The sequence below is a fragment of the Stomoxys calcitrans genome, chromosome 4 (genome assembly GCF_963082655.1).
Source record: "Stomoxys calcitrans chromosome 4, idStoCalc2.1, whole genome shotgun sequence".
NCBI classification, from domain to species: Eukaryota; Metazoa; Arthropoda; class Insecta; order Diptera; family Muscidae; genus Stomoxys; species Stomoxys calcitrans.
Window position 1 is genome coordinate 102216449 of NC_081555.1, and position 288358 is coordinate 102504806.

The window sequence follows — 288358 nt, forward strand, 5'->3', positions numbered from 1 at the left end:
AAGATATTCAGTTGATTTTAAAGCTTAAATTAAAACAAGTAAAACCGTGCTAAGTTTGGACGGCCGAATCTTGGGTACCCACCACACTGGATTCCGCTTAAAATTTACTCTTATTTATTGAGTCTAAAGAAGTAATATCGGGATATGGGTACTTAGGGGGGCCTATATGACCATATAAAACGTTTTAAATAAAACTTGGCACTAATATTGTTCGTCATAAAATAGGGTTTTGGTCCAAATTTCAACCAAATCAGGTGAAAATTTGGGCTTCTATGGTCTAAATAAGCCAAATCCGGGAATCGGTTTATATCTGTTACTAGCCGAACCGGGCCTGCTCCACTGTGCCTTCTTTAACTCTCTAATATCTTTTTAGGGGCAAGTGGGGACACTTCGCCCTGAATCCGCATTCAGTGTGAATTCGTGCCATTGTAGCCTATGACGCTGAACGCGTTCGAATCCTGGCGAGAACATCGTCGGACAAAGCGGTGTTTATCCCCTCTTAACATTTGCTAGGTACAATGCCATGCATGGTCATTTAAAATATTTTCCCCAAAAAGGTGTCGCACTGCGGGACGCCATTCGGACTCGGCTATAAAAAAAAGAGTCCCTTATCATGGAGTTTAAACTTGAATCGAGAAGCACTAATTGATGTGTGAGAAGTTTGCCCCTTCTCGGTTTCTGGTGGTAATGTTCTTCCTTAGGGGAGGGATGGCACCTCAGACATTTTGACTCAAATATGGATATCAAATTCGTGTTGCACTTCCAAATCCCTTGAATTTGAGCCGCATATTGCCATGGCCGGTAAATATGAACCGTTTGGAGGGTGTCTGGGGGCTGGGGCGGCCCTCGGCACTTTGCACTGAAAATAGATATCAAATTCGTTCTTTATTCCCAACGCAAATGAAGTTCAGTTTAGGAAGCGCTTTAGGGCGTACCCCAAAACACTTAACTTCAAAATTGGATTCCAAATTCGTTTCCTACTCTCAAATACCTTTCATTTGAGTCCCATATTGTCATAATGAGACCCATTTGACGCATCTTTAGGAGGAAAAGCGCCACCTAGACTTGAACGCAAATTTTAATGTCATACTCGTAATATACTCCCTAATACCTTTCGTTTGAGTCCCATATAGCCATGGTTGGCTAAAATGCCCATTTGGGGGTATTTGGGAGTGGGCGACCTCCCATTACTTGGACCTAATGTTTTATGCCATATTTGTAATCTTCTGCCTAATACTTTTCATTTGGGTCACATGTTGACATGTACTTCGAAGATATCTGTTTTCTGGTTAGGGGGGCCCGCTGCATACTTGGACCCAAACTTTCCATATTCGTGTTCTGGTCTCCAATACCTTTCATTTGATAACCTTATTGTGCTCATCGGACCACTTTCGGATATATGACGTTTTTGGGCTAAGGGGGAAGGTCCGTCTCCACCCTATATCTAAAAATTACATAGCCTATGTTTCCTTTCAGACAAGCGTACACAATCTGTGAAAATTTTAAAGAAAATCGGTTCAGCCAAGTATCATATAGTCATAATGGGTCTAAAGGCGTGCGGGTCGGCGTGACCTCCATTCTTCGATCTAATTTTGTATGCCAGATTCGAAATCTACTCCCGAATACCTTTCACTTGAGCCCCATATTTAAATGAACGCCGAATATGTGTGTAAGGGGAGTTTTGGGGTTGGGGCGGCCTGATGGGTACTTTGACTCAAATTTTAATACCTTATTCGCATTCTACTCTCCAATACCTTTCATTTGATACTGATATTGTCCCGATTGGTCCACTTTTGATTTTGGGTTGTGTTTTTGGCATAAGGGGAAGGGTCCGTCCCCCTTCCGATACCGAAAAATTATATAGCCTATGTTTCCTTCCAGACCAACTTACACAATAAGCGAAAATTTCAAGAAAATCGGTTCTGCCGTTTTTCAGTCTATACGGAACAAACAAATCGAGTCCCATACATCCGTGATTGGCTAATGTGCCCATTTTGGGCGTTTTTGTGGGGGTGGGATGACCCCCTATACTTCGACATGAATTCAGATTCGTTATCTACTCCCGCATACTTTTCATTTGATACCCATATTGTCCGGATCGGTCCACTTTTGATTTTGGGGTAACGGTAGAGGGTCCGCCCCCTTCCCTTATCAATAAATTAAAAAGCCTATAACTACTTCCTGACCATATTCGTAATCTACTCCCGCATATCTTTCATTTGAGTCCCATATTGTCATGATCGTCAAATAAACCTATTTTAAAGGGTTTTTGTGCTGGGGCGGCCCCCGCAGATACTGGGACCCAACTTTTGTTGTTAAATTCGTACTCTACTCTTGAATACCTTTCATTTGAATCCCATTGTGTCCCAATCGGTCCACTTTTATTTTTAGTTAGTACTTTTGGGGTAAGAGGAAGGGTCCGACCCCCTCCCGATATCAGAAAATTATATAGCCTAGGTTTCCTTTCAGACCAACCTGCACAATTTGTGAAAATTTCAAGGTAATCGGTTCGGCCGTTTGAATTTTGAATTTTATATATAAAATATCTGTTATATCTGTTTATAGGTCCATTCGGATCATACTAGGCGCGGATGTTGGAAGTTGTGAGTCAAGTGTTTGGCCCAAATTTGGCCCAAATCGGATGAAAACTGAGGCTCCTAAGGGCTCATGAAGACAAATCCAGGGATCGGTTTATATGGGGGCTATATCTGTTTATAGACCGATCCGTATCATACCTGGCATGCATGTTGGAAGTCATTACACAAGTTTTTGTTCCAAATTTCAGCCAAATCGGATGAAAAATTAGGCTTCTTAGGGCTAAAGAATCAGAACGAATGTCGAATGCCGGTACGTATGTCGAATTCAACGCACTGCCTAATGTTTCAGTATTAGCCTATCTGCCTATTAGCCTATTGCCTATCCTTGTGTTCCGATTCTTGATGTCGGAAATGGTTCCATTTTCAGTTTCCTGTTCGTTAGGCTGCGTTGAATCTCTCGCTCCTGCACTGCATAATGATTGAATATTAGTACCTTTGCTTATCCTAGTCTTCCCATTACTGGAAAAGTCGGTTATGATCTCGTCGTCAGCCCCCTGTTTGTTAGGAGGTGTTGAGTTCTCTGTCACTGCACGGTCTGATGTTTCAAAATGAGTATTTTTGCCCATCTCAGTCTTTCCAATCTTTAAAAGACAGCCTTGCTCCCTTTGTGCACCCAGCCTGTAGTCTTTGCCAAACTTGTCACGGAGTATTGATCAATGCCAATCACAAGGAGAGTTCCTTCCTCCTTTTCCTCCCTGTGGAAGACCTCCCACTTCTCTGCGACTAAACCTGGATTTTGCTTGCCCAAGAATCCAAACATGCGTTCCTTCGCAAATTTACTTCCCCATCCCCTCATGAAGACCATTGCCTTTGTGGGCTGGAGGATGTCCTTCTTTCTCATCAGGTCGAGCTTTGCGCCCCGTAGAGTGTGGATACTTCCCACGAGCTGTTTGACGGTATTAATGCTTTCTGCTGACGCAAAGCGCAGCTTAAATATGTCCCCTCTATACTCGCAACTCATTGTTTGTATAGGTGGACCGTCTACAGAATTCCACTCATGCTTCGAAAATACGCTCGTTAACCATATCCTCTACTTGGGCTCGATGATCTGGTGGAATCCTACCGGATTCACTGCCGATATTGATGACTGCATAAGTCAGCTAATCTTTGTTGTGCTTCCTTGCCACTCTGGCGTAACAGGGCGTCTCCTTACCATTCTCAGCGATCATCTTCCCCTTCCGTGATGGCTCTGTTTTGTAAGTCACAGTCCTCCATGAAGACTCAGGAGTCGTGCGTGCTTTCTTTGTCCCTATTCCGACTTTTTATTCCTCCACAGGACATTGTCTGGAGTCTCCATTGCGGGAGGGCTGTCTTTGTTTTCCCAGAGTACTTGAAAGCGGGGGTTAGCATGTCCGCCTATGACGCTACATGCCTGGGTTCGACTCCTGGCGAGACCATCAGAAAAAAAATTTCAGCGGTGGTTTTCCCCTCCTAATGCTGGCAACATTTGTGAGGTACCATGCCATGTAAAACTTCTCTCCAAAGAGGTGTCGCACTGCGCACGCCGTTCGGATTTGGCTATAAAAGGATGGCCCCTTATCATTGAGCTTAACCTTGAATCGGACTGCACCCATTGATATGTGAGAAGTTTGCCCCTATTCCTTAGTGGAATGTTCATGGGCAAAATTTACATTTGTATTTACTTGCAAGCGGGGAGCTCTTTTTTTCAGCATTTTAGCAGTGTTTAGTTATTTGGGAGATCTGATTCTCTTTTTAGCTTCCCTAGAAGTGCTTCGAATATCAGTTTTATCCCTTCCAGCATCTTTTTATATCGACCGATTGTGCTGCCGGTGCAAACTCCTCCGTCGCCTTTGTCGCGCTTTCTCGGTCTTTTTGTTAGCTTATCATAGCGAGCGGTCACTTTTGCCGTCATCCCACTGTCCCCATTTCTGAATTCGGCTGTGATGTCGCTGTCTGAATCTGAGTCGGAAACACCACGTTTACTTAAAGGCTGGGGACGAACTGTGCATGCCTCCGGTTTATCCGTCTCTTCCTCATTTGTTAGTCTGACGACTAGTTGTGCGCGTGAATCATTACCCTCGACTACAGATGCTAAGGCACCCACACCTAAAAAAGGCAGGACAACAAGCTACAGTCAGACGCCACCACCGCAGCTGTTGGGTCTTTGGAGTCCATTTTAAGCCTACCCCAAAAGGCTTTAAAATTTTTTGTACTTATTCCGTGATACGGATATTTTTCTTTGAGGAGCGAATTGAAAATATGTCCGCTCCACTCAACGGCTACTTTGTCTATTCCGTTCGTATTACATCAAATTATTGGTCTAAGGGTATAAAGTATAAGTGTTTATATGGGGTAAAAAGTGGATATGATCTTGATAACCATAACATTTTCAGCCGATCATGCTAAATCCGTCCATCTGTCCGACTGTAAGCCTGTCTATCGAAAGAACGCTAACTTTGGAAGCTACGCTCTTGAAATTTTGCACAAATACTCCCCATTAGTAGAGTAAATGAGCCATATCCATCCATATTTTGACTATTATACTTCTAGAGCCTTTAGAAAGTTCTAGTCTAATCTGATTTGGCTAAAATTTTTGCACTAATACGTTTTCAATGACTGTTTTACAAATGTGCCAGATATGGTTAAGATCGCTTTTAATTCTGTTATAGCTCCCATATAAACCGATTTCCTGAATATACTTCTTGAGCCTCTAGACGGCGTAATTCTTATCCGATTTGAAATTCGGCACAAGAGGATCTCCTATGACCTTCAACACACGAGCGTAATATGGCCCAAACCAGTCTTAAACCTGACATAGCCTGATATCCCATGAAAATTGATCTCGCGATTCCACTTCTTGAGCTCCTAGAGGGAGCAATTCTTATCCGATTTGTCTAAAAAAAATTTTTTTGCTGCTAAAAAGATTGCTAATTTTATTTTAATTGAAAATATTGTAGAAAGCTCATTTTCTTCTAAAGCCTTCCAAAAATATAATTTTTAATTTTTACGTGTCAAAATCTAAAATAGTTTTGGCGGCTAAATGCTATTAACTTCCTCTAGTAGACTGGTTTTTCGGACAGATGTTGTACGTCTTACGTACGCTTGTTGTGCAACTCAATACACAATCCTACCTAGTTTGACTTATTTTAACAACCATGTAAGCGTTCTGCACGTTAATCCTCATGGTGTGTTACTCCATCTTTTAGGGAGACTACCGATATAATCTAAGCCACAAGGAACGTACCAGTGTGCGTATACGTATTATTATCGTAGCTGTGGTTTCTATTTTGTCAATCATACGCCACACTGTACCAAATTTAAACAGCACGGTAAAATTATTTCTAATTAAACCTGTAATTAGCCTCTTTAGACGAATGTAAATGGGCTAAGAATCGAAAAAGTTTTATTTTTTAAATTTCATTTAAATAATTAAAACTCTTTTTTTGTGTTTTTACAAGGTTTTATATGATATTTATTAAAATTATATTCAATTTAAATTGTAGCAATATTAGTTGCGTTAAAAAACTTGCTGTCGTTTGACTTGGCTCTATGTCGATTAATGATAACCCTCTTCAAACTTTAACAATCACTTGCCGAACGACTTCTAGAAATTTCACTCAGTAGCAAAAGAAACCTACTTGAAAATTTGAATTTTTCAGGTTACTACCGACATGTAAACCTATGCAAATATGCCAAGTTCTCCATTTTATCGCTTTGCATTTCCGTTACTGTCATTTTTGTTTGATCGAAACGCTTGAAGCAATTTACTTTAGTTCTTGTGAATACAAAGTAAATTTCAAAAGTCCAAGCACAAAACAAACCCGAAGGTCATAGCATACTCACAAATGATGTTTTCATTTCAGAGGATATGAGGTTGAAATGAAAATTTCATTGTTGCGAAAAGGAAAAAAAACACAAAATTTTTTTCTTTAAAAAATTTCTTGGAAATTGTATTAAAAGAAATTAAGAATAAAATGTTATCTTTAGAAAACAAATTAGGTCAAATTTTGTATTTAGAGAAAATGTCATTGAAATATTGGTCTTTAGATAGTTGCCGGACTGCAAAGGCGCTCTGGCCTGTCATTGAACGGGAGAAGAAGAGGGAATTGCTGGCCTGCGATAGGAGGTCGATGAGTAACTTAACAGGGGTCATAAACGGACACTGTGCCTTAGCCCTCATGGCGACGCGCATAGAAATACTGCACAATGACTTCTGCAGGAGTTGCTTCGATGAGGATGAGCAGAAGACGTAGACTCTCTTTTCTCGGGAGCCCTATCTTCAGCGATCTATATGATCTTGCGAACGTACCTCTGGTAGGTCTTCAGGGATTTTTGACGGGGTGGTTCTGCCATAAGCTCTGGCGTAGGTACATTCGTGCTTGCGTGGGCTCTCCTTTCTGGGGAGCCGTTTCTTCTGCGATCTATGTGATCTTGCGAACGTAGCTCTAGTAGATATCCTGGGATTTGTTGACGGGACAGGATGGTTTCGACGAGGGTGCCATAAGCTCTGGCGTAGGTACATCCGTGCTTGCGTGGGGATGAGCGTTCTTCGCCCCCGTTTGGATTCCACATTCCTCTTGCTTTTCTTTTATTCGTGTATAACCTCTAGTCCGAGGTCTCAAATCTTCTTTCTCTTCCCTTACTTTCTAGGGTACCACAGTGGGTCAAACTGGTCTCCGAGTGAACTCACTTGTGGTGCGAAACCTATATCCTTGGTCTTTATAGAAAATTTTATTGAAATTTTGGTCTTTAAGGAAAATCTCTTAAAAATATGCTCTTTAGAGAAAATGTCATTAAAATACTGTTTTGTAAGAAAACTTCGTGAACAGTTTGTTTTTAGCAACATTTTTCTTAATTTTTTGTCATTAAATGCTAAATTTTTGCCTTTAGAAAAAATTAATTTAAAATTTTACCTTTAGAGAATTTTAGAGAAGTTTTGTCTTTAGAGTAAAGGTCGGCAGCATACACATTCGCATATAAATTTTTATGCCCGCGAGCTAATATAAGCACACGGGTTCAAATCCTGGCGTCAACATCAGAAAAATTTTCAGCGGTTGTTATCCCCTTACTAATGTTGGCAACATTTGTAAGGTATCCTACCATGTTCAAACTTCTCTACCAAGTGGTGTCGCTATGCGGTTCATACGGACTTGACATAAAAATAGGAGGCCCCTTATCATTGATGTTATACTTAAATCGGACTACACTCATTGATGTAAGAGAAATATGCCCTGTTCCTTAATGGAATGCTTATGGGAAACTTAGTATTAGTAGTACTAAATAACTGTTTTAGAGGAAGGTTAGGTTAGGCTCAAGTGGCAGTCTGCCATCCGACTCACTTAGACGTTTTTCGGCAAAAGTCGTAAGTGGCAACTTTCAGCTTGTCAGCATATTTTCGGATCGGACAGTGACTTGTAGTGACGGACACAATAACTGAGACGTCTGTTCTAGCCAGCGACAACAAAGCGGTATACCTCTTGAAGTTAAGATTGGGCCACAAAATTTTGGCATGTTCACAACCTCCACTTTGTGACCATTTTTCGTTTGGTGCTCATCGGACCTAATCCAGTTCCTCTAGGATGTGTTAGGTAGTTGGCAAGCTCGTTCGTAAGCTCGTCTGCCTTACAATTTCCGTGCCCGGCTTGGGATAGCTGTGAGCACCACACAGGTTGGAACATTGAGGTCCAATCTGTGTTATGTTCAGAGAAGCTTAGCTGTGAGCTATCGGGCGCGTCCACAGGTTTCGAATAGTGGAATGCTTCATATGAAGAAGCTGCAATGGCAGTCGCGAACAATCAGTGGTATCGAACGGAGAGCCTTATTGAGATGCCAGGTGCACAAATACTGACGCCTATAATGCTCAACATGACATGGCTTTATTAGACTTTATGTAGCCAATACCAACCTTTTTCCGCGGCGATCGGTTCTTTGGACCGGAACGAGCTTGCTCACCTACAAGAGCTTGACGAGGATCGCCACCTCCACATAAAATTGTGGCTACAAGAACAGCAACAATTTCCTAGGATATCCCAGTTTCCCAACACCAGAACAGCTGAATTTTGTAGTGACGGACACAATAACTGAGGCGTCTGTTCTAGCCAGCGACAGCAAAGCGGTATACCTCTTGAAGTTAAGATTGGGCCACAAAATTTTGGCATGTTCACAACCTCCACTTTGTGACCATTTCTCGTTTGGTGCTCATCGGACCTAATCCAGTTCCTATAGGATGTGTTAGGTAGTTGGCAAGCTCGTTCGTAAGCTCGTCTGCCTTACAATTTCCGTGCCCGGCATGGGATAGCTGTGAGCACCACACAGGCTGGAACATTGAGGTCCGATCTGTGTGATGTTCAGTGAAGCTTATCTGTGAGCTATCGGGCGCGTCCACAGGTTTAGGATAGTGGAATGTTCCATACGAAGTAGCTGCAACGGCATTTGGCGACAATCAGTGGTATCGAGCGGAGAGCCTTAGTCCGGCTCTTGCACAAATACTGAGTGCCTATAATGCTCAATATGACAAAGCGGGTTATTGGACTTTAAGTAACCAATGGCAACCCTGTTCTGTGGCGATCGGTCCTACAGACCAGAAGGAGCTTGCTCACCTACAGGAGCTTGACGAGGATCGCCACCTTCATATGAAAATTTGGCTAAAAAAACAATTTGGCTGCCCGACACCAGAACAGCTGAATTTTAAACTATTCAGTCATCTGGTTGAGAGATCTGTGGCAATCCAGGGCGGTTTTAGAATTCCGAAATATGTACCCCAGGGAGTTTATAGTTGTCAAGCTGTCTTAGAAGATATTTATGCCAATCATCCTAATGACATTGCACTTTAGCCATTTCACCACTACTTTAATTCTAAGGATCTCCGCATGATACACACTACAGTCATCGGGTAACCTTCTCGATATGACCAGTCCTAGTTCTTCAGAGTTCACCCCAACGCCCACTTGGTAATCTAGTTTGGATCCATCCACAAAGAAGACGATGTAACTTCAATGACCAGGGATATTGTAGTTCCAATCGGTTCTATTAGGAAAAGTGGTACAGTGCTTTTTATTACAAAGCGCCTCAGGCAATGTGTAATCCACACTTCCTGGAACATGGGGCATTGTATCAATAATAACACAGTGTTCATAGCTGCCGCGTGACCAAACGATAGTTCCCTTAGTCTCACAGTAATGGTCGCAGAAATTTGTATAGCCACAACAATATGCATTAAATTCAGTGCATCACATGGTGTCGTCCTCAGTGCGGCTGTGATACACATACAAGCCATCCTTTGGATCCGGCTGACTATTGCACAGTGGGTGGACTTTTAAAGCGCCGTCCACCAGACCACACAACCATATAGCATTATAGGTCTGAACACTGCCTTATATACTTATCATTCGCCAATGGCTCTCCTGTAGGTGCATAGGGCAAGAGTTGCCTTTTTTTAACATGAGCAGGTTAAGTTCGAAGATGGGCTATATCGGACTATATCTTGATATAGCCCACATGAAGACCGATCCGCCTATTTAGGGTCTTAGGCCCATAAAAGCCTCATTTATTATTCGATTTAGCTGAAATTTGGGACAGTGAGCTGTGTAAGCCCAGTCGACATCCTACTTCAATTTGGCCCAGATCGGTCCAGATTTGGATACAGCTGCCATATAAACCGATCCGCCGATTTAGGATCTTAGGCCCATAAAAGCCGCATTTATTATCCGATTTCGCTGAAATTTGGGACAGTGAGTTGTGTTAGGCCATTCAACATCCTTCTTCAATTTGGCCCAGATCGGTCCAGATTTGGATACAGCTGCCATATAAACCGATCCGCTGCTTTAGGATCTTAGGCCCATATAAGCCGCATTTATTATCCAATGTCGCCGAAATTTGGGACAGTGAGTTGTGTTAGGCCCTTCGACATCCTTCTTCAATTTAGCCCAGATTGGTCCAGATTTGAAGATAGCTGCCATATAGACCGATCTCCCGATTGAAGGTTTTGGGGCCATAAAAGGCGCATTTATTATCCAATGTCGCCGAAATTTGGGACAGTGAGTTAAGTTATGTCCCTCTACATATTTCTGCAATATGGCACAGATCGGTCCAGATCTGGAAATAGCTGTCATATAGACCGATCTCTCGATTTAAGGTTTTGGGCACTTAAAAGGCGCATTTATTATCCAATGTCGCCGAAATTTGGGTCAGTTCGTTTTGTTAGGCTCTTCGACATTTTTCTGCAACTTGGCCCAAATCGGTTTAGATTTAAATATTGCTGACATATAGACCGATAACTCGATTTAAAGTCTTGGGCCCATAAGAGTCGCTATTATAATACGATTTCACTGAAATTTGACACAATGACTTATGTTATGCTTTTCGACATCGGTGTCGTATATGGTTCAGATTGGTTTATTTTTAGGTATAGCTACTAAAAAGACCAATATTTTGTTGTACACAATTGAACAATGATTTCTACTTATTAGTATTTGGTCCAAATCGGAACACATAGCAATATGGGGCATAAGGTATGCATTTTCATCTGAATATGACGAAAGTTGGTTTACATATATACCCGAGGTATTGGATATCCATAATTGGGCCCAGCCGAACTTAACACCATTTTACTTGTTCGAGGTTATTTTTGTTTCTATTTAGAGCGCACAACAAGCCGATAACTGGCTTAGGTGTATGTCCATAGTGGCATTGAGCGGATTAATATTTGCACCCTCTTTTCAACCTAACATAAATTTACCTTTTTTGGCAGTTCTATAAGGCAAATATGTCAAGTAAACCTATTTCGGATCTATTGTACATTAGAAAAAAATTTTATTCACATTTTTAAGTCAATTTTATTGCACTTTTTCATTTGCTTACAATACACCCTAATACACTTACTTAAACCCATTTACATATTACAATGCTAGTTAGCTCTAGAGTGGGTTGCACAACATTTCATTGCATATAAATGGGGATTGATGTTGGCAACGTTTCTCTTTCTATCTAAAGATCAAAAATAATTGTTACGACTAAATCACCTCAGTCTTAGAAGACAAATACAAGACTTGAAATAAATTAAAAACCTATTTACACATACACACACACATTCAATAGACGGCCTCAAGGATATGTTGTGTGCCACTCAAGCATTGTAGCAAACACATCCCCAATGAGGTTTAGTAGTTGCGTTATATTTGCATTTAATGACAAACAAACTTTGTGTCTTTGCAACCACAACTACCAAACAGTTAGAGCTGTAGCTACACCAACAACAACAGGCTTGTGTGCAGGCACAAAGAAATGTTTAATTTGTGGAAATTTATTACCCACACACCAAACAAAAGAAACGAGCAAACAAACACACACTCACTCATTCACCCATTCAGTCTCTCATGCTCGAGTAGATAAAAAAAAAACACTTAATTCCATCTGCAGTGGCAGTGACGACAGACCAAAGTAGCGAAAGCCTCCTCTGTGGATGTACACACAACAGCCATCGAATCTCCTTGAGAATATTTTCTAGTGGAGTGCACAAAAACTTATTGTATATGCATTAATTTTGACTGTATTTAATAGTTGTTGATGTTGCAGTTGCAGTTGCCTCTCATTGTCGTGGGTTGTTGTTGTTGGTATTTTTGCCATCACACCATAACCACCAGTACATGCACCATACCAAGAGCTATAGAATAATGTTTGAACTTTCGTTTAGTTCCATGCACATGCTCAGGCTTGTGCTTGCACACTCACTCACTCCCTCACACAGTGTCTCATATTCACACTCCCTTCACACTGTTCCAGCTGGCAGTCGACACGCGACACGTTTTATGCATACAAAGTATCCAAATGTGATTTGCATTTAGAAAAGGGCCAAAAATATACCTAATGGGAAAATTTTGTCCTTACTAACTGATTCCGCAGGAGGGTGATACATAGGGAAAGGAATAAAATGAAAGAAGTTTGAAATAAAATTCGATAGTTCAAATGTCGACGAAGAAAATTTTACTAGGAAACATCCAGGATGTGGAAAAAAAAAATTGGAGGAAATTTTTATATTGGGTTGCCCAAAAAGTAATTGCGGATTTTTTAAAAGAAAGTAAATGCATTTTTAGTAAAACTTAGAATGAACTTTAATCAAATATTCTTTTTTTACACTTTTTTCTAAAGCAAGCTAAAAGTAACAGCTGATAACTGACAGAAGAAAGAATGCAATTACAGAGTCACAAGCTGTGAAAAAATTTGTCAACGCCGACTATATAAAAAATCCGCAATTACTTTTTGGGCAACCAATAGAAAAACAAATGTTTAATAAAATTTTCTCCAAGGAATAAATTTTCATGAAATCTTTCACAAAGGGAAAATTTCGTAGAAACTTTCTATAAATAAACCACGTGTTTATAGAAAGCTAATTTTTTTTTAAAGACAAAATTGCATGCTTTTGCCGCTGCAGAAGGTCTTGGGGATCTTTGCTCTAAGATGTGTTTCCCCAACTCAGACACAGTTTCTCCAATAACCTCTGTCTAATGCATATCATTGAAACCTCTTCTGGCACGACATTTTCCGTTGGAAAGTTTCACACGAAATGTGTACTAATGAGTTGTTCTAGTGTTTCCTCATAGAATTTATCTATTCTTTCTCCGACTTTTGAATACATCCTACCGTAATAGATTTCGAGGATAAGATCTTCTTAAACCTAAAGGCCTCAATTGTATTCCCCACGGAATCCCACCCAGGATTTGTTTTGAGCCGTTTTCAGCACACCCTTGCATTTTCTTAGTCGATGAGCTAAGAAATATGGTGCCCTCGTAGCTTTCGCCCTGTTCTGGAGTCCACAATGACGGTCGCTGTTTACCCCTTGGTTTGGCTCTAGGACCTGCTGACACAAGCCAGTCACTCAGGGCCTTCGCGCCCTGTTCTGGGATCCACAATTACGGTCGCTGTTTATCCCTTGATTTGGCTCTATGACCTGCTGACACAAGCCAGCCACTCAGGGCCTTCGTGATCTCTTGACCATTATATCTTTGTCCTTCAGTTTCCACTTCCTTTTCAGTGATAAGTTAAGAGTAGCCGATTGACTTAGAAAATTTCAGTCCATTGTGATACTGTCGCTAGAGTCTAGACCTCTTGTGAGAATCAAACCTCTAACCGCCGCACTGGTAATCTAAGTACGATAGCAACTCGGCTGCAAGGCAATGGTTTTGATAGGGATAGTGGTTCAGAATGTTTACCGAAATTCATCTCAACCCGCCTTTCTTTTGTTGAGCCACTTCTGCAGTACTATCTCTAAGGCTGAAACTAATATAACGATGATCAGAGAAGCTTAGGTCATCGAACATTCATTCTCTGGTCACATATCCTTACGCGGACTTTAAAAAAGTAACATCTAGTTCCTCCTACTAGCTTCCGGTCCAGATTTGGATATAGCTGCCATATAGACCGATCTCTCGATTTAAGGTCTCGGCCGATTTCGCCGAATTTTTTTGTCCGATTTCGCCGAAATTTGGGACAGTGAGTAAAGTTAAGACCCTCGACATACCTCTGCAATATGACACAGATCGGTCCAGATTTGGATATAGCTGCCATATAGACCGATCTCTCGGTTGATGATTTTGGATCCATAAAAGGCGCATTTATCGTTCAATTTCACCGAAATTTGGGACAGTGAGTTGTGTTGGGCCCTTCGACAATTTTCTACAATTTTGCCCAGATCGGTCCAGATTTGCATATAGCTGCTATATAGACCGATCTCTCGATTTAAGGTCTTGGCCCCATAAAAGGACCATTTATTGTCCGATTTCGCCGAAATTTGGGACAGTGAGTTAAGTTAAGATCCTCGACATACTTATGCAATATGACACAGATCGGTCCAGATTTGGATATAGCTGCCATATAGACCGACATCTCAGTTGATGGTTTTGGATCCATAAAAGGCGCATTTATCTTTCAATTTCACCGAAATTTGGGACAGTGAGTTGTGTTGGGCCCTTCGACAACTTTCTACAATTTTGCCCAGATCGGTCCAGATTTGCATATAGCTGCCATACAGACCGATCTCTCGATTTAACGTCGTGTCCCCATCAAAGGCACATTTGTTGTCCGATTTCGCCAAAATTTGGGACAGTGAAAAAAAAACGAGTTCTTTTCGCGGCATCTCTTCGATTTATATGGGAGCTGTATCAGGCAATAGACTGATTCAGACCATTATAAACACGTATGTTGATGGTCATGAGAGGATCCTTCGTACAAAATTTCAGCAAATTGGATAATAATTGCGACCTCTAGAGACAGCTATATGACAGCTATATCAGGTTATGAACCGATTTCAACCATACTAGGCACAGTTGTTGGATATCATAACAAAACACGTCGTGCCAAAATTCATTCAAATTGGATAATAATTGCGCCCTCTAAAGGCTCAAGACCCAAGATCGGTTTATATGACAGCTATATCAGGTTATGGACCGATTTGAACCATACTTCGCACAGTTGTTGGATATTATAACAAAACACGTCGTGCCAAAATTCATTCATATCGGATAAGAATTGCGCCATCTAGAGGCTCAAGAAGTCAAGACCCAAGATCGGTTTATATGGCAGCTATATTAGGTTATGGACCGATTTGAACCATACTTGGCACAATTGTTGGATATCATAACAAAACACGTCGTGCGAAATTTCATTCCAATCGGATAAGAATTGCGCACTGTAGAGGCTCAAGAAGTCAAGACCCAAGATCGGTTTATATGGCAGCTATATCGGGTTCCAATCGGATAGGAATTGCGCCCTCTAGAGGCTCAAGAAGTCAAGACCCAAGATCGGTTTTTATGGCAGCTATATCAAAACATGGACCGATATGGCCCATTTACAATACCAACCGACCTACACTAATAAGAAGTATTTGTGCAAAATTTCAAGCGGATAGCTTTAATCCTTCGGAAGTTAGCGTGCTTTCGACAGACAGACGGACGGACGGACGGACATGGCTAGATCGACATAAAATGTCACGACGATCAAAAATATATATACTTTATGGGGTCTCAGACGAATATTTCGAGTAGTTACAAACAGAATGACGAAATTAGTATACCCCCTATCCTATGGTCGAGGGTATAAAAAAAAAATTTGCCCATGAACATTCCATTAGGGACAAGGGGCAGACTTCTCACATATCAATGAGTGCAGTCCGATTCAAGTTTAAGCTCAATGATAAGGGGCCTGCTTTTTATAGCCGAGTCCGAAAGGCGTGCCGCAGTGCGATACCTCTCTGTAGAGAAGTTTTACATGGCATAGTACCTCACAAATGTTGCCTGCATTAGGAGGGGAAAACCACCGCTGAAAATTTTTTCTGATGGTCTCGCCAGGACTCGAACCCAGGCGTTCAGCGTCATAGGCGGACATGCTTACCTCTGCGCTACGGTAGCCTAGGTCCTTAGGTAACCTTTTTTAATTTTTCTCGGATCGGTTCACCCCAAAAACGCCCCCTTAACCCAAAAACGCCACCCATATCCGAAAGTGGTCCTATGGGCACAATTAGGGTATCAAATGAAGGGTATTGGAGACCAAAATACGACTAAGGTATTAAAATTTGGGTCCAAGTGCGCAGCGAGCCCCCAACCCCTAAACTCCTCTAAACAGTTATATTCGAAGTTCAAGTCAATATGGGACTCAAATGAAAAGTATTAGGCAGTAGATAACAAATATGGCATAAAACATTAGTTCCAAGTAATGGGAGGTCGCCCACCCCCAAATACCCAAATACAAATACAAATGGGCATATTAGCCGACCATGGCTTTATGGGACTCAAATGAAAGGCATTAGAGAGTAGATTACGAATATGACATTAAGATTTGCGTTCAAGTCTAGGTGGCGCTTTTTCTCGTAAAGATACGACAAATGGGTTATTTCACCAATTATGACAATATGGGCCTCAAATGAAAGGTATTTGAGAGTAGAAAACGAATTTGATATCCAATTTTGGAGCCAAGTGTTTTGGGGTACGCCATAAAGCACCCAAATAAACTGAACTTCATTTGCGTTGGGAACAAAGAAGGAATTTGATATATATTTTCATAAAGTGCCGGTGGCCGCCCCAGCTCCAAAACACCCTCCAAAAGGTTCATATTTACCGACCATGGCAATATGGGGCTCAAATTCAAGGGATTTGGAAGTGTAGCACGAATTTGATATCTATACTTGAGTCGAAATGTCTGAGGTGCCAACCCTCCCCTAATGAGAACATTACTCTGAGAAAGAACATTACCACCAGGAACCGAGAAGGGGCAAATTATCACACATTAATGAGTGCTTTCCGATTCAAGTTCAAACTCAATGATAAGGAACCTTTTTTTTAAAGCCAAGTCCGAACGGCGTCCCGCAGTGTGACACCTCTTTGTGGAAATTTTTGTACCTCTCAAATGTCGCCAACATTAAGAGGGGATAAACACCGCTTTGTTCGATGTTCTCGCCAGCATTCGAACACTTTCAGCGTCATGGCTACAATGGCACGAATTCGTTATCCGCATTCAGGGCGAAGTGTTCCCACCCTAAAAAGATATTAGAAAGTTAAAGAAGGCGCAGCGGAGCGGATAGTCTTCTATATAAAAAAAAAATAACGTTTATTGAATAAAATGTTCATCCCGTAAAATGAAAAATTTAAACACCAATTTTTTCCATTGCCTTAATTATACCCATAATGAAATTTATTCATTTAAATAAACGACACAATAATATAAAATGCCGTTTTATGTACGTGCCAAATCATCTTCTAAGCTAACACTTCAAGATTTCGATTTCATCAGGAAGATATTTAACCAGCCATCTTTCCTTGGAACAAAGCCTTTAAAGAGATTCAATTTGTTTTTGTGAGATATACACCCCAATGATTATCATATAAAAACAATGGCATTTTAAATACCAGCAGAGAATTTACAAGCATTTTATCGCTGGCATCGTCAGCCAAGTATAGCTCTGCGTTTGTGTGTGCTAAAATTCTCTCTTATAATAATGACCATAAAATTATACAAAGTACCCAAATGAAAAATTTTTTTTTTAGTTGTGGAAGGCACACTCGTAATGTTTTATAATCTTCAGATTAGACATGAAGATATACGAGTATGAGTGCAGAATGTTATCTACATACATATGCACACGCATATTGTTGTAATTGTTGCTTTAGCGTAGACTATCTATCTATCTTTAAGCAACGATCAAAAACCCATTATACTGCCAGAGAGTGCAAAAGTTCATTTATTGCCAACAGTACTTAAGCATTGCAATATTTTGAAACATTGTTTTTGTGCCATTACAATGTAAAGGGAGTAAAAGTTCAAGTTTATGTCTACACTCATTTATTATGTAAAAATTTTTTGTAATAAAAGATGTGCCAGATTTATATAACAAACACTGCATGCTATACCCATCACAATTTCTTCATTTCGTTTGTAACAACTTGAAATGAAGATCTACCATGGTATTTCTGCTTCCTTAAAAAATCTTTAAAAATATAATTTTCTTAGAAAAACCCGTGCCATTCTATAGATAATTATATTCGTATAAAGCCACTGCTCCAGCACACTGGATTAGGAACCTACAAAAATGTAAACAACTTCAGTTAATGAACCACCTACTTTATCTCCTTCACATCCAACTGGGCATTGTGGCAGCAGCACATTATGCAAACGACTACGTGTAATTATTTGGCGTAATATCATTATCAACCTCTTTAGAGGGCTGTTCCAATCGATTCAAGCACGCATAACAACTTTATTGAGCATACGCCCAAAAATCAATCGAATTACAAGCAAGAGAATTACATTAAATGCTACTTGTGTGGATTATGTCGCATTATGTTTGGTTTCTGCCTCTCTATCGTTTAGTATTCTAAGGCATGAAAATCAGCCCAAACAAACCAAAAACGAAGAAAATTACGTATTTATATGATTACGATACCATTTAAGGGTCATAACAAAATTTGCTTAGAGACAAAAACCCCAGAAACAGATACAACTTCGAAGAAAAAATACTTTGTAAGTTTCCAATGTATTTTTATGATAATTGTATATGCCCAAATTGTCGTAAAGTTAAGTTCACACACAGCCTATTTACACACAAACACGCATATATTATGCTTAATGTTGGCCCATTACGAATATTTTATCGACCAATCCTTCCCCAAATCATCACAAAAACATACAGACACGATCCCTCATCCCAAATTAATTTCATTACTAAGGGTGTAAGTATGTGAAAGTGTAGTTTTTATATCAAATTTCCTTCATAAAGAGGCCGGCCCTCCATAACCTTATTGGTATTTTGTGGTAAAGAGCAAAGTTTTGGACCCAAATTCATAAGCATCTTTCGTGTTTATATTTATTCTTTATTTTTTTTGCTGGTGTGTATGTGTGTGTGGCTAAAACATATTTTATTTATGCGTGCTCTTGAATTTGAATAATATTGCCGTTATGAATGTAATGAGCAAAATAACAAAGAGCACATGAAGTAATGGAGGACATGAATTTCAACAACTTTCTCTATTTCGTACATGTGTGCGTATGAATGATGGGTGTTTATACAAAAGACATGGACAGATAAATCATACGCTCCGATGGACACTTAATACAACAGTGATGAGGTTTTTGCATTACAAAGGAAATATTGACCAAAAAAAACCTTTTTGACGATTGTGTTAATATGTCAGCTAACTCACATAATGAAAACCATTAAACAAAATAAATAAAAAAAAACTCGCATAAAATAAAATAAAATAAAATAAATATAAAGTAAAATAAAATAAAATAAAATAAAATAAAATAAAATAAAATAAAGTAAAATAAAATAAAATAAAATAAAATAAAATAAAATAAAATAAAATAAAATAAAATAAAATAAAATAAAATAAAATAAAATAAAATAAAATAAAATAAAATAAAATAAAATAAAATAAAATAAAATAAAATAAAATAAAATAAAATAAAATAAAATAAAATAAAATAAAATAAAATAAAATAAAATAAAATAAAATAAAATAAAATAAAATAAAATAAAATAAAATAAAATAAAATAAAATAAAATAAAATAAAATAAAATAAAATAAAATAAAATAAAATAAAATCAAATAAAATAAAATAAAATAAAATAAAATAAAATAAAATAAAATAAAATAAAATAAAATAAAATAAAATAAAGTAAAATAAAATAAAATAAAATAAAATAAAATAAAATAAAATAAAATAAAATAAAATAAAATAAAATAAAATAAAATAAAATAAAATAAAATAAAATAAAATAAAATAAAATAAAATAAAATCAAATAAAATAAAATAAAATAAAATAAAATAAAATAAAATAAAATAAAATAAAATAAAATAAAATAAAATAAAATAAAATAAAATAAAATAAAATAAAATAAAATAAAATAAAATAAAATAAAATAAAATAAAATAAAATAAAATAAAATAAAATAAAATAAAATAAAATAAAATAGAATAAAATAAAATAAAATAATATAAAATTAAATAAAATAAAATTAAATTAAAAAAAAAATAAAATAAAATAAAATTATATAAAATAAAATAAAATAAAGTAAAATAAAAAAATGAAATGAAAATGAATAAACTAGATTCTAATCTATTCATGTATATTATATTAATTTTTTTTTAATTTCTAGAAATATTTTTGATTGATTGATCTTCGACGACCAAAAGCATAGGTGACCTCTTGCAAATGGCAGCAACATTTTAGCATTTAAAAATTCGCTGCAATGCGGTATACTTGCGAATGCTTGCGTCAAGGGCTTATGAGTACTAAGACTCTTTCGAGAGATTGTTTAAAGATATGTCTGCCTAGCCATACTTCTTATTAGCTGAGGTCAGTTGGATTTATAAATGGGCCAAATCGGTTTATGCCTTTGTATAGCTGCCATATAAGCCGATCTCGGATCTTGACTGCTTGACCCTTTAGCGAGCGCAATTCTTACCCGATTTGGCTGAAATTTTGCACGTAGCGTTTTGTTATGACTTCCAACAGCCGCGCTTAGTATGATTCAAATCGCTTCATAATCTGATATAGCTGCCATGTAAACCGATCTCGGGTCTTGACTTCTTGAGCCGTTATAGTGCGCAAATCTCATCGGATGTTGCTGAAATTGTGCGCGAGGTGTTGTGTTATGACTTTTAACAACTGTCTCAAGTATAGGTTTATAACCTTATATAGCTGTCATATACGACGATCTGGAACCTTGACTTCTTGTGCGGAACTTTTATCTGATTAAGCTGAAATTCTGCATGAAGTGTTTTGGTATGACTTCCAACAACTGCTACACATATACTCTTAATCTTTTTTTAACCTGATGTAGCTCCCGATCTCCCGATTCTTATCCGATTTGGCTGAAATTTTACGTAATGACTTGAAGGATGTAAAAGATTCGGCCCGGCCGAACTTAGCATGCTTTTCCATGTTTTTTTTTCTCATTTTAACTCATCTGTTTTTATTTTTACCCCCAAAAGCCTTTTTATGAAAAACTAGTTTATTTGACTATTTTTGCAAAAACCACATTTATGTGTGGACACATGATTTTCTATTTGACAGCCATCTTGATTTGTACGCATAATTTGCGAGAATTGTTTTGTTAACAATGCACGAACATTCGTTTCTAGGCAATCCTACAATATGAGTGTATTCAACAAATTTTACGTCTATATTAAAAGCAGAACCTCCAAAAACAAATCTAAAGAAAGGAGAGAGTATGGCAGCTACATATGATATGGGTAAAAGGGTGTTTCGGTAAACTATTGAATTTTTAAAATGAAATGTAATCAAAATAAAGTAAAGGGAATAAATTCAAATAGAGCAAAGGCAAAAAAAGTAAAATAAAATAAACAAATAAAATAAAAGAAACGAACAAAATAAAATAAAATAAAATCGTATAAAATAAAATACAATAAAATAAAATAATATAAAATAAAATAAAAAAAAATAAAATAAAATAAAATAATATAAAATAAAATAAAATAAAATAAAATAAAATAAAATAAAATAAAACAAAAAGAAATAAAATAAGATTAAATAAAATAAAATAAAATAAAATAAAATAAAATAAAATAAAATAAAATAAAATAAAATAAAATAAAATAAAATAAAATAAAATAAAATAAAATAAAATAAAATAAAACAACAAGAAATAAAATGAAATAAAATATGATGAAAAATTAAATAAAATATGAAGTAAAATTAAAACTAAAAAAAAACACCACCATTCGATATCTAAAAATTATATAACCTATGTTTCCTTCCACAGAAACCTACCCAATCTGTGAAGATCTGTGTTTAAGAAAATCGGTTCAGCCGTTTTTGATTCTACGGAACAACCCATCAAACAAAGTCCCATATAGTCATGATTGGTTCATATGGCCATTTGGGGGGTCGGGTTACCCCCTACACTTCAATTTGATTTTGAATGCCAGGTTCGTAATTAACTCCCGAATACCTTTCATTTGATCCCCAAATTGATATGGACGTTCAACTTATCTTCTTTTATTTTATTTCATTTTAATTGCTTTCCATACCACTCCCCTAAGTTGGTTCATGTCTGGTATTGTATCCCCACCTAAGTACCTGTGTCTTTTAGTTGCGAAAGCCGGGCAATGACATAGGAAATGCTCCTACGTCTCATAATCTTCCCCACACATGATATTACTTGCCGCACCGATTTTGCATAAGTGAGCTCGTAGTGCTATGAGCCCCATTATGATACCAAAAGCTATACTGACCTTCTTCTAACCTTCTTTCAGTAATAGTCTCGTCCTCTCACGATACGGATCACCCCATAGGATTTTCGGCTATAGTCCTATCGACTGTTTCGCTGTTCCACAATGCGCATTCGTCGCTCACTACCCTTAACTCTGACTCTGCGTCGACCCGAAAGGCTTCGGGTTAACCAAATTCATTGACGGCAGTCCTCTGGCTTTCACCACCAAATCGTCTGCCCTTTCATTCCCCCTTACTCCGTTATGGTCCGGCGCCCAAACGATGCGAATTGTTTCATCCTCAGAGAAGGCGTTAAACTCCTTTTTACACTGCAAGACAGTTCGTGACCTTTCCATCCTGGTTGTTATTGCCATTATGGTCATTTTACTGTCCGTAAAGATGTTCACACGAGACGTCCTCGCGTTAGCACCACACCACCTCACGTATTCCGTGAACGCCCGGATCTCCGCCTGCAGGACTGTATTATGGTCAGGCAGTCTAAAACAGATCTCAGCCCCTGGGTTCTCAATGTAGACCCCCTGGCCCACTCTGTCCCCTAGCTCTGATCCATCCCTGTAATACTAGAGTTCCGTCTGCGAAAGACTGTACTGCTGGCAACAGTATCTCGCACTCGACTACAAGTGTCGCCTCAGATATCCGATCGAAAACCTCTTCCCTTCTCTCCAGGTTTCCTATCGTCGCCCCGATTATACCGCGATGGTATAAGCTGCTCCCATCCTCAATCCATTCTCCCATGGCCTTAAGTCTCATAGTTGCAGTAGCTGCCTCACACTTATTTTATTTTGTTTTATTTTATTTTATTTTATTTTATTTTAATTTATTTTTTACATTTTATTTTATTTAATTTTATTTCATTTTATTTTATTTTATTTTATTTTTAATTTATTTTAGTTTGTTTTATTTTATTCTATTTTTTTTTATTTTGTTTTATTTTATTTTATTTTATTTTTTACATTTTATTTTATTTTATTTTATTTTATTTTATTTTATTTTATTTTATTTTATTTTATTTTATTTTATTTTATTTTATTTTATTTAATTTTATTTAATTTTATTTAATTTTATTGAATTTAATTTTATTTAATTTAATTTAATTTAATTTAATTTTATTTTTTTTTTTTTATTTTATTTTATTTTATTTTTATTTTATATTATTTTATTTTATTATATTATATTTTATTTTATTTTATTTTATTTTATTTTATTTTATTTTATTTTATTTTATTTTATTTTTATTTTATATTATTTTATTTTATTATATTTTATTTTATTTTTCAATCCGTGAACGCTTTTAAAACTTTTCGTTTTTTCAATACACCCTAATATATGACGAGTACTTAATGTGACTGCTTACGCAACAACACATGCGAGTGAATATAATGATAGTGATTATGATGGCGTCGTAAATGTGTTACAGCCATACATTCGTACACTCCCTCATTCATCTTGTTTTATTGTAATGGGCTGCCCGGCTTCCATCTTCCTATACCACTACAGCAGGCGGAATTTTCTTGTCTTCCTTGCAACAGGACTGGAGAAAATAGGCGGCTTACTGAAATGAACTATTATAATATTATTTTCTCTTACATTGGCTATTATTACAACGAAGATTGAATGAAGCAAATTGTGATTTTGTTTTCCAAGAAAATTTCATGTTCATGTTTATTTTGCGTCTTGTATTTATCATTGTTAGCTTTTGATTGGAGTTTTTGGGGTAGGCTTGGTGAACGCCTTACACACACAATGTTCGTCATAAATCATTCAAATGAGTTTGGTTTTGTTTGCATACGAGCATATGTTAAAACTGTTTCCGCATACAGTTTTTGAGGTTTTATGTAATTTTTTATAATATAAGCTTAAGGGAGAAGATTTGTTTTAAAAGGCAATAATATTTACATTTTTATGACCTTGTGTGACCTTGTCGAAAGGAATTTCATCTGATTTTGAGGGAATAAGAAGAGACAAGATGTATTAACTACCTTAATAAACACGCCGAATATTATGACAGATTTACCTTATGGTGTAGCCATCAGATTAGCCAACTTTCTAGTTGGGCATCCACTAAAGGTTCGAGAAAATTGATACAAGTTTCAAGTTAAGTTTACTTGCCAATTTACTGTGTTTGGGAAGTTTTTCCTTTTTTACATAATATATGATTTTTTTCGAGGCGAGTTTAATGATCGAATGAAAAGGAAAGGATAGCCAGAGATCTTAACATACCAACCACTGTTGGACTCGTTTCGACCTTAGCTAGGGGATTTATTCAACCACAGGCTTAAAACACCATACAGGTCGTACTTATATCGCATATACCACAAAAAGGTGTTTACGATATAAGTGCGACGTTAACCAATGTTGATCAATTTTTTGGTTAAAAAGTCTTCTATAACATGTTTACCTGTTTTCCAGCCCATACGAAAGCTTGCTGTACCCGGGTGCAAGAGTATAAAAACGATTTTTTCCTATTAGATTCAAAGGTCTTAAATATTATGTTTGATGATATGTTTGTTCCCAAGACAACATAAGCGTTATCTTAAATTTCTGGTCATTAAATTTGTTTATATATATTTTTTGTTGGATTTGAAAAGGGAAGAAATAATTAATTAAGGCACCTATCTTAACGAAAAATAATCGACAATGCGCATCTGTCTCCATAAAGAATTAAAAACTGTTTTATTTGCAAACACACACACGCATATATGTAAACATAGCTTTGTATTTTCACATTTTCCACAGCACGTTGCGTATATAAATTTTAAATGGAAAATGATGCCAATGTTTATGTGTGTGTGTGTGTGTGTGTGTGTTACTGTGTATGCGTGCATTAAGATAGAACAGATGCGTAATTTTTGATTGCCAAAGGAAAATCCTTAATGTGAGTATAGAAGCCAAAAAAAATGTTAAAAACAACTAAACACACACACAGATAGAGGGTGAGAACAGTTAACATCAACCAAGTGAAAAGTGCTAGAAAAGATAAGAATGGCAATGATAAAAAAAGGGATACATAGCATGCAAAACAAAGGCAACATTCTTCATGGGCTGGCATTGATTTAAAAAGACCACAGAAACTTGGCACAAAGAAGGGCAACGCCAGCGGTGAAGCACACAGAAGAAGAACAGCAAAGGTTTACGATTTGCTTAAAATGAATTTTGTGAGTTTTGTTTTCAATATCAACAATTTTTCCCTAAAAAGGAAAATTTCAAGAAATTTTCTCTAAAGAAAAAATTTCAAGAAATTTTCTCTAAAGAAAAAATTTCAAGAAATTTTCTCTAAAGAAAAAATTTCAAGAAATTTTCTCTAAAGAAAAAATTTCAAGAAATTTTCTCTAAAGAAAAAATTTCAAGAAATTTTCTCTAACGAAAAAATTTCAAGAAATTTTCTCTAAAGAAAAAATTTCAAGAAATTTTCTCTAAAGAAAAAATTTCAAGAAATTTTCTCTAACGAAAAAATTTCAAGAAATTTTCTCTAAAAAAAAAATTTCAAGAAATTTTCTCTAAAAAAAAAATTTCAAGAAATTTTCTCTAAAGAAAAAATTTCAAGAAATTTTCTCTAAAGAAAAAATTTCAAGAAATTTTCTCTAAAGAAAAAATTTCAAGAAATTTTCTCTAAAGAAAAAATTTCAAGAAATTTTCTCTAAAGAAAAAATTTCAAGAAATTTTCTCTAAAGAAAAAATTACAAGAAATTTTCTCTAAAGAAAAAATTTCAAGAAATTTTCTCTAAAGAAAAAATTTCAAGAAATTTTCTCTAAAGAAAAAATTTCAAGAAATTTTCTCTAAAGAAAAAATTTCAAGAAATTTTCTCTAAAGAAAAAATTTCAAGAAATTTTCTCTAAAGAAAAAATTTCAAGAAATTTTCTCTAAAGAAAAAATTTCAAGAAATTTTCTCTAAAGAAAAAATTTCAAGAAATTTTCTCTAAAGAAAAAATTTCAAGAAATTTTCTCTAAAGAAAAAATTTCAAGAAATTTTCTCTAAAGAAAAAATTTCAAGAAATTTTCTCTAAAGAAAAAATTTCAAGAAATTTTCTCTAAAGAAAAAATTTCAAGAAATTTTCTCTAAAGAAAAAATTTCAAGAAATTTTCTCTAAAGAAAAAATTTCAAGAAATTTTCTCTAAAGAAAAAATTTCAAGAAATTTTCTCTAAAGAAAAAATTTCAAGAAATTTTCTCTAAAAAAAAATTTCAAGAAATTTTCTCTAAAGAAAAAATTTCAAGAAATTTTCTCTAAAGAAAAAATTTCAAGAAATTTTCTCTAAAGAAAAAATTTCAAGAAATTTTCTCTAAAGAAAAAATTTCAAGAAATTTTCTCTAAAGACAAAATTTCAAGAAATTTTCTCTAAAGACAAAATTTCAAGAAATTTTCTCTAAAGACAAAATTTCAAGAAATTTTCTCTAAAGACAAAATTTCAAGAAATTTTCTCTAAAGAAAAAATTTCAAAAAATTTTCTCTAAAGAAAAAATTTCACAAAATTTTCTCTAAAGAAAAAATTTCACAAAATTTTCTCTAAAGAAAAAATTTCACAAAATTTTCTCTAAAGAAAAAATTTCACAAAATTTTCTCTAAAGAAAAAATTTCAAGAAATTTTCTCTAAAGAAAAAATTTCAAGAAATTTTCTCTAAAGAAAAAATTTCAAGAAATTTTCTCTAAAGAAAAAATTTCAAGAAATTTTCTCTAAAGAAAAAATTTCAAGAAATTTTCTCTAAAGAAAAAATTTCAAGAAATTTTCTCTAAAGAAAAAATTTCAAGAAATTTTCTCTAAAGAAAAAATTTCAAGAAATTTTCTCTAAAGAAAAAATTTCAAGAAATTTTCTCTAAAGAAAAAATTTCAAGAAATTTTCTCTAAAGAAAAAATTTCAAGAAATTTTCTCTAAAGAAAAAATTTCAAGGCCATACAACAGGTTCAGAGAACATGTTGTCTTGGCATAGGCGGAGCGATGAGGACCACGCCCACTAGGGCACTTGAGACTATTCTAGACATCCGACCCATTGATATACAGATTAAGTGTGAGGCAGCCACTGTGGCTATGGGACTTAAGGCGATGGGAGAATGGCTTGTGGATGGGATCAGCTCATACCATCGCGGTATAATCGAGGCGAAGATAGGAAACTTGGAAGGAAGGGAAGAGGTTTCCGATCGGATACATGGGATGGTCCTTATGTTGCACTTTTTCTCCATAACAGTCCATCAAACTACTGAGTCATTTCATTTTCCTATACAGCCAGTGGACTATACTCGGATTCAGGCCCCATTTCGAGCCTACGCCCCGTCTACAAAGTGCCCAACATCTGTGAGCCTTCTCAGTACGCTGCTGACAGACACTTCCAATTCAGTTTCCTGTCCAAGATCACACCTAAGTATTGGACCTTGTCAGATATCGAAATCGTCTTATTGAGGAAACGTGGTGCGTTAAATTGGCCCACCTTCGTCTTCCTCGTGAACAGGCATATTTCAGTCTTCTCTGGGTTAAGATTGAGATCTTTGGGTCTAGCTCAGTCATATGCCACATTCAAGACCCTTTCGGCCCTTCTGCATAGTTCGTTCGGATCCTTACCCCTTAGAACATAGTCTGCTTAGCAGACAGGTTCAAATCCCTCCTCAGTCAGCATCTGCTATAAGTCATTTATGGTGGTCACCCATAAGAGTGGCGATAAAATGCCCCCCCTGAGGCGTGCTTTGCGCCACTTTCTCCCTTATATTTATGCCATGGGACACACAATTATCCACCTGTTCCTTAGCATATTGGTTGTCCAGTCTCTAAGGACCATGTCCATCCGGTACTGGTCTAAGGATTAGATCAGTTTGTCGGTCCGCACATTGTTAAAAGCCCCCTCGATGTCACTGCATACTGCCAGTGTGTACGTTTTGGCATCGAAGGATTCTCCTATTTTATGCACAACCCCGTGCAGGGCAGTTTCCACCCACCTTCCCTTGACATAGGTATGCTGTTTATATTTGAGCTGTTCGCTGGATGTCCTACTCTTTATTAAGGTGTCCACAATACGTTTTGGACATGGTTTTGAGTAGAAAGCACGTAAGGCTTATCGGTCTGTAGGCCTTTGGTGTCGCATTACTTGCCTTGCCGGGCTTGGGTATAAATACTACCTTTGCCTGCTGCCAGGCTTTCGGAGTATATGCAAGTCCTAGACACGCTGTGAAAATGTTGGCCAAATGAGGCGCGAGATAGTCAGCCATTTTCTGTAGTAACGCCGGAAATATTTCATAAGGTCCCGGTGACTTAAATGGTTTGAAACTTTTGATACGTGTAACTATGCTATCGACGTCATACAGAGAAAACTCTCATGGCAATATTTTGTTAAGAGATAATTTATTGAAATTCCGTCGTGTAAGACAAATCCCAAAAAAAAATATTGTTTTTTATGGAAATTGTGTCTTTAGAGAATATTTTACGGAAAATTTGTGTTTCTGGAAAATTTTTCTGTCTGTAACGAAAATTTCAAGGAAATTTTGCCTTAAAAGAAAATTTCGGGAAAATTTCACAAAAAGTTTACCTTTTAGGAAAATTTAACAAAAATTTTATTTTTTTAGAAAAAATTTATAAAAAATAATCTGTCTTAAGATAAAAGTGTTGTGAAAATTTTGTCTCCACTGGCTTTAGTTAACCCTTAATCCTACAAAAAAATGAAATAATTTTTGTGACAATACGCAAAGAAAAGCAAAAAACGATTTAACCCTTAATCTTTTGCAAACACGAACTTTCACACTTTCCACATAAAGGTGCAACAAATTGAAGACAAAAGTGAAAACAAGTGACTAAGAAAAAAAACTGGTACATAAAATCAACATTGAAAAAGTGAAATTTTTAGTTGTAAACGTTTACTTTCATTTTCAATCACTTTCAGATTTTTCAGAAAAAATGCTTAACCTTAAACTTTATCGAAATGGTTTCTCAACTAAACCCAAATCTCTTCTTCGTTTATTAAGAAAATCAAAAGAAATTTAAAAACTTTGGAAAGGAAGAAAAATCAACCAAAAAAAAAAAGCGTAAGGCCCATTTGCAATGGCCATTAAAGCAGCTTAAAAGTTAATTAAAAATTCAATCACTTGGTCTCAAAACAAATACAACAACAATCCCAAGATTTCAACTTTACTTAGACACTTGGCAACATTCCTTTTCTTCGCTCTTAATTAAACACTTACTACGACAAAAATCTCTATTTTCACACCGCTTAACGGTACGCCATCTGCAAAGAAAAAAAAAAGAAAACAAAACAATCTCTATTTGCTACACTAGACGCCATAGCTACTTCCGGTTTCCGCTAAGAGAACTTCTGCTTCCGTAGAAATTTCATCAAAATCCCCTAAAAGAAAATCCCCCATTCCCTCTACCCCCCATTCTACTTGCCACACACAGAGAAAATAAAGCAACGCTATGGTTGAAATACAAAAACCCAACTCAACCTTAAAACGTCCATCATTGAAAAGGGAAACCGTGGTTGTCAATAATACGAATGCACCCATGAAGAAGGTCACTTTGGTGCCAAAAGATGAGGTAAGTGTCTGTGAATGCTTTTTTTTTGTTTTTTTACACCCTTTTCGTCACTTTCATTATTATTTGCCTGTTTATTCTCTGGTGGGTTTCTCTTATGTCATGGTGAAAGGGGATTTAACACCACGGGTGGTATTCACATAATGTGAGAGTGGTTTTATAAATGTATAAAGAAATGTGATTTGTTTTTGCCAAAAAAAAGTCAATTGCCAACATTCATAATAATGAATGTTTCTTGAGAGAAAATAAATCTCTTAAAAAAAGAATTAAAAATCTAGAAAATTCATGAAATTCGCTATTGTTTTGCCAATCAGATTCTTTCCTTCAAATTTTGATGATGGATTCTCAATTTACTTGCGAAGTTATCATGACATTATGGCACTTTGATGGAGAGATTTTGCGTTTAAATTAAAATTCCATCATCTAAAGTTAGAGAAAAGGGTCTAATGGACATGACAACCCATGCGGACAATAGGGAATTTCATGCATTTTCTAGATTTTTAACTTTGAAGTTGCACCATGTCATGAAATAGGAGGAGAAATAGCTTCTTGAGATGATTAGAAACGTTAGGATTATGGTGAAGAGTACAAAGGGGAAGAAAGAAAGTCAAATAGGAGGTACTTCGGATTGGGCAATAAGTACCGACTCATCCGTTCTCTCTGCTGGCATGGAGTTAGGAGGTAGAAACAGAGGTGGGTTAGAGGTAGGGTAGAGGTGGGCTAGAGGTGGGCTAGAGGTGGGTTAGAGGTAGGCTAGAGGTGGGCTAGAGGTGGGCTAGAGGTGGGCTAGAGGTGGGCTAGAGGTGGACTAGAGGTGGGCTAGAGGTGGGCTAGAGGTAGGCTAGAGGTGGGCTAGAGGTGGGCTAGAGGTGGCCTAGAGATGGCCTAGCGATGGGCTAGAGATGGGCAAGAGGCGGACTAGAGGTGGGCTACAGGTGGGCTAGAGGTAGGCTATAGGTGGGCTACAGGTGGGCTAGAGGTAGGCTATAGGTAGGCTAGAGGTGGGCTAGAGGTAGGCTAGAGGTGGGCTAGAGGTAGGCTAGAGGTGGGCTAGAGGTGGGCTAGAAATGGGCTAGAGGTGGGCTAGAGGAGGGCTAGACGTGGACTAGAGTTGGGCTAGAGGTAGGCTAGAGGTGGGGGCTAGAGGTGGGCTAGATGTGCTATCCAGTGATAGGTCACTGTCTAATCGGAAAACATGCTGGCAGACTGAATGTAGCCAGCAACCACTTTTGCAGACGCTGTGAGGACATCGAAGAAGAAGAGACTATAGAACACCTTCTGTGTGTGCGTCCCGGACTAGCAGTCAGAAGGAGTTCCACTTAAGTTTCTCATTTCATCGAGAACCTCTCTGATTTAGCGGATGTGAACATTCGCTAGTTATTGGGCTTTTTAAAGCGATCTGGATGGTTTAACGGTAGGAACTAGAAGGCATCTTCCTTCTTCTGTTCCTGTGGTATCACAATGGACAAACACTTCTAAGTGAGTCTGATGACAGACTGCCACATAAACCTAACCTGTGATAGGGCTGAAGAGGATGGGAAACGCTTCAAGTTGGGGAGTTCCATTGTGGCTATGGTGAGGAAGATTCCAGGTGGCAGTAAGGCGCCTGTCGGTGCTACAGCTGATTCGTTGTCAGCTGCTGGAGAGAAGAGGTCAGCTGTCGTTGATAGGTCAGGTTAGGTTGAAAAGAGGGTGTGGATATTAAGCCAGTAATCGGCTTGTTGTGTGCTCTAAGTACTCAACAAAAAAGTAACCTGGAAAAAGAAAATCAAAGCTAAGGATTCAGTGCTACTTACAAAATCCCTAATTGTCTTCCATGCCACGCCCCTAAGTTGGTTCATGTCTGGTATTGCGTCCTCACCTAATTTTACTGTCAGTAATGATGTTCATACTTGACGTCATCGCGTTAACACCACACCCCCTCACTCATTCCGTAATCGTCCGGATCTCTGCATGCAGGACCGCATTATGATCCGGCAGTCGAAAACCGATCTCAGTCTCTTGATTCTCAATGCAGACTCCAGGCCTACTCTGTCCTCTAGGTTTGATCCATCCGTGTAACATGATTCATATGGCAATACCAAGGTTCCGTCAAAACTATGCCGCTGGCAGCAATGCCTCGCACTCGACCTCAAGTGTCATCTTAGATATCCGATTGGAAACCTCGTTTTTACCGCGATGATATGAGCTGCTCCTATCCTCAATCCATTCTCTCATCGTCTTAAGGCTCATAGCCACAGTGGCTGCCTCGCACTTAATCTGTATGTCTATGGGTCGGATATCTGGAATAATCTCTAGTGCCCTAGTGGGCCTGGTTCTCCTTGATCCGCCTATGTTCTCTGAACCTGTTGTATTATCCTTATTGTATATCCTTACACTTTTTCGCCATTGCAGTCCATCAAACTACTGGGGCGTAAGTAATTGGTGGTCTAATTTCGCTCCTGTAACGCCAATGGACTGTTCTCGGATTCAGGACCCATTTTAAACCTACGGCCCGTATACAAAGTGCCCGACATCTGTGAGCCTTCTCGGTACGCTCCTGAATATGACACTTCCAATTCTGTCGTTGATAAGGCTGTTGATTTTGGAGTTGTTGCTGGCGCTTTTGGTAGAGCCGGTCGTGTGGTTGATGGCGGTGCTGTGTTTAATGGCGCTGCCAAGGGTGACGATGGGGCTTCGGCTCTGAAGAGGGCTGAGCGAGGGAGTAAGACGCTTTTGTTAGAGCCGGTCGTGTGGTTGATGGCGGTGCTGTGGTTAATGGCGCTGCTATGGGTGACGATGGGGCTTCGGCTCTGAAGAGGGCTGAGCGAGAGAGTAAGGCCAGGAGAAAGATATTCGCACTTTGGGTGGTCTCAAGGAGGACAGTGGGAGTGATGCTGTATTGGTCTAGCAAATGAAAGAGGTGGCCGCAGTGTGGTCTAAATAGGTTGCCATATAAACCAACCTTGGGTCTTGACTTCCAGAGCTTGTAGAGGGCGCAATTTTTATCCGATTTGGCTAAAATTTTGCATGAAGTGTTCTGTTATGACTTCCAATAACTGAGCCAAGTATAGTCTAAATCAGTTCATAATGAAAGTGGTGACTGACGTCCTCGAGGATTTGGTGTACGAGGCGGATGTGAGTGTGATGCTTATGTGGCAGGTGGTTGAGCAAGTTGGGATGTTTGAGAAGGCTCCACATGCAGCTCATACTTAAGAATGAGCAGTTGAAAGAGAGACTTAGTACGCTGGATTTGCTATACTCTCGCTTCGCGTTGGTGGGTGCTGACAGTTTGGTTGGGCGTCCAGCTGTTGCTCAGTCAGTGCCTGTTGCCCCCGCTGTCAACGCATGCACCGGCAAGTTTGTTGCCGGTAACGAAGCCTGTTGAGACGTTGTCGTTCATAGTTAAGTGGAAGGTGGTGTGGACGTCCGCGGAGGTTGTGCAGAATGTGGTTGAGGCGGTGGACGCTCCACACTTCATGTAAGGATTCACGGTGTCCGTTCGACACGTGATGGTGGGGCGGTTATCCGCACACCCTTGAGATTAGTCTCGAGGTTGAGGTTCGCGACAAGCTTGGTCCGAAAATTGTCGTCTGCGCCTTCGTAACTCCTTACGAGTTTATGACGGAGATACAATTAAAATTTGCACATGAACATTCCATTAAGGAACAGGGGCAATGATTTAAGTCTAACCATAATGATGAGGTGTCCTTTTTATAGCCGAGTCCGAATGGATGGCCGCATGTGCGACACGTGTTTAGAGCAATCCCCTGTCTGTCGGTTGTACATACCGGATTGACCTGATGGAGCCCTTCATCGGCAAGGGCTGCCGCCTCAATGAACAACACACTGCTACAACAACAACAATCTCTTTAGACTGAATGCCCGGCATAGTACCCCACAAATGTCGACAGCAGTAGGAGGGAATAACCATCGCAGACTTTTTGTTCTGATGTTCTCGCCAGGATTCGAACCCAGGCGTTTAGCGCCATAGACGGACATGCTTACCTTTGCGCTACGGTGGCCTTATGGCGGAGATGTATTCCCTTAATTTTAAAAAGGTTATGAGCGAGAAGGAATTCTCCCATTCCGTCCGTTTGGCTAATGCACCATAGAAGTCTGAGTGTGGTGCTGTCAAAGCGACTCTGGAGAGCGCTCTTAGGATGGCAAACAAGTTATACGAGGAAGGAGCCTACATTAAGTGATTCCGGTTCACGGTGCTCATGCAAAACGCGGTCTTTGCATGGTTTTCGACCATAGGATGAGGCATGAGGTGAGGTGGTATGGGCGGACATCTCGCTTCGGCCTGTGCTAACCCCATCTGTTGTGGGAACTGTGAGTTTGCCGGCGGGTCCTATGAAGATCTTCGCAGCCTCTGATATATTTTCAGTTCTGGCGGATGGGGCGAATGCGCTGCACTTACAATCGTCATGGGAGTTAAATTTTTATACCCACCACCATAGGATGGGGGTTAACTAATCTAGTCATTCCGTTTGTAACACCTCGAAATATTGATCTAGGACCCCATAAAGTATTTATATTCTTTATCGTCTCGACATTCTAAGTCGAACTAGCCTTGCCCGTCCCTTCGTCCGATTAGATTAAGATTTATCTCCCATATAAACTGATCTCCCGATTTGACTTCTTGAGCGCCTAGAAGCCGCAATTTTTGTCCGAACATGATGTAGCTCCCATATAAACCAATCTCCCGATTTGATTTTTTGGGCCCTTACATGCCGCGGGAATGCGAGTCTTTACTGGCAGCGGAGGTGAATCTGCGATAATTGTAGATGACTGCGACAGCGCGTTGGTTTGCTATATCTAGTGGGGAGTTTGCATTTATACAGAAGGGCGGTGTGGAAAGATGTTCTTGGCTAGCAGTTTTTGTAGGTTTGGCGCCGGCTTGGAGCCCTATGTGAATGCGGTGCTACTACTTGTGACTAGCATTCTAAGTCTAGACGCCAACACAACTTCTTTGATGTGTTTCTCGAAAACGGCCCGGATTCGCTTGGTCATGAGAATCGCCATCGTGGACAGTTTCTCAGCGAGTGGTTGACTTTGAACAATGTCGGCGTATTGAACATGCCGAGCGACATGTACACCTTTGATGGGCCTTCAGGCTTTAAAGACATTGACGAATGGAGTACAGGTGAGATTATGGTCTCTTTCAGGGATCGATTTGGCTTGCTACTGAATGCTGAATTCCAGCACCTAGAAAAGATCGAAACGTGAACTGGGATCTTTATGCGAAAAGTTTTAGAGAGACAGAAACAGCATTGTCCTTAGATGACTTCAGGGCACTGTCGATAGATGACCAGATTACTAAGATTGAAAAGTGGATATGCACGGTGAATGGTGTGCTCCTCGGTAGAAGTGTAGAGGCTAAACCGGGTAAGATCAAGTGGTGGACCCGTGAGCTTGAAACGATGCGGATTTTTTCTCACGTCGAAACGACTATTTTGGAAATCTAAATGCGTACAACTGTGATGATCCATGGGTACATGCCAGAGTGAAGGGTAACAGGGTAGACGCCAGGATGGGAGTCAATGTTTTGTTCATTCATTGATATGTATGTTTGGCCTGTACATTATTGAAACAACTTTTCTACACATAACCAAAATCAAATCATGCATGCATGCACTAAATGGCTTCTACTCTTTTCGGCGGATGTATTTCCTACACGCACTCGTTTTATTACAAAACGTATTTTTACTTCTAATTTCATGGATCTCACAATCTAATTTCACTGAAATTAATATGCCTTAAATGGCATTAAAGGACGAGGATTTGATCAGAATTTGGATATGGCAAAGGTTTAGCATCATAAAAAAATTGCCCCTAGATGTGGTCGATGTTGTTTTGTTAAGGATCACTAACTTTGTTTTGCCTTGGTATTTTCCAAATATAAATGCTGAGGTAAAGGCAATTTAATGCCATTCCCAATAAAATAAATCTGCCAAAAACAACAAAAGCAGCATAATATAAAGGAAAATCCAGATTACACCCTGCCTAGGACAATTATTACCAACCATGCAAACGACAAAAATTCTTTGGGACACTAACACTGGTCTACAAGGAAACACTTTTATATGAAATCGACATTTTCCATTGAAATAAAATTTTTACCAATTTTTCTTTAGAGACAAAATTTGGAAAACATATAGGGTTGCCCAAAAAATAATTGCGGATTTTTTAAAAGAAAGTATATGCATTTTTAATAAAACTTAGAATGAACTTTAATCAAATATACTTTTTTTACAATTTTTTTCTAAAGCAAGCTAAAAGTAACAGCTGATAACTGACAGAAGAAAGAATGCAATTACAGAGTCACAAGCTGTGAAAAAGGTCTGATGCATAATTTGTCTTGCCGGGTTTGGGTATAACTAACACCTTTGCTTCTGACCTTTTGCAAAGCTCGTTCAAATCCGTATCCCTTAGAAGTATAAAAACATCGTTCCCGCAGACGGGTTCAAATCCCTCCTCAGTCAGCATATATAATAGGTCATTTATGGTGGTCACCCATAGGAGTAAAGGTAAAATGCCCCCCCTGTGGCGTGCATTGTCTTTCTCCCTTATATTTATTCCCTGGGATACACAATTTATCCACCTGTTCCTTAGCATATGGTTTTTCCAGTCTCTAGGTACCGGGTCCACCCGGTACTGATCTAACGATTGTATCAGTGTGTCGGTCCGCACATTGCTAAAAGCCCCCTCGATGTCAATGCATACCTCCAGGGTGTACGTTTTGGCATCGAAGGATTTTTCTATTTTATGCACAACCTCGTGCAGGGCAGTCTTCACCGACCTTCCCTTGACATAGGCATGCTGTTTGTATTTGAGCAGTTCGCTGAATGTCCAACTCTTTATCATGGTGTCCAAAATACGTTCCATGGTTTTGAGTAGAAAGGAGGTAAGGCTTATGGGTCTGTACGCCTTTGGTGTCGCATAACTTGCCTTGCCAGGCTTGGGTATAAACATCACCCTTGCCTTCTGCCAGGCTTTCGGAGTATATGCAAGTCCTAGGCACGCTGTGAAAACATTGGCCAGATGAGGCGCCACGTAGTCAGCCTTCTTCTGCAGTAACGCCGCACATATTACATCACCTCCGGGTGACTTAATAGTGGGACGCTCCTCAAGACTTTCTTTATTATAAATTCTGTAATGATAAGCCCTCGATCAACCTCACAATTCCAACATTCCGGTATCCCTATGAGTCTCTCGTATCTCGTGTGATTCATCAAAAGCCCCTACATGTCCCCCGTTGTCTCTGCTCTCATTGCCGTGTCGTCTACTAACGATTCAGTTTGGACATGGGTTTTTGAGAGAAACTTTTGCATCTGGATGTCGTCATTAATGCCAAGGACCTGTTCACAGTAAAGCTTCCAAGAGACACGTTTTCCCTCTCTGGCAATCTTATTGTTTTTCTTGAGCCATGTCTAATACACATCCCAACAAACTGGAGCTAATAAAGCTTTATAAAGTCTGCGGACCTCATTTCCAATACTGCGAATCTTCCCGGTCATCCAGGGCTCTTCTTGGGCTGATTTCCTTTCTCGAAGAGAACAACCATCTTCAAAAGAACCTAGTGCCTAGTGAATCTACTAGTTCAGATGGAATCCTGTTGACAATATATGCTTGGACAATCTAAATTATCTTGTCCTTCTTCTGAGTAGTCCTCCGAGTAGTCTTCCGAATTTGGTCTATTTCGTACTACCCCACGAAATGTGGTGAGAGTTCGCAACGCACCTTAATAATACCTCGGTGTCGGAGAGTCGAAAGTCAGATAAAGTGATGCCCAATCTCTTCACTCTTACATCCGACGTTGACAACTCTGGTGAAAATACATAATTTTAGTGTTTATGACAAATGACGCAGGTTCTCGGCCAAGTACCAGAGTACTAGAAATAGAAAAATTTGGTGGTTGAAATGGTTCAGTCCAAAAACTTTGTTCCGGGTCGTCCAGGCCTCCTGAATTAAGGCAATATAAATCTTGCCCTTGCTGATTTTCTCCACCAGAGCGAATGTGGCGGAGAAGGTTTATCTGAATGACCTCAATCATTGGTCCTTCAGTAAATGGGCTTCTTGGGATTGGGATTGGGTGATGGTCACATTATCTGTTCCCTGTTCTTTAGACCTCATTGAGTTTCCCTCCACCGCACTGACCAATGTTTCAATATAAGGATATTTGCATATCCTAGTCTTCCGAGTCTTGAGAGAGTCAGTGATCTCCAAATCTCGAGTAAATGGGTTTCTTGGGAATGGGTGATGGTATCATTGTCTGCTCCCAGTTTGTTAGGCTGCATTGAGTTCCCCAAACTGCACTGTCTTATGTTTCAGGATCTTTGGCTTACCTGTCACTGAACTGCCTGATGTTTCAATACCAGAATCTTTACGTGCCGTGAAGGTTCCATCGTCGGGTCGCTTTCGTTAGGCTGTATTGAGTTTCCCGTTCCTGCACTGTCTGGTGTTTTAATATTAGGATCTTTGCTTATCCTAGTCTTCCCAATATTAAGAGAGTCGGTGATGGCCTTGTTGTTGGCCCCCTGTTCGTTATGCGGTATTGAGTCACCTGCGGTGCTTGTCTATCCTAGTCTTCCCAAACTTGAAAAGGCAGGCTTGCCATCGTAGAACGCCTTGCCGTCGTAGAACGCCTTGTGCCTCCATAGAACGCCTTGTGCCTCCGTAGAACGCTTTGCCTCTGTAGAACGCCTTGCCTTAAGTCTTAGTCATAATTGTCACGGAGATTCGATCAATACCCACCAAAAGGAGTGTTCCTTCTCCTCCCGGTGGAAGACCTCCCATTTCTCTGCAACCAATCCTTGGTTTTGCTTGCCAAAGAGTCGCACCACACGTTTCGTCGAGAATTTATTGCCCAATCCCACAATGAACTCCGTCGCCTTTATGAGCTGGGGGATGTTCATCTTTCTCATCAGGTCGAGCTTTGCGTCCCAGGGAGTGTGGATACTTCCAACAAACTTTTTGACGGCATTAAAACATTCTGCTGCCGCAAAGAGCAGCCTATAGATGTCGCCTACTATACTCGCAACTCATCATTTGAGGGTTCACTCTTCAAAGTTCCACACATGTTCGAAAATATGCTCGTTAACCAGATCCTCCACTTGGGACCGATAATTTGGTAGAATCCTACCGGATGCACTTCCCATATCGATGACTGCATAAATCAGCTGATCTCTGTTGAGTTTCCTTTCCACTCTGACGTAAGAGGGCGTCTCCTTACCTTTTTCAGGGACCATCTTCCCCTTCCAAGATGGCTGTGGCGTACTTTTGAAAGTCACAGTCTATGAAGACTCAGGGGTCGTACGCCCTCCTTCGTTCCTGTTCCGATTTTGTCTCCCTTCGCAGAACACTGACTGATCTCTGCATTGCAGGACAGCTGGCTTAGTATTGACAGAGTAAAGGGGGGAGCTCTTTTTCTTTTCAGCGTTTAGCAGTGTTATGCTCTTCTTGGATAATGACTGCATAAATCAGCTCATATCTGTTGAGTTACCTTGCCATTCCGGCGCAAGAGAACGTTTCCTTACCTTTTCCAGCGACCATCTTCCCCTTCCGTTATGGCTGTGACATCCTTTTGAAAGTCACAGTCCATGAAGACTCAGAGGCCGTGCGCGCTTCCTTCGTTCCTGTTCCGATTTTGTCTCCCTTCGCAGAACGCTGACTGGAGTCTGCATTGCAGGAGAGCTGGCTTGGTATTCACAGAGTAAAGGGGGGAGCTCTTTTTCTTTTCAGCGTTTAGCAGTGTTATGCACTTCTTGGAGGCCACCGTAGCGCAGAGGTTAGCATGTCCACCTATGATACTGAACGCCTGGCACGGGATAGCTGTTAGCACCACACAGGCTGGAGCTTTGAGGTCCGATCTGTGTATTCATCGTTGTCACCAGAAGCTTAGCTGCGAGCTATCGGGCGCGTACACAGGTTGCGGATAGATGAATGCTGCATAGGGAGTAGCTGCAACGGCAGTCGAATACAGTCGGCGGTATCGAACGGAGAGTGTCAGTGAGAGGCCGTGCGTCTTCGGCTCTTGTATAAATACTGAGTGCCCATAATGCTTGATATGACAAGGCGAGTTATTGGTGCCTTTAAATAACCTATGGCCATACTATGCTTGCGGTGATCGGTCCTTTGGAGCGGAACGAGCTTGCTCACCACCTCCACATGAACACAACACCTGGTTTCGAATCCTGGCGAGAACATCAAAAAAATCTTTCTGTGGGGGTTTTCCCTCGCTATGCTGGCAACATTTGTAAGGTTCTATACCGTGTTAAAATTCCTCCCCAAAGAGGTGTCGCACAGCGGCACGCCGTTCGGACTCGGCTATAAAAAGGAGGCCCCTTATCATTGAGCTCAAACTTGATTCGGGCAGCACTAATTGATGTGTGAGAAGTTTTCCCCTGTTCCTCAATGGAATGTTCATTGGCAAAATTCGCAATATTAGGTCTTCGTGAGATCTGATTCTGGAGGCCACCGTAGCGCAGAGGTTAGCATATCCGCCTATGATGCCAGGGTTCGAATCCTGGCGAGACCATCAGAAAAAATTTTCAATGGTGGTTTTCCCCTCCTAAAGCTGGCAACATTTGTGAGGTACTGTGCCATGTAAAACTTCTCTCCAAAGAGGTGTCGCACTGCGGCAAGCCGTTCGGACTCGGCTATAAAGAGAAGCCCCCTTATCATTGAGCTTAAAACTTAAATAGGACTGCACTCATTGATGAGTGAGAAGTTTGCCCCTGTTCCTCAGTGGAATGTTCATAGGCAAAATTCCAACAACATACTACGCACAGTGGGAGAAAATATTAAAAAAAAATATTAAAAAATGTGTCGTGTGAGACGGGTAGAGAAAGCACTCATTGATATGTGAGAAGTTTGCCTCTGCTCTTCAATGGAATGTTGATGGGAAATATTTGCAATATTTGCTCTGCCGGAGATCTGATTCTCTTTCCTATCCCTTCCAGTATTTTTCATTTTCCCCGGAATGTGCTGCCGGTGTATACTCCACAGTCTCCTTCGTCGTGCCCCGGAGTGTTTTCTCGGTCTTGTGAGCTTAGCAAAGCCCTCGCTGTCCTCATCTCTCGAATCGGCTGCGATGATTTTTTCATTGACACTGTCGTTGTCTATATCTGAATCGAAAATACTAACTTTTTTTAAGGATGGGGACGAACTGGAGACTTAGTCTGACGTCTCGTTGTGCGCTTGAAGCATCACTCCCGACTACAGGTGCCAAGGCACAACAACATATTGCGCATAGTGGGCGAACAACATATAACGCACAGTGGGAGAAAACTAACAAAATAGTACAAAAATATGCCCTGTGAGAACTGGTAGAGATATCTCTCTGAAATTTAGAATATTTAGAGCTGAGTCTAAGTCGTTTATATGAATTTTTAATACAAACCATGGTGGTGGGGGTTCCCAAGTTTGATTGTAAGCTAGTGTTGACAAAACTTTTTGTAACAGCAGTGGAGTATGGCTGTAATAGCATCGTAAACTAAAGACCAACAACATTTTAATAATTTACTAGCGGCAAAGGAAAAGGCAACATCAACATCCCAACACTTACACACACACACATGCACACATACTCTTACATCTTTATTATATTTGGCGCTGGTAGTTTCCCATTCCAAGTGCAAACCTTACTTCAGCTATTTGATGTTATTCCGTTACAGTCGCTCTCTTACATTTCTGAAGCTCTCAAGTGTCACCAAAATTTTAGAGAAAACAGCTTTGTTGGCAAACATGTTAGCACATTTTCAAATGCCTTTACACTAAATGACATCTGATGTGGAGTGGGGAGGTGGAAGGCTTTTGGGATGAGGTGAATTTCATTTCACTGCAAAAAGGGCATCAAATGGCTTTGGCCAAAACCGTGTAGCCATACATAAGCGGCGTGTGCTTGTCACATTTCGTCAGCAGTATTCTACACTGTGGCCCTTTGCAAAGTCCTGCCTTTCTTTCTTTCGCTCTTTCGTCATTTTCGCTTTCTGTTGGTGAAGTGTCTCTTGAATTAAACGATTTAATTTTTTTCGTGTTGGTACTTTTCAGTTGCTGTTGTTGTTGTTGTTGTTGGCGCTTAAGTGACAACTTCTAATGGAGAAAAGTCCAACTTCTGGAAATAATTTAACAGTCAGCTGCTCTTTTAAAGGACATATTGAAAAGTTTTCTTTTGTCTAAGGAAAGATTAAGAGAAAGGGTTTGCATTAAAGGAATTTTCGACTATGAAAACAAAATGAATAAAGTGATGGATAGAACTTCAAGAATCTTTGGACAACTTTTCAGTTATGAAATTCTCGAATGATTTTGTTTTTTCTTTGTCTTTCAACGAAATTAGGTTTTACAAAACTATTTTTTGCTACTAAGTGTCATACAATGTTGAAGTTGTTGGAAAAGGTAGAAAAACAGCATTGCATAGATGACTGGAATGGGACTCCCAGTGGTTATTAAGATAAAAATGGGGATATAAGAGATTTAAATGATTGCTGGAACTTACTTAAAAAGGCAATCCCCTGTTTTGCTATCAAAGTAACTTCCGGATTCGATATTGAACTGAGTAAATTTCTTGCACACTATACCTTGTTCTTAGGCGCACCGGTAGTCGAGTTATTCGATTCCCACCATAGGCCATGGTCAGTCCCTACTGTAGTATCACATTGGTCTTAAATTGTCTAAGTGAGTCTGTAAAGGACTGCCACTCTTTCCTAAACTAACTTTTTCTTCAAACGTATATCAAGTGTTTCAAATAAATGTTCAATCCATATACTCAGCCATATGTAGCCATCTCTATATCTATAACTAGGTACTCCCATATTGCAACCATCACTATGGTGTTTTATTATTAGGTAAATTTTTCATTCTTCATTTTTCCATTTAACGGCACAATTTCCCCAAGAACCCTCATCTTTAGTTTTATTAGACCTAAAAGTTTAAACATCATATAGGAGCTCACTTTAATCACATTCTCACCAAAAATTCTTACTATAAAACTTTTTCTCAAAGGAGGCCATAAAATTGTTTAAGAAAAAACTTTAGTACTCTTTTACGTGCTCATTAAAGTCTGTCTTTTAACTAAATTTGCCTATGAAGAGAGAAAGCGAGTATTGCAGCCTTTTTAGTTAAAGCAATTTATTATGCTGTATGTGTTAGTGTTAGTTGCTTCATCATCAAATTAGCCCTATACTAACAAACAAGCTTTGATACCTATACGTGTCCAATGCCTGTAACATATATACAAAAGCTCTACAATAATTCAGATCTATTGGCTGCAGGAGGTTCTTTGTTGGCTTTGACCAACTGGGTTTTTTTTCTCCTTTAACATCTTTTTGTTCGCTTTGTAAAGCACAAAAGACAATTAGGAATGGAGGAAAATAGTGTCGAAAAAATTGCTTTAACAGGGTATGTGTTAAGCAGAGGCGTGTGAATGAATTTTATCATGGGGGATTAAGTACAATTTCTTTAACAATATTAATAATTTTTTTTTACATTTTTGCTAAATGTCCTTTTCCATACAAAACCTTGTCAAAAGTTGTATATCTATATAATTTTTTTACAATTTTTCTTCTGTAGAAAATTTCCAAAAATTGCCAAAATTTCATATCTATGGACCACAGTACCAGATGTACCGAGTCCCTGGAGACTCCATACGTCACAGGCCAAAGAACCAGTAGATTATTGAACCGTCAGTTGTTAAGTGGATAAAGGGCACACAACAGGGGGCTTTTATTGGCACTCGCATGGGTTAAAACCATGAATGTCCTACCATGGATATGAACTGCAAAAGAATTTTAGCTAACTTGCTACGCCATCGACGTTACAATACTCATAACAAAGAAATATTATCTCGTTCCTCAAGGAAAGGTACTTAAGCAACACTTTTCCCAATAAATATATACTTCAGCTTCCCTCTCCCCAAGAAACGGGTACTTCAGCTACCCCTTTCCCAAAAAAGTACACTAAAATTAGAATTTCCTAAAAGAAAGGGTACTAAAACAAAAATTTCCCTTTCCCAACGGAAAGGGTACTGAAACTAAGTTGTTCCAAAAGAAAGGTTACAAAAACTACATTTTCCTAAATAAAATTGTACCAAAACTGCCTTTTCCCAAAAAAAGGGTACCCTTTCTTTAAACCAAACTTTTCTCAAAGAAACGGTACCTAAACTACCCTTGTTCTAAAACTACTTTTACCCAAAAGTAATAGGGTACTAAAACTACTCTTTTCCAAGGGAAAGGGTACTAAAACTACCCTTTTCCAAGGGAAAGGGTACTAAAACTATCCTTTTCCAAGGGAAAGGGTACTAAAACTACCCTTTTCCAAGGGAAAGGGTACTAAAACTAAAACTTCCCTTAGGAAAATGTACTATAACTATCCTCTCCCAAAGGAGAGGGAACTAAAACTACCGTTTCCCAACGGAAAGGATACAAAAACTACTTTTTTTCCAACGGAAAGGGAACTAACACTACCCATTCCCTAAGGAAAGTATACTAAAACTACCCTTTCCAAAAGAAAAGGGTACTAAAACTACCCTTTCCCAACGGAAAAGGTACTAAAAATACCCTTTCCTAAAAGAAAGGATACCAAAACTACCCTCTCCCAAAGGAAAGGGTACTAAAACTAACCTTTCCCAAAGAAAAGGGTACTATAACTACCCTTTCCCAAAGGAAAGGGTACTAAAACTACCGTTTCCCAGCGGAAAGGATACAAAAACTACTTTTTCCCAACGAAAAGAGTAAAAACACTACCCTTTCCAAAAGAAAAGGGTACTAAAACTACCCTTTCCCAAAGGAAAAGTTACTAAAATTACCTTTTCCTAAAGGAAAGGATACCAAAACTACCCTCTCCCAAAAAAGGGTACTAAAACTATCCTTTTCTATGGGAAAGGGTACTAAAACTATCCTCTCCCAAAGAAAAGGGTAATAAAACTACCCTCTCCCGAAGGAAAGGGTACTAAAACTACCGTTTCCCAATGGAAAGGATACAAAAACTACTTTTTCCCAACGGAAAGGGTACTATAACTACCCTCTTCCAAACGAAAGGGTACTAAGACTACCCTTTCCCAAACGAAAGGGTACTAAAACTGCCCTTTCCCTAAGGAAAAGGTACTAAAATTACCCTTTCCCAAAGGAAAGAGTACTAAAACTACCCCTCCCCAAAGAAAGGGAAACCAAAACTACCTTTTACCAAAGGAATGGGAACTAAAACTACCCTTTTCCAGCGCACAGGTTACTAAAATCACTAATTCCCAAAGAAAAAGGTGCTAAAACTACCATTTTCCAAAGAAAAGGTCACTTTTACTACCCTTTCCTATGGAAAAGGGTACTAAAGCTACCCTTTCTCAAAGCAATGTGTACTAAAACCACCCTTTCCCAAAGGAAGGGGTACTAAAGTAACAATTTCCCAAAAGAAAGGGTACTAAAATTACCCTTTCCCAAAGGAAAGGGTACTGAAACTACCTTCCCCCAAAGGAAAGGGTACTAAAACTACCTTCTCCCAAAGGAAAGTGTACTAAAACTACTCTCTCCCAAAGGAAAGGGTACTATAACTACCATCTTCCAAACGAAAGGGTACTAAGACTATCCTTTCCCAAAAGAAAGAAACTAAAACTACCATCTTCCAACGGAAAGGGTACAAAAACTACCCTTTCCGAAAGGAAAGACTACCTTTTCCAAGGGAAAGGGAACTAAAACTACCCTTTCCTTTGGAAAGGGAACTTAACTCTTTCTCAAAGAAAGTGTACTAAAACCACTCTTCTCAAAGGAAAGGGTACTAAAACCTGCCACCTAACCCAAAAAAGGTACTAAAACTACCCTTTCCCAACGGAAATTGTAATAAAATTACCCTTTCCCAAAAGAAAGGGTACTGGTGTAAAACTGCCCTTTCCCAAGAGAGAATGTACTAAAACTACAGTTTCTCAAAAGAAAAGGTACTACAACTACCCTTTCCTAACAGAAAGCGTTCTAAAACCACCCCTTACCAATAGAAAGGGTAATAAAACTACCCTTTTTCCCAAAAGAAAAGGTACTAAAACTACCCTTTTCCTACGGAAAGCGTACTGAAACCACCCATTCCCAAAGAAAGGGGTACTTAAACTACCCTTTCCTTCGGAAAAGGGTACTAAATCTACCCTTTCCTTTGGAAAAGGGTACTAAATCTACCCTTTCCTTTGGAAAATTGTAATTATACTGTCTTTCCCAAAGGAAAGAGTACTAAAACATCCCTTTTCCAAAGTGAAGGGTACTAAAACCACCCTTTCCTAAAGGAAAGGGTACTAAAACTACCCTCTCCCAAAAGAAAGCATTCTAAAACTACCCTTTCCCAACGGTAAGGGTAATAAAACTACCCTTTCACAAAGAAAAGGGTGCATAAACTACCCTTTCTTTTGAGAAAGTGTACTACAACCACCCTTTCTCAAGGGAAAGGTTACTAAAGCTACCCTTTCCCAAAAGTAAGGATACTAAAGCTACCCTTTCCCAACGGAAAGCGTACTAAAACTTCCCTTTCCCAATGGAAAGGGTAATAAAACTACCCTCTCCATACGGAAAGCATGCTAAAACTACCCTTTCCCAATGGAAAGGGTAATAAAACTATCCTTTACCAACGGAAAGCGTACTAAAACCACCCATTCCCAAAGAAAGGGGTTCTTAAACTACTCTTTCCTTTGGAAAAAGGAACTAAATCTACCCTTTCCTTTGGAAAAGGGTACTAAATCTACCGTTTCCTTTGGAAAAGGGTACTAAATCTACCCTTTCCTTTGGAAAAGGGTAATTATACTGTCCTTTCCCAAAGAAAAGAGTACTAAAACGTTCCTTTTCCAAACTGAAGGGTACTAAAACTACCCTTTTTTTAAAGGAAAAGATACTAAAACTGCCCTTAACCGAAGGTTGGGGTACTTAAACATCCCTTTTTCCAAAGCGAAGGGTACAAAAACTACCCTCTCCCAAAGGATAGTGTACTAAAACTACCGTTAACCAAAGGTATGTGTACTAAAACGACATTTTCCCAATGAAAAGGGTACTAAAACTACCCGTTACCAAAAGAAAGTTTACTAAAATCACCCTTACCAAAGGAATGGGTACTAAAACCACCTTTTCCCAAAGGAAACGGTACTAAACCTTTCCCTTTCCAAAGAAAAGGCTGCTAAAACTACCTTTTAGAAAAGAGAAAGGTACTAAAACTTCCCTTTACCAAAGGAAAGGTTTTTAAACATCCCTCTTTCAAAGTGAAAGGTATTAAAATTACCCTCTACCAAAGGAAAGGGTACTAGAACTGCGATTTACCAAAGATAGGGATACTAAGACGACCTTTCCTCAATGGAAATGGTACTCTTTCTGTAAGGAAAAGGTACTTAAACTAATTTTTCACACATGGAACTCCCCTTTTCGAATGGAAAGTATACTAAAACTACCCTTTTCCAAAGGAAAGTGTTCTAAAACTACCCTTTACCAAAGGAAAGTGTGCTAAATCTTCCCTTTCCCAAGGAGAAGGGTACTAAAACTACCCTTTACCAATGGAAAGTATACTAAAACTACCCTCTTCCCAAAGGAAAGTGTTCTAAAACTACCCCTTTCGAAACGAAAAGGTACCAAAAACTCTCTTTCCCAAAGAAAAGGGTACTAAATACAGCCTTTTCCAAAGAAAATGTTACCAAACTAAATTTTTGTCAGCATATATTTTTTATACATAATTTTTTTAATTTTTTCTATTTCCTACAAAATTTTGTCAAAATGTTGTTTCAATTAAAAAATTTTGTCAAAATATTATTTCCATAGAAAATATTTTTTTCTTTATACAATTCAGTCAAATATTTATTTCCAAGAAAAGGGGTTTAAAACTTTGTTTCTATAGAAAATTTCGTCTTGTGGAATTTTCTGCGCCTTTGTTTCTAAAGTTTTTTTTCCTACATTTGTATACGTGCCCTTGTGAAGGGTTCCCCTCTTTTCGCCCTTCCCCACTTCTTTGGTAACATTCTGCCCACTCTGCTTTTGTAGTCACAATTCCGCACTTTATTAGTCCATAGGTTCTATGCTGCTGCTAGTCCCGCAGTTGCTCTATTCTTTTTCTACTCGAAGTTTATTAACAACCCTCTGCCTTTGGGGAATTTATCGTTTGGCCGGCAAACACTCCCTCGATGGTATGAAATGAAATTTTGTCGTTAACTCTGTAAAGCAAAAAAAAAAATCTTTTTGCATTGTGGTCTTTACATTTTATTATCGCATAGAAAAGTGAAGACCTCTACCATTGGCCAAATCGTATTAGGTCCACAATCAATCATTCATCATATGTCGTCTGACCACCATGCTGTTGGTGATGATATTAGAAATTAAATTACAAAAATTATGACAAAATAAAGAACATAAAACACAGAGGCGGAAACTTAATTTAACTTGGTTTCGTTAAGCATAGTAGGCGAGGAAATTTTTGAAATAAAAAAAATTACTTTCTTACTAAATTTTCTATACCAATCCCTGATGATGGTATAGAATGTTTACCTCCTAGTCAGAATGAGGTCCAAGTAGCAGTGACCCGACTAAAGAACAACAAGGCAGCAGGAGCCGACGGGTTACTCGCTGCACTGTTTAAGACCGGAGGCGACACGCTGATAAGGCATATGCATCAGCTTATCTGCGCAATCTGGCTAGAAGAACGCATACCCGATGATTGGAACCTCAGCATACTATGTCCCGTACTCAGGAAAGGAGACAAGACGGAACTACAGAGGAATAAGTCTCCTCCCCATCGCATAGAAGATACTCTCGAGCGTACTGTGTAAAAGATTAAAACCTAAGGTCAATGAGATAATTGGGTCCTATCAATACGGCTTTAGACCTGGTAAATCCACCCTGGACCAGATATTCACACTGCACCAAATCCTGGAAAAGACCCGAGAAGGACAAATCAACACCTAACATCTCTTTGTTGACTACAAAGCCGCCTTCGATAGTCCTTTACGTTCAACTGTGCCAAGTACGGTCCGAATCGGTTAATAATCTGATATAGCTCCCATATAATCCGATCACCCTATTTGACTTCCTGAGACTTTGCAGGTCGAAAATTTCGTTCAATTTGGCTGAAATTTTGCATATAGTGCTTTGTTATGACTTTCAAAAACTGTGCTAGGTATGATCCAAATCTGTCTATAACCTGATTTAGCTCCCACATAAACCGATCTCCCGATTTGACTTCCTGAGCCCCTGGAAGCCGCAATTTTTTCCAATTTGGCTAAAATTTCGCATGTGATGTTCTGTTACGACTTCCAAACCAATCTATTACCTGATGTAGCTCCCATGTAAACCGGTTTCTCAATCATCCCAGTTCGGTTCTTAGAAGTTTTAATTTTTGCTGGTTTGACAGAAGTTTGGTAGGTAGAATAAATTTATGCTCTATGCCCACTTAATTTATTTTGTATAAATTTTTAGCAGAATCCAAGGTGGTGGGTTCCCAAGATTCGGCCCGGCCGAACATAGCACGCTTTTACTTGTTTCTCCTAAACCACTGTTTGTTACTACGACTTTTAATTGTGCCTTATCAACTTTCGTTGTTCCTCATGATTTCGTGATCCAACAAAAGGTTGTTCTTTGGGCTTCATTTTCGTTTTATTTAATTTTTATACCCTCCACCATAAGATGGGGGGTATACTAATTTCGTCATTCTGTTTGTAACTACTCGAAATATTCGTCTGAGACCCCATAAAGTATATATATTCTTGATCGTCGTGAAATTTTATGTCGATCTAGCCATGTCCGTCCGTCTGTCCGTCCGTCCGTCTGTCTGTCGAAAGCACGCTAACTTCCGAAGGAGTAAAGCTAGGCGCTTGAAATTTTGCACAAATACTTTTTATTAGTGTAGGTCGGTTGGTATTGTAAATGGGCCATATCGGTCCATGTTTTGATATAGCTGCCATATAAACCGATCTTGGGTCTTGATTTCTTGAGCCTCTAGAGTGCGCAATTCTTATCCGATTGGGATGAAATTTTGCACGACGTGTTTTGTTATGACATCCAACAACTGTGCCAAGTATGGTTCAAATCGGTCGATAACCTGATATAGCTGCCATATAAACCGATCTTGGGTCTTGACTTCTTGAGCCTCTAGAGTGCGCAATTCTTATCCGATTGGAATGAAATTTTGCACGACGTGTTTTGTTATGATATCCAACAACTGTGCCAAGTTTGGTTCAAATCGGTCCATAACCTGATATAGCTGTCATATAAACCGATCTTGGGTCTTGACTTCTTGAGCCTCTAGAGGGCGCAATTCTTATCCGATTTGCCTGAAATTTTGTACGACGGATTCTCTCATGACCATTAACATACGTGTTTATTATGGTCTGAATCGGTTTATAGCCTGATATAGCTCCCATATAAATCGATCTCTCTATTTTACTTCTTGAGCCCACAAAGGGCGCAATTCTTATTCGAATTGGCTGACATTTTACAGAGGTCTCCAACATATAATTTAATTGTGGTCCAAACCGGACCATATCTTGATATCGCTCTAATAGCAGAGCAAATCTTTTCTTATATCCTTTTTTTGCCTAAGAAGAGATGCCGGGAAAAGAACTCGACATATGCGATCCATGGTGGAGGGTATATAAGATTCGGCCCGGCCGAACTTAGCACGCTTTTACTTGTTTTGGTTCAAAACATTTGGCTTTGATTGCAATTTGGCTCATTTCCCAAATGTAAGTAATTATGCACTTTACTGTAAGAAAAAGTTTCTGAGTTAAAAGCCCACTTTTCGAAAGCAAAGCCAGCCATCATCAGAAATGGAGAAAAGGTTTCAGTAATCATACGTTAGTTCAGTATGTTACATCCGCATGAGGGAGTTTGTAATGTCGTTGCTGCTGCAGATGATGCTGATGATGATGATGGTGGTGATTATGATATTCAAACTGGGCAATATGTGTAACATACACTCCCATACACTCCCATACACACACACACACAAGCACTCTCGCTTAGACCTTGAGGACACATTATGCACAATAAGGACCTAATGTACATTTTTTTGGCTTTTTCTGTTTTCTTCTCCTTCTCGCTTACAGCATATTTCGCCTAAACTCAACATGTGTGAAGGTGAAAGTAAAAGAGTAAAACATTTTCACTTTCTTTGCGATTAGATTGAGAGGAAACGCTTTTGTAACATTTTTACTGCAATCTGAGTGCATATGTATGTGTATGTGCTTGGATGCGGCACACATTTGCCTGAAAGGCAATTTTGAGTTATTTTCAATTACATGATGGGGCATTACAGCATGAAAAGTGCATTTGGCTGACCTGGTTTGGCCGTAAAGATTTTTAGCAATTTTCTGCACCAGAAATTTTTTTTTTAACATATGGTAGTTGAGTTATGATTTTCAACGCAAATTTTTTTGTTTGAGTATGACATAAATGCGCTTTGATAATTTTTGGGATTTTTGGGGCATCGTAGATTTTTAACAGGAAAATTTTAAGAATTTTTGAGGAGAAAAAATTGAAGACTGAAGGCAGAAAAAGTTTCCCTTTAGAATTTCTATGATAAGGTTGGGCTCTTGTGCAACTCGCTTTTGGATTTATGGCTTTGAACATATTCAATGATGTTGCCTAAGTGGCAAATATTTGATATAAAGTTTGCTCAGTCGAAAAACTTACTGGAGTTTGCGGAAGTTTTACTTATATCCCATCAAAATAAACTTGAAATTGTTAGCAGGAATAAGAAGAGTTTCAAGGACATCACTAACATACGAACCTTGTAACCACAAGCTAGCTCCGATTGCTAGGGTACAGCTCACCGGGGCAAGGTTTGCCACATATTTTTTTTTTTTTTTTTGATCTGGGACTCAGTCAGAGTGTAATGCTTTTGGATTTGGTATTATAAAGTTAATTTTGTGGATGGATTCTTAAAGCTAAACGTCTAAGGTGTGTTCCAATTCGAGAGCACGGGGGATGAGGAACTTGGGAATTCGATTCTCGAGCGGGCACACCCCAATACACGGTTGGGCACTGGGGTTTGGCAGCCGATAGGGGTAGGATGGCACATCGCCACTGGATGCTATTTGCGGCCGCGGTACATGACACAGTTTGGTGGCTTAGAGGCACACACTAATACTCGGCACTATTCGGATTCACTTGCGAATGCGCCATGCGCCATGGGAAGCAAGAGGGCATTCAGTCGGCAAACAATGAGATTAGGACGCGGGGAGCAGATGAGTGGCAATTGGCGGCTATGAGGCACACTCTAATACACGTCACTGTTCGGGTTAACTAACGTTCACGGCAAGAGGATGGGAAGGTCACACCATTGCGAAGCAAGATATTCGGTCACGTTAAGCAAAAGAAGTTACACCCTAATATACGGCGTTTTGGTGGCTAGGAGGCACACCCTAATACACGGCCTTGTTCGGTTTCAATGGGGATGCTGGCACGTGGAGGCGAGGACACTGCAAAGACAAAAACATGCTTTCGGGCACGGTGGCAAAAAGGCACACCCTATTATAAGGCATTATATGCGGATTGATGGCTACGAGACACACCCTAGTATACGGTGGCTAAGAGGCACATTCTAATACACGTCACTCTTCGGTTTAACTGACATTCAGGGCACGAGGATGGGAAAGGTCACACCTTTGCCAACCAAGATTTTCGGTCACTGTAAGCAAAAGAAGTTACACCCTATTATGCAGTACGATAAGCGGTTTGGTGGTTAGAAGGCACGCCGTAATGCATGGCCTTCTTCACTGGGTATGCTGGCACGTGAAGGCGAAGACACCCCAAAGACAAAAACGTGCTTTCGGTCATGGTGGCAAAATGGCGCACCCTATTATACAGCATAATATGCGGGTTGATGGCTAGGAGACACACCCTAGCAGACGGTAGTTAAAAGGCACACTCTAATACACATCACTCTTCGGGTTAACTGGCGTTTACGTTACGAGGATGGGAAGGTCACGCCGTTGCGAACCAAAATTTTCGGTCACTGTAAGCAAAAGAAGTTACACCCTTATATACAGTAGATAAGCGTTTTGGTGGCTAGGAGGCATTCCCCAATAAACGGCCTTGCTCAGGTTCACTGGGGATACTGGCACGTGGAGGTGAGGGCACTCCAAGGACAAATCAGGCTTTCGGGCACGATAACAAAAAGGCACACCCTTTTATACAGCATAATACGTGGGCTGATGACTATGAGGCACACCATAGTACACGTCACTGTTTTGGTTAACTGGAGTTCACGGCACAACGATGGAAAAGGCAACACCATTGCGAAGCAAAATATTCGATCACGATAAGCGTACGATAAGCGTTTTGGTGGCTAAGAGGTGTACCCTATTATACGGCATAATACGTGGGTTGATGGGTGGGAGGCACACCCTAGTACACCGTAGCTAAAAGGCGAACTCTAATACATGTCACACTTCGGGTTAGCTGGCGTTCACGCACGAGGATGGGAAAGGTTACACCGTTGCGAACCAAAATTTTCGCTCACTGAAAGCAAAAGAAAGTACCACCTAATATACAGTACGATATGTGGTTTGGTGGCTAGTAGGCTAACCCTAGTACACGGCACTGTTCGGGTTCACTGGGGATGCTGGCACGTGGAGGCGAGGCCACTCCACGGACAAACACAGGCTTTCGGGCATGGTTGCAAGAATGCTTACTCTATTCCACGGCACAATACGCAGCTTGGTGGCTAGTAGGCTCACCCTAGTACACGGCACTGTTCGGGTTCACTGATTGGCGGCACGAAGAGACGTGAGAAGGCACTCCGTTATTATAAAGCGGGGCACACCGTAATATACGGCACTTTTCAGATCACTCGCGAGTACGGCACGAGGAGGCGAGAGGGCACTCCGTTGGTACACCATGTGGATCGGGAGCGAAAGCAGATGAGTGGCAAGGGGGCACACCCCAATACACGACACTCTTCAGATTACTTGCGAAGTCGGCACGAGTAGACGAGGGGGCACTCCGTTGGTACACCATGAGTTTCGGGAGCGGAAGCGGATAAGTGGCAAGGAGGCACATCCCAATATACGGCACTGTTCTTTCGCCATCACATAGCTAAGTGCCAAGAGGGTACCCTTTTCATACTAGGTACTGGGCGACGAATGGGCACACCATGATATGTTTGAGGCATTAAGACTCTCTTTGATCACTCTACTTATCACGTCTGCACGGTTTCTGACTCCTTGATTGACAGTCTCAATAGCCGTTGCGACTCCTATTTATATGCGCCCATTCTAGGCTTCGCCACGCAATTGTTTTCCACAACTTTTTTGTTGTTACCACAGTAGACAAATATTATTAAAAATACCGTGGTGACCAAATTTGAGAGCCTTTCAGAAGAAGCTCGTACAACCTAAGGCTTTGAAATTTTGCACAAAATCTTGCTAACACCTCAGTTCTACTGACATCAAATTTCAAAGGGATATCTATACCCGTTCTCACACGGCACTGTGCATCGTGTTGCTGACCTGAGGCAGGTTTCTGGTGACGATCATCGAGATCATGGAAGGGTCACCGAGGAGATTGTCGTGATGGGCTACCAGAAATGGGTTGAGGACCAACCCAAGGAAGGCGGAGCTGGTTCTTTTCACTCGCAGTTACAAGATACTGGAGTTCAGACACCTGTCTTTGGACGGGATCAACCTGCAGCTGTCGAAGAAAGTGAAGACGCTTGGCATAGTCCTCCATTCGAATCTGTTCTGGAAGAGGAGAACCGGGGAAAGAAGCCGTATGGCTCTGTGCGCGTTTTACTTCCGCAGGATGAGGTTCGGTAGGAAGTGGTGGGTAAACCGTAAGATGATTTAATGGATGTATACGGCCAATATGAGACCAGTACTTACGTTTGTAGCACTAGTATGGTGTAGGGCCGTAGTAAAGAGGACTCGTGCGAGGGAATTCGAGAAAGTCCAGAGACTGGCATGCGTAGGGGTCTCAGAGGCACTGAAATACAGAATTCGTTTTCCTGCCAGGGATGAATGGAAGGCGAATGCTGTCTTTTAGGAGGATGAGACCACGATCTTCAATTATGGCTCCAAGATGGAGTCACTCAGTATCGATATGTATCTCAGACTGCCAGACGAGTGTACGGTCTTTCATTCAGAGGTCTGTGCCATTACAGCAGCCACAAGAAAAATTCTGGTAAGCGATTAACGTCCTCAAAACTCAAGATTTATGTGAATAGTATGGCGGCACTCAAGGCCTTGGGTTCGAGGACAGTGAGGTCGAGGTGTGTAGTAGATTGTGTGGAGTTTTCTGTAAGGATATGAATGGAGGGCGAATGCTGTGTTTTAGGAGGGTGAAACATCGATCTTCAATGATGGCTCCAAGATAGAGTCACTCAATATCGGTATGTCTCTGAGACTGCCGGACCTCTTTCAAGCGGAGGTCTGTGTCATATCAGTAGCCGCCAGAAAAATTCTGGTACCTTATGTCTCTGAGTCTGCCTCGATCTTCAATGATGGCTCCAAGATGGAGTCACTCAATATCGGTATATATCTGAGTCTGCCTCGATCTTCAATGGTGGCTCCATGATAGAGTCACTCAATATCGGTATGTCTCTGAGTCTGGACGAGTGTACGAAGTTTCAGGCGGAGGTCTGTGCCATTACAGCAGCCGCAAGAAAAATTCGGTAACAGATTTACCGTCCTCAAAACTCAGGATTTATGTGGATAGTATGGCGGCACGCAAGGCCTTTGGTTGGAGGTAGTTGAGGTCGAGGTGTATAGCAGATTGTTTGGAGTCCTTGGATAGGCTCCGAGTCCACGACATAACGCTGGCATGGGTCCCGGCCACCGTAGCGCAGAGGTTAGCATGTCCGCCTACGATGCTGAACGTTCAGCGGTGGTTATCCCCTCCTAAAGCTGGCGACATTCGTGAGGTACTATGCCATGTAAAAACTTCTTGTCGCACTGCGGCACACCATCCAGACTCGGCTATAAAAAGGAGATCCCCTATCATTGAGCTTAAACTTGAATGGACTGCACCCATCGATATGTGAGAAGTTTGCCCCTCTTCCTCAATGGAATGTTCATTGGCTAATTTGCATTGGTCCCGGACAAGAGGCTATTCCTGGAAAAGACTGACAAATGCACCATTAGAGGTTCGTCTGCACCGGGCGAACCTTGACGGTGAGGTCGAGGTGTGTGACAGATTGTTTGGAGTCGCTGGATGGGATTCGAGTTCACTATATGACGTTGACATGAGTTCTCGGACATGAGGGGACTTCAGGAAATAAGGATGTGGACAAATGCGCCAGGAGGGGTTCGTCTGCGTCGCGCGAACCTGTCACCGGTCTTGCCCATGTGCCATTTGTCGAGCTACTGTACACAGTAGAAGAGATGGCCAGAGCAGCGTCGATGCCAAGATGGGACTCGTCGGATGGTTGCCGTACTGTTGGGCGCTGTGGCCTGCCATCGACCGAAGGTTGACGAGGGAGTTACTGACGTTCGATAAGAGGTCGATGGGTAGCTTAACGTCGGACATAAACGAACATTGTGCCATAGGCCGCATGGCGGTACACCTGGGAAAACAGCACAATGACTTCTGCAGGAGTTGCCATGATGAGAATGAAGAGGAGACTATCGAGCACTTGCTATGTTCATGTACGGGTCTGCAGGGATGCAGGCTCTCCTTCTTGGGAAGGCGGTTCTTCTGTGATCTTGCGAACATAGCTCTGGGAGGTCTCCTAAGATTTTTTGACAGGACGGCATGGTTCCGACGGGGGATGCCATAAGCTCTGGCGAAGACACAGACGTGCTTGTGTTTGGATGGGCGTTTCAACTCCCGCTCTGGTTCTCCCTTCCTCCTGTTTCTTTTATTCGTGTATAACCTCTATGGTCCAAGGACTCACATCTTCTTTTTCTTTCTAGGGTATCACATTGAGCCAAACTGGCCTCCGAATGATCTCACCTTTGGTGGGAAACTCATTCAACCTAACCTTATCTAATAATTTTATTTTTTCTTATCTTTGCAGGTAAATTGGTTGATACTTTTAATTCAAATCATTATCAGGTAACAGATATGGATTTAAGTCCTCTAGTACAGTGTCTTCTACTTTGATCTCCGACATCCAAACCATGTATTTCCCCAATCGGTTCAAACTTCCCTCCAATAGCATAGCAATTCTTATCCATTATCCTTTGTTTGCCTTTAAAGAAATGTCGGCCAAAGAACTTTACAAATGTGATCCCTGGTGATGGGTATACAAGATTCAACCCGACCGAACTTTGCGCGATTTTCCTTATTTTTAGTTTTAAGACTCCCAAATTTAAAATTCTTTCGTTTAAGATTTCCAAAACAAAATGCAAAAATCTAAACTTCATTTACCATGTCAATGCTAAAATTTCAATTCCTCCTAAAAGCCACATTGCTCATTTCCCTTGAACAAAGAAAATTGTCCAAACAAAGTTTTCCTTACTTACGTAATAGTTTTTTTCTTCCTTTTGACATATTAAGGAAATTCCAAGGAATAACCATTCCAAGATATGACCAAGGACTAGTTGTAATTTTCACCATAAATCTGTGTACAAAAAAATTCAGATTTTCCTACTCCACTGGTCAGGCATAAACAAAAAACTAAATTTTTTCAAGAATTCAGGATTTCCAGGAAGTTTTTTTATTCCCCATTTGCGTCAATAGAATTTTTTTGCAACATATGCAAGACCTTGGCAGATGTCACCTGGCATTAGGGAATACATGCGTATAGCATTTTCATATTAAAGTACTTTAAGGTAGTTTTTTGTTGTGACTTTCATTAAAGTACAGCCCCAGACAGCACAGACAACTAACAGAAAAAAAATACAAAAGTATTGGGTTGCCCAAAAAGTAATTGCGGATTTTTCATATAGTCGGCGTTGACAAATTTTTTCACAGCTTGTGACTCTGTAATTGCATTCTTTCTTCTGTCAGTTATCAGCTGTTACTTTTAGCTTGCTTTAGAAAAAAAGTGTAAAAAAGTATATTTGATTAAAGTTCATTCTAAGTTTCATTAAAAATGCATTTACTTTCTTTTAAAAAATCCGCAAAAAATATATTGGGCAACCCAATATAACAAAACTACTGTAATATTAAAATTAATTTTCCCCTTAAACTAAAGTCCCAACAATTTTCTAAATAGACATTAATGTGGCTTAATGACATTAATACAAGTTGTTGTTGTTGTCAGATGTCTGTATATGTTTAGGTATTTGTTTCATATATGCAAAGTTTATTAGGGAGGCAAAATTAGACTAAATTTTTTTTTATAACAAACTAACCGAACCGTGCCCGCTACACTGCGCCTTCTTTAATTCTCGAATATCTTTTTAGGGTGGGGACACTTCGCCCTGAATACGGATATCAAATTTGTGCCATTGCAGCCTATGACGCTGAACGCGTTCAAATCCGGGCGAGAACTTCAGACAAAGCTGTGTTTATCTCCTCTTAATGTTGGTGACATTTGTGAGGTACAATGCCATGCATGGTCATTTAAAAAAATTTTCCCAAAGAGGTGTCGCACTGCGGGGCGACGTTTGAACTCGGATATAAAAAAAGGTCCCTTATCGTAGAGTTTAAACTTGAATCGGAAAGCAGTCATTGATGTGTGAGAATTTGCCCCTTCTCGGTTCCTAGTGGTAATGTTCTTCCTTAGGGTAATGTTCTTATTTGGGGGAGGGTTGGCACCTCAGACATTTCGACTCAAATATGGATATCAAATTCGTGCTACACTTCCAAATCCCTTTAATTTGAGCCCCATATTGCTATGGTGGGTAATTATGAACCGTGTGGAGGGTGTTTTGGGGCTGGGGCGGCCACCGACACTTTGCACTGAAAATAGATATCAAATTCGTTCTTTATTCCCAACGCAAATGAAATTCATTTTTGGGGGGTGCTTAAGGGCGTACTCCCACTCTTAAATACCTTTCATTTGAGTCCCATATTGTCATAATGGGTCAAATAACCCGTTTGACATATCTTTAGGAGGAAAAGTGCATCCTAGTCTTGAAGGCAAATTTTAATGTCTTATTCGAAATCTGCTCCCAAATACCTTTCATTTGCGTCCCATATTGTCATAATGGGTCAAATAACCCATTTGATGTATCTTTAGGAGGAAAAGTGCCACCTAGACTTGAAGGCAAATTTTGATGCCATATTCGTAATCTACTCCCCAATACCTTTCATTTGAGTCCCATATATCCATGATCAGCAAATATGGCCATTTGGAGGTATTTTGGGGTGGGCGACCTCCCATTACTTGGATATAATGTTTTATGCCATATTTGTAATCTACTGCCTAGTACTTTTCATTTGAGTCCCATATTGACATGAACTTCGAATATATCTGTTTATAGGAATTTTAGGGTTGGGGGGACCTTCTGGGTACTTGGACCCAAATTTTAATATCATGTTGGTTTTCTGCTCTCCAATACCTTTCATGTGATACCCTTATTGTGCTCATCGGACCACTTTCGGATATGGGTGGCGTTTTTGGGGTAAGGGGGAGGGTCCGCTTTCACCCTATATCTAAAAATTACGTAGCCTATGTTTCCTTCCAGACAAACGTATACAATCTATGAAAATTTTAAGAAAATCGGTTCAGCCCAGTACCATATAGCCATAAAGGGTCTAATGGCGTTTTTGAGGGCTTGAGTGACCCCCTTATACTTTCCACTTAATTTATATGCCAGATTTGAAATTTACTCCCGAATACCTTTCATTTGAGCCCCATACTGAAATGAACGTCCAATATGTCTGTTTGGGGGAGTTTTGGGGTTGGGGCGGCCCGATGGGTACTTAGACTGAAATTTGAGTACCATATTCGTATTCTACTCTCCAATACCTTTTATTAGAAATTTCAAGAAAATCAGTTCAGCCATTTTTTAGTCTATACGGAACAAACAAACCGCGTCCCATATATCCATGATTGGATAATGTGCCCATTTTGGGTGTTTTTGTAGGACGTGGCGTGACCCACTATACTTCGATCTGATTTTGTATGCCAGATTTGAAATTTACTCCCGAATACCTTTCATTTGAGCTCCATACTGAAATGAACGTCCAATATGTCTGTTTTGGGGAGTTTTGGGGTTCGGGCGGCCCGATGAGTACTTAGACTCAAACTTAAATACCATATTCGTATTCTACTCTCCAATACCTTTTAGTTGATACTGATATTGTCCCAATCGTTACACTTTTGATTTTGGGGTAAGGGGGAGGGTCCGTTCCCCTTCCCATACCGAAAAATTATATAGCCCATGTTTCCTTCCAGACCAACCAACACAATATGCGAAAATTTCAAGAAAATCGAATTTCGGCCATTTTTTAGTTTATACGGAACGAACAAACCGAGTCCCATATATCCATGGTTGGATAATGTGCCCATTTTGGGCGCTTTTGAGGAGGTGGGGTGACCCCCTATACTTCGATCAGATTTTGTATGCCAGATTCGAATCTACTCCCGAATACCTATCATTTAAGCCCCATATTGAAATGAACGTCCAATATGTCTGTTTGGGGGAGTTTTGGGGTTGGGGCGGCCGATGAGTACTTTGACTCAAATTTTAATACCGTATTCGCATTCTACTCTCCAATACTTTTTATTTGATACCTATATTGTCCCGATCGTTCCACTTTTGATTTTGGGCTGTGTTTTTGTCATAAGCGGGAGGGTCCGTTCCCCTTCCGATACCGAAAAATTACATAGCCTATGTTTCCTTTCAGACCAACCTACACAATATGCGAAAATTTCAAGAAAATCGTTTCAGCCGTTTTTTAGTCTATACGGAGCGAACAAACCGAGTCCCATATATCCATGATTGGATTATGTGCCCATTTTGGGCGTTTTTGTGGGAGTGGGGTGACTCCTTACGCTTCGACATGAATTTGTATGCCAGATTCGTAATCTACTCCCGCATACTTTTCATTTGATACCCATATTGTCCGTATCGGTCCACTTTTGATTTTGGGTGTTGTTTTTGGGGTAAGGGTGTAGGGTCCGCCCCCTTGCCGATATCAAAAAATTATAAAGCATATTCCTACTTCCTGATCATATTCGTAATCTACTCTCGAAAACCTTTCATTTGAATCCCATATTGTCATTATCGTCAAATAAACCTCTTTTAGGGGGGTTTTGGGGCTGGGTCGGCCCCCCCGGTACTAGGACCAAACTTTTATTATGAAATTCTTACGCTACTCTTGAATATCTATCATTTGATTAACATATTGTCCCGATCGGTTCACTTTTATTTTTGGTTAGTACTTTTGGGTTAAGGGGAGGGTCCACCCCCCCCTCGCGTGTTTTTTGGGTAACGGTGGAGGGTCCGCACCCTTCCCTTATCAATAAATTTTAAAGCCTTTTTCTATTTTCTGACCATATTCGTAATCTACTCTCGAATATCTTTCATTTGAGTCCCATATTGTCATCATCGTCCAAAATCCCTATTTTTGGGGGTTTTCGGGGCTGGGGCGGCCCCCCAGGTACTGAAACCCGACATTTATTACTCTTGAATACCTTTCATTTGAATCCCATATTGTCCCGATCGGTCCACTTTTATTTTTGGTTAGTACTTTTGGGTTAAGGGGGAGAGCCCGCCTCCCCTCGCGATATCAAAAAAATATATAGCCTATGTTTCCTTTCAGACCAACCTACACAATCTGTGAAAATTTCAAGGTTATCGGTTCAGCCGTCTTTGAGTCTATACGGAACAAACATACACAAATTGAATTTTTTATATATAAGAAAATTTGTCCCAATTTCATTTTCGTAGAAATTTTGTTGCAAATTTTTCGTTCCCCCCTAATATATTTACTTGTAATTTTCTTGCTGTTCAAATAAAAAGGATCATTCTTGGCCCAAAATGATGGCTGTCATTCTATTTGCTTCTTGGCATTATTTTCGCGCAATACTTTTTGCATTATCTATCCTTCATTGTCATTCAAATGTTGTCTCCATTTATTTTATTTTGACATTATCCGCCCTAATCCTTGGGTAATTAGTATTAATCAACTAAGGAAATGTTGCTTCGTTACGCTCTACCCATTTCGTATGTCATGGCAACCGACTATGGGTGTCCATTGCCTAAGGCGAGCCGGGGTATTTTCATCAACGGATTAAAATTCTATACGCTTGGAATTGTAATCGTGGAAAATATTTAAAAAAAAAAAAAATAAAGCGGAAAATCCCATAGTTTGGGTGGGGGGGGGAGGGTTGAAAAAAAGAATTGCCAAGCGCCAAAGAAGCTTATCGATAAATATTGGTCAAGGCCTTGGGCCATGAAAGGGATTGCAATAAATTTGTCCCTTTTATCTGTTCCCTAACAAAGTGGGAAAAAGGAAATAACATTGAAGGTGGGAGAAGATATTTTTTTCTGTTGCATGAAACAAACCCTCATCATAGAGAATAAAATTTAATTAGCAGTAATTACAGAGATTCTTAAATAAATTATGGAAGAAAAAATTTCAGAGACAAGGACGACATTTAGGTAGCCTAACACCGCATGGAAAATACATGAAGAGTGTTTACTGCTAGGCAGTATTGGTTGCCCAAGCATTTTGCAGGTGCAAATAGGGGTCAATCCTATGGCAGCCGGTTGTGCGTACCGGATTGAACCATACCTGATTGAAGTATATGTTAGTAACAGGGACGTAGCCAGGATTTTATTTGGGAGGGGGCCTTATATTACAACTACAAAACTTTAATGAGTACACATACGCCCTAATACTAGAAAAATAGGAGTTTTGGGGAGGGTGTGTGATAGCAAACCCCCATTGAAGGGTAAATTCATGTTTGTGATTTAAACTTATAGGAAACTTTGAGGGAGAGAATTAAGAATGTAGTTGTTACTGCCATGAGCCATGACATGTATGTTATATAAGAGGGACCATGCGAAGGGAAGGGAGCCACCTTCAGGCCTCGCAAAGGTTTGCATGTCCGTCTATGAAGCTGTACTTTTGAGTTCCAATTCTGGGTAAGAAGTTAGAACAAATGTTCCCCACTAATGCTTACGACATTTGTGAGATCAATCCCAAGACAACTGGTTGTACGTAACGAATTGGCCCGATGGAGTCTTTCATGGCCGCCTCAGTGTACAACACACCGCTACAAAAACAAAAACAACAACAAATAGAGTAGGACAAATGCAAATTTTCCGTGGACTTGTCGACTTAAGTTCAAGCTCCATGAAAGAAGGCCCTTTTCAACTTTTTTTGCTGCCTCAGAGCGAAACCATTCCCTTAATATAGAAATTTTACTTGGCTTGATATCTCACTAATGTTGTTGTTGTTGTAGCAGCGTGTTGTACACTGAGGCGGCCATGAAACACTACATCGGGCCAATTTGTTACGGACAACCAGTTGTTACGGGATTGATCTCACAAATGTCGTAAGCATTAGTGGGGAACATTTTTTCAACTTCTTACCCAGAACTCGAACTCAAAAGTACAGCTTCATAGACGGACATGCAAACCTTGCGAGGCCTTTATGTGGCTCCCTTCCCTTCGCATGGTCCCTCTTATATAAGATGCATGTCATGGGTCATGGCAGTTACAATTACATTCTTAATTCTCTCCCTCAAAGTTTTCTAAAGGTTTAAACCACAAACATGCCTTTACCCTTCAATGGAATATGTACTAACCAGGGACGGAGCTAGGGGGTTTGCTATCACACACCCTCCCCCTCCCCAAAACTCCTATTTTTCGAGTATTAGCGCATATATCTACTCATTATTGTCTTGTAGTTCTAATATAAGGCCCCCTCCCAAATAAAATCCTGACTACGTCCCTGTTACTAACATATCCTTCAATCCGGTAAGTACAACCGGCTGCCATAGGATTGACCTCTATTTATAACATGCATGTCATGGGTCATGGCAGTTACAACTACATTCTTAAATCTCTCCTCCTAAGTTTCCTATAAGTTTAAACCTTTACCCTTCAATGGAATATGTAATAACCAGGGACGGAGCTAGGGGGTTTGATATCACACGCCCTCCCCCCTCCCCAAAACTCCTATTTTTCGAGTATTAGCGCGTATGTGTACTCATTATAGTTTTGTAGTTCTAATATAAGGCCCCCCACCCCAAATAAAATCTTGGCTACGTCCCTGTTACTAACACATCCTTTATGTAGTAGAAATACTCTACATTGTAATAGGGCGTTTCACTTTATTTCCCTTCCCTCTTGAAGGTATCTTTCGATTTTAAATATTCCCACGAAATGCCAGAAAATATTTCATTGGCTAAAAATAAAAATGTTACCAATTCTTAGAAACATTGCCATTGGGAATTTTCCACTGATTGTTATCCTATGCCATGGGGAGAAGAGAGTGAACAAAAGAAATATATATGGAATATTAATATCTCTTTGCTGGTATGCTTCCCATTTTCTTGTTTGAATTGACAAGTATAAAAATAAATCGTTTTATCAAATTGCTTTTTGGTGTTGTTTCCTTTTACTCGAGTAGCAAAAAAACACAACACAACACCCCAACAACAACTTTCCTCCATAATGTCGAATTGGAATATCAAAAAGTTTTGCTTCGATAAATTGACCCCAATCAATAAGGTTTGCATCGTTCACTTGCCTTGGGAGTTTTTCTATTGGGGGAGATATTTCGAGTGGAGCGTGATGGAATTTTGAAAAATGACCGTGAAAACATTAAAGGGTTATGATTTTAGACTTTGATTTCTTTTATTTGCAATTGAAAGTGAAAAAACGTAAAAACTTGCCAAGTTCGCCTGGTTCGAATCTTTAATACCCTTCAACATGGATCACAATTGTCATGTTCTTTAAATGACTTCCATTTATTAGCAGAAGCTAAAGGAGTTCAAATGAAGAAAATGGGAAGATCGGAGATTTATATTAGCATCGTAGCCTCTAACTCTAAATGCCTGGGTCCAAATCGCGGCAAGGACTGAAACAATTTGCATCGGTGATTATCTCCTCCTAAAGCTGGATACAAATGCTAACGTAGCGCAGAGGTAAGCCTATGTATATCCGCCTAAGATGCAGACCGCCTGGCTTCGAATCCTGGCGTGAACACCAGATTAAAAATTTCAGCATCATATCTCAGGTACTAATGCCGGCGACACATCTTAGGTATTATGCCATGTAAAAACTTCTCCCCAAAGAAGTGTCGCACTGCGGCACGCCGTTCCGACTCGGCTATAAAAAGGAGGCCCCTTGTCGTTGAGCTTAGACTTGAAATAAACAGCGCTCATTGATATGCGAGAAGTTTGCCTCTGTTCCTAAATGGAATGTTCATGGAGAAATTTGCATTTTTGTATTTGCAGAGCTGGCTACACTTGTGAGATATTTGCCTAAGGTTATCAGCTGTGTAAACTTCTGTACTACGTGGTATCGCTGTGCGGTTAGCTGCTCAAACTCGCCAATAAAAAGTAGGTTTCTTATGATTGAGCTTAAACTTGCATAGGACAGCACTCCTTGATATGGGAGAAATATCTCCGCTGTTCGTTAATTGAATTTGCAATTTGAGGTTATGCACCGATTCGGGTCATGCACCGATTCGGGTCATGCTAGTTAGAAATCACAATCTTATATTTAACAAGTAAAAGCGAGCTTATTTCGGCCGGGCCAAATCTTATGTACCCTCCACCATGAATCGCATTTGTCGAGTTCTTTTCCCGACATCTCTTCTTACACAAAAAAAGGATAAAAGAAAAGATATGCTCTGCCATTAGAGCGATATCAAGATATGGTCCGGTTTGGACACCAAATTAATAATAATATGTTATAGAACTGTGTAAAATGTCAGCTAATTCGAATAAGAATTGCGCCCTTTGGGGGCTCAAGAAGTAAAATAGAGCGATCGATTTATAGGGGAGCTGTATCAGGCTATAGACCGATTAAGACCACAATAAACATGTATGTTGATGCTCATGAGAGGATCCGTCGTACAAAACTTGAGACAAATTGGATAATAATTGCGCCCTCTAAAGGCTCAAGAAGTCAAGACCCCAGATCGGTTTATATGACAGCTATATCAGGTTATGAACCGATTTGAACCATACTTGGCACAGTTGTTGGAAATCATAAGAAAACACCTCATGCAAGATTTCAGCCAAATCGGATAAGAGTTGCGTCCTCTTGTGGCTCAAGAAGTCCAGATTCAAGATCGGTTTATATGACAGCTGTATCAGGTTATAAACCGATTTGAACCATACTTGGCACATTTATTGGAAGTCATGCAAGATTTCAGCCAAATCGGATAGGAATTGCGCCCTCTAGAAGCTGAAGAAGTCAAGACCCAAGATCGATTTATATAACAGCTATATCAGATTGTTGACCGACTTGAACCTAATTTAGCACAGTCATAGCAAAACACTTCGTGCAAAATTTCATTTCAATCGGATAGGAATTGCGCCCTCTAGAGGCTCAAGAAGTCAAGACCCAAGATCGGTTTATATGGCAATTATATCAAAACATGGACCGATATGGCCCCTTTGCAATCCCAACCGACCTAGCGGCTAGCTTTACTCCTAGCGGCTAGCTTTACTCCTTCGAAAGTTATCGTGCCTTCGACAGACGGATGGGCGGTCGGACATGGCTATATCGACATAAAATGTCACGACGATCAAGAATATATATACTTTATGGGGTCTCAGACGAATATTTCGAGTAGTTACAAACAGAATGACGAAATTAGTATACACCCATCAATTTGTGTTTGTTGTTTGTTTGTAAGTTCCTTTTCACAGATGGTGCATAATGCTCCCGTGATAAAACAGAGTACTACATGTTTTGATATCAGAAGGGGGGCGGACCCTCCCCCTTACCCAAATTTTCAGAAATGCCAGATCTCGGAGATGGCTGGTGCGATTTAAGCGAAATTTTGTGTGCTCTCATGTAGTAATCCAAAATAAAAATTTGGTTTCCAAATTTCGGAGGGGGTACCTAGGGGGCCGCCCCACCCCAAAACCTTCCATATATATAGACCAATCACGACAATATGCTACTCAAATGAACGGTATTTAAGATTAGGAAACGTATCATATATCCAATTGTCGAACCAAGTGTTTTGGGGGACCATCCCAACCCCCAAATCACCCTTAAAGCGGACATATTTACCGACCATGGCAATATGGGATTCAAATGAAAGGAATTTGCGATTAGAATACAATTCTGATATCCAAATGTGGGACCAAGTTTCTGGGGGTCCACCCCTTCCCCAAAACAGACCCCAAGCGGGACTTATTTACTGACCATGGCAATATGATAACTTAAATAAAAGGTATTTGTGTGTAAAATGCGAATCTGATATCCAAATGTGGACCCAATTTTTTGCCCCTCCCCAAAAATATTCCACTAAGAGGACAAATTGACAATCATAGCAATATGGGGCTCAAATGAAAGGTCTTTGGGAGTAAAGCACGAATCTGATATCAATATTTGGGAAATGGTGTCTATGGGGCCACCTCACCCCCATAAAACACCCAAATGGGAAGTGTTTGTTGATCATTGGAATATGAGACTCAAAAAAAAACAGGATTTTAGAATAGAACACGAATCTGATATATATTTTCATGGCCAAGTCACTGATTGGCAGGCCCATCCCATAAAACACCCCCCAAACCGGTCGTGTTTGCCGACTATGGAAAAATGGGTTTTAAATGAAATGTATTTGGGAGTAGACCACCAATCTGATATCAACATTCCGGACCAACTGTCTAGGGGACGTCCCAATTTGGGTCTTCAAGGCAGTGGAGCTCGATATTGATTGGTTTTAGGGCCCATACCCCAAACCGGACATATTTGCTGACTTTTGCAATAAAGGGTTTAAATGAGAGGTATATGAGATTAAAAAATTAATTTGTTATCCAATTTCGAGGCCAATGGCAATATGAGGTTCAAATAAACGATATATAGAGCACGATGCTGATATATTTTCGGGGCTAAGTGTTTGGCGGACCATCCACTCCCCAAAACACCACTAAATCGGGCATATTTACCGACCATGTCAATGTGGGGCTCAAATGATAGGTATTGGGTAGCAGAATTCGAAATTTATACCCAATTTTGGGACCAATTTTCCGGGTATCTACCCCTTTCTTAAAATACCCCACAAGCACCAATTATTTACTGACCATCGCAATATGGGGTTCAAATAAAGGTATTTTGGAGTAGAATACGAATCTGATATTCAAATGTGGGACCATGTATTTGGGGCACCGTTCCTTCCCTAAAACACCCCCAAAGGGTAAAAATTTACAAACCATGCCAATATGTGGCTCAAATGCAAATACCTTTCATTTGATTATAAAACGAATTTGATAACCAATTTTGGGGCCAAGTGTTTGGGGCATGCCTCATCCTATAAACTCCCCTTAAGGCAATGGCAACATAGATTCATTTGTTATGTTAAAAATCTAATTCGTAGCCCATTAACTAGAAGTATTTCGACAGATGGACAGACAGACAGGCAAAAGAACATAGAGATACACAGACTGGCTTCGAAATAGACAGACAGAAATACAGACGGACACGCAGGCAAGCCGACAAACAAACACATAGACAGTTGAAGAGACAGGCAAATAGACAGGCGGACTGTCGGACGACCAGATGGGCACAGCTAGATTGACTTAAAATATCATGAGGTTCAAGAATATATTTACTTCATGGTGTGCTGAATCTAGATTTTGAGGTATTACAAACGGAATGGCTATGTGAAATCTATGCCGCCAAGCATTTATTGAGAAAATTTCCAATTTTTAGTTTTGTTTCACATATCGTCAGATCGTGTCTAAAATTTGCCTCATCTAAAATAATGGAGAGTATTGCATTCAGTTCTCACTTACCATTTAATAGCGAGCTAGCGAGCTAACAGATTAGATTAGGTTAGGTTACGATCATTGTTCGTATTCTAATTCACCCCATGCAACTAAGGCATACATCTAAGTTAATAATCGGCCTTTGGGCATTTTAAATCCAAAAAGTAAGACCGAAGAGATCTATGTCAGGAAAAACGTGCCGTTGGCAGCCGTGCCTCGTGCTCGTCCTCTAGTTGGATAGAATCGAAAAAAAACTAGTAAAAAATATGCCATTAGAGAGCGGATAGAAGTAACTTGTTGGCCCCAGACGGTCCAGACACCATTTGACAAGCCCCTTAAGTTGGGCACCTTGGCATTTCGAAAAGTTCTTCAGGCTGCCAAATTCATTTGTGGTCCGATTTTAAAAATTCGCTACAAAAAAATCCGCATGAGGTATACAATATCTCCAGTGGTTGCGGGGACATTCAACCTTTTATTTTTCATTATACCCACCTCCATAGAGTAGGGGGTATATTCACTTAGTCATTCCGGTTGCAACAAATCGAAATATATATTTTCGAACTACAAAGTATACATATTTCGGATAGTCGCAAAATGTTAAGGCGGTTTATTGGTGTCTGTGTGTCCGTCCATCCGTATGTCCGTCCGTCTGTTCTATTCACACTACAGCCTTTAAAAATTGAGATATTGAGCTGAAATTTGGCACATACACGTATTTTATATATATATGATATAGTGAGTTGCTTTAAGCCTGACATCTGACTTAAATATGATTCAGATCGGACAATATAAAGTTATAATTGCCATATAGACCGGTCGGCCGATTAAGGGTACGAAGCCCATAAAATCAGCATTTATTATCCGATTTCGCTGAAATTTGAAAAACTGAGTTGTTTTAAGCCTTAAGACATCCGACTCAAATATAGTTCAGACCGTACTATATTTAGATATAGCTGCCATATAGACCGATCCGCCACCATAGTGTCAAAATCCCGTTAAAGACGCATTCGCATTACAATTTCGCTGGATTTGACACAGTGACTTGTCATCCGACCAAAAATATGATCCAGATCAGACTAAATATGTATAGGTGCTATATTGACTAATCTTCCATATTTAGGGTCATAATCCCGTAAAAAGCTGAAACTGTGACTTGTATAAGAGTTCTCGGGACCTGAAACAAATATTATCCCGATATAACTATAGGTATGATAATGATTTTTTTTTTTAATTAGAATAACTCCTCTAGTCCCCCATTAGGGCTTAGTTTTTTAGTTGAAAATAATTTTTTGCACCAAACAATATTTGTCGGCTCCAGCAAATTTACTAACAAACTGGCATTTTCAAGTCATCTTTGCCCAAAATGAGTATTTTGGAAATTTTTATTGGGTTGTCCAAAAAGTAATTGCGGATTTTTCATATAGTCGGCGTTGACAATTTTTTTCACAGCTTGTGACTCTGTAATTGTATTCTTTCTTCTGTCAGTTATCAGCTGTTACTTTTAGCTTGCTTTAGAAAAAAAGTGTAAAAACAGTATATTTGATTAAAGTTCATTCTAAGTTTTATTAAAAATGCATTTACTTTCTTTTAAAAAATCCGCAATTACTTTTTGGGCAACCCAATATAATAAACTCGGTCAGAATTTATTTTGAGTTTTTTTAAAGACACTTATCTGCAAAATTCGTTACGATTGGCATCGTCGACGAAGAAGTATCCACCCTACTCATAGAGCGAAAGTCCCTAACAGCTGTGCTGTGAATCACGTCTGTGGAGCCGTAATAGCCGGCTTAGTATTAAGTGTCGCTTTGACACCTTTTTTCGACCGTGAACGATTCGGAGTGCGGTCTTTACGCCTTAAGTGAGTCACGTACTGCACTGTGTCCACCATCCACGTTCAACGGCATCGCCCGTCCTTGAAGTGTTCCCAGCTACCTCGATCCAAAATCCAAGTCCACAGCACCCCACACCAACCCTCTACTCTCCGGTGGGTGAGTTGTCCACTATTAACCAAAGGGAACTCGTCATTACATACCTGAGGCGACGATTGAGGACGAGCTGGAAGCAAGAATACAAAGACGGGAAATAACCCATTTTAAATTCTACTTAGCTATTGCTGCCCAGATGGCTGGAAGCTAGGGTAGGGAACGGGCATGACTGTCAAAAAACCAATTGCAAAATTTGTTCACGAACATTCCACTAAGGAATAGGGGCAAACTTCTCACATATCAATGAGTGCAGTCCGTTTCAAGTTAAAGCTCAATGTTTAGGGGTCTCCTTTTTATAGCCAAATCCGAATGGCATGCCGCTGTGCGATACCTCTTTGGAGAGGAAGTTTTACATGGCATAGTACCTCACAAATGTTGCCAGCATTAGGAGGGGAAAACCACCGCTGAATATTTATTCTGATGAACTCGCCAGGATTCGAACCCAAGCGTTCAGCGTCTTAGGCGGAGATGCTAACCTTTGCGAAACGGTGGTCTCCCGTCAAAAAACCAATTAACCCTCACTATTCGTCTCGTTCCATGGTGGTCTCTATCTCTGCATATCCAGGCTAGTGATGAAAGCAGCCTGATTTCGCAGAAACAGAGAGCGAGGCGAATACTGAGGTTGAAGTGGATGTAGATCAGTCAGCTGCAAGGATAGGTGTGGTTACCGAAACTGTGTGCAGACTATGTAGTGAGGACTACGCGGCATTAGAACACTTTCTACGCCAACAATAGGCTTTAAAAAGAGAAAAGTCTCGCCAATAGAGATCAGATCTAATATCAATATTTGATCAACTTAAGGGCATTCTCAACTAAATGACGACAACAACTTTTCCATACAAATTTTGAAAAAGAAATCTCTGCCATAGTGAAATCTCTGCAAACAGTCAAACCAAACGTATTGACCCTCTCAATATGAAATGTGGTGTGGGTGAAATCGATTGTAAATCTCAAACCGGATGAAAGTAATTGAGTGAGTATTTTCATACACACACACACACACACACAATTGCACCAATTCACAAAACAAAAACAACAATGAAATACAATTACATGCATGAAAAGTTAGCTTCGTCGTATTAAATGCGCCCTAACGAATATAAATAAATAATTTAAATGTAACTGTCACTTCGAACTTGAACAGATGAGAGTTTGGCAAACATTGACCCAGATTTTAGTGACTGTATGCAAATAAACAATCAATTCTAGTAATGGAAAATATTCTCTTGTGATAATTCCCCGAAAAAGGTTCACTTTGGAAACTGGGAAAGGCAAACTTTCGCAACACAAAGAAAATGGCATCACCATGCCACAAGAAAAGGTTTATTGGTTGGCTAAAATGGCTACTGCATTAACCAATATTTCAAATGGTATTTTTCCTCGCCTCACCAAACCCCAACCACAAAGTATATTGAAACTACATTAGTCTCTATACTATCAAAAAATATTACAATAAAAACTTTTCCTATTCTAATAAAAACTTAATCCTCTACCCAACTCAAATGGTATGGCCGCAGGCAAAAACCATAAATTTTCCTTAATATAAGAAGAAAAAAAAAATGTTAATGGTCTGTAGAAAAAAATCTGTCATATTAGCAGACTTGCTAAGATTTCTTGGCAACAAACAGAGAAAAGTTTCTTGTTTTGAGGTATTTTCCCTAGTATTTCATTCATTATCTCTATGTGTTTTAAAACACCTTTATTGGGCTATTGCCATAATTTGCCATAACATGTTTTTTTGGGGGGGAGGAGGGGTAACAAGCGATAAAATAGAAATTTTTGATTAAGGTTGCGGCAACAGCAGGCACGTTTCTCGAAAGTTTTAAAACAAACTGCAATTTTAGAAAAGCACCCTAGCCACAAGTTACCATCTCGACCCTACCCACCCACACAAATCATTATCGACTATGGTTGTTTGGGGGTCATTGTCTTAACCTCAAAGTGTTTTTATATGGAAAAAATGGAAATTTTGAGTATTCAACAAAAAAATTCATAAAATATTAAACGACCATCAATTGCTATAATTGAGAATAAGTTAGAAGCGTACATATATTTTAAGAGGGTGGTACTTAAGTCATGTTGATAAGGTGGGTCCAAGTCATAAGGGATTATAACTTCGCCGACGCACATATTGATTTAAGCTTTGTTCAAAGTTAGGTGACTTTTAGGAAATTTTAAATTAAACAGTCGTTAGGGTGGGAAACATTTGTAAGAAAGGGGGAGAGAGTAGAAAAATACGTAAAATAAAATAAAATGAAATAAAATAAAATAAAATAAAATAAAATAAAACAAAATAAAATAAAATAAAATAAAATAAAATAAAATAAAATAAAATAAAATAAAATAAAATAAAATAAAATAAAATAAAATAAAATAAAATAAAATAAAATAAAATAAAATAAAATAAAATAAAATAAAATAAAATAAAATAAAATAAAATAAAATAAAATAAAATAAAATAAAATAAAATAAAATAAAATAAAATAAAATAAAATAAAATAAAATAAAATAAAATAAAATAAAATAAAATAAAATAAAATAAAATAAAATAAAATAAAATAAAATAAAATAAAATAAAATAAAATAAAATAAAATAAAATAAAATAAAATAAAATAATATAAAATAAAATAAAAAAAAAAATAAAATAATAAAAAAAATCTTTTATATAAAATTGAATTTGTGTTTATTTGTCGGTTTGTTTGTTCCGTATAGGCTAAAAAACGGCTAAGCCGATTTTTTTTGAAATTTTTATACATTGTGGAAAATTGTCCGGAAGGAGCAGTACGCTATGTAATTTTTTGATATTGCAAGGGGGCGGACCCTCCACCCCAAAAGTACCACCCAAAAATAAAAAATAAATATGGGTCTCGAATGAAAGGTATTTCATTTGATATTGCAAGGGGATGGACCCTCCCCCCCAAAAGTACCACCCAAAAATAAAAAATAAATATGGGTCTCGAATGAAAGGTATTTCATTATATAGGCTATATAATTTGTTGACATTGAAAGGGGACATTTGACCCATTAAACCAATTGTTTTAATGGGTCAAATGACCTATTGGAGGCGATTTTGTCCCTATTGGTCCACTTATGATTTTGGGTGGCGTTTTTGGGGTAACGGGGGGAGCATCCGCCTCCTTTCAATGTCAATCAAGTGATAGATTTTCTTGAGTAGAGTGCGTCAATTTATGCTCAAGTGTCAGATGGGGTGTGGTGCACAACCCTCATATAGACGCTCTCCACCAAACGGGTGTATACACCAATCATGACATTATGAAGCGATATAAGCACAATTTTGTTGGCACACTTACATTAACCTAAATTCAAAAATTTGATATCAGAATCTGAGGTGTAATACCCGCCAAGCGGATTGATAGACCAATCACTGTTGTAGTGAGTGAATCCGAATCTGATATCCAATTGTGGTACTTAGTGTTTCGTGGGTCACCCCACCACGAAGGAAACATAGGATATAAAATTTCTGGATATCGGAAGGTGGGCTGACCCTCAACCTTATGCCAAAAACACCACTCAAAATCAAAAGAGGACCGATCAAAACAATATGGATATCAAATGAAAGGCATTGGAGAATAGAATACAAATATGATATTTAAGTTTGAATCTAAGTACCCATCGGGTCGCCCCAACCCCAAAACTCCCCCAAAGCAGACATTGGACGTTCATGTCAATATGGGACTCAAATGATAGGTATTCGGGAGTAGATTACGAATTTCGCATACAAAATCAGATCGAAGTAAAGAGGGTCACCCTACCCCCCAAAAATGAGTCAAATGTGCATATGACCCATCATGACTATATGGGACTCGGTTTGTTTGTTTGTTCCGTAGAATCAAAGGGGGAACTCCCTAAACTTACCCTTAACTGAATTGGATCTCAAATCATTGATATTTGGGAATAAAGAACGAATTTAATATCTATTTTCAGGGCAAAGTGCCTGTGGCCGCCCAAGCCCCACAACAGCCTCCAAACGGTTCATTGTTACCGACCATGGCAATATGGGGCTCAAATTAAAGGGATTTGGGAGTGGAGCACGAATTTTATATCCATATTTGATTCGAAATGTCTGAGATATCATCCCTTCCCAAAAAAGCACTTCCCATTAGCTTAATTTTCAATAACACCAGACTTCGGAGATTGGTAATGCGATTCGTTCGAAATTTTTTTGCACTCTCACATTCACCAAAAATAAAACATGGTTTCTATAGTTAAGGTCGAGTGCCTCAAAACCCGCCAAATGGATATATAGACCAATCACGACAATATAGGGCGCAAACGAAAGTTGCTTGAAAAAAAAAACGAATTTGATATCCAATTGAAGAGCCTGTTGTTTGGTGGGCCCCCACCCCAAATTCCATTCATAATTGGACGTATTTATCGACTTTGGCAATTTGTAACTTATATAAAAGCCATTTGGAAGTAAAGTACGAAATTGATACTGATATTCGGGACAAAGACCCTGGGGTCCACCCCACCCTAAAACTGAATTTATTTACCGATCATGCCAATATGGGGGTCATATAAAATAAAACCCCACCCCAGAAATACCCCCTAAATGTATTATAATATTTAGCAATATGATAATATAGGACTCAAAAGAAAGGCATTTGGGAATGGAGTAAAAATTTTTTCAGCGAAATCGGATAATAAATGCAACTTCTATGGGCCCTTGAACAAAAGTTGGGAGATCGACATATATTAAGATATTTTCAGATCTGGACAATATTCAGTATTTATTCCTAAGCCAACTAACTGTGCTGACTTTCAGCGAAATAGAAGAACAAATTCAGCTTCTATGGACTCAATACCCTAAATCGGGACATCGGTCTATAAGGTGGCTATATCAAGATATGGTCCGATATAACCCATCTTTGAACTTGACCTGCCTATAGACCAAGGCGGAATCTATGCAAAATATCAGGTAATTATCTTAATTTTTGAAGACTGTAGCTTGGTTAGCCCCTTACTAATGCTGGCTATATTTATGAGGTATCCTGCCATGTTAAAAGTTCTCACCAAGTGGTGTCGCTATGCGATACGCCATTCGTACTCGGCGAAAAAAGAGGGCCCTTTGACTGAGCTTAAACTTTAATCAGACTGCACTCATCGATATGAGAGAAGTATGCCATGCTGGCTATATTTAGAAGGTATCCTGCCATGTTAAAAGTTCTCACCAAGTGGTGTCGCTATGCGATACGCCGTTCGTACTCGGCGAAAAAAGAGGACTCTTTGACTGAGCTTAAACTTTAATCGGACTGCACTCATCGATATGAGAGAAGTATCCCCTATTCCCTAATGGAATGTTCATTGGAAAATTTAGTAGTACGAGTAGTATAATCTTGGATTCAACAGAGGAAGGACAGACGGACAGACATGATTAGATCGTCTTACAATTTTACGAGGATCAAAAATATATATACTTTATAGTGTCAGTATTCAATATTTCGATGTAATGCAAACATAATAACTAGAGATGGGTTTCTATCGGGTAAATATCCAACGCTTGGGTATTTATTGGGTAAATACCCAATAAATATCTTTTTTGAGTATTATTTTGTTTATAATTTTGCAGATATCTTGGGTATAAAAAAATGTTTCAAACAATTTTTGATGATTTCGTATTCTTTGTATATAAACCTGATTTTCTGATCTCATAAAGCCTCCGATCTCCAGACTTTAAGTCTTGAGGCAATAAATTGGTAATTTTTCATCCGAGTTCGATAAAATTTGGCACAGTTCTGGTGGGCCCCTATTAATTTCCTTAAAGTGCGGTTCTGATCGGACTATATTTGGATATATTGGGTTGCCCAAAAAGTAATAGCGGATTTTTCATATAGTCGGCGTTGACAAATTTTTTCACAGCTTGTGACTCTGTAATTGCATTCTTTCTTCTGTCAGTTATCAGCTGTTACTTTTAGCTTGCTTTAGAGAAAAAGTGTAAAAAAAGTATATTTGATTAAAGTTCATTCTAAGTCTTATTAAAAATGCATTTACTTTCTTTTAAAAAATCCGCAATTACTTTTTGGGCAACCCAAAAGCTGCCCTTAGACCGACCACCCGATCTCTCTTGAGGCCATAAAAGATCCATTTATTACCCGAATTCAATGAAACTTGGTACAGTGTGTTCTGATAGACCTCTACCGATTCCAGTCAAATGTGGTACGGATCGGACCCTATTTGGATATAGCTGCCATATATACCGATCTCCAGATATTGCGTAATGAGCCTATAAAAAGCTCATTACACAATACCGGGTATTTACCCGGATATTTACCGGGTAAATACCTTTTGGGTATTTACTAATCGCCTATCTCTAGTAATGAGAGATATAAAAATAAATCCCCTCGCATTACCTCTAAAGCAGAAATATGGGCCTTGTAATTTTCCAATACTTCGGCCATGGCGTATATCGCACCTTCTCTTCCTATATGGTTTGCACATCTCACGTTCAGTTTCGCATATTAAAGCTCTTGATTCTTTTTTCACTTTCTTCCCCTTACTCACAGTCACATATTCTTATGTGACCCAAAAAAATCCTTCGTTCAGATTGTATGCAGAGTTTAGATTCCCACCACACTATTCGAGTTTATGACCGAAAATTAATTTTCCTTCGACACCATTTACCAAAATTTACACATATTTGCATGTTTGTTTTTATGTTTCGCAGCCAATGCAATTTATTTTATTGCCCAAAAAAACCAGCCTCCCCATGAATATTTTATGTCATTGACCAATGACGGTTGATTTTTGTCAAGGACATATAATCCGAAGTAGAACAAAGCCCTCCAAACATGAAAATAAAACATGGCATGCATTTTTCGCAGGCAGACAAACAAACATAAGTACACACGAGGGCGTATGATGGATATTTATGTGGGCAAATATTTAATCAACACGCGTACAACATGCTTGACAAGCTAACGAAAACAAAAACACAACAGATGTAGATGACCCTTTTCCAAATAGACAATAACTCACACACGCACATTATGTCTAGACAGTAAACCCAAACAATTTATATATCTCTTCTCCAAAAAAAAAAGGGGGTTTATCAAAAATTATCTCTTTTTTCGGTTATCCAACAAACCGAAAAATAAAAATTAATAATGATTGAATCATGATTTATGATTATTGCCCCATCAAAATTATTGGTTTTCTGCTTGGGTTATGCTTTCGATGTTGTTTGATTAAATTAAATTATCGTTAAGAAAACGATTTCATCGTCTTCTTCTTGTGCCTCTCGTTAGTTTAATATTGCCAAGTTAAAGAACTTTAATGAAGACAATAACAATAAATTCCAGAAGCCAAGCCAACAGAAGGCAAATGAAATAAAACACCGGCGTCTAATGGGCGACAGTTTCTGAGAGGCCAACAGATGTCTTGTTGGGTGTGTAGCCACATTGTCAAACAAAATAAACAGCGCCACCCATCTGAATTCCCACAAACACACATACACGCCAACTATACAAGTTTTTGTTTTTCTCTGCTAGAACTTGCTTTCAAAACAACAACCCACACATACACATGCACTGAAACACTTAAATGTTTTTGTTTAAGTTCGCAGAAAGCCTTGATTACAGCATATTGTGTTCATGGGTGCGTATGAGTATAACGAATTGGTACAGTGGGCGAGAGAGAGAGAGAGAGAGAGATAGAGAGCGCCAGCAAGGGAACAAATACATTGCCTACACACACATCACGTAGTTGTTATTGTTATCCACCATTGACGGTGTATAAATGCGTATCTATGGTATTCGCCGAAGGCTTTTAAAGGCATCGGGGTTGCCAAAAGACACATGTCTCGGAGGTTTTAGGTAAAATTACTATGCAAATTTCTATAAAGATATGATATCAAGAATATTTTCTCCAAAATGATATCCTCAGGGATATCACAAAATGAAGTACCCCATTTTCACCGGAAGCCAAAATCTACCTTCTATGAAAATGTCATAAATGTTGTTTCAGAGATTGAAAAGAGGGTGCGAATATAAATCCGCTCAAGCCACTTTGGACATACACCTCAGCCATTAGTCGGCTTGTTGTTCGCTCTAAATACCAAAAAATATCCTCGAAAAAAATCGAAATCGGGAATAAGATGCTAATCACAAAATTCCTAATTGTTCCTCATTCTTTGCTCCGCTATGACTCGGCACCCATGACCCGCATATTTGGCTATACTAGTCTTCCGAATCTTGAGAAAGTCGGTAATGGTTCCATCGTCAAGGTTGTATTGAGTCTAACGTCCCTGCACTGCCTGATGTTCCAATATTAGGATCTTTGCCTATCCTAGGTTTTTTGGGAGTAGGCGATGTTCTCATCGTTCGCTCCCTGTTCGTTAGGCTGCATTGCGTTTCCTGTCACTACACTGCCTGATGTTTCAATATTAGGATCTTTAACTATTCTTATCTTCAGAATCTTCTGAAAGTCGTTGATGGTTGCATCTGCGGGTCCCTGTTCGTTAGGTTGTGTTTAGTCTCTCGTACCGGCAATGCCTGATGTTTTAGTAATAGGATATTTGCCTATCCTAGTCTTCCTAATGTTGAGAGAGTCGGTTATTGTCTCGTCGTCGACCCCCTGTTAGGCGGTATTGAGTGTCCTGCCACTGCACTGCCTGAAGGCTCAATATGAGGATATTTGCCTATCCTAGCCTTGTCCCGTAGTACGCCATGACTTCAGTCTTAGCCAAAACTTTTCAAGGAGACTTGATCAATGCCCACCACAAAGAGAGTTCTTTCTCCTTCCTGTCACTGCACTGCCTGTTGTTTCAATATTAGGATCTTTCCTAATCTTCAGAAAGTCGATGATGGTTGCATCGGCGGGTCCCTGTTCGTTAGGCTGTGTTAAGACTCTCGTACCGGCACTGCCTGACGTTTTAGTAATAGGATCTTTGCCTATCCTAGTCTTCCCAATATTGCAAGAGACCGTTATTATCTCGTCGTCGGCCCCCTGTTTGTATTGAGTGTCCTGCCACTGCACTGCCTGAAGGCTCAATATGAGGATATTTGCCTATTCTAGCCATGTCCCGTAGTACGCCATGCCTTCAGTCTTAGCCAAAACTTGTCACGGAGACGTGATCAATGTTCACCACAAGGAGAGTTCCTTCCTCCTTCTCCTCCCTGTGGAACGCCTCGCATTTCTCCACGACCAAATCTTGGTTTTGCTTCCATCACGCGTTCCGTCGCGAATTTGCCGCGCTCAACCTCGATGGAGACTGACGCATTTGTGAGCTGGAGTATGTCTATCTTTCTCACAAGGGCGAGCTCTGAGTGTGGATACTTGCCACGAGCTTTTTGATTCTGGAGGCTGGAGGCCACCGTAAAGCAGAGGTTAGCATGTCCGCCTATGACGCTGGAAGCCTGGGTTCGAATCCTGGCGAGACCATCAGAAAAAATTTTCAGCGGTGTTTTTCACCTCCTAATGTTGGCAACATTTGTGAGGTACTATGCCATGTAAAACTTCTCTCCAAAGAGGTGTCGCACTGCGTCACGCCGTTCGGAGCTTTAAACTTGAATCGGACTGCACTCATCAATATGTGAGAAGTTTGGCCCTGTTCGTAAGTGGAATGTTCATGGACAAAATTTGTAAATATTTGTATTTGTACATTCTGCTCACGAAAAAAGCATCGTTAAGATGCCTCACTATACTCGCAGTTCATAATATGTATGGGTGGAATACTTTCAGAGTTCAACACATGTCCGAAAACCCGTTTTTTTTACCAGATGATCGGATTGGCACCGTTGATCTAATGAATCCTACCAAATGCACTGCCGATATCGATGACTGCACAAGCCATCTCATCTTTGTGGTGCTTCCTCACAATTCTGAAGTAAGAGGGCCGCTCTTTACCTTTCTCAGCGACCATCTTTCCCTTCCGTGATTGCTGTGCCATCCTTTTGGAAGTTACAGTCCTCCACAAAGACTCAGAGGCTATGCGCGCTTTCTGCGTTCCATTTTAACATAAAATTTCAACGAAATATAGGTTAGGCTATATTTAAAATATGGTGCGGAGACTAAACATATACCCAAGTCAGTGATCGGCTTCTTGTGCGCTCTAAATACCAAAAGTATTTCCTTGAAAAAATCGAAGTCAAGAATAACATTTTACACACAAAATGCTTAATTGTTGTTTCCACTTAGGTGTCGGAGTCTAGGATTTTTTGACGATAGTCCTTTGCCTTCACAGCCGAATGGTCTGCTTTCCTATCCCCCGTTTCTTCGTTATGGCCCGATTGTCAAAAAAGGATTTAACGCCTTCTCTGAGGATAGAAACCTCAGAGAAGGCGTTAAACTCCCTCCAAGACTGTTCGTGAGCTTGCCATGCTGATTGTTATATCCTTGATGGCTAGTTTTTTGTCCGTAAAGATTTTAACACTCGTCGTCATCGCGTTAATGCCATACTACCTCTCGCTCCGTCGGAGCTCAGATCTCCCCTACACTTGCCGCACCATTTCTGTATATGTGCACCCGTAGTCCAATGTGACCCGTAATGGTACAGAAAGCCAAGTAACAGCCTTCTGACAATCCGAATCCTCCAGAGAGTTTTCGTCGTCCTACTGACCGTTTCACTGTTCTACAGTGCTACATGCGCGTACGTTGCCCTTAACTTGTACTGCACCGACCCGCAAGGCCTAGAATTTATTGACGACAGTCCTTTGCCTTCACAGCTAAATCGTCTGCTTTTCTATTCCCCTTTTCTTCGTTATGGCCCGATAGCCTAAAAAGGATTTTTCCATCCTCAGAGAAGGTGTTAAACTCCTTCTTATACTCCAAGACTGTTCGTGACCTTGCCATACTGGTTGTTATATCCTTGATGGCTAGTTTTTTTTTGCGTAAAGATTTTAACACTCGTCGTTATCGCGTTATTACCATACTACCTCCCGCAATCCGTCGTAGCTCAGATCTCCCCATGCTGGGCCTATTATGGTCAGTCACTCGGAAACAGATCTCAGTCCTTGGATTTTCTATGGTGACCCCCAGTCTCACTCTGCCCTCTAGCATTGATCCATCCCTGTAACATTAGCTTCCAGATGGCAATACCTAAAACCAGCCAATCCAAGACTGTGACCGTTGTCAATCACTCGGAAACAGATCGCAGTCCTTGGGTTCTCAATGTTTGAGTCATCTGTGTAACATAAGCTTCCAGATAGCAATACTAAAATTCCGTCAATCCAAGACTGTGCCACTGGTAGCAGTGCTTTGCACTCGATCTCAAGTTAAGTCTCAACATGAAGACTCGTCCGTTCCATTCAGATTCTTATAATCGCCTAGATTATGCCGCGACTGTGTGACCAGCTCCTATTCTCTATCCATGCTACTATCGCAATCGCAATGCCAGTGCGACTTTAAGATTTATAGTCGCAGTGGCTGCCTCATACATGGTCTGCATATCTATGGGTCGGATACCTAGAATAGTCTCTGGTGCTCTTTTTCCCCATAGCAGTCTACAAAACTGAAAATTTTCCATGAACATTCCATGAGGCCACCGTAGCGCAAAGGTTAGCATGTCCGCCTATGACCCTGAACGGCTGGGCTCGAATCCCGGCGAAACCATCAGAAAAATTTTTCAGCGGTGGTTTTCCCCTCCTAACGCTAGCAACATTTGTGAGGTACTATGCCATGTAAAACTTCTCTCCAAAGAGATGCCGCACTGCGACACGCCGTTCGAACTCGGCAATAAAGAGTAGGCCCCTTATCATTGAGCTTAAATTTGAATCGGACTGCACTCATTGATATGTGAGAAATTTGCCCCTGTTACTTAGTGTAATGTTCATGGGCAAAATTTGCAATTTTTACTTTCCATAAGGCTTAACTTAGTATTGATCTAACTACGCTGATGTAGAGCCGGTAGACTATCCTCAGATGTGGGCGCCATTTCGATCATATCGAAGCTCGTCAACTTACTTCCCTATATCTGTGAGCACTCTCACTATGCTTCCGAATTTTGCTCCTCCAATTCCGTTTCCAAGATCACTCCTATGGATTTTGCCCCATCAGATATCGAAATCATTCCGTTGAGTAAACGTGGCGTGTCACACACAAATATAGGCCCCATTTTGAACATATCGAAGCTCGTCAACTTATTGCCCTATATCTGTGAGCTCTCTCACTATAATTCCGAATTTGGCACCTCCAATTCCGTTTCCAAGATCACTCCTATGGTTTTTACTTTATCAGATATCGAAATCATTCCGTTGAGTAAACGAGGCATGTCATACACATTCATCCTCCTCGTGAAGGGGCAGATTTCAGTCTTCTCTGCATTACCATTCGGACCCCTAGGTCTAGCCCAGACGTATGCCATCTCCAAGACCCTTTCGGCCTTTCTGTATAGCCGACTCGGATCCCCATCCCTTAGAAGTATTATAACATTGTCTGGATAGCAGACGCGTTCAAATCCCTCTGCAGTCGGCATCTGTAATAGGCTTTTTATGGCACCCATGTAGAAGTGGCGATGAAATGCCCCCTATGTGCCTTTTTTAAGACATGGGACCCACTATTTATTCACCTGTCCACTGGTCTAAATGTGTGTCGGTCCGCAGATTGTTAAACACCCCCTCGATGTCACAGCATACCGGCAATGTATGTATCATAGCATCCAAGGATTCTTCTATGTTATGCACAACCTCGTGCTGGGCGGTCTCTACCAATCTCCCCTTCACCTATACGTGCTGCTTGTATCTGAGCAATTCGCTGGATGTCTTATTTTTTATCACGACATTCACCAAATGTTTCATTTTCCGTTTTTGAGTAGAAAGGCATGAGGCTAATAAGTATGTAGGGTTTTGATGTCGCACTTGCCTTGCCAGGCTTGCGAGTGGACACTCTTGCCTCCCGCCGGGCTTTCGGAGTATATGCCAGTCCTAGGCACGCTTTGAATGTAGCGACCAGATGGGGTCTTAGGTATTCCGCCTACCCCTACGTAAGCTGTGAATATAGCGACCAGATGAGGCTCCAGGTAGTCCACCTCCTTGTGTGGTAACGCCGGATGAAATCCAATAAGTCCTGGTGACTTAAATGGTTAAAAGCCTCTCAAGACTCCATTTATTAGATTAACCACATTGTTCCTAGTTTCCGGTATCTCCGTATGTTCCGTCGTGTCCTGTGGAAACAGCGTTTTTATCATAAGCCTTAACATGTCCTCTGTCATCTCCGCTCTTACTCCCATGTTATCTACTAATGTTTAAGTGGAAAGTGCTATAGGCTATATGTCTGTCCCCAAAACCACCACCCAAACAGAAAAGTGGGCCGATCGGGGCAATATAGGACTCAAATGAAAGATATTTGGGAGTGGAATTGCCCATGGGGGCAATATGCGACTCAAACGAAAATCCTTGTGGGTCCTCTCCACCTCAAAAACCACTCCATAGGGTCATGTATATCGTACGGACTCAACTGAAAGATAGTTGGGAATAGAATACGAAATTTATTTCCAAATCCCAGAGTTCCCAAGTCCCAGAAGTTCCCAACCCAAAAATATTCCCCCCCCCCCCATATGGACATATGCACCGAACAGCACAAAACTCCTCGAAATATTGGTTTGAGACCCCATGGTCGTCGTGGCAGTTTAAGCCGATCTAGGCATGTCCGTCCGTCCGTCTGTCTGTCGAAAGCACACTAACTTTCGAAGGAGTAAACCTAGCCGCTTGAAATTTTGCACGAATACTTCTTATTAGTGTAGGTCGGTTGGGATTGTAAGTGGGCTATATCGGTCCATATTTGGATATAGCTACCATATAAATCGATTTTGGATCTTGACTTCTTGAGCCACTACAAGGCGCAACTCTTATCCGAATTGACTGAAATTTTACATGAGGTGTTTTGTTATGGTTTCAAACAATTGTGCTAAGTATGATTGAAATCGGTTCATAACCTGATATAGCTGTCATATAAACCGATTTGGGGTCTTGACTTCTTGAGCCTCTAGGGGGCGCAATTATTATCCGATAAGGCTGAAATTTTAAATGTCGTGTTTCGTTATGACTTTCAACAACTGTGCTTAGTATGGTTCAAATCGGTCGGATCGGATTTTGAATCATCTGTTCTTGAGCCACTCGAGGGCGGAATTCTTATCCGATTTGGCTGAAGTGTTTTGTTATGACTTCCAATAGCTGTTCCAAATATGCTACAAATCGGTTAATGTTTTGATATAGCTGCCATATAAACCGATTTGGGATCTTGTTTTCTTGAGCCTCGACAGGACGCCATTATTATCCGTTTTGGCTGAAATAGCAGCTTTTCCCATGACCTTCATACGTATCATACGTATCAAATATGATCTGAATCGGGCTATAGCCTGATAAACTCTCCTATAAGCCGATCTCCATATTTTACTTCCTGAGCCCCTCAAGGACACAATTCTTTTTCGAATCGTACCATAACTTCATATAGCTCCAATGGCATAGCAATTTTTTTCTTTTATCCTTTGTTGACCTAGAAAGAGATTCCGGGAAAAGAACTCGACAAATGCGATCCATGGTGGAGGGTATATAAGATTCGTCCCGGTTTAACTTAGCACGCTTTTACTTGTATTAAAAAAACAAATATCAAAAAAAATTTTCAAAATATTTTGACGACATGGTTGTTAATAAACAAATGCCATGACATTTTTTTTGGAACAAAAATATGATGAATTTCATATACAAACAAAATTTTTACGGAATTTCTTAAAGAAATTTTCTGAGTATAGATATGCACTAATCTATCTAGGGAATGAAAATCCGATTTGAGGATTTCAAAAATAGTTTTCTGCAAATTTTGCATATTTCACCTTTGAACATTTCACTAAGGAACATGGGCAAACTTCTCAGTCCGATTCAAGTTTAAGCTCAAAGATAAGGGTCCTACTTTTAATAGACGAGTCCGAACGGCGTGCCTCAGTGAAATACCTCTTTTGAGAGAAGTTTTTTCATAGCATAGTAACTCTTAAATGTTGTCAACATTAGGAGGGGAAAACCGCCACTGAAAATAATTTGATGGTCTTGCCAGGATTCGAACCCTGGCGTTCACTGTCAAAGGCGCACATGATAACCCCTGCACTACGGTGGCTTCCGAAATTTTCTGAATATACAATAATGTACATAAAGAAAGACAATCTGAACAAACACAGCTCTCTATCTCTTTATATTTTTCCTCTGCAACAGCTTGGCATCTCTAATTTCCTTGCATTCATTTTGATTTCGCTGAATGTGTGAATTAGTGTGCGTAACGTAGTCTAGCGTTGGCATTTTAGTATGTCTTTTATGTTTATGCTTTCGCTTTTACATTTCACTGGGATGTGCGCTTAACTTTTGCTGAGATCCTGTTACAATTTCCTACACCTATACATACACACACACACACGCGCACACATAGTCAATTATTGTATAGAAAAGTGTAGGTGCATGAAAGTGCCTCCTAAGTGTGTATAGAGTGAGATATGTATGCCAAAGCTCTCTCGGTACATATGCCCGCTGTTCACCATTTGTTGTTGTGAATTAAGACTAGGCCTTAGTACCACCCTTCTACGTTGGAATATGCCTTCAAAACAATTCAATTCATTCGAGGAAATTCCATGGCGTCACATTTGCTCTTCTTCTGCGTGATAACAACAACAACAACAATAGCAACACTATTTATAATATTTATGTCTAGATTTTTTCTACTCGATAGGATGACTTGTCAGTTATTAATACAATGTTATTAATATTATTAAGACATTAAATTGAGTGTCTAGAGGGAGCATTTTTGTGAATTGGAGCCAAATGTACTGACCACTTGAACTTCATTTGGCTTATGTTTAACATACAGCCAATAAATTATGGGGAATTTTGATATGGAATGTTAAATACTAACGGCAGAATTTCTTAGAACCTTTCTCTACCAATAAAATTTTTATGTTTCGTTTCAATAATGATAAAGGACAACATTATTGCAAATTATCCAAAATCTGATGGACATATATATGGGTACTATATCTAAATCTGAACCGATTTCGGCCAAACTTCTGAGATATTATAGTAGTTGTCGTTGTACAAAATTCTGGCAAGATTGGTCAATAAATGCGCTTGGAGTGGCTCTAGAAGTAAAAATCGGGCGATATACGTATATGGCAGCTATATCTAAATCTGAACCGATTTCTATGAAATTCACCAGTAATGTTGAGAGTCACAAGAAAATCCTTCCTGCCAAATTTCTCGAGAATCGATTAATAAAAGAGCGCTTTTTTGCAATATTTCTCAAAATCCGACGAATATATATATGGGAGATATATCAAAATCTGAACCGATTTCGAAGAAACTTCTCAGATATTGTAGTAGTCGTCGAGGAGGGCGTTGTACAAAATTCTGGCAAGATTGGTAAATAAATTCGCTTGCAGTGGTTTTAAAAGTAAAAATCGGGTGATATACGTATATGGCAGCTATATCTAAATCTGAACCGATTTTTATGAAATTCGCCGGTAATGTTGAGAGTCATAAGAAAATCCTTCCTGCCAAATTTCGCCAGAATCGGTTAACAAATGAGCACTTTATTGCAATATTTCTTAAAATCCGATGAATATATATATGGAAGATATATCAAAATCTGAACCGATTTCGAGCACACTTCTAAGATTTTGTGGTACTCGTCGAGGAAAGCGTTTTACAAAATTTTGTAAAGATTGGTCAATAAATCCTCTTGCAGTGGCTCTGGAGAGAATGCAAATTTCGAGAAAATCGGTTAACAAATGACCATTTTATTGGATTTTTACTGCAAAACGGACGAACATATATATGGTGGCTATATCCAAATCTGAACCAATTTTTTCCAATTTCAATAGGGTTCGTCTCTAGACCCAAAAAATGCTTGTGCCAAATTTGAAGACGATCGGATGAAAATTGCGACCTGTGGTTTGTACACAAATTAACATGGGCAGGCGGACAGACAGACAGATAGACGGACATAGCTAAATCGAATCAGAAAGTGATTCTAAGTTGATCGCTATATTTATCAATGAGTCTATATCTCTTCCTTCAGGGTGTTACAAACAAATGCACTAAGTTTTAAAACCCTGTACCACAGTAGTGGTGTAGGGTATAAAAATGAACATCGAACCAATCTCGAACAAAATTTCAACAAATTAATATTAACAAGTAAAAAGGCATTAAGTTCGGATAGGCCGAACTTCGGATACCCACCACCTCCCTTAATCGGGACATCGGTCTATAAGGCAGCTATGTATTACCGAATGTGGTCCGATCTGGCCTGTTCGAAAGCTGCTCAATATTACTGTGAGCATTCCAAAACTATGTGGCCTAAACTAAACTTGAAGAGGTCTACTGCTTAACAGTCATTGCTGTGAGGACATCGAAGCAGAAGAGACTATTGAACACCTTCTGTGTGTGTGTCCCGCTCTAACAGTTAGAAGGAGTTCCACTTTAGGTTCTCATTTCTTTGAGAACCTGTCTGATTTAGCGGATGTGAACATTCGTAAGTTATTGGGCTTTTTAAAGCGATCTGGATGGTTTAACCGTAAGAACTAGATAGCATCTTCCTTCTTCTCCTCCTGTGGTATCACAATGAACGAAAACGTCTAAGTGAGTCTGATGGCAGACTGCCACTTATACCTTTCCATGCCACTACCCTAAGTTGGTTGATGTCTGGTATAGTGTCCCCACCTAAGTGCCGGTATCTGTTAGACTCGAAAGCCGGGCAATGATATAGGAAGTGCTGCAACGTCCAATCATCTTCCCACATGCCCTACAAATGCTATCACTTGCCGCATCGATTTTACATAAGTGAACTCGTAGCCCTATGTGTCCCGTCACGATACCAATAGCTGACCTCCTTCTTACTTCCTTTCAGTAATAGCCTTGTCTTCTCACTATCTCCTACCGACCTTTGCGCTGCTCCACAGGGTCGCATGTGCACTTGTCGCCCAAGCCCTTAACTCGGATTGCTTCGACCCGAAAGGCTGCTGGTTAACCAAGTTTATTGACGGCAGTCTTCTGGCCTTCACCGCCAAATCGTATGCCCTTTCATTTCCCCTTACTCCGTTGTGCCCCGGCACCGAAACGCGTCAGATTGTGCCATCCTCAGAGAAGGTGTTAATCTCCGTCTTACACTGCAAGGCTTTTAGTTCAAATCGGTCCATAACCTGATACAGCTGCCATTTTAGCCGATCTGGGGTCTTGACTTCTTGAGCCTTTAATGGGGGCAAGTATTATCCGATTTGGCTGACATTTTGTACAACGGCTTCTCTCATGACCTTTAAGATACGTATCGCATATGGCATGAATCGGTTTATAGTCTGCGGACCTCTTTCCCAATATTGCGAATCTCCCCGGTCATCCAGGGTTTTTCTTGGGCTAATTCCTTTTCCGAACAGGCAGGACAACTATCTTCGAAGGACCCCACCAGTGCAGTCGGAACTGCTGTTACGGGTATAAAATCAAAATTTTTCTGGAAGACAAAATTTTGTAAAAAATTTTCTCTTGAGAACAAATTTCATTGCTGTTTTCTTCACAATCTGTTTTAATGAAATTAAATTTTGCCTTTGTTTTAATTTTTTTTTTTTTTTTTTACTTTTTCTTACCCTTTTTTCCTATTTAGGCTGACATTTTAAACAACCCATTTCGCAAATAATCCAAAAAATATGTTCATAATTCCCATCAATCCCAAGAACTTTTGCTATTTGCATAACACTCCTTTAAACTAAGCCCACATTGTTGTCACTTCCTTGCTTCTTCGAAGGTATATCAAATGTCACATACCATAACCATGTCCTTTACAGTGTCTATGGGACAATTGGCGCCAACAAGCTAAGGACAAGACATTGTCACTCCCCAAGCCAAATATGCATGGACCTAATTAAATGTTCTCTATTTTCTGCTATAAGGCTAGAATATTAGAAAAAAAATATGAATTCATTATTTATGGAAATATTTTGTGGCAAAAATCTAAAACTAGCAAAATATTTAGAATATTTTTCCTAAGGACAAGCAGCCCAAATGGCTGAATGAGCTGAAAATCTTACAAACCAAAAAGGCCTTGTCATTCTCTTAGCTGGCCCTATACTCAGGAGGTTAATAACTTTCTGTTAACAAAAACAAAATGCCTTTTAGGCCATACAATAAAATTTACGTGGTCCAAGGAAAATTATGTAAATTTCTCATTTTTGTTCTCTTTTATTTTGTTTTTATTAACAATTCACACCACATTTGTAAGGGCAATCGGGTAAATGTTAAAGCTTCAATAAAATTTAATTTGCATAAACTCAAGGCACATTCGTTGCATGATTTATGGTTTTTAATTTCAAAGGAGGGATAGTGAGGTGAGGGGTTTTTTCCCCCACCCTCCATAACAAAAAAACAAAAGTAGCAGGATGGCCATCCTTTCATTTATTTATTAACAAAATAAGGCCAGAGAAAATGGGCCACAAGGTCAGCAATACGGTATCCTTATCAAAAGCTATCCCTGGTACACTCTCACTTCTGTGTAGCCCCAAAAATGCGTTGATATTATTTTTGCCAAACTTTAATTTTTAATTTGTGAAATGTTTCTCAAGCTAATAACAGAAAAAAAACTTATTTAGAAATGTTGCCATCGTACCAAAGCTGTGAAGCATAATCATCATCGGTGGCCAGCCAGCCAGCAACAGCAGGCGAAAGTTAATTTTCCCAAAATATGTCCATGACCACAGAAACCAAAAGTGTAGCACTACCTTTTATGCTGTGCCTTTGTTATCTCTCCATTGCATCGCCTAGCATGCCAGTCACTGTAAATTGGGCAACATAATAGGGAATCCTCTGCCTTTGAAAGACATGCCATAGCTACGCATTTCCCTGTTAGCTTCTCTTTCTCCTTACCACCTACCACTACACATCCTTCCTCTACTCCCTGTAGGGACAATCACTGCTAACGATACAAGTACTTGGCTGGCTACTGCTTGCAGCATGAGAACATAGAATTTTACAACCGTACCATGATTCTCTAATACCCCAAATGAATACATGAATGACTCTTGTCAAGGAAGTATTAGTAGTAAAAATTTGTCCTTGCTGGCAGCACAATGATGATAGTGGTCAAGGGCGTAATGATAGAAAAAATGCTAAGGGGGGCGAGATTTTATAAATTTTTTTAAGAAGCTGTTAAGCAAATTTTTCCTTAATACGAGGGCTGCTATATGGATTTCTGATCTTAACATGAAAATCCAGCATCAAAGTACTTTCAGCATTTTCAAAGTATCCTCCAGCATGATTTATGCACTTTTGCATGCACAAAAACTATTTGTCAAAGCACTTTTACCACTCCGTTTGAGTTAGGTTAGGTTAGGTTAGGTTGAAAAGAGGGTGCAGATATTAATCCGCCCCATGCCACTATGGGCATACACCCAAGCCAGTAATTGGTTTGTTGTGCGCTCTAAGTACAAACAAAAGTAACATGGAAAAAGAAAATCTAAGTTAGGAATTCCGTGCTACTTACATAATCCTTAGCTGTTTTTCATTCCAGAGGGGGGGCTATGAGCATTCTAAAACTACAAATACAAATTTTGCCCATGAACATTCCACTTAGGAACAAGGGCAAACTTCTCACATATCAATGATTGCAGTCCGATTCAAGTTTTAAGCGCAATGATAAGGGGCCTCCTTTTTATAGCCGAGTCCGAACGGCGTGCCGCTGTGAGACACCTCTTTGGAGACAAGTTTGACATGGCATAATATCTCACAAATGTTGCCAGAATTAGGAGGGGGGAAAACCATCGCTGAAAATTTTTTCTGATGATCTCGCCAGGATTTGAACCCAGGCGTTTAGCGTCATAGGCGGACATGCTAACCTCTACGCTACGATGGCCTCCAGCATTCCAAAACTTTATGGCCTAATCTAGACTTGAAGAGCTCCACTGCTTAGCTGTCATTGGCTAGAACAGATGTCTCAGTCATTGTGTCCATCATGACAGGGCACTGTCTAATCGGAAAACATGCTGACAGACTGAAGGTTGCCAGCAACGACTTTTGCAGAAGCTGTGAGCACATCGAAGAAGAAGAGACTATAGAACACCTTCTGTGTGTGTGTGTGTGTCCCGCACCAGCAGTTAGAAGGAGTTCCACTTTAGGTTCTCATTTCTTTGAGAACCTGTCTGATCTGTCGCCTAAGTTGGTTGATGTCTGGTAAAGTGTCCCCACCTAAGTGCCGGTATCTGTTGGAAGCGGAAACCGGGCAATGACAAAGGAAATACTCCAACATCTCATCATTTTCCCGCATGCCTTACACATGCTATCACTTGCCACACCGATTTTACATAAGTGAGCTCATAGTCCTATGTGCCCCGTTATGATACCAATAGCTATACTGACCTCCTTCTTTCTTCCTTTCAGTAATAGGCTCGTCTTCTCACGATCGGGATCCCCCCATAAGATTTTCGCCGTCCTACCGACCGTTTCGCTGTTCCACAATGTTGCATGCGCATTCGTTGCCCACTCCCTTAACTCGGACTGCGTCGACCCAAAAGGCTTCGGGTTAACCAAGTTTATTGATGGCAGTCCTCAGGCCTTCATCGCCAAATCGTCTGCCCTTTCAGTTCCCCTTATTCCGTTATGGCCCGGCACCCAAACCATGCGGATTTCGCCATCCTCAGAGAAGGCGTTAATCTCTTTCTTACACTGCAAGACTGTTTGTGACCTTACAGTCCTGGTTGTTATTGCCCTTATGGCAATTTCACCCGGATCTCCGCCTGCAGCACCGAATTATGGTCAGGCAGTCTGAAACAGATCTCAGTCCCTGGGTTCTCAATGTAAACCCTCTAGCTTTGATCCATCCGTGTAACATGATCGGAGGCCACCGTGGCGCAGAGGTTAGCATTTCCGCCAATGACGCTGAACGCCTGGGTTCGAATCCTGTTGAGACCATCAGAAAAAATTTTCAGCGGTGGTTTTCCCTTCCTAATGCTGGCAACATTTGTGAGGTACTATGCCATGTAAAACTTCTTTCCAAAGAGGTGTCGCACTGTGGTACGCCATTTGGACTCGGCTATAAAAAGGAGGCCCCTTATCATTGAGCTTAAACTTGAATCGGACTGCACTCATTGATATGTGAGAAGTTTGCCCCTGTTCCTTAGTGGAATGTTCATGGGCAAAATTTGCATTTTTTGCATTTGTGTAACATGATCTTCCAGATGGCAATACTAGGGTTCCCTCAGTTGAAGACTGTGCCGATGGCAGCAGTGCCTCGCACTCGACTTCAAGGTTCATCTCAGGTATCCGATCGGAAACCTTTTCCCTTCCTTCCAGTTTTCCTATCGTCGCCTCGATTATACCGCGATGGTATGAGCTGCACCCATCCTCAGTACATTTTCCCATCGCCTTAAGTCTCATAGCCGCAGTGGCTGCCTTACACTTAATATGCATGTCAATGGGTCGGATATCTAGAAAAGTCTCCAGAGCCCTAGTGGGCGTGGTCGTCATCGCTCCGCCTATGCCAGACAACATATTCTCTGAACCTGTTGTATGGTCCTTTTTCAAAAACGTGGCTATTTAAAGCTTCAACAGCGTTTTCGTGCGACAAAATTTATTGACCACGCATTTTTATCTTAATGTGCGGGAATAACTAGATGTCATTGGGTGCCAAGACAGGGCTGTACGGCGTATGACCCATCAATTAGACATTTTGCTGTGACTCTAGAAGTTAAAATCGGGCGATATATATATATGAGAGCTATATCTGTATCTGAATCGATTTCTATGAAATTCGCCAGTAATGTCGAGAGTTATAAGAAAATCCTTCCTACCAAATTTCGAGAGAATCAACAATGATCATTTTATTGCATTATAACTGAAAATCGAACGAACATATATATATGGGAGCTATATCCAGATCTGAACCGATTTCTTCCAATTTCAATAGGCTTCGTCTCTAGGCCGCAAAACATGCCTGTACCCAATTTTAAGGCAATCGGATAAAAATTGTGGCCTGTTTTTTGTACACAAATTAACTTGGATAGACGGACAGACAGACAGACGGACATAACTAAATCGAATCAGAAAGTAAATCTTGGTCGACCGGCATACTTATCAATAGGACCTGTAGTTTGTACACACAGTAACGTGGATAGACGGACGGACAGTGAGACAGACGGTCATATCTAAATCGAATCAGAAAGTGATTCTGCGTCGATCGGTATACTTATCAATGGGTCTATCTCTCTTCCTTTGGGGGGTTACAAACAAATGCACTAAGTTATAATACCCTGTACCACAGTAGTGGTGTAGGGTGTAATTATGGGATTGTTTTCAAGTTGTTCCATTTTTTTAAAAAATTTTCAAGCTGATTGCTATCTAAATTTCAATATGTCACACGTAACACACATATAGCGTACAATGAGCGTATACGTAATATCATATCAAACCTTTGTGTACTCTCGTCTATTATACGCCCCCATGAACATAACTAAACCCCTGTTGGAAACACCGGTGAAGATATCTTCTTGTATATAAAAAAAACTTGTGTTTGTTTCTTTGTTTCGTATAGACTCAATAACGGCTGGACGGATTTCCTTGAAATTTTCACACACTATGTAGGTTGGTCTGGAAGGAAACATAGGCTGTATAATTTTTTTATATCGGGAGAGGGGCAAACCCTCCCCCTTACCCCAAAAACGCTACCCATATCCGAAAATGGACTCAACTATCAAATGGAGGTTTCTGATCATTGAACTTAAACTTGAATCATATCTCGGATTGATATGTGAGAAGTTTGCCCCTGTTCCTTAATGGAATCGGTTCTCAAATACTTCCTCAATGCATATCGCCAGCGTGAATATCTTGGAGTTAAAGGCATTGATCTACCGCTAAAACCTAAAAAACTGTGATATCACTGTTGAAACAGTGAACACCTAACCTAAGTTCACCTAACGTTGTGAATATCCAAATTTGAAACTGAGGAAATTTGTTACAAAAAAAATCGAATTTATATGTAAAGAAAATTTCATTAGTTTTTTATACCCACCACCATAGGATTGGGATATACTAATCTAGTCATTCCGTTTGTAACACCTCGAAATATTGATCTATCTCGGATTGATATGTGAGAAGTTTGCCCCTGTTCCTTAATGGAATCGGTTCTCAAATACTTCCTCAATGCATATCGCCAGCGTGAATATCTTGGAGTTAAAGGCATTGATCTACCGCTAAAACCTAAAAAACTGTGATATCACTGTTGAAACAGTGAACACCTAACCAAAGTTCACCTAACGTTGTGCATATCCAAATTTGAAACTGAGGAAATTTGTTACAAAAAAAATCGAATTTATATGTAAAGAAAATTTCATAAGTTTTTTATACCCACCACCATAGGATTGGGATATACTAATCTAGTCATTCCGTTTGTAACACCTCGAAATATTGATCTAGGACCCCATAAAGTATATATATTCTTGATCGTCTCGACATTCTGAGTCGAACTGGCCATGTCCGTCCGTCCTTCCGTCTGCCGAAATCAGGATAGTGGTCGAACGGATAAATCTATTAGCTTGAAATTTTGCAAATATACTTAATATTGATGTAGGTCGTTGGGGATTGCAAATGGGCCATATGGGTTTAGATTTGGATATAGCTGCCATATAAACCGATCTCCCGATTTGACTTCTTGAGCCCCTGGAAGCCGAAATTTTTGACTGAAATGTTGGGTGCAGTGTTCTGTTATGACTTCCAACAACTGTGCCAAGTACGGTCTGAATCGGTCTATAACCTGACAAAGCTCCCATATAAACCGATCTCCCGATTTGACTTCTTGAGTCCCTGGAAGCCCCATTTTTTGTTCGATTTGGTTGAAATTTTGCATATAGAGTTCCGTTATGACAATCGTTAGAAGTACGTTCTAAATCTGTTATGAACCTGATATAGCTCCCATATAAACCGATCTCGCGATTTGATTTCCTGAGCCCATGCAAGCCGCAATTTTTGTTCAATTTGACTGAAATTTTGCTTGTGGTGTTCTGTTATGATTCTCAACCAATGTGTTAGGTACGGTCCATGTCGGTCTATTACCAGATATATTGGGTTGCCCAAAAAGTAATTGCGGATTTTTTAAAAGAAAGTAAATGCATTTTTAATAAAACTTAGAATGAACTTTAATCAAATATATATAATTGCCATTTTGTTCGATAACCTTTTGCCATCTTCCTGGCAAATTTAGTATTCCACGCTCATAGAACTTCTGGCCTTTATCTGCAAAAAACTGAACCAAGTGCGATTTTATAGCCTCATCATTGTCGAAAGTTTTACCATTTAAGTAGTTCTGCAAAGATCGAAATAAATGGTAGTCTGATGGTGCAAGGTCAGGGCTATATGGTGGGTGCATCAAAAGTTCCCAGCCAAGCTCACTCAGTTTTTGGCGAGTGACCAAAAATGTGTGGGGTCTAGCGTTGTCCTGGTGGAATATGATACCTTTACGATTGACCAATTCTGGTCGCTTCTCCTTGATGGCTGTATTCAATTTGTCCAATTATTGACAGTAAACATCCGAATTGGTTCGTTTGGTTCCTTGGAAGCAGCTCAAAATATACCACACCCTTCCAATCGCACCAAACAGACAGCATAACCTTCTTTTGGTGGATATCAGCCTTTGAAGTGGTTTGAGCTGGTTCACCATGCTTGGACCATGATCGTTTTCGACTAACGTTGTTGTAAACAATCCATTTTTCATCTCCAGTTATGATTCGTTTTAAAAACGGATCGAACTCATTGCGTTTAAGGTGCATATCACAAGCGTTGATTCGGTTTGTTAAATGAATTTCTTTCAATACATGTGGTACCCAAATATCAAGCTTTTTCACCAGTCCAAGACTTTTTATGTGATAATGAACGGTTGATTTTGGTTTATTTAACTTCTCTCCTATCTCACGTTCAGTTACATGACGATCCAATTCGATTAATGCTTTTATTTGGTCATCATCAACATCATTTGGCCGACCGAAAAATCCGCAATTACTTTTTGGGCAAACCTAGCATTCATATTTTAGCAAAATCAATGGTGGTGGGTTCCCAAGATTCGGCCCGGCCGAATTTTGCACGCTTTTAACTTTTTTTTTTGTTTTTTTAGCCACAATTCCCATTTAATAAAAAATTTCTTTTTAATATGATTTTCAGACAAAAATTGATGATATTAAAATTTTACCTAATTTCGCTACGCCCTTGTCATTGAAGCCGGTGATTATATGGATGTGCCTCTGTATTAGTGCGATGAGTCGTCGTCGTCGTCGTCGTTAACTGTTGTTTGTCATCATTCATACTATCTCTCTCTTTTTTGTGTGGCATAAATCAGTAATAAACCTCATTGGCATCATCATCCACATCAGTATTCAACAGTGAAGGAAGCTACATTGAGTAGGAGTGATTGAATGAGTTGCTTTTATGAATTGGGTCAAAGTTTGTTATGTCCTTTTTTAGGAGGTTTGTAGGGAATCTGATGGTCGTAAATGAAATAACATTTGTAGGCATGATCCACTACATACTACGTACCAATACCACCACTATGATTGTGATGTACAACAATCTATACTTAATCACACTATGAATTTTTTATTTATCGAAAGAAGGGATACAAACTATTACAGTGTAGCGGTTGTGATGTTGGTGTTGACCTTTGGTGTTTGAAATACTTATGCAAGCCCATAAATTTTTCACTAGTTTTTATACCCTACACCACTACTGTGGTACAGGGTATTATTGCTCATAAAAATGTGGGCCTTTTAGTCAAAATGTCTTAATCTTCAGAGCAAAAGCACGCCTCTTTATGTAATGTCATTAGGAAATTAATTGTATATATACTTACATGTATAGTTGTCCTCCTTTCAATGAGATCAATGTCATAGATTATCCTCGTTATAATGACGCACAGTGGAAACAGAAGAAAAAAGAGGAATAGGGTAAGAAAAAACACAGATGAAGCACATTTTAACTCACTAGGTGAGGTTAGCTTAGGTTGAAAAGAAGGTGCGGATATTAATCAGCCCCATGCCACTATGGACATACACCTAAGCCAGTAATCGGCTTGTTGTGCGCTCTTAAAAACTAAGAAATAACCTCGAAAAAGAAAATTTTAAGTAAGGAATTCCGTGCTCCTTATAAAATATATTGGTTTGCCCAAAAAGTAATTGCGGATTTTTCATATAGTCGGCGTTGACAAATTTTTTCACAGCTTGTGACTCTGTAATTGCATTCTTTCTTCTGTCAGTTATCAGCTGTTACTTATAGCTTGCTTTAGAAAAAAAGTGTAAAAAAAGTACATTTGATTAAATTCTAAGTTTTATTAAAAATGCATTTACTTTCTTTTAAAAAATCCGCAATTACTTTTTGGGCAACCCAATACAATCCTTAATTGTTTTCCATACCACTCCCCTAAGTTGGTTCATATCTGCTTTTGTGTCCCCTGGTGTCTTTTAGCCGCAAAAGCCATGCAATGACATAGGAAATGCTCCATCGTCTCATCATCTTCCCCACATGCCAAACACATGCTATCACTTGCAACACCGATTTTGCATAAGTGAGCTCGTAGTCCTATGTGTCACGTTATGACACCTATGTGTCACGTTATGAAAGCAATATTGTCATCCTACTTACTTACTTTCAGTAATAGCCTCTTCCTTTCACCATCCGCATCACCCCAGAGGATTTTCGCCGTCCTATCGACTCGAAAGGCTTCGGGTTAACAAAGTTTATTGACGGCAGTTCTCTGGCCTCGGAGACCACCATAGCGCAGAGGTTAGCATGTCCGCCTATAACGCTGAAAGCCGGGGTTCGAATCCTGGCGAGACCATCAGAAAACATTTTCAGAGAGGTGTCGCACTGTGGCACGCCGTTCGGACTCGGCTGTCTGTCTTTAAGTCTGGAGATCGGTCTACATAGCGGATATATTTTATATAACAAAATTCCAATTTTATGAGATCAGAAGATCAGGTTTATGTACAAAGAATATGAAATCATCAAAAATCGTTTGGAAAATGATTCCATTACTAAAATATCTGAAAATTTATAAATACTCAAATAAATACCAAAAAAATGTATTTATTGGGTATTTACCCAATAAATCCCCAAGCATTGGGTATTTGCCCGGTAGAAGACCATCTCTAACTATGTGGCTTAAGGCGCTCTGGACCACATTTGACCCACATATCCTCCAATTCCATATCATCCAATCACAGTAACATGCCGATCACAGAAGAAGTACCGCCCAATGACGCCGCCGGCAGAGGTTAGCATGTCCGCCTATAACGCTGAAAGCCAGGGTTCGAATCCTGGCGAGACCATCAGAAAACATTTTCAGCGGTGGTTTTCCCCTCCTAATGCTGGCAACATTTGTGAGGTACTATGCCATGTAAAACTCCCCAAAGAGGTGTCGCACTGTGGCACGCCGTTCGGACTCGGCTATAAACAGTAGGCCCCTTATCATTGAGCTTAAAAACTTGAATCGGACTGCAGTCATTGATATGTGAAAAGTTTGCCCTGTTCCTTAGTGGAATGTTCATGGGAAAAAATTGCATTTTTGTTCTCTGGTCTTCATTGCCAAATCGTCTTCCCTTTCATTTCCCCTTTCTCCGTTATGCCCCGGCACCCAATTGATGTGGATTGTGCCATCCTCAGAGAAGGCTTTAATCTTCTTCTTAAACTGCAAAACTGTTCGCAACCTTACCATCCTGGTTGTTATGCCCCTATGGCCATTTTAATATCCTTAAAGATGTTCACACTCGACGTTTTGGCGTTAACACCACATCACCTCACGCATTCCGTGATCGGCCGAATCTCTGCCCGCAAGATCGTAATATGGTCAGTCATCCTAAAACACATCTTAGCCCACACTGTCCTCTAGCTTTGATCCATCCCATGATAAATTTCTTAAATTTCATCCAAATCAGATGGAAAATGCTGTTTATATTGGCTCAATACTCTATATCGAAAGATCGGTCTAAATGAGTAGGAGTCTATTTAAACTAACTGTGCCAAATTTCATCGAAATTAGATGAAAAATGGTCCTCTTTTGAGTTCAATACTTTATATCGCAAGACCGGTCTATATGGCAGTTTAATCCATATGTGATCCGATCTGCAAATGTAGGATAGATGTAGGAATCTACCAGAACTCTATGTGCCAAATTTCATCGAAATCGGATGAAAATTGTTCCTTTATACGCGCATATAGGAGATCTACCTATATGGCAGCTATATCCAAATATGGTCCACTCTGGACCACATTTGATGGGAATGGGTAGGAGTCTACCAGAACTCACTGTGCTAATTTTCATCGAAATCGGGTATTAAATGGATATTTTATGACCTTAATACCCTATATCGGGAGATTGGGCGGTTGGTCTATAGGGCAGCTATATCAAAATATGGTCCGACCTGAACCACACTTCACAGAAATAGGTAGGGGTCTACCAGAACCCACTGTGCCGAAATCGGATGAAAAATTACCAATTTATTGCCTCAAGTCTGGCGATCGGTCTATATAGCGGCTATATATCAAAAAATTTCAATTTTATGAGATCAGAAGGTCAGGTTTATATACAAAGAATACGAAATAATCAAAAATTGTTTGGAAAATGATTTCGTTACCAAAATATCTGAAAATTTATAAATACCCAAAAAAAGGTATTTATTGAGTATTTACCCAATAAATACCCAAGTACTGGGTATTTACCCGGTAGAAGACCATCTCTAGCTATGTGGCTTAAGGCGCTCTGGACCACATTTGACCCACATATCCTCCAATTCCATATTATCCAATCACAGTAACATGCCGATCACAGAAGAAGTACCGCCCAATGACGCCGCGCGCCCATAAACTGCACCAAACCGTAATTTTTACGGGATGCAATGATGGCTCATGGAGTACGTGTGGACTGCTGTCTGACCCATAACGCATATTTTGCCAATTGACGTAGCCAGAAATGAGACTGAGGCCTGATAAAGCCACTGACTCCGAATTCCATAATGAAATTACAAGCCTTACTGAAGAAAAATGTCAAAATAGTGGCAAAAAATATGGCGTCGTTTGCTGTCCCTATCGTTCTATTTTTTTAGCGTCGTCATCGAGGCAATGAGTGGCTAGCACAAGTTCCGATGAAATGTGAAGGCAATCAAGACCTACCGTAGCTTAAAAAGCTTAATTTCATGTTAATGACATTGGAAAAGGGATTGATAGTCATAAATATGATTCAATTGTCATAAATATGATTCATTTTATCGCCACTCCTATGGGTGACCACCATAAATGACCTATTACGAATGCTGACTGAGGAGGGATTTGAACCCGTCTGCTACGCAGACGATGTTATAATACTTTTAAGAGATAAGGATCCGAACGAGCTATGCAGAAGGGCCGAAAGGGTCTTGCATATGACTGGGCTAGACCCAGAGGTCTCAATGGTAACCCAGAGAAGACTGAAATATCCCTGTTCACGAGGAAGACGAAGGTGGGCAAATTTAACGAACCTCGTTTCCTCAATAAGACGATTTCGATATCTGATGAGGTCAAATACTTAGGTGTGATCTTGGACAGGAAACTGAATTGGAAGTGTCACATTCAGGAGCGTTCTGGAAAGCCTCACACATGTTGGACACTATGTAGACATGAAGTAGGCTCAAAATGGGGCCTGAGTCCTAGGATAATCCACTGACTCTACAGGAGCGTGATTAGACCAATACTTACTTACGCCTCAGTAGTTTGGTGGACTGCTATGGAGAAAAAGTGCAACATAAGGACTATACAACAGGTTCAGAGAACATTGACATATAGATTAAGTGTGAGGCAGCCACTGCGGCTATGAGACTTAAGGAGATGGGAAAATGGATTGAGGATGGGAGCAGCTCATACCATCGCGGTATAATCGAGGCGAAGATAGGAAACCTGGAAGAAAGGGGAGAGGTTTCCGATCGGATACCTGAGATGAACCTTGAAGTCGAGTGCGACGCATTGCTGCCATCCGCACAGTCTTGGATTGACGGAACCCTGGTATTGTCATCTGGAAGATCATGTTACACGGATGGATCAAAGCTAGAGGTGCAGAGTGGGCCTGGGGGTTTACATTGACAACCCAGGGACTGACATCTGTTTTAGACGGCCTGACCATAAGACGGTCCTGCAGGCGGAGATCCGGGCGATCACGGAATGCGTGAAGTGGTGTGGTGCTAACGCGAGGACCTCGAGTGTGAACATCTTTACCGACAGTAAAATTACCATAAGGGCAATAACAACCAAGATGGTAAGGTCACGAACAGTCTAGCAGTGTAAGAAGGAGATTAACTCCTTCTCTGAGGATGGCAAAATCGCATCGTTTGGGTGCCATGCCATGAGGGAGTAACGGGAAATGAAAGGGCAGACGATTTGGCGGTGAAGGCCAGAGGCCTGCCGTCAATAAACTTGGTTAACCCGAAGTCTTTCGTGTCGACGCAGTCCGAGTTAAGGGAGTGGGCGACAAGTGCGCATGCAACATTGTGGAACGATCGGTAGGACGGCGAAAATCCTATGGGGGTATCCAGATCGTGAGAAGACGAGGCTATTACTGAAAGGAAGTAAGAAGGAGGTCAGTATAGCTATTAGTATCATAACGGGACACATAGAACTACGAGCTCACTTATGTAAAATCGGTGCGGTAAGTGATAGCATGTGTAGGCCATGCGGGGAATATGATGAGACGTTGTAGCATTTCCTTTGTCATTGCCCGGCTTTTGCGTCTAACAGATACCGGTGCCTTAGGTGGAGACACATTACCATACATGAACCAACTTAGGGATGTGGTAATGAAAACAGTTAAGGTTTTTGTAAGTAGCACGGATTACCTAACTTAAAATTTTGTTTTTAGAGGTTACTTTATAGTTTTTAGAGCGCACAACAAGCCGATTACTGGCTTAGGTGTATGTCCATAGTGGCATGGGGCGGATTAATATATGCACCCTCTTTTCAACCTAACCTAACCTAACCTAACAATTATTCATATTAATTCAGTTTGGTTTTCATGCACATAAACTTTCTCAGAAGGAAAATTCAATTGAACAAATGCTTAGTTCAATGGATGGATACCCTCTTAACGCTCTTTCAGCATTTCAAACTTTTGTTTCGTTTATTTGTGACCCATTTGTATATGCAACTCTCTCCTATTTCCCCCCCAAGGACTTCAACATTCCTTTAAGTCTTGCTTAATGCACCCCATATAATCTTCCCTTAAACACACCCACACACTCACATACACTTACAAACACAAACACAAACAATTGCCAATCCCCAAGTACTATTATAAGGAAAATGCAATAAAATAAAATGCCATGGAATGTTCAGGAACACCAAAGGTCATATACTATCTTTTCTACTTTTGCAGCTTGAGGAATTTTAAATCTTTTATTATCATCTCCCCTCTTTCACTCCCATTACTATTGGGGATGGTTTGCAACCAAAAAACGACCACGTTTGTAATAAAAAGTGAAATTTCATTTTCATTGCGTATGTGTGTGGAGAAAAAAAAAAACAAAATTCAATGTTATTTAAACGATTGTTGTTAAATGCGTTGCTTGCTTCCGAGAGATTTATCTTTGGTTGTGGCAGTGGCTATGGCCGTGGCTTCGAATGCAGCTGCAATTTTTATGTGGCCGCGGTATGGTGATGGCTTTTGGCTGTCTTTATTCATTGGTCTTAAATGAACAAAGGGAACCGTACTATGAAAATTGCAAAGCATTATTGTTGTTGGTCCTTTTGGTGTATTTTTTTGTTAATGTGTTTGTCTCCTCAATGTAATGAGCATTCAAAGTCAAAAGCTTTTGTGGCAATCATTACCATGGCAGAGGAATAATGGATTTTATATGGAAGAATGTAAAGTGAAGGACAGATATAACTACAGTGGTAAACAAAATTTATACAAACCCATGGCAGTCGGTTGTACGCACCGGATTGACCCGATGGAATCCTTCCTCGGCAAGGTCTGCCGCCTCAGTGTACGTGTTCGTCTTTTATCGTCATGGGAGAGGCACATCCCGGAGTGCCTTCCCCGCATGCTTCTGGTCCGTGCCTGGATTGAAAAGAACGCCAAACCCTGGTTCTGTTCGGTTTGCCAGAACCGCCTCCATCATCGGTCGGTGCCGGTGAGGTGTAATCGGTGCATGGAGTTGATACATTACCGATCTTGCTCTGGCCTCACTTCACTGCGGGAATATAGTCATACTGGTTATGATGCAAAGTACAGTGCGAACATAGCCAGCAGTGGGTCATAAGCGTTGTCGTCGCCTTCTGCGTCCTCGTCGTGGGACTATGTGACCCCCGCGATTTCTCCCGTGTGGCAATATACGGAACAGCAGCATCCCAGCCCCAATATTGCCAGGCCAGTGCCGAGGGGTGCATCATTTTTGCAACCAAACTGCAACAATCTCCGTGGCAAAATCGAAGAGATTGTGGATTTTTTGAGTCCGTAGGGCCACCATAGCGCAGAGGTTAGCATGTCCGCCTATGACGCAGAACCCCTGGGTTGGAATTCTGGCGAGACCATCAGAAAAAATTTTCAGCGGTGGTTTTCCCCTCCTAATGCTGGCAACATTTGTGAGGTACTATGCCATGTAAAACTTCTCTTCAAAGAGATGTCGCACGCCGTTCGGACTCGACTATAAAAAGGAGACCCCTTATCATTGAGCTTAAACTTGAATCGGATTGCACTCATTGATATGTGAGAAGTTTGCCCCTGTTCCTTAGTGGAATGTTCATGGGCAAAATTTGTATTTGTATGAGTCGGAAGAACATATTGGTCGCAGCGATCCAAGAGACAAAGCTGACCAACACCTGAAGCTTGTAGAGTTGTCAAGGATTCAATGTGCTACGTAAGGATCGCTCAAGGAATGGAGGTGGGGGATTGGCCTTCGTGATACACCATTCCGTGCAATAAAGACTCATCTTGCCTGCGCCTGACGCTAGTGACCCCTACATGGAATGCATGGGGATAGAAGTCAGGTCCGGTACAACCGAGATAGAGCTACACAACGTGTACATACCGCCGGTAGGTAGTTGTGACCCAATTAATGACCAAGCTTACAACCCCCACATAAGTGGGTTACTATCTGGCCATACTCGTCTGGTTCTAGGGGACCTTAATGCGAATCACATTTCATGGCATTCTCCCCTTGGTAACGACCAGGGTGGTATACCTTTGTCAAAGCAGATTGAAGACTCGACGTTTAGCACGGTGAATGAGGATGCCCGTTCAAGGATTACGAGGAGGTGCATTCGTTAGAACGAACGATGGGATTCGTTAGAACGAATCCCATCATCAGCGAGCTGAATTTGGATATAAACAGGGTAGTTAACGAATATGGGCTGAATTTGTGGCTGGAACATTTGGAGCGATGTAACTAAGGCACCTGTTTAGGCAAGCTGTGGTCTACTGTTAAGTCATCCCTGTCATCCCGTCTACCGAGGTTCGAGAGTGCCCCGGTAGACGGGATGACAGGACCTCAGTCACCTTTGGCGAAGTAACCGTGACTGGTCCGAAGAAATGCGCCAGGTTGTTCAACCCTCAATTTATTGTGCATCCCTAGAGTGACAGGGCAAGGAGGAGAGCCATTAACCGTATCCGTGGTCCCCCAGCCGATGGACAGCCATCACAATTTACCGTGGGCGAAGTTACGCGTATCATTCGTGGCACCAAATCATCCATGGCATTGGACCCCGATGGAATCTCTACATTGATGTTGAAGAATCTGGATTTACCTGGAGTTGAGTACCTTACTACGGTCCTCAACCTGTCTTTGAACACTCTTTTAATTCCCGAAGTCTGGAAAATGAGCAGAGTGATCCCGCTACTGAAGCCTGAAAAGGACCCGAGTTTGGGGGAGTCGTACAGACCGATCTCCCTTCCCTCACCAGTAGCAAAGACGCTTGGGGCATGACGCCTCCCGAGCTTCGTAGGAAGATATCTGCCATCAAATCTTTAGCCACATTGTTCACTACAAATACGTGAGGTGAATACCGAACTGGCTGTGATGGTCGATGGAGAAAAGATTCCGACCATCACACCATCTCGCGCATTCCATGATCGCCCAGATCTCTGCCTGCTGGACCGTTTTATAGTCATACAGTAAAACAAATCTCAGTCCCTGGGTTCTCAATGTAGCCCCGCAGACCCACTCTGTCTACTAGCCAAATAAGTTCAACCTCTTTTTTAATTCATTGATGGAAAACTTCAAAAAAAAGTGTTTTTAAAAAATTTCGGAAAAAAACATTTTGTCTTTAGAAAACTGTCAAAACATTTTTTTTAGAAAAATTCCGTTGAAATGAATGAAATATGGAACTTAGGGGCCGATGAACTTGTAAAGTCCGGAACGAAAGTTTCTCTTGTGTAGGTTGTGGAAGTGTATCCTATCCTCCCTCCCAGCAAATTTTTTTTCATAGGTTAAAAGGAGGCTACATAAGCCACCGTAGCGCAAAGGTAGGCATGTCCGCCTAGGACGTTGCTAGCTAACTAAATTTCCTATGACATTCCACTGAAGAACAAGGGATACTTCTCTCATATCAATGAGTGCGTTAACTCCAATTTTGACGAATCTAATTTTTGGCTTTCTTGGTTTGTCAATAAGCAAAATATGCGCCACTGGTCAGTTGAAAATAACTGTTTGGTGTGGTTTGCATGCCGGCGGGATCATTGAGCCGTACTTCTTCGACGATGATGCCAATCGCCACATTACCGTTAATGGACAACGCTACCACAACACCATAACGATCTCCCGATTTGACATCTTGAGCCCCTGGAAGCACTTTTGTTATCCGATTTAGCTGAAATTTTATATAGTTATTACTTTCAACAACTATATCAAGTACGCTCTAAATCGGTCTAAATCCTGATATAGCTCCCATATAAACCGATTTCCTAATTTGATATCTTGAGCCTCTGAAAGCCGCAATTGTTATCCGATTTGGTTGAACTTTGGCCCCCAGTTTTTATACCCACCACCACAGGATGGGGGCAAACTAATCCAGTCATTCCGTTTGTAACACCTCGAAATAGTGATCTAGGACCCCATAAAATATATGTATTCTTGATAGTATCGAAATTCTGATCCGAACTAGCCATGTCCGTCCGTGCGTCTGGCTGTCGAAATAACGATAGCGGTCGAACCGTAAAGCTAGCCGCTTGAAATTTTGCACAGATACTTTACATTAATGAAGGTCGTTGGGGATTGCAAATGGACCATATCGGTTCAGATTTGGATATAGCTCCCATATAAACCGATCTTCCGACTTGAATTCTTGAACCCTTGGATGCCACTTTTTTTGTCCGATTTGGCCGAAATTTTGCACATTGTGTTCTGTTATGACTTCCAACAACTGTGCTAAGTACGGTCCAAATCGGTCAAGAACCTGATATAGCTCCCATATAAACCGATCTCCCGATTTGACTTCTTGAGCCCATGCAAGCCACATTTTTTCTCCGATTATTTGGCTGAAATTTTGCACATTGTGTTCTGTTATGACTTCCTACAACTGTGCCAAGTACGGTCCAAATCGGTCAAGAGTTTGATATAGCTCTCATATAAATCGATCTCCCGATTTGACTTCTTGAGCCCTTACAAGCCGCAATTTTTATCTGATTTGGCTGAAATTTAGCATAAAGTGTTCTGTTATGACTCTCAGCAACTGCGCCAAGTGCGGTGCAATTCGGTCTATAGCTAGATATTGCTCCCATATTTTAGCAGAATCCATGGTGGTGGGTTCCCAAGATTCCGCCTGGCCGAACTTAGCACCTTATATCCAACATCTCTGCCATGTACGGATCCCCTGGAAGCCTCAGTTGTAATCCGATTTGGATGAAATTTTGCACGGTGTGTTTTGTTATGACTCCCAAAAACCGAGGCAAGTACGGTCTAAATCGGCCAATAATCTGGTATACGCAGCTCCCATATAAACCGATCTCGTGATTTAACATTTTGAGACCCTGTAAGGCACTTTTGTTATCCGATTTGGTGGAAATTCCAATAACGGTGACGAGTACGGTCGAAATCGGTCTATAACCTGATACAGCTCTCATATAAGCCGATCTCCCACTTATTCTTTTACAGCCCCTAGAAGCTTCACTTAGTGCCCGGTTTCACAGAGTTTTAGCTCGTAAAATACACATATCTCTTGAACTGAGTTAATTTCGGGCATATTTTTAGCAGAATCCTGATGGTGGGTATCCAAAGTTCGGCCCGGCCAAACTTAATGCCTTTTTACTTGTTACATGTTCTTTTTACTTTAAATCAAAAACAACATCGTATGTCAGTGTCGTCGACAGGTACATTTAGTACCATTGACTTCATGACTTGCCATCACATAAATCACATTACCTCTCCATTACACATACACACTACATACCCTTAAGGATATTAAACTCAAATTGCATTTTGCATGCAATCTGCGTTCGTTTGGTGTGGCTGAAATCTGAGTCATTAAATTATAATAGCACATATTTGGCGAACACTTAATAACAGCCATTCCATGTTAATCTCAATTTCAATAATGTGCATGTCTCGTGTTCTTAAAATCGACACAAAAGCAAAAAAAAACAGGAACATGAAGAGGGTCTAAAAGCAACATAAAAACATACAAATCCGAAAACTAACTACTAACTACAATTTTTTAAATCGTTAACCAAAATGCATAAATACTAAAACTTAAAACAAGTAAAAGTTCGGCCAGTCCAAATCTTAAATACCCTCCACTTTTTTAAATATATACGAAATCTGTCAAATTATGAACTGATATGGACCATACTTGTCATGACTGCTAAAAGTCATAACAAATTCCAAAAATTCCGCCAAATCGGATAAGAATTGCGCTCTGTAGAGACCCAAGAAGTATAATTGAGAAACAGGTTTATAGTGCAGCTAAGTCAGGTTTTAGATATTGGTTATATTATGAGCATTCTTAGCACCGTCCTTGGAAGTTATAAGAAAACACTAGCCAAAGCGAATAAAAATTGTGCCCTCTACAGGCTCAATCAGGATACACGTTTATATGGAGGCTATATGAAAACATTTACTGTTTTCACCCATTTCAAATCTCAACCTAAATATATACGGCGGGCATCACTAAATCGACTTAGACTGTCAAGACGATCAAGAATGTATAAACTTTGTTCTCAGATCAATAATTCGATGAGTTACTAACAGAATGTCGAACTTAGTAAACACTCATCTTATGGTGGTGGGAATAAAAAAGTATGTAGACCAGCGATGTCCACCTTCTAACGGTAGCGTTGATGACAAGTCACACGTATTCTTATTCTCCATGTTTCAGTCGTTGTTGAGACAGCAATGAATAAACATGCGTAGGGGTATACGTATCATTTTTCTGTTTTTATTTTACTTATTTCGTCATTCCGTTTGTAACATCTTGAAATATGCGTCTTAGACCCCATAAAGTTTATATATTCTTGATCGTCATGACATTTTAAGTCGATTTGTCTGTCTGACCGTCCGTCCGTCCGTCTGTCGAAAGCACACTAACTTTCGAATGTGTAAAGCTAGAAGCTTGAAATATTGCACAAATATATCTTACTTGTGTAGATCGGTTAGGATTGTAAATGGGCCAAATCGGTCAATGTTTTCATATAGCTGCCATGTTAACCGATCTGGGGTCTTGACTTCTTGAGCATCTAGGGGGCACAATTCTTATCCAATTTGGCTGAAATTTTGCATTAAGTGTTTTGGTATCATTTCCAACAACTGTGCTGAGTATGGTTTAAGTATCGGTTCATAACCTGATATAGCTGCCATATAAAACGATCTTGGGTCTTGACTTCTTGACCCAATAGAGGGCGCAATTCTTATGCGATTTGGCTGAAATTTTCCATGAAGTTGTTTGTTATGACTTTCAACAACTGTGCCAAGTATGTATCAAATCGGTCAATAACCTGATATAACTACCATATAACCGATCCTAGATCTTGACTTCTTGAGCCACTAGAGGGCGCAAGTCTTATCCAACGGCTTCTCCCATGACCTTCAACATACATGTCCAATATGGTCTTAACCGATCTACAGCCTGATACAGCTACCATATAAACCGATCTTCCAAATATGCTTCTTGTGCCCCTACAAGGTGCAATTTTTATCCGAATGGACTGAAATATTGCCCAATGACTTCTACCATGGTCTTCAACATTCAATTCACTTATGGTCCAAATCTAACTATAACTTGATATATCTCCAATAGCATAGGAATTCTTATCCATTATTCTTTGTTTGCCCTAAAGGAGATACCGCGCAAAGAACGCGACGAATGCGATCCATGGTGAAGGGTATATAAGATTCGGCCCGGCCGAACTTAGCACGCTCTTACTTATATTTATCTAAAAAATTAAAAATTTTTAAAAATTTTTAAACTATTTTTTAATACCCACCACCATAGGATAGCGTGTGTCCCATGCTATAATGGATTTTTTTTTTCGAATAGAGAAACGCATTCCCCAAATTTTGTTTCCTTTTGATCCCAATAAGCAAATTTGGAAATTTTACCACCATGACGTTGAATGTTGGATGTAGTGCTTTCTAAGGAATCCAGTTGAGTATTTTACGTCCTAGCACAAAATTGATTAACTAAGTATGCATTTATATAAAATGTATTACAAAACCACAAACTGTACCTTGCACCCCTATTGCTTCTGTAATATAATGTGTAGTTCGACTCGGAAATTCCTGCTGATTCGGCTTAGCCGTGTCCGTCTGTCCACATATTCTTTCTGTGCTGTCCGTCTGTCGTTTTTTTTTGCTACTAAATTGGAGATCGCATTTGTTATATAATCATCACGAAAATCAATCACTTTTTTAGCCCCAATTTCTGAACCGAATATGGTCCATATAGACCATATAGACCGGCCTGCGGTTTCAAGGATTTAAGACCAATAAAGCCTAATTTACTGTCCGAAGTTGCTCAAATTATTATCAGTGATTTGCATTATGACACCCAACATTGAAACAGAGTATGGTTCAGATCTGGAGATATTTGGATATATAGCCCGATCTGCGGATTGAGGGACTTAAGCCCATAAAAACCGCATTTATCACTCGATTTCTCTGAAATTTGGAACATGGAGTTGGACACGGCCACTCGATATTTGAACCGTGTATGGTCCACATCAGACCATATTGGGATATAACTGCCATATAGACCGATCTGCCTATTTAGGACTTCATTTATTATCCGATTTCGCTGAAATTTGGAATAGTGAGTTTGGATTTAACTATCCAATATCTGAACCATGTATAGTCCACATTAAACCATATTTAGATAAAGCTGCCATATAGACCGATCTGCCGATTTAGAGTCTTAAGCCCATACAATGTGCACTTATTATCCGATTTGGCTGAAATTAGGAAGAGTAAGTTGCAGTGGTGCACTCGATTTCCGAACGGAGTTTGGTCGGGATTCTACGGATTCAGGGCCTTAAGCCAATAGAGGTCGCATTTCTATCCTGATTTCGCTGAAATTGGGAACTGTACTTTGGTTTAGGCCACCCGATTTGCAAACTGAATGTAGCCAACAGCAGAACTTATTTAGGAATAGCCACGATATAGACCGAACTCTTGATATAAGGTCTTAGGCATATAAAAATGGCATTTAGTATCCAATTTTATTGAAATTAAGAATAGTGCGTTGCGCAAGGCCAACCAATATCCGAACTGAATATGGTCCACATTAGACCTCATTCGGCTATAGCTGCCGTCTACTCCGATCTGCCTATTTAGGGTCTTACGCTCATAAAAGCCTCATTTATTGACCGTTTTCTCTGAAATTTTAATATAATACCCTACACCTAAGTAAGTAAGTACAAAGTGGGTGCTATATTCAATTCTGAACCAATTTTGATAGACCTCATCGAATGTTCTCAGATGTATTTTTAATCAATCCGTATCAAATTTATTCAAACTTTAATATAACAACGTTGACAACATATATATTGGAGCTTTATGTAACTATGCAACTATTTGGAGCAAATTTCTTAAATATATTGGTAGTCGTCCCTAGGACCAAGAAAAATTCTTTGCCATTTTGCATTAAGGAAGAATTTAATAAAGTTTGTATATAAAGAGAAAATTTCTGAAAAATTTTGTTTTTAGTAAAAATTTCATTGAAATTCTGCCTTAAAGGAGGATTTCATTGAAATTTTTTTCTATCTGGAAAACTTATTTAAAATTTTGTCCTCAATGAAATTTCATTGACATTTCAATAAATATTAATGAAAAGTTAATCAGAATGTCCATCTTCCCCCATTCTATGGCTATAAAGGTGATAACAAAATTAAAAATTTACAAGCGTTTTTCGTTTGTAACAGGATTCATGGTTAAATTATAGATCAAGCTGAATATTTTTGAAAGTGAAATAAAACAGAAAACGTGCGTGAGTTGTTTAAACCAATGTTGACAAAAATGATAATAGCTAAAACTTCTCCCTTCATGAAAAAAAAAACTATTTTTCGTCACACCCTAATGTTCCTGCAGACCACATGTCAATGTCATTTTTGTAATAATTACCATTTTTGGTTTTTTGCCTCTGGACTTATTTCCTTCAAATTTGCCACATAAAATATTTTCTATAGCGCAAAAGAAAAAAACAATCATTGTGACGAAAGGGGTTTCTTTGCTTCATACAACAAAAAGGTGTTGCATGCTCTGCTGCGTGTTCTCAAACACTTCAACAACTTGTCCGGTAATTTGTTACCATTAGAATTAACCTTTAACCTGTCCTCCCCACCCCTCACAAAATGTTGTTGCCTGGTAGGATAACAAAATTATTGCCCGCCCCGTAAGTATTTCTGTTTAACAAGGCCGTCATATTTTTGTAGTTGTTGTTGCTGTTGTAGTTGTGTTTGTCTTTGGTGTTGTTGCTGCAAATTGCCATGAAAACGTTTGAAAAATTAAAGGGTATGACAACATGTGGCGTTGAGTGGTGTAATAAAACTGCAAAAATCGAGTTTTCTTTGTGGAAATGTCGTAGGGTGGAAACAAAGACAAATTTGTGATTGACTTTAGGCTAATTATAGGACAAGAGTGCAATTTGAGCGTTCTAAACTAGAGAAAAAATGTCGAATTAAGATTTTTTTTAAAAAAGTCCATGTTTATTCCAGATCAATGAATGCTGTCCGATTCAATTATAAGGGGCCTCCTTTTTATAGCCGAATCCGAACGGCGTGCCGCGGTGAGACACCTCTTTGGGCAGACATTTTTGCATAGCTGTCATACCATTTTTTAAAATGGCATAGTTCCTCATAAATGTCGCCTGCTTTGGGAAGGGATAACCACCGCTGAACATTTTTTCTGGTGTTCTTGCCAGGATATCGATTTGTTGTTACTTTAAATATATATTTTTTTCTTTTGATATTCGAATAATTTTTTTTTTATTAGAATCTACTAATAATTTTCTTCTGTCTTCTCTTTTTAGGTAAATCTTGAACTTTTATAACTTTACATGATATAAATCATTTCTAAAGGTAAACAATTTAATCCTCATTCAAAATTTGGGTAACTATACATAAATCAAGGTAGACTATACATTTCATTAAAGCTTGTAAATGCAAATTTGCCCATGAACATTGCACTAAGAAATGGGGGCAAACTTCTCACATATCAATGACTGCTGTCCGATTCAAGTTTTAAGGTCAATGATAAGGGACCTCTTTTTATAGCCGCGTCCAAACGGTATGTCCGTAGAAAAGTTTTTACAAGACATAGTACTTCGCCAGCATTAGAAGGGGATAACCACCGCTGAATTTTTTTTCTGATATTCTCATCAGGATTTTAAGCCAGCGTCAAAAGCAGTACGATGGCCTCCACTTTATGTCAGCTACCCTTTAAAATTTCCTGGCTATATCTGTGCCACAGCAAGCGGACCCATTTCCAACTACAATAGAACCTCAACTCCTGATGGAGAGGCGAGCACCTCATAAAGGTATAAGCGTACACCTCATAAGGGTACAATGCGTCAATGAAAGTGGGCTTGTCTGTACAGACATGAACTTTAACATAGCCCCACAAAAAATAGTCTAAAGGCGTTAAATCGCTACCGATAGACCGGTCCCGAACCAAAATTTTAGCACGATGAACTTTCATAACAGAGCACGCATTTTGATTATAAAATTCAATAATTTGAAAGCGTTGTTTCGTTTGCAAGACGATTCATGGTTAAATTATTGACCAAACTGAAGAAGTTTGACAGTGAAACAAAACACGAAACTTGCGTGAGCTGTTTAAATCGGCGTTGCCAAAAAGATAATAGCTTAAAAATCACCCATTATAAAGGGGGCTATGGAAACGTCCACAGTCGTTACATACTGTGATAAGACCACAAATAAAAGGGTCGTATGCCTAGAACCAGGTTCAGGAAACGGCATATTTTGTAAGGCCGTAGCCTTTCATCGAGCCTGCCGTCAAAGCCACTAAAAGTAATCAAACGAGTGTACTCCCCACTAAGACACCTTACTCGAGTGGGCGTTTTGCAAGCGCCTATGGCAATTGGGTCAAGAAATCAATCAGTTATAGTCATCAGCGGCAGAGCTAAAAGTGGCTATCCTAGACCTTAGCAATATCGTAAGTGAACGCCCCACTGAGATGGAGGAAAATTGAGCAGAGGATACTCCGAGCTCTATCGGAAGCAGAAATAGTGAGATAGGCTCCTCCAAGATGTAAAGGTTGTGGGTTGCGGTAACGAGAAAACATTCAACTTTCCTTCTACCTGAATTAGTAGCCTTTGGACTAGCATTATGAAAGAAATGGCGTCGAACGATAAAATTCCCCGCCGGACTAAACTGCGGGTGTAGATATCATTTTTTTTTTTGCTAAATAGTGCTGAAGGTACTCCCCCACTGCGAGCGGCCCAATCGCCGATCTATGTGCGGATTGCATATTGTTAACAAATCGAAAAATCTTGAAAATAATTCTGGAACTTTTGATCGGAGATGTGTACACCAAACATAGTCAATATTGAGGTTGATCCATGGGGCTTTAAAGTTGGTCACCTTGAGCATGTGAAATATAAAATTGCTTGCCAAACAGCCATTTATGGACCGATCGCCTTGATTTCTTTTTTTTTTTTTTTTGAAGATAGAGCTCGTAAAATCTTACGAAAAACAAGTATAAGCGTGCTAAGTTCGGCCGGGCCGAATCTTATATACCCTCCACCATGGATCGCATTTGTCGATTTCTTTTCCCGGCATTTCTTCTTAGGCAAAAAAGGATATAAGAAAACATTTGCTCTGCTATTAGAGCGATATCAAGATATGGTCCGGTTTGGACCACAATTAAATTATATGTTGGAGACCTGTGTAAAATGTCAGCGAATTCGAATAAGAATTGCGCCCTTTGGGGGCTCAAGTAGTAAAATAGAGAGATCGATTTATATGGGAGCTGTATCGGGCTATAGATCGATTCAGGCCATAATAAACATGTATGTTGATGGTCATGAGAGAATCCGTCGTACAAAATTTCAGGCAAATCGGATAATAATTGCGACCTCCAGAGGCTCAAGAAGTCATGACCCAAGATCGGTTTATATGACAGCTATTTCAGGTTATGAACCGATTTGAACCTTATTTGACACAGTTGTTGAAAGTGAGAATAAAATATGTCATGCAAAATTTCAGCCAAATCGGATAGGAATTGCGACCTCTAGAGGCTCAAGAAGTCAAGACCCAAGATCGGTTTATATGGCAGCTATATCAGGTTATGAACCGATTTGAACCATACTTGGCACAGTTGTTTCATATCATAACAAAATACTACGTGCAAAAATTCATTCAAATCGTATAAGAATTGCGCCCTCTAGAGGCTCAAGAAGTCAAGACCCAAGATCGGTTTATATGACAGCTATATCAGGTTATGGACCGATTTTAATCATACTTGGCACAGCTGTTGGATATGATAACAAAACACGTCGTGCGACATTTCTTACCAATCGCATAAGAATTGCGCCCTATATAGGCTCAAGAAGTCAAGACCCAAGATCGGTTTATATGGCAGCTATATCAAAACATGGACCGATATGGCCCATTTACAATACCAACCGACCTACACTAATAAGAAGTATTTGTGCCAAATTTCAAGCGGCTAGCTTTACACCTTCGGAAGTTAGCGTGCTTTCGACAGACAGACGGACGGACGGGCAGACTAGATCGACATAAAATGTCGCGACGATCAAGAATATATATTCTTTATGGGGTCTCAGACGAATATTTCGAGTAGTTACAAACAGAATGACGAAATTAGTATATCCCCCATCCTATGGTGGAGGGTATAAAAACACTGAAAACTGAAATACCTAAAACTATTTATGGTTCTGCAGGGTTTTGTGAGCTCTATCTTTTAAAAAAAGAATCAGGCCGATCGGCCATAAACGACTGTAAAAATCTACGACCATCTAGCCATGTCCGTCTGTTGAAATCACGCTACAGTCTTTAAAAATAGATATATTGAGCTGAAACTTTGCACTGTGTATTTCTTTGTCCATAGGCTGGTTAAGTTCGAAGATCGGCTATATCGGACTATATGTTGATATAGCCCCCATATAGACCCATCTGTCGATTTAAGGTCTTAGGCCCATAAAAGCCACATTTATTATCAGATTTTACTGATACTTTGGATAGTGAGTTGTGTTAGGCCACTCGATATCCGTCATCGATTTGGTCCCGATCGGCCTTCATTTGGATGTAGCTGCTATATATACCGATCTCTCGATTTAAGCTCTTGGGCCCATAAAAGACGCATTTATTGTCCGATGTTGCCGAAATTTGGGACAGTAAGTTGTGTTAGACTTTTCGACAACTTTCTGAAATTTGGCCCAGATCGGTCCAGATTTGGATATAGCTGACATATACACCGATCTCTCGATTTAAGGTTTTGGGCCCATAAAAGGCGCATCTATTGTCCGATGTTGCCGAAATTTGGGACAGTGAGTTCTGCTAAGCCCCTCGGTATCATTCTGCAATTCGGCCCAGATCGGTCTAGATTTGGATATAGTTGGCATATAGACCGATCTCTCGATTTAAGGTTTTTGGCCCATAAAAGGCGCATTTATTGTCCGATGTTGCCGAACTTTGGGACAGTGAGTTGTGTTAGGCTCTTCGACATCTTTCTGCAATTTGGCCCAGATCGGTTTAGGTTTGGATATGGGTGCCATATAAACCGATCTCTCGATTTAAGGGTTTGGGCCCATAAAAGGCGCATTTATTGTCCGATGTTGCCGAAATTTGGGACAGTGAGTTGTGTTAGGTTCTTCGACATCCCTCTTCAATATGGCCCAGATTGGTTCAGATTTGGATATAGCTGCCATATAGACCGATCTCTCGATTTAAAGTCCTGGCCCCATAAAAGTCGCATTTGCTATCCGATTTCCATGAAATTTGACACAGTGACTTATGTTAGACTATTCGACATCCGTGTCGTATATGGTTCAGATCGGTCTATATTTGCATATAGATATCAAAAAGACCAACAATTTGCTCTTAGACCACTCAATATCCGTGCCGAATTTGATCCAAATCGGACCATATAGCTGCTATTGGGGCAAAAATTTTGCATTTTTCACCAGATTGTGACGAAAGGTGGTTTACATATATACCCGAGGTGGTGGGTATCCAAAGTTCGGACCGGAATCGGAATTAAGTTGAGTATTTTAGGTCCTAGCATGCAATTAATAATCAAAGTAAAGATTTATATGGAATTTATTACAGAAACACAAACTGTACCCTGCACCACTACTGTAGCTCTGACAAAATGTATAGTTCGACTCAGAAATTACTGTTGCATCGGCTAAGCCATGTCCGTCTGTCTACATATCCGTTCTGTGCTGATATTTTTTTTTTTTTACTGGACATGGTCGGCTTGGTTTTATTGGTGGATTGAGGTAGCCAGACCCTTTGACTCGAAAAAGGATATTAGATTCGTACTCTACACCCTAAAAAATTTCATTTTAGCCCCATATTGCCATAGTCGGTAAATATGTCCGGTTTGGTGTTTAGAGGCTCCTGTCACATTCAGGACCGTACTGAAAAGGCTCACAGATGTTGGGCACTATGTAGACGGGCCGTAGGCTCGAAATGGGGCATGAATCCTTGGATAGTCCACTGGCTCTACAGGAGCGTGATTAGACCAATTCTTACGCCTCTGTAGTTTGGCGGACTGCTATGGAGAAAAAGTGCAACATAAGGACCATAGAACAGGTTCAGAGAACACGTTGTCTTGGCATAGGCGGAGCGATGAGCACCACGCCCACTAGGTCCCTTGAGACTATTCGAGATATCCGACCCATTGACATAGGGATTAAGTGTGAGGCAGCCACTGAGGCTATGAGACTTAAGGCCATGGGAGAATGGATTGAGGATAAGAGCGGCTCATACCATCGCGGTATAGTAGAGGCGCCGATAGGAAACCTGGAAGGAAGGGGAGAGGTTTCCGATCGGATACCTGAGATGAACCTTGAAGTCGAGAGCGAAGCACTGCTGCCATCTTCACAGTCTTGGATTGACGTAACCCTAGTATTGCCATCTGGAAGATCATGTTACCCAGATGGATCAAAGCTGGAGCTCAGAGTGGGCCTGGGGGTCTACATTGAGAACCCAGGGAATGAGATCTATTTTAGAGTGCCTGACCATAATAGGGTCCTGCAGGCGAAGATCCGGGCGGAATGTGTGAAGTGGTGTGGTGCTAACGCGAGGACGTCGAGTGTGAATATCTTTACCGACAGTAAAATTGCCATAAGGGCAATAACAACTAGGACGGTAAGGTCACGAACAGTCGTGCAATGTAAGAAGGAGATTAACACCTTCTCTGAGGATGGGAAAATTCGCATCGTTTGGGTGACGGGCCATAACGGAGCAAGGGGAAATGATAGGGCTGACGATTTGGCGGTGAAGGCCAGAAGACTGCCGTCAATAAACTTGGTTAAACCGAAGCCTTTCGGGGCGAAAGGAACAGCGATACGGTATGTAGGACGGCGAAAATCCTATGGGGGAATCCAGATCGTGAAAAGACGAGGCAATTACTGAAAGAAAGCAAGAAGGAGGTCAGTATAGCTATTGGTATCATAACGGGACACATAGGCCTACGAGCTCACTTATGTAAAATCGGTGCGGCAAGTGATAGCATGTGTAGGCCATGCGGGGAAGATGATGAGATATTGGAGCATTTCCTTTGTCATTGCCCGGCTTTCGCGTCTAACAGATTCCGGCACTTAGGTGAAGACTCAATTCCAGAAATGAACCAAGTTAGGGAATTTGTATTGAAAACAGATAAGGTTTTTGTAAGTTGCACGGAATTCCTAACTTAACATTTTTTTTGTTTTCCTTTCTATGCGATTCTCCTTTTTTGGTTTTACATAATAAAGAAAAAATGGAAATTTTGCCATGAGATACTTAAAGCCACCGCCATGCTGAGTCACATGTAATCTTTGAAAGAAGCAAATTTCCGAAAGTCGTAAAAATTGACACTTCAAAGCTTTATTGCGCGGTTGTGGGGTGAGATAAAATGCGACAATGGAATTACACTGGGGAAAATATATCACAAAAAGTGAAAAATTGCTTTATTCGAGAAAAATGTTTTGATGATGTTTTACTTTATTGTATTGGGTTGCCCAAAAAGTAATTGTCGGTAATATAGTAGTAATATAGTCGGCGTTAACAAATTTTTTCAACGGGTTGTGACTCTGTAATTGCATTCTTCCTTCTGTCAGTTATCAGCTGTTACTTTTAGCTTTCTTTAGAAAAAAAGTGCGCGAAATTTTGTTTACATTTGTTTGTTTGGCGTCAATTTTAATATGGGTACCGCATGTATTGAAAGAAATTCATTTAGCAAACCGAATCAACGCTTGTGATATGCACCTTAAACGCAATGAATTCGATCCGTTTTTAAAACGAATCATAACTGGGGATGAAAAATGAATTGTTTACAACAACGTTAGTCGAAGACGATCATGGTCCAAGCATGGTGAACCAGCTCAAACCACTTCAAAGGCTGATATCCACCAAAAGAAGGTTATGCTGTCTGTTTGGTGGGATTGGAAGGGTGTGGTATATTTTGAGCTGCTTCCAAGGAACCAAACGATTAATTCGGATGTTTACTGTCAACAATTGGACAAATTGAATACAGCCATCAAGGAGAAGCGACCAGAATTGGTCAATCGTAAAGGTGTCATATTCCACCAGGACAACGCTAAACCGCACACATCTTTGGTCACTCGCCAAAAATTGAGTGAGCTTGGCTGGGAACTTTTGATGCATCACCATATAGCCCTGACCTTGCACCAACAGACTACCATTTATTTCGATCTTTGCAGAACTCCTTAAATGGTAAAACTTTCGGCAATGATGAGGCTATAAAATCGCACTTGGTTCAGTTTTTTGCAAATAAAGGCCAGAAGTTCTATGAGCGTGGAATACTAAATTTGCCAGGAAGATGGCAAAAGGTTATCGAACAAAATGGCAATTATATATTTGATTAAAGTTCATTCTAAATTTTATTAAAAATGCATTTACTTTCTTTTAAAAAATCCGCAATTACTTTTTAGGCCACCCAATATTTGTCTGTTTGCGCTTTCTTTTTACACCCTCCACCATAGGATGGGGGTATACTAATTTCGTCATTCTTTTTGTAAAACCTCGAAATATGCTTCTAAGACCCCATAAAGTAAAGCCATATCCGTCCGTCTCTCCGTCCGTCTCTCCGTCCGTCTCTCCGTCCGTCTCTCCCTCCGTCTGTCTGTCGACAGCACGTTAACTTTCGTAGGAGTCAAGCTAGCCAGTTGAAATTTTGCACAAATACTTTTTATTAGTGTAGGTCGGCTGGGATTGTAAATGGGCCAAATAGGTCCATGTTTTGATATAGCTGCCATATAAACCGATCTTGGGGTTTGACTTCTTGAGTCTCTAGGGGGCGCAATTCTGGACCGTAGAGTTTTGGTATCACTTCCAACAACTTCGCTTAGTATGGTTCAAATCGGTCCATGTTTTTATATAGCTGCCATATAAACCGATCTTGGGTCTTGACTTCTTGACGCGCTAGAGGGCGCAATTCTTATCTGAAATTTTGCATGAGGTGTTTTGTTATGACTTCCAATAACTGTGCGAAGTATGGCGCAAATCGGTACATAATCTTATATAGCTGCCATATAAAACGATTTTGAGTCTTGACTTCTTGAGCCTCTAGAGGGCGCAATTCTCGTCCGATTTGACTGAAATTTTGCACGTAGTGTTTTGGTATCACTTTCGACAACGGTTTTAAGTATGATTCAAATCGGCTCATAATCTGGTATAGCTGTCATATAAACTGATCTTGGATCTTGACTTCTTGGGCCTCTAGAGGGCGCAATTCTCCTCCGATTTGGTTGAAATTTTGCATGAAGTATTTTGTTATGACTTCCAATAACTGTGCGAAGTATGGCGCAAGTCGGTACATAACCTGATATATCTACCATATAAACCGATCTGGGTTCTTGACTTCTTGAGCCTCTAGAGGGTGCAATTGTCATCCGATTTTGCAGAAATTTTCTACACCGACTTTTCTCATGATCTTCAACATGCGTGTCTAATATCGTCTGAATCGATCAATAGCTCGATACAGTTCCCATATAAACCTATTTACCGATTCCTCTTCTTGAGCCCCTACAAGGCGCAATTCACATCCGAATGAACTGAAATATTACACAATGACTTCTACAAAGTTCAGCATTCATTTATGGTCCGAATCGGACTATAACTTGACATAGCTCCAATAGCATAACAGTTCTTATTTAATATTCTTTGGTTGCCTAAAGAGAGATACCGCGCATAGAACTCGACGAAGATTCAGCCCGGCCGAACTTAGCACGCTCTTACTTGTTTGGGCTTAAAATCTTATTGAGACCATTGTTAAATGCTTTCTATCCAAAGAACAGCTTAGAAAAAAAACATTTAAAAGTCTTCAAATCATTGTAAACAACATAAATGATGGTCGAATGTCAAAACGTTCTGAGTACGATTATTTTAGAAAATGTCAAACCTTCCAATGGTAATGTCAGATTACACCTGGCAACACTTAGAGTTACCTAGACTAAAATCTTATAAAGGTATCCTCGTACAGAGTGTTATGGTTCTTCTTTTTTTTTTGTGTGTTTCAGTGTATTCTTGCATGCAAATAAATAATCCAAAAATATGCCCACACACGGAAACGCATAAAGAATAACAAAAAAAAAAAAAAAAATACACCCGCACAAATGAACACCCGATAAAGTGGCGAAGATAAGCATAAACAAAATGTTTAATGTTTGTTATTGTTAAGCCGTATTTTCCTTTTTGACTTTTGCACGTTTTCGTCCTCTTGTTCATTTCGAATCATAAGATGGCGTGTTTAGCTTTTTTTTTCTTGTGGTGAATGGCTTTTGAGTTTCCCTCTCGGTGGTGTCTGTGAGATGTGAGAGGATTTTTATATTCACTTTGTTCTTCTCTGTTGTTGCGGAAGACTTCAAGGTGTCTGTTGTTGTCATTCATATTTCTTTCAGTTGCTTTCTCTTTGCATTCACTTATGGCGTATGTATGTTGTTGGCATATTTTTTTGTGATTGTTGTGCCGGTATGCATGTGAGTTAACACACATACACATATACATAATAATGTGTCACTTCCGTTGGCCTTGCACATAGTACCTTTGTGTGAGAGTATGTGTGTGTGTGTGTGTGTAAGGAAGTGTCACAACTGGAAGGATATTATCATATTGACACATTTCACCTGTTTGTGCTTGTTTACATGCAAGTTTATGCATAGACAATGAGAAGGAGCGATAATTTGGGAAAAAGAAATAAAATAAATGGAAATATGATATGATATGATATTATATATGATATATGATAGATGATATATGATATATGATATATGATATATGATATATGATATATGATATATGATATATGATATATGATATATGATATATGATATATGATATATGATATATGATATATGATATATGATATATGATATATGATATATGATATATGATATATGATATATGATATATGATATATGATATATGATATATGATATATGATATATGATATATGATATATGATATATGATATATGATATATGATATATGATATATGATATATGATATATGATATATGATATATGATATATGATATATGATATATGATATATGATATATGATATATGATATATGATATATGATATATGATATATGATATATGATATATGATATATGATATATGATATATGATATATGATATATGATATATGATATATGATATATGATATATGATATATGATATATGATATATGATATATGATATATGATATATGATATATGATATATGATATATGATATATGATATATGATATATGATATATGATATATGATATATGATATATGATATATGATATATGATATATGATATATGATATATGATATATGATATATGATATATGATATATGATATATGATATATGATGTATGATGTATGATATATGATATATGATATATGATATATGAAATGATATGAAATGAAATAAGTCAACTTTTTATTTTGTAGAAGATTTTCTAAAAATTTTATTGCTATAGAAAATTTTTCGGAATTTTTTTTTAAAGAGAATTTTGCCAAACTTTTTAATTTCTATAGAAATACTTTTCTATTTTTTTTAAATGCTCAAATTCACCCTAATATAGATTTTCCATATGCCATACATTTTATAGAAAATCCCCCCCTTTTTGCATTATGACAGCTGTCAGAACATTTGCTAAGAATGCTACAAGGCACGAGTACCATAACCCAATATGGCATTATGAAGACAATAATGATAATGATGATCATAATGATGATATTTTCAATGGCAATAATGAAATTCAACAATCTTTTGTTGTTTGTTTTTCTTTCTGTTCTCTTGAAAGTGTGTCTACGAACACAACGTATGTGTTCACTCACACAGACAGACATGCGAACAGACAGACATATGATAACAAGGAGATATATTTTGAATTATTATCGGGTGGCAAAGGTGCCGAGTGGCAAAATTCAACTTGAAAACACCTTTGGAGTGTGTAACGATTTGGCTGAAATAAATTTCAAGCAAAAAAGTGTTCATTACAGATAGGATTTGTTTAGACATGGAGGATGTGATGGTTTTTGTTTGCACGCATGGTTATCAAGAGCTGTCAATGAACACTGAAGTGGATTAAATGTGAAATTGTAATGGGATTTTCTCACGTTGGCGTATTTGTGTGGATATTTAGGAGTGAGTATGTCACGCCTTCGATTAAGTAAGGAAATTGAAAAGAAAGGCTTTGCAATATAATGTATGGTGTGAAGGTAAGTACTTCCAAAGATAGGCAGTGCAAAGTTCGAATACCAACCAATACAAATTACAAAAAAAATTAAGTAAACATCTTTAAGGCATATTTACGTAAAACATACTTTGTTTACGAATTTTTCTATGGCAAAATTTTCAATGCAAAAAAATGTTAACCAAATTTTTAAAGAAGTGCAAACTTCAACCATGAACCTTCCATTAAGGAACAAGGGCAAACAATCCCATGGCAGCCGGTTGTACGCAGCGGATTGACTCGATGGAATCCTTCATCGGCAGGGGCTGCCGCTTCAATGTACATGTTTTTTTTCGTCATGGAAGAGTCACATCCCGGAGTGCCTTCTCCGCACGCTTCTGATCCGTGCCGGGTTTGAAAAGAACCCCCCAAATTTCGGAAAATATTCCTATAAAAGTTTAAATTCTACTTTGAACGCATTTCATTCTAATCAATCGCCAAAGGAATAATTTTTGTTTTCCTTTTGAAGTCTTCTTTTTTCCCATTGGCGTAATTCCTTTGCTGTTTTCTTTTCTTTTAATTTTTGTTTTTCTCTTGTGTTTAGTGAAATTTTTGTTTTTTGTAAAACTTTTTCTTTGGTCAAGATGTTCTCCCCCCCCCCCCCCCCAACTCTCTTCAATGGCCAAAGGACATGTTTTTCTCTCCCTTTTACCATCTTTATTTTCCACAATCGTGCAATAATTGGCAGGAAAATAACCCTCAGTCAATAGAGGAGGACATTAATCAAAGTGCTGTGAAAGCAATTTTCTCAAAGATAACTGAAAGAAGAAAATAAAACCCAGAAACCCAGAGAGAAAGGCAACCACAATGACGGTCGATTAAATGACATTCTGTTCGAAATTGAGTCCATAAATTAAGCATTTAATAGAAATTGCGTTGTGATTTTTTTTTCGTTGGTATGCACTCATTTGGGAACAGATACAGAGTGCTGATTAAGATGGAATGTCATTTCGTTTGCCTTTGTTTGTCAGGTTGGAAGGGGAATGGCAAAAATAAATTTTGATCAATTAGAGCGAAAGAATTTATGTGCCATAATAATTCTTATGGTGGGGTAATAAAAAGTGCATAACTTTCAAACGTAGTAAATCGAAGTAAATAGGAAAAGAGCAATATTTGATTTACAAGCAAAAATTTGATTTACATAGAGAATTCTGTAAAATTTGATTCTTGGCCATAACAGGCAAAAAAACTTGAAAATAAAAAATTTGGCAGAAGCCGGTAGGGATTCGAACCTGGGCGCATCAAGTAACAGCGAGAGCCGTTGTCGTTGTCTAGCGTTCGAAGCTATCAATACAACTTCCAACAGATGCACAGAATGATGTGTACCATGGTAGTGTAGTTGTCGCAGAAAAAAAAATTACACGAAATACATGCCTTGGGAAAAGTACAGCTAATAGACAGGGTTGTCGAGCGTGGTTTATGTGGTATTTATATCATAGAGGCGTTATCGCAATAAATACGATTCAAATACAACATATCAACACACGGCCTTCGAAGCTATCACTCCTAATATGGTTGAAAAGTCTTCTAACCAATGTCGAAATGCGCCCCATAGTGGTTGATGTGTGGTGCAATCTCTGGATTTCCTTTTCCATTTGCAAAGAAAATCTCCGATCATTGAGCTCGTCTCGAAAGAGAAACAAACAAAAATTGTGAAATTTAATGATCTGCACCCTAACAGGTAACAAACTTGAAAATTAAAAAATTTAATTTTATAGAAAACTAGCCGAACCGTGCCCGCTCCGCAACGCCTTCTTTAACGCTCTAATATCTTTTCAGGGTGGGGACACTTCACCCTGAATATCGAATTCGTGCCATTGTATTCTATGAGGCGGAGCGCGTTCGAATCCTGGCGAGAACATCGGACAAAGCGGTGTCTATCCCCTCTTAATGCATGGTCATTTAAAAAATTTTCCCCAAAGAGTTGTGGCACTGCGGGACGCCGTTCGTATTCGGTTATACTAAAAAGGTTTGAACTTGAATCGGAAAGCACTCATTGATGTGTGAGAATTTGCCCCTTCTCGATTCCTGGTCCTAATGTTCTTCCTTTGGGTAATTTTCTCATTAGGGGAGGGATGGCAACTCAGACATTTCCACTCAAATATGGATATTCATTTCGTGGTGCACATCCAAATCCCTATAATTTGAGCACCATATTGCCGTGGCCGGTAAATATGAACCGTTTGTAGGGTGTTTTGGGGCTGGGGTGGCCACCGGCACTTTGTACTGAAAATAGATATCAAATTTGTTCTTCATTCCCAACGGAAATATAGTTCAGTTTAGGGGGTGCTTTAGAGCATACCCCAAAACACTCGGCTACAAAATTGGATATCAAATTCGTTGACTACTCTCAAATACCTTTCATTTGAGTCTCATATTGTCATAATGGGTCATATAACCCATTTGACGTATCTTTAGACTTGAACGCAAATTTTAATGTCATATTCGTAATGTACTCCCTAATACCTTTCATTTGAGTTCCATATAGCCAGGGTCGGTTAATATGCCCATTTGGGGGTATTTGGGGGTGGGCGACCTCCTATTTCTCTGACCTAATGTTTTATGCCATATTTGTAATCTACTGCCTAATGCTTTTCATTTGCGTCCCTATATTGACATGAACTTCGAATATATCTGTTTTGAGGAGTTTTGTGGTTGGGGAGGGGGGTGGTGGCCCGCTGGGTACTCGTTTTTACTCTCCAATACCTTTCATTTGATACCTGTATTGTCCCGATCGTTTCACTTTTGGTTTTAGGTTGTGTTTTTGACATAAGGGGGAGGGTCCGTCCCCTACCCTATACCGAAAAATTATATAACCTATGTTTCCTTCCAGACCAATCTACACAATATGGCAAAATTTCGAGAAAATCGGTTCTATGCGGAACAAACAAACTGAGTACCATATATCCGTGATTGGCTAATGTGCCTATTTTGGGCGTTTTTGTGGGGGTGGGATGACCCCCATACTTCGATATGAATTTGTATGCCAAATTCGTTATCTAATCCCGCATACTTTTCATTTGATACCCACATTATCCTTATCGGTTCACTTTTGATTTTGGGTGGTGTTTTGGGGGTAACGGTGGAGGGTCCGCCCCCTTCCGTCATCAATAAATTATGAAGCCTATTCCTACTTCCTGACCATATTCGTAATCTACTCCCGAATACCTTTCATTTGAGTCCCATATTGTCATGATCGTCAAATAAACCTATTTTAAGGGGTTTTGAGGCTGGGGCGGCCCCCCAAGTACTTGGACCCAACTTTGATTATGAAATTCGTGCTCTACTTTTGAATACCTTTCATTTGAATGCCATATTATCCCGATCGTCCACTTTTATTTTTGGATAGTACTTTTATGGTAAGGGGGAGGGTCCGCCCCCTCCCGGTATCAAAAAATTATAAAGCCTATATTTCCTTCCAGACCAACCTACACAATCTGTTTTTGAGTCTATACGGAAAACAAACCGACAAACAAACACAAATTAAATTTTATATATAAGAGACTAGCCCAACCGGGCCCGCTCCACAAGGCCTTCTTTCACGCCCTTACGTCTTATATTTGAGCCCTATATTGCAATGGTCGATAAATAAGTCTTGTTTTGGCAGAGTTTTAAGATGGGGACATTTCGCCCCGAATGTGGATATGGAATTAGTGTCATTGAAGCGCTCAGGTAAGCAAGTCCGCCAATGATGCTAAAAGCGTGAGTTCAAATCCTGGCGAGAACATTGGAAAAAAAGTAAGTGGTGGTAATCTCCTTCTAATGTTGGCGACATTTGTGAGGTACTATACCAAGCATAGAAATCATGTAGAAACTTTTCTCAAAAGAGGTGTCGCACTGCGGGACGCTGTTGGGACTCGGCTTTAAAAAGGAGGTCCTATATCATTGAGCTTACACTTGAAACGGAAAGGATTCATTGATATGTGAGAAGTTGGATGTTCTTCAGTGAAATGTACATGGGCAAATTGTTGCTCTACTCCCTTATACCTTTCTTTGGTCTCTTACACTTGAAACGGAAAGGATTCATTGATATGTGAGAAGTTGGATGTTCTTCAGTGAAATGTACATGGGCAAATTGTTGCTCTACTCCCTTATACCTTTCTTTGGTCTCTTATATTGTTGTGGGTAAATATATCCGGGTAGGGTGAATTTTGGGAGTGATGTGGCCAACCAGACACTTGGCCCGTAAATTAAATATAAGCATCATGCTCTACTCTCAAATACTGTAAATATGAGCCCCATATCACCATAGTCGCTAAATATGTCCTGTTTCATTTGAGCCCTATATTGTCGTGATTGGTCTATATATCCATTTGAGGTGGAGTGCTTTTTGGGAATGGGATGGCACCATAGACATTTCGCTCAACTATGCAAGTCAAATTAGTGCTCTACTCCCAAATACCTCTCATTTAAGACCGAAATTGCCATGGTCAATAGATATGCACGAGTTGGAGGACGTTTTGGGGCTGGAGCTGGAACTGGAACTCCGCCACTTCGCCCTAAAAGTAGGCTTCAAATCGTTCTTTACTCGCAAAATCCTTTCATTTGAGCTCCATATTAGTAATATATGGGGAAATAAGTGCTTAGGGGCTTACCCACAAACACTTGTCTCCAAAACTGGATTTCTTTTGTACTCTCAAATACCTTTCCTTTGAGTCCCATATTGTCCTGATAAGTCAAATAGCCTGTAAGAGGTGTTTTAATTAGGTTAAGCGCCACTTCAATACCTTAACACAATTTTTTATGTCATTTTCCTATTCTACTCCAAAATTGCTTTCATTGGAGTCCCATATGGCCATGCTCGGCTATATGCCCATTTGGGATTTTTTTTAGATGTTGCGACACCACCCATTACATATACTTAATTTCTTTACCATATCCCTAATCTACTCCCAAATACCTGAGTTGAGTCCTTTAATGATATGAAAGGCCAATACGTTTGTTTGGAGGAGTTTTGGGGTTAGCGCAACTTCCTGGGTACGTGGACCCAAATTTTAATACCATATTCGTATTCTACTCTCCAATACCTTTCATTTGATATTCATATTGTTCTGATCGTTCCACTTTCGATTTTGGGCGGAGTTTTTAGCGTAAGGGGAGGGTGCGCCCCGCCTTCCGATATCGAAAAATTCTATATCCTATGTTTCCTTCCAGAGCAACCTACACAATCTGTGAAAATTTCGAGAAAATCAGTTCTGCCGTTTTTGAGTCTGGGCGGAACAAATAAACAAAACGAGTCCCATATGTCGTGATTAGCCCATTTGTGGAGTTTTTGGGGGGTGGGGTAATCCCCTATACTTGACATGATTGTGTATGCCAAATTTGTAATCTACTTCCGAACTTTTTGGGTAAAAGGGAGAGTCCGCCCCCTTTCCGATACCAAAACATTATATAGCCTATGTTTCCTTCCAGACCAACCTACATGATCTGTCAAAATTTCAAGGTAATCGTTTCAGGCGTTTTTGAGCCTATACGGAACAAACAAACAAACAGATAAACAAACAAATTGATTTTTTATAACCTCCACCATAGGATGGGGGTATACTAATCTAGTCATTCCGTTTGTAATACTTCGAAATATTCGTCTAGGACCCCATAAGTATATATATTCTTGATCGTCTCGTCGTTCTGAATCGATCTAGTCATGTCCCTCCTTCCGTCCGTTCGTCCGACCGTCCATCTGTAGCCGCTTCAAATTTTTCACTGATTCTTAATCGTAGATCGTTGGGGATTACAAATGGGCTATATCGGTTCAGATTTAGACATAGCTTCCATATCTGAATACTTGTACTTTGTTACCTCGTAACCAAGGTTCTGAACCAGGGTCATGTCAATACCATCTCTTTTCATAATTGTGAACAGTTCTTCGGTGACGGCCTCTGATTGGTACAGAATAATCTGAATAATCTATCCGATATGCAGCCCATGTTCCCCAACTCCTCCATCCATCTCCTTCCTTTCTGCTGGCCACCGATACTCGGACAATACTCTCCATAATCATCATCCATCTCTCAGTGGATAAACGGTCCTCGGCACTGCTCCTATCCAGGGCGGGCACTGATGACAAGCTTGTAGATTTCTTGACCCCCAGGCGACTTCGCCTGATCGGTGCCATTTGCCACCAGTATATTGCGCTAGTGGGGATATACAATGCCTCTGACTACACGTGGAGGCTTTAGCGGCAAGATGTATAAAAGGCCTCGGCTTGCTATTTTGTCCCTTTCTGGGCTATTGCAGGGCGCGAGGACCTTCCATTTGCAGCCTCACTCCCGTGTGTAGCAATTTCAGTGGTAACCTTTACGTTTGTGTTTGCTTTAATCATTTATTCATACTCTCTGGGGTGGAAACTATAACCCATAAAACGCTTGTCACGGATCGATAAAGTGGATGGTTCTTGCCAAGAACTGTGAAAAATGTTCTTTTCACATCCTCAGTTCTACCTGTATTCCTAACCAAACTTCAATTACAAAAACAATTTTAAAATTTTTTTAATTGGAAATATAAAAGATTCTTGAATTTCTCACTAAATTTTCTGAGGTTTTATTTCCTCTAGAAATCACTGGAAAAAATCGTATCATTCTCGATGTTCCTCTGGAAAATGGAAAGAATTTCCATTCAGTGTTAAAAAAAATGTAATTTTCTTCTTTGTTCACTTCACACCGTTGACGTTTAAAGCACAACTTGAGTTGTTATCTTTCGCTTCAACCATTGCATCGTTTAGCAAACGTTTTACTTTTGCCACAACCGTCGCTCTTGACAAACGACCGACACACACACACATTCTATAACTTACACCTACACAATATTCAAGCAAGTCAAGCAAATGAAGCCATGTTGCCTCTATGTTATCAAGTTGACACACGACCTACATATGCGAGGTAAAAAGAAACTAAACAAGACCACCATTCATATTGCAACGACCTAAGTGAAGAGCACAGTGAAGGAGAGTGAGAAGTTTTAGAGAAATCATTTTAAAATTTAAAACAAACACAGGATATTTAAAAAAATTTTTTGAAAATTGTAAATTTTTTTAATGTTTTATTTTAAATTTTATAACGGAATTTTGATTAATTCCAAAATTTTTCCAATCGTTTTGTGGAAACGGCCTCCCACTGTTTGCAAATATAAAGCAGAGCTTACCACTACAGACACTTGACGATATGTGACCTTAAGACTGTGTATGTTTCGCTCCAAAGAATTCTAACATCACAAGAGGTCATCAGCAAATTCATTTTGTTTCTTTGTTTTTGTTTCCATTCTTCAATGACATAAAACTGAAATATTTGTTGCAGACAAATTAATTAAATCCTGTGGATTTTTTTTGCATTCTAAGGTGGAAGTTGTTAGTTAGGAAATTTTTTATGATTTAAGAGCATTTTAAAAGAAGTGTAGGGTTGTAGGAGAGGACTGTTTGAGAATTTTTGTAGTAGTGTAAATAAACTCTAGATTTAACTGCTTTCCTAAAAAAAATGATATTTTAACAAAATTGACTATGAAAATCAATGTCTTACTACATTTGTCTTTAATAAATTTGACAAGTTCCAGTGAAGAAATGGTAAAATTAAAAATTGTCTGCGTATTGCGAATTACAATACCTTAAATTCTCTTTAATACCAGAAAGAGGTCACCGTAGTGCCTATGACGCTGAACGCCTGGATTCAAATCCTGACGAGAACCTCAGATCAAACACCTGTCTCATTGGGACGAGAGAATGTTCCATTTACTGAAAGCGCAAAATAACTGGGTGTTTTGATGGACAGAAACTTTTACGTCAAATCAAACATTTTGGAAAGAGCAAGCAAGGAAACTCTTGCCGTATACAACTGCAAGAAAGCCATTGGAAAAGATGGGAGTTTATATCTCGTATCATTCACTGGGTGTATGCTGCAATTGTCAGATCTATATATGGTATATGGTGTTGTGGTCTGGTGGACGGTGCTTCAAAAGTCCACTTACTCTTCAATATTCAGCCAGATTCAAAGGATGGCCGCGACTTCTGCTGTGATGCTAAGGGATCTTTCTTGTTGGTCAGGCGGCGGCTATGAACACTGTGCTATCCTTGATACAACGCCCGATATTTCAGGCAGTGAGGAGACATTACTAATGTTAGAAGTAGGTAGGCTTTGGGGTGTACACTGAAGAACTAGGATTGGCCATATCGACCAACCACTATGATGTGTATAAGCGGAAATCCTTCCAACTAAAGAAGTGGTGGAATGACTGAGATATAATGTCACAACGGCAATTGGTGTAAATATGTTGTTATCCCCTTCTAATGGTGGCGGCATTTGTGAGGCACTATGCCATGTAAAAACTTCTCTCTCTCTACCATGTGGTGTAGCTATTCAGCACGCTGTTCAAACTCGGCATAAAAAAGGTCCCTTATGATTGAGCTTAAACTTTAATCGAACTGGACTCATTGATATGCAAGAAGTATCCCCTGTTCCTTAATTAAAAGTTCATGGGGAATTTTGTATTTAGTGCCAGAAAGGTCCTTGGAAATCTAAATCGTTTTCTCAAATTAGTTTAATTGACTTCAATTGGCCACTATAGAAAATTTATTCTTCTAGCCGAACGTAGAATAGATGCCCAAGCGCCTCGAGCTTTTACGCTACTTCTCCAATTAACGATAACCAGTTTCGAGATGTCGCTCTCCACTTGGTCACTCCATCGGAGATTTGGTGTTCCACTTTAGCGTTTTCTTTTATGGTCCCCTTCAAAAGACTTCTTTGCTCGAGCTTCTACATCTATTGTGACAACATGACCTAGCCAACGCAGTTGTTGTATTTTGATGCGTGTAACTATGCTATCGTCATTATACAGCGCATACAGCTCGTGGTTCATACGACGCCTATATTCTCCATTAACGCAAGCTGGTCCATATATTTTACGAGGGATTTTTCTCTCAAATACTCTTAGTACTGTCTTAAGTGATTTCGCACATAAGACATGCTTCGGAGCCATATAACGGCACGGGTAGTATCAGTCCCTTGAATAGCGTAGTTTTTTGACTGTCGAGAGGTGGCCTCACCTGCTTGCTTAATCCCTAGTAGCATCTGTTAGCCAATGTTATCGTTTTGTTTTATTTCAAAACTGATGTCGTTTGTTTCGGTTACAGCAGTGGCGAGGTAGATAAAGTTTCTAACTATCTTAAAGTTGTAGTTCCCAACTTTCTCCATTTTCTTTATCTGATCGGGTTTACAGGGCTTTGTGGGAGTTTTATTTCATCCACTTTGTCTTCTCTGCATTTACTGCCACACCCAGATTCATAAATTCTCTTTCGATACTTTCAAAAGCTGCAATTGCTTCTTCCGGTGCAAATTTTGCCCATGAACATTCCACTAAGAAACAGGGGCAAACTTCTCACTTATCAATGAGTGCAGTCCGATTCAAGTTTAAGCTCAATGATAAGGGGCCTCCTTTTTATAGCCGAGTCCGAACGGCGTGCCCCAGTGCGACACCTCTTTGAAGAGAAATGTTTTACATGGCATAGAACCTCACAAATGTTGCCAGCATTAAGAGGGGAAAACCACCGCTGATTTTACAGATTTTTTTCTGATGGTCTCGCCAGGACTCGAACCCAGGCGTTCAGCGTTGTAGGCGGACATACTAACCTTTGCGCTAAAGCACTCTTCCGGTGCTAATGCATCAGCCTTATCAGCATGTCGTCTTCGGTCTTAAATAGTTCAACCGGCAACTCATCGGCTCCTGCTGCCTTATTGTTTTTCAGCCGGTTTACTACTACATAGACCTACAATAGTTTTGACATCATCAGATATTAGCAGCTGAAAAAAGTGTAATTTCCATATCCTCAGCACACTATCTGTATCAGTTACTAGATTTCCTTCTATGTCTCTGCAGAAGGTTGTGTCTGTACCAGAGCCATCAGTTTGATGTTTAATTCTTTGGTAGAAGTTTCGGACTTCATTCTGGCTCCTGAACATCTCGATTCGCTCACACTCATGTCTTTCCATTTCCTTCTTCTTGCGGAAGAGGAGTTTTTCCTTTTTCCTGTTCTCACCATATTATGCCTGTAATTTTGCCCTGTATGCCGCATTCTTGGCTTCAGTAGCTTTTTTGCACTCCTGGTCGTGCCATGGGTTCCCTGGGGTAGACTTTTAGTACCCAAATACAGATGTAGCGGCTCTTTCCATGGAATGGACAATGGTTCGTCACTGCGCTGCTATACTTCGGGCCACCTGTTGTGTTTGCAGCTTTCCGATGTGCAGTGTCAGATCTCGCCACACTAAGACGTGTGCGAAACTTCCTTTGGGAAGGCTTTTGGTAACCAAGTATAGATGTAGCCACCACCGCAGTGGTTAGCATGTCTTCCTATGACGCCGATCGCCTGGGTTCAAATTCCGGCGCGTGTTATCCCTGCCATGTTTAAGCTTCTCTACCAAATGGTGTCGCTATGAGGCACTTCGATCGAACTCGGTATAAAAAAGGTGGCCCCTTATCATTGGGTTTCAACATTAATCGGACTGCACTCATTCCTATGATAAAAGTATCTCCTGTTCCTTAACGGAATGTTCATGGGAAAATTTTGTTAGATTTAGTACGGATGTAGTGGCTCTTTTCATGGAGTGGGCAATGGTTTGCCATGGCGCTGCTATACTATCGGGATAGAGAGTGCCTTTTTCAAGCATTTGGGGTAGACGAGTGAAGTGTGCCGTTGCCAGATGCTGTGTTTGCAGCTTTCCGCGTTCCAATTTCCGTACTTTTCTCGCTACACTAAGACGTGTACGAACCTTTGCTGCAACAAGGTAATGATCCGAATCGATTTTCGCCCCTCGGATCGATCATACATCTAACACGCTGGTTGAATGCTTTCCATCTATCACAACATTATCTATTTGGTTTCTCCTGTTTTGATCTGGTGACAGCCATGAGGCTGTGTGAATCCTTCGATATTGTAATCTGGTACTGCTAACTAACATGGGGAAGTCTTTTAGTCTCAATCTATTATTGGAAATTTCTTCGCGTGGGCTAAATTTTTCGACTGCTGGGCCAAGATATTTTCCTTCCCTATCTTCACATTAGACTCTCCCAGAAACATTTCAATATCATGGGCGACAGCGCTCGTAGAAAATATCATAGGTCTGTTCGTACTTATCTTTCGTCAAGACATGGGCGCAAATAAGGTTGCTGTTGAAGAATTTGGCGGATTTTGGCTAGCCTCTTATCCACCGGAGTAAATCTGGAGACGAGGCGTTTCAGTCAAAGCCAAATTCATGCCTCATTTCATGGCAGCTATAATACATGGCGTCACCACTCGGTGTTGTCATCCGAGCCATCGTACTTCCTGTATGTCGGTAAAATTTGCACTATACTTCTCCAGTACATCTGCCGTGTGTACACTGCTCACTCTCTATAAAGAGTGCGGACATTCCAGGTGCAGATACGCAAATTATGGTCCTTGGAATAGTTTTGGAGGTTGTCAACATAAGGGGAATCCATTTTGTTCTTCTTCGTTTTTGTCAAAGTAATTTCTTTAAGTTTTCCGAGTGATGGCTACCTGGCTGCCTGAGAAGATATATTTTGCCAATCGTCGTTATGACATTATATCTGAGCCATTCCACCACTTCCTTAATTGTAAGGATCTTGAAACACACTGCAGTGGTCGGGTAACCTTTTCGATATGAGCTCTTCTAGATCTTTAGAGTACACCCCAAAGCCCACCGGTTGTCTAGTTTGGAACTATCCATATAGAAGTCTATGTAACTTCTATTACCAGGGATATTGTAGTTCCAATCGGTTCTATCAGGAATAGTGGTGCAGTACTTTTTATCATACAGAGGCTTCGGTAGGGTGTAATCCACAATGTCTGGAATATTGGCCATCGTATCAAGGATAACACAGTGTCCGTAGCCGCCACATGCCCAAGAAAAAGCTCGCTTAGCCTCACGGCAGTGGTCGCAGCAATTTGTCTTGCCACAATGTAGACAATAGATGTAGACTTAAATTCTATAGGTGAACTAGTGACACATTTTAGCTCACTCGCTCGGATCTTAGATACCCAGGTAACACCAATGAAGGAAGACCAAGATAAGCCTAGATTTTGCCAAGTCAAAACCAATCAGATTCGTTGCTTAGCTTGCAACATCCCCATGTCACCCTCGTTTTCTCAAATCAAGCTTTATAATCTCAACCATTTCATTCTTCCGGGAATTCTTTATAGCACGGACGAAAATATGGCGGTCCAAAGGCGAATATTGTTTAAATTTCCATTCAAATTAAATGTCAAAGCAATTTCGCTTTTATCGAATTTCCTAGTTTTTAATTTCCATTACATATCCATTAAAATTTTCTAACCAAATTCTTGATTCATTAAATCGATATAAACCAAAATCCTATTAGCCTCCACTTTACCACTGGTTTAACCAAATACAATTGCTCAATTTATAAATGAGTTTGGTGTATTGCGTTCTATTTATATCCATCTCTTACCAATCTTTGTGGTCATCGTCAACCACTTTCTAAACATATCATCAATTTTGTTTGTAAAGCTCTGGTTTGGAGTGAATGTATGTTGTTTCGCCATCATCATTTATATTTATGATGGGATTGAGCTCCCTATGCGATTTATCGCAATCTCGTTTCCCTATACAAATGTCAACAGCAAACCAAAGCGGAAAGGCAATTTTGTCCATTGTGACAAAATGTTATGCGGTGAAGCAAATCACATTGCTGAGTATGGCCATGATGCTGGTAGTATCTGTCATTGCCAAATATGGTTTTGGCCGGATGAGGAAGAGGAAATTTAAACTTTTTTTATTTGCCCATCATTGATGTATATTGACTTTTAATATCCGATTAACACGATTGAACTGGGATAGAGTGGGGCAGAAAGAACAAGTAAAAGTGTGCAAAGTTCGGACGGGCCGAATCTTTTATACCCTCCAACATGAATCGCATTTGTCTAGCTCTTTGCCCGGTATCTCTTTATAGGCAAACAAAAGATAGTGGATAAGAATTGTTACGCTTTTAGAGCTATATCAGGTTATGGACCGATTTGAACCATACTTGGCACAGTTGATAGAAGACAAAACAAAACACATCTTGGCAAAATCGGTTAATAATTGCCCCCACTAGAGGCTCAAGGAGTCAAGATTCGAGATCAGTTTATATGGCAGCTATATCAGGCTACGAACCGATATAGACCTGGTAGCTATATCAAAACATGGAGCCACTGACCAACACTAGGGAGGTTTTTATGCTCAATTTCAAGTGCCTAGCTTTACTTCTTTGAAAGTTATCCTGCTTTCGCCATACGAACGGAAAACGGTCAGACAGACAGACGGACGGACATGGCTAAATCGCCTTAGAATATCAAGACGATCAAAAATGTATATTGGTACTTTGTTGGATCTCACATCAATATTTCGATGTGTTACAAACGGAATGACGAAAATAGTATACCCCCTTCCAATGGTGAACGGTAGAGGTTGGGTTAGGTAATATCGCAGTTCTTTTCGGACTCACTTAGACAATTTTAAGCCCATTGTGAAACCACTATAGCTACAGACCAAAGGGCTCTTGTGGGATGGTGATGGGTTTAAAAAAAAATTAGAAGCTTACACAATCCATCGGAACCGGAATCTAAGGATATACCTCTAGCGACATCTAAGCTAAATCTTCAGGATGCTGCCTGCAGGGCAATGAATGACCGATAGCCCATAGTGCTGGTTATGAAAACTCCCAATCTAGACTTGGAAACATGCACCAATTTGTTGTCGTTGGGTAGAGCTATAGGTCTCAGTCATTATGTGTGTCTTGCGCTGGCAGCCAGAAGTTGAACTTTAGGTTCCCATTAAGAACAATTTTCGAAGAAGTAAGGCACTCCGTGGAACAGCAAAGTGGGCTACCGTAAGTAGTCTAGGTATAAATCCGTGCAAGACAGAATTAGTTCTTTTCCGCAGAAGATACAAGTTGCCTACAGTAGAAACTGTCTCCTTGGTAGAAGAGAATGTTCCATTTACAGAAAGCGCAAAATACCTGGGTGTTTTGCTGGACAGGAAACTGAACTTCAAATCCAATATTTTGAAAAGGGCAAGAAAGGCAACTATTGCCCCATATACCTGCAAGAGAGCCATTGGCAAAAGTTGGGGGTTTAGACCGCGTGTCATGTATTGGGTATATACTGCAGTTGTCAGACCTATAATGCTATATGGTGTTGTAGTCTGGTGGACAGCGCTTCAAAAGTCCATCTACTGTTGAATACTTAACCGGATCCAAAGGATGGCTTGTTTCTGCATCACAGCCGCACGGACACTGTGTTATACGTGATACAATATTCAAGGTTCCAAGCAGTGTGGATTATTATTATATGGATATCAGGATATTCCTGATACAACCAATCGAAACTACGATATCCTTGGTAACGGAACATACTATAAGAATGGAACTATAAGAATGGTTCCAAACTAAACGACCAGGTGGGCTTTGGGGTGTACTCTTAAGATCTAGAACTGGTCATATCGAAAAGGTAACCCGACCACTGCAGTGTCTATCAAGCAGAGATTCTTGCAATTAAGGAAGTGGAGGAATGGCTCAGAAGTAAAGCCATTACTAATATTGGCATAAATATCTTCCAAGACAGCCGTATTTCTGAACACAAAAACCGCCCTCGATCTCTCAATGAGATGGCTGAATAGTTTAAAACTCACTTGTTCTGGGTGCCGAGCCACAGAGATATCCCATAGAGTTCTGAAGCAGACGAGCTTGCGAGACTAGGAACTACCCTACACATTCCAGGGGTATTGGAGTCTGTGGGTATGCCTGTTGCGATATGTAAGGTAAGTTTTCAGTACCAGGCTTGAAGGACAACGAATGATAGATGGCAAAAAAGAGAGGGCTGTGAGCATTCCAAAACTATGTGGCCTAATCCAGACTTAAAGAGGTCCAATGCTTTGCTGTCATTGGCTAGAACAGACTTCTCAGTCATTGTGTCCGTCAGTACAGATCACTGTTTAATCGGAAAACATGCTGACAGACTGAAGGTTGCCAGCAACGACTTATGCAAAAGCTGTGAGGACATCCAGGAAGAAGAGACTACAGAACACCTTCTGTGTGTGTGTCCCGCACTAGCAGTCAGAAGGAGTTCCACTTTAGCTTCTCTTTTCAACGGTAGGAACTAGAAGGGATCGTCCTTCTTCTGTTCCTGTGGTATCAAAATGAACGAAAACGTCTAAGTGAGTCTGATGATAGACTGTCACATAAGTCTAATCTAACCTTAGGCACTCCACACCCTATTCTACTCAATGAATCTACTCGTTAGATTCGTGACGAGGATCCTTTTTCGGTGCTTCATAAAGCGATACTGTATAGATTCCTATGAAAAACATAACAAAAACCAATTTTTTAGTCGTACAAATTCAAAGTCGTTTTCAAGGCCAGCAACGTTGTAACCCCCTAATTTTTTCGAATTTCGGAAAATTTTAATCATTCCCCAGTTCGAAATTCAAAGGCGATTCGTAAAGTTAACAGAATTAGTTGAAATTTCACATTTTAGTTGTTTTGGCATTTTTTGCAAAGGTTAACCCCTTATGAAAATTTTTTTTTTGATGGAAAAAATTTTTTGAGTTGAGTATACAGTATTGATGACAACGGCAAAAAATTCAGTGCAACTTCTCTACTCTACTCTACTCTACTCTACTCTACTCTACTCTACTTTACTCTACTCTACTCTACTCTACTCTACTCTACTCTACTCTACTCTACTCTACTCTACTCTACTCTACTCTACTCTACTCTACTCTACTCTACTCTACTCCACTCCACTCTACTCTAAAATTTGGAACAAGGAATTTTACTCGTACTAGACACTTAGACTTCCAGATCAGATCCTATTCGAGTACCTTTGGCAAATAGACCAATCACCCGATTAATAATTGGTCTGGGTCCATGATACTGATATATAAGGGGTGATTTTTTTAAGAGCTAATTGAAAGTTCTTCGAAACACAAAAAAGTCAGAAAAATGCATGAAATCTTCATTTGAATCTATGGTACGGTCCATATAATTTTATGTTTGAAGATTATTTCACGCAAATGTTGACCGTGACTGCGTCGCAAATGGTCAATCTGCTTAGACCAATTTTGGCTAACTCTTTCCAACATTTTGGCCGGTATCTCATGAATAAATGCTTCAATGTTGTCTTCCAATGCGTCAATCGAAATGAGCTTGTAACATAGCCCCACATAAAATAGTCTCTAGGCGTTAAATCGCACGATCTAGGCGGTCAATTGACCGGCCCCGAACGTGAAATAAAATCTTCACCGAACTCGCCTCTCAATCCATTGTCCATTATTACGTGTGCTGTGTTGCATGTAGCACCGTCTTGATGAAACCACATGTCATGCAAGTCAAGTTCTTGCGTTATGGGCAAAAAATAGTAGGATATCATCTCACGGTAGCGCTCACCATTCACAGTTTCGTTACAATTCGCATCATCTTTGAAGAAGTACGGTCCAATGATGCCACCAGCCCATAAACCACACCAAACTGTGACATTTTTCTGGATGCATTGATAACTCTTGCAATGCTTTTGGCTGATCTTCACTTCAAAATCGACAATTCTGCTTATTTTCGTACCCATTGAGACAAAAATGAGCTTCGTCGTAAAATGGAAGAAACGATTCAATTCAATTATTTGCAGGCGTTGTTCGTTTGTAAGACGATTCATGGTTAAATTATAGTCCAAACTGAAGATGTTTGACAGTGAAACAAAGTACGAAACGTGTGGTAGCTGTTTAAACCAGTGTTGCCAAAATATAATGGCTTAAATATCACCCTATAGTATAGCATGTTCAAGGGAAATTGCTGTTGTAGACTAAAAGCGCACTTTTCTTGCTGATTTCAATGGAATTTGCGTAAGTTAAATATTCGTGATAGTGGCAATTCAAAGTTTGAACCAGTCAAACTTAAAGTTGGTTGTTTTTATTTGTATATAAAAGGATGTTTAGGATTTGCTTTCAACTAATATTCATTTTACATTTTTCTTAATTATATTTTCATACAAAACAACTTGTTTTACCTTGAAGCTTTTTCATTTCAATTGAATAAAGCAATTAGAAATTGTTATCTCAGCACATAACCAAATACTCACATTCGCATTAAATAAGAGGACAAACAAAAATATTGTATATACAAAATAAAACCAATAAATTTAATTGATTAGCATTGGTGTTGTTCTTTCATGGTTGGTTAGTTGGTCGTTCAATCAATTCCATATTTGACTATGATTTCAATGGATGTTTGTGGCTGCCCAACAATGCCAACTCTCAAGGATGTTAAGCAAAATCAAATGTCAAAACTTTTATCTTGGCTTTTCACAATCAAGGTATTATGTGCAAATATTTTTGAAAATAACTTTCAATTTGTGGTGATTTCCAAAAATAAAATGTCAAGTCAAAGAAAAATCGATTAAGTTTCTAAAATAACAAAGCTACCATCATCATGCATTGTGGTATGGAGTATGCGATTGTACTATTTGTGTATGTGTGTGGGTGTATGGCGAGAGCACATACTATGCAGGCATTCTAAACCATTTGCCAAAGGTAAGGAATACTTGTACCTGCTGTCCAAACATGAGGGAAATTACAAAGAATTTTATGAAAAGAGAAATTCAAAAAATGTCATACTCACAATGCTAATCTGAGTTGAGTGAGATGGAGAGATACTCTTACACTCCCCCTTCCCCTTTCTCTCTCTCTCACTCTCTCTGTTAAGGTATGAGGGAGTTATCAACACGCGTTCTCTTCTTCTCTCTCGTATTTAATCTGTTTTGTGTTTGCTGCAATGTTGCATTTTTGTTGGAATTCTCTTTCTTATGACTTTGTCACGCCAAGCAAGACTACAATGGAATGCAGGTGTGTGTATGTGTGTGTTGTATTAGTTTAATTGACAACTTGGACTTACTTTGACAGTATGGTTATTGTTTGAGTTATTGTGGAGATTGGAATTGATAGAAATTCATTGTGTGTAACAAAGTGTTGCAAAACTTCAATGGACGTCCAACAACGATAATTGGCATAGTTTAGGTGAGGCAATAGCACCAGTTTGCAATCACAAAGCCAACTTTTAAATCCATTGTAATACTACACTTATATTTTGTAGCGACAAACCAAAGTCTCCAAAAACAATCGAAATCCCCAGCAATCGAGCATACCGCCAACCCGAATATTAGGCAACACAAGTCTTAGTATACACTTCAATGTAGCTGTCATAAATTTACATTTACACCTATAACTAAATTCATTAAAACTCACAAAAGTTATGTTTTTTCTTCATTGTTTAATTATTGCTAATATAATTTATTTCCATGTTTTGTTATAATTTTCCCATAAATTTCCCATTAATGAGCTTTGCACCTGCCATTTAGTGATTTTCACATGGTTAGAGCTCATTGAATTGTGTCACATGCATTAAGAGTTTTATAATAATTTAAACACCCTCATTAACCCCGTTAACTGCATGCAAATGCAAATGAAAAATAACGACTGCATAGTGGTCCCTACATGAAAGTTTATTTAAAAATAATACAACAATTCTTATGTTAATTAAAATGTGGGAATAAGTGCTTTCTTCCACACATGCAATTACACATATGTGTGCATATTTTTGTTCACACGCCCACATTGGCATTAGAGGGTTTACATATAGATATAGGGGTTTCCATATAAGAGGCACATAATAAAAATATCCTTGTTATAGCCACCACCATAAGACAGGGGTTTATTCATTTAATTATTCTGTTGCTAACACATTGAAATATCCATTTCCGACCCTTCTAATCTTCATAAAATTCTAAAACGATCAAAAGTTGTCCATACGTCTGTTGTATTGGGTTGCCCAAAAAGTAATTGCGGATTTTTCATATAGTCGGCATTGACAAATTTTTTCACAGCTTGTGACTCTGTAATTGCATTCTTTCTTCTGTCAGTTATCAGCTGTTACTTTTAGCTTGCTTTAGAAAAAAAGTGTAAAAAAAGTATATTTTATTAAAGTTCATTCTAAGTATTATTAAAAATGCATTTACTTTCTTTTAAAAAATCCGCAATTATTTTTTGGGCAACCCAATAATCATGCTACAGCCTTTAAAAAACCGAGATATTGAGATGAAATTTTACAAAGATCCGTATTTCTTCAATACACAATTGAAGTTCTTGAACGGGCCAAATCGGATGTTATTTGTATGTAGCAGTCAATAGACTACTCTGCCAATTTGGAACAACGATCTTTTTAAAGCCTACCGTAACACAGTGGGAGAAAATCGAAAAAAACCTAGGAAAAACTATGACGTGTGAGAACGGGTAGAGATATCTCTTTCTCAATTTTGCGAAATACCGAGGTGACCAACTTTTGAGGCCTAACAAAAGGCGCCCTGTCAACCTAGGGCCTTGAAATTTTGCATACGATCAATACCTCTGCTCTAATCATTTCAAAAAGATATCTCTACCCTTCCTCACATGGCATATTTTTTACTAGTTATAGCCATCACCAAAGGAAGGGGGTATACTAATCTAGCCATTCCGTTTGTAACACCTCGAAATATTGATCTAAGACCCCATAAAGTGTGTATATTCTTGAACGTCTCGTCATTCTGAGTCGAACTAGCCATGTCCGTCCATCCGTCTGTCGAAATCACGATAGGGGTCGAACGCGTAGAGCTAGCCGCTTGAAATTTTGCACAGATACTTAATATTGATGTAGGTCATTGGGGATTGCAAATGGGCCATATCGGTTCAGATTTGGATATAGCTACCGATCTACCGATTTGAATTCTTGAGCCCCTGGAAGCCGCAATTTTCATCCGATTTGGCCGAAATTTTGTATGTGATGTTCTGTTATGGTGCCTAATAACTGTGCCAAGTTCGATCCAAATCGGCCTATAACCTGATATAACTGCCATATAAACCAATCTCCCGATTTGACTTCTTAATCCACTGGAAGCCTCAATTTTCTTCCGATTTGGCTGAAATTTTGTACATAGGTTTCCGTTACGACTTCCAAAAACTGTGCTAGTACTTCTTGAGCTACTGGAAGCCTCAATTTTCATCCGATTTGGCAGACGTAGCAGACGGGTTCAAATCCCTCCTCAGTTAGCATCCCTAATAAAGAGTGATTTGTTAAGAGCTTGATAACTTTTTTTTAAAAAAAAACGCATAAAATTTGCAAAATCTCATCGGTTCTTTATTTGAAACGTTAGATTGGTCCATGACATTTACTTTTTGAAGATAATTTCATTTAAATGTTGACCGCGGCTGCGTCTTAGGTGGTCCATTCGGAAAGTCCAATTTTGGGCAACTTTTTCGAGCATTTCGGCCGGAATAGCCCGAATTTCTTCGGAAATGTTGTCTTCCAAAGCTGGAATAGTTGCTGGCTTATTTCTGTAGACTTTAGACTTGACGTAGCCCCACAAAAAATAGTCTAAAGGCGTCAAATCGCATGATCTTGGTGGCCAACTTACCGGTCCATTTCTTGAGATGAATTGTTCTCCGAAGTTTTGCCTCAAAATGGCCATAGAATCGCGAGCTGTGTGGCATGTAGCGCCATCTTGTTGAAACCACATGTCAACCAAGTTCAGTTCTTCCATTTTTGGCAACAAAAAGTTTGTTAGCATCGAACGATAGCGATCGCCATTCACCGTAACGTTGCGTCCAACAGCATCTTTGAAAAAATACGGTCCAATGATTCCACCAGCGTACAAACCACACCAAACAGTGCATTTTTCGGGATGCATGGGCAGTTCTTGAACGGCTTCTGGTTGCTCTTCACTCCAAATGCGGCAATTTTGCTTATTTACGTAGCCATTCAACCAGAAATGAGCCTCATCGCTGAACAAAATTTGTCGATAAAAAAGCGGATTTTCTGCCAACTTTTCTAGGGCCCATTCACTGAAAATTCGACGTTGTGGCAGATCGTTCAGCTTCAGTTCTTGCACGAGCTGTATTTTATACGGTTTTACACCAAGATCTTTGCGTAAAATCTTCCATGTGGTCGAATAACACAAACCCAATTGCTGCGAACGGCGACGAATCGACATTTCACGGTCTTCAGCAACACTCTCAGAAACAGACGCAATATTCTCTTCTGTACGCACTGTACGCATTCGTGTGGTTGGTTTAATGTCCAATAAAGTAAACTGAGTGCGAAACTTGGTCACAATCACATTAATTGTTTGCTCACTTGGTCGATTATGTAGACCATAAATCGGACGTAAAGCGCGAAACACATTTCGAACCGAACACTGATTTTGGTAATAAAATTCAATGATTTGCAAGCGTTGCTCGTTAGGTAATAAAATTCAATGATTTGCAAGCGTTGCTCGTTAGTAAGTCTATTCATGATGAAATGTCAAAGCATACTGAGCATCTTTCTCTTTGACACCATGTCTGAAATCCCACGTGATCTGTCAAATAGTAATGCATGAAAATCCTAACCTCAAAAAAATCACCCTTTAGTTCATTTATGGTGGTCAACCATAGGAATGGCGATAAAATTTCCCCCTATGGCGTGCCCTGTGCCACTTTCTCCGTTATATTTATGCCATGGGATACACAATTTATCCACCTTTTCCTTAGCATATGGTTTATCCAGTCTCTAAGGACCGGGCCCACCCGATACTGTTCTAAGGATTGGATCAGTGTGTCGGTCCACACACATTTTTAAAAGCCCCCTCGATCTCAATGCAAACCGCCAGTGTGTACGTTTTGGCATCGAAAGATTCTTCTATTTTATGCACAACCTCGTGCAGGGCAGTGTCCACCGACCTTCCTTTGACATAGGCATGCTGTTTGTATTCGAGCAGTTCACTGGATGTCCTACTCTTTATCATGGTGTCCACAATACGTTCCATGGTTTTGAGTAGAAAGGATGTAAGGCTTATGTGTCTGTAGGCCTTTGGTGTCGCATAACTTGTCTTGCCTTGCTTGGGTATAAACACCACCCTTGCCTTCCGCCAGGTTTTCGGAGTATATGCAAGTCCTAGGCACGGTGTGAAAATTTTGGCCCGATGAGGCACCAGATAGTCTGCCTCTTTCTGTAGTAACGCCGGAAATATACCATGGGGTCCGGGTGACTTAAATGGTTTGAAGCTCCTCAAGGATTTCTTCACCACAAATTCCGTAATTATAAACCTTTGATCAATGTCATTATTCCAAGATTCTGTCGGGTTAACCAAGGTTAAAGACAGAAGCCCTCTGGTCACCTTGCTCCGTTAAAGGCCCTGCACCCAAACAATGCGGATCGTGTCATCGTCAGAGAAGGCGTTAATCTGTTTTTACACTCCAAGACTGTTGGTGGCCTTACCATACCGGTTGTTATTACTCTGATGGCCAGTTTAATGTCCGCAAATACATATGTCAGCACTCAACGTCTTCGCTTTAACACCACACTACTTCACGCTTTCAGTTATCACTCGGATCTCCGCCTGCAGTATTGTATTATCGTCAGGCAGTCAAAAACAGATCTCAATGTTGACCCCCAGACCCACTTTGTTCTTTAGCTTTGAGTTCCGTCAATCCTAAGCTTTGCCGCTGGCAGCAGTGCCTTGCACTCGTTTTCATTTTCTACATAATTTTGTTTGTTACTATGCCATTACATCACAGGAACTATTGGGTTGCCCAAAAAGTAATTGCGGATTTTTTAAAAGAAAGTAAATGCATTTTTAATAAAACTTAGAATGAACTTTAATCAAATATACTTTTTTTTACACTTTTTTTCTAAAGCAAGCTAAAAGTAACAGCTGATAACTGACAGAAGAAAGAATGCAATTACAGAGTCACAAGCTGTAAAAAATTTGTCAACGCCGACTATATGAAAAATCCGCAATTACTTTTTGGGCAACCAATAGAAGTGCTTTCTACAACCCATTGGGTATGTTTTAAGGCCTAATTCGATGTGCCTGTTGCTGCTGACGTCCACCTTCCATGATGTGTAAGATCGAACTTTGTCGCTATGGTTTGGCGGGTGCGAACCTTTATCGCAGGATTGATCATCGAATCAACACACAGATGAATATGTTTTTATCTACACCGAAAGAAAATTTGATACGTATGTTATCAATGATATTGATAGTAAAGACTCGCAATACCTTATGGTATTTATAATGATGTACATAATGCATACGGTATTGTTTTGCTATTACTTACCATTGAGTACCGTTGGTATCAATTTTTCGTTTCGTATATGACAACACGATCAGTATGATGTTTCATCTTTTAATCGCGCCAACCATGTGGCTTTATGAATTTATGTATCCATGTATGTATCCATGTATCCATTTATGTACTTTATGAATCCATGTATCTATGTTGAAATCAGGTGCTGCTTCTTGTCATGTTTTTGACGCTGCATAGTTTGTTAGCCTTATCGAACGTTCCCTCGTGTATGCCCTTTCCGTACGTTGGACAAAAGATATTATCCCTTTTTATACCCTCCACCATAAGATGGGGGGTATACTAATTTCGTCATTCTGTTTGTAACTACTCGAAATATTCGTCTGAGACCCCATAAAGTATATATATTCTTGATCGTCGTGAAATTTTGTGTCGATCTAGCCATGTCCGTCCGTCCGTCTGTCGAAGGCACGATAACTTACGAAGGAGTAAAGCTGGCCGCTTGAAATGTTGCGCAAATACTTCTAATTAGTGTAGGTCGGTTGGTATTGTAAATGGGCCATATCGGTCCATGTTTTGATATAGCTGCCATATAAACCGATCTTGGGTCTTGACTTCTTGAGCCTGTAGAGTGCGCATTTCTTATCCGATTGGAATGAAATTTTGCACGACGTGTTTTGTTATGATATCCAACAACTGTGCCAAGTATAGTTCAAATCGGTCCATAACCTGATATAGCTGCCATATAAACCGATCTTGGGTCTTGACTTCTTGAGCCTCTAGAGTGCGCAATTCTTATCCGATCAGAATGAAATTTTGCACGATATGTTTTGTTATGATATCCAACAACTGTGCCAAGTATGGTTCAAATCGGTCCATAACCTGATATAGCTGCCATATAAACCGATCTTGGGTCTTGACTTCTTGAGCCTCTAGAGTGCGCAATTCTTATCCGATTGAAATGAAATTTTGCACGACGTGTTTTGTTATTATATCCAACAACTGTGCCATGTATGGTTCAAATCGGTCCATAACCTGATATAGCTGCCATATAAACCGATCTTGGGTCTTGACTTCTTGAGCCTCTAGAGGGCGCAATTCTTATCCGAATGGAATGGAATTTCGCACGACGTGTTTTGTTATGATACCCAACAACTGTGCCAAGTATGGTTTAAATCGGTCCATAACTTGATATAGCTGCCATATAAACCGATCTTGGGTCTTGACTTCTTGAGCCTCTAGAGGGCACAATTCTTATCCGATTTGAATGAATTTTTGCACCAAGTATTTCGTTATGATATCCAACAACTGTGCCAAGTATGGTTGAAATCGGTTTATAACCTCATATAGCTGTCATATAAACAGATCTAGGGATTTGACTTCTTGAGCTTCTAGAGGGCGCAATTCCTATCCGATTTGGCTGAAATTTTGCATGACGTATTTTATTTTTACTTTCAACAACTGTGTCAAATAAGGTTCAAATCGGTTCATAACCTGATATAGCTGCCATATAAACCGATCTGGGATCTTGACTTCTTGACCCCTAGAGGTCGCAATTATTATCCGATATGCCTCAAATTTTGTACGACGGATCCTCTCATGACCATCAACAGACGTGTTTATTATGGTCTGAATCGGTCTATAGCCCGATACAGATCCCATATAAATAGTTCTCTCTATTTTACTTCTTGAGCCCCAATGGGCGCAATTCTTATACGAATTGGCTGAAATTTTACACAGGTCTCCAACATTTAATTTAATTGTGGTCCGAACCGGACCATATCGTGATATCGTTTTAATAGCAGAGCAACTCTCTTCTTATATCCTTTTTTGCCTAAGAAGAGATGCCGGGAAAAGAACTTGACAAATGCGATCCATGGTGGAGGGTATATAAGATTCGGCCCGGCCGAACTTAGCACGCATTTACTTGTTATTACTTTAATTACTAAAATCTTCAATGTCATTTGCTTGGCAGCTTTCATCTACCTCTTCTGCAGAGTTACGGTCGCAGATAAGATTTATGTAAAACGGTTTGACTTTAATGCGGAAATCTGGATGCCATATTTTTGAGTCCCGTACTTACCACAAATCCACAGCCAAACTCATGTTACGTTTCATGGCAGCTATAAAACCTTATGTGATTAGAGCTATCATATAGAACGAATTGGCGATTTTGGCTCATGGTCCATTAAAGACGTCTTTAAATGGCGTCTTCTACTTGATTGATCATTGTTATATGTAATTTCAGGGACAAGGGGTCGTATACGTATTATCCCCTTCCATACAAAATTCACCATACGCACCCTGGTCTCTCTGAAATAGAATAGAACTGAAAAACTGTGACTATTTTGCTCGTCTTGCCTGTAAACCAATCACACATCGTTATTATCGTCACCTACCCTATATCTAAATCTGAACTGATCGTTACCAAAATTGATGGCGTTTGTCTTTCTGTTAAAAAAAAGTGATATTAGTCACAAAAAAAACGGCTTAGCACAGAAACGATATGCGGACAGACGGACATGGATAAGTCGAACCAGTAGGAAATTCTGAGTCGAACTACACAATTTATCACATACGCAGTCGAGGTGCAAGATACAGTTAGTGGCTTTGTTAGAAATTCCCTATAAATGCATATTTAGTTCACCAATTTCATGCTAGGACCTTAAATACTCAACTATTGGGTTGCCCAAAAAGTAATTGCGGATTTTTTAAAAGAAAGTAAATGCATTTTTAATAAAACTTAGAATGAACTTTAATCAAATATACTTTTTTTAAACTTTTTTTCTAAAGCAAGCTAAAAGTAACAGCTGATAACTGACAGAAGAAAGAATGCAATTACAGAGTCACAAGCTGTGAAAAAATTTGTCAACGCCGACTATATGAAAAATCCGCATTTACTTTTTGGGCAACCCAATAGATTCCTCAGAAAGCACTACATCCAACTTTAGACGTCGTGGTGGCAAGAGTTAACGTTAGCATAATATTTCGTATTTTGCTTTTTAAGCAAAAAAATGAGGGTAAGCGATTCTCTATTTGCAAAACAAAATTTCTCCTTTATTGCTTGCGACGGTCTAACCACATTTGGACGTACTTGTAATGACAATTACTAAACACTTGATTTCCCACGAACATTCCATTAAGAAACAGGCAATACTTTTATCAATGAGTGCAGTCCGATTATAGTTTAGGGTCATTGATAAGGAACCTCCTTTTGTATGTCGAGTCCGTACGGCGTGCTGCATAGCGACACCACTTGGTAGAGAAGTTTTAACATGGCAGGATACCACAGAAATGTAGCCAGCATTTTTTTATGTTCACGCCGGGATTTGAACTCAAGCGTGCGGCGTCATAGGTGGACATGCTTATCTCTGCGCCACGGTGGCCTTTTCTTACCGTCCCTCACTTATGAAAAGTATTTGTGGAAAATTTCAAGCACCTAGCTTTTTTTCCTCTAAAAAGAATGTCAATACGATCAAGAAAATTCAAGACTTTCAAAATTTGTGATTAATATACCTGTATGAACTTTGGAATGCATTTACTCAAAGATGATTTTATATTGGAAATACCCATACGCACGTGTATGTTGGCATTCACTTCTATTCACTAAGTTAACAGCCATTTGTTTATTGATGCATAGTGCTGTTAAGTGGTGTTGCGCGTGAATTATGTAAATGTATTGCCTGCTACTGTTATATTTAGCCTTGATGTGTGTGGTACATTCACACATACACACACACAAACAAGGTATAAGTGTTTAAAAGTGCTATAAGGTGCCAAAAAGCATGTACGTAACATAGGTTGGTTGAGGAATTTGCATAGCAAGGAGAATTTTTTCAAAATTGTCTGCGAAAAATGTAATGAGAATTTCTAAAAAAAGGAATATTGAAATCAAGCAAGGAAGGTAAATACCTATCCCTATTTCTAGATTCGAAGATATAAATAGAAACGCTCCGTTTTCCACAGGAGTACAGAAAATCGAACAGTAGGGTGTAGTTAGCTCAATGACGAATTGCTACATTCAGCAAATCATCCATCATGAGACCAATACTGGGGCAATGGCTTGGAGAAGGACCACACTATGTCGTGATAAACGAACACTGAAATCTGTGGCATATGCAAGACGAACAAAGAACCAGGGATTCAGAGCGTGGAACTGAGTGAATTGATTGTGAGCGGTGATTTTACATCCCAGAGCGGAGCTGAGTTCATACGTAAAACCGCCCCGCTCCGACTCGACTAACAAATTTTATTATACTGCTAGTGTGGTCATTAGCAAATCCATTCCAGATTTCTGGAGGGGACTAAAACTCTTTGAAAAGGCATCAAATTAGAAAACTTTGCCGAACGCAATGTAATATTCTGAGAGGGGGCAAAAACTTTTTTTGGGGGTTCTAAGCCCAGTGTTTTTCTACGCTTATGAGTGTTGTCTCAACGCCGAATCACTTTCTGAGTCGTTTAGGCATGCCTGTGAGTATGTCCATATGACTGTCTGCCTGTCTTTTTTCATCTCTAGAGATGTGAAATCTTCGAAAGATTTTTCAGCCCGTACTGAAAAACATGCACGATTTCTACAAACTAAACCACACCTCATTTTCAATCCCCGATCCCCGCGGAACTGGCAGATAGTATTACTTTACGGGGGGTGGCACGCTCAATTATACCCTCGCTCCACTTTCTCAGACTATATCTGCACTTTGCTAGCTCTGTGTTACTTGTAGCGCCTTTCGGGCGATCTCTTCCTTCAGACTTTTGTGAACTATCGTATGTACGCGTCTATTGTGTTCCAATTCCCCTCCGATTTTAACTGTTATCTTTTTGGCAACAAGCATCTTCAGTTTGGTCTATAATTTTACCATGCATCGTCTTACAAACGCTTGCAAGTTATTTAATTTTATTATCAAAATTTGTGCTCTGTTAAGAAATTTCATTGCGCGCTTCTTCCATTGATGGGTACGTAAGTGAGCAGAATTGTCGATTTTGGACTCTCTCAAACCTAATAATGGCCTTTCTTGGCGTGCTCCCGTCTTCGAGTACTCTCCTATATATATATTGAAATGTTCCCAAGCAAGCATAGCAAAGAGGATCCTCCCTGCTACCACGTGTGCTGCGTCGCTTGAGATGGTTCTGTAGCCACTGCACACTCGAAGACAGTTTCGTCGAGCTATTGAAATCATGTGGGATCTTGAAGACGCCTTTAGCTTGGGATAAACGGGGCTCCATACAGTACAAAAGAATTTATGACACTTGCGAGTAGCACTCTTCGGCTTTGTCTCGGGCAGCCAATGTTTTGCATTATTCTGCGCTGTTCACGTTCGATGCCTTTGTAACAGCGTATTCCACGTGCTGATTGAATTTCAGGCAATCGTCTGTCAGGACTCCAAGGTATTTAAAACTTTTGGCCGATTTCATCTCCACTTTGTTCACTTTGATAGTGAGATTCTCTTTTTATCTTCTCTCTTCTCTTTGCGTGCTGTTGATATTGGTCGCGTTTTGTTGTAGCATGTAGTCTATTTCTACATTTTTAATATCGCCATCCTGGTCTTGAGGTAGTCTTTTCGCAGTGCTGCTATTTTGCTATTCCATCAGTAGTTTTCTTTTCTACTAGCATTCGATCGTTTCCTTGGCATAGACGTATCGCATGCATTTTTAATGGCATCCGCTCGTTTTTCTGTCATAATTGTGATTTCGTCTTCTACAAATACATAACTGTAAAATATTTCCGCACGTCCCTTAAATTTTGGCTAGGGTCTAGGTGTCAGGTCCGTAGTTCTTCTTTTGATTGCAAACATTGTAGCTTGATGGTTGCTTGCGAAGGAGCTCGTATCTCCTATATTTGCTAGAACTTCATCTAACCATGCTGACGCATCCAGTAGAATTCTGCCTGTCTTTCTGTCCGTTTGTGTGCATATTTCTCTGTCTGTCAGTCGGTCCGTCTGTCCTTCTATGCATCCCTAATGTTTGCGAACAGGTAGAGATAAGGCCGAGAACTAATGAGTGATTCCTGACCAGAAACTAAGCTGAAGAAAGAACGCCGAAAAGAAGGTTCAGTGCCCTGAATGCGCTCTAGTCCTGTCGCAACTCGATAGGTAGGAGTTACGCCCTTGGTTCGAACACTGCACCCTGGATGTTTACGGCGGTTGTTCGCCCGTTTCTCACTATGAGTGTCTGCTGGGGGATGAAGATGCTGCATAGACACGTGCTAATGCGGCTGTGTTAACTGATTGGAACTCTCACAGTGATATATCAGCCAGCAGAATGCAAGCGAAGGCACCGTTGCGCAGTGGTAAGCGTGTCCGATTATGACGCGAATGCCCCTTATCATTGTGCTTAAACTTTAATCGGACTGCACATATTGATATGGAAGAAGTATCCCCTGTTCCCTAGTGGAATGTTTAGGGAAATTTAGTAGTTTAGTAGCAGAATACAAGACTGCCCATAGCTAGAGGAGAGTCGAGTACAAGACCCCCTCAGACTTACGGCGATACTTGTACGTCATCCTGACTAGGAGGTAAACATTCTATACCATCATCAGGGATTGATTTGTGGTATCGTCATCGCCACCATCGCTGTACACCAGCAGATGGGAAAATATTCTTTCTACCAGATTTCCAGGAGGATGTGCCTGCACCAAAGTCATCGTTTTGATGTTTGATTCCTTGTTAAAATTTCTGGACTTCATTCTAACTCCAGTACATCTCCATTCGCTAACATTCACGTTTTTCATTTTGATTTTTATACCCTACACTACCACTGTGGTACAAGGTGTACGGTATTATATAGTCGGTTTCGCCCGACTTTTGTCTTTCCTTACTGGTTCTTTATGCGACTGACCCAGCTGCTTTCGTCAAGAAGTCAGTCGAGTTTGCAGCTATTCAGCCGGAGACAGGCTCTTTCAGTCTCCGGCTTACCACAAATCCACAACCAAATTCATGCCAGCTTTAAAATAGTTTGTCACCGTTTGGTCAGTCCATCACACGTCCTGTAAGTCGGTTATATCTGCCTTGTACTTCTCCAATACATACGCAGGGGCGTACACTGCACCTTCTCTATAATGAGTTGGTCCTTTTTATACCCACAACCGAAGGATGGGGGTATATTCGTTTTGTCAAAGCATCGAAATATCCATTTCCGTCCCTATAAAGTATATATAATCTTGATCAGCGTAAAAATTTTAGACGATCTAGCCATGTCCGTCCGTCTGTCTGTTGAAATCACGCTACAATCTTTAAAAATAGAGTTAGTGGGCTGAAACTTTGCACAAATTGTTTTTTTGTCCATAAGCAGGTTAAGTTCAAAGATGGGCTATATCGGACTTTATCTTTATATAGCCCTATATAGACCGATCCGCCGATTTAGGATCCTAGGCCCATAAAAGCCACATTTATTATCCGATTTTGCTGCAATTTGGGACAGATAGTTGTGTTAGACCCTTCGACATCTTTCTTCAATTTGGCCCAGATCGGTCCACATTTGGATATAGCTGCCATATAGACCGATCTCTTGAATTAAGGTTTTGGGACCATAAAAGGCTCATTTATTGTCCGATTATGTCAAAATTTGACACAGTGAGTTGTGTTAGGCCCTTCGACATTTTTCTGCAATTTGGCTCAGATCGATCCAGATTTGGATATAGCTGCCATATAGACCGATCTCTCGATTTAAGGTTTTGGGGCCTTAAAAGGCGCATTTATTGTCCGATTTTGCCAAAATTTGACACAGTGAGTTGTGTTGGGCTCTTCGACATTTTTCTGCAACTTTGCCCAAATAGGTTCAAATTTGGATATAGCTGCCATATAAACCGATCTCTCGATTTAAGGTCTTGCGCCCATAAAAGGCGCATTTATTGTCCGAAGTTGCCGAATTTTGGGACAGTGAGTTGTGTTAGGCCCTTTGAGATCCTTCTTCAATTTGGTTCAGATCGGTCCAGATTTGGATATAGCTGCCATATAGACCGATCTCTCGATTTAAGGTCTTAGACCCATAAATGGCTCATTTATTGTCCGATTTCGCCGAAATTTGGGACAGTGAGTTGTGTTCGGCTCTTCGACATTTTTCTGCAACTTGGCAACTTGACATTTATTATCCGATTTTGCTAAAATTTGACACAGTGAATTGTGTTAGGCTCTTCGACATTTTTCTGCAAATCGGGCCAGATTTGGATATAGCTGCCATATAGACCGATCCCTCGATTTAAGGTTTTAGGGGCCTTAAAAGGCTCATTTATTGACCGATTTTGACGCAATTTGTCACATTGGGTTGTGTTAGGCCCTTCGACATCTTTCTGCAATTTGGCCTTGATCGGTTCAGATTTGAATATAGCTGCCATATAGACCGATATCTACATTTAAAGTCTTGGCTCCATAAAAGGCTCATTTATAATCCGATTTCACTGAAATTTGACACAGTGACTTATGTTAGGCTTTTCGACATCCGTGTCGTATATGGTTCCGGTCGGTTTATTTTTAGATATATCTACTAAAAAGACCAATATTTTGTTATACACAATTGAACAATGACCTGTCGAAACATATTTCGATGTAGCTGCTATGGGGCATAAGGTATGCATTTTTCACCAGATTTTGACGAAATGTGGTCTCCATATATACCCGAGCTGGTTGGTATCCAAAGTTAGGACCAGTCGAACTTAACACCTTTTTATTTGTTTTCATTTGTGTGGGTCGTCTAAGTAAGGGGTGTCCGTTTTTATTACTCTGGTTTATTAGAATAAAATCCCCGGTGCGGTTTAGTGTCCCAGCGCCCCAATCGCATGGGGGGCCACAAATGTATCCCTTGAGCCGCTTGCTCCAAAATCCGGCGTTCGCCTCCAACCGTCCCTAACCTTGGAACAGACCCCAATTTTAGCCATTGGTTATTTGAAGGCACCAATAATTGGCTGACCCCTCATTGAAACTTTCCTATCGAAATTCTTTATCAACATTCTCACTCCACCTTAATATCCATGTAGTACTGATACACATTCATTATTTCCGACTCGAACACACTCAGAGTTGGGCCTAGAATGATACATGTGGTGAGTGTAATATTAAGTCAGGCGAAAAATGCAAATAAATTCAGATTTATTCTGTTTCAGTTTGTTAAGGCTTAGTTTTCATTGAGTTTAAATGGATTTACAGTGATAATGAAGAGGAGATATATGAAGTGATGTGCAAGTTTATGTCTACACATTTAGTTATAATGGATTTTTGAGAATGACAATTGGATTAAAAGTTTTTCTCTACTTACCTTTTCAAGTACAAAGATTTTATTTGATGGGGAATAAAGTGAGAATAGCGTATATGGAATTAGGCAGTATAAAGAAAAACGTTGAACTCTTAGGCAGTTTGGTTAAAAATTTTGAATTTAAGATTATGGTATGGCATTTAAGGTTGTTTTAAGTGGAACTTTTATTCACATAAACCGACATGAGAAATCAATGCTGTTGAGAATTTTGTATGAAGTCTTGAGTATGTGAAAGCCATCATGGAAGGCCATCTGCTGAACATCTGAGTGCGAATCCTGGCCTGAACATCAGAAAAATAGTTCAGTGGTGGTTATTTCCTCGCCAACGCTAGCAACATATATGAGGATGTCCCTATAGTAAGAAGTTGCTCAGTGGCAAGCCGTTTGGTCTTGCCTTTAAAAGTAGGCCATTAAAGCTATAGCATCCGGAACACATTATGTGATGAAAATCCTCTGGCATTTCCCCAATTGGATGTTTGCGGCGCAATTTTCATTATTTCTTTGTAAAGGGTGATTTTTTTGAGGTTAGGATTTTCATGCATTAGTATTTGACAGATCACGTGGGATTTCAGACATGGTGTCAAAGAGAAAGATGCTCAGTATGCTTTGACATTTCATCATGAATAGACTTACTAACGAGCAACGCTTGCAAATCATTGAATTTTATTACCAAAATCAGTGTTCGGTTCGAAATGTGTTCATTCACCGTTCAGCGATGAGGCTCATTTCTGGTTGAATGGCTACGTAAATAAGCGAAATTGCCGCATTTGGAGTGAAGAGCAACCAGAAGCCGTTCAAGAACTGCCCATGCATCCCGAAAAATGCACTGTTTGGTGTGGTTTGTACGCTGGTGGAATCATTGGACCGTATTTTTTCAAACACTGATTTTGGTAATAAAATTCAATGATTTGCAAGCGTTGCTCGTTAGTAAGTCTATTCATGATGAAATGTCAAAGCATACTGAGCATCTTTCTCTTTGACACCATGTCTGAAATCCCACGTGATCTGTCAAATACTAATGCATGAAAATCCTAACCTCAAAAAAATCACCCTTTATAAATGAAAAGTTTGCCATATTGACCCAAATGAGGGCATAATTTTACCCTACCTAACAAATTTCTGTCAAACCAGGCAAAAATGAAAGCTTCTAGGAACCGAACAAGGATAATCGAGAGTTTGGTTTCTGTGGGATCTACATCCGGTCAAAAACCGATATGGACCGCACATGGTACAGTTGTTAGAAGTCGTAACTGAACACCACGTCCAAAATTTTAGCCCAATCGGACAAAAGTTGTGACTTCCAGGGGATCCAGACGTGAAATCGAGAGATCGGGTTATATGGGAGCTATATCAGGTTATAGACCGATTTCAACCGTAATTGGCACAGCTATTGGAAGTCTCGACAGAACACTACATGCAAAGTTTTTTCCAAATCGGACAAAAATTGCGATGTACAGGGGCTCAAGATGTCAAATCGGGAGATCGGGTTATATGGGAGCTATATCAGGTTATAGACCGTTTGCAACCGTCATTGGCACAACCATTGGAAGTCGTAATAGAATACTACATGCAAAGTTTTAGCCCAATCGGACAAAAGTTGTGGCTTCCAGGGGACCCAGACGTGAAATCGAGAGATCGGTTAATATGGGAGCTATATCAGGTTATAGACCGATTGCAACCGTAATTGGCACAACCATTGGAAGTCATAACAGAACACTACATGTGAAGTTGTAGCCAAATTGGACAAAAATTGCGGCTGCCAGGAGCCGCCCAATGTCAAATCGGGAGATCGGGTTATATGGGAGCTATATCAGATTATAGACCGATTTCAACTGTACATAGCACGGTTATTGGACGTCATAACAGAACACTATATGCAAAATTTCAGCCTAATCTGATAACAATTGCGGCTTCTAGAAGCTAAATATGTCAAATCGGGAGATCGGTTTATATGGGAGCTATATTCAAATCTGAACCGATATGGCCCATTTGCAATCCCCAATGACTTGCATCAAGAAGATGTATCTGTGCAAAATTTTAAGCGGCCAGCTTTATGCGTTCGACCGCTATCGTGATTTCGAAAGACGGAGGGACGGACATTTCTAGATCGACTCAAATGTCCAAACGATCAGAAATATATACACTTTATGGAGCCGCAGATCAATATTTCGAGGTGTTACAAACGGAATGACTTGGTTAGTATACCCCCCATTCTATGGTGGTGGGTATAAAAATTCAATTAAATTAATTAGTATTCATTTGTTAGATTTTGTTAGGTAGCCATTTACACATTTGCTTAAAAATGTAATTTTCTTCAGAAACATTAGGAATATAGCAATATGTACTTTTACTATGAAATTTCCTTCCATAACCATCTCTATTCCACTTACCTCTTTTCCTACTACCTCCTTCCATCTCCACCGACACCACATTGTAATGCTGACAAATAGTTTGCTTACATACCATTGCCATTATCCACATACAAAGTATGATGATGCATGATGCTCCAGTACAACAAACAATAAAAGGTTTATCTTGCTGCAATGCATTCTAATTTTCGTCTTCTTTTGCAAGACATAGTCAGCGGCAGAACAAAAACAACAAAAAAGCTTTCCCAAACAAATTCTCACATAATTGCACATACATTTCTCCTCTACGAAAATCCTACACATTAGCCATAAGTTTGGATATGGTAGCAAAAGTTTTTAGATAAGTTTGATGGGATGAAATAAAACAAGTTGAAGCATGTGAATGTCGGCTGGGCTGAATCTAACATACCCTCCCCCATGGTTCGCATCACGGTTTCTCTTTATAGGTAACAAGTATAAGCGTGCCAAGTTCGGCCGGGCTAAATCATGGGAACCCACCATCATGGATTCTGCTAAAAATGTATACAAACTACAATTAGTTGAAGGGCATTATTTTTTCCACATAGCAAAACTTCTGTCAAACTAGCAAAAATTAAAATTCTAGAAATCGAACAAGGATAAACCAGGGTCTCAAAATGTCAAATCGGGAAACCGGTTTATATGGGACCTATATTAGATTATGGATTGATTTGAACCGTATTTGGCACAGTTATTGGAAGACGCAACAAAACACCGCATGCAAAATTTCAGCCTAATCGAATAAAAATTGCGGCTTGTAAGGACTCTAGAAGTCAAATCGGGAAATCGGTTTTTCCGGTTTTTATCCACATCTGAACCGATATGGCCCATTTGCAATGATATGGTCATATAAACCGATATCCCGATTTGACATATTAGATCCTAGAAGCGGCAATTGTTATCCGATTGGGCTGAAATCTAGCATGTAGTGCAATCGATCTAAAACCTGACATAACTCCCATATAACCCGATCTGATTTCCCGATTTGACATCTTGAGGCCCTGAACCACAATTTTTATCCGATTTAGCTAAAATTTTAAGACTTCCAACAACTGTGCCAAGTACTGCCTAAATCGGTCTATAACCTGATATAGCTCCCATATAAACCGATCTCCCGATTTAACTTCTTGAGCCCTTACAAGCCGCAATTTTTGTTCAATTTGGCTGGCATTTTGCATGTTGTGCTCTGTTACGACTTCCAACAACTGTACTGAGTACTGTCCAAATCGGTCTATAACCTGACATAGCTCCCATATAACCCAATCTCGCGTTTTGACATCTTGAGCTCCTGGAAGGCGCAACTTTTTTCCGATTCGACTCAAATTTTGCAAGTAGTGTTCTGTTATGACTTCCCACTACTGTACCAATTACGATTGAAATCGGTCTATAACCTCGATTGCCTGTGTGGATCTCCAGGAAGCCACAATTTCTGTCCGATTTGGTTAAAGTTTTGCACCGAGTGTTCTGTTGCGACTTCCAACAACTGTGCCATGTACGGTCTAAATCGGGTTTTGACTTGATGTAGCTTCCATATAAACCGATCTCTCGATTACCCTTGTTCGGTTCCTAGAATCATTCATTTTTGCTTGGTTCGGCAGAACCATGAAACTCATCATGGTATTGGTGGGTTTCAAAGATTCAGACCCGCCGAACTTAGCACATTTTTACTATTTTTTATATTTTGATAAGAGTTCTTCCCGTAGGTGCTCAATATCAGTATGTTTCTTAAACTGCCGGACGAGTGTACGGTCTTTCAGGCAGAGGTGTATGCCATTGCAGTGGCCGCAAGAGAAATACTGGTAATGGACTTACCGCCCTCAAAACTCAGAATTTATGTGGACAGTATGGCGGCGCTCAAGGTCTTACGGTCGAGGATGGGGAGGTCGAGATGCGTGGCGGATTGTTTGGAATCCCTCGATAGGCTCCGGGCCCACGATGTGACGCTGACATGGGTTCCTGAGCATGAGGGTCTGCATAAGTCTCCTTTCTGGGGAGCTGTTTCTTCTGTGATCTGTGAACATGCGAACGTACCCCTAGTAGGTCTCCTGAGGTCTGTTGAGGGAACAGGATGGTTCCGACGTGGGGTGTCACAAGCTTCGGCGTATGTAGAACCGTGCTTGCGTGGGAGGGGAGTTTCTTCACCCTCCGCTCGGGTTGTCCACCCCTCTTGTCTTTCTTTTATTCGTGTATAACCTCTAATCCGAGGTCTTACATCTTCTCTCTCTTTCCCTGCTATACAAACCGATTCGATTTGGCTTCTTGAGTCCTAAAAGACGCTGATACGGCGACTATAGTCTGTATCGGTCGATAACCTTCTATAGTTCCCATATAAACCGATCACCCGATATAACTTCTTGAGCCCCTAAAGAGCGCAACTCTTATCCGATTTGGCTGCAATTTTACGCAGTGTCATCTACTTTGACCTCCATGATACGTGCCAAGTATGGTCTGAATCGGTCTATAACCAATATAGCTCCCATATAAGCCGATCTCCCGATTTTTGATTCTTGAGCCTCTATAGGGGACAATTATTATTCGATTTAGCAGAAATTTTGCACAATGACATCTACTATGGTATCCAAAATCCAAGCCAAGTATCCGATATAGATCTATTAACATTGCAAATCTTTTTATACCCTCCACCATAGGATGGGGGTATACTAATTTCGTCATTATGTTTGTAACTACTCGAAATATTCGTCTGGGACCCAATAAAGTGTATATATTCTTGATCGTCGTGACATTTTATGTCGATCTAGCCATGTCCGTCCGTCTGTCCGGCCGTCCTTTTGTCTGTCGAAAGCACGCTAACTTCCGAAGGAGTAAAGCATGACATTTTGCACAAATAATTCTTATTAGTGTAGGTCGGTTGGTATTGTAAATGGGCCATATCGGTTCATGTTTTGATATACCGGGTGATTTTTTTGAGGTTAGGATTTTCATGCATTAGTATTTGACAGATCACGTGGGATTTCAGACATGGTGTCAAAGAGAAAGATGCTCAGTATGCTTTGACATTTCATCATGAATAGACTTACTAACGAGCAACGCTTGCAAATCATTGAATTTTATTACCAAAATCAGTGTTCGGTTCGAAATGTGTTCATTCACCGTAACGTTGCGTCCAACAGCATCTTTGAAAAAATACGGTCCAATGATTCCACCAGCGTACAAACCACACCAAACAGTGCATTTTTCGGGATGCATGGGCAGTTCTTGAACGGCTTCTGGTTGCTCTTCACTCCAAATGCGGCAATTTTGCTTATTTACGTAGCCATTCAACCAGAAATGAGCCTCATCGCTGAACAAAATTTGTCAAAATTTGAACACATTTCGAACCGAACACTGATTTTGGTAATAAAATTCAATGATTTGCAAGCGTTGCTCGTTAGTAAGTCTATTCATGATGAAATGTCAAAGCATACTGAGCATCTTTCTCTTTGACACCATGTCTGAAATCCCACGTGATCTGTCAAATACTAATGCATGAAAATCCTAACCTCAAAAAAATCACCCTTTAGCTGCCATATAAACCGATCTGGGGTCTTGACTTCTTGAGCCTCCAGAGTGCGCAATTCTTATCCGATTGGGATGAAATTTTGCACGACGTGTTTTGTTATGATATCCACCAACTGTGCCAAGTATGGTTCAAATCGGTCCATAACCTGATATAGCTGTCATATAAACCGATCTGGGGCTTGACTTCTTGAGCCTCTAGAGTGCGCAATTCTTATCCGATTGGAATGAAATTTTGCTCGACGTGTTTTGTTATGATATCCAACAACTGTGCCAAGTATGGTTCAAATCGGTCCATAACCTGATATAGCTGTCATATAAACCGATCTGGAGACTTGACTTCTTGAGCCTCTAGAGGGCGCAATTCTTATCCGATTTGAATGAATTTTGGCACGACGTGTTTTGTTATGATATCCAATAACTGTGCCAAATGGGGTTCAAATCGGTTCATAACCTGATATAGCTGTCATATAAACCGATTTGGGATCTTGACTTCTTGAGCCTCTAGAGGGCGCAATTATTATCCGATTTGCCTGAAATTTTGTACGACGTATTCTCTCATGACCATCAACATACTTGTTTATTATGGTCTGAATCGGTCTATAGCCCGATACAGCTCCCATATAAATCGATCTCTCTATTTTACTTCTTGAGCCCCCAAAGGGCGCAATTCTTATTCAAATTGGCTGACATTTTACACAGGTCTCCAACATATAATTTAATTGTGATTCAAACCGGACCATATCTTGATATCATTCTAATAGCAGAGCAAATCTTTTCTTATATCCTTTTTTGCCTAAGAAGAGATGCCGGGAAAAGAACTCGAGAAATGCGATCCATGGTGGAGGGTATATAAGATTCGGCCCGGCCGAACTTAGCACGCTTTTACTTGTTCATTATCCTTTCTTTGCCTATAAAGAGATACCGGGCAAAGAACGTGACAATAGCGATACATGTTGGAGGATATATAGGATTCGGCCTGGCCGTATTCAGCTAACTTGTACTTGTTTCCATTCACGATATTCGATATTCTCTACAAGAGCGAATTACAAGCCTAACGCCTCAATCATGTTTTCGTTGGTTTCGATTGTCATGACCAAGCAATAACAGTGGCTAGATGAGAAAACAGATGCATTGGTTTGCTCAGAGAAAACAGATACATCGGTTTATGAGAGAGTATACTGAGAGAGTACACTGAGAGAGTATGGCTCTTGCTTGTGTGTGTTACGTAGTTTTCTGTCAAGTAGAGAACGTACAGCTATGAGCAGTGTGTGTTGGCAATATTTACATTTATTATGCCACGGGGTGAGCAATATTTTATTAGATTGGCAATGCCTAACAAAAACTTTGGCAACAATGCACATGAATGTTCATGCAGCATACGTACTCTTTGCGTTAAGATAGAGATATGAGATAAAACTGATAGATAAACGGAGTGAATTTTTGTTACAAAAACTTTAAAGGCTCTGGTTTAGCTCTTCAAATGCCCTTATACCTTCTTTCTAGCCAAGGACAATACAGCATTTTTTTTATTATATGGCTACCAACAAATAATTCATCAACCAAGTAAACCGACATCAATTCATTGTTCGCATGAGACAATTTAACGGGACAATATGCATGTACAACAGTGTTGTTTATTATTTTCAAAACAAAACAAAAAACAGAAAAAACCTTCCTCAAGAAGATGTGCATGTTTGGGCAAGTGCTTCCTTCAATTCATGCATGCATAATGTAAATGCCACCCATTAGGGCTTAGGATTTGTTTTGACGTTGTTAAACTGAGCTCCTTCCTCGTCCTTTTTTCCTTCTCGTTGTTGAATGGTTCCATCGACAAAATGTTGGAAATGAGCCAACAATATGTTGTTTTGCCAACAACAATACTTTGGGACGAAGAAAACAAATTAAACAGTTCTGCGGCATTGCACTCATAGGAAATTTGTAGACGAACGAATGAAAAAAAGTTAATTAAAAGTTTGTAGATAAACACAAACACTGGCTGTAGTCAAATTATAACAACTTTGTAATTAACTTGTTTTGAATGGCCTTCTTTTTTAAATTGGTAAATTGGAAATCTATGTGACAAATTTCTAAATTTAAAAACAAATAAAGAAAGGCAAACACCCACGCCATAAGTGGAAATTGGTAGCTATATATAATTCTGAGCCGAATTCGGTGAACTTCGGTGAAGGTTTTCCGATGGGTTATAAGACAATCTTTATCAAATTTGCAGCAAATATTTTCAAAATTGTAATAACTAAGACTTTATATGTGCAAATAGGCCGATGTAGATATGTTCATGAAATCTAAATATTGGGTTGCCCAAAAAGTAATAGCGGATTTTTCATATAGTCGGCGTTGACAAATTCTTTCACAGCTTGTGACTCTGTAATTGCATTCTTTCTTCCGTCAGTTATCAGCTGCTACTTTTAGCTTGCTTCAGAAAAAAGTGTAAAAAAAGTATATTTGATTAAAGTTCATTCTAAGTTTTATTAAAAATGCATTTACTTTCTTTTAAAAAATCCGCAATTACTTTTTGGGCAACCCAATATATGGGAGCTTATCGAGATCTTCTCTTGGCTAAAAAAAGTCTTTGCTAAATTTGAAGATGATTGAATAACAAGTAAAAGCGTGCTGAGTTCGGCCGGGCCGAATCTTATATATCATTTGTCGCGTTCTTTTCTCAGCATCTCTTCTTAGGCAAAAAAAGGATAAAAGAAAAGATTTGCTCTGCTATTAGAGCGATATCATGATATGGTCCGGTTCGGACCACAATTAAATTATATGTTGGAGACCTTTTACACATGTCAGCCAATTCGAATAAGAATTGCGCCCTTTGATGGCTCAAGAAGTGAAATAGAGAGATCGATTTATATGGGAGCTGTATCAGGCTATAGACCGATTCAGACCATAATAAACACGTATGTTGATGGTCATGAGATGCGTCGTACAAAATTTCAAGCAAATCGGATAATAATTGCGACCTCTAGAGGCTCAAGAAGTCAAGATCGCAGATCGGTTTATATGGTAGCTATAGCAGGTTATTAACCGATTTGAACCTTATTCGGCACAGTTGTTGAAAGTCATAATAAAATACTTCATGCAACATTTCAGCCAAATCGAATAAGAACTGGGCCCTCTAGAAGCTCAAGAAGTCAAGTCCCCAGATCGGTTTATATGACAGCTATATCAGGTTATGAACCGATTTGAACCATACTTGGCACAGTTGTTGGATATCATAACAAAATACTACGTGCAAAATTTCATTCCAATCGGATGAGAATTGCGCCCTCTAGAGGTTCAAGAAGTCAAGACCCCAGATCGGTTTAAATGGCAGCTATATCAAAACATGGACCGATATGGCCCATTTACAATTCCATCCGACCTACACTAATAAGAAGTATTTGTGCAAAATTTCAAGCGGCTTGCTTTGCTCCTTCGAATTATATGGGATTAAGATCCAAAATTGGAAGATCGGTCTATATGATAGCTATATCTAAAAACATTCCGATATTTCCTATATTTGGTTCAGATGGCGATCTGAGCCGTAAACTGTTCACTGTCGCAAATTTCAGCGAAACCGGGTAATAAATAAAGCTATTATCGGCTTCAGACCCTTTATTATTTATATATAACTATGGTCCGATTTGGCCCGTTCAAGAACTTAACCAGCGTGCATCAAAATGATGTGTCTGTTCCAAATTTCAGCTCAATATCTTTCAGGTGCTCAAGATGTTAAATCGGGAGATCGGGTTATATGGGTTATATCCAAATTTAAACCGATGTGGACTATTTGAAATCTCCAACGACCTATTGTACATTTATAAAATGTATCTGTGCAAAATTTCAAGCGGTCCAAATTTCACGCGTAAAGCGTTTGACCGCTATGGTGATTTCGACAGACGGACCGATGACTCAGAACGTCGAGACGATCCAGAATATATATACTTTATGGGGTCTTAGACGAATATTTCGAGGTGTTACAAACGGAATGAATAGATTAGTATACTCCGATCCTATGGTGGTGCGTATAAAACGCAATAAATTTTAAATTAATAAAAAACAAGTAAAAGCGTGCTAAATTCGGCCGGGCCGAATCTTATATACCCTCCACCATGGAGCGCATTTGTCGAGTTCTTTTTCAGGCATATCTTCTTAGGCAAAACAAGTAAGAATAGAATAAGTCATGCAAAATTTCAGGCAAATCGGATAATAATTGCGACCTCTAGAGGCTCAAGAAGTCAAGATCCCAGATCGGTTTATATGGCAGCAATGTCAGGTTATAAACCGATTTGAACAATACTTGGCACAGTTGTTGAAAATAAGAATAGAATACGTCGTGCAAAATTTCAGCCAAATCGGATAAGAATTGCGCACTCTAGAGGCTCAAGAAGTCAAGACCCAAGATCGGATTATATGACAGCTATATCAGGTTATGGACCGATTCGAACCACACTTGTCACAGTTATTGGATGTCATAACAAAATACTTCGTGCAAAAATTCATTCAAATCGGATAAGAATTGCGCCCTCTAGAGGCTCAAGAAGTCAAGACCCAAGATCGGTTTATATGGCAGCTATATCAGGTTATAAACCGATTTGAACCATACTTGGCACAGTTGTTGGATATCATAACAAAACACGTTGTGGTAAATTTCATCCCAATCGGATAAGAATTGCGCACTCTAGAGGCTCAAGAAGTCAAGACCCGAGATCGGATTATATGACAGCTATATCAGGTTATGGACCGATTCGAACCATACTTGTCACAGTTATTGGATGTCATAACAAAATACTTCGTGCAAAAATTCATTCAAATCGGATAATCGGATAAGAATTGCGCCCTCTAGAGGCTCAATAAGTCAAGACCCAAGATCGGTTTATATGGCAGATATATCAGGTTATAAACCGATTTGAACCATACTTGGCACAGTTGTTGGATATCATAACAAAACACGTTGTGGTAAATTTCATCCCAATCGGATGAGAATTGCGCCCTCTAGAGGCTCAAGAAGTCAAGACCCAAGATCGGTTTATATGGCAGCTATATCAAAACATGGACCGATATGGCCCATTTACAATCCCATCCGACCTACACTAATAAGTAGTATTTGTGCAACATTTCAAGCGGCTAGCTTTACTCCTTCGAAAGTTACCGTGCTTTCGACAGACAGACGGTCGGACATGGCTAGATCGACATAAAATGTCACGCCGATCAAGAATATATATACTTTATGGGGTCTCAGACGAATATTTCGAGTAGTTACAAACAAAATGACGAATTAAGTATACCCCCATCCTATGGTGGATATGGTATAATAAAATTAGTTGAAAGGCATAATTTTACTCTACGTACGCAATTTCTGCCAAACCAGTCAAAAACAAGTAAAAATGCATTAACTCCGGCCTGGCCGAACTTTGGATACCCTCCACCTCGAGTATATATGTAAACCCCCGTTCGTCACAATCCGACGAAAATTGGATAACTTAAGCACCTGAATTCGGCACAAACATTGAGTGGTTAATAAATGTAAGTCACTGTTCAATTTTGTAGAACAAAATATTGGTCTCTTTGGCAGCTATATCCAAATATATACCGATCTGAACCATATAGGACACGGATGTCGAAAAGCCTAACATAAGTCACAACATCAAATTTTAACGAAATCGAATAATAAATGCGCTTTTTATTGGGCCATGACTTTAAATCAAGAGATCGTTTTATATAACCGTTCTATATAATCGTTCTATTACCAAATCTGGACCGATGTGGACTAAATTAAACAAGGATATAATAATCATACTTTTTTATTATAACTCCACTGCTATATCCGTAGTTATATCTTAATAGGGGTTGGTCTCGATCATATTTTATTAAGGTTCCGAGAACTTATATACAAGTAACATTTTCAGACAATAAATCCATTTTTTATGGGATTAAGATCCAAAATTGGAAAATCGGTCTATATGACAGCTATATCGAAAAACATTCCGATATTTCCTATATTTTGATCAGATGGCGGTTGGTCATCAAAAAAATTGTCAACGGTGGTTTTCCCCTCCTAATGCTGGCAACATATGTGAGGTACTATGCCATGTAAAACTTCTCTCTAAAGAGGTGTCGCATTGCGGCACGCCGTTCGGACTCGGCTATAAAAAGGAGGCCCCTTATCATTGAGCTTAAAACATGAATCGGACTGCACTCATTGATATGTGAGAAGTTTGCCCCTGTTCCTTAGTGGAATGTTCATGGGCAAAATTTGCATTTTTGGCGGTTGGTTTAAAACAAACTCACTGATTCAAATTTCAGTGAAATTGGGTAATAAATGCAGCTTTTATGGGTTCAAGACCCTTTATGGGCAGATCAGTCTATATGGGAGCTATATCTAAATATAGTCCGATCTGAACCTTAACATAACCCCCATATAGATCGATATCTCGATTTAAGGTATGAGACCAAAAAAAGCTAAATTTTTTTGCCCGGTTTTTCTTCAATTTGGCACAGTGAGTACTAAGCTTTTCAATATACGTACCGAGTATGGTTCTTATCGGACAACATTTGGATACAGCTGACATATATACAGGTTTTTTTTTTCAGGAACGCTGCAAAATTAGACCGATAGGGACAGCAAACGACTCAATATTCTTTACCGTTCTTTTGACCTTTCTCTTCAGTAAGGTTTGCCATTTCATAATAGAAAGATATACGAGCCAATAACAAGTCGAAATTATTAAATTGTTCTACCTAAATACGGAGTCAGTGGTCCCAACGTTAAGAGCTTCAGCGATGAGGCTCATTTTTGGCTGAATGGCTTCGTTAATAAGCAAAATATGCGTTTTTGGTCAGACAGCAATACACACCAAAGTTAAGGTTTGGTGCGGTTTTTGTGCTGGCGGTGTCATTGGGCCGTACTTCTTCCGTGATAATCAAGACCGGCACGTTCCTATAAATGGGAATCGCTACCGTTCAATGACAACAGAATATTTTTGGCTCCAATTGGAGGACATGTGGTTCCGACAGGACGGCGCCACATGCCACACAGCGATTGAGACAATCAATTTATTTGGAAACCAAGTTTGAAGAACGTCTTGTTTCTCAAAATGGTTCAGTCGATTGGCCACCTCGATCGAGAATATTTCCTGTGGGGCTACGTCAAGTCTGTAGTCTATGCCAACAAGCCAGCGACGATTAATAAACTTTGTACGTATAACGAACGCAAAATTGCAACAGTATCGGCCGATTTATGCTTGGAAGTCGTCAAAAATAGGGTTCAGCGTCTGGACTTCTGCAAGCGTGCCAGTGGTGGCCATGCCAACGATTCGATATCTTTTGCCTGGCCACCACGCCATACATAAAAGCATCGAACTTACTTTCACAGAAATGACAAATTTCATTGAAATCCATTACCGTTTTTGTTTTATTAAAAAAAAAACTTTTGTAGCGCTCTTATTGAAAAACTTTTTACCCATCTCCCGATTCATATTCTTAGACCTTTAAACGGGGCATTTAGCTTTAAATTAGCACAGTGATTTGCGTTGAGATGCTTGACATCCATGGTGAATATGGTTCAAATACGGTCGATATCTTAATATAATCCCCATATAGACTGATCTTCCGATTTTAGGTCTTAAACCTATAATAAAAGCTCCCTTTATTGCTTGATTTCGCTATAATTTAAAATAAAGAGTTATACTAGTTCAGAAATAGTTAGATTAGAGTTATACTAAGACCTTGAGCCTATAGAAGGTGCATTTTTTCCGATTTCGCTAAAGTTTGGAACAACGAGTTGTATTAATCCTCTCAACAGTCAGTGTTCCAAATTTCACACAAATCACATTCACATATGTATCCGATGTCTATTAATAAGCAAAAGGTAATTCATTCGTGCAGAAATAATTTTTAAAGAAAAAAAGTTTTCACCCTAATGTACATAAATCCGGGGTGGTATAATATTCATAAAATTTTGTTCAAAATTTGATTTTTCTGCGTTTTATTTTTACAGAAAATTTTTTGAAGAATTTCTCTTTCATCAGAAATTTCTGAAATATTTTTTTTTATTTATCAAAATAAACATCACAAATTGTTTTCCGAACGTGTATCACCTTTACAAATCTTCTGGAATCCATTAAACCATTAAGCATTTCCATTATTCTTCAGATGGATCATTTCACCACCATACTCAACATATGTATGTGGGCTAGGATCAAAGAAAACATTTGGCCTCTTTTTAAAACGTATCATCGTCGTCGTTACCCGTACATCATTTTCATCGGCATGACCATCGTCATTACAGACAATTGTTGATAATTAAAATTCTGTTTAACGTTCGACCAAAAGGAATATTTATTGGTTAATTACATTGAAGCAAGGCATGCACGCAAACCCCTACAAAGCGTAATGCATATGCAGGTGTATGGGTAGTTGTAATTCACTTTTAAACTTTAAGGCAAAGCCTTTTAAAACAAGACGTCTCTAGGGAATGGTAATTAAACCATCAATAACTATGAAGAAAACTACAACACTAACAACATTCCACATGTACATATTGGGTTGCCCAAAAAGTAATTGCGGATTTTTCATATAGTCGGCGTAGACAAATTTTTTCACAGCTTGTGACTCTGTAATTGCATTCTTTCTTCTGTCAGTTATCAGCTGTTCCTTTTAGCTTGCTTTAGAAAAAAAGTGTAAAAAAAGTATATTTGATTAAAGTTCATTCTAAGTTTTATTAAAAATGCAATTACTTTCTTTTAAAAAATCCGCAATTACTTCTTGGGCAACCCAATATATGGGGCTAATGAATTTAATCCAATTTAAATGCATTAAAGTCACTTATTATACCCACCACCGAAGGGGGGGTATATTAATTTTGTCATTCCGTTTGCAACACCTCGAAATATCCATTTCCGACCCTATAAAGTATATATATTCTTGATCAGCGTAAAAATCTAAGACGATCTAGACATGTCCGTCCGTCTGTCTGTTAAAATCACGCTACAGTCTTCAAAAATAGAGATATTGAGCTGAAATTTTGCACAGATTCTTTTTTTATCCATAAGCAGGTTAAGTTCGAAGATGGGCTATATCGGACTATATCTTGATATAGCCCCCATATAGACCGATCCGCCGATTTAGGGTCTTAGACCTATAAAAGCCACATTTATTATTCGATTTTGCTAACATTTGGGACAGTGAGTTGTGTTAGGCCCTTCAACATCCTTCGTCAATTTGGCCCAAATCGGTCCAGATTTGGATATAGCTGCCATATAGACCGATCCTCCGATTTAGGGTCTTAGGCCCATAAAAGCCACATTTATTATCAGATTTTTCTGAAATTTGGGACAGTGAGTTGTGTTAGACCCTTCGATATACTTCTTCAATTTGCCTCAGATCGGTCCAGATTTGGATGTAGCTGCCATATAGACCGATCCTCCGATTTAGGGTCTTTGGCCCATAAAAGCCACATTTATTATCAGATTATTCTGAAATTTAGGACAGTGAGTTGTGTTAGGCCCTTCGACAGCCTTCGTCAATTTGGCCCAGATTGGTCCAGATTTGGATATAGCTGCCATATAGACCGATCCTCCGATTTAGGGTCTTAGGCCCAAAAAAGGCGCATTTATAGTCCGATATCGCCGACCTATGATGTCGATGTCGTCGGCTTTATCGAATAGCATGTGTTCTCCTGTGATTAGTGTGCCATATCTATTCACATCTGCATCTCGAATAATCTTCTTCAGCAGGATATTAAAGAAATCTTACGATAGGCTGTCTCCTTGTCTGAAACCTCGTTTGGTATTAAATGGTTCCGAGAGATTATTTTCTATTCTTACTGAGGAACTCGTATCAGCAATTGTCATCCCGCAGAGTCTTATTAATAAAGCCGCATTGATAGGGCCCAATTATCTCATTGACTTTAGGTTTTAGTCTTTCACACAGTACGCTCCAGAGTATCCTGTATGCGATAGGGAGGAGACTTATTCCTCTATAGCAGATTGGCACATTCTGTCTTGTCTCCTTTCTTGTGTACGGAACATAAACCCCGTTTACCCAGCTCTTTAAATCCCGATTTAATGGCTCGATCATCTGTTTTTCCTTTATAAAATCAGCTGACGAGAGCCTTAAATTCGGATTTAATGAGCAGTTTAAACAGGGTTTTAGTACGCGGAGGTTCCAATCAACGGGTATGCGTTCTTCTAGCCAGAATGCGCATATAAGCTGATGCATACGCCTTATCAGCGTGTCGCCTCCGGTCTTAAACAGTTCAACGGGTAACCCGTCGGCTCCTCCTGCCTTGTTGTTCTTCAGTCGGGTCACTGCTACTTAGACCTCATTCTGACTAGGAGGTAAACATTCTATACCATCATCAGAGATTGGTTCTGCGGTATCCTCTTCGCCGCCAACGTCGGACACTAGCAGTTGGGTAAAATGTTCTTTCTATATTCTCAGCATGCTATCTGTGTCAGTTACCAGATTTCCTTCTTTGTCTCTGCAGGAGGATGTGGCTAGCATATGGAGGTTATAACCACCACTCAAAAGTTTATCTGATGTTCTCGCCAGGATTTAGCGTCATGGGCGGTCATGCTATCTTCTAGCTATGGTGTCCTCCAACACGGATCCCATTTGTCAAGTTATTTCCGCAGGTCCCGTTTTTAGGCAGAAATTAAAAACGGATAATGGGAGGTCATAACAAGAAATTCTCAAGGATTTTCTTATAAATTTGGATAAGCATAGCATACTGTAAAAACGCAAGACTTGCATATACTACGAAATCGTGGCAACAGAATCCCCTACTTCCTTTCTACTCAAAATCTTGTAATGTATTGTGGAAACCATGATAAAGAGTAGGCAATCCTGTGAATTGCTCAAATATAAACAGCATGCTTATGTCAAGGAAAGATCGGTGGAGACTGTCCTGGTTGAGGTTGTGCATAAAACAGGCGATAAGTATATATAGTGCGTGTGTTTCTAGCTTACTTTGTTTTAAGGTGGCATTCGTAACAGGCAATTGCTTTGGCCAAAATGGCTATTAAGTGTCACATTTTGGATCTTATGCAGTTCTCTGGTCTAGACAACATTCATGCAGGTACGGTAGCAGATGCGATGAATCGCTATCGGGTGAATGTGTTCCTTGGAGAACGACCGTTTCCCATCGCACCTCAAGAAATTGATCTCCCCCAGCAAACCACTGTGCTTCTGGCTCAATTACAATCCGGTAAATGCAGCCGCCTCAATTCGTACAGAGCAAGGTTTGGTGCCAACACGGCGATTTTGAACTGGGACCACACGTCACCTGTTATGCTGCCCAGCCAGACCCAGATCCCAATGGACGCACCCTGCCTAAGTCGAAGAGTTCCTGGATTCCTGTTCTTGAAACACAACACACTGCTACAACAACAACTAGCATAAAAAACCTATGCTCGAATGTTGACTAAGCAGGGATTTGAACCCGCTTGCTTTGCAGACGATGTTAAAATAAAGGGTGATTTTTTTGAGGTTAGGATTTTCATGCATTAGTATTTGACAGATCACGTGGGATTTCAGACATGGTGTCAAAGAGAAAGATGCTCAGTATGCTTTGGCATTTCATCATGAATAGACTTACTAACGAGCAATGCTTGCAAATCATTGAATTTTATTACCAAAATCAGTGTTCGGTTCGAAATGTGTTCATTCACCGTAACGTTGCGTCCAACAGCATCTTTGAAAAAATACGGTCCAATGATTCCATCAGCGTACAAACCATTTTTCGGGATGCATGGGCAGTTCTTGAACGGCTTCTGGTTGCTCTTCACTCCAAATGCGGCAATTTTGCTTATTTACGTAGCCATTCAACCAGAAATGAGCCTCATCGCTGAACAAAATTTGTCAAAATTTGAACACATTTCGAACCGAACACTGATTTTGGTAATAAAATTCAATGATTTGCAAGCGTTGCTCGTTAGTAAGTCTATTCATGATGAAATGTCAAAGCATACTGAGCATCTTTCTCTTTGACACCATGTCTGAAATCCCACGTGATCTGTCAAATACTAATGCATGAAAATCCTAACCTCAAAAAAATCACCCTTTATTTCTAAGATGTAGGGATACGAATCAGCTGTGCAGAAAGACGGAAAGGGTCTCGGAAATGGGATACGATTGGACATGAACTAGGGATCTAATTGCTAACCCAAAGAAGACGGAAATCTGCTTGTCCACGAGGAAAACGAAGGTGGGCCAATTTGGCGCCTCACAAGGCCTTGTCAGATATAAATATCACAAAAACGATATTTATATCTGACAAGGCCAAATAATTAGGAATGATCTTGGACAGGAAACTGAACTGCAAGTGGCACATTCAGGAGCATACTGTGAAGGCTAACAGATGTTGGGCACTATGTAGACGGGCCGTGGGCTCGAAATGGGGCCTGAATCCAGGTATAATCCACTGACTCTGCAAGAGCGTGATTGCTTACGTACGCCTCAGTAGTCTGGTTGACTAGTATAGAGAAAAAGTGTAGCATAAGGATATCACAACTAGTTTAGATAATATTGTCTTGGCATAGGCGGAGCGATGAGGGCCATGCCCACTAGGTCACTAGAGATTATTCTAGATATCCGACCCATAGACAAAAGACTATGATACTTAAAGTGATGAGAGAATAGATGGAGGATTGAAGGAACAGGAGAAGAAAGATGCCTTCTCGTCCTTCCGTTGAACCATCCAGATTGCTTTAAAAAGCCCAACGACTTGCGAAGGTCCACATTCGCTAATTCATACAAATTCTTCTCAGCTGTCAGACACACAGACAGCATATGTGTGTCTTCGACGTCCTCACAGCTTTGGCAGTAGTCGTTACTTCCAACATGCAGTCTGTCAGCATGTTTTCTGTTCAGACAGTGGCCTGAAATGACGGACACAATGACTAGGATGTCAGGTCTAGTCAGCGACAGCAAAGCGATAGACCTTTTCTAGATTGGGTAGTTTTAGCAACCTTTCCTTTGGCCAGGGGTAGTTTTAACACCCTTTCCTTTGACATAGGAAATTTTTAGTTCCCCTTTCTTCGGCAAAGGGTAGTTTTAGTTTCCTTTCCTTTCGCAAATGATAATTGTAGTACCCTTCCCTTTGGCAAAGGCTATGTTTTGTACCCTTTCATATAGCTGTGGGAAGTTTTGGTATCCTTTCCTTTGGCAAAGGGTAGTTTTAGTACCCTTTCCTTTAGCGAAGGGTAGTTTTAGTACAAAGGCATAGGGTACTTTTAGTACTCTTTCCTTTGGCTAAGGGTAGTTTTAGTACTCTTTCCTTTGGCAAAGGGTAGTTTTTGTTCACTTTCCTTTGGCAAAGGGTAGTTTTAGCAAAGGGTAGTTTGTGTACCATTTCCTTTGGCAAAGGGTAGTTTAAGTACCCTTACCTTTGTCAAAGGGTAGTTTTAGTACCTTTTCCCTTGGCAAACTGTAGTTTTAGTACCCCTTCCTTTGGCAAAGGGTAGTGTTAATACCCTTTTATTTGACTAAGGGTAGTTTCAGGAACATTATCCTTCGGCAAACGGCAGTTTTAGTATCCTTTCCTTTGGCAAAGAGTAATTTTAATACTCTTTCCTTTGGCAAAGAGTAGTTTTCGTAACATTTCCTCTGGCAAAGGGTAGTTCTAGTACTCTTTCCTTTGGCAAAGGGTAGTTTTAGTAAAGGGTAGTTTTTGTATCCCTTCCTTTGGCAAATTGGCAAAGGGTAGTTTTAATACCCTTTCATTTGGCAAAGGGTAGTTTTAGTAACATTTTTCTTTGACAAAGGGTTGTTTAGTACCATTTCCTACTGCAACGTGTAGTTTTAGTACCCTTTCCATTGACAAAGGGTAGTTTTAGTACCCTCCCTTTGGCAAAGGGCTGTTTTAGTACTCCTTCCATCGGCAAAGGGTAGTTTTAGTGCTCTTTCCTTTGGCAAAGGGTAGTTTTAGTACCCTTTCCTTTGGAAAAGGATAGTTTCAGTACCCTTTCCTTTGGCAAAGGGTAGTTTTAGTACCCCTTCCTTCGGCAAAGGGTAGTTTTAGTGCTCTTTCCTTTGGAAAAGGGTAGTTTCAGTACCCTTTCCTTTGGAAAAGGGTAGTTTTAGTACCCTTTCCTTTGGCAAAGGGTTGTTTTAGTACCCTTCCTTTGGCAAAGGCTAGTTTTAGTTTCCATTTCTTTGGCAAAGGCTAATTTTAGTACCCTTTCAAAAGGGTGTTTTCAGTACCCTCCCTTTGGCAAAGGGCAGTTTTAGTACCCCTTCCTTCGGCAAAGGGTAGTTTTAGTGCTGTGTCCTTTGGCAAAGGGTAGTTGTAGTACCCTTTCCTTTGGAAAAGGGTATGTTTTAGTAACCTTTTCTTTGACAAAGGGTAGTTTTAGTACTCCTTCCTTCAACAAAGGGTAGTTTTAGTGCTCTTTCCTTTGGTAAAGGGTCGTTTCAGTACCCTTTCCTTTGGAAAAGGGTAGTTTTAGTACCCTTTCCTTTGGCAAAGGGTAGTTTTAGTACCCTTCCTTTGGCAAAGGGATGTTTTAGTTCCCATTCCTTTGGCAAAGGCTAATTTTAGTACTCTTTCCTTTGGCAAAATCTAGTTTTAGTACCCTTTCCTCTGGCAAAGGGTAGTTTTAATTCCCTTTTCTTTGGCAAAGGGTAGTTTTAGTTCCCTTTTCTTTGGCAAAGGGTAGTTTTAGTTCCCTTTCCTTTGGCAAAGGGAAGTTTTCGTACCCTTTTCTTTGGCAAAGTAGGTATCATTAGCATGCATTCTTCGGTGAAAAAACTTGAAACATTTTATTTATTCACGTAATAAAATAAATCGTCTATTTTTGTGTTTGTATTTTTGTTACCCTGTTTCAATTAAAAAAGAAATATTTTTTATTTACAAAGTGAAAGCTTGAGAAATTAATTATTTTCTTGATTGAATAATTTCTCAGGAATTCCTTGAGACTTAATATTAATTATGAAATTGATTTGGCATTGACATGTTTATATGAAAACACATTTGCAAAGAATCAACGGTATATAGCTAGATTAAATGCAAAAAGACACAACTATATTTTTTATCGAACAAAGATATGAGTGAATCCTGCTTGACGAACGCTACATATGTTGTAAAAAAATAGTCATTGCAAGTGCTACGGGCTCCGCCACTACCCGGTAGGATAATATGACAATAAGAGCTGCCATCCCCTGTAACGGACATGTTTGTCAATGTCGGACAAAATGGGTATAAAATGAAAGCTATTTAAGAGTGGAGTTCGAACTTGGTATACAAATTCCACCCTATGTGTTCGGGGGACTCTCCCTGACCATTTTATATTCAGAAGAAAGATTTAAGAGAATTTTAGAAGATGTTTGATTTTGTGTTGGATTTGTGCAACCTTTTTTGTACTGTATTTAGGTCATTTTGTATTTGATTTCACTTCATATTCATATAGCTTCAAATAGATAAATTTATTTTATTGGTATAAGAATATTTGTCTTCATATCCATAACGATAATTTACCAATCAATAATAAAATAATAAAATGCAAACATAAGTGCTCACGTACGCGCACACATACATACATCCACCTATATGTATGGCCATATTTCCAGTTAAAGGAATTTTGTGATAAAAACAATTCTTTTTTTCATATATAATTTATTAGAAACAAGAAAAACGTGACGAATCTTATATACCCTTCGCCATGGTTGGCATTTGTCCAGTTTCTTGCCCGGTATCTCTTTCTAGGCAAACAAAGGATAATGGATAAGAATTCCTATGCTATTGGAGCTATATCAAGTAATGGTTCGATTCCAACCACACTTGGCTTGAATGCTGAAGACCATAGTGGGATAAGAATTAAGCTCTATATAGGCTCAAGAAGTAACATCGGTTTATATGGGAGCTATATCAGGCTATTGACCGATGCACACCACATTGGACTAGAAAATAAAGTGGAAACTACGGAGGATATAGACATAGTGGTCAAGCGGATCACGAAGGCCCTGAATGACTCGCTTGTGTCAGCATACCCTAGTGCCAAGCCAGGGGGCAAACAGCGACCGCCATGGTGAACCCCAGAGCTGGTTGGTCTAAGGAAGGACTGCAGAAAACTCTTCAACGATTGGGACATCTATAAGGCTGAACTAAGAAAATATAAGAGCGAGCATCACACGATTGGGGCATCTGTAATGCTGAGCTTAGAAAATATAAGGGCGAGCTTAGAAAATCCTGGGTAGAATTTTGCAGCTCCGTGGAGTATACATCTGAGGCCTCTAGGTTAAGGAAGATTCTGTCCTCGAGACCTATTACGGTGGGGTATATACAGAAGTCAGAGAATGTATGGACATACTCGTTGCTACACATTTCCCGGGAAATTGTCCAACGGACAACGTGGCACCAGAAGAGGTTGTCATTGGTATGGATTCGTCAGAGGCTATTAGGGAAATTGTGTCTGAGCCGAAAATCGTTTGGGCGATAGGAAGTTTCGACTCCTTGAAGTCGCCAGGCCCTGATGATGTATCACCGGTTGAATTACAAGCTGTGTCTGATAGACTGGTTCCCTCGCTTAGGCAGATATACTCTGCTTGTATCAGAATGTCATATATACCTGTGGGATGGAGGGACACAAAGGTCATTTTCATTTCGAAAGCAGGAAAACCCTACCACACGAAGGCGAAAGATTTTCATCCTATTAGTCTGTCATCCTTTATGCTGAAGACTCTTGAGAGGTTGATAGAAACATATCTTAGGGCAAAGATCCCCGAAGATCGCCTGTCACGGTAGCAGCATTCATTTAGTAAAGGCAAATCCACTGAAACAGCCCTTCACGTCCTAGTCGGTTACGTAGAGGGTTCTCTCGCTGTCAAGGAATAAATTTTCAACGTTAGCATTTCTTCACATTGAAGGTGCTTTCAATAATATAAAACCGAAGTCAATTATGAAGGAGTTGGAGTTTCTAGGCATCAAGATCAGGAAGAGATATACTTCAGGAAGAGATTTACTTCAGGAAGAGATTTACTTCAGGAAGAGATTTACTTTAGGAAGCTCTACATGCAACAGCAAAGAGGGCTACCGAATGTGGTCTGGGTATAAATCCGTGCAAGACAGAAGTAGTTCTTTTCAGCAGGAGATACAAGTTGCCTACAGTGGCAGATGTCTCCTTGGTAGGAGAGAATGTTCCATTTACAGAAAGCGCAAAATACCTGGGTGTTTGCTGAACTGAACTTAAAATCCAGCATTTTGGAAAGGGCAAGAAAGGCCACTCTTGCCCTATGCACCTGCAAGGGAGCCATTGGCAAAAGTTCGGGATTTAAACCGAGTGTCATGCATTGGGTATATACTACAGTTGTCAGACCTGAAATGCTATATGGTGATGTGGTCTGGTGGACGGCGATTCAAAAATCCACCTACTGCTCAATACTTAACCGGATCCAAAGGAAGGCTTGTTTGTGCATCACAGCCGCACTGAGGACAACACCATCTGATGCACTGAATTTAATGCTACATCTTATACCTCTGGACATTGTGACTACCCAAATTGCAGCGACCACTGCCATGAGGTTAAGGCAGCTTTCTCATTGGTCATGTGGCCGCTACGGACACTGTGTAATCCTTGATACAATATCCGAGGCAGAGTGGATTACACCCTTCCTGAGCCAATTTTTGATAAAAATTACTGTACCACTATTCCTGATAGAACCGATTGGAACTACGATATCTCTGGTAACAGAAGTTACATAGACTTCTATACGAATGGTTCCAAACTAAACGACCAGGTGGGCTTTTGGATGTATTCTAAAGATCTAGAACTGGTCATATCGAAGATGTTACCCAACTACTGCAGTGTGTATCAAGCAGAGATCCTTGCAATTAAGGAAGTGGTGGAATGGCTAAGATATAATGTCATTGAGACGATTGGCATAAATATCTTCTCAGGCAGCCATTAAATCCCTGGAGAATGTGTTTCAGAACACAAAAACCGCCCGAGACTGTCATAGATTTCTCAACGAGATGGCTAAACAGTTCAAAATTCACCTGTTCTGGGTGCCGAGCCACAAAGATATTCCAGGGAATTCTAAAGCAGACGAGCTTGCGAGACTAGGAACTACCTAACACACTCCAAAGACACTGGAATCTGTGGGTATGCCTCTGGCGATATGTAACCTAAGTTTTTAGGACCAGACCCGAAGGGCAACGAATGATAGATGGTCACAAATAGGGGGTTGTGAGCATTCCAAAACTACGTGGTCTCATCTAGACTTGAAGAGGAGGTCTACTGCTTTGCTGTTATTGGCTAGAACAGATGTCTCAGTCATTGTGTCCATCATGACAGGTCACTGTCTAATCGGAAAACATGCTGACAGACTGAAGGTTGACAGCACAAACTTTTGCAGAAGCTGTAGGGACATCGAAGAAGAAGAGACTATAGAACACCTTTTGTGTGTGCGTCCTGCACTGGCATTTAGAAGGAGTTCCACTTTAGGTTCTCATTTCTTTGAGAACTTGTCTGATTTAGCGGATGTGAACATTTGTTGGGATTTTTGAAGCGATCAACAGTAGGAACTAGAAGGATGGAAACGTCTAAGTGAGTCTGATGGCAGACTGCCACTTAAACCTAATCTAAGATCGGTTTATATGGGAGCTATATCAGTTTATGATCTGGTTTAGACCATACTTGGCATAGTCATAACAAAACACTTCATGCTAAGTTTCAGCCAAATTGGATAATAATTGCGACCCCTAGAGGCTTAAGAAGTCAAGATTTCAGATGGGTTTATATGGCAGCTATACTAAAACATGGACCGATTTGGCCCATTTACAATCCCACCTGCACTAAAAAGAAGTATTTGTGCCAGCACCTATCATTACTCTTTCGAAAGTTCGCTTGCTTCCGGCAGACAGACAGATGGACGGACGGACGAACATGGCTAAATCGTCTTAATGTGTCAAGACGATCAGGAGTATTTATATACTTTATTGGGTCTCAGATCAATATTTCGATGTTTTTCAAACGGATTGACGATATTAGTATACCCCCATCCTATGGTGGAGGATATCTTGTCTTCTTTCTTATATATAAAAATCGATTAGTGTTTTTTTTTTGTGTGTTCCTTATAGACTTAAACGGCTGAACCAATTTTTATCAAATTTTCACTGATGGTGCATAATGATCCCGTGGTGAAAATAGAGTTCCATATTTTTTGATATCTTAAGGGGGGCGGAATCTCCCCCTTGCCCTCATTTTCACATAAGCCAGATCTCGGTGATTGGTGAGGCGATTTAAACGAAATTTTGTGTGCTCTCTTATAGTACCCTAAAAATAAATCAAAATTTCGGATGGGGTAACTAGGGGGGCCGCCCCAACCCCAAAAACCTACCAAATTTATATATAGACCAATCACGACAATATGGGACTCAAATGAAAAGTATTTAAGATTAGCTGATATCCAATTGGCGAACCAAGTGTTAGGGGTACCAACCCAACCCCCAAAACACCCCTAAATCGGACATATTTACCGACCATGGCAATATGGGACTCAAATGAAAGGTATTTGCAAGTAGAATATATCCAAATGTGGGGCCAAGTTTCTGGGGGTCCACCCTTCCCCAAAACACTCCCAAACAGGGCTTATTTACTGACCATGGCAGTATAGGGCTTAAATAAAAGGTATTTGAGTGTAGAATACAAATCTGATATCCATGTGGGATCAAGTATTTGAGGAGCCGCTACTCCCAAAAACACCCCAAAAGAGGAAAATTTACGACCATAGCAATATAGGGCTCAAATGAAAGGACTTTGGATGTAAAGCATGAATCTGATATCAATATTCGGGAGAAAGTGTCTATGGAACCACCCCATCCCCATAACATCACCCATATAGGACGCATTTGCTGACCATTCCAATATGGGGCTGCAATAAGAGGGACTTTAGAGTAGAACACGAATCTGATATATATTTTCAGGGCTAAGTTACTGAACGGCCGCCCTATCCGCCAAATCGGTCATGGTTGCGAATATGGAGCAGACCACGAATCTGATATCAAAATGCCTAGGGGACGTCCCACCCCATAACTACCCCCAAATGGGACGTTTTTGCCTCACCATGATAGTTTGGCTATTAAAGGGAGTGGATCTCGGTATTGACAGTTTTTCGGGCCAATACCGACATATTTGCTGACTTTTGCAATAAGGGGTTAAATGAAAGATATTTGAGATTAGAAAACGAATTTGATATCCAATTTTGAGCTAATGGCAATGTGGGGTTCCAATGAATGCGAATATGGAGCAGACCACGAATCTGATATCAAAATTCGGGACCAACTGCCTAGGGGAAGTCCCACCCCCATAACAACCCCCAAATGGGACGTACTTGCTCACCATGATAGTTTGGGTATTAAAGGGAGTGGATCTCGGTATTGACAGTTTTTCGGGCCCATACCGACATATTTGCTGACTTTTGCAATAAGGGGTTAAATGAAAGATATTTGAGCTTAGAAAACGAATTTGATATCTAATTTTGAGGCCCATGGCAATATGGGGTTCCAATGAATGATATTTGAGAGCAGAGAACGATGCTGATATATTTTCAGGGCTACGTGTTGGGGGGACCACCCCACTCCCCAAAACACCCGAGCATATTTACCGACCACGTCAATGGCGGCTCAAATGAAATGCATTGGGGAGAAGAGTGCAAGATTGATACCCACTTTTGGGACCACTTTTCTGGGGGTCTTTCGCTTCCCCAAAACACCCCACAAACAGCAATTATTTACTGACCATCGCAATATGGGGCTCAAATAAAGGCATTTGAGAGTAGAAAACGAATCTGATATCCAAATGAGAGATCATGCATTTGAGGCACAGTCCCTTTTCCAAAACACGCCCATAGAGTATAAATTTTGGGACCAAGTGTTTGAGGACGCCTCATCCCATAAACTCCCATTAAACCAATGCCAATATGGGGTTTTAACAAATCGGACATTATGACAATATCGGGCTGAAATAAAGAAAGATAAAGAATAGAGTATATCAAACACCCAAACATTAATGACCCAAATCCTCCGATCGAACTCATAGACCAATAAAGATTTTTGATTCTTATACTGTTAGTCAAGCGATATACCTATGCTATCTTCGTAGCATTTCACTAAAAGCTCTTTGATTGTCGAAAGTATTACATATGCAAAGAATAATATTGTTCCATATAAAGTAAAAGAAGTTGCAGCGGAGGGGGCCCGGTACAGCTAGTAAAAATATAATTACTGACTACTGCGGTCAAGGTTATTTTATGGGGTCAAGCAACAACTCTTAAGTGTGTCTTCATGGTTATTGAAGGAGGTCGAGAGAGAGACTTACTTGAAAAGTTGAAATAATTTTGTGTAAACATAACTTGTTTGGAAAATACATCAAAATTCATAGCTATGTCCACACACATACACACACACCCCCACATAGCCAAGTAGAGTCCTTGAAGTGCTTGTGGCCTTGAAAGTCACTAGAATTGTTTTTCGAAGCATGTCCATGTTGGGGAATTCACTTAAGTCGTAGAAAAATGCCAAATATTTAGATGAGAACATAAAATTAAAAGCAAGGGAGGGAACTTGTTTAAGATCGTAACACGTCGTCACGACACAATATTAGGACAGTGCATTTGTCGTCCAAAGAGCAGCCCAAAAACTATGCATATTGGTAAATATTGGGTTGCCCAAAAAGTAATTGCGGATTTTTTAAAAGAAAGTAAATGCATTTTTAATAAAACTTAGAATGAACTTTAATCAAATATACTTTTTTACACTTTTTTCCAAAGCAAGCTAAAAGTAACAGCTGATAACTGACAGAAGAAAGAATGCAATTACAGAGTCACAAGCTGTGAAAAAATTTGTCAACGCCGACTATATGAAAAATCCGCAATTACTTTTTGGGCAACCCAATAGTTCACCAAGCCATTGAGGGTCTATTAATGGGCCCTTAAAGTTGATCACATTTGCCCCATTTTTCGGCTGATTTTCAAAAAAAGATACATGTGGGCGGGGTGCCACTAATGTTTCAAAATTTTTCTTCTTTGATTTTTTTTTTACATTTCAAACACTTAAAAAATGTTATTCTTAAACAAAAATAACACATGTTTATGCACGTAATTATGTTTATTGGCCCACTATTTTGAGGGCTTGAATAGTTTTTAAATATTTACTTTCCTGGTACTTTTGTTATAAATAACGTGGGATAAAACAATGATAAAGAATTTTATTTTACTTTAATGGCATGTGAATGAGGTTCCCAAACATGAAAGACACATGGTTTTCTTACGTTCCAACACAACAAATGTTTATGCTCATAAAAAATGGTTCTAAAATGCAGAAAAAACAAACAAACACCCGTCTTAAGAAGATTTTGAGATTCATCAACAATACACCCAATTTCAATTTCGTTTGAAAAAAAAAAGACAGAGAAAAATAACAATCATGGAATTAGAAAGGATTCATATTCACTGCTGTTGATTGATGTCTTATCAAACTTTTGTGTTGAATGGTACTTAGCAATTTAGACAAGCAAATATAAATATGAACACAAAGCGCGAAAGAAAACTTTACGCTTGCCACGAGGTAAATTTCAAGTACTACGCATTGTTGAAAATATCAAGAACAACAAAAACCATGTTTGGGTAGGGTTAAACAGAAGTCAGAGGGTATGACGATGGTAAAGAAAAACAATTAAGAGCGTGGTAAGTTCGGCCGGGCCGAATCTTATATACCCTCCACCATGGATGGCGTTTATCGAGTTCTTTGCGAGGTATCTCTTTTTAGGCAAACAAAGAATAATGAATAAGAACTGTTATACTATTCGAGCTATATCAAATTATAGTCCGGTTCTGATTATAAATGAATGCTAAACATTGTAAAAGTCATTGTGTCATATTTCGGTGCATTTGGATAAGAATAAACCTTGAAGGGGCTCAAGAAGCAAAATCGGGAGATTGGTTTATATGGGAGCTGTATCAAGCTATAGATCAATTCAGACCGTATAAGACTCGTATGTAGAAGGTCATGATAGAAGCCGCTGTACAAAATTTCTGCCTAATCGGATGAAAATTCCGCCCTCTAGAGGCTCAAGAAGTCAAGATCCCAGATCGGTTTATATGGCAGCTATATGAAGTTATGTACCAATTTTCGCCATACTTAACACAGTTGTTGAAAGTTATAACAAACCACCTCATATAAAATTTCAGCCATATCGGATGAGAACTGCGCCCTCTAGCGACTCAAGAGCTCAAGATCCCAGATCGACTTATATGGCAGCTATATTAGGTTAGGTACCAATTTTCGCCATACTTAACACAGTTGTTGAAAGTGATACCAACACACCGCGTTCAAAATTTCAGCCAAATCGGATGAGAACTGCGCCCTCTAGCGGCTGAAGAACTCATGATCCAAGATCGGTTTATATGGCAGCTATACCAGGTTATGAACCGATTTGAACAATACTTAGCACAGTTATTGGAAGTGATACCAAAACACCTCATACAAAATTTCAGCCATATCGGATTAGAACTGCGCCCTCTAGCGTCTCAAGAAGTCAAGATCCAAGATCGGTTTATATGGCAGCTATATTAGGTTATCTACCGATTTGCGCCATACTTAACACAGTTGTTGGAAGTCAGAACAAAACACCTCATACAAAATTTCAGCCAAATCGGATAAGAACTGCGCCCTCTAGCGGCTCAAGATCTAAGATCGGTTTATATAGCAGCTGTACCAGGTTATGAACCCATCTGAACCATAGTTAGCACAGTTGTTGGAAATCATAACAAAACACCTGATGCAAAAATTCAGCCAAATCGGAAGAGAACTGCGCCCTCTAGCGGCTTAAGAACTCAAGATCCCAGATCGGCTTGTATGGCAGCTACACCAGGTTATGAACCCATCTGAATCATACTTAGCACAGTTGTTGAAAGTGATACCAAAACACCTCGGATTAGAACTGCACCCTCTAGCGGCTCAAGAAGTCAAGATCCAAGATCGGTTTATATGGCAGCTATATTAGGTTATGTACCGAATTGCGCCATACTTAGCACAGTTGTTGGAAGTCATAACAGTTGTTGGAACTGGAACTGGTCATAACATGCAAAATTTCAGCCAAATCGGATAAGAACTGCGGTTTATATGGCAGCTATATTAGGTTATCTACCGATTTGCGCCATACTTAACACAGTTGTTGGAAGTCAGAACAAAACACCTCATACAAAATTTCAGCCAAATCGGATAAGAACTGCGCCCTCTAGCGGCTCAAGATCTAAGATCGGTTTATATAGCAGCTGTACCAGGTTATGAACCCATCTGAACCATAGTTAGCACAGTTGTTGGAAATCATAACAAAACACCTGATGCAAAAATTCAGCCAAATCGGAAGAGAACTGCGCCCTCTAGCGGCTTAAGAACTCAAGATCCCAGATCGGCTTGTATGGCAGCTACACCAGGTTATGAACCCATCTGAATCATACTTAGCACAGTTGTTGAAAGTGATACCAAAACACCTCGGATTAGAACTGCACCCTCTAGCGGCTCAAGAAGTCAAGATCCAAGATCGGTTTATATGGCAGCTATATTAGGTTATGTACCGAATTGCGCCATACTTAGCACAGTTGTTGGAAGTCATAACAGTTGTTGGAACTGGAACTGGTCATAACATGCAAAATTTCAGCCAAATCGGATAAGAACTGCGCCCTCTAGCGGCTCAAGATCCAAGATCGGTTTGTATACCAGCTGTACCAGGTTATGAACCCATCTGAACCATACTTAGCACAGTTGTTGGAAGCGATACCAAAGCACCTCATGCAAAATTTCAGCCAAATCGGAAAAGATCTGCGCCCTCTAGCTGCTCATGATCCAAGATCGGTTTATATAGCAGCTATACCAGGTTATGAACCCATCTGAACCATACTTAGCACAGTTATTGGAAGTGATACCAAAATACCACAAATCGGATAAGAATTGCGCCCTCTAGAGGCTCAAGAAGTCAAGACCCAAGATCGGTTTATATGGCAGCTATATCAAAACATGGACCGATTTGGACCATTTACAATCCCAACCGACCTACACTAATCAAAGTATTTGGGCAAAATTTCAAGCGGCTGGCTTTACTCCTTTGAAAGTAAGCGTAATTTCGACAGATAGACGGACGGACGTTATGACATTTAGATCGACTTAAGATGTCATGACGATCAAGAATATATATACTTCGTGCCACAGTAAACTGTGATGGCTATCCATCGGCTCGGAGACCACGGATACGGCTAACGGCTCTCCTCCTTGCCCTGTCACTCTCGGAATGCACAATAAATTGACGGTTGAACAACCTGGCGCATCTCTTCCAATCAGTCATCCCGTCTACCGGGATTCGAGAGTGACTTAACAGTAGACCACAGCTTGACTAAGGTGGTACCTAAGTTACATTGCTCCAAGTGATCCAGTCACAAATTTCGCTTATATTCGTTGACTTCCCTGTTTATTATCAGATTCAGATCGCTGATTCTGAGGTTAGTGGGCTCCACACAGCGAATGGGTCCCTTCCTTGCCCTGCCACTCTCGGTATGTACAATAAATTGACGGTTGAACAACCTGGCGCATCTCTTCGGATCAGTCACAGTTACTTCGCCAAAAGTGACCGAGGTCCTGTCATCCCGTCTACCGGAGTTCGAGAGTGACTTAACAGCAGACCACAGCTTGCCTAAACTGGTGCCGAAGTTACATTGCTCCAAGTTTTCCAGTCACAAATTCCGTTTATGTTCGTTGACACCCTGTTTATTTCCAGATTCTGCTCGCTGATTCTGAGGTTAGTGGGGTCCATACAACCCATCACGCTCGTCTGCGAGTACCACTGCCTGCACCGGAAAATGGGGCGCACTTGGGGTGTTTGACCGGCTGGTATAAAGCGAGCGGCTGCTGCTTTAATGTTGTCTCGGAATTTCCTCTCGGCAACTAGCACTTTCGAGGGGTGTGTCAATTCACTGAAGCGGTGATTGACATTAATGTTATCTCGGAATTACCTCTCAGCAACTAGCACATCGGAGGGGGGTTTAAGTTCACTGAAGCGGCGATTGGTGTACTCTCTGAAGCCAGCGCAAAGGGCCTTTTTTTGATTGATAAACATCCGGCGCTCAGAGGTTATGAAGTCGGGTGGTTGGTCATTGGTGACAATTATGGGGAGGTGGTCTGACCCCAAAGAAATGACGGCTTGCCAGGATTCATCACTCAGGAGATCAGGGGATTCAATGGAAATCTTTGGCGAGCTGCTAAACCTCCTCGTAATCCTAGTGGGGACATCCTCATTTGCCGTGCAAAACGTGGAGCCTTCTATCTGCTCTGCCAAAAAGCTAAGCCCCGCTGATCGTTACCTAGGGGAGAATGCCATGAAACGTGCTGCGCATTGAAGTCCCCTAGAACCAGACGATTATGGCCAGATGGTAACCCACTTATGTTGGGTCTATAAGCCTAAACCAGATGATTATGGCCAGATGGTAACCCACTTATGTTGGGCCTGTAAGCCTGGCCATTAATTGGGACACAGCTACCAACAGGCGTTATGTATACGTTGTATAGCTCTATCTCGGCAATACCGGACGTGACTACTATCCCCATGAATCCCATGTAGCGGTCACTAGCGCCAGGCGCAGACGAGATGGGTCAATACTGCACGGAATGGTGTATCACGAAGGCCAATCCCCCACCTCCATTCCTTGAGCGATCCTTACGAAGCACATTGTATCCGTGACAACTGTGCAAGCTGCAGGTGTTGGTCAGTTTTGACTCCTGGATCGCTGCGACCAATATGTTCTTCCGACTCATAAAATCCAGAATCTCATCGATCTTGCCATGAAGGTCGTTTCAATTGAATTGCAACGGAGTTTTGGTGTTCCCCTTTTGAGTATTTTATCATAGTCGCCTTCTTTGCTGGAGCTTTTTCATCCATTCTGACAACTTGACCTAACCAACTCAACCGTTGTTTTTTGATGCGTTAAACTATGCCATCGTCATCATTCTCGTTGGTTATACGACGTCTACACTCCATTAACTCCATAACCATTAACGCAAACTAGTCCATCTATTATATTATACGAAGGATTTTTCTCTCAAACACTCCAAGTACTCTCTCATCTGCTTTCGCAAGTATCCATGCTTCGAAGCCATAGAACATCACGGGTAGTATCATTTTTGTATTGTGTACTTTTCGTCCGTCGGGAGGTGGTTTTGTTACTCATTTGCTTGCTTAATCCAAAGTAGCATCTGTAAGCCAATATTATCCTTCGTTTTATTTAAACAGGTGTCATTTGTTTCGGTTGTGGCATTTCCAAGGTAGATAAGGTTGCTGGCTATCTTCTGGGTTCTTCATTTTCTTTTTCTGCTCGGGTGTGATACAAATCCACTTTGTCTTATCTCCATTTACTGCCAAAACCACTTTCGTTGAGTCTCTTTCGATAATTTCTTATTTCGCCTTCTCTTGTGAGTAGTGCGCCATATCTACTGACACCTGCATCTCGTATAATCTTCTCCAGCAGGATATTAAATAGATCACACGATAGGCTGTCTCCTTGTCTGAAACCTCGCTTGGTATTGAACTGTTCGGAGAGGTTCTTTCCTATTTAAACTAAAGAGCGTGTATCGGCAAGCGTCATCCTGCAAAGTCGTACCAGTTTTGCAGGAATACCAAACACAGATATGGCTCGAAATAACTTTTAAAGTACAGGGCTATCGGAGACGGCTTTTTCCGATCAAAACACGAGAAACCAATTTGATCACGTTGTGATAGATGAAAGACATTCATTCAGCGTGTTGGATGTACGATCAATCCGTGGAGCGAATATAGATTCGGATCATTACCTTATTGCAGCAAAGGTTCGCAGCCGTTTGAACATGGCGAGGAAAGTACGATCTGACACTGCATGGAAGCTGGACATTGAACACAACAGATGGCAACGGCATACTCCGCTCGACTGACCCAACTGCTTGATGATATGGGGGGGCAGTGTCAAACTATTGCCCACTCCATGCCTCCTCCAAGAAACCCATGGTACGACCAAGAGTGTCGAGATGCTACTGAAGCCAAGAAAGCGGCATATAGAGCAACCCTGCAATCAATAGCAACACAGACGAAGGAGAGGTATCGGGAGAAAAGGAGAGAGGAGAAACGTCTATTCCTCAGAAAGAAAAAGGAAATGGAAAGACGTGAGTGTGAGCGAATTGAGATGTACAGGAGTCAGAATGAAGTCCGGAAATTCTACCAAAGAATTAAACATCAAACCGATGGCTTTAGTGCAGGCACATCCTCCTGTAGAGACAAGGAAGGATATCTGGCAACTGACACAGATAACATGCTGAGGATATGGAAAGAACATTTTACCCAACTCTAGCTAGTGTCCGACGTTGGCGGCGAAGAGGATACCGCAGAACCAATCCCTGATGATGGTATAGAATGTTTATCTCCCAGTCAGAATGAGGTCCAAGTAGCAGTGACCCGCCTGAAAAACAACAAGGCAACAGAAACCGAAGGGTTACCCGCTGAACTATTTAAGACCGGTGGCGACACGCTGATAAGGCGTACGCATCAGCTTATGTGCGCAATCTGGCTAGAAGAACGCATACCCGATGATTGGTACCTCAGCATACTATGTCCCGCACACAAGAAAGGAGACAAGACGGAATGTGCCAACTACAGAGGAATAAGTCTCCTCCACCCATCGCATACAAGATACTCTCAAGCGTACTGTGTGAAAGATTAAAACCCAAAGTCAGTGAGATAATTGGGCCCTATCAATGCGGCTTTAGACCTGGTAAATCCACCCTAGACCAGATATTCACACTGCGCTAAATACTGGAAAAGACCCGAGAAGGACAAATCAACACCTACCATCTCATTGTTGACTACAAAGGCGATTTTTAAACCCCTTTACGTTCAAAGGCATTTCAAGCCATGTCTAAGTTTGGTATCCCTGCAAAATTACAAAGTCTCTGCAGGATGACACTTGCTGATACGCGTTCTTTAGTAAGAATAGGAAAGAATCTCTCGGAACCATTTAATACCAAAAGAGGATTCAGACAAGGAGACAGCCTATTGTGTGATCTCTTTAATATCCTGCTGGAGAAGATTATACGAGATGCAGATGTGAATAGATATGGCACACTAATCACAAGAGAACACATGCTACTCGCCTATGCCGACGACATCGATATCATAGGTCGGTCACCGGAAGTAGTAACTGCAGCCTTTGAAAGATATCATCGATATCATAGGTCGGTCACCGGAAGTAGTAACAGCAGCCTTTGAAAGAATCGAAAGAGAGTCAGTGAAAATGGGTCTGGCAGTAAATGGAGATAAGACGAAATGGATGGTCTCAATTCCCAAAATGCCTTGCACAACCGAACAGATAAAGAAAATGGACAAAAATTGGGAACCACAACTTTGAGACAGTCTTATCTACCTGGGCACCGCCGTAACCGACACGAATGACACCAGTTTTGAGATAAAGCGAAGAATAATACTGGCAAACAGATGCTACTTTGGACTAAATAAGCAGTTTAGAAACAAGGCCAACTCTCGACAGACGAAGACTACACTTTACAAGAGACTGATACTACCCGTGCTGTTATATGGTTCTGAAGCATGGGTGCTTGTGAAAGCAGATGAGGCAGTACTTGGAGTATTTGAGAGAAAGTTTCTTCGTAAAATATATGGACCAGATTGCGTTAACGGAGAATATAGGCGACGTATGAACCACGAGCTGTATGACGACGATAGCATAGTTACACGCATCAAAATACAACGGCTGCGTTGGCTGGGTCATGTTGTTAGAATGGATGAAGAAGCTCCAGCTAAGAAGTCTTTTGAAGGCAAACACCTATTTTGAAGACCAAAAGCCCGATGGAAAGATCAAGTTGTGGGAGACACCTCGAAACTTGGTGTCAGTGATGTTAGAATGAGCGCAGAAGATCAAGGCGCTTGGAACGCAATTCTATGCTCGGCTAGTCGAACAAATATTCTGTCATAGCCCATTAACGTGAGTAAGTAAGTAAGGAGATTTATCCTTCTCGGGACTTATCCAGGTTTAGGCGCAGTGTAAATATCTGGTCGGACACACTCTTAGAGCCCAATTAATTCGTTGACTTTAGAAATTTTAATAGAAATCCAATTAAAATCAGGAGGACACCGTAGCGCAGAGGTTAGCATGTCCGCCTATGATGCTGAATGCCTGCGTTCGAATCCTGGCGAGACCATCAGGAATAATTTTTCAGCTGTGGTTTTCCCCTGCTAATGCTGGCAACATTTGTGAGGTACTATGCCATGTAAAACTTCTCTCCAAAGAGGTGTCGCACTGCGGTACGCCGTTCGGACTCGGCTATAAAAAAAGGAGGCCCCTTATCATTAAACTTGAATCGGACTGCACTCGTTGATATGTGAGAAGTTTGCCCCTGTTCCTTAGTGGAATTTTCATGGGCAAAATTTGCAATTTGCAATAAAAATCACATTTCCAGGAAATTTTCTATGAAATTCAATATTTAATGCCTTTGTCTTTGGATTTTTCTCTAGGATTTTTCCATACTAACCACAATGAAATGTATAATAAAATCTGATGATGTTGAAGGACATCATACGCACTTAGCATAAGACACAATAAACCACAACCTTGAACAATGTGTGTATGTACTCATACATGTATGCGTGTATGGAGAAAATAAATACGCTAAAGATTTGACAGCTAATCAAAGCGGCAAACACATATTAATCTTAGGCAAAGGATGACTGAGTGATATGACAGTCATGACTGTCACACAACAATCTTGTCTTGTTTATTCTCTGCTCTCAGTGGCCTTGCTCCAAAGAATTTCTATCGATTCTCATCATCGTTCTCACATACTGAAGGCTACAAATCATACAATTTAATGGATTTTCGTATTTTCCTCACCGCCAAGACTAATTTTGTTTACTTTCATCTTTTTTGTTGCAGGAATTGGTGGCCATATCACCGGAAAGACGAAATTGGCGTGGCATATTTATAGCGCTGTTGGTTATAGCAGCCGTCTTCAGTTTAATCATATTTTCCATATTTTTACTATCACCAGGTAAGAAGAAGGAAGAGAGCCATAACTGAATTGTGTTCATGCTATGCGAGATGTTAGGGACTTTTATTGAATTTGACGACTAATGCTATGCTCTCTTTCACGTCCGTCTCCCCCTCTATCGTTTATTTGTTTGTTTGGTTGTTTTTTTTTTTTTTGGTGTCCTTCGATAACTTTCCTTTGATGTGTTATGCTTTCACCTTGTTATGGATTAATGGATACACTGATGGATTTGCCAGAGGATGAAGCTTTACGCTTACGTGGCGTTAGATTAACATTAAGTGATATTTTAAGTAAACGCTTTCAATGGAAACCATTTAATGGTTCATGGCATAGTGGTAAGTGTGGAGTATTTGATTTTTGGTTTTCTTTTTTTTTCTTCTAAAGACATCCAATCAATCATATTTGCATTGGTTGTGCCTATATTGATTTATAGCAAATCTCTGGAGACAACAGGAACAAGTGTGAATGTGAGATTTTATTAGAGAGTTATGATAAGTCATATAATTGGGCTACCATCATCATCATCATTGCGGATTTTTCCTATAGTCGGCGTTGACGAATTTTTTCACAGCTTGTGACTCTGTAATTGCATTCTTTCTTCTGTCTGTTATCAGCTGTTACTTTTAGCTTGCTTTAGAAAAAAAGTGTAAAAAAAGTATATTTGATTAAAGTTCATTCTAAGTTTTATTAAAAATGCATTAACTTTCTTTTAAAAAATCCGCAATTACTTTTTGGGCAACCCAATATATTCGTATCTCGGAATAGGTACTACATATTACGAAAAAAATTTTAAAACCTTTCGGAGTAGGCTAGAAATGGACTCCAATGACTCAACATCTGCAGTGGTGGCGTCAGACCGCACCATGTTGTCCTCCCCTCCTATAGGTGTGGGTGCCTTGACATCTGTAGTCGAGAGTAATACTTCGGGCGCACAACTAGTCGTCAGACTTATTAATGAGGAAGAGACAGATAAATCAGAGGGATGCACAGTTCGTCCCCAGCCTTTAAGTAAAGCTGGTGTTTCTGACTCGGATTCAGACAGCGACTGTGTCAATGAAACAGTCATCGCAACCGAACCGAGAGATGAGGGCATCGGGATGACAGCAGAATTGATCGATGGCTTTGCTAAACTCACAAGCAGACCGAGAAAGCGATCCGGTGCACGACGAAGGAGACAGAGGAGTATGTACCGGCAGCGTAATCGGGGCGAAAGTGCAGAATGCTGGAAAGGATAGAACTGACCAAGCCAGCCATCCCGCAATGGAGACTCCAGTGTCCTGCAGAGGTATACAAAGTTGGAACAGGAAAGAAGGAAGCGCGCACGGCCCCTGAGTCTTCATGGAAGACTGTGACTTCCAAAAGGAGGATACAGCCACCACGGAAGGGAAATATGGTCGCTGAGAATGGTAAGGAGCCGTCCTCTTACACCAAAGTGGCAAGGAAGCACAACAGAGATAAGCTGACTTATGCAGTCATCAATATCGGCTGTGCATACGGTAGGATTCCACCAGATCACCGGTCCCAAGTGGAGGATCTGGTTAATGATCGGATTTTTGAACATGTGTGGAACTCTGTAGAGGGTCCACCCATGATAAGCTGCGAGTTTAGAGGGGACATCTTTACGCTGCGTTTTGCGTCGGCGGAATGTATTGAAACCGTCAAACAGCTCGACAGAGGTATTCATACTCCCTGGGAGGGTGCAAAGCTCGACCTGGTGAGAAGGGTGCACAAAGGCTACGGTCTTCATCAAGGGATGGGGCAGTAAATTTGCGATGGAACGCATGTTGGAATTCTTGGGCAAACAAAACGAAGGTTTGGTCGCAGAGAAGAGGGAGGTCTTCCACAAGGAGGAGAAGGAGGAAGGAACTCTCCTTGTGGTTGGCATTGATCAAATCTCCATGACAAGTTTGGCTAAGACTAAAGGCATGGCGCACTATGGGAGCAAAGCTGTCTTTTTCAAGATTGGGAAGACAAGGAAAGGCAGAAGTTTTCATTCTGCGACATCAGGCCGTGCAGTGGAGGGTGACTCAACACCGCCCAACAAACAGGGGGCCGACAACGGACCCATCACCGACTTAAAGATTCGGAATACTGGGATAGGTAAAGATCCTATTATTGAAACATTACGCAGCGCAGCGAAAGGAGACTCAATGCAACCCAACGAACACCGACTTAAAGATTCGGAATACTGGGATAGGTAAAGATCCTAATATTGAAACATTAGGCAGCGCAGCGAAAGTAGACTCAATGCAACCCAACGAACAGGGAGCCGATGATGGTACCATCACCTACTCCCAAGAAGCCCATTTACTTAGGATTTGAAAGGCTAAGATAGGCAAAGATCCTAGCATTGAAATACCAGGCAGTACAGGGAATGGAAACCCAATAAAGCTTAAAGCTTTATAAAAAGTCGGAAGACTAGACTAGGCAATGAAACTAAAACGATGACATCAGGCAGTGCAGTGACAGGAAAGTTAATGCAGTCTAAAGAACAGGGAGCAGACGATGAGATCATCACCTACTCCAAAGATGCCCAATGATTGAGGTAATCCAGATAAACTTCCACCAGAGCGAGACTGCTACACACGCTCTGATGGAGAAAATCAGCGAGGGCAAGTTTCATATTGCCTAAATTCAGGAGCCATGGACGACCCTTCGACATTCTTCGTTAAATCGGTCCAGATTTGGATAAAGCTGCCATATAGACCGATCCGCCGATTTGGGGTCTTAGGCCCATAAATGCCACATTTATTATCCGATTTCGCTGAAATTTGGGACAGTCAGTTGTGTTATGCCCTTCGACATCCTTCTTCAATTTGTCTCAGATCAGTCTAGATTTGGGTATAGCTGTCATATAGACCTATCCGCCGATTTAGGGTCTTACACCCATAAAATCCACATTTATTATCCAATTTAGCTCAAATTTGGTACAGTGAGTTGTATTAGACCCGTTGACATCCTTCATCAATTTGGACCAGATCGGTCTAGATTTGTATATAGCTGCCATATAGACCGATCCGCCGATTTAGGGTCTTAGGCCCATAAAAGCCACATTTATTATCCGATTTCGCTGAAATTTGGGACAGTGAGTTGTCTTAGACCCTTCGAAATCTTTCTTCAATTTGGCCCAGATCGGTCTATGTTTGGATATAGCTGTCATATAGACAGATCCGCCGATTTAGGGTCTTAGGCTAATAAAAGCCACATTTATAATTCGATTTAGCTCAAATTTGGTACAGTGATTTGTGTAAGGCCCTTTGACATCCTTCATCAATTTGGACCAGATCCGTCTAGATTTGTATATAGCTGCCATATAGACCGATCCGCCGATTTAGGGTCTTACACCCATAAAAGCCACATTTATTTTCGGATTTGGCTCAAATTTGGTAAAATGATTTGTATTAGACCCTTCGACATACTTCCTTAAATTAGCCCAGATCGGTCTAGATTTGTATATAGCTGCCATATAGACCGATCCGCCGATTTGGGGTCTTAGGCCCATAAATGCCACATTTATTATCCGATTTCGCTGAAATTTGGGACAGTGAGTTGTGTTATGTCCTTCGACATCCTTCTTTAATTTGTCTCAGATCGGTCTAGATTTGGGTATAGCTGCCATATAGACCGATCCGCCGATTTAGGGTCTTAGGCCCATAAAAGCCACATTTATTATCCGATTTCGCTGAAATTTGGGACAGTGAGTTGTGTTAGGCCCTCTGACATCCTTCGTCAATTTGGTCCAGGTCTGTCCAGATTTGGATATAGCTGTCATATAGACCGATCCGCCGATTTAGGGTCTTAGGCCCATAAAAGCCACATTTATTATCCGATTTGGCTCAAATTTGGGACAGTGAGTTGTGTAAGGCCCTTTGACATCCTTCATCAATTTGGACCAGATCGGTCTAGATTTGTATATAGGTGCCATATAGACCGATCCGCTGATTTAGGGTCTTACACCCATAAAAGCCACATTTATTATCGGATTTGGCTCAAATTTGGGACAGTGAGTTGTGTAAGGCCCTTTGACATCCTTCATCAATTTGGACCAGATCGGTCTAGATTTGTATATAGGTGCCATATAGACCGATCCGCCGATTTAGGGTCTTACACCCATAAAAGCCACATTTATTATCCGATTTCGCCGAAATTTGGGACAGTGAGTTTTCTTAGGCTCCTCGACATCTTTCTTCAATTTGGCCCTGATCGGTTCAGATTTGGATATAGCTGCCATATAAACTTATCCCTCGATTTAAGGTTTTGAGCCCATAAAAGGCGTATTTATTGTCTGATGTCGCCGAAATTTGGGACAGTGAGTTGTCTTAGGCGCTTCGATATCTTTCTTCAATTTGGCCCTGATCAGCTCAGATTTGAATGTAGCTGCCATATAGGCCGATTTCTCGGTTTTAGGTTTTGGAGCCATAAAAAGCACATTTATTGTCCGATGTCGCCGAAATTTGGGACCGTGAGTTAAGTTAAGCCCCTTGACATACTTCTGCAATATGGCACAGATCGGTCTAGATTTGAATATAGCTGCCATATAGACCGATCCCTCGATTTAATATTTTGGGCCCATAAAAGGCGCATTTATTGTCCGATGTTGCCGAAATTTGGTACAGAGAGTTAAGTTAAGCCCCTCCACATATTTCTGCAATATGTTCTAGATCGATCAAGATTTGCATATAGCTGCCATATAGACCGATATCTCGATTTAAAGTCCTGGCCCCAAAGAAGGCGCATTTATAAGCCGATTTAATTGAAATTTGACACAGTGACTTATGTAAGGCTTTTCGTCATCCATGTTGTATATGGCATGGGTCGGTTTATTTTTAGATATAGCTACTAAAAAGTTCAATATTTTGTTATACACAATGAAACAATGACTTATACTTGTTAATATCTGGTCCAAATCGGAACATATGTCGATAAAACTGCTATGGGACATAAGGTATGCAATTTTCGCCGGATTTTGATGAAAGGTGGTGGGTATCCAAAGTTCGGCCCGGCCGAACTTAATGTCTTTTTACTTGTTCGTGGATCGCCCTATACCTATGGATGTTTGTAACCTGCCCCAAATTACTAGATCAAAAGAAACATACTGCAGATATCGTTTAAAAGAGCCAATAAATGTTTTTTTATTTAATTTAATATAAACTCATATTTTAAGCATAAGCATGCTGCAAAGAAGGCGAATATTTAAATTGCAATCAATTTCAGATAATTCTTGGGTAATGGCTTTAATTGCATAAATATAAACAAAACTTTGTAGAAGAAAAACAAAAAGAGAACTCTGCAAACAATCCAATGATGATTATGATATGGTCTACCTTCAACTTGTTCCTCTTTTCCACCGAGAGATATTTCAACGAATTACAGTCATAATCATAAATTAACCATTTTATCGATGTTCTTTCTTCCACATTTACAGACAATGACTTAGTATTTCGAGATCCCACTGGTGGTCTGTCTATATTAAATTTAGAAAACTATACAACACGTGTTTTAATGACCAACTCTTCATTTGTAAGTACTTCCTTTGGGCTTTTGAGAAAAAAATGGGGAGCTGAAACTAAAAATTTTCATATTTTTCTTTTTTTTCTAATTTTCTAATGCTGCTGTGTCTTCCTGACTTCCTCCTTCAACCTTCATGCAGAGGCAATTGAATGCTGAATCATTTTTAGTAGCACCAGACTTAAAATACGTTTTGCTGCAATCCGATGGTAGTGCGGAGGGATCAAGGTAAGTAAAATGATACAAAACAAAAACAAAACAAAAAACAAACAGACAACCATCAGAGGCCAATATCAGCCATAGAAAAACAGACATCAAAACTTTTAATAGAACCTCAGTTCATTCATTCATACATCCATGCCTCTGTCTTTCTGTCTGTCTGTCCATCCTTCTGATTGTCTGTTTTGTCGTTGTTTAAAGTTTTCCTATAATTTTTCCACATTTGTTTACATTTTTCCCAAACAATTGCCAATTTTCTTGTAGTCCATTACACTTTGGAACAAATAGACTTTTGGAATTCATGCCACTACAGAATAAAAATTTTCATTTCGGCGGGGCACTCTTTTTTTTTAATTGCCTTTCTTTCTTGTATTGTGTTGTGTTCGGAATCAACATGAAATGCCAAATTATTTACTTTTTTTCTTCTTTTTGATCTTGACATCACCAGCAGAGCAAACGCAGCTCACCTGCACGTCATCTCGGTATGGGATGATGATTCGATTAGAAAACAATAACCAGTAGTGCCTAATTCTGTGTGTGTTTTGGGGCAATTAAAAAGCATTTCAAGAGCAGCATTCAAAAAAGTTTTGCAATTAAAATATTTCAAACACTTTGTGGTGGAATTGATGGGCGAAGTTGCTATTAGCCTAAGGTGATGAAAATTTTTGGTGGGAAGAACCTAAAAGCAAAAAAAGCAATAAACAAGTAAAAAGGCGTTAGGTTCGGCCTGACCCAACTTTGGATACCCGAGAGATCGGTCTATATGGCAGCTATATCCAAATCTAGACCGATCTGTGCCAAATTGACGAACGTTGTCGAAGGGCCTTACACAACTCACTGTCCCTTTTTATGGCCCCAAAACCTAAAACCGAGAGATCGGTCTATATGGCAGCTATATCCAAATCTGAACCGATCTGTCCCATAATGCAGAAGTATGTGAAGGGGCTTAACTTAACTCACTGTCCCAAATTTCGGCAACATCGGGCAATAAATGTGCCTTTTGTGCGCCTATAACCCTAAATCGGAGGATCGCCCTATATGGCAGCTATATCCAAATCTTGACCGATGGGAGCCAAATTGACGAAGGATGTCGAAGGGCCTAACACAACTCACTGTCCAAAATTTCAGCAAAATCGGATAATAAATGTGGCTTTTATGGGCCTAAAACCCTAAATCGGAGGATCGGCCTATATGGCAGCTATATCCAAATCTGGACCGATCTGAGCCAAATTGACGAAGGATGTCGAAGAGCCTAACACAACTCACTGTCCAAAATTTCATCAAAATCGGATAATAAATGTGGCTTTTATGGGCCTAAGACCCTAAATCGGAGGATCGATCTATATGGCAGCTATATCGAAATCTGGACCGATCTGAGCCAAATTGACAAAGGTTGTCGAAGGGCCTAAGACAACTCACTGTCCAAAATTTCATCAAAATCGGATAATAAATGTGGCTTTTATGGGCCTTAGACCCTAAATCGGAGGATCGGTCTATATGGCAGCTATACCCAAATCTGGACCAATCAAGGCCAAATTGAAGATGGATGTCAGAAGGCCTAACACAACTCACTGTCCCAAATTTCAGCAAAATCGGATGATAAATGTGTCTTTTATGGGCCTAAGACCCTAAATCGGCAGATCGGTCTATATGACAGCTATATCAAAATCTGGACGGATCTGATCCAAATTGACGTAGGATGTCGAAGGGCCTAACACAACTCACTGTCCAAAATTTCATCAAAATCGGTTAATAAATGTGGTTTTTATGGGCCTAAGACCCCAAATCGGAGGATCGGTATATATGGGGGCTATATCAAGATATAGTCCGATATAGCCGATCTTCGAACTTAACCTGCTTATGAACAAGAAAAGTATCTGTGCAAAGTTTCAGCTCAATATCTCTATTTTTGAAGACTGTAGCGCGATTTCAACAGACAGACGAGCGGACATGTCTAGATCGTCTTAGATTTTTACGCTGATCACGAATATATATACTTTATAGGGTCGGAAATGGATATTTCGATGTGACACTTCGCCCCGAATGCGGATATCGCATTCGTGCCATTATAGCCTATGACGCTAAACGCATTCGAATCCTGGCGAAAACATGAGACAAAGCGGTGTTTATCCCCTCTTAATGTTGGCGGCGTACAATGCCATGCATGGTTAATTAAAACATTTCCCCAAAGAGGTGTCGCACTGCGGGACGCCGTTCGGACTCGGCTTTAAAAAAAGGTCCCTTATCATTGAGTTTAAACTTGAATCGGAAAGCACTCATTGATGTGTGAGAATTTGCCCCTTCTCGGTTCCTGGTGGTAATGTTCTAACCTAGGGTAATGTTCTCATTAGGGTAGGGATGAGACCTCAGACTTCGACTCAAATATGGATATCAAATTCGTGCTGCACTTCCAAATTCATTTAATTTGAGCCCCATATTATCATGGCCGTTAAATTTAAACCGTTTGGAGGGAGTTTTGGGGCTGGGGCGGCCACCGGCACTTTTTACTGAAAATAGATATGAAATTCGATCTGGTGCTTTAGGGCGTATCCCCAAAACACTTGACTCCAAAATTGGATATCCAATTCGTTTTCTACTCTCAAATGCCTTTCATTTGAGTCCCATATTGTCATAATGGGTCAAATAACCCATTTGACGCTTCGTTAGGAGGAAAAGCGCCACCTAGACTAGAACGCAAATTTTAATGTCATATTTAATTTGAGTCCCAAATAGTCATGGTCGGCTAATATGCCCAGTTGGGGGTATTAAGGAGGTAGGCGACCTCCCATTACTTGGACTTAATGTTTTATACCATATTTGTAATCTACTGCCTAATACTTTTCATTCGATTCCCATATTGACATGAACTTTGAATATATCTGTTTGGAGAAGTTTTGGGGTTGGGGGGGGGCCTTGTTACTTGAGCCTAAATTTTAATACCATATTCGTAATCTGGCCTTTCATTTGGTACCCTTATTGTGCCGATCGAACCACTTTCGAATATGGGTGGCGTTTTTGGGGTAAGGGGGAGGGTTCGCCTCCACCCGATATCCAAAAATTATATAGCCTGTTATCTTCCAAACAAACGTATAAAAATCTATAAAAATTTTATGAAAATCAGTGCAACCAAGTACCATATAGTCATAATGGGTCTAATGTCGTTTTTGAGGGGTGGCGTGACCCCCTATACTTCGCTCAGATTTTGTATGCCAGATTCGAAATCTACTCCCGAATACCTTTCATTTGAGCCCCATATTGAAATGAACGTTCAATATGTCTGTTTGGGGGAGTTTTAGGGTCAGGGGGTGGCCCGATGGGTACTTAGACTCAAAATTTAATACCATATTCGCATTCTACTCTCCAATACCTTTCATTTGATACCTTTATTGTTCCAATCGGTTCACTTTTGATTTTGAGTTGCGTGTTTGGCATAAGGGGGAGGGTCCGTCCCCCCTTCCGATACCGAATACCAACCTATACAATATGCGAAAATTTCGAGAAAATCGGTTCTGCCGTTTTACAGTCTATGCGGAACAAACAAACCGAGTCACATATATCCGTGATTGGCTAATGTGCCCGTTTTGGGCGTTTTTGTGGGGATGGGGTCACCCAATATACATCGACATGAATTTGTATGTCAGATTCCTTGTCAACTCCCGCCTACTTTTCATTTGATACCCATATTGTCCTAATCGGTCGACTTTAGATTTTGGGTGGTGCTTTTGGGGAAACGGTGGAGGGTCCGCCCACTTCCCCTACTTCTCACTCTCAGTTTCTGTAATCCATTCCCTTTTGCTTTCAGACACCATGTCTATGAGGTTCAGACAGCAAACACATTTCCTTTGGGACCAACTGAAAATATTGCCGAAGCACCACGTCTTCAGTATGTACTGTGGGCACCCTACAATCCTCTACATCCGGCCAATACCAATGGCAATGGCGCCAATGGTAACGGCCATGGTTTGGACACCAATAATCTTCCACCATCTTCAGCTGCAGCGGGAGGAGCATCACAAGGCGCACCCACACCCACCACCAGTATCCTGTTGAGTAGTTTAGCTAATGGCGCCAATATGGCCGCAAATTTGGTCAAACCTCCGCCACCAATACAATTACAGCAACAGCAGCAACAACTACTGCAACAACAACAACTAACAATGCAAAATAATCGAGCACTGGCACAAAATCAGGCCATTGCTTTTGTGCATGAGAACGATATCTACTATAAGCCCAAGGTGCAGGGTGAATTGGTGTGCCGGATAACAAATAATGGTAAGTGTGGTAGGAGGAAATCTGGAATTCCTAAACTTAAAGTAGATGGTTTCTGGATTTGAACGCCTGGATTGAGTTATTTTTTTTTTTAAATTTTTGTTACTATCCTTAGGTCAAGCAGGTGTGGTCTATAACGGCATACCCGACTGGACGTATGAGAACATTCCCGAATTGGATAGCCGTGGTGGTAGTATGGCATTTTCTCCTGATGCTCTGTACTTGGCTTACCTAACATTTAACGACAGCGAAGTCAGCGAATACAAGTAGGGAATTCAACCATTTCTCTCTTCCACTTCCACTCATGATTTTTTGCAACTGCTCTTTTCAGATACACCTGGATGGGTGATGATCTCAAGTACCCTGCAGTGCTAACACAACGCTATCCCAAGGCGGGCTCCATCAATCCCAACATCACTGTTAACATAGTCAACCTGTCCGTCCTCAAGTACATTTTTCCCACACAAATTAAACTTCCGGCAGATCTCAGCAACGGCAGCTACATAGGTGGTCTGACCTGGGCCACCCCCATTGATCTCTCGGTGGTGGTTACGAATCGTGGCCAAACCAAAGCCACCACTGTACTATGCAGGGCACCAGATTTCTTTTGTACTGTGGCCAATACCGAGGTAACCATTAACGATGGCTGGGTGCTGCCCAACGAAAGGCCCATCTTCTCCAAGAAATACAATAGTCTTCTCAAGAATGCCAACAGCAATGTGACCATGGGCAACAACGAAAACTTCCAGAACATAACGAATGGCCAAACCACTTATGAGATCACCAATGGTGGTTATCTGCTAAAACGTCTTCCGGTGCGTGATGGTGAGCATGGCCATTTTCGCCATGTGGTCTTCACCTCGTCGTTGGATCGACGAACGGTGCCCCTAACCATGGGTCGTTTTGAGGTGACCGAAATTGTCGGTTGGGATGAGGATAAGGAAATTGTCTACTTTATGGCTGCTCCTGAGAAGCGGCCTGGCGAGAGGCACCTCTACAAGATCAGCCTTAAGTTGAATGTCACCAAAACGAATCGCACCTACATTACCTCATCACAACCCACATGTCTCACCTGTGACAATACGCCGTCTACATTCCGCTTGCGAAATGGCCGACCCGCTATGGAGCCCGAAGACGTCGACGAGGATGAGGTCGATTTGGTCTATGTCATACCCAAGAATTGTCTCTACAACAAGGTTTACTTTAGCAAGGATTTCTCCTATTATGTGCAGGAGTGTCTGGGCCCTGAATCGCCGAGTGTCTATTTGGTGGAGACTCAAAATAATTTGAAGACTCTGGTCTTGAATGCCGGCGATAGTTTGAGAAATCGCCTGCTGCAGTACGCTGTGCCACAAATACGCACCTTTAATGTGGAAATACGTCATGGCTTCCATGCCCAGGTGAAATTGTATCTGCCGCCCGGCATGAAGGAAGATGAGGAGGTGGCATTCCCTTTGATATTGCAAATGTAAGTAGATTTGAAAACCAAGATAAAACTAACAACCAGAGCAGTTCTATGAATCAACTATGATCAACGCATCAACTCCTTAATATGGAATTTATCAATAAGAGTTAAAAGGCAAAGGTCTACCTTTGATTGGCAATGGTTCAAATTTGTATACCCACCACCGAAGGAATGGAGGGTATATTCATTTTGTCTTTCCGTTTGCAACACATCGAAATATCCACTTCCGACCCTATAGAGTATATATTCTTGATCGTCGTAAAAATCTAAGACAATCTAGCCATGTCCATCCGTCTGTGTGTTGAAATCACGCTACAGTCCTTAACAAGTAAAAGCGTGCTAAGTTCGGCCGGGCCGAATCTTATTTACCCTCCACCATGGATCGCATTTGTCGAGTTCTTGCCACGGTATATCTTTTTAGGCAAACAAAGGATAAAAGAAAAGAATTTCTATGTTATTGGAACAATCTCAAGTAATGGTTCATTTCGGACCATAATTGAACTGAATATTGGAGACCATAGTAGAAGTCATTGTGTAAAATTTCAGCCAAATCTAATAAGAATTGCGCACTTTAGAGGCTGAAGAAGTAAAATAGGGAGATCGGTTTGTAGGTGAGCTGCATTCGGCTATAAACCGATTCATGCCATATTCGACACGTATGTTAAAGGTGATGAGAGAAACCGTTGTACAAAATTTTAGCCAAATCGGGTAATACTTGCGCTCTTTAGAAGCTCAAGAAGTCAAGACCCCAGATCGGTTCATATTACAGCTATATCAGGTTATAAACCGATTTCAACCATACTCGGCACAGTTGTTGGAAGTCACAGCAAAACACCTTATGCAAAATTTCAGCCAAATCGGATAGGAATTGCGCACTCTAGCGGCTCAAGAAGTCAAGACTCCAGATAGGTTTATATGACAGCTATATCAGGTTATGGACCGATTTCAACCATACTTAGCACAGTTGTTGGAAGTCATAATAAAACACCTCATGCAAAATGTCAGCTAAATTGGATAAGAATTGTGACCACTAACGGCTCAAGAAGTCAAGACCCCAGATCGGTTTATATGGCAGCTAAATCAGGTTATGGACCGATTTGAACTATACTTTGCACAGTTGTTGGAAATCATAATAAAACCCCTTATGCAAAATTTCAGCTAAATCGGATAATAATTACGCCCTCTAGTGGTTCAAGAAGTCAAGACCCCAGATAGGTTTATATGACAGCTATATCAGGTTATGGACCGATTTCAACCATACTCAGCACAGTTGTTGGAAGTCATAATAAAACACCTCATGCAAAATTTCAGCCAAATCGGATAAGAATTGTGCCCTCTAGCGCCTCAAGAAGTCAAGACCCCAGATAGGTTTACATGACAGCTATATCAGGTTATGAACCGATTTCAACCATACTCAGCACAGTTGTTGGAAGTCACAACAAAACACCTCGTGCAAAATTTCTGCCAAATCGCATAAGAATTGTTCCCTCTAGCGGCTCAAGAAGTCAAGACCCCAGATAGGTTTATATGACAGCTATATCAGGTTATGGACCGATTTCAACCATACTCAGCACAGTTGTTGGAAGTCACAACAAAACACCTCGTGCAAAATTTCAGCCAAATCGGATAAGAATTGTGCCCTCTAGCAGCTCAAGAAGTCAAGACCCCAGATAGGTTTATATGACAGCTATATCAGATTATGCACCGATTTGAACCATTCTTAATACAGTTCTTAAAAGTTATAACAAAACACGTCATGCAAAATTTCAGCCAAATCGGATAATAATTACGCCCTCTAGTGGCTCAAGAAGTCAAGACCCTAGATAGGTTTATATGGCAGCTATATCAGGTTATAGACCATACTCAGCACAGTTGTTGGAAGTCACAACAAAACACCTCATGCAAAATTTCAGCCAAATCGGATTAGAATTGTGCCCTCTAGCGGCTCAAGAAGTCAAGACCCCAGATAGTTTTACATGGCAGCTATATCAGCTTATGGACCGATTTCAACCATACTTAGCACAGTTGTTGGAAGTCATAATAAAACACCTCATGCAAAATGTCAGTTAAATCGGATAAGAATTGTGCCCTCTAGCGGCTCAAGAAGTCAAGACCCCAGATCGATTTATATGGCAGCTATATCAAAACGTGGACCGATATAGCCCATTTACAATCCCAACCGATCTACACTAATTAGAAGTATTTGTCCAAAATTTCAAGCGGCTAGCTTTACTCCTTCGAAAGTTAGCGTGCTTTCGACAAACAGACAGACGGACGGACAGACGGACGGACTGGCAGACGGACGGACAGACGGACGTACATGGGGATATTGATCTGAAACTTTGCACAGATTCTTTTTTTGTCCATAGGCAGCCTAAGTTCAAAGATGGGCTATATCGGACTATATCTTGATATAGCCCCCATATTTTTTTTCACGTAATTAACACGCAGGGGATGTCCCCTATGTATGCAGTGCATTGCGTTGGCAATTAGGAAAGTAAAGGACTGGAGGGGGGGAAAGAGGGAGTAGTGTTTATTGAGAGAGATATTCGTCTTAAATTCCTGAACGTCAATGTCGGTGGGAAAGACATTAGCCGGAAGTCGATTCCACATACATGGCTGGGTCGACTGGATAATCAATTACAAACGGCTGTGAGTTCCTGGCAAATCTTGTATTCCTGGTGAACATCCTAACGTCAGGGATAAGAAGACGAATATCCCTGGAACACACGCCATGAAGATAATGATAGAGCAATACAACGCTACCCACATTCTGACAATGTTCAAGAGAAGCAATAAAGTCCCCCAACACCATCGCTCTCCGTTGAACCCGGTCAAGTGGCTCCAAGGATAATTTAGGAGCTCCTGCCCATATATAAGAGTTATATTCCATCCTCGGCCTGATGTAGGTAGTATAGATATTGGGAAGATCGGAAGAGGTGATATATTTCTTGCACCGCTTAAGAAAGCCCAGACACTTGAATGCTTCTTTCGACACTTCGAATACGTGTTTGTGACCAACGCACATCACATTGTATCTTCATGCCCAGAACATCAAGAGCATCTAACTGTTCGATATCTAAACAGTCAATAGATATCGACAATTGTAGTGGGTCAGTGAATCGCTTGTGGGGCAAGAAACAGCATTGCGTCTTCTGTGCGTTACAGGCTACTCTACTACATTCTACCACACTCGAAAATGGCCAACAAATCCTGGGAGAGCGTCTCATCCATAATGCGCCTTCTGTCCACAATTTCTTGAGGACTGGGTCGAATGAATATGAATGACATAGACTACTGTCATCGCCAAATGAGTAGACTGGATTCGAGGCCACCGTAGCGCAGAGGTTAGCATCTTCGCCTATGACGCTGAAGGCCTGAGTTCGAATCCTGGCGAGACCATCAGAAAACATTTTCAGCAGTGGTTTTCCCCTCCTAATGCTGGCAACATTTGTGAGGTACTATGCCATGTAAAACTTCTCCCCGAAGAGGCATCGCATTGCGGCACGCCGTTCGGACTCGGCTATAAACAGTAGGCCCCTTATCATTGAGCTTAAACTTGAATCGGACTGCACTCATTGATATGTGAGAAGTTTTGCCCCTGTTCCTTAGTGGTATGTTCATGGGCAAAAGTTGAATTTTTTCGATTCGAAGCCTGACCCAATAAATCGTCAATGAAAATAAGAAAAAGGGAAGAGGACAGAGGACAGATCCTTGTGGCACATGTATGCCATGTATGTATGCTCAACTGATGATAACCCATCTACAACAACTCGTATAGTGCGATCTCTGATAAAGCTCGTTATAAATCGAACGAAGGTATTACCGATTCCAAAAGCGACAAGCTTTGATAAAAGTGCAACGTGCCAGACCCAATCAAATGCCTTGGAGATATCCAGAGCCTCGACCTTACTCTCACCAAACTGGTGGATAGAGCGACTCCTTCGTTGCGACAAAAATGTCATTAGGTCTCCCGTAGAGCAATTTCTGCGGAACCCATACTGTCTGTCGCTAAAAAGGCCATTGGATTCTAAGTATCTGACAAGATGATGGTTAACCATACCGATTCGCTGATTTAAGGTCTTGGACCCATAGAAGCCACATGTATAATCCGATTTTGCTGAAATTTGGGACAGTGCGTTATGTTAGACCCCTGGACATCTTTCTTCAATTTGGCCTAGATCGGAACAGATTTGGATATAGCTCCCATATAGGCCGATCTCTCGATTTAAGGGCTTGGGCCCATAAAAGACGCATTTAATGCCCGATATGGCCAAAATTTGGGACAGTGCGTTGTGTTAGGCCCCTCCACATCTCTCTGCAATTTAGCCCAGATCAGTCCAGATTTGGGTAGGGCTGGCATATAGGCCGATCTCTCGATTTAAGGTCTTGGGCCCATAAAAGACGCATTTAATGCCCGATATCGCCAAATTTGGGACAGTGCGTTCTGTTAGGCCCCTCCACATCTCTCTGCAATTTAGCCCAGATCAGTCCAGATTTGGGTAGGGCTGGCATATAGGGCGATCTCTCGATTTAAGGTCTTGAGCCCATAAAAGGCACATTTGGAAATCCTTTAGAGCAGACAAAATCAATCAAAATTGCTTTTTATAACAAATGCACCATCCTTTCTATCAGCTTTTCTGTTTTTCCTCTTCCAGCGATGCTTCTCCCGGTTCTCAATTGGTTAGTGAACGTTTTCAAGTCACCTGGAATTGGTATCTCAGCAGTCAACGTTCCTATTTGGTGGCACAAATCGATGGTCGCGGTAGCGGTTTCCAAGGGGAACTATTGCGTACCCAGGTACATGGCAAACTGGGTACCGTGGAGGTGGAGGATCAATTAGCCGTGTTGACGTAAGTGAAACACACTGCACATTTATTAACCCCACAATATTTTAACATTGTTTTATCCTCTCTCTTCTCTTCCTTGTCTCCTTTTGCAGTTATTTGCGTGATACCTTGAAATTCATTGATCCCTCACGTATTTGTGCTTATGGTTGGGGCTATGGTGGCTATGCCACAGCCATGACCCTCATCGATGATTCGCAGCAGGTGTTGCAGTGTGGTGTGGCAGTGAATCCCATATCATCCTTTGCTTATCATTGTAAGTTTTACTCGCTGCTGCTTAAGGGTGATGCCTTTGAGACCCCCATGAAGGTTTACATGGGAATTTCATGAGCTTAATTTTTTTTCCTCCTCCTTATTTTTTACAGATTCGTTCTTTACGGAACGCTACATTCCGCTGAAGGGTGATTACTTGCGTGCTCTGCAAGAGGCTGATTTAACTATGAAAGCGGGAAATATCAAGGGCAGAAATCTTATGTTGATACATGGCACAGCAGATACTCTGGTGCATCAAGACCACACGCTTATGCTGGTTAAAGCTTTAGTAGATCAAGAAGTCAAATTTAGACATCAGGTGAGTGATTTTGTTGCTATTTTGGACAAAAGCCATGGAGATGAGTTTAAACGATAGGGAAACAAAACATGATAATACCATCCATCATAGGATGGGGGTATATTATTGGTTGCCCAAAAAGTAATTGCGGATTTTTCATATAGTCGGCGTTGACAAATTTTTTCACAGCTTGTGACTCTGTAATTGCATTCTTTCTTCTGTCAGTTATCAGCTGTTACTTTTAGCTTGCTTTAGAAAAAAACGTGTAAAAAAAGTATATTTGATTAAAGTTCATTCTAAGTTTTATTAAAAATGCATTTACTTTCTTTTAAAAATTCCGCAATTACTTTTTGGGCAACCCAATAATTTCGTCACTCCGTTTGCAACACATTGAAATATTGATATGAGACCCAACAAAGTATAACAATTTTTGATCGTCTTGATATTCTAAGTCGATTTAGCCATGTTCGTCCACCCGTCTGTCCGTCCGTCTGTTGAAAGCACGCTAACTTTCGAATGAATAAAACTAGCCGCTTGAAATTTTGTTCGCGGCTAACAGGCGCTGGCATTTACGATTTTTTTTTCCAAGTTACTCATTAGTATCTAGAGCGCACAAGCCGATGACAGCCACCTTAGCCTCAGAGGTTAGCATGTCCGCCTTTGACACTGAATGCCTGGATTCAACTCCCAGCTAGAACCTAATAAAGAATGTTTCAGCGATAGTTTCCCCTCCTTGTGTTGGCAACACTTCTGAGGTTGTTGTTTTGGAAGTGTGTTGTGGATTTTCGGCTCAGACACAATTTCCCTAATAACCTCCGACGAATGCATACCAGTGTCAACCTCTTTTGGCGCCACGTTGCCCGTTGGAGAATTTCCAGGGGGAAATGTGTATCAACGAGTAGTTCTAGTGTTTTCTCACTAATCAGAAAATGTATGGACATTCTCAGACTTCTGAATATACCCCACCGTAATAGGTCTCGAGGACAGAATCTTCTTTAGCCTAGAGGCCTCAGATGTATCATTCACGGAGTTGCAGAATTCTACCCAGGTTTTGTTCTGAGCCTTCCTCAGATCGCCCTTATATTTTCTCAGCTCAGCCTTATAGATGTCGCAATCGTTTGGTGCTCTTGTGGATTTTGTTCTGTTGAAGAGTTTTCTGCAGTCCTTCCTTAGACCAACCAGCTCTGGGGTCCACCATGGCGGTCGCTGTTTGCCCCTTGGCTTGGCACTAGGACATGCTGACACAAGTGAGTCATTCAGAGCCTTCGTGATCGGCATGACCACTATGTCTATATCCTCCATAGTTTCCACTTCCTTTTCTGGTCTAATAGAGATGGACGTGCAGAATTTGTGCCGAAAATTTATACCAATTCGCCTTTCTTCTGTTTAGCCGAGGGACCACTACTGCAGTATTTTCTCCAAGGGTCTGGCTGGGCAGTTAGTGGGTCTGACTGGGACCTGATCCCAAGTCAAAATCGCAACACACATCCTGCACGTTGGCATCAACCTTGCTCTGTAGGAGCTGAGACGGCTGCATCTGCCGCATCGTTGTTGAGCCAGAACCACTCAGATTTAACGGGGGAGCTCAATTTCTTCAGTTACAATTGGAGGCAGTCCAAGGACCACCTTCGCCCAGCAGCTATTCGCCGCATCTGCTACCGTGTCTGCATGGATTTTGTCCTGCTTGATATGCCTCTTGATGTAGAGGTTCTCTCTAGTAGCGCTGAAACTCTTCACCTTAAGGCATCTGAGCGGTAGATACCTATCCACAAGATGATGATGTAGATGGTCCCTGCGATTACAGGCCAGTAGGTAGTTATATCTTCGCATAAGTAGGATCTTTGTCTCCTGAAGGAGGTGGTCCACGTGAGAACTGAGGAGACAGCCCTCGCGGCATTCTGGCCGATCAGAGTGTCACAAAGCTGATGAGACCACAATGGCGCTGCTTAACTTACCACAAACCGGTCAATTGCTTTGTATGTGGTCAACAAGGTTTCTTTGACGACACCCCAAGTGACTCGGAATCGTTACTCCATCGACTTTCAAATTCAGCTCGTTATACACCTCACAATGTGGCTGAAGATTTAGTGGCAGCTATTATCAGCTCTCTTACAGCGAAATAAGCGGCAATTGCCTTGAGGTAGACGTTTAAATTATCGTAGATGTCACCAATACAATCGTCCGCATATGATACGCCATCTGGACCGAGTGGAATAGAGAATAGATAGAAGTTTAACAGTGCCGAAGATATCACCCCACCTTGGGGAATCCCCCTGTTTCACTCTACTGTGTTTCGACGTCTTATCCCTAAATTCAACAAACGACTGGCGACCACACAAATTATTCGCGACGGTATGTTAGGTTAGGTTTAATTGGCAGTCTGCCAGGTATTTTGCCTTCGTATGGTAGGGTTTTCCTGTTTTCTGAATGAAAATGTTCTTCGTGTCCCTCCATCCCACAGGTATATATGACATGCTGATACAAGCAGAGTATATCTCCCTAGGCGAGGGAACCAGTCTATCAGATACAGCTTGTAATTCAACCGGTGATACATCATCAGGGCCTGATGATGATAAGAACCCATCAAATCCCCCAGCCAATAGGAGGACCTTTAGTGCCGCCTAAGCGGCCTTACAATGGTGGAGATTTATCTGTAGAACCCGGACCATAGTCAGGATTCAGAACTTCCACCACTGTTGTGTTAGCCTCGTCTTCTGACTCCGCCAGGAGTTCATCCTCATCCTACGCATCCAGGGGCAGGTGAGAAAGCTGTGGAACCACTCTTTCTCAGGACACTGGAAACTTGGGTGTGGACGATTTCTCCTTAGTTTCTTCACTAACTGCTGCTGTCGAAGTACTTTTTGGGTTCCGTGCTTCCCCGCTGGCGCGAACTTTGAGCCCAGTCCAACTTTGTGACCCACTCACACAGGGCTTGTCGGGTTCTGTTTCTATGCCATTCCCTCCTGTCTCGATTGTGGCAGCGGGATTTTCAGTCTCCTGCAATCCGCCAGATTTTAGCGATGTGGTCGATAGTTCCTCAGGCAAGTTTTCAGCAACAACTGCTGAGTGGTCTCCTGATTCCCCAAACCCACCGCTTCTATACCCCTTCAGTTTCAACTTGTTGAATCCGTAGGATACAACTCCTTCAGACTTGTTTAGTGAGTTTAGTACGAATACTGCATGTCTCCGGTCACCATCAGCCTCATCCAACCTACCAATCTTCCTGTCAGTGGAAGATTGGTAGATTGTCTTCCAAGTATCGATTCAGAATCTGAGGTAATCCTTGGTATCCAAGCATGCGCCCTTAGTTAAGAAGGAATGCCTTCCTTCTTGAACAAATCTAGTGCTGCTTCTGGCCAGGTCTCACCAATCTTTTTTAGCGTTGATCCCCGAAGGCAACTAGTCTGTAACGGCCCCGATAACAGCCTGCATCGTCACAAACTGGAGAAGACCCATGAAATTCCGATAAAATACCGATAATAGTCCACTGATTATCTCACTCCAATCATTTCTAGTTATGCAGCCCTGTTCTTCTCCCCTGTCGACAACTGCCATCACCAAACTGTCCCTAGCCACATTAGCAAAGGTTCTTGGACCCATCCTTCTATTGTTCGCCCTAGTTCAATTAGGCATGGGATGCCCTCCAGGTGACCGCAGCCTTTTGGCTGACTGCGGTGCAATTTCCGAATTTAGATGTGTAGTCTTTGGAGTAGCGAATTCCCGTGCCCAATTTAGGGAGTCTCTCTCCCTATTAGTGAGAGTCTTAGGATCATTCGCACCAAGCCTCTCAATAAACTTGAGAGCAATGCGTCTTCTATTATTCCAACCTCTTAAAGAGCGTGTTTGTTTGCCGGGGAAGGTCGATGGCCTAGGCAAATTATAGGCATGCGAAGAAAGAATAGGTTCGGCCTTGTCCTTAAGACTGGAACCAGGTGCATTCGTCAAAAGCCCCTGCCCACCACCGCAGCTGTTGGGTCTTTGGAGTCTATTCTAAGACTACACCCGGGATCTAGATCTGCCATTTCACTGGAAACAGACGCAGATCATCAACCGCCTAAAGGATACCTCTATCGCAGCTATCCTTGAGTGATTTAAATTTTCCTTCCAAGAATAATGACCTATTACGAGTTACAGGAAAATTCTTGCTGAGCGAAATAACAAAATGTCCGCTCCACTCAACGGTTCAAAGAAGAATCCTATATCTTAATCTGATCCGATTTTAATGAAACACGTATTGGGACGTCAAATAAAACATCTTGTTCTGAATCTTGTAAAGATCGGACCAAATTTTGGCTTTTAGAACCACATATCGGCTGAAAGATATATATGGTACCTATATCTAAATCTGAACCGATTTTTATGAAATTTTGTAAAAACACCTCATGCAAAATTTTGTAAAGATCCGACCAAAATTGCGGCGAGACTACGGCCTTCAATGGCCATATCGGATGAAAGATATATATGAGAGCTATATCTAAATCTGAACCGATTATTTTCGAAATCAACCTGTACCTTGATCACAAGAATGCAGACAGACAGACAAACGGACATAGCTAAATCGAATCAGAAAGTGATTATAAGCCGATCGGTATACTTATCAAGTTGTCTCGTCTCCTTCTTAGCATTGCAAAAAAAATGCACCAAGTTGTAATACCCTGTATCAGAGGTGGTGCTGGGTATAAAAAGGACGAACACGTTCACTGAGGCGGCAGCCCTTGCCGATGAAGGACTCCATCGGATCCATCCGGCACTTACAACTGGCTGTCATGGGATTGCTTTTTTTGTCCACAAGCAGGTTAAGTTCGAAAATGGGCTATATCGGACTATATCTTCATATAGACCGATCCGCCGATTTGGGGTCTAAGGCCCATAAAAGCCACATTTATTATCGGATTTTGCTGAAATTTGGAACAGTGAGTTGTATGCGACATCTTTCTTCAATTTGGCCCAGATCGGTCCAGATTTGAATATAGCTGCCATATAGACAGATCCGCCGATTTAGGGTCTCAGACCCATAAAAGCCACATTTATTACCCGAGTTTGCTGAAATTTGGGACTATGAGTTGTGTGAGTTCCTTCGACATCCATCATTAATTTGGCCCAGATCGGTCCAGATTTGGCTATAGCTTCCATATAGACATATCCGCCGATTTAGAGGTTTAGACCCATAAAAGCCCCATTTACTATCCGATTTTGCTGAAATTTGGGACAGTGAGTTGTGTTAGGCCCTCTGACATTTTTCTTCAATTTGGCCTAGATTGGTCCAGATTTGCATATAGCTGCCATATAGACCGATCCGCTGATTTAGGGTCTTAGACCCATAAAAGCCCCATTTACTATCCAATTTCGCTGAAATTTGGGACAGTGAGTTGTGTTAGGCCCTCTGACATCCTTCTTCAATTTGGCCTAGATCGGTCCAGATTTGGATATAACTGCCATATAGACCGATCCGCTGATTTAGGGTCCTAGGCCCATAAAAGCCACATTTATTATCCGATTTTGCTGAAATTTGGAACAGTGAGTTGTGTTAGGACCATCGACATTCTTCTTCAATGTGGCCTTGATTGGTCCAGATTTGGATATAACTGCCATATAGACCGATCCGCTGATTAAAGGTCTTAGGCCCATAAAAGCCACATTTATTATCCGATTTTGATGAAATTTGGGATAGTGAGTTGTGTTAGGCCCTCTGACATCCTTCTTCAATTTGGCCTAGATCGGTCCAGATTTGAATATAGCTGCCATATAGACCGATCTCTCGATTTAAGGTTTTTGGGCCATAAAAAAAGCATTTGGTTGTCCGATTTCGCTGAAATTTGGAACAGTGAGTTGTGTTAGGCTCTTCGACATTTTTCTGCAACTTGGTCCAAATCGGTCTAAATTTATATATAGCTGCCATATAGACCCATATCTCGATTTAAAGTCTTGGCCCCATAAAAAGCGCTTTTATAATCCGATTTCACTGAAATTTAACACAGTGACTTATGTTAGGCTTTTCGACATCCGTGTATAGCTACTAAAAAATTCAATATTTTGTTATACACAATTGAACAATGACTTGAACTTATAAGTATTTAGTCCAAATCGGAACATATTTCAATATAGCTGCTATGGGGCATAAGGTATACATTTTTCACCGGATTTTGACGAAAGGTGGTTTATATATATACCCGAGGTGATGGGTATCCAAAGTTCGGCCCGGCCGAGCTTAAGGCCTTTTTACTTGTTCTTGTAATAAATTTGTTCCACATTGTTATTTAGGTGTACAGTTGAAATCGTATAACTGTAATACGCTTAAATGCGAAATCCCGTTTAAGTGAAACTTTGGTGTTATACAATGCAATTGAACTCGCTTAAATGAAAATCGCTTAACTGCAAATACCGCTAAACTGAAAAGGTTTCTTTTTATATATATGGAACTAAAATCGCATAAGTGCAAAAGTTTTTGTCTATGTGAAACTAACTGGAATTTTTAAAATTCACATCATCAGTGAAATTCGCAAGAACATATTTTGATATATGAATTATGTATGTCTCTGACTTGTAAGAGTTTTCCTGGCCAGTGCTCTTCGACAAGTTATTTCTTACATCATTAGTGCGTTGATATGGGACCTATACTTATATCGCTTAACTGGAAACTTATTGCACTTATCCGAACTACGCGAAACTGATAAGTGAAACCGAATTGATATAGTCCCAGTGTATTTGTATGCGACCCATTGATATATTTTTAGAATTTCACTTATCCAGTTTCGACTGTATATCATTAATCACATTTTTTTTTTGTATTTTCATTTCAGGTCTATCCTGATGAGGATCATTTAATGTTAAAATCTTTATCTCATGTCTACCAAACCATGGAATGGTACTTCGAAGAAAGTTTCGGTCCCAATGAGGATAGTGAATGGGATCCAACTGGACTGTTTGTGTTCAAACAATAATTGTTAATGTTAGAAATGATTTAATTTTTTGTAACAATTACAAACAATTTTAGTGATTAATTAGAACATTTAATTGATTTTTTTATATATATTTCAAACAACAACAACCAAGAAAAACAAAAACAGCAAACAAAGCAAAAACAAAAAAATTATATACAAAAAAATAGAAATTTGTTAAAAACAGATGTTGATGATGCATAGGAGGCAGGTAACAACATATAATTAGTGAAAAAGGGAGAAGCAGAAGAAAAACTAAAACAAATTAATTAACAGTAACAACAACAACAAAGTGATGAATTAATTTTTTATGTATGACTGAGTAAATTTAAAACCAAAAACACAAACACACACACATGCAAATATTAAAATTATTAACAAAAAAAAATAATTTGAATGTGTAATAACGAGTATATAGCATTGTGTTATAAATTGTTTTTATTTATTTTTTATTAATTGTTAAATGGAAAACGATGGTTTAGATTGTTTTTAAGGTGTACATATAGATTTGTTATAGATAAAAATAGGTTGATTTAAACGTTTTTATTTTTTTTTTAATATAAAGTTATTTTTACATTATAAATTTCTTTAGTTTTTTGTAAAACTTATAATATGAAAAAAAAATACTTTTGTTTTTTTTTAGTACTCCTGGAGTCTGGATGATAGAAGCTACCTTTTGGTTATACAGTAAATAACGTATATAGGCACATCGTGCCTATATACGTTATACACCGTATCTTTTCTAATGAAACAACTCTTATAAGCAAGAAACATATACAAGAAATATTTTTAAAGCACCGAAGCTGAAAACTTCACTTCGACAAATTTTCTATTAGAACTTTTTATACCCACCACAGAAGGATGGGGGTATATTCATTTTGTCACCCTATTCTTGATCAGCGTAAAAATCTAAGACGATCTAGACATGTCCGTCCGTCTGTCTGTTGAAATCACACTACAGTTTTTAAAAATAGAGATATTGAGCTGAAATTTTGCACAGACTCTTTTTTTGTCCATAAGCAGGTTAAGTTCGAAGATGGACTATATCGGACTATATCTTGATATAGCCCCCATATAGACAGATCCGCCAATTTAGGATCTTAGGCCAATAAAAGCCACATGTATTATCCGATATTGCGGAAATTTAGGACAGTGAATTGTGTTAGGCCCTTTGACATCCTTCATCAATTTGGCCCAGATCGGTCCCGATTTGGATATAGCTGCCATATAGACCGATCTGCCGATTTAGGGTCTTAGGCCCATAAAAGCCACATTAAATATCCGATTTTGCTTAAATTTGGGACAGTGTGTTGTCTTAGGCCCTTCGACATCTTTCTTCAATTTGGCCCAGATCGGATCAGATTTAGATATAGCTGCCATATAGACCAATTCGCCGATTTAGGGTCTTAGGCACATAAAAGCCATATTTATTATACGATTTCGCTGAAATTTAGGACAGTGAATTGTGTTAGGTCCTTCGACATCTTTCTTCAATTTGGCCCAGATCGGATCAGATTTAGATATAGCTGCCATATAGACTGATCCGCCGATTTAGGGTCTTAGGCCCATAAAAGCCACATTTATTATCCGATATTGCTGAAATTTGGGACAGTATGTTGTGTTAGGCCCTTTGACATCCTTCATCAATTTGGCCTAGATCGGTCCAGATTTGAATATAGCTGTCATATAGACCGATTCGCCGATTTAGGGTCTTAGGCCCATAAAAGACACATTTCTCATCCGATTTTGCTGAAATGTGGAACAGTGAGTTGTGTTAGGCCCTTTGACATCCTTCATCAATTTGGCCCAGATCGGTCCAAATTTGGATATAGCTGCCATATAGACCGATCCTCCGATTTAGGGTCTGAGGCCCATAAAAGCCATATTTATTATACGATTTCGCTGAAATTTAGGACAGTGAATTGTGTTAGGTCCTTCGACATCTTTTTTCAATTTGGCCCAGATCGGATCAGATTTAGATATAGCTGCCATATAGACCGATCCTCCGATTTAGGGTCTGAGGCCCATAAAAGCCACATTTCTTATCCAATTTCGCTGAAATTTGGGACAGCAAGATGTGTTAGGCCTTCTGACATCCTTTTTCAATTTGGCCTTGATCGGATCAGATTTAGATATAGCTGCCATATAGACCGATCCGCCGATTTAGGGTCTTAGGCCCATAAAAGACACATTTCTCATCCGATTTTGCTGAAATGTGGAACAGTGAGTTGTGTTAGGCCCTTTGACATCCTTCATCAATTTGGCCCAGATCGGTCCAAATTTGGATATAGCTGCCATATAGACCGATCTCTCGATTCAATGTTTTGGGCCCATAGAAGGCGCATTTATTGACCGATTTCGCCAAAATTTGAGACAGAGAGTTAAGTTAAGCCCCTCCACATATTTCTGCTATTTGGTTCAGATCGATCAAGATTTGCATATAGCTGCTATATAGACCGATATCTCGATTTAACATCTTGGCCCCAAAGAAGGCACATTTATAATCCGATTTGATGGAAATTTGACACATTGACTTATGTTAGGCTTTTCGACTTCCAAGTTGTATATGGTTCAGATCGGTTTATTTTTAGATATACCTACTCAAAAGACCAATATTTTGTAATACACAATGAAACAATGACTTGTACTTGGTAATATCTGGTCCAAATCGGAACATATTTCGATGAAACTGCTATGGGACATAAGGTATGCATTTTTCATCGGATTTTGATGAAGGTGGTTTACATATGTAACCAAAGTGGTGGGTATCCAAAGTTCGTCCCCGCGGAACTTAACGCCTATTTTACTTGTATTATTATGAAAAATCAGTATGCAGACAAAAAGTGAGTTTTCAGGTGGATAATTCGCAGAGCAGTGATGGAACTTTCACACATTTGCTCATTACTTTGTAGCCTGCGGGCTTATGTTGTGTTCGTAGAAATATGGACACTATAGAAAAAAACGCATATAAGAAAACCAGTAGGGAAAGGCAAAAGTGCCGACTTTATAATACCCTACACCTACACTTTAGATACGAATTGCGAACTATATCTAATTCTGAACCAATCTCGGTGGATGTTTTCAGATAGGTTATTAAACAATGCGTATCAAATTTCGAGCAAATAAGGTCAAACTGTAATAAATACGGTTGACAAATGACAACATTAATGCAAATCACCCAAAATCTGATGAACATATATATAGGGAGCTACATCGAAATCTGAACCGATTTTGACCAAACTTCTTTGATATAGTGGTAGGCATCGAGGAAAGAATTGTGCACAATTTTGGCAATATTGGTCAATAATGAGCTTGTAGTGACCCCAGAAATACATATATGGCTGCTATATATAAATTTCAACCGATTTCTATGGAATTCACCAGTAATGTTGAAAGTCATAAAAGAATCCTTCCTACCAAATTTTGAGAGAATCGGTTAACATATGAGCATTTTATTGCAATATTAGTCCAAATCTGACAAACATATATATGGGAGCTATATCTAAATCTGAATCGATTTTGAACAAACTTCCTAGATATTATGATTGTCGTCAAGGAAAGCGTTCAACAAAGTTTAAGGAAGATTGGTCAATAAATGAGTTTGCATTGACCATAGAAGTGAAATTCGGGTAATATATTGGGTTGTCCAAAAAGTAATTGCGGTTTTTTTAAAAAAAATGAAATGCATTTTTAATAAAACTTAGAATGAACTTTAATCAAATATATAATTGCCATTTTGTTCGATAACCTTTTGCCATCTTCCTGGTAAATTTTGTATTCCACGCTCATAGAACTTCTGTCCTTTATCTGCAAAAAACTGAACCAAGTGCGATTTTATAGCCTCATCATTGCCGAAAGTTTTACCATTTAAGGAGTTCTGCAAAGATCGAAATAAATGGTAGTCTGATGGTGCAAGGTTAGGGCTATATGGTGGATGCATCAAAAGTTCCCAGCCAAGCTCACTCAGTTTTTGGCGAGTGACCAAAGATGTGTGCGGTCTAGCGTTGTCCTGGTGGAATATGACACCTTTACGATTGACCAATTCTGGTCGCTTCTCCTTGATGGCTGTATTCAATTTGTCCAATTGTTGACAGTAAACATCCGAATTAATCGTTTGGTTCCTTGGAAGCAGCTCAAAATATACCACACCCTTCCAATCCCACCAAACAGACAGCATAACCTTCTTTTGGTGGATATCAGCCTTTGAAGTGGTTTGAGCTGGTTCACCATGCTTGGACCATGATCGTTTTCGATTAACGTTGTTGTAAACAAGCCATTTTTCATCTCCAGTTATGGTTCGTTTTAAAAACGGATCGAATTCATTGCGTTTAAGGTGCATATCACAAGCGTTGATTCGGTTTGTTGAATGAATTTCTTTCAATACATGTGGTACCCATATTAAAATTGACGCCAAACAAACAAATGTAAACAAAATTTCGCGCACTTTTTTTCTAAAGCAAGCTAAAAGTAACAGCTGATAACTGACAGAAGAAAGAATGCAATTACAGAGTCACAAGCCGTTGAAAAAATTTGTCAACGCCGACTATATTACTACTTTTTGGGCAACCCAATATATTGGCTATACTGCTTTCTGGACCATTATAAAAAGCATTTTATACATCTTCAGACTCCTTAGCCAACAAATGGTATTGCCTTGATTTCCCTTATTATTATGATTACTATTGTAATAACCTTTGGTGTGTCTTTTCCTTTTTTTAGTAAAATTCTCTTGTTGAATGTAACCAAATATCAAAGAAAAAATTTATTAATTTTAAACAAAATAGTCTTCGGCCTAGTCAACAAACAAAATCCGAAATATATTTAAAAAATAAATACAAAACAAATGAAAAACACAACTGTTGTACATATAATTTTCCTTACATACATATATATTTTAAGTGTAATGATAAATATTTTTTTAAAAACAAACAAACAAACACCCCAAAGTAAAACCAAACAAAACGTTCAGATCAGTTTAGATTTAAAGTAAGTTTTTTGTTGTTGTGTTTTTTTATTATTACCACTATTAATGTACATTTTCAATTTGTAGTTATTATTATACATACATACATACATATATGTATATAGATTATATATACGTATATTGAAAAACAAAAGAAGAAAACTAAATCCAATCCAAAAGAAGTTAAACATTTAAAAAACTAGAAAATTAAATGGCAACAGACAGTGAATGGCAAACCGTTATCCACAAAGAATGAGAGATAGAAAGAGACATGCATATGTCAATGATGTATTGCCAATACATCGAAGTGAACACAGAGAGAGAGAGAGAGAGAGTTGTAGAATGTGTATGAGAGTAAGAGCAAACAAGAGATTGGCAAGCTGCGAGTGAAGCTGAAATAAAAAACGATACCAATAAAGGCAAAGCTTTAAATGTTTATATGTATGTGTGATCTGTGTAGTTTGCTTAACATTTCACAAGACATTAAATAACAAAAGAAATAATTCAAGAACATAATATACAGCAACAAGGAATGAAGAATAATAACTGCATGAAAATACAATGTTGAAAAGGAACAGAGAAAATTAAATCAATAAAACAAATCATTAAAAAAATAATGTAATTGAGAGAAGAAACCCCCAACTAAGCGACAGAAAATAATATAGAAAAAATAAACAAGTACAAAAAAAATTATAACAAGAAAATGTGTCATTTATTATTTCAAAGGATCTATTCGGACCATGGACGTAGCCAGGAGGCGGACTACCGGGCCATTTATATCATAGAGGCGTTTTAGCAATAAATCTTATATAATACAAGTAAAAGCGTGCCAAGTTCGGCCGGGCCCAATCTTACATACCCTCCACCATGGATCACATTTGCCGAGTTCTTCTCCCGGCATCTCTTCTTAGGCAAAAAAGGATATAAGAAAAGATTTGCTCTGCTATTATTATATTATTACATGTTGGAGACCTGTGTAAAATGTCAGCCAATTCGAATAAGATTTGCGCCCTTTGGGGGCTCAAGAAGTAAAATAGAGAGATCGATTTATATGGGAGCTGTATCGGGCTATAGACTGATTCAGGTCATAATAAACACGTATGTTGATGGTCATGAGAGGATCCGTAGTACATAATTTCAGGCAAATCGGATAATAATTGCGACCTCTAGAGGCTCAAGAAGTCAAGATCCCAGATCGGTTTATATGTCAGCTATATCAGGTTATGGACCGATTTGAACAATACTTGGCACAGTTGTTGGATATCATAACAAAACACGTCGTGCAAAATTTCTTTCCAATCGGATAAGAATTGCGCACTCTAGAGGCTCAAGAAGTCAAAACCCAAGATCGGTTTATATGGCAGCTATATCAAAACATGGACCGATTTGAACCATACTTGGCAAAGTTATTGGATATCATAACAAAACACGTCGTGCAAAATTTCATTCCAATCGGATAAGAATTGCGCACTCTAGAGGCTCAAGAAGTCAAAACCCAAGATCGGTTTATATGGCAGCTATATCAAAACATGGACAGATATGGCCCATTTACAATACCAACCGACCTACACTAATAAGAAGTATTTGTGTAAAATTTCAAGCGGCTAGCTTTACCTACCCTCCCCCTTACCTCAAAAGTACTACCCAAAAATAAAAGCGGACCGATCGGCACAATATGGGATTCAAATGAAAGGTATTCAAGAGTAGAGCACGCCCCAGCCCAAAAACCCCTTAAAATGGTTTATTTGACGATCATGACAATATGGGACTCAAATGAAAGGTAGTCGGAAGTAGATTACGAATATGGTCAGGAAGTAGAGGAATGGCTTTATAATTTTTTGACAAACAAACCGGTCAAAAGTGGACCGCCCCAGCCCCAAAACCCCTTAAAATTGGTTTATTTGACGATCATGACAATATGGGACTCAAATGAAAGGTATTCGGGAGTAGTTTACGAATATGGCCAGGAAGTAGGAATAGGCTTTATTATTTTTTGATAACGGAAGCGGGCGCACCCTCCACCGTTACCCCAAAAACACCACCCAAAATCAAAAGTGAACCGGTAAGGACAATATGGGTACCAAATGAAAAGTATGCGGGAGTAGATAACGAATTTGGCATACAAATTCATGTCGAAGTATAGGGGGTCACCCCACCCGCATAAAAACGCCCAAAATAGGCATATTAGCTAATCACGGATATATGGGACTCGGTTTGTTTGTTCCGTATAGACTGAAAACGGCAGAACCGATTTTCTCGAAATTTTCGCATATTGTGTAGCTTGGTCTGGAAAGGAAACAAAGGCTATATAATTTTTCGGTATCGCAAGGGGAACGGACCCTCCCCCTTATGCCAAAAACACAACCCAAATTCAAAAGTGTACCGATAGAAGAATACGAATATGTTATTCAAATTTGAGTCTAAGTACCCATCGGGTCGTCCCAACCCCAAAACTCCCCCAAACTGACATATTGGACGTTCATTTCAATATGGGGCTCAAATGAGAGGTATTCGGAAGTAGATTTCGAATTTGGCATATAAAATCAGATCGAAGTTAAGGGGGTCATGCCACCTCTCAAAACGCCATTAGACCCATTATGACTATATGATACTTGGCTGAACCGAATTTCTTAAAATTTTCTTAGATTGTGTACGTTTGTCTGGAAGGAAACATAGGCTATATAATTTTTAGATATCGGGTGGAGGCGGACCCTCCCCCTTACCCCAAAAACGCCACCCATATCCGTCTAGGTGGCGCTTTTCCTTCTAAAGATACGTCAAATAGGTTATTTAACCCATTATGACAATATGGGACTCAAATGAAAGTTAATTGAGAGTAGAAAACGAATTTGATGTCCAATTTTGGAGCCAATTGTTCTGGGGTACGCCCTAAAGCACCCTTTAAACTGAACTTCATTTCCGTTGGGAATAATGAACGAATTTGTGTGGCCGGCGCCAGCCCCAAAACACCCTCCAAACGGTTCATATTTACCTGCCTGGCAATATGGGGCTCAAAGAGATTTGGAAATGGAGCACGAAATTGATATTCATATTTGGTTCGAAATGTCTGAGGTGCCATCCCCCCCTAAGGAAGAACATTACCACTAGGAACCGAGAAGGGGCAAATTTTCACACATCAATGAGTGCTTTCCGATTCAAGTTTAAACTCAATGATAAGGGACCTGTTTTATAGCCGAGTCCGAACGGTGTCCCGCAGTGCGACACCTCTTTGGGGAACATATTTTAAATGACCATGCATGGCATTATACCTCTCAAATGTCCCCAACATTAAGAGGGGATAAACACCGCCTTGTCTGATGTTCTCGCCAGGATTCGAACGCGATCAGCGTCATAGGCTACAAAGGCACGAATTCGATATCCGCATTCAAGGCAAAGTGTCCCCAACCTAAAAAGATATTAGAGAGTTAAAGAAGGCACAGCGAAGCGGGCCCGGTTCGGCTAGTCTTCTATATATAAACATCAATTTGTGTTTGTTTGTAGGTTTGTTTGTTTGTGTGTTCTCTAAAAACTCAAAAAAATCCCGTGGTGAAAATAGAGTACTACATTTTTTGATATCTGAAGGGGGAACGGACCCTCCCCCTTATCCTAATTTTTAGAAACGCCAGATCTCGAAGATGGGTGTTGCGATTTAAGCGAAATTTTATGTGCTCTCTTATAGTAAACTACAAACAAAAAATGGATACTCAAATTTCGGATGGGAATTTTAGGGGGCCCCAAAACCCCAAAACCTACCAAATATATGTATACACCAATCACGACAATATGGGACTCAAATGAAAGGTATTAAAGATTAGAAAACGAATCTGATATCCAATTGTCGGACCAAATGTTTGGGGGACCAGCCCAACGCCCAAAATACCTCTAAATCGGACATATTTACCGACCATGGCAATATGAGACTCAAATGAAAGGAATTTGCGTAGAAAACGAATCTAAGATCCAAATGTGGGACCACGTTTCTGAGGTTCCACCCCTTCCCCAAACAGGACTTTTTTACTGACCATGGCTTAGATAAAAGGTATTTGAGTGTAGAATACGAATCTGCTATCCAGATGTGGGACCAAGTGTTTGGGGGACCGCCCATCCCCGAGATCATACCCCAAAGAAGACAATATTACGACCACAGCAATATGGGACTCAAATGAAAGGTCTTTGGAAGTAAAGCATGAATCTGATCTCAATGCTCGGGAAAAGTGTTTAAAACACCACCCAAATAGGACGTATTTATTGACCATTGCAATTAAGAGGGTTTTTGGAGTAGAACACGAATCTGATGTATATTTTTAAGGCCAAGTCACTGAGTGGCCGCCCCATCCCCCAAAACACTCCCCAAACCGGACATGTTTGTCGACAATGGAAAAATGGAGCTCAAACGAAGGGTATTTGGAAGTGGACCATGAATCTAACTTCAACATTAGGGACCAACTGCCTAGGGATCGTCCCACCACCATAACAACCTCCAAGTAGGGCGTTTTTGCTCACCAAGACAATTTGGTCTCAAAGAGAGTGGAGCTCGATATTCATAGTTTTTAGGGCCCATACCCCAAACCGGATATATTTGCTGGCTTTTTCAATAAGGGTTTATGTGGATGGTATTTGAGATTTGAAAACGAATTTGCTATCCAATTTTGAGGCCAATGGCAGTACGGGGTACAAATATATGAGAATAGAGCACGTTGTTGATATATTTTCAGGGCTTAGTGTTTGGGGGACCACCCCACTCCCCAAAACACCCCTCAATCGGGCATATTTACCGACCATGTCAATGTGGGGCTTAAATGAAAGGCAGAGCAAGAATTGATACCCACTTTCGGGACCAATTTTCTGGAGGGCTACCCCATTCCCAAAATACCCCACAAACAGCAATTTTTTACTGACCATCGCAATATGGTGCTCAAATAAAGGTATTTGAGATAAGAAAACGAATTGCACAATTCGCATCGTTTGGATGCCGGGCCATTATGGAGTAAGGGGAAATGAAAGGGCAAACGATTTGGCGGTGAAGGCCAGAGGACTGCCGTCAATAAACTTGGTTAACCCGAAGCCTTTCGGGTCGACGCAGTCCGAGTTAAGTAAGTGGGCGACGAACGCACATGTAACACTGTAGAACAGCGAAGCGGTCGGTAGGACGCCGAAAATCCTAAAATGTGATCAGAATCATGAAAGACAAGGCTTTTACTGCAAGGAAGTTAATATCCGCAACCTTTTTCAAACAAACCTTATAAATGCTCTGTATAATGAAGAAATTTCGCCAAAATCATACAAACTCGAGCTTGATGCGTGAATGGGTTAATTAGCCTTTATTAACACCAGTCACATTCTGCGTCATGATATACACCACTCCAGTTGTAGACATTCCAACAGAACTCTGGAGAAAATTTTGAGCCAAAGCAAAAGCTTATTGTGTGGTTCCCCTTTATTTACATTGAAATTTGTTTATTTTTCACTGAAGCTTTTAAGAGAGCCCTTTGCTTGTCTCTCAAATATCGCTTACCAATATTTTGCCAAAGCTGTTGATCTGATCCGATACACATTCCCAACAACAAACACATGCATATCTAAAATGCCAATTTCGAAATTGGCTTAGTTTACCAGAATTTGAACTAGCCCTATTTATAGAAAATTTGATTTTTCATAGAAAAATTGATTTTCATAGAAAAATTGATTTTTCATAGAAAAATTGATTTTTCATAGAAAAATTGATTTTTCATAGAAAAATTAATTCTTCATAGAAAAATTGATTTTCATAGAAAAATTGATTTTTCATAGAAAAATTGATTTTTCATAGAAAAATTGATTTTTCATAGAAAAATTAATTCTTCATAGAAAAATTGATTTTTCATAGAAAAATTGATTTTTCATAGAAAAATTCAGTTTTCATAGAAAAATTGATTTTTCATAGAAAAATTCAGTTTTCATAGAAAAATTCAGTTTTCATAGAAAAATTAATTTTTCATAGAAAAATTAATTTTTCATAGCAAAATTGATTTTTCATAGAAAAATTGATTTCTCATCGAAAAATTCATGTTTCATAGAAAAATTCATTTTTCATAGAAAAATTTTTCTATGAAAAATTAATTTTTCATAGAAAAATTAATTTTTCATAGAAAAATTGATTTTTCATAGAAAAATTGATTTTTCATAGAAAAATTGATTTTTCATAGAAAAATTGATTTTTCATAAAAAAATTTATTTTTCATAGAAAAATTGATTTTTCATAGAAAATTTGATTTTTCATAGAAAAATTGATTTTTCATAGAAAAATTGATTTTTCATAGAAAAATTGATTTTTCATAGAAAAATTCAGTTTTCATAGAAAAATTCAGTTTTCATAGAAAAATTCAGTTTTCATAGAAAAATTCATTTTTCATAGAAAAATTCATTTTTCATAGAAAAATCCATTTTTCATAGAAAAATTGAGTTTTCATAGAAAAATTGATTTTTCATAGAAAAATTGATTTTTCATAGAAAAATTCATTTTTCATAGAAAAATTGATTTTTCATAGAAAAATTCATTTTTCATAGAAAAATTCATTTTTCATAGAAAAATTCATTTTTCATAGAAAAATTCATTTTTCATAGAAAAATCCATTTTTCATAGAAAAATTGAGTTTTCAAGAAAAATTCATTTTTCATAGAAAAATTTATTTTTCATAGAAAAATTGATTTTTTATAGAAAATTTTTCATAGAAAAATTCATTTTTCATAGAAAAATTGATTTTTCATAGAAAAATCCATTTTTCATAGAAAAATTGAGTTTTCAAGAAAAATTCATTTTTCATAGAAAAATTTATTTTTCATAGAAAAATTGATTTTTTATAGAAAATTTTTCATAGAAAAATTCATTTTTCATAGAAAAATTGATTTTTCATAGAAAAATTCATTTTTCATAGAAAAATTCATTTTTCATAGAAAAATTGATTTTTCATAGAAAAATTCAGTTTTCATAGAAAAATTCAGTTTTCATAGAAAAATTCAGTTTTCATAGAAAAATTCAGTTTTCATAGAAAAATTCATTTTTCATAGAAAAATTCATTTTTCATAGAAAAATCCATTTTTCATAGAAAAATTGAGTTTTCATAGAAAAATTGATTTTTCATAGAAAAATTGATTTTTCATAGAAAAATTCATTTTTCATAGAAAAATTGATTTTTCATAGAAAAATTCATTTTTCATAGAAAAATTCATTTTTCATAGAAAAATTCATTTTTCATAGAAAAATTCATTTTTCATAGAAAAATTCATTTTTCATAGAAAAATCCATTTTTCATAGAAAAATTGAGTTTTCAAGAAAAATTCATTTTTCATAGAAAAATTTATTTTTCATAGAAAAATTGATTTTTTATAGAAAATTTTTCATAGAAAAATTCATTTTTCATAGAAAAAATCCATTTTTCATAGAAAAATTAATTTTTCATAGAAAAATTAATTTTTCATAGAAAAATTCATTTTTCATAGAAAAATTCATTTTTTATAGAAAAATTCATTTTTCATAGAAAAATTGATTTTTCACAGAAAAATTGATTTTTCATAGAAAAATTGATTTTTCATAGAAAAATTCATTTTTTATAGAAAAATTGATTTTTCATAGAAAAATTCATTTTTTATAGAAAAATTGATTTTTCATAGAAAAATTCATTTTCATAGAAAAATTCACAGAAAAATTAATTTTTCATAGAAAAATTCATTTTTCATAGAAAAATTCATTTTTCATAGAAAAATTCATTTTTCTATGATTTTTCTTTGAAAAAATAATTTTTCATAGAAAAATTGATTTTTCATAGAAAAATTCATTTTTCATAGAAAATTTCATTTGCATAGAAAAATTAATTTTTTAAAAAAAAATAAAAATTCATTTTTCATAAAAAAATTCATTTTTCATAGAAAAATTGATTTTTCATAGAAAAATTCATTTTTCATAGAAAAATTCATTTTTCATAGAAAAATTCATTTTTCATAGAAAAATTCATTTTTGATAGGAAAATTCATTTTTCATGGAAAACCTTTTCAGAGAAAATCCTCTTATCTATACTTGATAACGTAAAAATTGTCATCGAAAATTGCATATTTATTAAACTTGAATTTAAAATTCAATTTCATTTCCCCATAAATAGGGGTATACAAAATTCTTCTAGTGTGTCGTGGTTGAAAAAACCCTTCTCTTCAAAATTGAAGTGGATAGACAATCATCTCACTCCCAACAAATGGATTAGTTTTGCTAAAGCTTTTCAAACGGTCAGTATTCAGTTCGGCAGCACAGCGACACTCTAAAATCGCAATCATTCTTCATTCGGCATTTTTTTTAGATAAAGGTGCAACCAAAAACAAAAGTAGATAGAAATTTTGCCCACAGTTAACAATGTCACCAAATGGAATCGTACGTATACCGCCTTTGGTAGTGGGAGTATCTATTTTGGATATTACCATGGCTATGGCAGAAAATCTGCCTTCGACAATGAATGGAGCCATGTATCATGGAAAATCAGCTCAATCGGCGGGAGGAGTGGGTCGCAATTTGGCCGAATCCATATGCAAAATCTATGGCAGCGTAAACTTCATATCCGTTATAGGACAAGATTGCTTGGGCGATATATTACTTAAGCTTATGCCCAAGGCCTTGGGCCATAATATCGAAAGGCTGCCTATGCACAGGACCTCATCTTGCACCGTGATCATTGACAAGGATGGGGATTGTAAACTTATTTTGGGCGACATGGAGATTCATGAGAAATTTCATCATAGCTACATCAGCAAGCGTCAAGAACTCTTAAATAAAGCACCTCTGGTCATAATCGATGGCAACTTACCCAGGGACACCATAGTCTATATTCTGGAGCAGGCTCGCTTGTTTAGAATACCGGTATTTTTTGAGCCCACCGACCTGAGAATTGCGGGAAGACCATTTCAGATTATACCCGGTAGTCTGACCCAACAGATACGCCTTATAACCCCCAATTATGCTGAACTTGATAATCTTGTTGCGGCAGTTTGTCCCGCGAAGCAACAAACCCGAGTCATTCCGGATTTTGACAGTTTTGAAAAGTTACTTGCTTCGGTGCAATCTTTATTGCATGTCATCCATGACAGATTTGATTGCATTGTGGTCACTTTGGGCCAACATGGAGTCGTTTTGTCCTTAAAGGCCTGCATTGATCCCTACAAGTGTGGCTTATTTTTAAACAACCGATATGTTTTAGGGCTAGTGGGCACAACCAAAAACGCCATTCATCGCATTATTTTTTTCCCTACTCCCTTTGTGGTTAAGCGGGTGGTCAATGTTTCTGGAGCTGGTGATAGCTTTGCAGGTGGCTTCATCTCTGGTCTGCTTAAGGAGTACACAGTGACTCAATCCATTGCTTTGGGTTTTATGGCAGCCTCAAAAGCGTTGCAAACTTCGGCAGCTGTACCCCATGAATTCTTCACGCCCGGCTATTTGGAGAGCCCTCTTTGGATGAAACGCATGAAGGCTTTGACAAAACCAGGAAATGCTAACGAAAAACAATTATCTTGAGTGTTGTTCGCATTGGGACACACACACACACACACACACACACTAAGTTTCTACAGAAAAACCATAAAGTTTGAGCTCATTTTAAGAAAGCTATGGAATCATATTCGCTATCGTTGACGTAAACATAAAAATTATAATATTGAATGTGAAGTTTTATTACTTAAGAAGGGTGAATCATTATTTTGTAGGTTGCCCAAAAAGTAATTGCGGATTTTTCATATAGTCGGCGTTGACAAATTTTTTCACAGCTTGTGACTCTGTAATTGCATTCTTTCTTCTGTCATTTATCAGCTGTTACTTTTAGCTTGCTTTAGAAAAAAGTGTAAAAAAAGTATATTTGATTAAAGTTCATTCTAAGTTTTATTAAAAATGCATTTACTTTCTATTAAAAAAACCCGCAATTACTTTTTGGGCAACCCAATAGTATGGAAAAAATTTAAAAATAATCCAAACATCAAAGCTAGTAGAACGCATTTTGAAAAAAAGTCGAGTCATTTACAAAAAAAAACACGATTTCAATAAATTATGATGAAATGAAACTAAAAAAAAACCGACAAAATTGTTTATAAAAAATTAAATTAAAAACAAGTACAGGCGTGCTAAGTTCGGCAGGGCCGAATTTTGGGAAGCCACCACCATGGATTCTGCTAAAATATGGGAACTATATCTAGTTATAGACCGAATCAGACCGTACTTGGCGAAGTTGCTGAGCGTCATAACAGAACACTATATGCAAAATTTCACCCAAATCTGATAAAAATCTCGGCTGATAAGGGCTCATGAAGTCAAATCGGGACATCGGGGTTTATGGGAGCTATATCATGTTCTTGACCGATTTGACCCGTACTTGGCGAAGTTGTTGAAAGTCATAACAGAACACCATGTACAAAATTTCTACCAAATCGGATGAAAATTGAGGCTTTCAGGCGCTCAAGAAGTCAAATCGGGAGATCGGTTTATACGGGAGCTATATCAGATTATAGACCGATTTGGACCGTGCTTGGCACAGTTGTTAGAAGTCATAACAAAACACCACACAAGCAAAATTTCAACAAATCGGACAACAATTGTGGCTTCCATGGGCTCAAAAAGTCAAATCGGGAGATCGGTTTATAAGGGAACTATATCCAAATCGAAACCGATATGGCCCATTTTGGGAAGCCCAACGACCTAAATCAATATTAAATGCAAAATTTCAAGCGGCTAGCTCTACGCGTTCAATCGCTATCGTAAATCGAATTAGAATTGCAAGACTTTCAAGAATATATATACTTTATGGGGTCCTAGATCGATATTTCGAGGTGTTACAAACGGAATGACTAGCTTAGTATACCCCCATCCTATGGTGGTGGGTGTAAAAATGAATCTGTGTTTGTTTGTCAGTTTGTTTGTTTTTTTCCGCATAGACTCAAAAACGGCTAAACCGATTACCTTGAAATTTTCACAGATTGTGTTGGTTGGTCAGAAGGGGGGCGGACCCTCCCCCTTGCCTCAAAAATACTACCCAAAAATAAAAGTGTACCGATCAGGACAGTATGCAACTCAAATGAAAGGTATTCAGGAGTAGAGTACGAATTTCATATTAAAAATTGGGTCCATGTAACTGGGTGGCCGCCCCAACCCCAAAACACCCTAAAATAGATTTATTGGACGAGCATGACAATATGGGACTCTAATGAACTGTATTCGGGAGTAGATTACGAATATAGTCAGGAAGAAGGGATAGACTTTATAATTTTTTGATAACGGAAGGGGGCGCACCCCACCCCCGTTACCCCAAAAACACCACCCAAATTCAAAAGTGAACCGATAAGAACAATATGGATATTAAATGAAAGGCATTGAAGTGTAGAATACGAAAATGGTATTAAAAATTGGGTTCAAGTACCAAGGAAGTCGCCCCAATATCAATATGGGTATCAAATGAAAGGTATTCCGTAGTAGATTACGAATCTGGCATACAAAATCAGATTAAAGAGTTGGGGGGTATCCCCCTCCCCTCCCCCCCCAAAAAAAAACGCCCAAAATGGGCATATAACCCATCATGACTATATGAGGCTGTGCTTGTTTGTTTCGTAGAATTAAAAACGATCGAACCGATTTTCAAAAAAATTTTCATAGATTACGTTGGTTTTTGCGGAAGGAAACATAGGTTATATAATTTTTAGATATCGGATGGTGGCGAAGCCTCCCTCTTAGCCCCAAATTGAACGTCCATATCAATATGGGTATCAAATGAAAGACATTGCAGACTACAAAACAAATGTCGTATTAAATTTTGGGTCCAAGTGCCCAGCGAGCCGCCCCCCAAAACCAAAACTTCTTTAAACCGATATATTCGACGTTCCTATCAATATGGGACTCAAGTGAAAAGTATTCGGCAGTAGATTACAAATACCAAATGGGCATATCAGCCGACCATGGCAATATGGGATTCAAATGATAGATGTTTGGGAATTGAAATCTGTTTTTTATGGGATTAAGACCCAAAATTAGAAGATCGATCTATATGACTATATCTGTATCTTATGTCTTATCTGATTCATATTTGTGTCGGATGACGGGAGGCTTAAAACAACTCACTGTTTCATATTTCAGAAAAATCGGGTAATAATTAAAGCTTTTATGGGCGTCAGACCCATAATCGGCATATCGGTCTATATGACAGTTATATCTAAATACAGTCCGATTTGAACCAATGTCTCAAATTTCAACCACATCGGGTAGTAAATGCATCTTTTATGGATTCCAGACCCTTATCCGTCAGATCGGTCTATGTGCCAAATACAATATATCTAAATAAAGTCCAATCTGATCCATATTTAGGTCGGATGTCGGGAGGCTTGAGACAACTCACTGTTTCAAATTTCAGCGAAATCGGGTAATAAATACATCTTTTATGGGTTTCAGACCCTTTATCGGCAGACCGGTCTATATGTCAGCTATATCTAAATTTAGTTCGATCTGAACCATATTTAGATCGGATGTCGAGAGGCTTAAGACAACTCACTGTTACAAATTTCAGCGAAATCGAGTAATAAATAAAGCATTTATGAGCTTCATACCCTGTATCGACAGATCGGTCTATATTGCAGCTTTATATAAATATAGCCCGATCTGATTCATATTTTTGTCCGATGTCGCAAGGCTTAAAACAACTCAGTTTCAAGTTTCAGCGAAATCGGATAAAAATAAAGCTTTTATGGCCGTCAGACCTTTAATCGGCATATCGGTCTATATGGCAGCTATATCTAAATATAGTCCGATCTAGAACTTAACCAGCATGCAGCAAAAAGACGTATCTGTGCCAAATTTCAGCTCAATATCTTGATTTTTGGAGGCTGTAGAGTGATTACAGCTGACGGACGGACAGACACACATACATCGTTGAATCGTCAAAGAATATTACGACGATCCGAAATATATTGGGTTGCCCAAAAAGTAATTGCGGATTTCTCATATAGTCGGCGTTAACAAATTTTTTCAACGGCTTGTGACTCTGTAATTGCATTCTTTCTTCTGTCAGTTATCAGCTGTTACTTTTAGCTTGCTTTAGAAAAAGTGTAAAAAAAGTATATTTGATTAAAGTTCATTCTAAGTTTTATTAAAAATGCATTTACTTTCTTTTAAAAAATCCGCAATTACTTTTTGGGCAATTCAATATATACTTTGTAGGCTACAGCACGCGTAACAACGGACTTATTAAGAGGTGAGTTCGAATAACATTTTATTTCACGTTCAGGATTGGTCAGTTGGCCGCTTAGATCGTGCAATGTAAAGCCCTTAGACTACAAAATTTTTGTGAGACTATGTTAAAGCTCATGTCTATACAGACAAGACAAGCAACCGTTATTGTTACAGCCAGAAAAAAATATCATACTAAAAGTGCTCATTTCCGTACTATTTTCGGGTGGTGCGCTAGGTTGCACTGCTACATGGGCAACGGTTTGTGGCCTGCGTGTTAATGCGGGAATTGGTCCTTGTTGTTGTTGTAGCAGTGTGTTGTGTTCTACCTTTCGTCATCTTGATTCTGTTGAATATCTTGACGCACTCCACCCTAGTCACAGAGTTCCTGGATCTAGATATTCAACAGAATCAAGCAGACGAAAGATAGAACATAACACACTGCAACAAGGACCAATTCAGTCTTTCCCGCAGTCACACCGCCGTCAGCAACCCATTGCCCATGTAGCAGTGCAGCCAAGCGCACCATCCGAAAATAGTACGAAAAAGAGCACATTTAGTATCAATTTTTTTCTGGGTGTAACGAAAAAAAACCAAACCAACTACCTTCTGGCAGACGCAGCAGTTTCAGATGTGTGTGCCGCTTGCTACCAGGCACCTGTTGATCTGTACACACCCCATCCTAGTGGCAAAGTTCCACACATTTCGTTCATTCGAAATGTGTGCTATCAAATCAACTTGCAAACCAAACCCGAAAACCAAAACAAAAGTCGATTACTTGATTTTATAATCAGTTATCGATATTTTTACGCCAAGTGTCGACTAAACGATAAGAGGAAAATCGATTTTGTAGTACCTTCCCTATTGTTTACTATTGTATTTTTAATTTTGTCTGTTTGAAAATTTTGTTGCTTGTTTCGATTTGTTATGAATATGAATACAAGAAAGGTTTGTTACTAAATTCTATAAAACTTGTGAAATTGTGTAAAGCGAAATGCTCTCTTTTCTCCTCTCTTAGAAAACATGGGTCAAATCCGTTTTTTCCCAACTGCCAGCTGAAACAAACAACAATACCACTGTGGCCAGTCCAAAGCCGCCAGATGATACAAGAAAAACGAGAAAATCTTCAAGGAACACCAATACAACATTAAGCGAAAAACCTGCCCCTGCAAAAATAGCGGATGTAGTCAATCTGGTGGAAAGTGATGAGGAAACACAACATAAAGATGCAGCAGTAGCATCATCTCTTCGATGTGTAATTCATGAAAATTGGATGGAAGTCTATGCACCGACAAAAAGTGAAGAATTGGCCATACATGCCAAAAAGATGCAAGAAGTTGAACAGTGGCTTAAGCATTGTGAAGTTATGAAGAAAAAGAAAAGACCAGCCCAACTATGTTTACTGACGGGGCCTTCTGGTTGTGGCAAAACTGCAGCTGTTCATGTTGTGGCCAAGGAAATGAAATACAGCATACAAGAATGGACAAATCCAGTGGATCAAGAGGTTATATATAATTTAGGAGATCAAATGTATGGTGAATCCAACTTTAAGAGTTCTCAAGTGGAAACGTTTAAAGCGTTCCTCTTTCAAGCTTCGCGTTATCGTTCCCTACTTGAGCTAACCGGAGGAGGAGATAAACGTCTATTGATCATTGAAGATTTTCCAAATTTTCTATTCAAGGAGTCGTCGACATTTGAGGAAATTCTTAAGTAAGTAAAATTTTTTATACTAAAAATTGGACTAACAACCAAAATTCGAATGTTGTGCCATTGATGCTCTTGCTTGACCTCACTATGGGACTAAAGTCATAACAATCGCCATAGCTCTCGACATCATGTCATATTCGTGCGATTCAATGTTGTTGTTGTTGAGCAGTGTGTTGTACACTGAGGCGGCAGCCCTTGCCGATGGAGAACTCCATCGGGTCAATCCGGTACGTACAACCGGCTGCCATGGGATTGAACGATTCAATGATCATGGCTTCGGCCCCACTTTTGTGACACGCTACTGCAAATTGTAACACAGCACATTCTGGTCCTTTCCAGGCCCAATTCCCTTGTTGCAGATGCAAATTTGCTCATGAACATTCCAATAAGGAACAGGGGCAAACGTCTCCCTTATCATTGAGTGTTGTCCGCTTCAAGTTTAAGCTCAATGATAAGTGGCCTACTTTTTATAGCCGCAGTGCAACAACTACAATATTTGTGGAGAAGTTTAACATGGCGTTCTGCGTCATAGGCGAACATGCTGACCTCTTCGCTACGGTGGCCTCCCAATTAGTTTCCCCATATCTCCATATTCTGATATACTAAATCTATCTCTATTCCCATCTTTTCAGTGAATATCTTATCTATGGCAAAGCTCCCTTGGTATTTATTGTTACTGATACCAAAAGACGAGGTCTAAATATTAGCTACAATCTCTTTACGGATGAATTGAAACAGAAATTCCTTATGACACACATAAGCTTAAATCCAGTGGCAACAACCTTAATGCAAAATGCTATGAAACGATTTTGTACAATAATGCGAAAGCCCCCCTACAATGAAATGTATCGTCCGCCTACAACAGAACTCATCGATTCGATTATTTTATCTGCCCAAGGTGATATACGTAATGCCCTAATTAATTTGCATTTTTCCTCGCTAAAAGGTGCACCACAATTGTTAACAAAACCAGTGGACCAAGTAGAATTATCTCAGGACAATAACAACAAGAGGACAACAAGAAAAAGAAAATGTCAAACTACACTAAAATCGGTGGGAAGAGACGAAACGGTGACAATGATGCATGCTCTGGGGAGAGTTTTCAATCCAAAATGTAAGTTTTTTCATAATTTTTTAGCTAAATTTTGTTGGGCATTGCATTTGAAAACCAACATTGAATTCCAATTTGCATTTATTGGCCTCATTTCCTTTGTTTTAGATACTGAATCGAATAAACTTCTACACTCTCCTGAAGATATAGCGCAAGCCTTTATTACGGAACCAAAGAAATTTACCGATTTTGTACACACCAATTATTTACATCATTTCCGTGACATTGATGCTGTGGTCGATGCCGCCAACGGTCTCAGTTTGTGTGACGTCATACTAACGGAGTACCGCGATGATGCCTTAGCCTTGACTGGCCTTAATCTTGGCATACGTAATGTAATGGTGGCAAACAAAAATCCAATTACCGGTTGGATGCCTGTTAAAGGACCCAAACGTATAAATCCCGACCATGCAAAAATTCCCACTGCAGGAGCAAAACTATTGCCAACCCACCATAATCTATCTAAAACCCTATATGCAATGGAATACAAAACATTTGTGAATATAGTTAATGCAAGACTTTAAAATTAGAAGTTACTTTAAAAACTATCTCGAGATATAAATAAATTATTGTGTCGGATTGTATGTGCTACCAAAACAAATGTAGCGTAATGATATCTATCTAGAGGGGCTAGTGCCTGAAAGAAAAATCAAGTAAAAGCGTGCTAATTTCGGCCGGGCCGAATATTATATACCCTCCACCATGGAACAAATTTGTCAAGTTCTTTGCCTGGTATCTCTCTATAGGCAAACAAAGAATAATGGATAAGAATTGCTATGCTTTTGGAGCTAAATCTTGGATATTGAAGAGCATATAGGAAGTTTTTGTGGCAAATTCCAGCCAAATCGAATTTTAGAACTGCGCCGCCCTATAGATGCCTCAAGTTGGGTTGCCCAAAAAGTAATAGCGGATTTTTTAAAAGAAAGTAAATGCATTTTTAATAAAACTTAGAATGAACTTTAATCAAATATACTTTTTTTCTAAAGCAGGCTAAAAGTAACAGCTGATAACTGACAGAAGAAAGAAAGCAATTACAGAGTCACAAGCCGTTGAAAAAATTTGTCAACGCCGACTATATGAAAAATCCGCAATTACTTTTTGGGCAACCCAATATAATCTGGAGATCGGTTTATATGGGAGCTATAGCAGTTAGTGAATCGATTTACCCACCATACCTGGCACATAACCATAACAAAACACCTCATGCAAAATTTCAGCGAAATCAAATAATAATTGCGCCCTCTAGAGGCTGAAGAATTCTAAATCCCATAAATGGCGGCCATACCAATGGTACAATCAATCCCATGGCAACCGGTTTTACGCACCGGATTGACCCGAACCCTCGTCGGCAAGGGCTGCCGCCTCAGTGTACGTGTTCATCTTTTTTCATCATGGGAGAGGCACATCAGTGCGACACCTCTTTGGAGAGAAGTTTTACATGGCATAGTACCTCACAAATGTTGCCAGCATTAGGAGAGAAAAACCACCGCTGAAAATTTTTTCTGATGGTCTTGCCAGGATTCGAAGCCAGGCGTTCAGCGTCATAGGTGGACATGCTAACCTCTGCGCTACGGTGGCCTCTAGATTTAGATATAGCTTCCATATAAACCGATCTCCTGATTTGACTTCTTGAGCCCCTGGAAGCCGCAATTTTCATCCGCTTTGGCTAAAATTTTGCACAAAGTGTTTTCTTATGACTTCCAACAACTGTGTTAAGTACGATCTAAATCATTCTATAACCTGATAAAGCTCCCATATAAACCCATCTCCCGATTTGACTTCTTGAGCCCCAGGAAGCCACAAATTTCCTCCGATTTGGATAAAATTTTGTACATAGTGTTTTCTTATGACTTCCAACAACTGTGTTAGGTACGATCTAAATCGTTCTATAACCTGATAAAGCTCCCATATAAACCCATCTCCCGATTTGACTTCTTGAGCCCCAGGAAGCCACAAATTTCCTCCGATTTGGATAAAATTTTGCACCAAGTGTTTTCTTATGACTTCCAACAGCTGAAAGCCGCAATTTTTATCCGATTTGGCTGAAATTTAGCACATAGTGTTCCGTTATGACTTTCAAAAAAATGTGTAAGTAAGGTCCAAATCGGTCTATAACCTGATATAACTCCCGATTTGACTCCTTGAGCCCTTAAAAGCCCCAATTTTTGTCCGATTTGGATGAAATTTTACATGTGCGGTTTTCCGTTATGACTTCAAACAACTGTGCCAAGTACGGTCCGAATCGATCTATAATCTGTCATAGCTCCCATATAAACCGATCTCCCGATTTGATCTTGAGCCTCTAGAATCCACAAATTTCCTCCAATTTGGCTGAAATTTTGCACATGGTGTTCTCTTATGACTTCCAATAACTGTGTCAAGTACGTTCCAAATCGGTCTATAACCTGATATAGCTTCCAGATAAATCCATCTCCCGATTTGAATTCTTGAGCCTCGCAAAGCACCAAATTTCGTCAGATTTGGCTAAAATTTTGCACATAGTGTTTCCTTCTTATGACTTCCAATAACTGTGTCAAGTACGTTCCGAATCGGTTGATAACCTGATATAGCTCCCATGTAAACCGATCTCCTGGTTTTACTTCTTAAGCCCTTACTAGCTGCAATTTTTGTCCGATTTAGCTGAAATTTTGCATGCGCTGTTCTGTGACGACTTCAGTCTATATCTTGATATAGCTTCTATACAAAACAGTCACTCGATTATCCTTGTACGGTAGGTGGTGGGTTCCAAAGATTCGGCCGGACCGAATTCTTGATCTTTATTTGGTTTTATTTGCTTTTGTGGCTATTGAAATTTTAGAGGTCATGGATTTCCATCGTTGCGATTCATTTATTTCTGGGATAAAGAACTAATATGCCACGACAGAGCTAGCCCATACAGTTACCATGTCAAATGACCATATTCCATTTCATTGTGATTTAACGCTCGCAACAGCTTCGCAAGTGTTAACACCAATCACAGAACCTTCTGCTTCTAACAACTCTGGAAAACGCATGTATACTCCTTCTAGTGAGCTTCCAAAACCTCTGGGGACATCATGATACTCCTTCTAGTACACTTTCCCTATTCATGTCTACATTTTACTGTCAACATTTGGGTTTTATTATTTAAGATCAGTTTTTCTTTTATTATTGATATTCGAAAAAAATAAAAGTTGTACAATTCGGTAAAATAGACTAATGCTAGTATTAGATAAATAATAAAACTTATGACTTAGAATGAGAATACCATACCATATGATGGGATAATAGAAGTTGTTTAAAATTCCCGTCGATGATACTTATCTGGATCAAAATATGAAGTGACTACAACGCGATCGCTGAACTTGCGACCAGTCAATGCCTGTTGAGCTTTTTGGCAATCCATTACCGAATTGAATTCAACAAAAACTTTACCCAAACCGGGTACATCGACGCCATCAATGGGACGTGGTATTTCTACGCTGCGAACAATGCCATATTTATTGCATTCCTCTTTAATGTCCTCCAAAATATCCTCATATTCCTCTTCGTCGCGCAACTCATCGGGAGTGACCATGTTCAGAAGACATAAAACTTCAGTGGGAGGACCAGAGGTATTGAGATTCGATAAACCAGGTACCTGCATCACATATAACAACAAATGATTTCGAAAAAATTAGAAAATGTTAAGGCAAAGAAGCTAATAAAGGGAGATTTTGCCTATCTTGGGTTCGGGCGAAAGAAAAAATCTTGATATAGGGTAATGCCAAAAATGATCAGTAAGTTTTTCCAGGCCTAATTTGACGACAGAAGTCCCCGACAGTCGTCTACATCTACACATATTGATTTTGTTTGAATTTGAATTTGAATTTTTTAAATTATCGATATAACGCACTTGGTCTATTTGTCATTAAGCGGAGCTTACAGAGCTAGGTTATTTATTACGTTATCGGCGAAAATGATTGCATCAACACCAAAAAGAAGTTTTTTTCATAGTTCTACCAGCCTCAGAAACGTGGTAAACAAGTCACCGTTATCCTGAAGGATAAGTAGAGACAACGTCCGCTTGGAAAGAGGACAGAAGAGCAGCTTTGATAATACCAAACCTGATGCAACTAGTAAATGAACCGACACACAACATAACACTCTTGACCTATTCTTAACTTCGCACCCTGAGAAGTATGAAGTTAATGTCCTTGCGCCTCTTGGTAATTCCGATCACAGCACAATTTCAGCGTCCTTTTCGTGTTCTGCTCTTCGCGCCGCCTCTTCCCCAGTCCCGAAGCGGTCAATTTTTGAATACGAAAGTCCACGTTGGGCCAAGCTCAACAAATTTTTCCAGCATTTCAATTGGAAACTTTGTTTTCTAAACGGTGACGTAAATGCTGCTGCCGAAATGGTGCAGGAAGTAATATTAATAGGAATGAGATCGTTCATTCCGGCTAATAATAAAATTTGGTTTAACCGGGCACGCAGAGATGCTGTCAGATCAATAGACGATGCATTTAAGACTTGGTATCTGAACAAAAATGCCAATACCGAAATGCTGCGCAAACAGACAAGAACTTCGTGCGCCAGAGTACTTAGACGCGAAAAATTTCTTTACGAACAGCGGCTTTGTGCCAAAGTTATTGCTTCTCCGTGGGAAAGCAAGAGCTTTGGGTCATTCGTAAAAAGAGTAAAGGGCCCTTTTACCCTTTACGTCCCACCCATATACACTAGCAAGAGAGCCATTGGCAAAAGTTGGGGATTTAGATCGCGTGTCGTGCATTGGGTATATACTGCAGTTGTCAGACCTATTGGGTTGCCCAAAAAGTAATTGCGGATTTTTCATATAGTCGGCGTTGACAAATTTTTTCACACCTTATGACTCTGTAATTGCATTCTTTCTTCTGTCAGTTATCACATGCTACTTTTAGCTTGCTTTAGAAAAAAAGTGTAAAAAAAGTATATTTGATTAAAGTTCATTCTAAGTTTTATTAAAAATGCATTTACTTTCTTTTAAAAAATCCGCAATTACTTTTTGGGCAAAACAATATTATGCTATATGGTGTTGTGGTCTGGTGGACGGCGCTTCAAAAAACCACCTACTGCTCAATACTTAACCGGATCCAAAGGATATCTTGTTTGTGCATCACAGCCGCACTGAGCACGACACCATCTGATGCACTGCTTTCCGAGGGAAAGCAAGAGCTTTTGGTCATTCGTAAAAAGAGTAAAGGGCAAGCCATCGGCCCACCCATATACACCTGCAAGAGAGCCATTGGCAAAAGTTGGGAATTTACTGTACTGTACTTTAAAATTACTGTACCACTATTCCTGATAGAACCGATTAGAACTACGATATCCCTGATAACAGAAGTTACGTAGACTTCTATACAAAAAAAATATACAAATTTGGCCCATGAACATTCCACTAAGGAACAGGGGCAAACTTCTCACATATCAATGAGTGCAGTCCGATTCAACTTTTAAGCTCAATGATAAGGGGCCTCCCCTTTATAGCCGAGTGCGAACGGCGTGCCACAGTGCGACACCTCTTTGGAGAGTTGTACATGCCCCACAAATGTTGCCAGCATTAGGAGGGGAAAACCACCGCTAAAAATGTTTCTGATGGTCTCGCCAGCATTCGAACCCGGACGTTCAGCATCATAGGCGGACATGCTAGCCTCTGCGCAACGGTGGCCTCTATACAGATGGTTCCAAACTAAACGACCAGGTGGGCTTTGGGGTGTACTCTAAAGATCTAGAACTGGTCATATCGAAGAGGTTACCCCGACCACTGCAGTGTGTATCAAGCAGAGATCCTTGCAATTAAGGAAGTGGTGGAATGGCTAAAATATAATGTCATTACGACGATTGGCATAAACGGAGAACGTATTTTTGAACACACAAACCGCCCTCGACTATCGCCGATCTCTCAACGAGATGGCTCAACAGTTCAAAATTCACCGGTGCCGGGCCCAGGGAATTCTAAAGCAGACAAGCTTGCGAGACTAGAAACAACCTTACACACTCCAGGGACAATAGAATCTGCGGGTATGCCTCTTGCGACATGTAAGCTAAGTTTTCAGGATCAGGCCCGAAGGACAACGAATGATAGATGGTCACAAAGAGGGGGCTGTGAGCATTCCAAAACTATGTGGCCTCATCTAGAGGTCTACTGCTTTGCTGTCATTAGCTAGAACAGACGTCTCAATCATTGTGTCCGTCATGACAGGTCACTGTCTAATCGGAAAACATGCTGACAGACTGAAGGTTGCCAAACCTTCAACCTCAAGCATTGGTCATCCAGCAAATGGGCATCTTGAAGTGGGTGAAGGTCTCATCGTTTGCTCCCTGTTCTTTAGGCAACATTGAATTTTCTGTCACTAAGCTGCCTGATAGTAGGATCTTTGCATATCCTAGTCTTCCGAATCCTGAGAGAGTCCGTGATGGTTCCATCGTCGGGTCCCTGTTCGTTAGGCTGTAGTGCCTGATATTCCAATATTAGGATCTTCGCCCATCCCAGTCTTTCAAATCTTGAGTAAATGGGTTTCTTGGAAGTGGGTGATGGTGTCATCGTCGCCTGTTCGTTAGGCTGCATTGAGTTTCCTGTCACGCACTGCCTGGTGTTTCAATCTTAAGATCTTTGCCTATATTAGTCTTTCGAATGATCTTCCAGATGGCAATGATACTAACGCGATGGCGTCGAGTGTGAACATCTTTACGGACAGTAAAATGGCCATAAGGACAATAACAACCAGGAGGCTAAAATCACGAACAGTCTTGCAGTGTAAGAAGGAGATTAACGCCTTCTCTGAGGATGGCTCAATCCGCATCGTTTGGGTGCCGGGCCATAACGGATTGAGAGGGAATGAAATGGTTAACCCGCCGACCTGACGCAGTTCGATTTAAGGGCGTGGGCAAGAAATGCGCATGTAACACAGTGGAATAGCGAAACAGTCGGTAGAACGAAAATCCAAAGGGGTGATCCGGATCGTGATCCAATTGCACGTCCAGATCTCTCAATATAAGGATCTTTGCCTATCCTAGTCTTTCGAATTTCGAAGTCGGTGATGGTTTCATCGTCGGGTTCCAGTCTGTTGGCTGTATTTAGTCTCCCGATCCAGCATAGGCTTCACAAGATTAAAAAAGACGGTGATGGTCTCGTCGTTGACCATTGTTCGTTAAGCGGTATTGAGTCATCTCCCATTGCACGACCAGATGTCTCCTTTGTGACTGGGGGATGTCCATCTTTCTGATGAGGTCGAGCTTTGCGCCCCAGGGAGTGTGGATACTTCCGAAGAGCTTTTTGACGTTATCAAATACTTTTTGCTGACGCAAAGCGTAGCGTAAAGATGTCCCCTCTATGCTTGCAACTCATCATTTCTAGGACGCTCTTGCGAGTTCCGAACATACTCGAAAATCCGCTCGGTAAACAGATCCTCCGCTCGCCATCGATGATCCGGTAGAATCCTACCAGATGCACTGGCGATATCGGTGACGGCATAAGGCAGTTCATCTCTCTTTTATCTCCTTGCCAGTCTCCTTAACTTTTTCAGCGACCATCTTACCCTTCCGTGATGGCTGTGGCGTCCTTTTGGAAGTCACAGTCCTCCATGCAGACTCAGGGGAGTGGCGCGCTTCCTACGATTCTGTTCGAACTTTGTCTCCCTCCGCAGGACACTGTCTGGTGTCTCCATTGCGGGAGGGCTAGGGCGTGGTCTTCTCAGAGTACTTGAAAGCGGGGAGTTCATTTTTTTAGCGTTTTAGCAGTGCTATGCTCTTCGGGAGAACTAATGGTCTTTCCTGCTTCCGTGATGGCTGTTCATTGGCTCGGAGACCACGAACACGGCGAATGGCTCTCCTCCTTGCCCTGTCACTCTCGGGATGCACAATAAATTGACGGTTGAACAACCTGGCGCATCTCTTCGGATCAGTCACGGTTATCTCGCCAAAAGTGACTGAGGTCCTGTCGTCCCGTCTGCCGGGGTTCGAGAGAGACTTAACAGTGGCCCACAGTTTGCCTGCACCGGTGCCTAAGTTACATTGCTCCAAGTGTTCCAGCCACAAATTCCGCTTATGTTCGTTGACTACCCTGTTTATTTCCAGATTCAGCTCGCTGATTCTGGGGTTAGCGGGGTCCATAGCACGAATCCCATCACGCTCGTCTGCGAGTACCACTGCTTGCGTCGGGAAAGTGGGTCGCACTTGTGGTATTCGACCGGCTGGTATAAAGCGAGCGGCTGCTGCGTTGATGATGTCTCGGAATTTCCTCTCGGCCACAAGCACATCAGAGGGGGGTGGCAGTTCATTGAAGCGGCGATTGGTATACTCTCTGAAGCCAGTCCAATCGGCCTTCTTATAATTGATGAACGTCCGGCGCTCAGAGGTTATGAAGTCGGGTGGTCGGTTGATGGTGAGAATTATGGGGAGGTGGTCTGACCCCAAAGAGATGACGGCTTGCCAGGATACGTCACTCAGGAGATCAGGGGATGCGATTGAGATGTCTGGCGAGCTGCTGCACCTCCTCGTAATCCTAGTGGGGGCATCCTCATTCACCGTGCAAAACGTGGAGCTATCTATCTGCTCTGTCAAAGCTATGCCACGCTGGTCGTTACCTAGGGGAGAATGCCACGACGAGTGATGTGCATTAAAGTCCCCCAGAACCAGACGACTATGGCCAGATAGCAACCCACTTATGTCGGGGCTGTAGGCCTGGCCATTAATCGGGACACAGCTACCAACCGGCGGTATATACACGTTGTATATCTCTATCTCGGCAGTACCAGACCTGACTGCTACCCCCATACATTCCATGTATGGGTCACTTGCGTCAAGCGCAGGCGAGATAGGTCTATACTGCACGGAATGGTGTATAACGAAGGCCAATCCCCCACCTCCATTCCTTGAGCGATCCTTACGTAGCACATTGTAGCCGTGACAACTGTGCAAGCTGCAGGTGTTAGTCAGCTTTGTCTCCTGGATCGCTGCGACCGATATGCTCTTCCGACTCATAAAATCTACAATCTCATCAATCTTGCCTCGGAGTCCATTGCAGTTTAACTGCAAGAACGATACACTTCCCGGCACTGGCCTGGCAATAGTAGGGCTAGGGTGCTGTCGTTGCATAAATTGCCGTACGGGAGAGGTCGGGGGGGTCACATAGTCCGACAATGAGGACGCCGAAGGCGAAGACGGCGACGCTTGTGACCCACTGCTGGCCATGTTTGCACAGCACCTAGCGACAAAGCCAGTATGACTATTCTCCCGTAGCGAAGTTAGGCCAGAGCAAGAACGGAAATGTACCCACTCCAAGCACCGGTTACACCTCACCGACACCGACCGATGATGAAGGCGGTTCTGGCAAACCGAACAGAACCAGGGTCCGGGGTTCTTTTCAATCCCGGCACGGACCAGAAGCGTACGGAGAAGGCACTCCGGGATGTGTCTCTCCCATGACGACAAAAGACGAACACGTACACTGAGGCGGCAGCCCTTGCCGATGAGGATTCCATCGGGTCAATACGGTGCGTACAACCGGCTGCCATGGGATTGACTCCTGAAAGGTAAAAACCTTTTGCGTAATAGGCAGTACCTATTCCAAGACACAGACATTTTTCTTTGAGGAGCGAAATGAGAAACACTTCCGCTCCACTCAACGGTTATTTAATTTAATCGACACATCGATCTGCACTCATTGATACGAGAGAAGTATCCCCTGTTTCTTGATGGACTGCTCATGGGAAATTTAGTAGTATTCGAACAGACTTCGATTTTGAATTCGGTTATACACATAGACTAGGTTACCAAATGAAATTTGTGACTGGCATAAAGACTTATCTCGAGATTGAACTTTTCCTTTTTGGACTTTTCCTAAAACATTTGAAAAAAAAACACCCTGGTATTATTTGGTTGCCCAAAAAGTAATTGCGGATTTTTCATATAGTCGGCGTTGACAAATTTTTTCAACGGCTTGTGACTCTGTAATTGCATTCTTTCTTCTGTCAGTTATCAGCTGTTACTTTTAGCTTGCTTTAGAAAAAAAGTGTAAAAAAAGTATATTTGATTAAAGTCCATTCTAAGTTTTATTAAAAATGCATTTACTTTCTTTTAAAAAATCCGCAATTACTTTTTGGGCAACCCAATACAACCCACAACCACTACTTACTTGTATAGTGACAGGTGCTGCTGTAGCTGTTTGATTAGTTTGGGCATTTTTAGCGCCAACACTAGCCCTTTGGACTATTAGCTTTTTCTCTCCCAACTGCATGCCATGTAAGCCAGCTATGGCCTTTAAGAAAAGAAAAGATACAAATGGTCATATTAAATAGATATAGACAAGAGATATGCAATTATTTTTCTGTTCTACCAACCTGATCGGTCAAACTGAGATCAATATATTCACAAAAGGCATAACCCTTGCTTAGTCCGGTGGCAGCATCTTTGACCAAGTTGAAACCTCTCAATTGGCCAAAGGATAATAGAAGTTCTTTCACCTAGTAAACGATAAAAGTAAATGAAATTATAACAAATAACATTTGTACTAAAAGTAGATATGGTTTTTAAAATAAGTATTTAAAATAACAAAAAATAAAACAAATATTTTTTTTTGGCTTGAAATACCATATTTGTTCCAGTTAGTTGGTGTTGGTATTGAGTAACCAAATGGTCTTTTTAAATGCAGATTTTTTTTTTTTGTCTAAGAACGCAACTTGCCTTTTCTTTTCTAGGGTTTTAAGTTTAGAAATATAATCTGTTTGGTTATATGACTGTTTATTTGTTTAGTGTTGTATTTCAATACGAAAAATGTGTATTTTTCGCCTGAGTTTGAAGTCTCTCAGAATATTTTGATTGTGTTTCAATGCCATTAGGCATATTTCTTATAAATATGCATGGCATGTCTACATATGATGTCACAATTGTTGCGTTGGCTCAAACTAATCTATAATTATACAAACGAATAGAAAAAAGATCATCAGTAAAACTTTTAGTGACAGAGAGTGATGCTGTAAAGTAGAAGTTTTTATGTTTTTTTTAGGTTCGCTGAAATGGGGAAACTGTTCGGTGTTCGTTGTGCTGAAAATAAGAAAAACTTTTGCTGTTGTCCTCTGAAAATATTAAAATATTGGTTTGCCCAAAAAGTAATTGCGGATTTTTTAAAAGAAACTAAATGCATTTTTAATAATACTTAGAATGAACTTTAATCATATATACTTTTTTTACACTTTTTTTTCTAAAGCAAGCTAAAAGTAACAGCTGATAACTGACAGAAGAAAGAATGCAATTACAGAGTCACAAGCCGTTGAAAAAATTTGTCAACGCCTACTATATGAAAAATCCGCAATTACTTTTTGGGGAACCCAATAGAATGCATACATTATGAGAAACTTGTCTATCTAAGCTTATGGTGTCATATGCAGTGTTGCTCTTGGTAGGCTGACTTCAAAATTTGGTAGGTTTTTCCAAAATATAAAGACCAAATTAATTACTGACACAAGTAAAAGCGCGCAATGTTCATTTCACTTCATGGACAATTTCAACCAAATTGGATGAGAATTGCGCCCTCTAGTGGCTCAAGAAGTCAAGATTCAAGATCGGTATTGTATGGCAGCTATATCAGGTTATAAACCGAATTGAGCCATACTTAGCACAGTTGTTGGAAGTGATACCAAAAGACCACGTGCAAAATTACAGCCAAATTGGATAAGAATTGCGCCCCGTAGAGGCTCAAGACCCAAGATCGGATTATATGGCAGCTATGTAAAAACATGGATCTATTTGAACCATACTTAGCACAGTTGTTGGAAGTGATACCAAAACACCACGTGCAAAAGTACAGCCAAATCGGATACGAATTGCGCCCTCTGGAGTCTTAAGAAATCAATATTCTAGATCGGTTTATATGACAGCTATATCAGGTTGTTCACCGATTTGAACCATACTTAGCACAGTTGTTGGAAGTGATACCAAAACAACACGTGCAAAAATTTCAGCCAAATTGCATAAGAATTGCGCCCCCTAGAGGCTCACGACCCAAGATCGGTTTATATGGTAGCTATTTAAAAACTTAGATCTATTTGAACAATATTTAGCACAGTTGTTGGAAGTGATACCAAACACCACGTGCGAAATTTCAGCCAAATCGGATACGAATTGCGCCCTCTAGAGTCTTAAGAACTCAAGATTCTAGATCGGTTTATGAGGCAGCTATATCAGGATGTGATCCGATTTGAACCATACTTAGTACAGCTGTTGAAAGTGATACCAAAACACCACGTGCGAAATTTCAGCCAAATCGGATACGAATTGCGCCCTCTAGAGGCTCACGACCCAAGATCGGTTTTGTATGGCAGCTATATCTGGTTATAAACCGTTTTGACCCATACTTAGCACAGTTGTTGGAAGTGATACCAAAACACCACGTGAAAAATTTCAGCCAAATTACATAAGAATTGCGCCCCCTAGAGGCTCACGAACCAAGATCGGTTTTGTATGGCAGCTATATCCGGTTATAAACCGATTTGACTCATACTTGGCACGGTTGTTGAAAGTGATACCAAAACACCACGTGCAAAACTTCAGCCAAATTGCATAAGGATTGCGCCCTCTAGAGGGTCAAAAAGTCACGACCCCAGATCGGTTTATATGGCAGCAATATCAAAACATGGACCGATTTGAACAACATATTGTCACCATGCTTGGACCATGATCGTTTTCGACTAACGTTGTTGTAAAAAATCCATTTTTCATCTCCAGTTATGATTTGTTTTAAAAACGGATCGAATTCATTGCGTTTAAGGTGCATATCACAAGCGTTGATTCGGTTTGTTAAATGAATTTCTTTCTTAAAAATTACTTTTTGGGCAACAGTTATTGGAAGCTATAACACAACACTTTATATAATTTATACCAGGAGGAGAATTGCGCCCTCTAGTGGCCCAAGAAGTCAAGATTCAGCATCTGTTTATATGGCAGATATATCAGTTTATTTACCGATTTGAACTACAGGTTAGGTTTAAGTGGCAGTCTGCAGACAGACTCACTTTGCACGTTTTCGTCCTTCTAATTCCTAACGTTGAACCATCCAGATCGCTTTAAAAAGCCCAATAACTTGCGAATGTTTACATCCGCTAAATCATACAGATTCTCAAAGAAATGAGAACCTAAAGTGGAACTCCTTCTAACTGCTAGTGCGGCACACACACACACAGAAGTCGTTCGATAGTCTCTTCTTCCTCGATGTTCTCACAGTTTCAGTCTGTCAGCATGTTTTCCGATTAGACAGTGACCTGTCATGACGGACGCAGTGACTGAGACGTCTTTTCTAGCCAATGACAGCAAAGCAGTAGACTTCTTCAAGTCTAGATGGGGCCACATAGTTTTGGAATGCTCACAGCTCCTTCTTTGTGACCATCTATCATTCGTTGTCCCTCGGGCCTGGTCATGAAATCTTAGCTTACATATCGCTAGAGGTATACCCACAGATTCCAGTATCTATTTATGCCAATCGTCGTAATGACATTATATTTCAGACATTCCACCACTTCTTTAATTGCAAGGAGCTCCCTTAACCTCACGACAGTGGTCGCTGCACTTTTGGGTAGCCACAATGTCCAGAGGCATAAGATGTAGCATTAAACTCAGTGCATCAGATGGTGTCGTCCTCAGTGCGGCTGTGATGCACAAACAAGCCATCTTTGGATCCGGTTACGTATGGAGCAGTACGTGGGTGTTTGAAGCGTCGTCCACCAGACCGCAACACCATATAGCATTATAGGTCTGACAACTGCAGTATATACCCAACGCATGACACGCAGTCTAAATCCCCAACTTTTGCCAAATGGCTCTCTTGCAGGTGTATAGGGTAAGAGTGGCCTTTCTTGCCCTTGCCAAAATGTTGGATTTGATAAGCCAGAAGTCGATTCCACATAAGAAATAAGAATTCTCTCTCTATAACGATTCGAATAGTACGATCTCTGAGAAAGCTCGAAATAAATCGAAAGAAGCCATTATCGACACCAAATGCGACAAGCTTTGATGTAGTGCACCGTTCCAGACCCTTTCAAATGCCTTGGAGATATCCAGAGCCACAACCTTACTCTTACCAAACTGGTGGATTGAGCGACTCCAACGTTCCGACAAGAGTGCCATGAGCGATTTCTTGACCTTGAAGAGAGCAGAGTATATCGCAATTGGCCAATAATTCCCAGGGTTGTTTGCCTCACCCATCTTGGGTATTGGCTGAACGTTCGCAAAGTGCATTGGACGTACAATGCATTTTGAAAGTTGTTCGAACGAAACCAAACTCAGTACATACTAGGTTTGAACAAAAACTTACGAAATGCACTCATATGCTAGACTAATGCCCGGCACCGGATAGCTGTGAGCACCAAATAGGCTGGAACATTGAGATACGATCTGTCTAATGTTCATTGCTGTCGCGAAAAGCTTAGCTGCGTCCATAGAGGAATGCTCCATATGGAGTAGCTGCAACGGCAGTCGTGGACAATCAGCGGTATCGAGCGGAGAGTCTCAGTGAGAGGCCGGGGGGGCACCTGCTCTTGCACAAATACTGAGAGCCTATGATGCCCGATATGACAAGGTGGGTTTTTGTCGCCTTTTAATAACCAATGGCCAACCTGTTGCCGCGGCGATCGTTCCTTTGAACCAGAACGAGGATGTTCACCTACAGGAGCTTGACGAGGATCGCCACCTCCACATGAAAATGTGGCTACAACAAGAACTATCAATGTCATGGCAACAGGTTGTACGTACCAGATTGACACGATAGAGTCCCTCATGGGTAAGGCCTGCCGCCTCAGTGTACAACACACTGCTACAACAACAACCATTGCTTATCAATGTGAGAATATCGTGTTTAAGGAAAAAAAATAACTTATTAGGGAACTGACTCTCAATATTACTGCTGAATTTCATGGAAATCGGTTCAGATTTAGATAAAGCTCTCATATATATATAGATCGCCCGATTTAAACTTCTAGAGTCAAAGCAAGCGCATTTATTGACCCATCTTGCCAAAATTTTGCAAAACGCTTTCCTCAACGTCTGCCACAGTACCCGAGAACTTTGCTCGGAATCGATTCAGATTTAGGTATAGCTCTCATATATATGTTCATCCGATTTTGGGAAATATTGCAAAAAAAAACGTGCTCATTTGTTAACCGATTCTGTCGAAATTTTGCCGGAAGTATTTTCTTAGGACTCTCAATATTACTGGTGAATTTCATAGAAATCGGCCCAGATTTGGATATAGCTTTCATATATAGCGCCCGATTTTCTCTCCAAGAGCCTCTGCAAGCATATTGTTTGACCAATCTTTGCGAAATTTTGCACAACGCTTTCCTCGACGACTACCACATTGCCGGAGAAGTATGCTCGAAATCGGTTGAGAATTAGATATAGCTAACATACATATGTTCGTCAGATTTTGGGTAATTTGCCATGTTGTTGTCATTTGTCAACAGTAGTTTTTACAGTTTGAACATATTTGCTCGTCGAGGTCCATCAAAATTTGTTCTTAATTAGATACAGGTCCCACATTGTACTTATAGCGAAGGTGTACGGTATTTTACAGTTGGCACCGCCCAACTTTTGTCCTTCTTTACTGATTTTTCCTGTTTTTGTGCCCCCACCTAAGTGTCGGTGTCTATCAGCCGCGAAAGCCGGGCAAGGGCATGGGAAAAGGCTTATCAATGAACAAAACAATTTAAAAAATCTTAAGAATTTAAGGTGATTTTCATGCCTAGTGCGGGAAAGCCTAACCTATACTATCTATTAGTTGATTACAGGCTAATTTGGTTTTCTTTTCGAGACCCTCAAACTATTTTTGTTTTTTTCCTATCAAGCCCAAAGGTAAAGAACTATGCCTTGCCACGATTGTTGTAAACCTCAAAACACATCCCATCTTTTGAAATACGGACAATAAGCTTCACAATAAGCTGTTGTAAATGCCAGACCACCTCCACTAACTCGACGAAGTATCGATAGTACAGAAGGACAAGTTCGGCATGTTCCGCTACATTCATTGCATTATGGAACCTGCTGCGGATCTTATTTCTGGCAGAGTCATCTGAATACTTTTTCCCAGGGGGGGCTGAGTTAAATTCAAGTTACTGCGGAACACAGTTGGAATGGTCGCGGAAACATTGTCGAACGTTCGACTTTGAGGCTAACCACAAATCAAGAGATCTCTTCAGCCAGACCATATGACTTTGAACAGAAAAAGTATAATAATTGGACAGATCCGCATTGCTGTCCCTTGTACCGTGCCTATTGTCCTATTGAAATGAATTCTAGAAACATAATTTCTTATTTTAACCGTACCATACTAAAAAAAAAATAAAATAAAAAACATTTAGTGTTCGACAACTTCCACAGAGTGTTGAGTTTTGAGTCTGGCAATGTACTTACCTGTTCTTCCCCTAAATAGTTTGGTAGACCTCCAATGAATATTTTATGCGGCGAGTCGGGCACCACAGTGGATATAGTGACGACTTTAGCTGAAAATAGTGAAACATATCTCTAAACACCAAGGCTTAACTAATTATTATGTAGATTATATTAAAAGATTTGGAAATTTGTTATATGTGAAATCATAAAAAAATGAGATGAAATACCTGCTAAAGGCTGAACAACTTTTGTGTCCGTCGCCCCCGGCATAGGCTGATAATCATGTGGTCTTCTTATTTTTAAAACTTGACCTTTAAAGTTAATACCATCAAAGGCCATAGCTTGACTCGTTTCATCAATCGATCTAAATTCCAGGAATGCAAAGTTTTTATCTAAATTTATTTGACAAGCCAGCACAGGATTGCCATCGGCCTGTGCCAAGCCCACCAAATGCATTTGTTGGTTGAAAAAGTCCATCATTTCGTCTTCGGTTACACCGAACGGTATGTTGCCCACATAAAGGCGTCGTGCCTGTCGGGTGATTGTTGAACCAACGACCGGCACGGCAGCTTGTGGTATTTCGGGTACTGTATTCGCTGGTATCTGGCCAGAGGCCTGCATAGCTTTGTATTGCATAGGTGTGATATGTTCGAAACCCGGTGGCGGAACATCCCAATAGAGTGAGGGTTTACGTCTATATGCTTTTCTAGAGCTACGACGATGATGTCTATCCCTAGATCGAGAAGGGGAACGGGAGCGTGAACGGGAACGTGAAGGAGAACGATGTTTACGGCCTGTACCAAGAAAAAAAATTGTTGATTGCCATTACGAACTGTGCACTCATTTTCTTGATATCGACTATTTACCATTATAACCCATTATGCTTGGTCTGCGTCTTCAATGGGATGCAAATTTTGTTATTCAATAAAGAAATGGGGGTTTTTCGCTCTAAAATTTATGTAAAGACAGTCAGTCTCCTTGCAAACCCTTCCAGAACTTCCTTCTTGCAGAGATGGCAATGTAATGACATTAATGGTACGTACTTTTTCTGTACGAACCAATTCTTAAGGGTCGTTTAAACGAAATGAAGGTGAAGTACAATAACATATCTCGCGCAGCACTTATGCGTACTTACGCGTGCATGTCAGAAAAAATTAAAATAGGTTGATTTGTATTGTGTGAGTTATACATAACAATTGCATGCACGCATCTGATGAGATAAGTTAACTAACTCTCAACATTGAACGCGTTTCAAGGCGCAATACATATGACTTGAATATGTTTACTGTTCAAACATTGTTTTGCATGTGGGCGCATTAGATTGTTTACGCATGAGTGCTGCGCGTGGTATGTAACTACAGCTTAAGGACCTGGTTATGCTCTCGCAAACATACCGTAAATGCAAGGCGGATTTTATGAGATGGTCTCACGCGAACAGTTGTTAACAGCCGGCCAGGTTTGACCAAAGAGCTTAAGATAATACAAGACAGGGTTTCTGCTTTGTCTTCCCCGTACCGTAAAATAACTCGCGTTAAAGACACAACATTTTCCATGTATTCCAATTGGAATCACATTGAGGGTTGCAACATTTTCGGGTTATTCTGTTTTGATTCGGGCATTCGTTCGAACATTTTTTTTTTATTTTGCTTTGTTTCTTTGCAACCGAAAGTTGGAATAAAGGATAAACGAAATATCGTAAGCAATTCAAACATGTTGTGTCTTTAAAAATTGTCACTCGTCATCCCGTATTAGGCTCTAACGGCAGCTCTTATTCTTTCTTACGCTCTTTGGGTTTGACGATATTAAGATGTCAAATTTTTGTTAGCATTCCCTTCATTGTTGTGTTCTTTCTCGCATATTCTCTGCTCTTGTACGCACACGTACACACACACGCACACAAAATTCTTTGCGCGTGTTGGAAAGATGTCGATCAGCTTGATGACAAGATGATGGATTGCACCATATGATTTCTGAGGTAATCCTCCATCTGTAAAACACTTCATTGAAACATGCGTTTCTCTTACTCAATATCAGCCTACCATTCATCATAACAAAGGCCTGGAGACCCTTAGGCACCCGTCTATTGAAAACATCAACATAGTATTAAATTTTATCACACATTCTAATTTACATATCTGAGTAAAAATTATATGTTATGAACAAATTCTTGTCACTGTTTAAGCTGATGGCCATAGTAGCCAATGCTTTTTCTTTTCTGTGTTTGAGCATATATTTATTATATGTTGGAACTAATAATTAAATAAATATTTGTAAAAAATACCTTCTTATTTACACAAACACTTTATTTTGTTTCACCCAGAGTAAATACATGAGAGCAACATCACTAACACTAACAAATACCCAATTGCAATTTAGAAGTTTGTCGATGGCGTTAATTTTGCGTAAGAAAATGACTTGTTGCACAGCGACTGTGGTTGTGCTCTCAATGGGCGTCCCGAAATGTGAATTTTCCCCAGAAGAAAAAACATGTTATGACGAAACGAACACATTTCGGCAACATTTTCCGTTAATTGTTTTTATATGGAGTTTCAATGCAAAAACCGAATACAGTACCGGCCTTTAGTTAAAAATTGTTACTTGTAATACGTAACGTGATCATTTAGGTACGTCTTTGAACATTAAAAATGGCTGACATGCTGTGACAAAAAATGGTAATAGATTTAAAATGTAACTAAATTTGTACGAATCACCCTGTGTCAAAATAAGCGAGGAGCGTACATAGAAAAAAATTGCCAAAATTATTTATACTAGCGAGTAAAGACTAAGTATTGTGTTGTAAAAACTACTGCATCAGACGCAAATACTTAAAAAATGGGTTCCGATGGTATGTATGCTGAAGGGAACTGTGCTGTTATCAATGTACAGTTTATCATGCATATTTTCACCTTCAAATTAATGTGTATTCTTTGTGTGGTGACCCACGCGATATTTTGCGTTTTTATCTAGACCGTGACAGACGCCGCCACAGGAGCAGATCTCGTTCGCGCGATAGACGCCGTTCACGTTCCCGTGATCGTCGCGACAGACGCGATGAGCGGGGAATGGCCAATATCCCAGGTGCCAGCAGTGGGCCCAGGGGACGAGGCAATTATACCAGACGCCGCAAACCTTCATTGTATTGGGATGTACCGCCACCAGGATTTGAGCATATAACACCACTGCAATACAAGGCTATGCAGGCCTCTGGTCAAATCCCTGCAAATACAGTGCCCGATATACCACAAGCTGCGGTGCCCGTCGTTGGTTCCACAATTACCAGACAGGCACGACGTCTATATGTGGGCAATATACCGTTTGGCGTGACCGAAGATGAAATGATGGAGTTCTTCAATCAGCAAATGCATTTAACCGGTCTGGCACAGGCTGATGGCAATCCGGTATTGGCTTGCCAAATCAATTTGGACAAGAATTTTGCATTCCTCGAGTTCCGTTCGACAGATGAAACCACCCAAGCCATGGCATTCGATGGAATTAATTTTAAGGGACAAAGTTTGAAAATACGCCGACCCCACGATTATCAACCAATGCCAGGAGTGGTGGATGCCTCGCCTATGCCACAACCAGTCTGTAAGTTGTTGCTCATTAAATCCCATTCAAATTAACAGCAACTGATGAGTAATTGTGCTTCTTTTCCACTTACAGCTAATGGTGTAATATCTACAGTGGTGCCAGACTCTCCGCATAAGATTTTCATTGGTGGCCTGCCAAATTATTTGAACGAGGAACAGGTATTTAACGTTTCCTACTCAAAGAAATATTTAATTTCCTTACAAGTTATGGTTTTTTTTTAAGAGAAAAAAAGAAAAAAAAACAATAAGCTGCCGTATTTAATACTTGATATTTTCTCACAGTTCAAATTTTTGAAATGCAGATAAGACTTAAACTTTTGTTAATATTCAGTTTATGCCATATTATAGCTTAAACACAGGAATCTTAACTTCAGGCGTTTTGGTTGACATTTACATTTGAAACCATAACACTTATACGGAATAGTTTTTAAGATAGTTTCAGAGTTTGCCATCACCATCAACAAAATACTGAAAACTTGAACGAAAATCAACTATTCAGCGTCATAAATGTTATTCAATTAAGGAGATATCTACGTACTGTGAAATTGTATTGTAGGTATACGTGAAGGCGTCATAAGTAGTTTCCAGGCACGATGTCCATGTCACATCTTTGATGTGTATTTTCAAATGTATCCAGTTTACTATCAAAAATCTTATGACGACTATTTCAATTGACTTGATTAAGTTTTGTAGTAGGCTAAAATCATTACCTATCTGTATGGGCTTGAATCGGACTGCACTCATTGTTACGTGAGAAGTGAGTCCTTGTTCCCTCGTGGAATGTTCATGGGCAAAATTTGCCATTTGCATTTGTATAGCCTCTGTTATCATTGAAATGTGATTATACTCTTATCGTAATTACTCATTTTGTGGAAAGGTTACTCTTTATCTCGTTTTTGAAAGGCATTCTGCATGAGCTGTACGAGCTACAGTTCCAGCTTTTCTAATAGCTCTAAATTTGTACAAAAATGAACTTTTATTGGCAAATATGTATGTGAAAAGTCACAAAAATTCTCAGTCCCATAACCTATGCTCACTATACGATATAAATATATGTATATCCATATTTCCACTGTCCTTCCTTTAATCTTTAAAGGGATATTTTGTTTTTGGTTCCAAGAACTTTTACCCCAGTGTATGTATTTAAGTATTTTCCCGACTCGAAAACAATTTAAGCCCTGGTTATGCTCTCGTAGCATTTGACATTATAAACGAAACAATTTTGTTAACAAAAAACACTTGAGGGTGAGTGAGGATCTGACGTCGAAAAACTTTAGGCAACCCTCGAGGGCAGGTCGGAGGAGACGGCCCTCCACGAAGTGGTGCGCGAAGTCGAGGCGTCTCTCGTACTGAAGGAGTACGCGATGGCGTCTTTTCTGAATATTGTAAGGACATTTAATAACGAGGAGATGGGTCGACAGTCACCGCCCTGAACCGCCCGGGGTCGAACTGAGTTGCTCCCTGTGTGAATGTATGCTACATGACAGGGCTATCAACGTGGACTTTGGAGATAATGTAGTCAGAAGGCGGACGATAAGGGGAACGCCTCAAGGGTGGGATGTTCTCGGGTTTTGCTAGAATGAAAAGAATGTTTGAAGCGAATGATACCTTGATCTTTATAGATAGCTCCGAGATGGAGACAGTGACTGAATTGGGGCCATATTCCGGCAGACAAAATATCGGTACGTCAGTGAGACTGCCGGAGGAGTGTATGTTCTTTAGGGCAGAGATCTGTGTTATAATGATAGCCACAAAGGAAATTCTGGGAAGGGATTTACAGTTTTCGAAATCAGTTCACATATATGGCGCCCCGTGGGTTCAAGGACAGTAATTTATTTTTATCACATAGTTTTAATTTTCTTTTCACCACAGGTCAGACTGGCCACCGAGTGAACTCTCCTTTTCACGATGGGCTACCCATTCAGCGTTAAATTAAGCTATTAACAATAAATTGTGAAAAATTCCACAGAGAAATCATAAAACAGTAGAAAAGCTGTTTTCTAAATTAAATTTTTGTTTTTGAAATTTGTTCAAATTTCAAATTTTGTAAGCTGACACGAAAACGGAACTTAAAAATTTATTTTTACTGAACTCTACTTTCCGGTTACGGTCGACAGACATTCGGTAATCAGTTGTATGTGTATTCATAAGCCGACACGTTTTCCTACATTTACGAGAGCCCAGGCCTTTATGCTGGGAAACTTTTCCTTAAAGTGAAGTTTAGTTGCTTGTGGATATTTTGATATAAAGGGAAAGAGATTTCAGAAAAATGCATGAAATCTTTATTTGAATCGATCGAGTACGGTCCATATAATTTAATGTTTGAAGATTTTTTTCGTGCAAATGTTGACCGTGACTGCGCCTCCAATGGTCCATCCGTTTAGTCCGATTTTGGCATACTCTTTTCAACATTTCGGCCGGTATCACACGAATAAATGCGTCAATTGAAGCTGGCTTGCCTATATAGACAAGAGCATTAACATAGCCCCACAAAAATAGTCTAAAGGCGTAAAATTGCACCATCTAGGCGTCCAATTGACCGGTTCCGAACGTGAAATAAAATGTTCACCGAACTCACCTCTCAATAAGTCTATAGCTAGGTGTGCTATGTGGCATGTGACACCGTCTTATTTAAACCACATGTCATGCAATTCAAGCTCTTGCATTTTGGGCCAAAAAAAAAGTTGGATATCTCATCTTAAGGTAGCGCTCACCATTCACAGTTACGTTACGATTTGCTTCATCTATGAAGAAGTACGCCCCAATGAGGCCACCAGCCCATAAACCGCATCAAACTGCGACTTTTTCCTGGATGCATAGGTAGCTCTTGCACTCCAAAATCGACAATTCTGCTTATTTGCGTACCCAAAGAGACGAAAATGAGCTTCGTCGTAAAATGAACGAGGTGCGTGATGAACTTTCTTAACAGAGCACGCACATTTTTGATAATAAAATTCAATTCAATTTGCAAGCGTTCTTCGTTTGTAAGACGATTCATGGCTAGATCATAGACCAAACTGAAGATGTTTGACATTGAAACAAAACACGAAACGTGGGTGAGCTGTTTAAACCAGTGTTGCCAAAAAGATAATAGCTAAAAAATCACCCTTTGCAAGTTCTATTTCGTTGCATGAACCACAGTTTCACCTTTCGTTTAGAGCTTTGGCAAATCAACCGACTTTTGGGTTTTGAAGATACAGTTAAATTGCTTACCAGGAATCCGAAATCCGTTTTTTTTTCCTTAGCACTAGCGTTTTTTTTTTTTTTGTCTTTTTTTTAGGAAATAAATTGTTTTTATTTCAGCGCTTATCTACTTATGGATTAAAAAAAAAAAACATTTAATTTCTATACCCATCACCATTGGATAGGGTGCTAATACCTATTTGTCTCATCATGCTTAAAATATTGATCTAAAACTTAAAGCAGTTTTAATGTAGGCTTCTTTGTCATATTTCCTATATAGAACTCAAATAAATGTAGTTTAAAGCTACAATAAGTTTTGTGAATACCGATGATAAATGTCCTTCCGTTTGAATTCACCCCGGCGAGAAAGTCGGAAAAATATTTCATCGTTGGTTTCCACTCCTAGTGCAGGCGACATTTGAGGTGTAAATATCTTTGGTTGTTGTTGTTGTTGTTGTAGCAGTGTGTTTTACACCGAGACAGCAGCCCTTGCCGATGGAGGATTCCATCGGGTCAATCCGGTACGTACAACCGGCTGCCATGGGATTGCAAATATCTTTGGTAGTAATCAGCCGTGTAAACTTCTCTCTGCGGCAAGCTGTTCACACTCGGCAATTATTATTGTTCTTTTATTTGTATCGGACAGCACTCCTTGGGAAGTATCCTCCCACTGTTCCTTAAAGGAATGTTTGTGGCAACCAGTTTATTGAATTTGTTTTAGTGAAATAAACTTTGTTTTTATTGTTGTAGCCACATTTTCATGTGGAGGTGACAATCCTCATCAAGCTCCTGTAGACGAACAAGCTCGTTCCTTTCCAGAGGACCGATAGACGCGTGAATAGGGTAGCTATTGGTTACTTAAAGGCGCGCCAATAACACGCCTTTTCCTATCGAGCTTCATAGACACTCAATATTTGTGCAAGAGCCGGTGACGCTCTGCCTCTCACTGAGACTCTCCACTCGATACCGCAGATTTTCCGCGACTGCAGTTGCAGCTACACCGTATGGAGCATCTGCAACCTGTGGATATGCCCGGTAGCCCCCAGCTTCTCGTGATAACAATAAACACAACACACACATTGTTGTCCGATTCTTATTTTACACAGGCAACTTGTTCGGTCCAAGGACGAACGCTATTGATTTTGAACAATGTCAGATCAGTTGAAGATATAGCTGCCTTGTAAAACTTTCTTCCGATATGGCCTTTAACGGCCTTGGTAGCTACAATTTTGGTCTATTTGATGTTCAAATATGTGTGCAAAATTTCATCACAATCGGTCTAGATGTAGATCAAGCTCTTATATGTATCTTTCAGCCGATAGGGGCTTTTCAAAATTTATCACGAGGTGTTTTATTTGGCGTTCGATTACATTTCAAAATTCATCAAAATTGGTCCAGACTTGGCTACAGCTTCCATATATTGGGTTGCCCAAAAAGCAATTGCGGATTTTTTAAAAGAAAGTAAATGCATTTTTAATAAAACTTTGAATGAACTTTAATCAAATATACTTTTTTTACACTTTTTTTCTAAAGCAAGCTAAAAGTAACAGCTGATAACTGACAGAAGAAAGAATGTAATTACGCCGACTATATGAAAAATCCGCAATTACTTTTTGGGCAACCCTATATATCTTCATGTGAACCTTTAAGGCTGCAATAGCCTCAATCTCGGTCCTATAGTAAGAAAATCTTAAAAGAATCTATTCGATATTTTGATACCCGCGTAAAAAAAAAATTGATATGATCAGTTCCAATTATATCTGACATCAAATATAATTGGATCCGAAAAATAGTTATATAAAATTAGATCTAATTGCATCAAATTAGATCTAATTGGATACAATCTGCTGCATTTGGATACAATTAGATAAAATTGGATCTCAAATTTGTCCCAGATATAAATAGATCCAATTATATATAATAATATCTAATTGGATCCTAAATTTTAAACTTGAAAAAAAATTGCAGTTTTTTTTTTATTTTTGTTTATTTTACACCAAAATGTTGTTGTTTTTAATTAAACTCTTATTTTTGACCGTTTTCCATGTTAGTGTGCTACCTTTACTTTTTGCCGCTAGTGGGGTTTGAACATGGGTCCTCTCGTTTGCTAGTCAGATGCGCTACCAATTCAGCCACCCACTTGTTGTGCCTGGTTAAAGGTAAACAAATACAGTTGGTATATTTTAAGAACAAACAGCATCGTCTTTTGCTTCCGTCAATACTCCTTTTTTTACCCACCACCATTGGAGCGGGGTATACTAATCTAGTCATTCCATTTGTAACACCTCGAAATATTGATCTAGGACCCCATAAAGTATATATATTTTCCTGATCGTCTCGAAATTCTGATTCGAACTAGCCACGTACGTCCGTCCGCTCGTCTGTCGAAATCACGATAGCTGTCGAACGGCATAGAGCTAGCCGCTTGAAATTTTGCACATATACTTTACATAGATGTAGGTCGTTGGGGTTTGCCAATGGGTCATATCGGTTCAGATTTGGATATAGCTCCCATATAAACCAATCTCCCGATTTAATTTCCGATTGGCTGAAATTTTGCACATAGTATTCTGTTATAACTCCCAACATCGGAGCCAAGTAAGTGTGCTAAGTACGGTTCAAATCGGTCAAAAAAATGATATAGCTCCCATATAAACCGATCTCCCGATTTGACTTCTTGAGCCCTTAAAAGTCGCGATTATTATACGATTTGGCCGAAATTTTGAATATATTGGGTTGCCCAAAAAGTAATTGCGGATTTTTCATATAGTCGGCGTTGACAAAATTTTTCACAGCTTGGGACTCTGTAATTGCATTCTTTCTTCTGTCAGTTATCAGCTGTTACTTTTAGCTTGCTTTAGAAAAAAAGTGTAAAAAAAGTATATTTGATTAAAGTTCATTGTAAGTTTTATAAAAATGCATTTACTTTCTTTTAAAAAATCCGCAATTACTTTCTGGGCAACCCAATAGTATTCTGTAGGGTCCAATTCGGTCTATAACTAGATATAGTTCCCATATTTTAGCAGAATCCATGGTGGTAAGTTCCCAAGATTTGGCCCGAGCGAACTTAGCACGCTTTTACTTGTTTTTTTTTTGCCTACTCTTGGAAAGTGGTTATGAATTCGACTTTACTCTTACTTTTTGTGTTTGGGTTGCACTCACACCCAACTTATCGTTCATGGGTAGAATATTGAGCCCATAAAGGATCACTTTTTATCCGATTTCTATGAAATTTGAAACAGCGAGTTTTGGTAGACCCCTACACTTTTTTGTTGAATGTGGCCCAGATCGGACCGTATTTGGATTTAGCTGCCCCTGCCCTATTAACCGATCTCCCGAAATAGGGTATTGAGTCCATAAAAAGTGCATTTCTATACGATTTCGATGAAATTTAAAACTGAGTTTTAGTAGACCTTTACACTCCTTTGTTTAATGTGGTCGGACTATATTTGGATATAACTGCCCCTTACACCGATCTCCCGAAATAGGGTATTGAGTTCATTAAAGGAATATATTTCATCCGATTACGATCAACTGTCAGCAAAATCGGATGAAAAATGAAGTTTTAATGGGCATTATACCCTTTATCGGAAAATCGGTCTATATAGCAGCTATATCCAAATATGGTCCGATTTAGCCCGTTCAAGAACTTAACCAGCGTGCATCAAAAAGACGTATCTGTGCCAAATTTCAGCTCAATATCTCAATTTAGTCTTAGAATTTTACAACGATCCGAAATATATATACTTTGTAGGGTCGGAAATTCATATTTCGATGTGTTGCAAACGGAATGACTGAAATGAAATCCTACGGTAGTGGCTATAAAAATAACAAAATTTAATATAAAATATAATCATTTCTGCATTAAAACACTTAACGAACAAAATTCAGTGATATATGTAGCATATCTCTTTGGATTTGGAATCATATATAGCAGATATAATTATATCTGGCCTCATATCCAATTATATCTATTACCAGATCTAGTAGTTATATATAGCATCAGGTATAATTATATATAATTGGATATGGAAGATCCATTTCGATCTAATTAGATCCAACCATATCCGAGATATATTTGGATCTGATCATATATTTTTTTTTACTTGGGTAGCTACGCAAAATTATAGCCTAAATTTTTAAAGTTCCGACAATGGTTTTATGTATTAAAAATAGGACGTTGACTCGGTGGTGTAGGATATTTTATAGTCGGTTCCGCCCGACTTTTGCCTTCCCCTACAATATCCCAATATTCATGCAGTCTTGAAAATGTCATCGAGTAAATAGTAACTCGTTCACAATGAAGTGGCTTCTAGTGATTAACACCACTCCTCCAATAACGCATGTTTTGCTTGTTAACAATGCCGAAAATGTGAAAGTGAGCCTGGTCACGGGAAAAAATGACCGCGTCTTCAGGCAGGTTGTCAATAAGCCTTTCACATGCATTTTGACGGGCAACAAAATCGCGTTCAGTTAATTTTTGCATTTTTGCCCAACAGCCAATATATAGGGGAGAAATTTAAAATCTTGATGAAAGTCTTACTTTACTTACCTTAAATGGCTATGAGAGATTATTTGTTTCTGACGGCAATTTTCGAGGTTTCTCCCACCACATGATCTTTCCATCAAACTTTAGGTCATCCCGGTTTGCGTGTACCACCGTGTTTGCCTTCAAAAGACTTCTTTGCTGGAGCTTCTTCATCCATTCTGACAATATGACCTAGCCAACGCACCCGTTGTATTTTGATACGTGTATCTATGCTATCGTCGTCATACAGCTCGTGGTTCATACGACGTCTATGTTCTCCATTAACGCAAACTAGTCCATATATTTTTCGACGAATCTTTCTCTCAAACACTCCAAGCACTGCCTCAGAACCATATATAACAACACGGCTAGTATCAGTCTATCGAATGGTGGACCTGTTTCTAAACTGCTTACTTAATCGAAAGTAGCATCTGTTTGCATGTATTATTGGCTTGGCTTTATTTCAAAACTGGTGTCATTCGTTGGTGCCGGTAGATAAAGTTGCTGACTATCTCAAAGTTATTATGATTCCCAACTTTCTCATTTTCTTTTTCTGATCGGTTGTACAAGGCGTTTTGGGAGTTGACACCATCCATTTTGTCTTATCTCCATTTACTGCCAGATCCATTCTCACTGATTCTTTCAAAAGTTGCAGTTACTACTTCCGGTGACCGACCCATGCATTTTTCATCTTATGTCGTCGGTGTAGGCGAGTAGCATGTGTTCTCTTGTGAGTAGTGTGCCATATCATTTTCACTTGAAAGCCTACATCGGGTCAATCGTATGTGGTCAACAAGGCTACGTTGTCAGCACCTAAAGCACTGCCGGCAATTGACTTGGAGATCTTGTTTCTCTTCTTCTGACCTCATCGCAAAATGCAGTGGCATGTGAGGAGAATGAGTAAATAGCTGTCAAATGTGACACAAGTATTGTATTTTGGGACACTTGATGGTCGGAATCGTTACTCCATCGACTATCACATTGAACTCATTATTCACCTCATACGTATTTGTAGTGAAGAGCAATGTGGATGAAGAAAGCGGCAAATTCGTTGAGATAGACGTTTAACCTATTACAGATGTCAACAAAGTGCGGGGGTCTCGTACAATCGTGCGCATATTATACGACAGCTATGCCCTCTGGAGGGGGTGTAATGGAGGATAGGTAGAGCTTAACCAGCGCCGGAGATATCACCCCACCTTGGGGAACTCCCAGTTTCACTCAACGGTTTTTAGATTTCTTATCTCTATTGGCGATGTCCTCAAATAGTTTGGCATGGCTGATCGTGTCCAATGCTTTCGATAGAACCAGTGCCATGAGGACTATCCTATGAAAAGGCCTGGACTGATTAAAGTCACGCAAATGTGTTCGGTGATGGCATGCAAGGCAGTTGTTATGCTATGCAGTCTTCGAAATCCATGGTGCGGCTCGGCGAATGGAAATTCTCCAGCGTGGTTCTGGAGGAGTAGTCCCTCAAGCGCAGTGCAGAGATTCCGTCGGGGCCCTAGCGTCTTCGATGACTTGGCGCCACGAATGACATTCGTAACTTCGTCTTCGTATCGTCGGCTCGGAGACCACGGATACTATGAATGGCTCGCTTTCAAGCCTTGTCACTTTTTGGATGCTCAATAAATTAACGGTTGGACAACCTGACACATATCATCGGATCCGTTACAGTTACGCCGCCAAAGGTGAACGAGGTCCTGTCATCCCTCTTTCAGGGGTTCGAGAGTTACTTAAAAGTCGGCCAGAGGTTGCCTAAAGCGGTAACTAAGTTACATTGCTCCAAGTGTTCCAACCACAAATGCCGTTTATCTCTGTTAATTTCCAAATTCAGCTCGCTGATTCTAGGATTAGTGGAACGAATCGTATCACGCTCGTCTGCGAGTACCACTGCTTGCGCCAAGGAAGTGGACCGCACTTGGGGGATTCGACCGGCTGGTATAAAGCAAGCGGATGCTGCTGTAATGATGTCTCGGAATTTTCTGTCGGCTACCAGCACATTTGAGGTGATACGGCCTTCTTGTGATTGATAAACGTCCGGCACTCAGAGGTTTTTTTTTTGTGAAGTCGGCTGGTGGGTCTATAATGAGTATTATGGGGAAGTGTCCTAATCCCAAAGAAATGACGGTTTGCCAGGATACGTCACTCAGGATATCAGAGGATGCAATGGAAATGTCTGAAGAGCTGCTGCGCCTCTTCGTTATCTTAGTGGAGACTTCCTCATTCACCGTGCAACACGTGGAGCCTTCAATTTGTTCCGCCAAAACTATGCGCCGGTGGTCGTCACCTAGAACCTGGTGATTATGGCCGGACAGTAGGCCACTGGTGTCGAGCTTTTAAACTTGAACCATATCTGGGACACAACTATTGTATGTTCCTCTCCCATGACGAAAAAAGGACGAACACGTACACTGCACGGAATGGTGCATCAAGAAAGCCAGTACCCCGCCTCCATTCCGTGTGCAAATTTTTGCGTAGCACATTGTAAACGTGACAACTGTGCAAGCTGCAGTTATTGTTAGGCTTTATTTTTCTGGATCGCTGCGATCATAATCTACCGATTAATAAAGTTCACAGTTTCCCCAATCATTCCTCGAAGTCCCCCGTAGAGCAGAGGTTAGCATATACGCCTATGACGCTGAACGCCCGGACTGAATCCTGACGAGAACATCAGAAAGAATTTTCATCGGTGTGGTTATCCGATCCTAATGCTGGCGACATTTCTGAGGTACAATGCCATGTAAGAACTTCTTCCCAAAGACGTGTCGCACTGCGGCACGCGGTTCGAACTCTAGTTTAAAAGGAGGTCCCTTATCATTGAGCCTAAGCTTGAATCGGACAACACTGATTGATAAGTGCCACTGTTCCTTAATGGAATACTTATGGGTAGAGATGGGTTTCTACCGGGTAAATACCCAATACCCTTTTTGAGTATTTATAATTTTGCCGATATCTTGGACATAAAAATATTTTCCAAACAATTTTAGATGATTTCGTTTCTATATACCTGATCTTCTGATCTCATAAAATCGGATTTTAGTTATATATAGCCGCTATATAGACCGATCTCAGACTTGAGTCTTGAGGCAATAAATTGGTAATTTTTCATTCGATTTCGATCAAATTTGGCACAGTGATTTCTGTACCCCGACCCATTTTTGTGAAGTGTGGGTCAAATTGGACTATATTTGGAAATATTGTAGCTGCCCTTAGACCGACCGCCCGATATATGGTATTGAGACCATAAAAAATCCATTTATTACCCGAATTCGATGAAATTTGGCACAGTGTGTTCTGGTAGACCCCTAACCATCCCTGTCAAAGGTGGTCCAGGTCGGACCATACGGACGGATCTCCCGATATAGTGTAATGAGCCTATAAAAGGAGAATTTTTCATCTGATTTCAATGAAATTTTGCACAGCGAGTTCTGATGCCCCTAATAACCTTTTTGTTGAATATCGTCAAGTTCACATCATATTTGGATACACTGATAACGTTTAATATTTCTGATTGGCACAATGTTTGGTGAGTTTAGAATAAATTTTGCCAACATACGAGGGATATGTTAGAAACTTTTCGCGGTATATTCCCATGTTCATTATCTTCGACCTGATGTGTCCTCGCTTTATGTGAAACCGAGGTGGCTGAAGATTCTGATCCACAGGATTTTCACATTCCAGGGTATCATACTCTATCTCTTTTTATCCCCCACAGAGGCCTTGTGCTAATGATATAGTGTTCAATAGGCAGCAACACTTGGGCTCTCAAGATCCGGAATATAATTCCATTTGGGTTAAATTTAGGATTGGAACACGCGTACTTTACTTCGGGTTTATATATAGAAGTCAAAACTAGGAAAGGAAGGTTTCCTTAAGCGGCTTTGACTCCCTTTCTGACTCAATTACTACAATCTTAGAGGATTTTCCGGACAGTGAAATCGTTGTTGCTGGCGTTATAATGCCCATAACTCCTCTTGGCTTTCCCATTCGGTACATACGACTCCGGAGGGTCAATACGCCGAGCTATTCGCCGCGCAAAATGGTCTGATGCAACTAGTAAATGAACCGACACACATTTCATGTGTCGAAGGGCACCAACATACACTCCTGACCTATTCTTAACTTCGCATCCTGAGATGTATGAAGTTAATGTCCTTGCGCCTCCTGGTAATTCCGATCACTGCACCATTTCAGCGTTCTTTTCGTATTCTGCTCTTCGCGCCGTCTCTTTCCCATCTCCGAAGCGGTCAACATTTGAATACGTTGGGCTGAGCTTAACAAATTTTTCCAGCATTTTATTGGAGACTTTGTTTTCTAAACGGTGACGTAAATGTAATATTAATAGATAAAATTTAGTTTAACGGGGCATGCAAAGATGCTGTCAGATCAAAAGAGGATGTTGATCGGAACGATGCAGTCGCTCTATCCACCAGTTTGGTGAGAGTAAGGTCGTTGCTCTTGATATCTCCAAGGCATTTGATAGGGTCTGGCACGGTGCACTTTTATCAAAACTTGTCACTTTTGGAGTCGGTAATAACTTGGTTCGATTTAAATCGAGCTTTCTCAGAGATCGCACTATACGAGCTGTTGTAGATGGGTTCTCATCCGATAAGTATACATTGACCGCAGGTGTGCCACAAGGCTCTCACCTTTCCCCTACCCTTTTTCTCATTTTCATTGACGATCTATTGGGTTAGACTTTGAATCCTGAGTAGTAGTCTGTGACATTAATTTTCATATTCATTCGACCATAGACCCAGTCCTCAAGAAATTGTGGACAGGAGGCGCATTATGGATGAGACGCTCTCCCAGGATTTGTTGGCCATTTCCGAGTGGGGTAGAGTGAACAGAGTAGACTTTAACACACAGAAAGCGCTGTGCTGTTTCATGTCTCACAAGCGATTCACCAATCCACTACAATCGTCGATATCTATCGACGGTATAGATACTGAGCAGTCAGATGCTCTTGATGGTGTGGGAATGAAGATACAATGTGATGTCCGTTGGTCAAAACACGTATTCGAAGTGTCGAAAGAAGCAAACAAGTGATTGGACTTTCTTAAGCGGTGCAAGAAATATTTCAGCTCTTCTGATCTTCTCAATATCTATACTACTTACATCAGGCCGAAGATGGCATATAACTCTCATATATGGGCAGGGGCTCTAAAATCGTCCTTGTAGTCACTGGACCGGGTTCAACGGAGAGTGATTGTGTTAATTGGGGACAGTAGAGTATCCAACTCTATTGCTTCTCTTGCACATCGTTGGAATGTGGATAGCGTTGTATTGATCTATTGTTGTTTTGATGGCGTGTTTTCCAGGGATATTCCTCTTCTTATCCCTGACGTTAGGATGTTCACCAGGAATACAAGACTTGCCAGGAACTCGCAGCCGTTTGCAATTGATTGGCCAGTCGACCGAACCATGCATTACCGAGAAAATTCATTTTTCGCCCGAACAATTCGTATGTGGAATCGGCTTCCGGCTAATGTCTTTCCCACCGACATTGACGTTCAGAATTTTAAGACTAATATCAAAAAACACTACTGCCTCTTTCCCCCCTCCAACGCTTAACTTTCCTATATATATATTGCACTGCATATATAGGGGACATACCATGCGTCTTGGTTACGTGAAAAAAAAACTTTCAAATTTCATCCAAATCGGATGAAAAACGCTCCTTTTATGAGATCAATACTCCATATCGGGAGATCGGTCTATATGGGATCTATATCCAAATATGGTCCGATCTGGACGATATTCAACGAAAAGATTTAGAGGGGTACCAGAACTCGCTGTACCAAATTTCATCCAAATCGGATAAAAAATGCTCCTTTAATAGGCTCATTACACTATATCGGGAGATCAGTCTGTATGCCAGCTATATCCAAATATGGTCTGAACTGGACCACGTTTGACAGGAATGGGAAGGGGTATACCAGAGCGCACTGTGCTAAATTTCATTGAGTTCGGGTAAAAATGGATCTTTTATGGCCTCAATACCATATTTAGGGAGATCGGGCTAAGGCTATATATAACTAAAATCCGATTTCATGTGATCAGAAGATCATGTTTATATACAAAGAATACGAAATCATCAAAAATAGTTTGGAAAATATTTGTATATCCCAGATATGTGCAAAATTCGTTGCGGGACACCCCAATATGGCGCCCAATATAAGATTTTCAACATTTTTGTCAAATGTTGTGTTAGTTATGTTAATGCAGGTCATCAAAGCACAAAGTAATAGCCCATTTTAATTAAGGAAATAGACCATTTCTGAATCCTGATTGGAAAGTGGAGCAGTTCGACATCCTCGTAACCGTTTTCAAAAGTCTGTTGTACGAGGAGCCGATACTTGAAGACTTAAAATGAAGGAAGACGTGCATAATCCCACAACAGGAAAATTTAGTGGCATACTTTTTTGTTGTGTCAAAAAGGAATTTTGCACTACTGTGTACTGTGTCATTATTTTTGTGTAGTGTTAGTTACAGTTTAATGTCGTGACCAGATCTATGTTAGACGTGATAGCCGCTATCAGGCAAATAGGTATGAAATTGGCATCAATTGCAAGATATTGGTGTCAAATGAACAGAGAGAAATATTGGTTTTGTTTTAATTCTGATTTCGCAGATTTCAAACTAGTGCTACTAGGGTTGCCCAAAAAGTAATTGCGGATTTTTTAAAAGAAAGTAAATGCATTTTTAATAAAACTTAGAATGAACTTTAATCAAATATATAATTGCCATTTTGTTCGATAACCTTTTGCCATCTTCCTGGCAAATTTAGTATTCCACGCTCATAGAACTTCTGGCCTTTATCTGCAAAAAACTGAACCAAGTGCGATTTTATAGCCTCATCATTGCCGAAAGTTTTACCATTTAAGGAGTTCTGTAAAGATCGAAATAAATGGTAGTCTGATGGTGCAAGGTCAGGGCTATATGGTGGATGCATCAAAAGTTCTCAGCCAAGCTCACTCAGTTTTTGGCGAGTGGCCAAAGATGTGTGCGGTCTAGCGTTGTCCTGGTGGAATATGACACCTTTACGATTGACCAATTCTGGTCGCTTCTCCTTGATGGCTGTATTCAATTTGTCCAATTGTTGACAGTAAACATCCGAATTAATTGTTTGGTTCCTTGGAAGCAGCTCAAAATATACCACACCCTTCCAATCCCACCAAACAGACAGCATAACCTTCTTTTGGTGGATATCAGCCTTTGAAGTGGTTTGAGCTGGTTCATCATGCTTGGACCATGATCGTTTTCGACTAACGTTGTTGTAAACAATCCATTTTTCATCTCCAGTTATGAATCGTTTTAAAAACGGATCGATTTCATTGCGTTTAAGGTGCATATCACAAGCGTTGATTCGGTTTGTTAAATGAATTTCTTTCAATACATGTGGTACCCAAATATCAAGCTTTTTCACCAGTCCAAGACTTTTTATGTGATAATGAACGGTTGATTTTGGTATATTTAACTTCTCTCCTATCTCACGCTCAGTTGCATGACGATCCAATTCGATTAATGCTTTGATTTGGTCATCATCAACTTCATTTGGTCGACCTGAACGTGGCTCATCTTTAAGTGAAAAATCTCCAGAACGGAATTTGCGAAATCAATTTTGACACTGTCTTCCTTTTGAGGCTTTATCACCATACACATCTCGGAAACAGGACGAAAATGCTCCTTTGTGGGCTCCATATTAAAATTGACGCCAAACAAACAAATGTAAACAAAATTTCGCGCACTTTTTTTCTAAAGCAAGCTAAAAGTAACAGCTGATAACTGACAGAAGAAAGAATGCAATTACAGAGTCACAAGCCGTTGAAAAAATTTTTCAACGCCGACTATATGAAAAATCCCCAATTACTTTTTGGGCAACTCACGTAAAACCCCCGAATGTTACATATGTGTTCTAAATAACAATTTTTGGGTTGCCCAAAAAGTAATTGCGGATTTTTCATATAGTCGGCGTTGACAAATTTTTTCACAGCTTGTGACTCTGTAATTGCATTCTTTCTTCTGTCAGTTATCAGCTGTTACTTTTAGCTTGCTTTAGAAAAAAAGTGTAAAAGAGTATATTTGATTAAAGTTCATTCTAAGAATTATTAAAATTGCATTTACTTTCTTTTAAAAAATCCGCAATTACTTTTTGGGCAACCCAATAGATATTCTATATAAACTGATATAATCTAGTTAAAAATATTGTCAATTATTGTCCAATTAGTAGGAGGTTATGGGCATTCAGACTCGATCTCAGGCGAAAAGAGAAAAATTCCTGAAAGTTTTGATTCAAATATTGTAGTTCATTTATAGAAAGCGAAGAGAAGTAGATATCTTATCGATATGTCGGTTGGAAACCAGGCTAGTGCGAGTCAAATCACCGATTTGTCTGGGACCATAAGATCGGGAACAGGCAAAAAGGAGGTTCTTAGGCAACAAAGAGTCCTCGAGAACAATGTTTGTATGGTCCAGGATGAATTAGGTGATTTGAAGAATACAATAGGACCGCTATCAGAGGCTGTAAAAAAGTTACCTGAACTTACCATAAATCGGAATGTACCCAGTTCGTTGGCGTCTAATTTTGGCTTAGGGGGCCTGGACAATTTGTCTGCACCGGACACAGGTAATAATGGCAAGCGCCTAACCAACGACAATTCTGTGCCAAGTTCAGTATGTAGTGATTTTCCGAATTATACACTGAGGAAAAATATACAAGTTGGGACTAAGGTTTGATGGCATTTCAAGTGGTATTTTCATTGAAGAGTTTGTGTATCGCCTTGAATACTTGCAGGTACTGCCCCATATGCCATGGGCAGAGATATTAAGGGATTCGATCATGTAGCGAGAATTATTTACCCGATTCAAGTTTCGCCCATTGAACAGCTGAGAATAGAGTGTAATGAAGCGGAAAAGAGTTTCCCAAGAAGGGATATAAGAAATGTACATGCATCACGTCCAATTCGGCAGGTCAGCGAGATATATGCCGAATGTTCGTCCGAATATGACCACGAATATTCTGAATGCGAGGAAATATCTGCCATACAGTTCAACCGAAAAACAAAACCAACTTTATTATGTTGGAAAGGCCATACTTTTAGAAATTGCGACTCCCCTGAAAGGGCGACGAAGGCTAACCGGAGCCCTAGTCATTTATATCCAGCTTTTGGGTATAAAAGGGTTAATACCCAGGTCGCCCCCATCTCTACTCATGGGCAAATTTGGATTTGCCACTAAGACCATTGCAATTAAATTGCAAACACGATGTACTTCAAAGCCCTAGAACCACAATATTTGTGGCGGGATGCTGTTGCTGCTTATATTGCCGCAAGGGAGTGATCGAAGGAGTTGCATAGTCCGTCTTCGGCTTCTGTAGAAACGTTCTCAAAAAGGTCCATGGTGATGGGTATACAAAGTTTGGCCTAGCCAAACGTCCAATCCTCCTTGCTAGTATTTAAAAACATTATTTTTCAGGTCATTAGCGCTTTTATTTTAGGAAAACAAAAAACAAAACCTTGCCATATGTTGGAGAAATTCCCTTGTTTTATTTCAGCAAATCGACATTGTGATGACGATGATGGTTTTTTGATGAAGATAAAATATCCCTTTTAGGTTTCTTCAGTAAATTTAATTTGTTTTTCAGCTGCAGACTCCATTGCTCAAGCAAAGACATTTTGGCCTTCTTTTAGCTCTGCAAAATAGTTTTTTGTTTTGTTTTTGCAAAACTTGCAATATTTTTTGTTTCAGCTACACTCTGGCAATTTGTGGACCTGTTTTACTAAAGAACATAATGTTTGTATCAGTATGTGTACATGTATATACAATATTTCAAACAACAAGTTTCTTTTGCAGGATATACATACATACCGTTATTTAAATTTCAGCTTAAACAAAACAGCTCTTTGGTTTTCTCAAATGTATTAATCTTTTCGTTGTTGTATTCTTGTAGCTTAGGTGGTGGTGGTGGTGGTGGTGTGTGGTGTTGTGCTGTAATACTACACAAGTTATTGTTGCAATACAACCCATACACACACACACACACACTCACACAGACAGACAGACAAACCTAAGCTAAATTGTCTTTCGAGTTCTATGCTCTCGCTCGCTCTCTTGGCACCACAACCGGCCGGCAACCAATATCAATGTTGTTGTTATGTCAATGCCGTCACAGTGCAGATTTCAGACACACTACTATTACTACTACTAAACGCCAATCAATCACTTTTCGAATATCATAACCCAACTCCAACATGAAACAATGAAGAGAAGGCAAGTTTCTTTTTTGATTTTTCAGGATAAACTACTATGTACACTTGTTCCCCACCCGCCCACTCAAGCCAAAAAAAAAAAAAAAAAAAACAAAAACAAACAGAAAAAACAGACTACAAGGTAAAACAACAGCACAGATATAAAAATGAAAGCCACAGTAAAGTAAAGCAGCTGCTGTAACAGCCAGAGAACCCCTAATTAAATATCGCAAAATTCGCGTTGCTACTTTTAGGTTTCCACTGCCATTTTGGGTGTCATAAAACACACTAAGGAGGTTTCTTTCGGCGCCTTAAACTGTTAACATATTTTATTTATTTATTTTTTTTTCACAAAAGCTTATCTCCTTCAACGATAGAGTCAATAATTGTATGTTTCTGTTTGTTGCTTTAAATTTGTCAACAGGTCAAAGAGCTTCTATTATCCTTTGGCCAGTTAAGGGCCTTCAATTTGGTTAAGGATACTGGCACAGGTCTAAGCAAAGGTTATGCTTTCACCGAATATGTGGATCATACCATAACAGATCAAGTAAGTGTGTCAACAAAAATGCCACAAATGTCACAACTCCCCATTTTGTCTCACACATGTTTGTTATTTTCTATTTCAGGCTATTGCCGGTCTTAATGGCATGCAGTTGGGCGATAAGAAGCTCATTGTGCAACGTGCCAGCGTGGGGGCTAAAAATGCTCAAAATAATTCAACTACCGCTGCTCCCGTTACCATCCAAGTACCCGGTCTGGCAATGCTGGGCATTTCAGGACCACCCACCGAAGTTTTGTGTCTCTTGAACATGGTTACGCCCGATGAGTTGCGTGACGAGGACGAATACGAGGACATTCTCGATGATATCAAAGAGGAATGCAATAAATATGGTGTAGTTCGTAGCGTGGAAATACCCCGACCCATCGAAGGGGTCGATGTTCCGGGTTGTGGTAAAGTCTTTGTAGAATTCAATTCCGTTATGGACTGTCAGAAGGCCCAACAAGCCTTGACGGGCCGCAAATTTAGCGATCGTGTTGTGGTTACCTCCTACTTTGACCCAGATAAGTATCATCGCCGTGAATTCTAAGAAGTGTATTCCCCACCCCACCCCTCCTCGAACACATAACACAAAAACTACAGACCTATAATTGAGTGAACACAAATGTTCGTATACCCTAACCCTTACAAGACTATCTTCATATGAATGTGTGTGTGTTTTTTTTTTTCTTTTTCTTTATGCAAAAGTCAAGCGTATATTGTAGCTATAAATTTCTTATACATGCATATGTATTTCATTCTTTTATATGAATGTATATTGACGACATGATTCATGCTGATGCTTTCATTCGTTACAATTTTAAGGTAGTTTAAAATATTTGCATATAAATATACCATATATACATACATACATACATATATTTTTCGTGTGTAGCAAAAAGCGGTTATACTAGAAACAACATTAATTTATCAATAAAGAATAACGACCATTCAAACAAATGTGTGTATATATATATTTGACTTCAAAAAACTTAAATTCCCATTAAATTCGTCCGAGCCGAACTTTGGGCACCCACCAGCTCTTGTCGATGAAGGACTCCATTGGGTCAATCTGGTATGTACAACCAACCAGCTGCCATGGTATTGTCGAATATACATATTGGGTTGCCCAAAAAGTAATTGCGGATTTTTCATATAGTCGGCGTTGACAAATTTTTTCAACGGCTAGTGACTCTGTAATTGCATTCTTTCTTCTGTCAGTTATCAGCTGTTACTTTTAGCTTGCTTTAGAAAAAAAGTGTAAAAAAAGTATATTTGATTAAAGTTCATTCTAAGTTTTATTAATAATGCATTTACTTTCTTTAAAAAAATCCGCAATTACTTTTTGGGCAACCCAATATTATGAACCTCATTACGTTAAGTTCGGTGAAACAAAACACCATTTATGAACCTTTGCAGATATTGGGTTGCCCAAAAAGTAATTGTCGGTAATATAGTAGTAATATAGTCGGCGTTGACAAATTTTTTCAACGAGTGTTTTAGGGAAGACTCATCTAATAAACCTTCCCTGAACCACATATATATACCGGCTATATCCATAAATATCTCAAATATGGTTTTTGGGAAAGTATGAATCTGATATCCACTTTCGGCGCAAAGGGTTTGGCTACTCCAATCCACCACCAAAACCAAAAGAATAAAGTAGATCTATCATCCAAACTTTAGTGGGCGAACCCTCCACTTACCCTATTTTCAAAAACGCCAGATCTCGGAGATGGGTGGGGCGATTTACGCAAAATTTGGGAGTAGAGCACCAATATGATATCCGCATTGGGCAAACATCTAAAAGGTCGTACCAGCACCCCCCAAGCAGGACGTATTTCCTTAAAGAGGACACATTTACGACCATAGCAATATGGGGCCTAAATGAAAGGTCTTGGTGACAAAGTGTCTATGGGGCCACCCCACCCCATAATACCACCCAAATAGGAAGTATTTGCTGACCATTGCAATATGGGGCTCAAATAAGAGGTATTTTAGAGTAGGACACGAATCTGAGATACATACTTTCAAAGCCAAGTCACTGAGTGGCCACCACATCCCCCAAACCGGTCATGTTTGTCTACTATGGAAATAGGGGCTCAAATGAAAAGATTTGGGAGTAGACCGCGAATCTGATATCAATATTCGGGACCAACTGTGCAGGGGACATCCCAGCACTATAAAAACTCCCCAAATAGGACGTATTTGGGCACCAAGACAATTTGGGCCTTCAAGACAGTGGAGCTCGATATTGATAGTTTTTATTGCCCATACCCCAAACCGGACATATTTGCTGACTTTTGCAATAAGGCGTTTCAGATCAGATTTCAGATTAGAAAACGAATTGGATATCTTATTTCGAGGCCAATGGCAATATGGGGTTCAAATAAATGATATATAGATATATGAGAATAGAGCCGAAGCTTATATATTTTCAGGGCTAAGTGTTTGGGGGACCACGCCACTCCCTAAAACACCCCTGAATTGGGCATGTTTACCGACCATGTCAATGTGGGGCTCAAATGAAAGGTATTGGGGGTAGAGCACGAAATTGATACCCACTTTCGGGACCAATTTTCTGGCGGTCTACCCCTTTCCCAAAATACCTCACAAACAGCAATTATTTACTAACCATCGCAATATGTGGCTCAACAAAAGGTATTTGGAAGTAGAATACGAATATCCAAATGTGAGGCCACGGTTTTGCGGCACCGCCCCTTCCCCCTATCCTTCTTACTTTAATTCAGCCTGGCTGAATAAGTTATTCCATAGGAAAACTTTAATTCAGCCTGGCTGAATAAGTTATTCCATAGGAAAACTTTAATTCAGCCTGGCTGAATAAGTTATTCCATAGGAAAACTTTAATTCAGCCTGGCTGAATAAGTTATTCCATAGGAAAACTTTAATTCAGCCTGGCTGAATAAGTTATTCCATAGGAAAACTTTAATTCAGCCTGGCTGAATAAGTTATTCCATAGGAAAACTTTAATTCAGCCTGGCTGAATAAGTTATTCCATAGGAAAACTTTAATTCAGCCTGGCTGAATAAGTTATTCCATAGGAAAACTTTAATTCAGCCTGGCTGAATAAGTTATTCCATAGGAAAACTTTAATTCAGCCTGGCTGAATAAGTTATTCCATAGGAAAACTTTAATTCAGCCTGGCTGAATAAGTTATTCCATAGGAAAACTTTAATTCAGCCTGGCTGAATAAGTTATTCCATAGGAAAACTTTAATTCAGCCTGGCTGAATAAGTTATTCCATAGGAAAACTTTAATTCAGCCTGGCTGAATAAGTTATTCCATAGGAAAACTTTAATTCAGCCTGGCTGAATAAGTTATTCCATAGGAAAACTTTAATTCAGCCTGGCTGAATAAGTTATTCCATAGGAAAACTTTAATTCAGCCTGGCTGAATAAGTTATTCCATAGGAAAACTTTAATTCAGCCTGGCTGAATAAGTTATTCCATAGGAAAACTTTAATTCAGCCTGGCTGAATAAGTTATTCCATAGGAAAACTTTAATTCAGCCTGGCTGAATAAGTTATTCCATAGGAAAACTTTAATTTAGGTTGTCTGTACAAACTCTGATTAAAACGTGTCGCGTTTGTAGCTAAGGTAGCCCAGCCTACTGTTATAGCCAATTTGAAACAGGAATAATAATGTGGGTTTTTGGAAGATTCAGATCTTCTTTTTTGTTTAACAACGGCGTTGCTATCAAAAGTACAAAACAACATACACGTTAGCTAGAATGTGCATTAAAATGCGGATTTCAATTACAATACAAAAATATTTTGTTTTTACGATTTATTTCTCTCTACCAATTTTGGTTTTGCAATTGTCTAGATGGCGCCTATTGCAGTTTATCGATTATTTTTTGGGTGTACATTTCCATCTCTTCACATTGGGGCAGTCCTTTAAAATTTTTCAAGCTGCTGTTTAATGTGTCCAAGATTTCTTTTTTATCGTTGGCATTGCATTTGAAAAACTGGCTTTCGGTTAACGTTGACATTGCCAGAAGTAATGCTTCGGATTTCACATCGAAATCACCCATACTTTCTAGATTTTTGGAGAGATTTTGGAAAGCATTACAACACACAAATTGATCGCGAATCAAAGGAAATTGTGATGATATGGAGGAGATTAGGAAACACGCCTTTACAAATACGCGAGAGCATTTATTCCCCAAACAGTGCAGAACATTTGGCATGCCCTCGCCTTTAGCAAATTCCGAGGTAGCTGGTTCATAGTTCTGCATTATGGATGATAGAGCGTACAACGTACTGGCCACAACTTGGTCATTGGAGTCTTTTAAGTACGCAACCAATAGTTCCATTACATTGACATCCAGAAAATGTTGTTGACAAAACGGATTATTTTGTGATAATTCGGCAAGAACATTAATTGCGTTTATTTTCAGCATATCATTGTCATCCTTGAGGCAATCTATAAGGACTCTGGTTCCACCAATCTTAACAAAATTATTGGCGAAATCGATATTATCAATATAGTCCCGAATTACGTCGAGTGCTTCGATTTTGTCTTCTGTCGTCGTTGCAGGATCGTCAAGGATGTGCAAGGCTTTTATTAACTCTCCTGTAACGTCGACAGCCATAGATTTTAAGACACTTTCCAAAAACTGTTTTCTTTCCTCATCCAATTGTGGCGGAGTACCGTCAGCAACATACTTATCGTCAGTTTGGTGACGAATGGCAAATTTAAGTAGCTCCTTTAAGTGTTTTGATGATGCATCCATTGTTCTGAAAAAAAAGAATGAAATACTTCTGTCATATAGGTTAGGTTGAAAGGAGGGTGCGGATATTAATCCCATGCCACTATGGACATACACCTAAGCCAGTAATCGGCTTGTTGTGCACTCTATATACTAAAAAAGTAACCTCGAAAAAAGAAAATTGTAAGCTAGGAATTTCGTGCTACTTACAAAATCCATAATTGTTTTCCATGCCACGTCCCTTAGTGGGTTCGAAAGCGGCAGTAACATAGAAAATGGTTCAAGGTCTCATCATCTCGCCGCATCCCCTACACATGCTATTACTTGCCGCATCAATTTGCATAAATGAGCTCGTAGTCCTATGTGTCCCGTTATGATACCAATAGTTAAACTGGCCTATTTCTTGCTTCCTTTCAGTAATAGTCTCATCCGCTCTCAATCCGCATCCCCCCATAGGTTTTTCGCCGTCCTACAAACCGTTTCGCTGTTCCACAATGTTGCATGCGCATTCGTCGCCCACTCTCTTAACTCGGTCTGCGCCGACCCGAAAGGCTTCGGGTTAACCAAGTTTATTAACGGCAGTCCTCTGGGCTTCACTGCCAAATCGTCTGCCCTTTCATTCCCCCTTACTCCGTAATGGCCCGGCACTCCTCAGAGTGGACGTTAATCTCCCTCTTACACTGCAAGACTGATCGTAACCTTACCGTCCTGGTTGTTATTGCACTTATGGCAATTTTACTGCCCGTTAAGATGTTCACACTCGACGTCCTCGCGTTCGCACCACACCACTTCACTCATTCCGTGATCGCCTGGATCTCCGCCAGCAGGACCGTATTATGGTCAGGCAGTCTAAAACAGATCTCAGTCCCTGGGTTCTCAATGTAAACCCCCAGGCCCACTCTGTCCTGTAGCTTTGATCTATCGGTGTAACATGATCTTCCAGATGGCAATACTAGGGTTCCGTCAATCCAAGACTGTGGCGATGGCAGCAGTGTCACGCACTCGATCTCAAGTGTCATCTCAGGTATCTGATCGGAACCTCTCGATTACAACGCGATGGTATGAGCTGCTCCCATCCTCAATCCATTCCCCTATTGTAGAATGGTCTCCAGTGCCCTAGTGGGCGTGGTCCTCATCACTTCGCCTATGATAAGACAACATGTTCTCTGAACCTGTTGTATGGTCCTTACGTTGCACTTTTTCACCATAGCAGTCTACAAAACTACTGAGGCGTAAGTAAGTATTCACGCTCCTGTAGAGCCAGTGAACTATCCTAGGATTCAGGACCCATTTCGAGCCTACGGCCCATCTACAGAGTTCCCACCATCTGTGAGCGCTCTCAGTACGCTCCTGAATGTGACACCTCCAATTCAGTTTCCTGTCCAAGATCACACCTAAGTATTTGATCTTGTCAGATATCGAAATCGTCTCATTGAGGAAACGTGGTGCGTTAAATTCACCCACCTTCGTCTTCCTCGTGAACAGGCATATTTCACTCTTCTTTGGGCTAACATTGTGATATGCAAGACCCTTTCGGCCCTTTTGCATAGCTCGTTCGGATCCTTAGCTCTTAGAGGTAGTATAACATCGTCTGCGTAGCAGACGGGTTCAAATCCCTCCTCAGTCAGGATCCGTAATCGCCACACCCATCGGAGTGGCGATAAAATGCCCCTCCTGTGGCGAGCCCTGTGCCACTTTCTCCCTTATATTTATGCCATGGGACACACCATTTATCCACCTGTTCCTTAGTATATCTCTAAGGACCGGGTCCACCCGGTACTGGTCTAAGGATTGGGTCAGTGTGTCGCTCCGCACATTGTTAAAGCCTCCTCGATGTCAATGCATACCGCCAGTGTGTACGTTTTGGCATCGAAGGATTCTTCTATTTTATGCACAACCTCGTGCAAAGGCAGTCTCCACCGACCTTCCCTTGACATAGGCATGCTGTTTGTATTTGAGCAGTTCACTGGATGTCATACTCTTTATCATGGTGTCCACAATATGTACCATGGTTTTGAGTAGAAAGGACGTAAGGCTTATGGGTCTGTAGGCGTTTGGTGTCGCATAACTTGCCTTGCCGGGCTTAGGTATAAACACCACCCTTGCCTCCTGCCAGGCTTTCGGAGTATATGAAAGTCCTAGACACGCTGTGAAAATTTTGGCCAGACTAGGCGCCAGTTAGTCTGCCTCTTTCTGTAGTAACGCCGGATATACCATCTGGTCCGGGTGATTTAAATGATTTGAAGCTCCTCAAGGATTCCTTCGCCATAAATTCCCTTTTTATAAACCTTCGATCAACGTCATTATTCCAAGATTCCGGTGTCTCCGTGAGTCCCGTCGTATCCCGTGGAAAATGGGTTTTCATCAAATGACTCAACATGTCCTCCGTTGTCTCCGCTCTCACTTCCATATCGTCTGCTAAAGTTTCAGTTTGGAAATGGGTTTTTGAGAGAAACTTTTTTATCTTGGCGGCGTCATTAACGCTATCGGCCTGTTCGCAGAAAAGCTTCCAGGAGGTATGTTTTGCCGCTCTGGTTATCTTATTGTATTCCTTGAGCAGTGTGTAATACACATCCCAATAAACTTCCGCTTTTTTAGGACGTGCTCTGTTAAAAAGTCTGCGGACCTCTTTCCCAATATTGTGAATCTCCCCGGTCATCCGGGGGTTTTCTTGGGTTGATTTCCTTTCCCGAAGAGGACAACTATCCTCGAACATTTTCGTCAATCTCTTCTATGCTTGGACAATCTTAATTATCTTGCCCAAGTCTTCTTCTGAGTAGCCTTCCGAATTTTGTCCAGTTGGTTTTCAACTTATTACGGAAGATTATCGGATTCGGCGCTAATGTAGCGATGGTCAGAGAAAGAGTGTTCCATGGAGATCTGTACTTTCCAGACTTCGGGGGCGAGACTACTCTGGCCATACATTCAAGTTTATCGACATTAGTTTAAATATTCAGTCTGGGCCCAATGCCTTCTCGCTGCGAATAGCATTTGTAACTTCGTCCACCGCAAATCATAGGTTCCTTCCTGGTCACCGACAATACAATTACGGCAATCATTAAACAAACTTTCTTTTGAGAACAATTTGGATCCTTTGTGGCCATAGTACCACAAGAAACGGAATGTTGATTCTTATTGCCAGTACTTAAGGAAAGCACTGACACTCAAACCAAAGCGGATTTTATTTTGAATTTCTATTTGCTTTATTTGATATATTTCTGTTTGGTTTACCCAACTTACTTTAATTCAATTTTATTATTAAATACAACCCACCTTTCTAACAAACCAGAATTTTCTACAACACAACTACATCAGCTGTTACACCATTCACAAACAACCGGCCAAGACATATTAACCCAGGTAGAGTACAGCAAGCAGCTGAGTAAAATTTTTTCCCGCCAAGGTCTGTTCGCGTACTTTTCCAGTACAAATTTTTTGTAGTAGCTGAATTATTCTAAAGCTTGTCTCATTTGTACAACAAACCAAAAATTCAGTTGTCAAACCTGGCAGGCTGGTAACAGTTGTTCGCGTCAGACCACCTTTTTAAAATCGCCTTGACAAGAGCACAATTTTTTTTCATGGTGAAACAATTAAAGATGGTCTCATTTGTAACACAACCACAAATCATATGGTGCAATCCGCCATGTTTTGCCAACACACACAAAGAAATTTGTGTACGTGTGTATATACCTGCGAGTACATGAGCAGAGAATATGCGAGAAAGAAGATAACGAAACAGAGAATGCAAAAAATCTGTCCCCTTAATCCTCCTCAAAACTGGCCGGCTTTTAACAAAACTAATAAAAACGCAATTAAATTAACAAAAAGAAGCTAACAACAAAGTTAAAATATGTTTTGTAAAAATAATTTTAGACTTGAAGAGGTCTATTGCTTTGCCGTCATTGGCTAGAACAGACGTCTCAGTCATTGTGTCCTTCATGATAGGTCACTGTCTAATCAGAAAACATGCTGACAGACTGAAGGTTGCCAGCAACGACTTTTGCAAAAGGTGTAGGGACATCGAGGAAGAAGAGACTGATTTAGCGGATGTGCACATTCGCAAGTTATTGGGCTTTTTAAAGCGATCTGGATGGTTCAACGGTAGGAACTATAAGGCATCTTCCTTCTTACTTCTGTTATTAGTTCGTTTTTGGGTATTATTGTTTGGGTATGTTCTGGTTCTTAACTATAATACACACACACAACCAAAGCTCGTTGAAAGATAGTGCTTTTCGCGAGAAAAAAAAATTACTCAGCTGTTTACGGTACACGAATTGTTAATTATGTCATGATATGATTTGTAGTTGTTGTACAAATGAGACCACCTTCAATAGTCTCGCCATGTATATAGTACATAAATATTGGGTTGCCCAAAAAGTAATTGCGGATTTTTTAAAAGAAAGTAAATGCATTTTTAATAAAACTTAGAATGAACTTTAATCAAATATACTTTTTTTACACTTTTTTTCTAAAGCAAGCTAAAAGTAACAGCTGATAACTGACAGAAGAAAGAATGCAATTACAGAGTCACAAGCTGTGAAAAAATTTGTCAACGCCGACTATATGAAAAATCCGCAATTACTTTTTGGGCAACCCAATATATTCACTTGGACTTTTGACACGAACAACTGTCAAAACTCATTACAAAAAATGGTGGTGAAGATAATGCGAACACATTCCGTACAAGCGGTACTGAGTTCTATGAGTAAAATAGTAGCGACATGTCGCTGCATCAGGATAAATTTCGCACAATTTTAATTGGAAATGTAATTAAATGCTCACGAAATGGGCCGAATCAATTTTAACAACAAAGAGAATGCAAACAAAAATCTGACATCTTAATATGGAATCTTCATCGGCAAGGACTGCCGTCTCAGTTTACCTGTTCACCCTTTGGGGGTACGTTAATATAGGTCCAACACCTAAAGTTGGACCGATATGGACCATATTCGGTATATTCGCATTTTATAGTCTTAAAATGTTTAATCTGTAGATCGATCAATATGGTAGGCACATCAAAATATGGACTGAGATAAGTATATTACTGCACGTTGGTGGGCCATGAGAGAAAATTTATTCCTCTAGCCGAACGTAGAATAGATACCCAAGCCTGCCGATCTATGATCGCCTTCAAAAGACTTCTTTGCTGGAGCTTCTTCATCCATTCCGGTAACATGACATAGCCATTGCAAACGTATTTTGATGGGCTTAACTTTTCTATCGTCGTCAACAGTACGTGGTTCATATGACGCCTAGTATATATTATAGCAAATTTTTCCAAACTTAAGCAAAATCGGTGATTAAATACGCCTTTTAGGAACTGAAGATTTCTAATCTGGAGTCCAGTCTTTGCGTGGACAATTAAAAGATATAGTCCTATAAAGCCCATCTTTGAGCATTCCATAAACACTAAACTATTAAGAAGAATCTTGTCGTGGACCCCAGAGGGTCCGGACTGTCTCGTCGGAGAAGGTGGACACAATGTGCTGGCGGGCGCTGGCTGTTGGCGTTTAAAGCACCGGCTGTGGCTCAGTCTGCGGCGCGGTTATTGCCAACACACCATGTCCAGAGACAGCTGACAAAAAAATAAAATATAAACCAGCTCTGGATGGAACGGCAAAACAGGGTCACACACTCATTAAGGCAGCTACATTGAAATTATTCCTGTTCGCCCTTACCGCCTTGACCCGCTCTTCAGTGGGCACCTTCAGTGCTCTGGACGGCCCACCCCAACCAAGGTATCCGATGTCCAACCGTTTTGGATACCCCAGTATCGTTCCGCTCATCCCCCTCTACAGCATGGTGCACTACCCCTTTCTTAGCTTAACAACTACTCCTCCATTGTGGAATGAGAACTAGCCGAAGATGAATTTCATTTCAACGTTATAAAAGTGGTGAGTATTTATTAGGATAATGCAAAATACATAGCTAAATTCCAATGACAAGTAGAAGAAGATAAAAAAAAACTAGCAAAACAGGAATGATCGTGAAAACAGCAATTTAAAATTCTAATAATTCTAAATTTTAATTCATTATAAAAACTTCAAAGAAAATAATATTAATGAACTTTCTCTTCTTTCTATGCTGGTCTAGACGGTTTTCCTGGAGTATTTTTCTCCCTTTTGACAACGGGTTTTTTCGCCGGCGTCAGTGCTGGAGTGGCTGATCGGTGTAAACGCCTTCCCTTTTATCTGTCCGTCCGTTTAGTTGTGGTAAGTATGTGTATTCCGTCTGAGTTGTAAAAGTATTTTTTTTTTTCTATTTTATGTTCGCAAAGCGAACATCACATGCAGTAGGGGCTCTTTTTCGCCCCAAAAGCTAGAACTGCTACTTCCCTGGCCCTAGGTTTAGCTCACCCTAACAGCTGAGGACGACGCCTATTTGCTCTTGCGTCGTTTACAAAAAAACTTAAGGTAAGTATATGGTGTTTGCCTGCCTAGCCGCTTTATTAATAAATTATCTTTTATTTGTAGGAAAGCAATCCGTCTACAAGTACTGTCCGTCCGTAGGACTCTCGTATGTGTCCCGTAAATGTATGTATTTATGCACTGTCGGCTAGTCAATGCCTATGATGTCACCCAGTAGTCGGATGTTCCCACGATGGGCAGCGGAGGTGGAGAAGCTTAAGTTTGGGCGTTTGGTTTTTTGTGTGATTTCAGTTTTTGGTTGTCTTCACAGGTCATTAACAATTTTCAGTTCTTCCTTATTATTTTCAAGTTTTTTTACTTTTGTATAACTTTTCTTTTGTTTCAGATTTTTAACAACTTTTCATTTTTTTCAGTTTTTCAATTTGTTTATTTCTTTATTTTTTTTTCAAATAATTGCTTTAACACTTAAAGCTTTGTAATTGTTTATGATTCTTCACCGTTTCTTTAAAATGTACACTCAATTAATCTTAAGCCTCTTTCTTTATGTACATCTAACCACACTAATCTAATAAAACAATTTTCAACCTTTGACGTTCGTTTTTTTCCTTTTTCTCCGTTGTGTTGTGTTCCACCTCCTTTTCGCTGCCGAGTCCAAACCAAAAAGGAACGCTCCATTTTGAGGGCTCTAGCCAGCTTGTCTTTGGTTGACTTCCATCATGAAGTAGGTCTTCCAGCCGGCACCAACAGAACATATGGGGCAGCCATAATGCCAGGTTGGTGTCAGCTGGTTATCTCTCTCTCCCT

General features: G+C 39.8%; 6 protein-coding genes across 7 annotated transcripts; 4 read left to right on the forward strand and 2 right to left on the reverse strand.

Moving 5' to 3' along the window:
* The first annotated feature begins 29302 nt into the window (after nucleotides 1-29302).
* On the forward strand, nucleotides 29303-222393 carry LOC106086891 (inactive dipeptidyl peptidase 10). The gene is made up of 12 exons (XM_059366315.1): nucleotides 29303-29814; nucleotides 193082-193196; nucleotides 193433-193531; nucleotides 198622-198716; nucleotides 198847-198932; nucleotides 202726-203195; nucleotides 203308-203458; nucleotides 203524-204660; nucleotides 209316-209510; nucleotides 209600-209760; nucleotides 209870-210075; nucleotides 216855-222393. Exons 1-12 carry the CDS (start codon nucleotides 29695-29697, stop codon nucleotides 216993-216995), a joined length of 2976 nt encoding a protein of 991 aa, XP_059222298.1. The 5' UTR covers nucleotides 29303-29694; the 3' UTR covers nucleotides 216996-222393.
* Nucleotides 222394-229984: 7591 nt separating this feature from the next.
* On the forward strand, nucleotides 229985-231631 carry LOC106095136 (pseudouridine kinase). Its single transcript, XM_013262379.2, has 2 exons — nucleotides 229985-230211; nucleotides 230283-231631. The coding sequence occupies exon 2, from the start codon at nucleotides 230336-230338 to the stop codon at nucleotides 231485-231487; it is 1152 nt and encodes a 383-aa protein (XP_013117833.2). The 5' UTR covers nucleotides 229985-230211; nucleotides 230283-230335; the 3' UTR covers nucleotides 231488-231631.
* A 4299-nt stretch (nucleotides 231632-235930) lies between these two features.
* Nucleotides 235931-238590, forward strand: LOC106086893 (cell cycle checkpoint protein RAD17). Its single transcript, XM_013251716.2, has 4 exons — nucleotides 235931-236119; nucleotides 236190-236881; nucleotides 237511-237992; nucleotides 238098-238590. Exons 1-4 carry the CDS (start codon nucleotides 236099-236101, stop codon nucleotides 238511-238513), a joined length of 1611 nt encoding a protein of 536 aa, XP_013107170.2. The 5' UTR covers nucleotides 235931-236098; the 3' UTR covers nucleotides 238514-238590.
* Nucleotides 238591-241106: 2516 nt separating this feature from the next.
* LOC106086901 (splicing factor U2AF 50 kDa subunit) lies at nucleotides 241107-255394 on the reverse strand. Its single transcript, XM_013251721.2, has 6 exons — nucleotides 255230-255394; nucleotides 254591-255157; nucleotides 254385-254473; nucleotides 248327-248449; nucleotides 248122-248244; nucleotides 241107-241608 (listed from the first exon to the last, which is right to left on the reverse strand). Exons 1-6 carry the CDS (start codon nucleotides 255240-255242, stop codon nucleotides 241267-241269), a joined length of 1257 nt encoding a protein of 418 aa, XP_013107175.2. The 5' UTR covers nucleotides 255243-255394; the 3' UTR covers nucleotides 241107-241266.
* Nucleotides 255395-257069: 1675 nt separating this feature from the next.
* Nucleotides 257070-277208, forward strand: LOC106086900 (splicing factor U2AF 50 kDa subunit). Its single transcript, XM_013251720.2, has 5 exons — nucleotides 257070-257208; nucleotides 257331-257951; nucleotides 258027-258112; nucleotides 276342-276464; nucleotides 276544-277208. The coding sequence occupies exons 1-5, from the start codon at nucleotides 257196-257198 to the stop codon at nucleotides 277003-277005; spliced, it is 1305 nt and encodes a 434-aa protein (XP_013107174.2). The 5' UTR covers nucleotides 257070-257195; the 3' UTR covers nucleotides 277006-277208.
* A 2906-nt stretch (nucleotides 277209-280114) lies between these two features.
* LOC106086894 (uncharacterized) lies at nucleotides 280115-284524 on the reverse strand. 2 transcript variants are annotated; one of them, XM_013251717.2, is made up of 2 exons: nucleotides 284460-284524; nucleotides 280115-281214 (listed from the first exon to the last, which is right to left on the reverse strand). In XM_013251717.2, the coding sequence occupies exon 2, from the start codon at nucleotides 281208-281210 to the stop codon at nucleotides 280308-280310; it is 903 nt and encodes a 300-aa protein (XP_013107171.2). In that variant the 5' UTR covers nucleotides 281211-281214; nucleotides 284460-284524; the 3' UTR covers nucleotides 280115-280307. The 2 variants fall into 2 exon arrangements, with proteins under 2 accessions (XP_013107171.2, XP_013107172.2); XM_013251718.2 differs by lacking the exon at nucleotides 284460-284524 and adding an exon at nucleotides 281397-281960.
* Between the last annotated feature and the right edge of the window lie 3834 nt (nucleotides 284525-288358).

What these genes read in the sequence shown, in the direction of transcription:
- LOC106086900 (XM_013251720.2), top strand. An exon ending in GCCTATGCCACAACCAGTCT is followed by an intron (nt 257,952 to 258,026) that starts GTAAGTTGTTGC and finishes TTCCACTTACAG; the next exon opens with CTAATGGTGTAATATCTACA. An exon ending in ATCATACCATAACAGATCAA is followed by an intron (nt 276,465 to 276,543) that starts GTAAGTGTGTCA and finishes TTTCTATTTCAG; the next exon opens with GCTATTGCCGGTCTTAATGG.
- LOC106086893 (XM_013251716.2), top strand. Translation starts at nt 236,099, where the DNA reads ATGAATATGAATACAAGAAAG. An exon ending in TGAATATGAATACAAGAAAG is followed by an intron (nt 236,120 to 236,189) that starts GTTTGTTACTAA and finishes CTCCTCTCTTAG; the next exon opens with AAAACATGGGTCAAATCCGT. An exon ending in ACATTTGAGGAAATTCTTAA is followed by an intron (nt 236,882 to 237,510) that starts GTAAGTAAAATT and finishes CCATCTTTTCAG; the next exon opens with TGAATATCTTATCTATGGCA.
- LOC106095136 (XM_013262379.2), top strand. Translation starts at nt 230,336, where the DNA reads ATGTCACCAAATGGAATCGTACGTATACCGCCTTTGGTAGTGGGAGTA.
- LOC106086891 (XM_059366315.1), top strand. Translation starts at nt 29,695, where the DNA reads ATGGTTGAAATACAAAAACCCAACTCAACCTTAAAACGTCCATCATTG. An exon ending in CTTTGGTGCCAAAAGATGAG is followed by an intron (nt 29,815 to 193,081) that starts GTAAGTGTCTGT and finishes TTTTTGTTGCAG; the next exon opens with GAATTGGTGGCCATATCACC. An exon ending in AAGTCAAATTTAGACATCAG is followed by an intron (nt 210,076 to 216,854) that starts GTGAGTGATTTT and finishes TTTTCATTTCAG; the next exon opens with GTCTATCCTGATGAGGATCA.
- LOC106086901 (XM_013251721.2), bottom strand. An exon ending in ATCTCAGTTTGACCGATCAG is followed by an intron (nt 248,245 to 248,326) that starts GTTGGTAGAACA and finishes CTTTTCTTAAAG; the next exon opens with GCCATAGCTGGCTTACATGG. An exon ending in CAGCACCTGTCACTATACAA is followed by an intron (nt 241,609 to 248,121) that starts GTAAGTAGTGGT and finishes TATGTGATGCAG; the next exon opens with GTACCTGGTTTATCGAATCT.
- LOC106086894 (XM_013251717.2), bottom strand. Translation starts at nt 281,210, where the DNA reads ATGGATGCATCATCAAAACACTTAAAGGAGCTACTTAAATTTGCCATT.